The sequence below is a fragment of the Tursiops truncatus genome, chromosome 14 (assembly GCF_011762595.2).
Source record: "Tursiops truncatus isolate mTurTru1 chromosome 14, mTurTru1.mat.Y, whole genome shotgun sequence".
In the NCBI taxonomy this organism is placed as follows: Eukaryota; Metazoa; Chordata; class Mammalia; order Artiodactyla; family Delphinidae; genus Tursiops; species Tursiops truncatus.
The window spans coordinates 31,598,091-31,886,448 of record NC_047047.1 but is presented as its reverse complement, the minus strand read 5'-3'; the positions used below and the strand labels follow the sequence as shown (position 1 = coordinate 31,886,448).

The window sequence follows — 288,358 nt, the reverse complement described above, 5'->3', positions numbered from 1 at the left end:
CCTAGAACAGTGTAGTTTCTTCACATCCACATGAGAAGAGTGAGAATTTAAAGCCATGGTGTCATCCCTGGATGACGGGTACCTTAGGTTAGGTCCTCCCAGAAGGAACAAGTACAAGTGGTTCATTTGGGAAGTGATACCTGGAAACCTCAGTAGGGGAGTGGAGATGTAATACCAGGAAAGGAAGGAAGCCATTAGAAAGTGTGTTTTCAAGCAAGTTGCTACTGTGGGCAACTTCATCTTAATTCCAACAGGGAATGCCGGGAGAGACTGCAGAACATTCACTATTTTCAGTTATCCCAACCAAGAGGCAAGGAGGCTGAGATATTTACTCACGCATCCTGTCAGTCACTGGTCGAGGGATCCCAAGGGTTACTCATTCCCCAGCACTTCCAACCATCCCAAACACAGGTAGAGTGGGCCCTCAAGCAAAGTCCACAGGCAAGAACTTTCTGGTGTTGGTAGTGATACATGAAACTGACAAGCGTATGAAACTGACAAGTCTGAGTGGTTGTGGATGGGGCCACCAACAGCATCTGCTACAATGAGATTGCTGAACGCATTCATTTTTTACATTGTATTTCTCTCATGTTGAATATTTACAATAAATTTATTACATTAGTAACAAGAATAAAACACATATAACTAAAAATACCAGAGGGAAATGCAAAGAGCATTTAAAAGATGGGATAATATGTAGCTCTTACAAGCAACTAAACTGTCCAATTCAAAACTAAGAACAAGGCAATTCAGAACCATATTGTACCCAGCATGAAAGAGGTGACCCACCTTGTGGTGTTGGTAGCACGGTCATTTTAGATCTGTCATCTCATGTGCCACTAAGCTCCGAATCAGAGGGCCTTCTCAGTCATATTCCTAGTGCCTGCAGCAAGCTCCGGGAGGTGACAGAAGGAGGAAGCCAAGGCAGAGGTCCTGGTTTCCTAAACTTCACGCCTGGTTTTGGATCGCCTGTCTACAAAATTTGAAAATCCAGACTTATAAAAAGTACCTAAGTTTAAATTTAAAAAAAACTATCAGCGAAGTAACTCTAGCAGAAACAAGAATGTTATGGGGAAATTAACTGATTTCAGTCAACACTGGAATTTTAAAAGCACCCAGTCCATTTAGTGAGAACTCGCTTTCCAAAATCTGGTGTTTGTGGATTCATACACAACATAACTAAGAAGTCTAGACCTCATCAACCATCAAATACTTTGTTACCTTATTTTCACATTACTTTTTAATGCCAATAGTCTGAACCTCCACTCAAGTAATACATATAAAAGAAACTGAACTTGTTTCAACTGCATTAACATAAGGTGAATTAATTTAAATTATAATACTCCTCAGAAAAATGCAATATCAGTCTAGGATTAATTTTAGCATCTTTCCTACCAGAAGAAGGTGCTCAATTATTCTAAACTTAAGAATAATTTAAAGTAAATTTAAAGAAACTTTTCATATTTCAAGAGTATCTCAGAAAATAATAATTATTTATTGATGTATATATTTGTTTTTCGCTACTTAGCTCCAATTTAAAAAGTTAATCATGAACATTTGGGAAGGAGAAAGGGCAGAGATTTTTGTTACTCCAGATAAGGATGATAGCATTGAAACCCAAAACAATAAACACACACAAACATTTGTCTTTTTAAATTAACAAACATATTTCAGATAGTTTCATTCAGCACAGAAAAAATCATTTTAACGAGAAACACACATCCTTTTGAAATATTAACTATTCAAAAATTAATGTAAATTTAAAAAGGGGATTCTTTAAAAATAGAAAATGAACAGATTATTCCTACAGTATCAATATGAGAACTTAAAATATTGGATATGTCATTGTAGAGGAAAAGGCCAGTCCAACAAAAATACACCTCATAGGACAGCTCTTTGGGAGGGCATTCTACCTGCTTGTGCTTATTCTCTACATGAGGTATGTAGGTCACCCCATCCAAGAATCTGTGGATAAACATTACCTGGAAGAGTCCTTTGAGCTAAAACTTAAGGCAAAATAACTTGCTGAGAGTGGCTAATTCACATTCTAGAATGAGAATGATCAACATTTTCCTATGGCTGACCTGTGGTGAAATGTACACAGTGAACATGGAGTTCTGACATCCCCTTCCTCCACCCTGTCGTCAAGACCACACATCTTCAGCTTGACCCTTTCTGGACCTTTCATCTCCCTACATGTGTCTCATGATCATGAAACTTTCGTCTTACGTCATCATGCACTGAAATTTCAATTTTTATTGTTCAGGGTATCTTACAAATGGATGATCATTTCAAAAATTCTTTTGACTTTTCACTCAAGCTGGTGCAGTGATTCACCACTCTGCTTCATAAAGAAAGCAATGATAAAGTATAAAGACAAAAAGACAAAAATCCAAACTTGGGCCCAAACACCAGATAAAAATCTCTGTAGGTCAGAAAAGGATATAAATGCTAAGCAGTGAATGGGGCTGTAGCTGCAGACTCACTGGGGTTGTGTCAAAAGTATGCAGCAGACAACTTGAAAAGGCTCCCACTGACCACAGATGATAAATGAAACCTTGAAAAGAATGATATCTACCAAAAATTGAAACACAGTGAAAGTGGGAAATCCGGAGTTGACTAACAATACTTTTTAAAAAAATTAGTCGCCTTTTAAGAGTGCCAGAGACTCAAATCATTATTCTGAAGACTGGCAAACAAAGGAAAAGAATCAAGTATTTATTCCCCCTTTCCTATATGAACTATACCTCTGGGTAACAATGGATGGAAAGGGAAAATTCTTCTTTAGGAGAAGAATTCCAAAATAAATAAGAAATGATGGAATTGGAATATCACCATTTTGCAACCCCTAATGAAATAATGGACATGGGCAGATACCACCAATGGCTGCTAAAACCAGTAGGTGAAAAGCTGATCAATCTTAACGTCATGAAAAACAGAAACAGATGTTATGTGCCTTCTCTTAAGTGCCATGGGAAGTATACACCACCACCTCCGAAGTATTCTTGGAAAAAGAAAAAAAAAAGCCAGATCTCATCAAGCCTCATCTATAGGTCTATTATCATTTTATGGGTAACGGAGGAGGTGGAGGTACATATTGAACCATATCACGGAGGAAAAGAGAAACTACGTTAACCTTCTTAATAAATAATTGTAAGAAAACAAGAGGTGAGAGTTGGAAACGTTCTACATATTTGATTATTTTTTTAAGTAGTGTCATTTTTTTAGATGTGATAACTGCATTGTACTAATGCTTTAAAAAGATTCACACTGAAGTATTTACTGATAAAATGATATAATGTCTAATTTTACTCCAGAATAATCCATTGCAGGAGGGAGGAGGGAGATTCGAGGAAATGCAACTGACCATGTGATGAGAATCATGGAAGTTACACCACTAGTTAATATTACAGAAAGAGAGAGAGGTGGAGGGAGGGAAGGGGTGAGGGTACTAGGGCACTGAGTGGAATTTCATTGAATCTGTACACCTTTAGTAGCCAAGGTGTGGCTCAAAGACCAGCAGCATCAATGTCACCTGCCAGCTTGCTAAAAATGGGGAATCTCAGGCCATGCACAAGATCTCCTGAATCAGAAACCACATGAACAAGATCCCTTCGTAAAATTTGTGTACACAGTAAAGTTTGAGAAGTACTTTTGCAGATCACTTGGAAGAAAATGATTATCTTCCAATCCATGCTATGCTACTCCATTTATTTAGGTCTACCCTAATGGCTCTCAATAATTTCTTATAGTTTTCTGTAGAGTCTGTATTAGTCAGACTGGGCTGCCATAACAAAATACCACAAGCTGGGTGGCTTAACTACAGAAATTTACTTTCTCACAGTTCTGGAGGCTCAAAGTCCAAGATTAAGGTGTCAGCTGATTCAGTTCCAGGTGAGGGTCACTTCCTGGGTTGCAGATGGCCACTTTGTCTTCACATGGTCTTTCCTCTGAGAATGAGCAGAGAGCAAGAGAGCCCTCTTGAGTCTCTTCGTATAAGGACACTAATCCTACCAGATCAGGGCCCCACTCTTGACTTCATTTAACCTTAGTTACTTCCTTAGAGGCCCCATCTCCAAATACAGCCACACTGGGGGTTAAGGTTTCCACATATGAATTTTGCGGGTACACAAACATTCAATCCATTAACAGAGGCCTTGGGCCAAGCTTTTTGCATTTATTCCTGGATAATTAGTATTCTTAACTGATTTATGAATTATAATAATTTATTTGTAGATTCTTCTCAATTCTCTATGTACATAATCCTATCTTCAAATAAAGGCCGTTTTTGTTTGTTTGTTTGTTTGTTTTGCGTTACATGGGCCTCTCACTGTTGTGGCCTCTCCCATTGCAGAGCACAGGCTCCAGACGCGCGGCCACAGCTCACAGGCCCAGCAGCTCCGCGGCACGTGGGATCCTCCCGGACCGGGGCATGAACCCGTGTCCCCTGCATTGGCAGGCAGACTCTCCACCACTGCGCCACCAGGGAAGCCCCAGGCTGTTCTCTTTTTAAGGCTTTTACAAAGTTGTTATTATTCCCCACCTGTCTCTAGATCAATGCTTCTCAACCTTGGATAGTCATTACATATCTTGAGGAGCTTCAGACAATACCAATGCCTGGACACCATGCCCAGAAAGTCTGATTCGTTCTTCCTAAACCTGAGGATTTTTTTTTTTAAACTCCAAAAGTGATGTGGAGCCAGAACTCAGAGCCACTGGTCTAGACACTGCTCTGGAGTCAAGAGGAACAATTCCCACTCATAACAAACACAGGGGAATCTATTTCTTGTGGTGTGGTCTTCTCTCTCCAAATAAATTAGAGAAGGGTTGACACCTTCTCATATAATATAATACCTTTTCCTTTGCTAGAAATTGTTCACTGCCTGACTGCTTCAAGGGTCAGCCCATGATTTCAAACAACGTAGCAAAACCTTAGCTATCCAAACAGAGTACATAAGACTCTAGGCAAAGAACCATACATGTGGAGGTCTGAGAACACTAACTTCCCAACAGGACCCTCTTCAAATATTAATTTAGAAACCTTATTTGGAACAAAGAAAATAAAGGACAAACTAGAAGAGAAACTTTCCATTAAGTTTGTCCAGTTTTGAGGTAAGTCATCTTAATTTTAGTACTATCAACATAACATTTGAAGTAGCATTTTCTTACAAAGCCCCTACTCCCTTTCATTTGCATTTGTATAGTTGATGGTGAAAAATGGGCATGGTTGTACCCACCTTATGGCTGAAGAAACATAGGCATAATTTCAGTGACTTATTTCAAAGTCAGCAATCATTGACAGAATCAAGAAAATCAAAGCTGGGCTTCCCTAGTGGCACAGCGGTTAAGAATCCACCTGCCAATGCAGGGGACACGGGTTTGAACCCTAGTCCGGGAAGATCCCACATGCCGCGGAGCAACTAAGGCCGCGCGCCACAACTACTGAGCCTGCACTCTAGAGCCCGCAAGCCACAACTACTGAGCCCACACACCACAACTACTGAAGCTCACATGCCTAGAGCCCGTGCTCTGCAACGAGAAGCCACCACAATGAGAAGCCTGCACACTGCAACGAAGAGTAGTCCCCACTCGCCACAACTAAAGAAAGCCCACGCGCAGCAATGAAGACACAACGCAGCCAAAAATAAATTAATTAAATAAATTAAAAAAAAAAGAAAATCTAAGCTGTGTTGTAATGTTCCTTCTGATGTTCTACAATTTATACTAAAAAATACTCTATTAAGATATTTTCCTCAAGATACATTTTAAGAAGCAGTATTTAAGCCTGGATCTTCAAATTCCATTAAATTTAAAATAGCCACAGGACTTCCCTGGTGGCACAATGGTTAAGAATCCACCTGTCAATGCAGGGAACGTGGGTTCGAGCCCTGGTCCTGGAAGATCCCACATGCCGTGGAGCAACTAAGCCCGTGTGCCACAACTACTGAGCCTGCACTCTAGAGCCCACGAGCCACAACTAATGAGCCTGAGAGCCACAACTACTGAAGCCTGTGCGCCTGGAGCCCATGCTCCCTAACAAGAGAAGCCACTGCAATGAGAAGCCCGTGCACCACAATGAAGAGTAGCCCACGCTCACCACAACTAGAGAAAGCCCACTCACAGCAACGAAGATCCAATGCAGCCAAAAATAATTAATTAAAAAATAAAATAAAATAGCCACAAAAATAAGTCGAGCAAAATAAATCCTGAAATTTGAAAGCTAGTCTCTATGGTCTGTAAAGACAGCTACAAATTATATTTAGTTTCAGCCTTTAGTTTTACCATCGTTTACTTTCAAAACGAACTTTGTTTCCTTTATTTATAATTTCCCTTTATCTTGATAGCAAATACAAATAAATCAAAACCACATGGCCAAATGATAGACACAGGGGAGATGTATAGGTGACTATTACTGAAGAAGTGTGTAGAACTTTCTTTTTTTAAATTATTTTTATTTATTTATTTATTTATTTATTTTTGGCTGCGTTGGGTCTTCGTTGCTGCGTGCGGGTTTTCTCTAGTTGCAGTGAGCGGGGGCTACTCTTTGTTGCGGTGCGTGGGCTTCTTATTGCGGTGGATTCTCCTGTTGCAGAGCACGGGCTCTAGGCACGCGGGCTTCAGTAGTTGTGGCTCACGGGCTCTAGAGCACAGGCTCAGTAGTTGTGGCACACGGGCTTAGTTGCTCCACAGCATGTGGGATCTTCCTGGACCAGGGACCGAACCTGCGTCCTCTGCATTGGCAGGTGGGTTCTTATCCACTGTGTCACCAGGGCAGCCCCAGAACTTTCTTCCCTAGAAATTTTCCAAGAGGATTTACAACCCTCAGCCCCCAGATACTCCGGACTAATAGAAATAGCAACTGAGACTCTTTCAGTGTAGTGACTCTATGTAGTTTCTAAAGATACTAAATACATCTCACATAAATCTGTCTTGCATTGAGACAATACACATGCTTCACTTCTGCCCCTTCACCCCCCTCCAAAAAAAAAAAAAAATTGCTCCAAAAGGAGGGAATGGTGAAAATAAGAATTATTTCTCTCTCCTTGTTCTTGGTTTACAGCAGACACTGATGGCCACAGTCCAAACCCAGGAAGGTTATCAGATATAGTTTCAGGTTGGGGTTTCAGGTCTCAGTACCCATAAATACTGCTGGAACTTCTTGAGTACTGTTAAAGGAAATTAGACATTGAGACTCTGGTGGCCATATACTTCATTATTGGGGGAAAACTATCCCACTTTCCAAAAGTTCATTTCCACTTAGAGTTACGTAACACAAGGTCAACCTGTTCCATATCATACGTACATCAAAAGGCAATGATAATGTGCCAGTAAGAAATAAAATCAAGAAGGGTTCAGGTTCCAGGCACAACTGGAAGGTCCCAAACTCAACAGGGGAAGGAACACATGCTCTGTTCTTCCATGATCCTCTGACAACAAGCCCCAGGATGATACTCTGGCTTCACTCAATACTCAGTTTTCTGGACAAATGCAACCTTTCCATTCTGCACTTAATATTTTATGTAACTCATTGAAGCTTTCAGATAGACTAAATATATTTTGTCTAAAAATTAAAAGATTCTTTTAAAGTAGTACATTGACAAATGTTTGGGAGAAAGGGACAGCTGTATTTTCACCTAAGCAGATTTCATATATCTGTACAAAATCATAAAATAAAATAAAAAACAAGTGTTTGTTACTTTGTCACTGCCTCAATTCCATTTCACATTTTCAGTTGGAGCTATATATCATTTGTAAGGTATGCTCAGTTCGGAACTAAAGCCATTGTAACTTTATAGAAATGGGATGAAATCTTCAAAGACACCCATTACTTTAAATCTGCTTGGTAAGCAATTTTTTAAAAGAAAAAGGAAAACAAATTCTTGTATATGAATGAGATCTCCAAACTCAACGGTTTTTCTCCAAGAATGATCTTTAAAACAGGGTATCAGGGCTTCCCTGGTGGCGCAGTGGTTGGGAGTCCGCCTGCCGATGCAGGGGACGCAGGTTCGTGCCCCGGTCTGGGAGGATCCCGCGTGCCGCGGAGCGGCTGGGCCCGTGGGCCGTGGCCGCTGAGCCTGCGCGTCCGGAGCCTGTGCTCCGCAACGGGAGAGGCCACCACAGCGGTGGCAGGCCCGCGTACCGCAAAAAAAAAAAAAAAAAAAAAAACAGGGTATCAAGAAAATGACCCCTTTCCACGGTTCCTTGACATTCAAAATCTCTGTTCACAAGTTTCCTGCTAAACAAGTTTTTCGTAATATCTAGTTTGGCTCTTATTTTTCACTTTTAAAAACAGAAAAGTAATGGCATGGGAATTTTGAAAGATATTTTGTGACTAAAAGAAACTGGAATAGAACTTTACAATATGGCTTTGGTAACAATAAAGCATACATTTAATCTTTTATGTTACTACCATAACATACATCCAGTGATGAGATGTGTTGGCGTCTCACCTGCTTTAGTTACATATCAAGTTTTAATCACTTTATTTTCTCATCACCCACGAAATCCAAATAGCTTTCTCTTCATTTTTGCGAATGCAAAAGCAAAACGAACTCTTCTATGTTCTTTTGCTGCCACCCAGTGGCTCTGATCAGCAAGTGCCAGGATGACAAACCTAACTGAAGAGACAGAAACACACCTTCAAGAAAACCCAAAGCATGAAAATCCAAATTATGAAAAGGGATAAATGTCGAAGCAGGCAGTTACATGAAAAAGGGTTCCTTTATGTTGCATAAAGATTGAGGGAAAACCTCCCCTAGATTGTAATTTCAAGCAAAAATGGAAGCACAGCACTTCACTCTTCCTAGACTCAGGCTGGTTGGGCGTCAGCGCGTAGTAGGCGTTTAAACACCTGTTTAGCCTAATCCATTTCATTAAAATGCTTATTATAATCAGTGGAAAAATAAAAAACAACGAAAAAGCTGTATTTGCATTTGAATATAAATGGATAATAGGCTCAAATAAAGTATTTTAAACGTTAGTCAATTATCTTTCAGTGAGAGGACTTCCTTCTCTCCTTTTCTTTGGCCTCGCCGCGCACCATGAGGGATCTTAGTTCCCCGACAAGGGATCTAACCGCCGCGCCCTGCAGTGGAAGCGCGGAGCCTTAACCACTGGACCGCCAGGGAAGCCCCGAATACTTTTAAGACGGTCTGAGCAGGAGAACAAATTGTCAAAACCGGTCAGAAGTTCAGGATGATTTTCCCGTCGCGGACACAAGCGATAGAGCACGGGGTCAGAGATACGATATTGCTCCAAATCATGCTCCAAAGTTGGTGTGCAAATTTAACACGGAGACTACATAAACCAAAACTGAAACCAGCTTTCCAGTGTTTGAAAATTCAGTGTAGGTTTAGCCAATCAGCAAACAGCATCCATGACCCGGGTCCTCTCCTCCTGCGAAGCCCCTCTGTGTGCAGTTTCTGGGCGGGTTATAAAGTTCAGGGCAGAGACAGTGAGAGAGGTGCAGTCTCCAGAGTGGACTCACATCCTAGCCTCACTAATTATGTGCTCTTGGACATAAATACCCACTTCAATTGGCTTGTATAGATCACAGATGAGATAACACAGGTCTGCCCCAACCATGGCCAGGACCTGGTGTTAGCTGCCACAAATGCCCACACATGGACCAGGCACGACCTTAATATACATACGCACAGAAAAATTATTATTCAGAGAGGAAGGGATGATTGGAGAATTTTATTCATTTGTAAATCATTTTTTAAATTTATAACCTATGCTTTAACTACAGGTACTAGTACAAAAACAGTAAACAATGAGCCTGGAATCCAGCAGTGAAAACGGCAATCCAGTAGGAACTTTAAGATATCACTTATTCCACTTTATCTTGATAAATAGCAAAAATATTTAAAACAATTGGAAAGGACAAAGCCCTAGTAAATTCAGTTGTGCTTCCCAACTCACATATTAACAAGCATTTCTTATTTCTCTCTAACAAAAAATATGTATTTGGGGAAGAGGATTCCTATGCTTTGCCTCATAGAAATTTGAATATATTGAAAATACCTTCCAATGAGTCAGGAAATTCAAAAAATTTTAGGACACATTTTAAAGGAAAGCCCAAGTCTTATTCAGAATGAAATGTTCTAGTTGCCAGCTTCTCAGGATGCAGCCCCTAGCTCCATTTCTATTTTATCATCAAGAAATGTAAGATTTTCTACCTCTCCTTTGATCACTTAAATAATTTTTTTGCTTTGAACCCCTACAAAAACATATAGCAGAATCCACAAATAAAAGCTTTAAAAATAAATTCCACCACCACCAAATGCTGGCAAGACGTGGAAAAACAGGGACCCTTATTCATTGCTGGTGAGGATACAAAATGGTACAGCCACTTTGGAAAAGCTTGGCAGTTTCTTACAAAACTGAACATACTTTTACCATATGATCCTGCAATCACACACCTTGGTATTTACCTACAGGCATTGAAAACGTATGTTCACACAAAAACAGGCACGTGGATGGTTACACCAATTTTATTGGTCACTGCCAAAACTTGGAAGCAACCAAGATGCCCTTCAGTAGGTGACTGGATAAATAAACTGTGGGACATCTAGGCAACAGAATATCATTCAGCACTAAAAAGAAATGAGCTATCAATCCATGAAAAGACATGGAGGAATTTAAATGCAAATTACTAAGTGAAGGAAGCCAATCTGAAAAGACTACATACATGATTCCAATTGTATGACATTCCGGAAAAAGCAAAACTATTAAGACAGTAAAAAGATCAGGGGTTGTGAGGAGGAGGGGATGAATGGGTGGAACACAGAGGATTTTCAGGGCAGTGAAACTACTCTGTACAAGACTATCATGAGGGAGACATGTCATTATATATTTGTCCAAACCCAAAGAATGTACAACACCCCGAAGGAACTCCAATGTAAACCATGGACCCTGGACGATAATGATGTATTTATGTAGGTTCATCCGGGTATGTAACAAATGTACAACTCTGGTGGTGGACGTCTGGTGGTGGAGGCAAGAGGGGGTATGTGGGACCTCTCTGTTTTCCGCTGTGAACCTAAAACTACTCTAAACATAAAAGTTTATTAATTAATCTATTAAAAATTACATATAAGAGGGAAGGGGAGTACAGGCAACAAGGACATCTCATACAATTATAGCTTAAAATGATTAATTCAAATATTTCTGTAAATTTCAAGGCAACACATAAGGACTAAGCTTAACAAGTCAGAGTCTAAGAAGATATGTATTAAGCTGTACCTGGTACCTCCCTTAAAGGATTAAAACACACATTGACACTATTCCCAACAGCTGCTTTTAACATTTCTTTTCAATGTTATATATTTAAATTATTGTAAGTTACTTTAAATGCCTAGCTAAGTAAGAGAATGAAATTTAATTACAGATATTTCCAATGTTATGTATCTAGGTATAATATAGCTAAGTATATGTAATGTAGCTCAAATAACAACTTATACTAAAATAAAAATTTAAGTAGTCGATAATTAAGGAAACACTATTAGGTTGGTCTTTATTACTGTCTTCTACAAATTTAAAAAGTGATAGATAAAATCTAGCAATTGTAATTCCTTAAGGCTTAGTTTAAATTCTTTAGAAGAAATCCTAAAAAAGATTTTATATTTTGCTACACTTCTGACGTATATAACTTCTGATACTGAACAATTAATTTCCACTACAATACAGTTAGATTGCAGTGAGAAAACAGATCCTGAAAAAAATATAAGCATGTTTCCTATGAACTAACCTCGCTTTATGAAAATTAGGTGCAGTAAGATCCCTCTTCCGATTCGGCATTATTAAGACAATCAAGCAAAGATCCCACTATCACTTACACATAACCCTATTTTTGTGGTATCTCACCTTACCTTAAACAACATTTACAAGTTTCAAAAGAGTATAGAAAGTAGGTTAGAAAAAGAGCCACTTTCAACTAAGAATTCTCATTTTTCTGGCTCTATCTGAATGTAATTTGTCTAGCATTAAAATTAAAAATAAACTGGGCCCACATGTAGGAAACTATTAAATGCCTACATTTTTATATACACATGGTGTTTTTTTTAAGACAATGAAATATGTGCTATTACACGTAAGCATTCTCACATTATTTCCTTGTCACGGAAGGATTTTACTTCTTGCCTAACATCTCACAAACTGAATAACTAGCATTCACTAGGTTATCCGATTCTCGTGCTGCTTCTTTGAGCAAATGCTGATCAGTACAACTTTTTTTTCTCATTTCTTTTTACCGAAGAAACCATGCACACAACACAACAGAAAACAAAAAAACCTTTGCTCCCACTTTACTTCTGCTCATGTGAGGGATTATCACTTTTAAATAACTGGTCTTTAATTATGGTGATTACCTTCATAACACACACCTACACTGCTATTTCCTTGGCCCTCGTCTATTGACTCCCCAGCCTAAAAATGAGGATTTAATTTATACCACTCCCCGCACCTTACTCCCTTACTCCTTCCAGTTTTTGACAGAAGAATGAAATCACTTTGTACACCAGAAATGAAATCTCTTTGACTGAATCACGTTGCTGTACACCAGAAACTAACACAACATTGTAAATCAATGATACTTCAATTTAAAAAAAGAAAGAAAAAATATAGCTATTACCTTTACAACTTACTTAAAATCACATTCACCCAACAGTGTCGTGCAGCATCCAGGTTTCCTGCCATGAGCATGCCCTCTTCCCTCCTCCCCATTTCTAACTCACTTCTGTCTACCATACCTTCACTTTTACATTAGCAAAGTTGATTTCCTTCACATTCTTGTCTTCTGTTTAATCTACTGGTTGATTGTAAAAGCTGAAAACCAGTAAGCAACATTTACAATTTCTTTTAATTAAACTGGTCCCTAATCATTAAGATTAAAAACCCACTTCTGAGTTCTCTAATACCTAACTTTAAAGGGAAAAAAAACTGAATGGTACACTAGAGGTAAGAATTTGGGGGGGAAAAAGTTTTAGGGCTTTAAAAAAAAATCTCTATACAGATGAATTCAATAAGCAATTTTTTAAGTGGTTTGTGCTCTTGGATGAGCACAAATTACATACAATTTGTGTAAGATGTTTTATGTATTTATTTTCATTATTTGAACCTGACTGCTGTGTTATATTAGGAAGAGACCACATGGCACATGATAATAGGCTTAGTGAAAATCTCTCCCCCATGGAAACCTGACAGGGTTTTCTTTCCTTCAGGGAAATGAGTTTCTTCAAACCAAGGTAAAGTTTAAAAGATGGAACACTCAATCAAAACTAACAAAGCCTGCTAGAGAGGTCTGAAAACTTTGGCTTCAGAAAGAGTATAACAGACCCTTGACATTTCAAGGTCTAAATTTTGAGATCTTTGCTCCAATTCAAAAATAGTCCTAGATTAAGTCTACATAGGTTCCTGGTTTTCTTCAACATTACATTTTCATCTTGTGTCATGAAGTTTCTTTGCACATACTTTCACTCCAAGTTATAAATCTTTTTAATTCCTTCCATCTAAACGGCCATTGTATTAGTTTGCTAGGACTGCCATAACAAAGTGCCACAAACTGAGTGGCTTACAAGACAGAAATGTATTTGCCTCACAGTTGGGGAGGCCAGAAGTCCAACATTGCAGTGTTGGCAGGGTTGGTTCCCTTTGAGGGCTGTGAGAGAATCTGTTCCATGCCCCTCATTTAGCGTCTGGTGCTTTGCAGGCAACCTTTGGTATCCCTTGGCTTATAAAAGCAACGCCCTGATCTCTGCCTTCATCTTCATATGGTGTTTTCCCTGGGTGCAAGACTATGTCCAAATTTCCCCTTTTTATAAGGACACCATATTGGATTAGGGCTCACCCTGTGGTCTCCTTTTCACTAACTACAACCACAACAACCTTATTTCTAAATAGGGTAATATTATGAGGTATTAAGAGTTAAGACTTCAGGCTTCCCTGGTGGCGCAGTGGTTGAGAATCTGCCTGTTAATGCAGGGAACACGGGTTCGAGCCCTGGTCTGGGAGAATCCCACATGCCGCGGAGCAACTAGGCCCATGAGGTTTTTTTTTGCCACACCGCACAGCTTGGGGGATCTCAGTTCCCCGACCAGAGACTGAACCCAGGTCATGGCAGTGAAAGCTTGGAATCCTAACCGCTAGGCCACCAGGGAACTCACTCTATCCATTTTACCTGTTGATGGGCACTTATGTTGTTTCCATACCTTGACAATTGTAAATAATGAACATTGGAAAACTAAAAATGGAACTACTATATGATCCAGCAATTCCACTCCTGGGTATATATCCGAAAAAAACAAAAACACTAAAAAAGAAACTAGCACCCCAAATGTTTATACATACTTTTAATGCTTTTTTTTTTCTTTTTGCGGTATGCGGGCCTCTCACTGTTGTGGCCTCTCCCGTTGCGGAGCACAAGCTCTGGACGCGCAGGCTCAGCGGCCATGGCTCACGGGCCCAGCCGCTCCACGGCTTGTGGGATCTTCCCGGACCGGGGCACGAACCCATGTCCCCTGCATCGGCAGGCGGACTCTCAACCACTGCGCCACCAGGGAAGCCCAATGATTTCTTTCTTAAGGGAAAATAGTAAAGAAGGAAAGGATCAGAAATGGGATAGTAAATGATTTCAATTTAAATAAGTCAAGGAATGTATTATTAGGGAGAGCAAAGGTCACTAAATGAAACAATATCAGCCAGATACATTACAACATGGTCTACAGACCACTGCTCTAGCACTAAATCAGAAATGAGTCCTTGTTATAATCATTCTTTTGTATTTGAATAATTAAACATCTTTGGACAAGGTCCAAGATGAATTATACACTATAGTAAATTGCATATAACAAGCCCCTATCCTTTTTACAATAACATTTTTCAACATAGGCTCTCAATAGCTAATACTCACCTAATAAGAAACTGAAGGTATTCTTTTCTATTTCTCCTAATCATCTCATTCAAATCCTATCACCATGAATTTCCTGGGTACTTGGCTTTAAAATACTGTACTACTACAAACTTTAAATTCAAGCCCTGGATAGGTCTACATTCATTTCAGCAGAAGCATCTTGAAATGTTGAATTATCTTCAATTTCCTTCAATCATTTATTGTAGCTGCCAAACTGAAACGGCACACCTTAAAGGCAACACTAAACTGAAAGGAAATAATAAAAGAGTCTCTTAAATGTTTCATTTATGAAAGCTTATCTTTCCTGCCATGAAATTTTGTGTACTATCTGAAATATATCACTTTACAAAACTGACACCTTGCATGCAGTTATTTTGCCATGATACACTTGCCAGACTTCAAGGTTTTGGGGAGGGGGGTCGGAGGGAAGGGACTGGCATGTTTTCTCAACCTTTTATAAACAGATAAGTAATAAAGAGCTAGGCTGGTTTTGGTTTTTGGCCTAAGATTGGGAGTAGGGGGTTACAGAATTAAAATTAAGTCTCAATTGCCAGTAGATATCACTATATATCTACTGTATCTACTGATATCTACTATATCACCCCTTTTCTGGATAGCTTTAACTAATCTTCCTGGCTATATTAAAATTATACCATAAAATAAACACTTTAAAAGGCACATCAGGTCAGAGGGTGGCTGCTCTCTGAAAGGAAAACAAATCTGCAAACCAAAATTATTCAAAGCATTTTCTTGAAATCCTGCACACAAGCAATATAATAGCAAATTAATCAAGGAGAACAAATCTACAGAATAATGTAATAAAATCTGTATACCTTTCCCCCTAACATAATTGTTAATGAAAACTATAAAATGCTAATATTTAAAATAAGCAAAATATGGTTTGTATTTCCAAAACTGATGAGTTTTAGACCAGGATATAGGGAAAAGAAATGTTTTTATTAGTTAAGTACATTCAGATCACATTTATATAAAATAGGTTGCTATTCAGTTAAAAGAGCCCCTGAATTTATCAGAGCAAGTTTATTAACTATTCTATGAAGAGAGAAAACAAGATGCCAGTTCTTCTTTTTCTCCGCTTTATCTACCAAACTTAGCTATTACATGAGGCTCAGAATCACTGTTCAAACCTTTCTCAGTTAATGTTACTTTGTAAAGCCAGAATTTCTGATAATTTATTGCATAAAGGTATGGTTTAACAGTATTATAAGCTAAGTGATTCCTAAAACATCTTTTTCTCCAATGACCTACGCTTAGGAAAAAGTATCTATATTCAATACATTGTCCATTTTTTAAGCATTTCCTGCATTTCTAGTCAATTTTTAAAGGCTCATTTAGAAATAATACTAATCCATTTCTAATAGCTAAGTAGAACAATTTTTTTAATTTGCAGGGTATCTTAAAAACCAATCAATTTGACATAACCTCAAATTCCAGGAATGTAAACCATAATTCAAGCTTCAGTTTTCCTCTTAAAATATTCTACTTACTAAAATGAATTCCCATCCTGCAACTATGAACAATAAGAAAATTGTGCTTAAAATAATATTAAAAGACTAAATCTCATTATTTAGTATTAGATTAATAATCCATAATTCTAATCTTAAAAGTATCTATAGCTATAACCCCTCCAATTTGTTAATTCCCAAAGAGAGTAATACAAGATATAATTAACATCTAACCTTAGAGCAGACTGTCATTTGGAACAAACTATGCTAACAATAACTGTACCATAGTCAAATAGATCAACCCATCACCCTTTATGATTCTGACTAAGGTTAATGAGCACAACTTGTCATAAATTTTCCAGTAACTCTGAAAAACTGAATTGAATGAAAAGACTAGTTTTTTCATAATACTTAAAATAGAATAAAGGCTGGAGTTGTCTTATCTGGAACCTAGCATAGCATTTAACAATGTAAATGTCATTAAGTATTTGTGAAATGAATAGACAAAAAATAAGCAACCCAATACACTTACTATCACTCAGCTCCTTACTATGTGCTAGTAAGTACTTAAAATCATACATAATAAAATGGAATACACTCAAATTGTTTTTACCTCTAATAAACACTTAAAAGAATTGTTCACTTAAGAATCTCCAGTTTAAGAGAAGGTAGAATTGGACTTTCACAAACCAATAATTTGGCTAATGACTTTCTGCAACTGCATGACATTTTTCATTTAACTTTATTTTTCTTAATGAAATGAGAAAATATAAAGAAATGCAAGCTATAACCTTCTTTGCAATAAATAACACTAGGCCACTATATTTGATCTTAATAACATTTATTTCTCTCACGAAGAAGCTACTTTAAAAAAAAAAAATTTGAATTTTGAGAAGCCGAAGGTGAAAAAAGGAGTGAACTAACTATAAGTGTTCTTCCACTTCAAAAATCGTCTGACATCTGAGCCAGAAGTCTTTCTGCATCTATCAGTGACCACCTCTTCATGTGTCATAGAAAGAGTTCAACATGTGTTACAAAATCCATTACATTTTAAGACCATTTCCAATATCTGCTACCATAAATCAAGAAATCCATTTATTCAAGGTTACTTATGGAGAATTAGTCACACAGAAAATTTTAACAACTTCATTTTCAAAAATTAAAGTATTTTACTGTACTTGGCATTCCTATACATAATGATATGAATTCAAAGACTGAAAGCATTAAGGTATATAATTAAAATTCATGGGCTTAGACATAAAAAAATTCGTTTAATATTTAGAATTCTCTGTAGCAAATACTGCAGAAAAATAAATCAGAATATAAACACAATGTAATCTCCTTTGGATTTCTCCTCTGCTTAAGTGGCATTAAATAACATACAAAGTTGTTCCAAAATACTTCTATGTAATTGCTATAGCCTCAGAAACATACAATAAAAAACTCTGAAAACATGAGGCCAAGAGAACTGTGGGCACTATGCATAAGGAACAAAAACTCGTGAATTCCCCCATTCCTAAGGATTTCTAAAAACTACCTTCCTCATTTCAAGAGAAAATTTACTCAAAAGAGAAAAATAAAAAACAGGTCAGCTACACAACACTTACAGCTTTACTGATAGGGTACAGCCATTATGTCAAAATTCAGCCATCAATATACAACCTCATTTCCCATCTAAAGTTAATGAGAATATATTTTACTTTAAATGGGACATAGTGGCAAAGTACCAAGAATTAAAGAATAACCTTAAAAGTCTTAATTTCATACTTTAAATATCACAAAAAGCAGTAATTCCCAAAATCATGAAAGCATAATGAAATAACTTCACAGAAAAAATGGACATTTAAGTCATTTCTTTCTTTCCTAATATTATATAGTGAAAACAGATGTATTTAAAACTTCAGCATACTTCATAAAATCATTATTCATCGAAAATACACAAATGTTTGCAAAGAACATTTAACTTAAATTTCATAGTTGCTTATAAAATGGCACTTGCAAAATTGACCTATATAAGGAAATAAGAGTCTTGTCAAGAGACAGTAAACTATAAATATAAAATATACCACAATGTTAAAAAAACCACATAATGTTCTATAGGAAAATCAATAAGGATAACTTAATCTTTCTGGGGGAAAAGTATTTAGCATTACAAATTTAAAATGCAAATTTTACACACGAATTCAATATGGAATACATTTAAACCTTACAATGGCACATAATCATCATCTATTTTGTGGAAAACAATAAAAATTATGTACTTTTTGAATATGTGTACATCAAAACCAAAAGGTTAACTTTTACTTTTTCCTTTATTGGCAATTTTGGATGCATTTTTAGGTTTTGGTTCCCATAGGGCATTTTTTACAAATCTTGAAGCCGCAGCCCTGTCTAGCTTGCCAGCCTTTTTCTTGTCTGTTATTTCCTTGACTCTGTTCATGTATACTCTGATTCTCTCCTTAAAGACAAAAAAAGAAGAAAGGCAACAGATTTACTAAGCTGCTCACCACTGAGTTCTATTATACTATACCTCAGTTCAATTCAACAGCTTTGTATTTATTGCTTATTGAGCGGCGCTAATAAGTGCAAAGCGAATAGGATAAACACATTCCATGTGCTCCTGGAGTTCACAGTCTGAGGGGAATACAGATATCGAAAAAGTCAGAAGTGTTCTGAGTGTTTCAAAAGAGGAAGATCTAGACACTACAGAGATAAACATTTAATTGTTTATATGTGGTTATACTAAATTTTTAAATTTAGCATTCACCTAAATCCACATACTAACTCTCTTGTATCTGAAGTCTATAATCTAAAATAGAGCTTTCAGGATTTCCCTGGTGGTCCAGTGGGTAAGACTCTGCACTCCCAATGCAGGGGGCCCGGGTTCAATCACTGGTCAGGGAACTAGATCCCACATGCATGCCACAACTAAGAGTTTGCAAGCCACAACTAAGAAGCCCACATGCCACAACTAAGAAAGCTGCATGCCACAACTAAGATCCCACATGCTGCAACTAAGACCTGGCGCAGCCTAAATAAATAAATAATTAATTAATTAAAATAAAGCTTTCACATACTTTCAACATACAAACTAAACTCTCCAGAAATTTTTCTAAACAGGAAATGGCTAAGGCGTATTTAACTATTTATTTTTTTGTGTTACCTTCATGTCACAATTAAAATAAGTATAATGAAAATACAAGATCTTTTTATCCAATGTCATAGTTCTGACTGAAAAGCACATGATATTTTCTAATGAAATATACAGTTCTAATCAGATTTTACAAGGTGAGAAACATACTAGGTTGCTGTACCACTTTGAATCTTCTGAGACCACTAATCAGAATAAAGGGCTATTCTATACTTCAGTTGGAGAAATAAAGGCGTGAGAGCTATAAAACAGCAGAGTAAATGATTGATCACTGCTTAAAAGTTTCATTAAAGTAATCAAAATAGTTATATAAACATACACAGAAAAATGCAGAACCTTAGAATTTTTTAATTTTAAGAAACTGACAACCCTGTTCAAAACCCTCTCATGGCTCCCTATTTCTCTGAGTAAAAGCCAAAGTCCTCACAACACACACCCAACCCAGCCCTGCCCAGAATGATCCTCCCTCACAAACCCACATGGCCAGCCCTCTCTTCCTTCCAGTCTCCTCAAATGTTGACCTTGTTAATAAGTGCTGCCTTTACTATTGAAAATGGCAATCCTACCCAAGCACTCCAATGCCCCTTACTCTGTGCTATTTTTTTCTTTTTTCCCACAACGTAACTTTCTAACATACTATATATTCATATGTATTTATTATTTGTTGTTTGTTTATGTTGTTTGTTTCCCTCCACTAGATAGTCTGGCACCTGCCACAAAGGCAGAGATATTTATTGGCTTTATTCACTGAGGAAGTATCTCACTTGGAAATAATGCCTGGCTTCCAGTGGGCATTCAAATATTTGTCAAATGAATAAACTATTTTCAATGCCCTTCTCCATTCATGATAGATATGGCAAATAGGCTTCCTCTCACTACTAACTCTGTGATCAATTAGTGACATCTGTCACAAGGTCAGAAAAGGGGAATAGGTTTATGGATGCTTTTCATTTATCAACCCTTGTCCAAAATATAAATGTACTCCTCCATAAAGTGGATTCTGAGGGAAAAAGAAGGCAGATGATTTTATCTTTTTCCAGTGACAGAATTAAGTATTACAGTACTCCAAATAACTTTGTGTTTAAGAGAAGAGGAATTTTATAAATGTAAGGTCCATATTAGAAAGGTGAAAGCAGATGATACAATGCATACTTCTTAAGATTTAAAGCCAGTATCACTTGTCAAATCAAGCTCTATGGATCATACTGCTTTATATTTTTGCTTTAAGTATCTTTCACAATTTCTGTATTTAAAAATAAATTTACTTTTCCCCCAAGAAATTTAAAAGAAGAAATGTCTTAGTCTACACATTTAAAAATTGAAGACGGCAGATCTGGTTTACTCATTTTTTTAAATAAATGACCAAGTGCTTTACTAAGTTATAAAAAAAATACATAACCACCATAAAACTTTAGAACAATAATACAGTGTCAAGTGTACTTCACATATATATTTACCTTATATTTTATAAACACAAAGAATAAATTTATTAATATTCTTATTCATAAAGCCAAGTCAAGAAGGTAACCATAAGTTTGATTTCTAAATTTTTTTCTTTCAAATTGAATGATTTGATTTAATTTTTGAAGTCAGCAAAAACTCCAAGATACCAGACCTTATATAATATACTATACTTATACATCTAAATGGAATACAAAGACAAACCTAGAAGATTTATTACAGGTTGTAAATATGTCACTAATGCAGAATTACTGGACAGTACACATACAACTGGTGCCAAAAAAGCTTTTAGCTTTGTTGCCGAAGTGGATTCTTTACTGCTGAGAAAATGAATTAATGGAAGAATTGAAACGGTGGAGGAGAAACTTTCCCGTCTTGGCTAGTAAATCAACTAGAATATACTTTTAAGAATTGCATAAGAGTTTAAAAAAAAAAAACAGGCAGTTGTAGAGATGAACAGGATTTCAAGAATTTATAGGAAAAATAATATAGCACTTATAAATAATTACTAGAATCGTGACATTTTCCCATCCACAGATTTATATAATATATGGAACACCCTTCTCTGACAAAGGTGAGAGAAAGAAAAACTAAAGGCACGATGAAATCTGGCTCACTTTCGTAATTTCATCCCTAAATAATTCTGTTCTCCACAATTAGTGTGATAAAGGTACTGCGATTTTACCTTTAGAAACACTACAACAGACATTACACGTAAAATAAAAAGAAATCGATCCACTGCAATCTTACCAATTCCTGCTTTACTGGATGTTCCTTAGGATTAACTCCCTGCGTTGCCAAATAAACTACAAGAGAAAGATTTCATGGAATAAAATGCATATATATTAATTAAGAGCATTAATTAAAGAAACTCCAGTTACAAAAAGGAAACGTCACACAAATTATTAACTAAATCTTAAATTATTCAACCTCTTTGTAATATTAAATGTATGTGTGGCTCATGGGCATCTGGTATTCTGATTTAAAAAGAAATAAATATCTGACTATTAAAATTGCCATAAAGTATAACTGCTAGCATTTTAAAAAATAAGTCACCTTTGACATGGTAAATAATTTGCTTTCTAATTAACGCTAAAGTAATATACATACCCCAAAACATTGAATTCAATGTGTAAGCAGAAACTAAATCCACTTTTGCTTGTTCAAGTGGGTCCAACTATTAAAAAAGAGGGAGAGAGAGAAAGAAAAAGAAAAAAGAAATTAAAACTTTGAGCACCATCACATATTTTAAACTTTCACCAAGTACAATGTATCAAAGAAATGTTTTTTTCACTTCCTATAATCCAATAATCAAACCAAATAATCTGGAAATAATTTGCAAAAAGAAAAGTTTTGTTAACCAGTGATTTTTGCCCACAAATTTTCACTTCAGCGTACCATCTTTAAGTTAAACAAGGAATGTGTATAATCCAAAATAAAAAAAAATTCTTTTGAATTATTTTAATTTCAGGATTTACAATCTGGGCTTTGTATGTCAAAAGTAATTCATCAATATAAACATTGTACATGATGCATTTATGTATAAGAAGCAGGCTAAAATGCTTAGGCAATACCAAAGACAGAAGAAACATAATGAGATTTGTTTTAGACTGTCAAAGTCAATTTACTCTTTTTGTCCTATAGGGTTTCCAGAAACCCTGATAACATCATTGTAATACTTAAAAGGTCAAAGGTAGAGTCTGTCAAAAAGAATGCTGGGAGAGCTTTTTTTTATTCGAAACCAAGTCAAAATAAAAATATAGTTAGGAGGTATTTCCTAAGCTTGGAGTTTGTTATATTTTCCCCTTAAAGATATCCAAACACTTAAAAATTGAAATAAAGGGGGAAAGGGGCATATTTCATGTATCTGTTTCTTCTTCTATGTGTTTCATAACATAGCACTCGGTTTTATGAATACATTTTTAGAAATTACTTAAAATACCTTCTGCAACAACTCATTTCTAGAAACAGACATCATGGTCTTCAGCATCTCATCCACAGCACCAATGGAATTCTCAAATGTTGATAAATATTCATGAATTTCTACTGGATAGTCTTCATTAATTTCTTCGCCTGCCATTATGTTCAACTGGGAAAAAATTAAATTCTTAGTTCATACTGGAGACAGAGAATGCTCTCTAGGTTACAAAAAAAAATTAATAGGTCATATCATATGTTTCAAAAGTGCTAAAAGAGTTAAAACCTGAAGTTAATTAAACAAATCTTCTTAGAATATAATTCTGGAGCAACCACGTTTAAACTTCCCCTCTTCTTAGGCTGCTGGGGAGTGGGGGTGGGCTGCCAGGATAGGACCCACCCAAGTTCATTAATGCTACACATATCAATCCCTCAATCCCTCGATGCTTTTTGAGAACTAAAGAGATACGACTACCAAACATGTTATATCAATAATAAAAATCCTACATTTTAAAAACTTTCTGTTGAAGTTAAAGACCAAGCAAAGCAATGAAAGTGTGATAAATATACACTACCCCCTAATGCTTGCTGAAAAAAATAAGCAAAGCTCTTTTTTTAAAAAACATACATATTAGCACTTGTAAATTTAGATGTTGATCTAGCAGCATGGTATATTAAACCAAAAAATTAGAAATCTTAGATCTGAAATATTTTATGATTATTTATCACTAAAATTACTTTTCAAGCCTATATTTATATTTATATATATTCCTTAAGCTTAAAATATTAATAAGAAATTGAAGAGTCAATAGATCACATAAAGTCTGTAAGCAGAAAAGATGAAACATGGGAGAAATAAACTATATGGTTTTCATTTAGGCTACAGCATACCTTGACGGCCCATTCTTTAAAATTCACATTTACATCATAATATTTAATAGCTATATGAGGAAAAGAAAAGTCCACATCAATGTATTTAATATGGTATCTAAGATCAAACTTCAGAAGCAATTCCAAGCCACTGTACCATCCTTAGGTTTTATTAGCTGAAAATACCTCTTTCATTACACAGCTAAGGAGAACATCAAGAATGTGCAAAATAACAAACAGCATAGCCAAATTGAAGTAAAGGGACTCGGGCTTTCCACCTTGCCTGATCACTGACTTTGTTACCTTAGATAAATCACTGAATCTCTCTGGGCCCCAAATATCTCATCCATTAAATAAGGCATTTGGTCTAATGATCTCTAAAGTCCCTTATAATTCTAAATGTTATGACTGTCATTTAAGTTTTAAAAGTACTACTTGAATATTTAGTCACAATATATCCACATTTCTATTCAACAAATACAGTCCACTGAGACATCTGGTTTCATTTAAAATTTTAGAAAAGTGAAGTCCAGGGGTCTATTACTACTCACACTGTAAAGTTATTATCCAACTACTGTGCAAACAGCAATTAAACAAAGGACTATGAGAAAAGAAAACCACACAGGAAAGAACTGTGACTTCCTATTTCAAAAAGTTAACTGAAAATACGGATTTGCCTCTCATTCCTCCCAGAAAAATCTCTCCAAAATGACAGAAGAAACACAAAAATAAGTCCACAGTAATGCTGGAAACCAAGAAGGGCACATATCCATCAGCCGACCTCAACAGCAGAAATTTTTCTAAGCTAAAGAGCAAATGGGATTAGACTGATAGGGAACAGAACCAAGGAGCCTGCAATCCCTTACAAACAAAAGAGAAGGAGAATCTAGGAATAAACCCAAGATGAAGGACAGTAAGAGGTGAACCATGCGGGCTGAAAGCTGCTAAACAAATCTCCCAATCTGTGAAAGGACAGCTCCAGCATCTACTGCCCAGATAAAGGTATTAGTACAGGGACAGACACAAATGTAGAGAAGACTTGATATTTCTTTTCTTTACATAAAATTTTAAACCAATAAATTTGAAAAATCTGGATGATAAGAATGAGGTGCTAGGAAAAAAAATTACCAAAACTAACCTAAAAAGAAGTACATAAAACAAATAGATCATTACACAGACAAAAAAAAAAAAAAAAAAAACACACTTTAAAGAAGTCAAAGATCTACGCTCCAAAAGGCTTCCAAGTCTAGAAAATATTATAGGTAATTTCTTCCAAACCTTTAAGAAACAGTTAATTTTTATGGTATTTAACTGTTTAAGAACATAGAAGGAGATGGAAAACTTAGATACCTATTACCCAACATACACAAAAATAAACTCCAGATGAATTTAAAAGATAAATGTATAAATGTATTAAAAGATTATATACATTATATAAAATGTGTATATAATCCAAATGAAACCCAAATGCTATAAAAGGAAATGGCTGACAGACTTAAATACATAAAAACTGAAAAAACATCTATATGGTAAAAGTATACCATAAGCAAAGTTAAATGCAAGAAACAGCATGGGAGAAAATATGTGCCAAAATACAACAAAGGATTAGTCAGATTATATAAAGAGTTCCTACAAAGCATAAAACAGATTAAAATAATGAAGATCTCACCCATCAGATTGGCAATAATTTTAAAGACTGGCAAAGTTTGACGTTAGCAAGGGTATACACTGGAGGTGGAATATAAATTGGTACAGATTTCTTAAATGCACACACCCTTTGACTCAGGATATCCTCTTCAGAAAGTAGCCTACAGAAATCCTTGTATACATGCATATAAGTTTATTAAAATGGACTCTTCAGACCCTTCTCTTAAAGTGGGGACTTTGCCCGACATCAATTTTTCTCTCTGCTGGATCATCGCCCATAAGCTTGAAACATTTTATTCCTCCATCTTAGATAAGAAACAAAAGAAACACCTTGACTTCATATCCCCCTCCAGCTTAAGCCCCATTTTCTATCTCCCTTTTAGAACAAACTCCTCAAAAGGGTTGCTAATATTGAATACTAGAGTTCCAGTTCCTCTCCTTCCATTCTTTCTTGAATCTACTACAATCAGACCCCCTATTTCTCACTCAAAATTGTTCTTGTCAAGGTCACCCACTCAGCCACATTGTCCAATCCAATGGTCAATTCTCAGTTCTCATCGTTTGACATAGCTGGCTCAGTCTGTCTGGTTTCTAGGGCAGCACATTTCCTTGGTTTCTCTCTTACCTCACAGGTTGCTTTCTTGGTCTTCTTTGCTGCATTCTTTTCATATCCTCAAGCCTCTTAACCTTGACGTGCCCAAGGGCTGTCCTTGAATCTCTTCTCTAATTTACTCTCTAGGTGAGCTCTGGGTTTAAACTATATTAATAAACTGATGACTCCCAGGTTTGCATCTCCAGCCCTGACCTCGCCACTGAACTCCAAATTTAATGTCCAACCACTTACTCAGTACCTTGGTTGGCTGTTAATATATTCTCAAATGTAATGTGCCCAAAGCCCAATTCCTAATCTTGCTTACTTTATCTTGTAATAACCTATAATGGAAAAGAATCTGAAAAAGTATATGTATGTATGTATGTATGCATGTATGTATGTGTGTGGATATACAGTAAGTCCCCTACATATGAACGAGTTCAGTTCCGAGAGTGCGTTCGTAAGTCCGATTTGTTCGTAAGTCCAACAAAGTTATCCTAGGTACCCAACTAACACAATCAGCTACATAATACTGTACTGTAATAGGTTTATAATACTTCTCACACAAATAATACATAAAAAACAAACAAATACAAAAAATAAAGAAAACATTTTTAATCTTACAGTACAGTACCTTGAAAAGTACAGTAGTACAGTACAACAGCTGGCATACAGGGGCTGGCATCGAATGAACAGGCAGGAAATAAACATACCATACTACTGTACTCTATACAGTACTATACAGTAAAGTACACAAAAGGATAACCACTTGTAGAGGATGCATGCAAGTGACAATGTACGCCAGACACTTGAACTAACTTACATGATTGGACACGTGAATGTACATTCGCATCTTTGAAAGTGCACAACTTGAAGGTTCGTATGTAGGGGACTTACTGTGTGTGTGTGTGTATACACACACACACACACACACACACACACACACACACACACATATATAACCAAATCACTTTGCTATACACCTGAAACTAACACAATACTGTAAATCAACTATACTTCAATAAAAGAAAAGAGTCTAATCTTGCCTACTACAGTCCTCCCCATCTCATTTCATGGCAACTCCACCTTTTCGATTGCTCAGACCTAAAATTACAGAATAGTCCTTGACTCCTCTCTCACCCTATCTTTAAAACATATTCACATCCTACCACCTCTACTGCTACCACCCTAGTCCGAGCCAGTCCGAGCCATCATTGTGTCTTGCCTGTGTTGTTGCCATAGCCTCCTAAACGGCTTCCCTGTTTCCATTCCAATAATTTATTATCAAGAAAGTGATCATCTCAAATCTAAGTCAGATTCTACCATGCCTCTGCTTGGAAACCTTCAAAGGCTTGCCGCCTCACTCACGAAGAGACAAAGTCTTTATAGTGGCCGAAAAAACCCTGACTCTCTGCTGCCTCCTCTGTGACCTCATCTTCTCCCACTCTGCCCCTGGCTCACTCCATTCCAGCCATACTGGCCTCACTGCTCTTCTTCTTATTGGGTATGCCCCTATCTCAGAGCCTTTAGACTTCTCTCCTTCCTAGAATGTTTCTCCCCCACCAATGGCTTCAAAGCTCATGACTTCACCTCTGCCAGATCTCTACTCAAATGTTATCTATTGGTAAAGCTTTCCTGACCATCCTATTTTAAAATGCATACCCCTCTTCTCATTCCCAGCACTTCCTATCTCCTTCTTCACCCTTCAGGCCTCAAAAGCATCTGACATATTTCATTTATTGTCTGTCTACCTCCAAAAGAAGGTAACTACATGAAAACAGGCAGTTTTGTTCACTACCACTGCCCAGCAGTCGATAAACATTTGTTGAATGAAGACATTATAACCAAATACTGGGAATAATCTAAATAGTCATCAATAGGGGAACAGTTAAATGAATTATACCTTATCCATCCAAAAGAGTGAAAATAAAGAAGTAAATCCTTATGTAGTAATACACGATAAGTGGTGAAAAAAAGTCATAGAACATAGTATATAACACGTAATGTGTCTAAGAGATGCCATTTATTTAAAAAAAATTGTATATGTAGATATGTAGAAAAAGGTCTGGAAGGAGACATACAAAAATAGACATTCTTTCTGAGAAGGGATAGGAAATGCGAATGGGATCAAAGCAGACTCATGTTTTTAGCTCTTCATTCTTTGTTGTTTAAATTTCGTTATTTCAAAAAGCATGTATTAAAATTGTAATAAAAAGAAACAATCATTAAATTTAAATAAAGGCATATTTTAATAAAGTATTTTGGCTTTTAACAAATACTGCAAGTATAAAAAACACAAAAAAGCCTTTATTTAAATGTGAATTTTTTCATTCGATTTTTCTATTGGAAAATATTTCCCCTCTCAAAATCATGATAGGGATTTTTCCTGCAATTATTCCTTGTCCCTAAGCCCCAGTAAACAAGTAGCTATTTATTGTTAAAATGGGTTACGGTGAACACTGAAAGCAAGGCAGTAAGTAAGAATAATGACTCTCATTAAATCTGAACTGAACCACTTGCCTTTTTCCTAACTAAAAAATAAAGGCAAGGTAGACTGAAAAATAAAGGTGCTTCTATTATCAGAAATTCCCCCCAATTCAAATGATTTCTCCTAACATTCCGTACAGATAGTTCCTGAGTGTTTGTTCCTTCCACAGGAAGGACTGCAAGGAGGGAGCTGCAGAAGCCGCCCTCTGGTCCCCTTTGTTACTCAGATGCCAGGATGAAGCAGTGAATGGATGGTTACCAGCAGCCACAGCCAACATCTGAACCCCACTGCCTGTGAGCCAGGCACTACTCTAAGCAGCCACACACATTCATTTACTCCTCACAGACAACAAACAGACCCACAGTGAGTTTCCGTAACTTGCCCGAGACTGTATGTGGTAAATGTCCAAAGAAGAGAAAGAAGAGAACTCACCCCCCTCTGCCCTTCACTTGCTGCCTGGTTCTACAGGGACTCCCCACCCCTCCACCTACTCCTTCTAAAGCGCAGGCTGCAAGTGGAGAAGGTGCCTCTCTTCATCCCTCAGGAAGGTCTGGCTGAAACTCAGGGGCAGAGGGGAGAAACCCTGCCCAGCAATCCCTACAGGACGTTACTGCCATCCCTTCCCTCCTCTCGTTGGTGATGAGAGCCACAGTGCCGACAGGAGAAAAGGAGGGGCACACGACATCATCCCCTACCTCCTCCCCTCCATTCTCTGCTTCAGGGAGCTCAGTGCAGCCTGGAACCTGGAAGTCGCCCCTCATCGCTTCCTCAGGCCCCAGTCCCATCAGTTCTGTCAATACGGCCTCCTTAATCTCCTTAGCCACAAGCTTTCCCCCATTCTCACTAACTAGATCATTTCAAGAGCCTTGGAGTAGTCTCCCTACTGTCAATTTTTCTCCACTCTCAATGTTAGGATGTTACAAAACATAACTTTTCCATAAAGATAGTCTGGTCATGGTACACCCCTGCTTAAAATCCTGCAATAGTTTCCCGCCACCTTGAAGGTAAACTCCAAACCCCTTATGTGGACATGAGGCCCTTTACGATGTGGCCCTTGCTTGCCTGACTAGCCTCATCTTTCATTGCTCCCCTCTTCCAATCCTATAGCTGTAGCCACCACGGCAGTTTTCCAGATGTTCTATGCCCATTCAGCCTAACCTTTCGCCTGTGTGGCTCTCTATACGTGAACCATCCTTCCCACTTCACTTTGTTCAAACCCTGCTTACGTTTGGAGGTAAGATCAGGTTTCCCTTTAGTGCACAGGACTTCTCTGAGTGCCACCCTCCCATTCCCTCTGTCTGGATAAGCACAGCTACAGGTTCTCATGTCACCTAAAACACTATCTGGTGACATGTGTTGATTTACTTAACCTTGACTACAAGCTCCCTGAGGGGGTGGTGTCATCAATATGTCACCGCCATGCTGATGTGTCACCAGTGGCTGACACACAGAATGACTTTATGTCTCAACTTGCCCAAGAGAGTCCCCATGTATGTCTATTGTTTCAGCTTGCCAACTGCTCAGCTCCCCATTTCTCTTTCAGAAGTCCCAGTTTGAGCAATAAATTATAGGGTTACCCTAACAAACGTAGGTTCTCTGACCCTTGCCACCACTCCTCACCCCACTTTGTTAGAGAACATGAGAGCCTAGAGAGTGGCTCCTGGTACCAGCTGGGGTTCAACCAGAGCAGCGGAACCAGTAGGAGGTATTCTGAAGAGATGTACTGCAAGAAACTGGTTTATGCAATTGTGGAGGAATCTGCAGGGCAGGTAAGCAAGAACGAACATGCTGGAACTCTTGGCTGCAAGCTGAAACTGCTGTCCACGGGTGGAACTTCTTTTTCATCAGGGAAGCTTCAGCTCTGCTTCTAAAGTTTTCTAATTAATTGGATCAAGCCCACCCAGATTATCTAGAATAATAAAAGTCAACTGTTTGTGTATTTCGATTATATCTACAAACACCTTCAGAGCAATAGCTAGTTTGGTGTTGGACTGAATGGGGGCTGCACATCAAAAAGACCATCACACTCCTTTAAGCCTCCAGAACTACGGCCAGGAAACGTATATTCCTGGCATCACAAATTGTTGCTCTGACAGCATTTTTCCACAATAGACATGTTATTGATGACTGTCAGGTTCCCAAGTAATAAAACTAGAGTTCAAATTCCAGTTAACAAATGTGGAAGAAATCATAACCTTTAAAACAAAAAAGAAAATCACCATTTTGCAACCCCTAGTGAAATTACAGATTCACGTAATGTTCACCGACAGATAAAAGGGGAGGAGTGAGACTGCCCGCGCACCGCAATGAAGACCCAACGCAGCCAAAAATAAATTTATTAAAAAAAACATCTATATTCTTTAGCTCTATTTTATTCAAAGAACTATATGAATGGATTGCCTTCCCTACACCTAAATTTTCTAGCCACCATAAGGCCACTTTCTCCCTATTCTCATGGTACAAAAGCCTTTCTAGCCTCGTGCTCTCTAGAAACTCCTCCTAGAGTTGTTGTGAGGACTCCCTGCCACCAACATGTTTGGCCTGCTTAACTCGGCTCCCTCATCAACAATGCTTTCTCAAGGAAGCATTCCCTCTTGCCTCACAATGAGTCACATCCACTAGTTACACAGTCTCACAGCACCAAGTATTTCTCCATATCATTGTCGTAATTTTATATTTCTGTGATTATTTGAATAGTGTCCATCATCCACACTGGACTGTAAGCACCGTGCAGGACAAGTCTTTGCTCATATACACTCCAAATATCAGGGTAGCATGTCATAGATGCTAAATAAATATCTACTAAAGAAATGATTCCTCAGTGCCTGGCACGTAGTCAATGCTGAGTAAATGTGGAGTATGTGCTAGGAAGAGAGTAGGGATAAATAAAGCAACTGTCAGACAACCGAGAAAGGACCCATTTGAAGGTGGGTAGCATTAATTTGGGTCTTTTGTGAATTTCTTTAGCAGGGTTCAGTAGGCCTGGAGCAAGAATGGTAATCCAGAATGAGGAACTGACTAATGGATACAAAGGGAAGGACTTGCAAAAGCATCTTGAAGACAGCTGACTGGGAGGTATGGCTTTGAAGGGAGAGAAGTAAGGCTTTTTCCTCTGCTTGCAATACCCCCTCCCCCCACTCCTCCCCTGTCTTCTGGGCCTAGTAAAACCTATTAATCCTTTAAAACACACATCAAATAACCTCTCTTCTATAAAGGCTTCCATATCTCCCAAACAAAAGTAGTCTCTTCTTCCTCTTTGCTCCCAAGGTTCTCCAGACCGTTATCACTTATCCATTAATACTCCTTCTCATGTATCTTGATAAATCCAAAAATGTCAGTCCTCATTTATCTATCTGATCCATAACCAGCGCCCAAGAATAGTGAACACATTACTTCACCCTGAATTCCACAACACTATACTCTCAAAACTGTCCTTGTCCCCCGATGGCTGTTCTTTCTGTCTACTTTGTTGGGTCTTCATCTCCCCAAACCTATAAAGGCTAAGATGCCTAAAGACTCACGTCTTGTACTGCTTTCCTGTTTACATTCACTCCTTTGGCGATTGTCTCCGGTCTCACGATTTTAAATACCATGTGACTCCCAAATGTTCTTTTCCAGCAATGACCTCCCCTCTGAACTCCAGACTTGGTAGACTCAATTGCCTACTCAACATCTCCACTTGCATGACTAACAGAGATCTCAAACTTAACACATCATAATGAACTCCCAATTCTCCCTCACAAACCTGCTCCTCCCATAGTTTTCCACTTCTCAGTTAATGGCAATTAACCATTCTAGTTGCCCAAGCCCAAAACCTTGACAGTTCTCTTACAACCCACATTCAATCCATAAGCAAATCTGTTAGCTTTACCTACAAAATACATCCAAAATTGAACTGCTACTCACCACAGTCTTTCCAGCTGTGAAGCTGCTATCACCTCATCTGAATTATTACACCTTCCTAATTAGTCTCCTGGCTTTGCCCTACCCCTCTCTCCAACAACTTGCTCTTAACACAGCAGGCAGAGTGATCCTATTAAAAACCTAAACCAGATCATGTCACTCCTCTGTTCAAAACCTTCCACTGGTTATTTACCCACTGTATCTCCAAATGATTAACATAAAGTCTTGCCACGTACTTAATAACTATTTGTTCACTAACTAAAAACAATGAAAGTAAACTGGAACCAAATTTTGGAGAATCTCAATATCAGATTAGGATAGTGACCATGGGGATCCAAAAGAAAATATATAATAATGTACATTCCAGGGCTGTTTCCATTCCTATACTAAGTAGAGTTACATACAATTATGAACTAAGCCAGGGACAAATCCAAAATATATATAATTTGGGGAGAAAACTAGAAAGACATCCGCAAATGTTGCATCAGAATTCTATTAACGTAATGACCTTTTTGCACTGCATTACCTTAGAAAATGATAGTGAAATGTATATACAACAATCTCTCCATAAATATTGTTGTCTTTGGCAGATAGTCTACACTAGTGCAGCCTGTAACTCTCCTTCATACTTAGAGTAAAATCACGGAGAAAAGATAGAGATGCTGGCCTCTAAAAGCAAATTTATCCCGAAGTCTCATAGTAGAAAAAGATATAAATTACAAAGAGGTTGCTCAAGATCGAGATGAATAATTAAATCAGATTACAATGAAATTACTTCAATTGTTAATTCTAAAGTTTAATTCGAAGTGTTTTCAAAATTATTGATGTGAAGCAGTAAAATTACCTTCCAAAACTATGGAATTTGCTTATGACAATATTCTCATCTCCTCTCAGGTGTACTGTGCAGGTTAAATAAATAATATAGGTAAAGTTCTTAGAACAGTGCCTGGCTCAGGACTCAATACATTAACTAGTAATACTAGTTATTATCTTACTAAAGTGAAAATGATCAAACACCCCAACCCAGTGGGGACTATTTAGAGCCATATTTTAAGGGTCAACTGTTTGGAAACAGTCGCTAACTGAGATAAAACACATAAAGAGCCATTTGAAAATTTTAAGACTGTTATGAAAAATTATATCACCTCTGAACTCCAATACATACAACACAGCTATCTGAAGACAGCTATAACATCTTTTGACTCAGAACCGTTCTAATTATTTTGAAAAAACATTGTTCACACAATCATTATTTTCTTTCAACAAAACAGTGAGCTCTATCATTTTCCATCAATCACAAACAGTTCACGGAATTTCAATAGGAATTATTTGGTTATTTTCTAATCCAAAGTCAACATTCGGTTAAGTCTCGGGTCAGTCTACTATAGACAGTCCAAAAAGATTAATAAGTGTTTACTTAGGATTAATAAACATCTCATTGGGACAGATACATCTTTATCAAGCCAAAACTGTTGCAGTCAACAAACAGCAAGACACAAAAGATACTTTCAAACAGAAGTTTCAGTCACACTAAACTTTCCTGGGCCGTAAAGAAAAACCACTTTTTTGAGATTCCATTAGATTTCACCTCAAAGTCGAAATTAGCCTACCATCTCGGGTGGGCTAATGTTGCAGTGGCAGGCAGTGCGTGATCATGTATGTGAATGATAACGGATGACAGGGGAAAGCTACTCCCCTACATCTGCCACTTAGGCCTTCCTCCCTCAACCAGGTTTGAAGGCAGCTGAAAATTAACAGTGAAGTCACGTGCTCTTAATTTCTCCGCCCTCCAATACTTGAGAGGCGGAGCTAAGAAGCGAGGAAAAAGCGAAAGGCCGGACCCAAAGACGTGGAGGGCCAAGGTAGGCCGAAGCCAGCAAGCAGCCACAGGAAAGCGGAAGTGGGGGATCTTGCCACGACGCTACCCCAACGCTCGCATTCGCGGAAGGCTACGCAGCCCAGTCCCCCTCCCCACAGTCAGCCGGAGGGTGACAGGGCGCTTCCAGGAGAAGCGAACCTAAAAGCACGAGAAATTCCAACCCCAGCTCTGAATAATACCTCGCGGGCCTTCCACTCCTGTCTCCCAGAAAGCAGTCGGCGGCGGTGACGTCAGCAGCGCGCCGGCTCTGCCCGCGACGCGAGCGGCGCTCTCCGGTGACCTCACGCTGCTCGTCCCGCCCCTTCGCTCCTTTCCCTTCCGCCTCCAAAGGCCATGCTCCAACCGTGCCGCAGGCCGAAGGTGTAGGAGGGGTTGGGGCGGGGCGCCGGCACCTTTTCAAGATTTGCATTTGGCCAACGCCCACCGGATTAGAAATTGAGCATATTTATCCAGAAAAAAAAAATGTTAGTTACTAAAGCTTTGTGCTGGTTTTTACGTTCGCTGAAACTCGTTGCAGGGCCCAGGTTCTCTCCCATTGTCCGCCTCAAAATTAGCCTCCAAAGCAGCTTCCTGAGTTATCTGTGGTGAAAGTTTGGGTTCTTTGTTTTTCCAACCCATCGCTACGAAATTATTTTGTAAAATACAATCAAAATGAATTGCTTGAAAGATGGATTAAAAGGCAAAAGAGAAGCCTAGATTTCTAATTATTTCAAAAAACATAAAACTGCACTGCAATAAATGAAATCAGAACAAACATAAGAGGAAAAAAAGACAAAGATTGCATATTGCTACTTGAACGATTAGGCATCGTTTTTACATTCCTGACTTTATTCCACAATCGTAATTTAACGAAAAGTTATGCATGAAATAGCGATTCCATATATTAAATGCCTACAAAAGCACTTTGAACAAACACCGTGTGTGTCAATACTAAAGTATTTTAAGTGGCAAATGAGCTTTCTTCTGGTTTCTTCTTCTAGTCTACTGGGATTAAAGATAAGGCTTCTGGTTGAGGGTGGTGAGTATCTAAACTGTTTCTCTGTTTTGTTTTTACACTCAGTAGAGAAACAGAGTTAAGTTGATGGGAATGGGAGAAGAGTTTTCAAAGAAATTTCTGCAAGCTAAGAATATCCATTTTTAACTTTTATCTAAAATAAAACAGGGACTTCCCTGGTGGTCCAGTGGCTAAGGCTCCATGCTCCCAGTGCAGGGGGCCAGTGTTCGATCCCTGGTCAGGGAACTAGATCCCACATGCCACAACTAAGAGTTCATATGCTGCAACCAAGGAGCCAACTAAAGATCCCAGGGTGCCACAACGAAGACCTGACGCAGCTAAATAAATAAATAAATATTTTTAAAAAGTAAAATAAAACAAATAATGACGTTTTCAAAATTCATCTTCAATCCTTCGTCAATTGCCATTTCCAACAACTTATCCTTTAAAGTTATCTTTAAGATTAAATTATCTCTTGATGAAAGAAATAGATTCCAGATTTTATACATAGTTAGAGTCACCTCAAAATATCGCAAGTTGCAATGTGGTTCTACTACATATGACTACTACACAATCCACACAACTTGGGACTCACAGTGTGAGTTCAACAACATCCAAACTAATCTTATACCCTACTCAAGAAAACCAGTTCACAGACCTTAGTTGTTGGAGTGATGCCAAATTGTCATAAAAGGTTTTAAATGATTATTCTCAATTTCTGCATTCATCTCATTGTGGACAGGTAATAAGAAATAGTTCGGAGATGGGCGCCAGTCCAGAGATCACATTTTCAGTAGCACAATCCTTGAGAGTTGGGTGCATAACCTTACCAGGAAGACTGTTGAGATCTGGGAAGACTGAAACACCCAGAATAACTCAGAACCTGACAGTTCATCCAGCACCAAAGTGATAATGAGGCTTCAAGGCAAATTGTCAGACCTGTGTCATTTAGGTCATCAGGAAGCAAACACTGAAATGGAGTTAGTAGTACAAGAGGTTTGAGGTGTGGGGGAAGCAGAGATGTCTCTGAAAGATAAAGACGTAGGAAGCAGGATTGAGCAGAAAGCCTCAGACCGTGATGGACATCTGACAGGGTCTCACCACCCCAACAGTGAGTTCCAGAGCAAAGACTGCCCCTTAAAGGAGACCACATTGGGCAGAAATGGCCAGGAACTGGCACCCACCTCTATATTCAGTCATTAGCAAGAGCATGGCTTCAGCTTAAAAACGGAAGTAGAGCCTAAAGATGCTGCCAGGTGGCGGCTCTCAGTCAACTGCACTTCTACTACAGAATGGTAAATTCTTTCTTAAAGGGAGATCTGCGGGGCACATTGCCTGAACTGCTGTACACCTAACCATCAACACCACAGTAGCACCACAATCCCATGATTTGTTCAACAAATATTTACTGAGTCCCTATTAAATACCAGACTCTATTCTATGTCTTATAAGTAGAGCAGTGACAAAATGTCCTTCCTTGTTATGGAGCTTACATTCAAATTTACAGCTGGGAATACCTCCCCCTCTTCTTTTCCTCCCCTTTCTTCCACTTTACTTTCCTCTTCTTTTCCTTCACCGAACTTTTTTCTCCTATAATTACTGATTTCAACATTTAAAACTTCCAGATGTATGCTTGAGTATTGCTACCAGAGAATGCTCAGATGGTGAGATTTTCTATCTTGAAACCAAGGGTAGGAGTTTTTAGAGGATGAGGAATTGATGCCATCACCATCTCTACTGTTTGCCTAAATAACTTCAATAAATAAGCCACTTCCTCTTTTTTGCCTTGTCTTTCTTCTTTCCTTCCTTCACCCCTGCCCACCACCCCGTGTCAAGGAGTACTTGACTGATTTGAAACATTCTGGTGGGATGCGAATATTTAAATAGATTGTCAGCTCATGAGTCATTCTAAAAGCACAGAAAAATGATATTTGTTCCAATACTGTCTTAGCCCCTTCAGGCTGCTATAACAAAATACTACAGACTGGGTGACTTATAAACAACAGACACCTATTTCTTACAGCTATAGAGGATGGAAGTCCAAGATCAAGGTGCCAATATGGTCAGGTGAGGGTTCTCTCCTTGTTGCAAACTTCCAACTTCTTTTTTTTTTCTGAATTTTATTTTATTTATTTTTTTATTCAACAGGGTCTTATTTGTTATCCATTTTATACATATTAGTGTATACATGTCAATCCCAATCTCCCAATTCATCCCACCACCACCAACACCCATGCTTTCCCCCCTTGGTGTCCATACGTTTGTTTTCTACATGTGTCTCTATTTCTGCCTTGCCAACCAGTTCATCTGTACCAGTTTTCTAGGTTCCACATATATGTGATATTTGTTTTTCTCTTTCTGACTTACTTCACTCTGTATGACAGTCTCTAGATCCATCCACATCTCTACAAATGACCCAATTTCGTTCCTTCTTATGGCTGAAAAATATTCCATTGTATATATGTACCATATCTTCTTTAACCGTTCGTCTGTCGATGAGCATTTAGGTTGCTTCCATGATGTGGCTATTGTAAATAGTGCTGCAGTGAACACTGGGGTGCATGTGTCTTTTTGAATTATGGTTTTCACTGGGTATATGCCCAGTAGTGGGATTGCTGGGCCATATGGGAATTCTATATTTAGTTTTTTAAGGAACCTCCATACTGTTCTCCACAGTGGCTGTATCAATTTACATTCATTCCCACCAGCAGTGCAAGAGGGTTCCCTTTTCTCCACACCCTCTCCAGCATTTGTTGTTTGTAGATCTTCTGATGATGCCCATTCTAACTGGTGTGAGGTGATACCTCGTAGTTTTGATTTGCATTTCTCTAATAATTAGTGATGTTGAGCAGCTTTTCATGTGCCTCTTGGCCATCTGTATGTCTTCTTTGGAGAAATGTCTATTTAGGTCTTCTGCCCATTTTTTGATTGGGTTGTTTGTTTTTTTAATAATGAGCTGCATGACCTATTTATATATTTTGGAGATTAATCCTTTGTCTGTTGATTCGTTTGCAAATATTTTCTCCCAATATTTTGTCAGTTGGATGTGTTTTACCAAGTCATTATGACAACCTCATGTGGCCAGCGAGAGAGCCAGTTGTGAGGGTGAAATGCAAGTGTTTCCAGCTGCTCCTCACTAAGTGTTAATAGCTCCCTTAAACGTACCATGATGGGGAGTTTCTTCATGTCCCATCATCAGTGTTTAATCCTCTCTTTTGTTTGGGGATTTTGCCCCAGCAGGTCCTCTGAGGATTCAGGAATTCTAATGCTCTATTTCCCAATATTCCCTAGTTCCTCTCTCTCACCCCTTCAAAGGAAGAGTATCTGGAAAAGCTTCCACTGCAGTCAGTGGCCTTGATTCCCAGGACCACTGAGAAGCCAGGGACATTTATTTATTTATTTATTTTTGCGGTACGCGGGCCTCTCACTGTTGTGGCCTCTCCTGTTGCGGAGCACAGGCTCCGGACGCGCAGGCTCAGCGGCCATGACTCACGGGCCCAGCTGCTCCGTGGCATGTGGGATCTTCCCTGACCGGGGCGCGAACCCGTGTCCCCTGCATCGGCAGGCGGACTCTCAACCACTATGCCACCAGGGAAGCCCAAGCCAGGGACATTTTTAATGGAACTCCACAACTGCCTTCTGAAGGCTCTGGAGCAGCATGAATTCATCTGGACAGCAGAGACACATTTAAAGAAATGCCAAAGTGTTTTATTTCTTCACGAATGATATCTTTACCATTTCAGTGAACATGTTTTTCATTAGTCTTTGCTTCGTAGGGCAACATTGGTTCAGTTCTCACAACTGAAATTCACCCAACTGCATGATGAGTACATGGAGATTCATCATACTATACTTTTTAATATAAGCAACAGAAAAATACAGTTTCAGGTAGTTTCCAATATAAGTTCTTTTTTTAAATTAATAATTACATAATTAAATCGAAATGTGATTTTTAAGGAGAAAAAAAATAAGGGAATGATGTAAGTTCCTTCTGAACTTAAACGATGTGTTTGCCATCTAGCAAGTATTTGGATTGGAAAACTTTTGTCACCTTTCACATTTGATAGTTGCTCTATCTTAGCCCCAGCATCACACTCGCTACTCAGGATTCATCACTGTTCTTCAAGGGGCAGGAGGAGACATTTTCTGTAGAATAGACTGCTTGATTTTGCCCCATATTCTCCACCCATTCAGATGGGGGCCATGTTGGAAGTGTCAGTACTTAAAGCACTAATTGGAAACAGAAAATATAAACACCTGTTTCAGAAGCATAATTTAGAAGCCACGACTCCTCACACTGCTTCTAGTTCCCTGTCTCTGAGCTGCCAGTCCTTGAAGCTTATTAAACTACATAAAGTACCTACCAGCAGGCAACCAGAATCTTACGCATGGACTTGCATCCAGCCCTCACATAACCTTTAAGGGCCTTATTCATGGCATCTCATTTATTGAGCACCTACTATATGCAAAGTCTTCTGTTATAAGACTCCATGTGGTAAGAGACATGGAGATGATTTGCCCTCCTCTCTCCTCCTCTGAAGTTCCCAAAACAAGTTGATGTGTCTACTTTGGGGCCACCCTTGAATCTTTGTCACTAGGAGACCTTCAGCAACATATCTGGTTTTTCTTGGTGGTTCTGTAGAATTCCCACCTCTTAGAACTTTAGTGTCCAAGTCTTGCAAGTGGTTGTTTAAAAGACCTAATCATTTCATTTCTACTTAAGAACTAAAAGTAACCTAGCTGGTTATTAACCCCAAACTGCTGAAACAATGGCTGTATTAAATAACCCCATTAATAGAATATCATGCTGCATTTCAATATACTAAAACAACAAGAACAACAAAAAACCTGTTTTATTTGGACTTGAAGGTCTACTGTAAAAAAAAAATCTCAAGAAGAAAATTAATTGGACCATTGACCAGGTTATGCATTCTCATGTGTTCTTACGTGTGCGTAAGAAATCCTTCAACTTCTGTTAAAAAAATTAAAGTAAGTTCCTCATTGCGATGCAGTTTTGATACTAACTATGCAGAGTTAGATCAAATTTTAGCTAAGGACACAGTAAGCAGACTCCCCTCACCTCAGACACCAGCCCAATCTCCTGGGTTCTTTGGCCACTGCATTTCTGACAAACTGGCCACAAATTTGGAGGTTTCCACTACCCCCTCAGCCTCAATAATTCACTAAAATAAACTGACAGAAGTCAGGAAAGTGTTATGATTTCAGTTTTATTATAAAGGATCCAAATCAGGACCAGCCCAATGAAGAGACATATAGGGCAAGATCTGAGAGGCTCTCAAACACAAACCCTCCGTGTCCTCAGAACAGGTCACCTTCCCAGCACATCAGTGAGTATAACCAACAAGGAAGCTCACCTGAGTTCCAGGTGTCCAAAGTTTTTTATCGGGGCTTGATTACATAGACACGAATGATTGAATCACTGGCCACATGACTGAACTCAATCTCCAGTTCTCCTCCCATATGGCACTGATAGGGCCTGGCTCAAAGCCCCAACCCTCTAATCACATGGTTGACCTTTCCAGCCTAGCCAACCTCCATCCTGAAACTATCCAGGTGCCCACCATGAGTCACCTCATGAGCATAAACTCAGATGGGGTCTGAGGGGTTCACCAAGAACAGCAAAGACTCTCCTCCCACTTGGGAAATTCCAATAATTTAGAGGCTCTCTCCCAGTAACCAGAGACAAAAGCCAGCCAAATTCTTTGTTACATAGCACTAATAACAACTAATAAATAGTTCAAATAGTACTTGGAACCCAAGTTTCAAGCAAGGCTGGAACTGTGTACTGAAACTCTCTTCTGTTGACTTCGTATGACTACTTTTAGCAACAGTGATAGGACAACAATCCCAAGACCTGGCCTGGTGAATTAACTCATGATGAGAAAGTACTTTTGGCTCCTAAAGTGAATGGAAAAATGGGTATGCTGCTAACTATAATCGTGGTTCAGTAACTGGGCTAATTTAGATGGGAAGGTTGGGTTATCCACCAGTTTCCACGGGAGGATGAATTTAGAGGAAAACTTCTGGAGAGGCAAAGCTCACACATCCCATAACTTGGGCTTGGGGAATAACCAAGTGAAGACTGCTGGTCAATACAAGGGTCCTCAATATAATGGGAATTTGGAGTGTCCATGCCTGGAACTCAAGCCCCAGAAGCCCTTATCAAGCCAATTATCTTAGAGGATTATAAATCACAACGACTATTTGAAGAAGTGTTGAGTCCTTTCCCTAAGAAAGGCTGGGACGCTACAGGCAAAAGGAACTTGGAAGGTGAAAAAATTATCCAGACAAACTCAAAAACTTGTTTATGCTAACAAAATAAACTAAAACACGGAAACAATTATCCTGATGCAAAAGAGACTGAAAATGTTTGAGCAGAGACATTTGTAGTAATTTGCACTATTTTGGACTTGCTCTATGCCATGACTTCTGCTAAATGGAAAATAAATAGCTCTCTGTGGAGAGGACCCTGCTTTTTTGGTAAATCTTCTGTAAAACCCCTGTCCCTAGAATGAAATATTCGCATCTGGATACAAGAGATAATGAGCTTGAAAATCCAAATTTCCAAAATTGGCTTAATCTCAACAATATAATTAATGTCCCACATTCAGAAATTAAGTACTTAATATAAAAGAAGCGTAGGGTGTTACGACGTTCTATTGCTTGTTTTCTTTGTTTTACAGGGTGGGTAGTAGAAATTTCTCATTTTCATTAGCAACCGCTCTTGATGTGTTTCTTTCATTCCAAATGGGAGAGGAATCTCTGTTTTTATGTCTTATGCCAATAGCATATTTTTCCTTTCATATTAAATAATAAATGATATCTCACTACCTTATTATTATCATTCCCTCAACCGCCTGTTAGCCTCACTGAGCAAAAAGCTTGAAGAAATCAAGTCACACTGAATCTCTTCCCTTGGCAGCCGACACACAATGGCCCTGGGGGAGCTTCCCCAGGCCTAGAAGTATAATGTGCAGATCAACAGTAAGGAATTTGATCTGCGTTCAGATCTTGCACTTCTTTTGTAAATTCGTCAGCTAGATTTCCAGTTCTTAAGGACACTGACCTCTTTTCTCCTTCTCTAATTTCTTTTTCAGTGCCTGGAACATTACTATAACCCTGTCTAGTCGTTGATTAGCTAGTTGGTATTAAGTTCATCTTTTTACCGATTACATAAAGAAAAGCCTAGGAAATGTGTAAACTGGTTAGTATAAAGAAAGAAATCTGACATCGTTTTCCTCTCAATGAACAAAAACACAGTGGAAATGTTATACTAACAAAGTTATTAGCAGGAAGAAGCACATCTATATTTTGAAGGAAAAAAAATGCTCTGTTCAGTCGGTACATCTAAATGTAATGTGTATAGAATTTCAGGAAAAAATATGTAGCTATATTAGGTCATGGCATTTGGGTGAATTTTTTATTCTATTTTCCAATAGAATTATTCTTTTCTGTGAAATTTTTATATTATGCTGAAATTAAGAAATACAAAGAAAAATCCAGACAGATACAGTTTTGTCCATTAAAAATGTCTTAACTCTTTAATTAGAAAATTTTAGAATAAAGTATTCCATTTAAAAATAAATGGACGGGGCTTCCCTGGTGGCGCAGTGGTTAAGAATACTCCTGCCAATGTAGGGGACACGGGTTCGAGTCCTGGTCTGGGAAGATCCCACATGCCGTGGAGCAACTAAGCCCGTGTGCCATAACTACTGAGCCTGCGCTCTAGAGCCCGCGTGCCACAACTACTGAAGCCCGCACGCCTAGAGCTCGTGCTCCACAACAAGAGAAGCCACCGCTATGAGAAGCTCAGGCACCCCAACGAAGAGTAGCCCCCACTTGCCGCAACTAGAGAAAGCCCGCGCGCAGCAATGAAGACCTAACGCAGCCAAAAATTTTAAAAATAAATAAATTTTAGAAAAATAAATAAATAAATGGATGGGGAAAAAGTCAGCCTTTAGAAACTTTACGCTCTGAAAAGGGAAGAAAATTATATTAATAAAAGTAATTTTTACCTTTGGTTTATTGGTAGCATTTATGGCTATGACAGCTTCAGAAGTCTCAAAAATAGACTTTGTAAAGGCAACTGCGGCTACAGCCACACTATTTTAGATAAAGTAACCTTTCTAAATAGGTAATATTTACTTTAAGGCCTTAACGTAAATCAGTGAGTGAACAGTTTAGCTGAATATTGAGTACATATGTTTGTCTTTTCTCTGTTTAAATGTCTGCCTCAAACCAAATCAATTCAATTATGCTTACCCTGTAGAACTTGGCCTAGATCAAGATAACATGATAGACAAGAAAGACAGGCAAAGATTCCAGACTTATGGCCTAAGGAAGAGAGGAATTTGTTGAGATGACCATGTTCATGAGGCCAAGTCCTACACCTCTATATTAATTTGTGAACAACTGTTATACATTGACTTGTGTCCCCCACCCCAAAAGATGTTACAATCCTAACCCCCAGTACCTATGAAAGTGACCTTATTTGATAATAGGATCTTTGCAGATGATCAAGCAAATATGAGATCATTAGGGTGGGTCCTAATCCAGTAGGACTGGTGTCCTTATAAAATGGGGGAAATTGGGACACAGAGTCAGAAACATACACTGGGAGAAGGCAGAAATCAGACTGATGTATCCAAAGTCAAGGAGAACCAAAGACTGCCAGCAAACCACCATAGGTTAGGAGGGAGGCATGGGACAGATTCTCCCTCAAAACCCTCAGAAGGAACTAACCCTGCCAACACCTTGACCTTGGACTTCTGGCCTCCAAAACTATGAGACAAATTTCTGTTGTTTAAGCCACCCGGGGACTTCCCTGGAGGTCCAGTGGTTAGAACTCCGCACTTCCACGGCAGGGGGCACAGATTCCATCCCTGGTCAGGAACTGAGATCCCACATGCTGCACAGAACTGCCAAAAAAAAAAAAAAAGGCCTTGGGCAGTTCACTCAAGCCCCTTTCCAGTCAACCCCCCAGACTGGGCTCCCAGGCAACTAGTACATTTTTTGTCACTATAGATTGATATCACTTGTTCTAGAACCTCATATAAATGGAATGGAATCATGCAATATGTATTCTTCCTTCTCTGCCTTCTTTCACTCGGCATTTTTTTTTTTGACATCTATCCATGTTGTTGGGTATCAGTGGTTAATTCCCTTTTATTTTATGGATGTATAACAGTTTGTCTATCTATCCAGCTGTTAATGGGCCTTTGCGTTGTTTGATTTTGGGTTATTATGAATTAAAAAGTTATAAACATTCAGGTACAAGTCTTTGTACAGACATGTATTTTCATTTCTCTTCAGTAAATATGTAGGAGCAGTACTTCTGGGCCATATGATAAATTTATGTTTATGTTTTTAAGGGACTGTCAAACTGTTTAAAAAGTAGCCATAGGGCTTCCCTGGTGGCGCAGTGGTTGAGAGTCCGCCTGCCGATGCAGGGAACACGGGTTCGTGCCCCGGTCCGGGAAGATCCCACATGCCGCGGAGCGGCTGGGCCCGTGAGCCATGGCCGCTGAGCCTGCGCGTCCGGAGCCTGCGCTCCGCAACAGGAGAGGCCGCAACAGTGAGAGGTCCGCGTACCGCAAAAAAAAAACAAAAAACAAAAACAAAAAGTAGCCGTAGAATTTTACACTCCTACTTTTCCTACAAGGGTCAGCAAACTTTCTGTAATGGGCCAGAGAGTAAATATTTTCAGACTTGTGGGACATGTAAAGTCTCTGTCACACATTCTTTGTTTTATTTTACAACCCTCTAAAAACATAAAAACCATCTTGGCTCAGGAGTGATAGAAAAGCAGGCCTTGGGTTTGATCTGGCACCACTGCCAATTTGTATCAGTCAGGGTTCAAGCAGGAGCCCTGGGTGATACAACCATATATAGATGGCCCTTCATATCTGCAGGTTCCACATCCGAGGATTCAATATAAAAAAGAAAATTTTTTTTAATTCCAGAAATTTCCAAAAAGCAAAACTTGACTTTGCTCTCCACTAGCACCTGTTTACATAGCACTTACATTGTATTTACAACCATTTACATAGCATTTACATTGTATGTCATATTATAAGTAAATTCAGATGATTTAAAATATAAGGAAGAATGTGTGTAGGTTACATGCAATGTTATATGTCGTTTATATCAAAAAATTTTGAAATTAAAAAAGAAAAAACGTAAGTAAGGATTCTAATAATGATTGAAAATATGACCCATATGCTAGAACTATTCTGTAGGTTGCTTCAGGCAAGGTGTGATCAATCACACCTTGAGGCAGAGACAGCATCAGGCAAGGCGTGATCAATCTTTGAAGAATGAGTGAACTTTTTAGAATATAGTACAGGGGCTTTCCTGGTGGCGCAGTGGTTGAGAATCTGCCTGCTAATGCAGGCGACACGGGTTCGGGCCCCGGTCTGGGAGGATCCCACATGCCGCGGAGCGACTGGGCCCGTGAGCCACAACTGCTGAGCCTGCGCGTCTGGAGCCTGCGCTCCGCAACGGGAGAGGCCGCGATAGTGAGAGGCCCGCGCACCGCGATGAAGAGTGGCCCCCGCTTGCCACAACTAGAGAAAGCCCTCGCACAGAAACGAAGACCCAACGCAGCAAAAATAAATAAATTAATTTAAAAAATAAAAATAAAAAATAAAAAAAAATTTAAAAGTACCTATGGTACTTAAAAAAAAAAAAAGAATATAGTACAGCTGGCCTGGTTGGTAAAGCCTATCCACGTGATAAAACAGGATGGTTAGGAAATAAAGCCACCACTGTGGATACACAAATGCAGTGATTCTCAAACTTGCGTGTGCATCAGATTTACCGGGAAGGCTTGCTACAATACAGATCACTGCTCCCTCTCTCCTCCCCGCAGAATTTATGATTCAGCATGTCTGGAGTGGGGAGCTGAGAATTTTCATTTCTGGCAGGTTCCCAGGGGACACTGATACTGCTGGTTCCAGCCTGCATTCTGAGACTCACACAACTCATGGTATTTAACTGAACTCTGGCAATATATGCCGATCGTATTTTAACAGATATAAGTTCATTTTGGTTTCAGGATGTAAATAACTTCTCTCCCTGATATTGATTACTATTAAAAATAATGGGGGAGATGTTTTCCGGAAGGCAAATCTTTTTGCCTATCTGAAAAGTTATTTAAAACCAGTCGAAAGACGTGAAGCTCAAACTGCTATTTGGGGACTCCCAGAGCATATATAAGCAGTCATGAAGAAAATGATACACACGTTTAATGTTGAATGAGTTACTATTAAAAATCAACCTGTCTGGGGCTTCCCTGGTGGTCAGTGGTTAGTACCCTACCCTTCCACTGCAGGGGGCCCAGGTTCAATCCCTGGTGGTGGAACTAAGATCCCGCAAGCCACGTGACGTGGCCAAAAAAAAAAATTTTTTTTTTTAAATCAGCCTGTCTTTACCATTTAGCCTTGTCTGGACTAAATATTCCTGGGCTACAATATAACTCAGGCCTGAAATAGATTTTAAAAAGATGAATTACAGGGCTTCCCTGGTGGCGCAGTGGTTGAGAGTCCGCCTGCCGATGCAGGGCACACGGGTTCATGCCCCGGTCCGGGAAGATCCCACATACCGTGGAGCGGCTGCGCACGTGAGCCATGGCCGCTGAGCCTGTGCGTCCGGAGCCTGTGCTCCGCAACGGGAGAGGCCACAACAGTGAGAGGCCCGCGTACCGCAAAAAAAAAAAAAAAAAAAAAAAAGATGAATTACAAATCGAAACTGAAACTTGTTTTATTTCCCCATTTCCATCCCTGTTTATTCATTTCTCATCCTGATGGATCTTTCTTTTTCTGCCCTTTCTTTATTATTATTATTTTTTATTCAATGACTCTACTTTACTAAATACCTACAAATACTTTTTCTCTTTTTGTAGGGCCGCTAAGTACTTCATGTCAAGTGTAACAAGCAGGATCGACTGTACAAAGGAATCTATTCTAAATAGCCAGACTTAGTGGATTTGAACTAAATCCAGTGTGTTCTCTACGCGGCTCCAGATAATTTTTCCAAGCTAATGCTATTATGATGTCAAGTGGAAATGGCTCCCCTGACCCCACTTCATCTTATGAAATTATCACCCTCTGTCCTTATCTAATAATGGGTATAACACAGTTAAGTTTTCTGTGTTTAGCCTACCCACTCATTCGAACAGGAATAGTGAAAAGTCATTGGGGCAGGGCTGAGCTATGAAAGAAATATCAATTCCTCGTGTTTAGAGGAGCCCAGAAATGATGTTGATTTGTCAGCGTGAGCTCTAGTGACTGCATTTTCCCATTATCAAAGCCAGCTCACAGAAGCTTAGTCTCTCCTGGGGGAGAGGAGTCACTGAAAATATAATACTTGATTGCTTTCACATATTTGATGTCTATACAGTGACTTGGTGGATTTTATGAGACTCACATTGATGTGATTTGTCAGATTCCAGACAGCTAACTCTTACAGAGCCATGTTGAAACCCAGGCATCTCAGTTTGCTGGAGACGGACGGGGTTCTCGGGATGCAGGACTTTGACTTTTAAAATGGGACAGTCCCAGGTGAACTGGGGCAAGTTGATCATCCTAATAGATCTAGCACATGCGGATGCTAAAGCGTCATTTCTGAAGGTTCAGATGCCTTCTACAGCGCTCTGAAGCCCCACCAGAGGAGATGGCATTCATGTGAAACCCAGAGCACTTGAATAAGGAAGGTAGTTTCTACCTCCTGACTGACCAACCTGAGGACTCTAGCATCACAGTGTCCTCCCAGAGGAGGTGGCTCCTGTCATCCTGTCACTACTTGTGGGTACACAGCTATTTCCTCACAAAGTTTTTAGCCATATTTTAGTCTGCCGTTGGTGCTTCTCACCAGAACCGATGGGGTCAGAACTTCAGCTCCCTCAGTTCTCCCTTGTAAGGTGAGGCTGATAATACCAAACACTTTAGGTTCGCTGTGAGAGTAATGAGGTGACGAATGAAAGCAGCTAGGAGCGTGCCTGGTGCACACGTGTCCTGCAAATGTGAGGTTCACCCTTCTTTGAGTTTCTACTGATATCTATAATGGAGAAGAAAATGAATCTTTTAGAAGAGGCAACCTCTAAATGATCACTTCCTAAAGCCTAGGATTTATTTTTGTCAGCCTCTTTCATCTTTTTTTTAAGTTTTCTCTTTAACAACTTTATTGGAGTATAATTGCTTTACAATGGTGTGTTAGTTTCTGCTGTATAACAAAGTGAATCAGCTGTACATATACATATATCCCCATATCTCCTCCCTCTTGCGTCTCCCTCCCACCCTCCCTATGCCACCCCTCTAGGTGGACACAGAGCACCGAGCTGATCTCCCTGTGCTATGCAGCTGCATCCCACTAGCTATTTTATATTTGTTAGTGTATATATGTGCATGCCACTCTCTCACTTCATCCCAGCTTACGCTTCCTCCTCCCCGTGTCCTCAAGTCCATTCTCTATGTCAGCCTCTTTCAATGGAAACATTCTGCGAGAATATTTTAACTGAACTTGTATATTGAAAAGGTGCTGGTTTACTATGGTAACAGATTTTTTTCCATCCTACATACATAATCTGAAACAGACCCGAACAGAAGATACAACTTAGGGCACAGAAACCTTGAGATCACTGAGATGACCCAGATTGCACTTAAAGGGTTTGCCTCAAAGCATTAGACATAAGAGACACTCCCTGACTTATTTACTATGAACAATAAATTGGTGCAGTGGGTGGGAAGTTTTTAAAACACTTTTTTCTATGAAAAATTTCAAACACGCACAAAAACACAATAGTACAATGGAGGGAGTTGTTTTAACATAGCTGAAGTTATATTGCAACACAGGGAGCAGAGTGATTAAAGGAAAATGTTTGAACCTAAGCTTATGCCTCCAGTAATGAAGTAATAATTTATTTAGTAGTCATAGGATTCTGTTTAAAGTGTCATATGGTACTCTCTCTCTCTTTTCTTTTTTTTTGTTTTGTTTTTTTGGGGCGAGGGTGGTAGTGTTTTTTGTATGATACTCTCTTATCAGCAGTGATTAGCGCAAACCACAGTAAAAAAACAAAACAAAACAAAAAAATTTTACCTCGTGACTCATACTTTATGTATGACCAAGAGAAAAGTTTTCTAAAAGAATCCTTACCATTTGCAATGAACTCTGATTCATTCACTTACTCCTCCATTTGTTCAGTATATGTTTGTAATGTTATATAAAATAGGTGGAGTAACATCTGTTTAGAGAACAGGGATGTAGAAAAGAGAACAAATACCCCATTTGTCTCACTTGATCTCCTTTCTGAAGATCTAACTAAAATTATGCAGGAGACATAATTTCTTTTCTGCCATAGGAAGCCCACAAACCTGATGTTCATGTAGCCTGATTATTATAAAGGAAACTTTGAGTATTTTTCTTGAGAACTGGAGAACCTAGGCACATATGTGTCATTTAGATCCTGTGACCTGTCCTGGGTCAAAATGCATAATCCTAAAGGGACTGCAGAACTTCGGCCCCCAGGCAACAGCCTCCACTCCAGTGCTCTCTTATGCCCTCTCCTGGTGGATTTTCTGCAGCAAAGTATACATCCAGGCAGCTCAGAGTCCCAAATCCTAGACAATTAAACATATCCTTTGCTTAAGCAGTGGGCAGACTACTTGAACTTCCGTTCACCCTGGACCCAGCAGAAAAAAGAAAAGGAAAAGGATAAGGAAAAAAGAGAAGAAAACATTTGGCTATGTCTAGCTTTGGTAATTCCAATTAAATTAGAATTATTTCTCATCAACCCATCTACCACTTAGTCTCTTTTTCTTTTCTTTTCCTTTTGTTCCTTTTTCAAGAAATAAACACAAAATAGCGCATCAAAATAGCAATGACTAAGGAGTTGGGAAGAAGGAGCCCAAGTTTGATGTTGCTTTGTTTCTAACAGAATGAAAAAAAAATTCTAAACCCAAACCCTATAATTCAACCCAACTTGTCGTGACCCTCTGATTAAAGCATTTTTTAAAAATAACAGATAGACGTAGAGATCTGCACTGAGATAAGGATGGTTAGCATAGATCAAAAGGAATTGTACATATGTCAGTTAGATTAAGTGACAGGATGTGGGGAAGCGGTGGGGTCCATATCCAGTTACTTCATGCAAGAGTACATTTGTTGAATGCAGGTACTCTAACGGGAGCCGCACATAGACGGAAACTGGGGAAATGAATGGAAGGCGACCTATAACGGTTAGAGTGTTTGTTCTAATACGGATCCAGGACCACATTTCTCCTAATTGGTAATATTACTGTAATGTTTTATAACTGTCTATCTTGCCCCGCCCAGGATAGTAAATTATCTTTGAAGCTTTCATCTGGCATTTCTGAGAGGTCAGCATTATGTGGTAAGTACTCTATAGCCCACATATATAAACTTAGTCATCAGATATAGACAGACTACTTCCCCAAGCCTAAGAGAAGGAAAAATATTTAAAATCCTCCCCCTCTCCACACACACACAAAGATTCCATCTATGGCATTTTAGGGAACAAAAGGGGCAAGTAATGTAGAAGAATGTCAATAGCAATGGATCCCGAAAAAGAAGAGTCAGGAGGCTTTATGGTGAGGTGGGGCTGGGAGATGAGAGGATGAGAAGGAGAAATAGTAAAATGGGAAAGTCACGCCGTGTTTATTTTTCTGACAGGGAAATTTGCAATAGAAGAGTGTTGCTAAAGAGTATAGTTAATGCCACGTATTTCTTTGAGATGCCATTCATACATTACATTTTATAATGAAGATGATTTTGGCTAACTGAGGCCAGGCTATAAATCAGAGAAGTTAGAAAGCCATGTTACAGAAGGTCTGTGCAGCTTAACATAGGGGTTGCTTCCTTATTTAACTTAGTCACCAAAATCTAAAATTCTAGAGCTGGAAAAGACCTTCTCATTTACCTCCACCACGCTTAACTATTCCTCAGCTTAGTAATACTCAAATCGAATCACCTTTTAGCTGAAACGATTCCACACCCTTGATAATCCAACAGGTCAGGACTAGAGTGAGGGGACTGAGGTCCTTGCCTGGGGCACAAAATTTAAGCGAGATGCCGCAAACCTCAGTAATCAAGATAGACAAGATTTTAACTTCCTCTACGCAAATCCCATCTCTGTTGGATCCTGTCTTTATTTAAAATTTTGATACACTGTTCATCATGGATTTTTTGCACTGATTTTTTAAAAATATTATTTATCTTGATTACTGAGGTTTTTGACCCTCAAATTATGCACCCAGAGGCCAATGCTTCACTCACCCCACAGTAGTCCTGGACCTGTAAACCCATTCCGCTACTTATATAACTCCAAGTTCAGAAATTTCTTTCTTACGTCAAACCCAGAGTTTCTCAACTTCAACACTATTGACATTTCTGGCTCAGATAATTCTTCATTGTGGGATTTTTTTCCTGTGCATTGTAGGATGTTTAGTGGCATTCTGGGCCTCCACCCACTAGATGCTAGTAGCATCCTCCCTTTTCCGTCTCCTTACCATCATTGCCAAATCACCTCTGGTTGAAAGCCACTGATCTAAGCAAAGTCACCTCATTTCTTCCCGTTCTCAGGAGAGACAGAAAGCAGATTTTCATCATCCTCTAAATAACAACCCCATGAAAGTCTTTGCTTTGTAGAGTGTGTGTTTAATTTACAACCTGATTAGAGTGACGATAATCATATTAGTGTGTCTAGACTTACGAAGGTCAAACCCCTGGCCTCTGTAAGGTTTATTCCTATCTTATATCTGACATCTCAGTAGACCACTTGGCCATCTGAAGCAGTAGCTTCTTCCAGAAGTTCAGAGATGCCTTGTAATTATAAACCCCTTTGTCAAACGGCAAATTCAACTCTCTCATTGCATTAGGCCAGAGAGATTCGTTACCCGGCAACCACATTTCACTCTCTTCAAAGTGAATTCCATCTTGGAATTTATCAGTAACTTTTTTGTAAGCTATCGTATCTTCTTCCATCTCAGAAGCTAAGCCTCTAATGAGTCAGATTACGTTAAATAATTCAGCAGTTCAACTTCCTCTGTGATCTCAGTTTTGTAAGTACTACAATTTGAGGAAGCCATTTTGCTTATAACAGCAGGAAAGATACGTAGTAATTTTCAAAGGCCAAATTCATCACAACATTTTTAAAGCACAGAGTCAGACTTGGAAGTCAATTTACACTTGGAAGGTAAAAGTCCACTTCTGGACACCGGTTTTGTAACAACACGCTGAAAAATCCCGTAATCAGCCATGCACACTGCAACGTGAATCATAAATAGATCAATGAGCTAGAAATCATTCCCAATGATCCACCATCTTCCACCTTCACCCTCTACTCTGTTGAACTTTCATAAAATTCTGGGTCCATGTGTGTTTTTTCTTCCAGGTGGGAATGATGTATGTTGGAGTCAACCTACATTAAAGATAATGAGTCTATATATTATACCAGTCAGGGTTGTTGGCTGCAAGCAACAGAAACTAATTCTGGTTGATTAAGCAGAAAAAAAAGCATTCGTTGGTGACTTGTGAAATAGTTCCAGGACTTTCCAACGCGATTGGAACCAAGCAAGAAAAGGAAACCAGACGAGGGACGCTTTGCCGCAGGTGGACCCCAGCCAAAAGACATCATCTAACCCACCTAGTAGGGAAACCACCACCACTGATCCACCATTGAAAACTGGAAGCCACAGATTGCCTGGCAACCACAGACACCGGACTTTAGATGATGCTCCTCCTGCTACCACCCCCGTGGCACCTCTGGATTCTCCACTGTCTCTGCCTCTTTAATGTCACCAACTCCCAATTCAGAGTCTCTAGCAGAGGCATCTGTTTAGTCAGGCCTGGGTCACCTGCCTGTATTCTAGCTGCAAGAGAGGATGGGACAATGTCTGGACTTTTCAGCTTCTAAAATAGGAGGCAGGTCGCCAAGGAAATGACAGGTGTCCATTAGAGGTGTGATAAAGGGAGGTGGTTAATAATAACAGATGAAGTTTTGGTCTCTGAAGTCGGACTATCTGTATTTGAATTTATGCTCTATTACTAGTTATGTGACCTTGGGCAAATTACTTAAACCTTTAATCATTTCTCTTTCCTTATGAGGATTAAATTAAACTATCCCTGTATGTACAGTATATGGTACATAGTAAGTAGTTCTATCTATCTGTATATGTGTGTGTGTGTATAGACACATATGTGTGTGTATGTGTGTGTATATGCCAGCATGCAACATTGATAACAGAGATAGAGTTCCTCCACCTCCGTTCCCTTCCCTCTTTTATAAACACCTACCAGATACTGAGACCGAACTTGCCTATCTTAGACTTTTCATTTAGTTTAATGCAGAACAAGGCAATTCAGTTTAACTTTGGTCTCCCCAGTTAAAGCATACGTGATCTAGCAGAGTGACACCAATGAAGGAATAATTATAATTCACCATATGCTATAGTAGCATGAAAATGAAATTTCAGAGAAGGATAGGATTAATTTTATCTGGGGAGCTAGAAAAATCATTATAGAAGGAACTTGCCTGGGAACATAATGAATGGGTAATAAGATTTTTCCAAAGAGTTGAGAGAGAAGGATTTCTACCAGGCAGCGAGAATACCCTCAGCACAGCTGTGTAAGTGCAGGGTGTGCCTGGGAATTGGGAAGAGTTCAGAAGGACAAAAGCAAGGAATTGATGGGAAGGTGGGAAAAGATGAACTGGGAAAGATAGACTGGGGCCAGATGGTCCAAACCCTCAGGGTCACACCAGAGTGGTATCTTTTCTTCTGCTAACACACATGCCAGCAAGACTGCTAAGAACTGATCAAAAGCCCCAGCAATGTGTCTCATCACTGCTACCAATATGTTAGGTCAATATTTATTCCTGGTAAGATTTTTAATTCATTATTCAGAAGTTCAACCTATCAACTGAAAAAAGATGCACAACTAAAAGTTGAGAATTATATTTTATTCAGCAGACTTGCTGAGGACTTAAGCTTGGGATACAGCCCCTCAGATAGCTCTGAGGGAATGTTCCAAAGAGGTAATGGAGGGGCCAGGATATATTGGAGGTTTTGCAACAAAAAACGGGTGGTCAGAACATCAAAAATTAATTACTGTTAATTAAAGAGAAAGCAGATATCTCAAAGTAATGAACTTAGCACTTTTCTCTGTATGGGAAGATGCGAGAGTCTGGGCTCATTGAAATCATTCCTTTGATATGCACCTTAACTACCTAGGACCACTGTCTCCATCCTGAATCCCCTCAGGGTGGGTGCACAGTCGGGGCAGCGGTTGCACCATCCTTTGTTTACTGATATGGCAGGTGACATTTTTCGTCCACAAACCCCAGGGATTAAGGTTGGCTTAAGGGAGACAGGCGAACAGGCAAAGCTTGTCCCAGTTCTTCATTTTGTTAAGTCTTCCTGTCCCTCCTAACCTAGGTCCCCAAGGCCACCTGGAAGCCTCTGCCTGTACAGGACACCCAATGCTATACTGCCAGAGGCTTCAGGCTCTCGCTTGTGCTCCCAGCTCCATGTCCTGCCATTCTTCTTCCCCCACCACTCATCAGAGCCCCGATTTCTGTCCAGGACGAGATTGAGAATGGGCCAAACAGCTAAACCAGCCTCCACGGCAGCCCTGGTCCATGGCCATTCTTAGTAACACATTGTGCTCATCGCACAGGTCTCCCCAGAAACACCATGAACAGTTCTCCAACCTCAATTTCTGTTTGCTCCTAGACATACATTTTTCCCAACCTCTCTTCCGCCCACCCCTGCCACAGTTAGAACAGACGCTCTCATCAGATAGAAGAACTTCTATCCACCACAAAATAAGGGTGCTCAAAAGAGGATTGCTCCAGAAAGTCTAAAGAGAGTGGCTGCTTCTTCGTTTCTCCTCAGGAAATAGAAGCAGCTTTGGGCTGGGCCTAAATCTGCTCTTTCCTTCTGCACCTAGAGTTTGGTCTCAACTTCTGCAACCCTATGAACCAACAGATCTGAGCCCAGGGGCTCCAGCCTCCGCAGGACTGGAAATGGAAGGGTTTGGCCCCTTGCTATGAACTGGGGCTTCAGCACACTGATTGCAGAGCCGAGTGGGTTTCTTTCAGCTTTTGTTTCGGCTGCCAAGAGCCCGGGGGCTCATGACCTGGGAGAAGCTCAAGAATGTCAGGGAGGAGGGGTGAGCCCAGCAAAGGCAAGGAGGCCTGGGGCTGAGGGCCATCCCCAGAGCTCAGGCTGAGAGGCCTCTGTGCTGCGGGGCCAGTCTCTTTAGTAACCTATTCTGGTAAGACACGAGGGATGGATAAAAATGAGCCATTATACACGAGACAGATCCGTTCCTCCAGTGGCAATATATTTTCCTCACATGCTTTTCTCTTCACAGCAAGTAAATGCATGTGAAGCCAGTGACTCTGAAGTCGGTCATATTGAATTTACTCAGTTTTCCTCAAGTCTTCAAGCGTGAAGTGTTACAAACCTTCATACGTACACTGGGGAAAGAAAGGATGAAAAAAAAGCTCCAAGGCAAGGCCTAAGGAAAAGCCTGTGAAAGAAAACGGTAAGATAAAGCAACACAATTTCAAATCTTAATCTCTTGAAATGGTGGCTTGAAAGCCACACTTTCCACATTTCTGAGTGGAGCCTTCAAAACTCCGTGTCAAATCACGTTATAACCTTGCTTCTTATCTGTTTGTGAGAGATTTCAAGGGCCAGTAATTCCCCCAGATGTGGCAGAAAAGTTCACGGTAGAGATTTGCACACTTGACTAAGCTTCCTGCATTGCTTTTTGTGAGGACTGGTGAAGGAGAGAGATTTGTTCTCCCTTTCAGAACTAAATCATGCCACCGCCAAGGACACAGTCTCGAAGCCAACTCCCTTGGTCAGATACTCTCCAGGACAATGACTTAATACTATATACTCCCTGCTTTGGTCCAGCAAAACACGTAGCCTGGGAGAATGTCCCTGCATTTTTTTCTACCTCATTTTTTTCTTCTCAAGTAAAAGCTAAGAGACAAGACCCCTCCTATGAGGGACGCCTTTGGGTGCCGTCTCCCCAGACACTCTCCTGTGATACCCCATCCCATAACCAGCGATGGCCTGGATATTTGGGTGCTGGCTGGAGGCTGCGGTGATGACAGTGCAGGGGGGCTTAGGAGAGAAGAGTCACGGAAACACTAATAGCTGTGGAGAGAGGGTGTCACCTGCCATAGGAAGGGCGGGAGACAACTTATTTTGTCTTCTTCTCTACCCGCCTGGTGGCACTCTGACCGGCCTGAGGCTTCCACAGGAAGAGGCAGGCGTGATGAGCTCTCAACAGCATCCTCAGGACCAGGGGTCCCAACACAAGCGTCAACTGGGGTCAGGCAGGTAATGTCAGTGAGTGACTCACCTCAGTTGGTGAAGTGTAAGGCTGTAAAGATGGCTGGAGTCTAGAAGAGAAAAGAAAAAAAAGAAACATCTACTGTGTTATTTGTTTGTTTGTTAAAATAAAGATAACTTTCTGAAACAAAACCAAAATTAGTGCTTCTTGGCAAACTAATATACTTTCTTGTAGGCATGACATTCATCATTCCCTTTTCCTCTTGACTGTCCAGAGGCTCAAAGCTATATTTTGTGCTTCTCTTTGATTTTTTGATTTTCCCTTTGATTTTTTTCCCTCTCCTTCCCATCCTCTTCCTCTCCCATACACACACACACACACACACACACACACACACACACACCTGCTTGGTAGTCTGTAAAGATGTGACATAGATAACATAGGAGTAATACTGGTTAAGTATTTCAGAGTTCTTAATTCCTTTTTATTAAGCATTAATATATGCCAAGGTCCTGTTTTTTATTTTCTTCTGTTTTATGTATTTTCATGTAAAACTCTCTCCTGAATGTCCAGACAAAATAGAAAAGGCTGTTAGGTTAATTCTAAATTCTGGCTCTGCCAGTGAACTCCAAGGGATTCTAATTTTAAAAACATCCTGTTATCTTCATTTTCAGGACTTAAAGTACCTCCCTTTGGAAGCATTTTCATTTTGTTGTTGTTGTTGTTTTCTTTCAATCACTATCATCTCTGTCTGCAAGCCAAGATCATGAATAGAGATAATATATTTTAGGGAGGGGCCGTAGATCAAAAATTAATCTCTACCAAAGTTAATTCCTGCATAAATTAAGCTGAATGTGTTTTTCAACACCATAAATCCTGTGTAATAGGTATAAATAAAACGTGAACGTGGGTTTCCTTATTTATAACTTCGTATCTATGACACTCCAGTGCAGAAAAGGCAAATTTGTTTTTTCTTTTTTAGAGCTGTGGGGCTAGCCATCTCAAAGGTGGTAGCAGACAGTGTAAAATTAGATTTCCTCTCTATGGCTGAAACAGCTAATAATCAGAAGCTCACAGAAAAATTTCCTCTGTGTACTTGTGCAATACCTCATGACCCTCCTCTCGGAACCAGCAAACCAGTAGAACTGCCAGGGATGATTTGAGAATGAGGTGGGAGAGAAACCAACATCTCTGGGGACTGGGAAGTTTGTTCTGCTCCATGAAGTCGGTGGCCAGGTTGTTGGCTTCAGGTTATTCTGGGACTGTAATTCAGTTCTTAGAGAATCTGTGAGGTAGGATGAAAATAGGGCGTCAGGATGACCCAGTTGATCATCCTGTGACCTGCAGGGGGCGCGCTAGTGCCTCATCCGCTTTGCTTGGCCAGAACGCACACCCCACACCCCTCGACTGTCTGAATGTCCACTGCTAACAGTTTTTTTAAAAAATTTTTATAGAAATAGAGTTGATTTACAATGTTGTGCTAGTTTCAGATGTACGGCAAAGTGATTCAGTTATACATATATAAAAATATATATATTCTTTTTTTACATTCTATTCCATTATAAATTATTACAAGATATTGAGTATAGTTCCCTGTGCTATACAGTAGCTCCTTGTTAGTTACCTATTTTATATATAACAGTGTGTATATTTTAATCCCAAACTCCTAATATAGCCCTCTTCCCTTTCCCCCTTGGTAACCATACGTTTGTTTTCTATAACGTATTTACAAAACATAAATAGACTCACAGACATAGAAAGGATCTGTTGATTAAGAAGAGAAATGTAGAGTGAAAAGCACTGCTAACAGTTTTGCCTGGGAAATTATGCTCTACCTACCCTCCCACCAAAGCCAGGGCAGCCCATAGCCAATGAGAACATAAGACGCTCACCCCTTCTTCTCAATTCTGATTTGACGTTTATACTCCAGGACTGCGTTGTCCAACAGTAGCCATGACTCTTATGTAACTATTCACATTTTAATTTAATTTAATTAAAAATTGTATGTCAGTTACACCAGCCATATTTCAAACGCTCGATGGTCCTATGTAGATAGTGGTAACTGTACTGGATTGTGCCAATTACATAGAACATTCCCCTCAGTGCAGTAACTTCTACTGGACAGCACTGCTCCAGAGTCTACCCCTATGGATCACACAAAGGCCTGTCCTGCTTACATATCTGACTTCCCTGCTTCCCTTGTATTTTTTTATTTCTTTTCTTTTTTTTTAATAGTTCACAGATTTTATTCTAACAGCTGTAATTATAGTGCTTGTTTGTCAAAATGAAAACTGAAAACAAGTATACAAAACAGTGGATTATTCATTGTGTATTGAAAGCCGTAAGAGGTTCCATGACGCCAAATAAACCAGTTGGGAGGTTTTCCCCAAAACAAAGTTTAACAGCTCCAGCTTCTTCGGTGTTTATCCAAATACAAAAGAAAAAAGTAGAGGTTATCGTTTTCGATGGCAAATCTGACGTTTGCAGGCTGAGGGAGTGAAAGCACATGTAGACAGGGGCTCCGAGGGGCTGGCGCTCAAGGATGACCACCCGCGCCCCTGCTGGTGAGACCCCAGAGCCCGGAGCAGGCAAGCAAGGGGACTGCAGGGCTCCCGCTCAAACCGGAGCGTTCAACCAACGTGCCCATGCTGACCCAAGAAAAGCCTGGGGTTCCTCCAAGGGGTCTGAGAGTGGTGGATGCAGCCTCCAGCCCATCTCCTGGGAGGCCATGTAAGCACAGATACAAACACAAATGCTGCGGTGTATGGGATGACCCGAGACAGAGCAAATCACAGGGACTCTACTGTGACCATGCAGAATGGATCATGGCTGGTTCTGCCCCGTTTCACGTTCCCAATGGGAAGCAGACCACTGGTGGACTCAGGCCATTACTGCAGAACCTACACTAGGCACATTGCTCCCTTCTGTGTGTTCAAGTCTTCTCCTTATCTTGTATTTGTAACTGTTTTTAAAAATGCACTGCGGGCTTCCCTGGTGGTGCAGTGGTTGAGAGTCCGCCTGCTGATGCAGGAGACACGGGTTCGTGCCCTGGTCCGGGAAGATCCCACATGCCGTGGAGTGGCTGGGCCTGTAAGCCATGGCCGCTGAGCCTGCGCGTCCAGAGCCTGTGCTCCGCAACGGGAGAGGCCACAGCAGTGAGAGGCCCGCGTACCACACACACAAAAAAGGAATACAGTTCAATTCAGAGTAGCCGCATTTTTTTTTAATCAACGTGTAGTTGACTTACAATGTTGTGTTAGTTTCAGGTGTACAACAAAGTGATTCAGTTATACATACATATATATCTTTTCTTCTTCTTCAGATTTTTTTCCCTTATAGGTTATTACAAAACATTAAGTATAGCTCCCCAGACGAGCCACTTTTCAAGTGCTTGCTGTCACCGTATTGGGTATTGCAGTTCCAACCATGGCCTTAACTTAAAATCTGTCCATCTGTCAGTATATCAGGAATGAGTTCCATGAACAAGGACAAATAAGTTTGTCTTCTGGGGCCTCATGTACAACTACTTGATCTCTAAAAACCCCTCAAGCTCTAAAATTCTTAAGCTCTGTGATGTCTGTTTCCAAAGTCTCCTCCAGCTGATTCAACCAGTGTGACCTACTGCCTATCAAACCAGCAAGATTTGAGGTAGTGAGCTATCCATTCGTGTGTGTGTTTGGGCCTGTGTGCAAAAGTCGGCCCGTTTTCAGATGGCATAGGCTGTCTGCAACTGGGAAAGGAGACTGGCCTGTGAAAAGAGTACAGTTTGGTTCATGGCTTTTAAAGATAATTAAATTAATTTTTAAATCATTTTTTAATTTAGTTTAAAAGCAGTGAGCTTTACCCATCTATGTGTAAAATTTAACTGTATATCCACACAACTATTAAGTAAATATATACATACACACAGGGATATTCATTGCAATAGTTTTTAATATAGCAAAATATTGGAAATTAATTTTGTCTACCCAAAGGTAGCTATTAAAAAAATAATAATAAGAGGCAGTTCTACAAACTAGTGGTTACCAGTGGGGAGGTGGGGAGGGGTAATATAGGAGTGGGGCAGTAGGAGGTACAAACTATTGGGTGTAAGATAAGCTATAAGGATGTATTGGACAACACAGAGACGATAGCCGATATTTTGTAATAACTGTAAATGGAGTGCAGCCTTTAAAAATTGTATTAAAAATTGAACATGCATGAAAATAAAGCCATAAATCAACTAAAAAAATGAGGCAGTTCTAGACTGAAGTGGAAAGATCCCCAAGAAATTTTATAAAGTGAAAAAAACTAGATGCAGTACAATGTATACTCTCACGTATAAGGGGAAAAGAAAATACACGCACATGTTGCAAGTGCATAGAACAGTTCTGGAAAGTTGCAAAATCAACTGGTAACAGTGAACAGGTGGATGTCTGTGAGGAGGGCAACTATATAGTTTCCTAAGGAATAGAAGAGGGGAGAGATTGACTCTTACTCTTGCTGTATACTTTTTCATACACCTAAACTTTGTGCATATATTATCTACACAAAATAAAGTGCAAATGATTAATTTTAAGTGAGATTAGAAACAAAATAATTTAGAACAAGTGTTTCCAAACAATTAAACGTGTCCACCTTACAGAGGATTTTAAGGTCAAATAATATTGCTCACGTGGATGCCCTGCACAGACTGCCATGGAGTAGGTGTGAAATAGATCATCAATAAGCGTGAATTAAAACAAGAAAAATTACAGCTACCCTCATTTACATTAAATAGTGAATTCCTTTAAAACCTATGGCTTTCCAACTGTCATGACACTATTTCTTTGGAAGGAGCGTGATGGGCTGGAAAAAAAGAAGCCGGTGGGATTAGGTGGGCTAGACTGGAATCCCACTCAGCCACTTCCTAGATGGGTCACTTTTGACAAGGTGTTTCACTTCCCTTTAAGCTCCACTCCACATTTGGGAGTGAGGCGGGGAGGGGGGTGGGAAGTCTGCCAATTTGTAGATTAACCGATTCTGTGCATGGGTTTAAAAAGACAGAGCCACATACAGAAAATCTCACCCTCTCTTAGGAAAGCCAAATGGGACACACTTTAAATGTTCTCAACGTTGCCCAGATATATGCTGCATTCACTTCTCCCTCTTGCTTTCCCTTACTCTTCTCCAGTGGAGCTCCTTTGCCATCAATCAGGCATCCAGCCTGGGGATTTGTATCAGAACAGGACACTCCATCTGTATGATAACGGCTAGGTTTGTCCGTGGAAAGAAGGAAGAAGTAGATAAAGCAAGTGGGGTGAGACAAGGAGGGCAGTGTAGAACCACCAGTTATCTGGACAAGAAACTTCCTAGTCACCAGCCCAGGAGAAAAGAAATCTGGATAGGTGGATAGGACAGTAATGAACTCTCCTCCTACAGAAAAGCGTAAAGGAAAGCCTCTGGATTCTATTTTGCAAAAACATTTCATCTGGTTCCGGAGTATCTCCCCTGGGATTTACGATGGCCCTGGGTGTGGCCCCAGGTATGAGAAGCAACCTCACTGCAGAGGCTCTGCCTGTAGACTGGTCCATAAGGTCATGCAAATAAACATATTCTTCAAAGACTGTGGTCTGAGACCACACAAAATGCAAGGTGTTCGCAAATTGGAAATAACAGGATAAACTTTAAACAGTCATATTAGTTACTTTTTTAAGAATCAGCTCAGTATGTTTTCAGGTGAAATATCTCTAAATTTAAAGCAATGGGCCCAATTTTTAAAAATCCGGGGCCCAATTTTGAAAAAATTGCAGTAAGACCTCCATTTTTAATGTGTTTCTCAGACTTGTGAACACCCTTCGGAATTTCTGGAATGTATTCACAGTAGTCCCCCACCTTATCCATGGTTTCTCTTTTTGAGGTTTCAGTTACCTCGGTCACCTGAGGTCTGGAAACGTTAAATGGAAAATCCCAGAAATAAACAATTCCTAAGTTTTAAATTGCATGCCATTCTGAGTAGCATGATGAAATCTCACACCGTCCCTCCCCATCCTGCCCAGGGGTCCCCAACCACCAACATCATCTGCTCCTGATATGTAACCATCAACATCATCATGTCTTAATGATCCAGGATCACCCAAAGTCGATGATCCTCCTTGATGTATTTTTATGTTTTGTTTTGTTTTGTTTTTTTGCGGTACGCGGGCCTCTCACTGTTGTGGCCTCTCCCATTGCGGAGCACAGGCTCTGGACGCGCAGGCTCAGCGGCCATGGCTCATGGGCCCAGCCGTTCCGCGGCATGTGGGATCTTCCCGGACCGGGGCACGAACCTGTGTCCCCTGCATCGGCAGGCAGACTCTCAACCACTGCGCCACCAGGGAAGCCCCCGTGATGTATTTTTAGAAGGTCAGTAGTAGCCTAACGCTCCGTCACAATGCCTACATCATTCACCTCACTTTATCTCATCAAGCAAGCATTTTGTCATCTCACAACATCATGAAGTACAGTGAGTCCAGTACAATAAGATATTTTGAGAGACCACATTCACATAACTTTTATTACAGTATATTGTTATAATTGTCCTATTTTATTATTCGTTACTGTTTTAATCTCTAACTGTGCCTAATTTATAAATTAAACTTTATCATAGGTAGGCGTGTATGGGAGAAAACATGGTATAATATATATGGGGTTTGGTACTATCCACGGTCTCAAGCATCCACTAGATAAGGGGGGACGACTATATTACTTTTTTTTTTTTTTTTTAGAATTGTGTTGAATTGTCAGGACACCTAGCTGGTGTCTGGAGCATTGCTTGGTGGTGTGGAGGAAACCTCTTCTCATGTTGGAATCGGTAACAATCCTTTTAGTAAATTAACAGTAAGTTTATCCTATAATTCCCAACTTTGCAGATATCCTATTGAACCACTTGGTTAAAAATGCAGACTCCTGTGCCGACTCCAGACCTACTGCAAGCGCGTTTCTGGGAGGGTAAAAATTTGCATCAGTAGCTGTCCTTCTCTCCCAGGTGATTCTTACATATACCCAGGTCTGAGAAAAGGACCCCTCTGGACGGGCTGCACAGGCTACTGCATAGCTGTCAGCTAAGACAGATTCTGAGGGCCGACCGCAGTCCATCACCTTTGATGGGACTCACAGCAGAACGGGCTAAGAGCACCAGCTCTGAAGTCAGATATGCTGGCCTGAATCTTGGCTCTACTGAAACCACACAACTCAGATGGCATTCGAACGCAGCCAGAACTCAGATTGGGACTCAAACCCACTGTCTTTTAATTCAGCCCCCAAACTTTTTGGCACCAGGGATTGGTTTCGTGGAAGACAATTTTTCCACAGATGGGGGGGTGGGTGGGTTGGGAATAATGCGAGTGGTAATGCGAGCGATGGTTCAGGCGGTAATGCAAGCGGTGGGGAGCGATGGGGGCAGGCAGATGAAGCTTCGCTTGCTCGTCTGCCGCTCACCTCCCGCTGGGCGGCGGGATCCCTAACAGGACTTGGACCAGCACCTGTCCTCGGCCCTGGGGTTGGGGACCCCAGGTGTGTAATTGAAATCACACACCTGGTCTTAGGACTTAAGAAGTTCAGGTTCTTTATGTCTCAGCGCGGAAAGAATTCAGCAAGAGGCAAAGTGATAGGTAAGAAGTAGATTTATTGAGAGAGAAACGATCCATAGACAGAGTGTGGACCATCTCAAAAGGAGAGAGCGGCCCTGAAATAGGGGGTGGTTAGTTGTTTTATGGGCTGGGTAATTTCATAGACTAATAAGTGGGAGGATTATTCCAACTATGTTGGAGAAGGGGCAGAAATTTCCAGGAATTGGGCCACCGCCCACTTTTAGGCCTTGTATGGTCTGCCTCGGAACGTTCATAGCACCTGTTGATGGGGCATTTAACTAAGGTATTACAATGAGCATATAATGAAGCCAAAGGTCTATTGGAAGTCGAGTCTTCTGCATCTTGGGCCTAATCAGTTCTAACCAGATTTTGTTGTGTTGTCAATGGCTATGTCATCCTTTTCAAGGTTGTGCCCTGCCCCTTCCCTCCTGTCTCACTACAGTTAGTCCACTACATAAGAACCTTCAAGTTGCAAACTTTCAAAGATGCTAATGTGCATTCTTGTGTCCAATCATGGAAGTTAGTTCACATATCTGGCGTACATTGTCACTTGTGTGCATCCTCGACAAGTGGGGTTGTGTTTTTGTGTACTTTCCTGTACAGTACTATATAGAGTACAGTAGTACAGTGTCTTTATTTCAAGCCCAGGATGTCGGGAAAGAAGCATAAAAGCACAAGTGATGTAGCTGGTACTGCTAAGAAGTGCCAGGTGTTGTACCACACTACTGTACTTTTTAAGGTACTGTAATGTAAGATTAAAAATGTTTTCTTTACTTTTTGTGTTTGTTTTTTATGTAGTATTTGTGTGAAAAGTATTATAAACCTATTACAGTACAGTACTACATAGCCGATTGTGTTTGTTGGGTACCTAGGCTAACATTGTTGGACATACGAACAAATTGGACTTATGAACTCGCTCTCGGAACAGAACTCGTTCATATGTAGGGGACCTATTGTACCACTTTACAGCTGGGTGACCAAGAGCAAGCTACTTAGACGCTTAACCTTTGTTTCCTCATCTACCAGGTAGGGTTAATGATTGCACCTAACTCGTAGGGTTGTAAGGATGCCATCAAGGGAAGTGACGGTTAATTCTGTGTGTCAACTTGACTGGGTGACAGGATGTCCAAATAGCTGGTAAAACGTTATTTCTGGATGTGTCTGTGAGACTGTTTCCGGAAGAATTGGTAGGCTGAGTAAAAAAGGTCATCCTCACCAGTGCAGGTGGGCACCACCCAATCTGTTGACAGTCTGAATAGAACCAAAGGGCGGAGGGAAGGTCAACTTGCTTTTTCTGCTTGAGCTGGGATGTCCATCTTCTCCTGCCTTTAGACGTCAGTGCTCTTGGCTATTGGGCCTTTGGACTCAGACTGGGACTTTCACCATTGTCTCCCCCCTTTCTCAGGCCTTTGGGTTGGGACTGGAACTACCGCACCAGCTCTTCCAGCTTGCAGAGGGTAGATGGTGGGATTTTTCAGTCTCCATAATCATGTGACCCAACCCCTCATTCTAAATCTCTCTCTATCTCTATAGATCCTATTAGTTCGGTTCCTCTGGAGAACCCTGACTAATACAGACTTCAACATATCTTTTTTAGGGGGGCACAGATCAATCATTTATTACATGACACATGGCGACAGCCAGAGAAGATCAAAATCTGAGGAAGAGTTAGGAGCTGGAAGCCATGGACAGAGGACCAAATCAGGCATCAGGCATCAGGCCGTGGATTGTACTTCCTGAAGTTAAGGGTTTGAAGGAGAGTGAAGGCGGTTAGATATGAGCTGCTATTTCTGTCTGTCTCCAGCCGAGGAAGCCAACTGCAATTCCAAAGAACACAAAGGGAAGCGCTCTAAAATGTGCCGCAAAATGCCCAGTTCCTGAGCCAGACGCTGTACTGGAGCTAAAAAAAGAAGAAAGTGGGGGCAGAGGGTGGCTTTGTACTTATTTTCCTCCAGTCCCAAGGGAACAGACAGTTTTAGCTGGAGACTTTTACTGCCGAGATTCTAGCAAGGTTTTTCAGAATGCCCCAGTCATCGGCACATCCATTATTGCTTGGGAATCCCAATTTCTTAGGCATTTTCCACAACCCATTCAGACTCCGTCAGCAACCAAATCCTCCTACAGGGATGTCTCTTGATTTAATTTCATCAGACCTGAATGACTTGGCTGGAGCCCTCAGGATGCTTCACTTAGACATTACGCATTCAGAGTGAACATCCAAAAACATTCTGACGCACAAGCCACATCTGCTGGGCATTAACACAAAGATTCTGGCCCTTCATACTTAGAATTGGCATCCATATACGTGCTTCTTGGCATCCATATACGTGCTTTTAAATGCTTTGTCGGACAAGCCTTGGCTATCGCTCATGCTGATGCTTGTGAGGGGGGCGTGGAGAGGAGAGGGTCTGGATGCTAGCATTAAAGCTGAGATGCACTGGGGTCCTAGAGGTGAAAATGAGTGGATTACACCCCGACACATGACCGTCGATGAACCTGATTGCACACAGTGACCAGAGGGAGGGAATATCCAGAAATAAAAGTAATAATAATAATTGCTCCTTACATTTTCTGAGCATTTACTAAGTGCTCTACAAGTATTATATAAGCCTCTCAGAGATAGGAACTTATTGCCCCCATTGTAAGGGTGAGAATACTGAGGCTTGAAGGAGCTAAGTGATTTACCCAAGGTCATACAACCAGTTAAGTAGCGGTGACTGAAACACAGACAATCTGACTTTGAAGCCAGCCCTACTCTCACTATTTTTTATTTTGTTCTATAATAATTGATACTTACACATACACACACACACACACACGCACACACATATATGGCACATATGTTACAAAGTGTAGTAGTGACGTAGATACTCATAAACCCACCATGCAACTTAAAAGATGTGTCATTACCAATATCTTTGAAGTGAGCCACATGTTTCCATATGTCCCATCTCCTGCCCACCCCCAGTAGAAACCACCATTCTGGGATTTTGTGTTTATCACTCTCTTTGTGTTGTAAAACAGCTTTTATCTAATAGGTATATATCCTTAAAATTAAGTTTAGTTTGGTTTTGAGCTTCAAAAATGGGGTTATATTATATACAATCTTCTGTGACTTGCCTTTTTTTTTACTCAACATTATGTTTCTAAATTTCATCCACATTTACTGGTTAGCTGCCCTTTCATCATTTCCACTGTTGGGCTCCGTTTGTTTAAATAGACCACAATTTTTTTTTGGATGAATAAGTGTTTTATTCACATTTTAAATTATAATTCACATTTAATTGCATGGAGAAACAAGGATCTTATATTGAGAAAGATAATTCAGGATAACCTGCTTGAAACTAATTTACTAAGTTCAACCTATAATCTCTATGCAATTTCTTTTTTTATTGAAGTACAGTTGATTTACAATGTTACTGCTATACAGCAAAGTGACTCAATTATACACATATATACATTCTTTTTTATATTCTTTTCCATTATGGTTTATGCCAGGATATTGAATATAGTTCCCTGTGCTATACAGTAGGCTCTTGTTGTTTAGACCACAATTTATTTATACATTCTTCTATTAAGGAACATTTGCATTGTTTCCAGTTTTTGCTGTTACAAACTATGCTGTTATGAACAATTTTGAACTTGTCATCAGGTACACATGTACAAGGATTTCTCTAGATATTGCAGGGCCAAATTATTTTCCAAAATATTTGCATCAAAATACACTCTTCAGATGTGTATAGGAGTCCTTGTTTGTCCACATTTTCACCAGCACTAGGTATCGTCAGTCTTCTTCTTAGTGTTTGCTAAGTTGGTGGGTGTGTAAAATGGTGTCTCACTTGGTTTCAATTTGCATTTGTATCTTATTATTATTATAAATCATATTCAGACAATGTTTGTTTACATTTACCTCAATTTAGCCTTCAGGTTTACTAGGTATTTTTGCTCATCACTCCTGCTTATATTTCTGACCTTGCTACTGAGATAAATGTTGCTTCTTCTTGAATTATATCCTTTAGAAGTTCATGTTGTTAAGAGCCATTGGTTGTAAATCCTCTCATTCTTTGCTACTCTGAAGATGCCTCTATTTATTCCTTGTTCTTAAAAAAAAAAATCTCCTGGAACACAATCCTATTTTGACAGTATGTTAACCAACTTGAAGATATTCTTCTATTGTTGTCTGTCTTCCTTTGTTATAATTGAGAAGTTTGCCATCAGCCAATTTGTCTTTACTTTGTGGGTGATCCTTTTTCTCTGGTTATTTTTGAGATCTTCTCTTAGGCTTTGGTATTTGGTAGAATCATACGGATATGTGTCTAGGTGTGGAAATTTTTATCCCGCTTGATACATGTTGGTCTAAACTCCACTTGATCATGGTGTATGATCCATTTAATGTGCTTTCGGATTCTGTTTGCTAGTATTTTGTTGAGGATTTTTGCACCTATGTTCATCAATGATATTGGCTTGTAGTTTTCTTTCTTTTTGATATCTTTGTCTGGTTTTGGTATCAGGGTGATGGTGGCCTCATAGAATGAGTTTGGGAGTGTTCCTCCCTCTGCTATATTTTGGAAGAGTTTGAGGAGGATAGGTATTAGCTCTTCTCTAAATGTTTGCTAAATTCGCCTGTGAAGCCTTCTGGTCCTGGGCTTTTGATTGTTGGAAGATTTTTAATCACAGTTTCAATTTCAGTGCTTCTGATTAGTCTGTTTATAATTTCTCTTTCTTCCTGGTTCAATCTCGGAAGGTTGTGCTTTTCTAAGAATTTGTCCATTTCTTACAAGTTTTCCATTTTATTGGCATATAGTTTCCTGTGGTAATCTCTCATGATTCCTTGTATTTCTGCAGGGTCAGTTGTTACTTCTCCTTTTTCATTTTTAATTCTGTTGGTTTGAGCCTTCTCCCTTTTTTTTCTTGATGATTCTGGCTAATGTTTATCAATTTTGTTTATCTTCTCAAAGAACCAGGTTTTAGTTTTATTCATCTTTGCTACTGTTTCCTTCACTTCTTTTTCATTTATTTCTGATCTGATCTTTAGATTTCTTTCCTTCTGCTAACTTTGGGATGTTTCTGTTCTTATTTCTCTAATTGCTTTAGGTGTAAGGATAGTTGTTTATTTGAGATTTTTCTTGTTTCTTGAGGTAGAATTGTATTGCTATAAACTTCCCTCTTAGAACTGCTTTTACTGCATCCCATAGGTTTTGGGTCATCGTGTTTTCATTGTCATTTGTTTCTAGGTATTTTTTGATTTCCTCTTTGATTTCTTCAGTAATCTCTTGATTATTTAGTAGTGTATTGTTTAGCCTCCAAGTGTTTGTATTTTTTACAGGTTTTTTTCCTCTAATTGATATCTAGTGTCATAGTGTTGTTATTGGAAAAGATACTTGATACGATTTCAATTTTCTCAAATTTACCAAGGCTTGATTTGTGACCCAAGATATGATCTATCCTGGAAAACATTCCATGAGAACTTGAGAAGAAACTGTATTCTGTTGTTTTTGGATGGAATGTCCTATAAATATCAATTAAGTCCACCTTGTTTAATGTGTCATTTAAAGCTTGTGTTTCCTTATTTATTTTCATTTTGGATGATCTGTCCATTGGTGAAAGTGGGGTGTTAAAGTCCCCTACTATTACTGTGTTACTGTCGATTTCACTGTTTATGGCTGTTAGCATCTGCCTTATGTATTGAGGAGCTCCTGTGTTGGGTGCATAAATATTTACAATTGTTATATCTTCTTGGATCGATCCCTTGATCATTATGTAGTGTCCTTCTTTGTCTCTTCTAATAGTCTTTATTTTAAAGTCTATTTTTTCTGATATGAGAATTGCTACTCCAGCTTTCTTTTGAGTTCCATTTGCATGGAGTATCTTTTTCCATCCTCTCACTTTCATTCTGTATGTGTCCCTAGGTCTGAAGTGGGTCTCTTGTCGACCACATATATATGGGTCTTGTTTTTATATCCATTCAGTCAGTCTATGTCTTTTGATTGGAGCATTTAATCCATTTACATTTAAGGTAATTATTGACATGTATGTTCCTATTACCATTTTCTTAATTGTTTTGGCTTTGTTTTTGTAGGTCTTTTCCTTCTCCTGTTCTTCCTGCGTAGAGAAGTTCCTTTAGCATTTGTTGTAAAGCTGGTTTGGTGATGCTGAATTCTCTTAACTTTTGCTTATCTGTAAAGATTTTAATTTCTCTGTCGAATCTGAATGAGATCCTTGCTGGGTAGAGTCATCCTGGTTGTAGGATTTTCCCTTTCATCACTTTAAATATGTCCTGCCAGTCCCTTCTGGCTTGCAGAGTTTCCGCTGAAAGATCAGCTGTTAACCTTATGGGGATTCCCTTGTATGTTATTTGCTGCTTTTCCCTTGTTGCTTTTAATATTTTTTCTTTGTATTTAATTTTGGATAGTTTGATTAATATGTGTTTCTCCATGGATTTTTCCTGTATGGGACTCTCTATGTTTCCTGGAATTGATCGACTATTTCCTTTCTCATGTTAGGGAAGTTTTCAACTATAATCTCTTCAAATATTTTCTCAGACCCTTTCTTTTTCTCTTCTTCTTCTGGGACCCCTATAATTCAAATGTTGGTGCATTTAATGGTGTCCCAGGGGTCTTTGAGACTGTCCTCAATTCTTTTCATTCTTTTTTCTTTATTCTGCTCTGTGGTAGTTATTTCCACTATTTTATCTTCCAGGTCACTTATCCGTTTTCTGCCTCAGTTATTCTGCTATTGATTCCTTCTAGAGAATTTTTAATTTCATTTATCGTGTTATCATTGTTTGTTTGCTCTTTAGTTCTTCTAGGTCCTTGTTAAACATTTCTTGTATTTTCTCCATTCTATTTCCAAGATTTTGGATCATCTTTACTATCATTACTCTGAATTATTTTTCAGGTAGACTGCCTATTTCCTCTTCATTTGTTAGGTCTGGTGGGTTTTTACCTTGCTCCTTCATCTGCTGCATATTTCTCTGTCTTCTCATTTTGCTTAACTTACTGTGTTTGGGGTCTCCTTTTCACAAGTTGCAGGTTCATAGTTCCCGTTGTTTTTTGTGTCTGCCTCCAGTGGGTGAGGTTGGTCCAGTGGCTTGTGTAGGCTTCCTGGTGGAGGGGACTGGTGCCTGTGTTCTGGTGGGTGGGGCTGGATCTTGTCTTTCTGGTGGGCAGGGCCACGTCCAGTGGTGTGTTTTGGGGTGTCTGTGAACTTAGTATGATTTTAGGCAGCCTCTCTGCTAATGGGTGGGGTTGTGTTCCTGTCTTGCTAGTTGATTGGCAAGGGGCGTCCAGCACTGGAGCTTGCCGGCCGTTGGGTGGAGCTGGGTCTTAGTGCTGAGATGGAGATCTCTGGGAGAGCCTTTGCAGTTTGATATTACATGGGGCCGGGAGGTCTCTGGTGGTCTAATGTGCTGAACTCAGCTCTCCCACTTCAGAGGCTCAGGCCTGACAGCAGGCCGGAGCACCAAGACCCTGTCAGCCAGGCAGCTCAGAAGAAAATGGAGAAAAAAAGAAAGGAAAAAAAAATTTTTTTTAATTATTAAAATAAAATAATAATAAAAAGAAGAGAGCAACCAAACCAATAAACAAATCCACCAATGATAACAAGTGCTAAAATCTATACTAAGATAAACATAAGATTCAGAATCAGTCACAGACAGCACACCCCAAGTCTACAGTTGCTCCCAAGTCCACCACTTCAATACTGGGATGATTCGTTGTCTATTCAGGTATTCCACAGATGCAGGGTACATCAAGTTGATTGCGGGGATTTAATCCACTGCTTCTGAGGCTGCTGGGAGAAATATCCCTTTCTCTTCTTTGTTCGCACAGCTCCCGGGTTCAGCTTTGGGCCCCGCCTCTGCGTGTAGGTCGCCGGAGGGCGTCTGTTCTTCGCTCAGACAGGACGGGGTTAAAGGAGCCACTAATTCGGGAGCTCTGGCTCACTCAGCCCAGGGGAGGGAGGGACGCGGAGTGCGGGGCGGGCCTGCGGCGGCAGAGGCCGGCGTGACGTTGCACCAGCCTGAGGCGCGCCGTTCGTTCTCCCGGGGCACTTGTCCCTGGATCCGGGGACCCTGGCAGTGGCTGGCAGCACAGGCTCCCAGGAAGGGAGGTGTGGATAGTGACCTGTGCTCGCACACAGGCTTCTTGGTGGCGGCAGCAGCAGCCTTAGCGTCTCATGCCCGTCTCTGGGGCCCGCGCTTTTAGCCTCGGCTTGCGCCCGTCTCTGGAGCTCCTTTAAGCAGCGCTCTTAATCCCCTCTCCTCGCGCACCAGGAAATAAAGAGGGAAGAAAAAGTCTCTTGCCTCTTCGGCAGGTCCAGGCTTTTCCCGGACTCCCTCCCGGCCAGCCGTGGCGCACTAACCCCCTGCAGGCTGTGTTCACGCCGCCAACCCCAGTCCTCTCCCGGCGCTCCGACCGAAGCCCGAGCCTCAGCTCCCAGCCCCGCCCGCCCCGGCGGGTGAGCAGACAAGCCTCTCGGGCTGGTGAGTGCCGGTCGGCCCTGATCCTCTGTGCGGGAATCTCTCCGCTTTGCCCTCCGCACCCCTGTTGCTGTGCTCTCCTCCGCGTCCCTGAAGCTCCCCCCTCTGCCACCCGCAGTCTCCCCCCGCGAAGAGGCTGCCTAGTGTGTAGAAACCTTTCCTCCTTCACAGCTCCCTCCCACTGGTGCAGGTCCCATCCCTGTCCTTTGTCTCTGTTTATTCTTTTTTCTTTTGCCCTACCCAGGTACGTGGGGAGTTTCTTGCCTTTTGGGAGGTCTGAGGTCTTCTGCCAGCGTTCAGTAGGTGTTCTGTAGGAGTTGTTGCACAACTCCTGATGTGTTTGTGGGGAGGAAGGTAATCTCCGCGTCTTACTCCTCCGCCATCTTGAAGGTCCTCTCTCCCAGCAAATGTTTTTAAAGAGAACACGCATGCTCTTCATGCCCTTCCTTCCACCGTGACCTGGAGTGTGCATATCTGGAGCCCTAGCAGTTCTTAGATCATAAGAACAAGGGCCCTAACTGAGATCTCAGAGGATGCACTGACCGGCAGGAAGCAGGTCCCTGACAAATTTGTGTTAAACCTGCTCTGGATACCTGCTTCCTGACTTCTTTTACGTAAAAACAAATAAAACCATGTATGTTTAAGTCACTATGACTTTGGATTCTCTGCCAGGGGTGGCTAAATTTTGTCCTAAGTGACATAATCATTGCATCTTGTTTCCTTGTGTGTTTGGTAATTTCTTATTTTGATCTTTTTTTGGTTTTACATAATCTGTGGGAATCCTGAAAGCCTGAATTAATGACACCTTCCTCCAAAAAGGATTTGCATTTACTTTTTCCTGGAGTCATGTGTCCTACCAACAGGGAATGGCTTTAAACTTCTTAATGAGGGCATGGGCCCTGGCAGCAGGCTCAGGGCTTAGCTTCCAATCCCTACGTTTGGGGCTGACACTGGCATTGATCCTCCAAGCCTTGCAGTTTGCTTCCCTCTCTTGATTCTAGTTTTAGCTCATTATGCATGTATGTGTATGTTCTATTATTTTGTTTTGTTGTCATTGGAAATTTCCCGCTGTTTCTTGTGAGAGTTCAATGTATTACAAAGCATGTTTCATCTGGATCTAATGCCATTTTAGCAGAATATTACATCAGGGCATCATTCTGCCAGCAGCATCCCAGTTTCACCCTTAAGATGTGCTGCAAAGGCTTCACATCTGCTTGGCCCACCCAACATTTGGGTGCAAATTTGGTCCAAGCAGAACTCTTCTGGAAGCTAGGTTAGTACCACTTTCTCTGACCACAGACTTGACTCTTTTATTTGTATCAGGAGTTCAGCTCAGTCATTAATTATGTTTTTTAGCATTTCTGACAGCTCTTTCAAATTACACAGGCTCATTTCTCTGTCTGCTAAGACTCTGATACATCTCCAGGAACATGTATAATAAAATGTTACTAATGGGATCATATACTTATTACAATATGTACAATATCCTGCGGCTTGCTTCTTGGTTTAAGAACATATCCTAGTCCATCTCAATACTTACAGTCGCCTCATGCTTCTTTCATAGATGCAATACTATTCCATCATATTACCACAGTGTTTGAACAATTGGATAATCGATGGACATTTAGGTTGTTTCCAATTTTCTATTATAAATAGTGCTGTGCTGTAATAAACGTGTGTGTGCGTACGTATGTGAGAGTCATCTGTAGAAAGGATTTCTAAGAATCAAATTTTTGGTTCAAAGAGTATGAATATTTCACATTTTGAGGGATGTCACCAATTTGTCTCCCTCCAAAACTGTGCTAATGTAATGGTGCTTGGGACAGAAACTACTAATGCCAACGCAGTGTCCATTTCCCCCTAATTCCTTAGTAAGAGATTCCCTTTTTCGTTTCAGAGTGGTGTTTTTGCCTAACTAAAAGCTGCATTTCACAGCCGCACTTTCGTTTAAGTGTGACCACGTGACTACCTTCTGGCCACGGAACTGTGAGTGCAAGTGTTTGTGTGGAACATTCTGGAATACTGCTTACTGGAAGTAATGCCGCTTTTGGCCCTTCTGCCTTTATTCCTCCTTCCAACATGCATGGTGGTTGGATGGCTAGCATCCCCCTAGCCATCTTGGACCATGAAGTGATGAGAATAGAAACCATGCACTAGGCATTGTGGAGAAGAAAGAAAGGAGGCAGAATCATGGAGCACCACCCTACAACCCTAGACTGCCTACATCTTGACTTCCATCGTATTGAGAATAAACCCAGGATCTTCTGGGTCTTTGTTACGTGCAACTGAATGCAATTCCTAAATGACACCTTTCCTTCCAAACATTTAACCAATAGGCCAGTCTTTACTGAGTACTTGCTATGACGAGCCCAGTCATGTGCTGTGGATTACTATCACAGTGCCCTTGCCCATCCCCAAGTTGGGCTGTCATTCTTGGAGGGGTAAGTGCCACCAGGTGTGTGGCCTTGTACATTGACTCCCCATCCTTTCTCCCTCAAAGGTGATCTCAATCCACAGGACTAACTGAGCAAACTTGACATTCTCATCTTTGGCGCAGATCACCTAAGGAAATCAGTCTGTGGACGTGCACACACAGACACATACACACAGACACACACAGACACACAGACACACACGCGCACACACACACACACACACACACACCAGTGCATACAGAAAACCAAACAGCTTCTCGCAGGATCCACAAAACTTCCTTATCTTCCAGTCTCAGGAGTTTTCCAGAATAACCCTTCAGCACTCTTTAAGACAGGGGTCCCCAAGCCCCAGTACCGGTCCGCGGCCTGTTAGGAACAGGGCCGCACAGCAGGAGGTGAGTGGCGGGCGAGCGAAGCTTCATCTGCCGCTCCCCCATCGCTTGCGTTACCGTCTGAACAAACCCTACCCTCCCACCACACACCCCAGCCCGGTCCGGGGAAAGATTGTCTTCCACGAAACTGGTCCCTGGTGCCAAAAAATGTCGGGGACCGCTGCTTTAAGAGACGTCCTGCCTGATGACTGATGTGACACATCTACGGAATAAAAATGTGCAGAGTTAATAATTCAAAACTACTATTGCATCAATGCAATTCTTGTTGGTTTGTCAATATGGACTTTTTCAATTAGACAGTTTTATTACAGTGATGAATATCAACAGCACAATTAAGAGACTACTGTCCTAACTCATGGTTGGCTTTGCCTAACAATCCGTATTTGCTATTGAATAAATGTGGTGTCTGTGGCCTTCCAAAGACTGAGGGGCCTTTATCAGCAGCGGAGCCTCTCCTGTCCCTGGTGAGGATCTGGCAGGAGTGACCTTGCCGCCAGGATCCTTCCTGACCGTTGTAGTGGCCCATCACCTCCCCTCCCTCCCGGGGTCTTCTCTACTCTACGTCAGGAGCCCCACCCTGCTGGCGACAGGTGTCACAGAGAGCGCCTGACAAGTAAGCTCTGAGTCCCAAACCAAATCTCACTTTTCCTGGTAAATAAAGACAGCAAATAAAATTCCTTTTCAATCTCCATGGGGTCCTATAGAACTCGTCAAATGGGAACCATGTGTGGCAAAAGCTCAGTCAAACCAAGGGGATCTCTGTTCTGAGTAATCATTCATCGCCACCTGAGTCATTTTGCCTGTTTGTAGGGGAAGGAACAGAAGTCTGGGGACCGAAGCTCACTGGCCTGGCTGGGCCTGGGCTCTCCTGAGCTAATCGGGATGGTCAGAGAGAAGGAGTGCTTCCATCTCATGACCCAGGCTGATAAAAGAAATGATCACATACTGAGGTCTGGGGAAGTCATTCTGGCTTAGCCATGAGTTAACTTGAATTTTATGTCAACAAAAACAGCCCGTTTGGGGTCTGTCAAGCATACGGTGTACATGTGCTTTAATTATTAAAGAAAAGGGCACATTGACCAGAAGTAAAGATGGTCCATGTTAAAAATAAAGATTAAATGCCTCCCTTCTGGGACACCAATGCTGGTACTCCTTCCGTGATAAGACTTCCTTTCCAGGTGCCAAGGCCATATGGACCCACTGTGTACGTGCTGATGTGGTTTTTTGTTGTTGTTGTTGTTCTGTTTTGTTCTGTCTTTTTGAAACCTTGAAGGAATATATCCCTGACTTGTTCAATGTTCTTTGTTCTGACAACATAGAAAACTGTGCTGGAAACCATGCCTCTGCAGAAGCCTTCCTCAGTCATCTGAGAGTTTGTCTCCCAGGCTATTGTCCTCCATTGGCTCAAATAAAACTTTCTATTCCTATTATAGATTGTTTATTGATTATTTTCATCAACAAGGCCCAATCATAGGCCCACAGATTCTAAGCAACGTGAAGTTTGGGGTGGTTCCCACAGCAAAGTCAGGCTGCACCCGCAGAGAAGCAGGCCTGCAGCTGGGCGGCCGGGACCGCAGATGTGTGTAGAAGGCTGGGTCACAGTCTGCCCTGTGGACACCGAGCTCCGGCATCAGACCTGGGGGCGGCAGCCTTACGGAGACTGCTTAACCAGCTTCCACAAGCTGTAGGGTCACATCCCTGAAACAAGCCCTAGTGACTTCGCTTCTCTGATTGAACACCAACTGATACCCACCCCCAATCCCCCTAATAGAGTCCTCTTTAATATAAGTTATCTAGAGTCTATTTCTGTTGCTTGCAGCCCCCAAATCCCAAACCATACACATTGCATAATGCATGTGAAAATGTTTTCAAATTATAAAGCACTACATACATGCATGTGCCTGTTCCTTTTGCTAGTATAGACTGTGCTAGAAAGATGAAAACTCTAGGGTCAGACGGACAGATGCACATCTGAACTCTGCCAGGTAATACTTGGATGACTTTGGATGAAGATACTTACTCTTTCTGAGCCTGAGTTCCCCTTTGTAAGATGTGGGTGAAAGTCAGTAGTTAGCACGAGTATCCACGCATACAAGAAATTCCCAAGCTGTCTCTGGCTTAAAAAAGAAACAAGTTCATTTGTCTTCAGGCAGCAGTGAAAGTAAACAGGCTGGGGCAGGCCGTCGGCAGAGGGGGGTCTCCCCGGCCATCAGGCCCCAGGCTCCCCACATTCTAGGCTCTACCGTCTTCCTCAGGGTGCCCCCCTCCCCATGGTAGCCACATCTACCTGAAAGGGAGGCCGACAAGTGTAATCTTCATTATGTGTTGTAATAAAGACTGGGCTTCTGTTATTGAGGAAGGGGGAAATCGTGGGCACCGGCTGTCGTCAGGTGTGGTGGAAACCGGTGCCAGTGTACCCGTGAGGGGTAGTTTTCCTTCTCCCCTCCTGCCCTTACAGTGCTCCCTGCTCCCTTATGCTCCCACCAGAATCCCTCCCAAAGTCTCCCTTCACTCTGATAACAGTTTTTTTTTTTTTGGCGGTACATGGGCCTCTCGCTGTTGTGGCCTCTCCCGTTGCGGAGCACAGGCTCCAGACGCGCAGGCTCAGCGGCCATGGCTCACGGGCCCAGCCGCTCCGCTGCATGTGGGATCTTCCCGGACCAGGGCCCGAACCCATGTCCCCTGCATCGGCAGGCGGACTCTCAACCACTGCGCCACCAGGGAAGCCCTGATAACACCTTTTAACAGGACTTATATCCTTAAGTTAAAGGGGCAAAATTGATAGGAAGAAAAAAATGCACCAACAGCTTCCACCAATGTATCAAAGAGGTGAGGTTCAGAGTTTGGGTTCTAGAGATGGACAAACCATGTTTCCACTTCCTGCTTCCTGGCTGTGGGGCTTTGGGCAAACCTCCTAGCCTCTTGAAGACTTTCCCTCAATTGCCAACATCCACAACGACAGTGCTGACCTCAGAGTTCTGTGGTGAGGACTGAAGAATCTAATGCAGAAGGGGAGACACTTAGAATAGTGCACAGTAAATATCACCTGCTATGATTGTCAATATTACTATCTATATATGTTATCTCGGTCAAGTCTTTCTAGAAGCAAGCTAATGGTTTTCCCTCCTCGTTCACCCTTCACGGGCTTCTTCAGTTTCAGTAGCCTGAACAGTGAGAAAGAGAATGAGGCTTCTGACGTTTCTCCTAAGAAGCTTTACCGAGCAGATCTGGGAAATCCAGAGCAAGCCTGATGGCCCTTTGCAGATGAGTAGGGACTGTGGCCGCAAGCACTCCCGAGACTTCTGGGTACGTCCTCTTAGCCTGTGACCACCCCCCCCACAGGAGCTCAGCACCCCCTGGGCGGGTGTTAACATTTCCCCCCATCTATTGTTCCCGAGTCCATCGTTCAGAGCCACTGTTCTGTGGCTGTGAGGACCAGGCCAGCTCCACTCTTACTGCAGGCACAGGCTTCCTCGAGTGTGAATGTTATCTGTCACCAGATAACGGATGTGCTCAGCCCAGGTCAAACACTTGCTTATCTGCAGGCTGCTGAGCGCCAAGTCTCTGCTTCTGTTCCTCCAGGTCGTTTATTTGCTACCCTTATCGCCTCTGACCATGGTGTGGTTTGCACACCGGATCTCAGATTCTGGTTTGTGGCCTGAGAAGGTGCCCTGCTTCTAGGGAACTGGAGTGTAGAGCGGCCTCCTCGGGCAGCGCAGGGAGAAGAGCCCTGGGCCAGGGGTCAGGACACGCAGCACCCAGTCTGTCTCTAAATGATCGGATTGGGCTCAGCGGTCTCTGATGCTTCTTCCAGAGCCAATATCCTGATTTCCTACAAAAGGCCCAGCGTGAGCATTCTTAGGGCCTGTGGATGAGGAGTGTCGCCTGCCGTATCAGTAAACAACGGATGTTGCAGCCATCAAGCCCTCAGCCACCGCAGCTGCCCAGACTGTGCACTCTGAGGGGATTCAGGATGGAGAAGGGCAGAATACTGGCCCTAGATACTTAAGGTGCGTGTCAAAGCAATGAGTTCAATAAGCCCAGACTCTTGCACCTTCCCATACAAAAAAAAGTGCTAACTTCATTAATTTGAGATGTCTGGTTTTCTTGAATTAACAGTAGCCTTTTTTTTTTTTTTTTGCGGTACGCGGGCCTCTCACTGTTGTGGCCTCTCCCGTTGCGGAGCACAGGCTGCGGACGCGCAGGCTCAGCGGCCATGGCTCACGGGCCCAGCCGCTCCGCGGCATGTGGGATCTTCCCGGACCGGGGCACGAACCCGCGTCCCCTGCATCGGCAGGCGGACTCTCAACCACTGCACCACCAGGAAAGCCCAACAGTAGCCTTTTGATGCTCCAACAACTGGTCTTTGTTGCAGAACTCCTGTGTATCCTGGCTACTTCCTTACCTCTCGGGGCAGAGTCCCTCAGAGCACGTGAGAGGCTGCCTCCTGGGCTTGAGTCCTCAGAAAGTCCGCCAAATAAAACATCATTCTCCAATTTTAGGTGGTGGGCTTTCTTTCAGTCAACAGGCCAAAGAAGAAAAGTTGAAGAAGATTTAAAATGAGGAGCAGGAAGTGGGAGTGTCTTCAGCCTCCTAGTGAGGGAAAACCGTGAGTTCCTCTTGACCGCACTGTGGATTTGATGTTGCTTGTTTTAGCTCGTGTGGTCCACGGCGCCGAAAGTGGGCAGGTGGAGGCCTCCCGCTCATCGACTTGTTCATTCGGAAATAGCTTGCAGGGAAATTCCCTGGCGGTCCAGTGGTTAGGATTTGGCGCTTTCACTGCCGTGAGCCCAGGTTCAATCCCTGGTTGGGGAACTAAGATCCCGTAAGCCACAAGATGTGGCAAAAAAAAAAAAGAAAAGAAAGAAATAGCTTGTAAAAACAATGACTATATCCCATGCAGATCCCAAACAAGGTGGGGGAAAATTCTAGAACGATTGCAGGAAGTTAAGTAATGGCATAAAGAACTCCTTACTTTAAGAAATACTTCACGTTACAAACAACTTACAGAATGAACTGGTGGGGGGTGGTCGAGGTATATACTATTTATTTACTTTATAAGATGATTCCTCACTTTATAAAAAGCCAGATGTCTCCTCTTGGAAGTCAGCTCTCATGGTGCACTAAAAGTACGGTTGACACTATAATAAAGCTAATTAGACAACTTTTGAGTAATAAACCCATTGTGTAAAACAAACATAGCCATGTTATACAGTGTTATACACGAAGTGTTTTGGGGTTTTTTGTAATAAACACACTCACATTTGGGGGATAAATTTCTGTTAAGATAATGTCTTTCTCAAGGTCCAATGTGACTTGTGTGCCTACTGTGAATTGAACAGTGAAGATTTTTCAGGTGCATGTGAAGGCAAAATCCATTTTCTTCTGTGATGAAAGGTCTGCAATGCCCACCTTTTTCCACAAGGCGGAAGCGTGCAACAGGGTAGTTAGTTACAGCAAAGGCCTGGGGTTGGGAATGCACAGCCTTGGGCGAGAGTGCCTCCTTCCCCGAGGAAGACAATTCACTAAAAGTTGAGCAGAGGCAGATCTGATGCTGCCTTGGCAAACCGAAAGCCCAAAGTACAATATTTGCCAGGAAACTTTTGGCTGTTCTCCTGCAGAGAAAGGATGAAATCATTTTGTGTGATGGACATTCCTTAGACAGAAACAAATTATTTTTCCTATATAAATACAAAATTTGTCCATCTAAGTCATCAACAAATGTGATTTTAGGTAGATACCAATACACACTGAATCATAAACATATTGTTTTCCCTTCAAGTTTCTTTTGTGAATTTATAGAAATGCATGAGTTAAAATAATTCATTCATGTTCTAGTGCTTGTGTCTTTGGACAAGCCCTGGATGGAAAGAGTACTTAAGACTTGAAGTAAATTGTTAGTAAAAATAAATTCCCAAGGAAAGAAATTTAGGGTAGAAAATTAGAGTTTGGCTCTTTGGTTTTTTTTTAGAGGGAATTTCCCTTTCATATTTTTGTACTGGGCTGTACTTCCATTGAATGTATGTAAAGGATAATAAAATGATTCAACAGGTCAGGAAAACAAGTGATTCTACTGTATCTTGTCTATACCAGCTGAAGGAGAAACCAAAGGGCCTATTAGGTGCCAAGACCCAGATCTGGCCTAAAGCAACATGAATTGATCACTCCATAGTTCTCACTTCATGGGAGAACCTAGCCAGGGGGACTTTATGCTTGACTATGTGGCAGAATCCCATTTCCCTGTCTTCCTCGGTACCAGAGCTCCCAGCTGTCAGCTGAGTATATCACTGCAGAGAATAAAGTCTATGTTTCTCAGACTTACTCTGTAGGTGTAACCAAGCCATGGCCAGTGGGATGAAAGCAGAAGTGGTGTTCTTTAAAGTGGCAGAGCATTACTTTCCTGATGGTTGAAATGTGGATGTGATGGTTGGAGCCGGAGCAGCCACACTGGGTGTTGAGGAGAAAGGTGGATCATGAGGAGGGTGGAAAAACAGGAAGGAGAAACCCAGGTCTCTCATCATTATGGAGCCATCATAGCAGCCTGGACTGCCTACCTAGATTTTTATGAAAAAGAAAAATACAAATATTTTGTGTTCTTAGTTACCTGTAGCTGAACCTCTACATCAATAGAGGTATTTTGAGAAAACAGGTCACAGGTAAGATGGAATTTTTACTCATTTTGTCATTATTTCATAATTTTTATCACCAATCAACGCTTAATTGAACATTGTGTGAAGGACAATGCTGGGTGACCTGGTGTTATCCTTAAGGATGGAGGTGGATCAGGACACCATAAGCAAAGGTCAGTTGCTAAAAAAAAATCCTTCAAGAAAATTGCTCCAGCACTACTGTATAAATGCCGCTATATGTGGTCACAGCCATAGCTGTGTTTTCCCTGGGAGCAGAGGTTGTGTTTATCCTGACTTTCTCTTTGTGATCTAAGAACACAAAGTCAAAAGACTGTTCCTCCCTTCAAGGCTGCTGTTTGATGCAAAACATGCAAAACCCATGGATACTGCATTAATAGCTGTGGCATTGTGAGGCCAAGATGCATCTGCTCCCTCTGTGCTGTTCTGATTAAGAACCACTTTTCTGGTTCTAGGTTGAGGATGGGCAGGTTATTTTTCCTCTAGATCCCTAACAGTGTCACAGATTCTAAATAAATGAGTTCTCGTGCTGTCCCTTGTCCACGCTAGCCCCATAGGGAAGATGGAGTGGGGAGTCCATGGGCCAAAGGATTTCTCACCACTCCAGGGGTGTAAGGTCAAGTGGGGCAGGGGACATCTAGCAGCCTTGAGTCCTTAGCAGGCTGGGTGAGGGACAGGACTTCTGTCAGCAAGTCCCAACAGATCTGAGAGCGGCATGTGCCCAATGCCCAGGCGCTCTGAGGAGCAGGGTCAGGCCCTTATAGGGACTTATTATACGACTTAGAGGCCCTGCTGGGTCCAGCCTAGCTCTAAGGGAGAGCTCCGTGCAAACAGGGGCCTAGCAGCCTCATCTCATCCAGAGTAACACGGTGGGGCTGCACAACACGATGACATTCCAGGAGGAGGCTTCCTGGGCAGAAAGCAGCAACCAGTCCCTTTCAGACAGAGCTAAAAGCCAACGGCTCACTTATTTTCCAAACCAGCCATAGCATCTGAATGCAGATGGTGGTATTATACTCACGTTGCACCAGCCAGCTTTATAAAATCCAAAGCCTACATGCTTCACCTACTTCAGGGGACAATCTGGTGACCAAAGGAGAAACATTTCTCCATGAAGCAGCCCTTGCCTGGAAGGGCCTAGGCCCCATGGTGAGAATTATTCCTGGGGTTCCTTACCAAAACATTCCATAATTTACCACCCCACCTAGCAAAGTGCCACATGTTAACACAAAAGAAGAGTGGAGACAAACTTGCAGTAAGAATGTGCCCGATGTCCAAGGGACTCCCTGAAGACAACAGAGAGGCATGTTTTAAAGAAGTGTTCCATCACCAACAATTTGACAATATTATAAGAAAAAACACGAACATTAATGACTCAATTCAAAAATTTCTTCCTCTGAGTAGGAAGAAATTTGAGGAATACCATATGCAATTTATTTTGTATATATTTTCCTTTTAAAGGACGTACAATATAATGAAAAACACCTACATCTAAATAAGTTTAAAAGAACATTCAATGAATATTAAAGAAATGCTAAGCGATAAGAAAGCATTGTATCAGTTTCATTGGCAGTATTTTTCTCAGTGGTATAAGATAACCTCACAATCAATGACATCTTAGATTTAATGAAATTCAAGTGTTTATTGTTTTTGACTTAAGCTTCTCTACTTATATCACCAACTATAAGTGTTCTAAAAGAATTTCACAAATTTTTCATTTTTTCTTTGAAAATTAAAAACAAAACCCATCAGGGATAGGCTTTTTTAAAGTTCAATTTAATTTTTACTTTCATAATTATGTCCATAGTATTGCTCTATAAACACTTTGGGAATTTCTTTTAAAGTTTAATTTTCTGAATTTAATATTCCAAACAAGTGACTTTCCAAGAACCCCCGAAATCACATGAATTTTATGAATGTTTTAGGTGATTCTGTCTCTTGAAAGGGGGGCGGTGCTTAATTAAAGGGTGATGAATTCAATTCCTCTGAGCTTAGCTACAGACATGGTGGGCACTGGAGAAACAAAGTTACTTAAGAGGTACCTATTAAGCATTTATAAAGCAAAAAAAGGGACTGTGTTGGCTTTATTACTCCCGTTAAAAGAATCAAAACTTCTAGGGCTTCCCTGGTGGCGCAGTGGTTAAGAATCCACCTGCCAATGCAGGGGACACAGGTTTAATCCCTAGTCCGGGAAGATCCCACACGCCACGGAGCCACTAAGCCCATGAGCCACAACGGCTGAGCCTGCGTTCTAGAGCCCATGCTCTGCAACAAGAGAAGACACGGCAACGAGAAGCCCGTGCACTGCAACAAAGAGTAGCCCCCGCTCTCCGCAACTAGAGATAGCCCGCGCGTAGCAAGGAAGACCCAACGCAGCCAAAAATAAAATAAATAAATTTATATATAAAAAAAAGAATCAAAACTTCTACAGATTTCAAAAACAAAATTTATTCACAAAATATATTAGAAAGTTTGACAAAAAAACAAGGCTACAAAAGCCCCACAATCTTATACATCTCAAACAACATAACCACAATCAACAACCAGAAAGTCTCAGGAATTCAACTCCTGTTTTTTAAGTTAAAAAAGAGGTCTCTGTCAATCATAGTATTTCATTTTATGAGTTAAATGGTCGAGAACAATGGCCTAAATCTTGGCTGATCATGTCATTTTGGTATTTTATAAAGTAATGTTCTTTACAGAGATTTACTGACACTGAAATGTCTCAAAGTGTATTTATTTATGAAGGTTAATTCACAATAGTCTTACCAAGGCAAACTATTTTAAACCAAATTAAGTCACTGCTACGAAACTGTAAACTCTAAAATGCAACACAAGTATTACTACAGAATATGGAACTTTGGGGATGCAAAATGAATTTAAAATAATTAAATATAGAAAACTTTCAACTTTTTACTAGAAATAGAGGGGAAAGGAACAGAGTTGGCGCTGGAGACTCTGGTGCCCCCATGTGCAACAGCAAACCACCATCCAGTCCGGTCACTGGACACACCATGTGGCCTTCACCCGGAGGGATGCTGGCCCAGAGGTTTGCATCTGGGTCCTTTTTTCATCAGTCAAATCCCACTTTGTTCAATGAGAATCAGAGGATCCCAGAACGTAGTCTAAATTCTCTGAGTGTTGCTTTGGAAGGTTTCAAGTCCAAAGTCTTCAGATCAAATTTTGTTGAGTTTTGTAACAATCAGTACTCTTACCATTTGATCAAATGAACTACAGATGCACAGACCCCTCTTATCTGGACTCCAGTCCAAACTTGAAATGGGCTGGGTAGACAATGTAACATTCTGCAGAAGGCTGACCGAACCTGCAACTCCCATCTCTACACCCTCGGAATCTTTCTTTGACCGCTGAATTGGGTATTCGCTGAAAACAAGATCAAAGTGGTAAGAGGAGATAAGTCTTAGCATTCGTCATTTTACTCTTATACATATACTCCAATAACTATTTTTCTCACTTGACTACTGGAACTGATAAATACTTAAGGCATCTTTCTAATATTGAGTTGTATGGAAATAAGGAGACAATATTTCAACCTCAATCCCAACCCCCGCCCCCAAGTCTCATAAAGAAGCATTCGATCTACTAAAAACGTTTAAACATCATTTCTGTTCAGCATGAGTAGGTATCTTTTCTTTTACTATGAAAGTTCTAGGTTGATCTAGCATTCTTTAATAAATTGACTTGGTGCTCTAGACGTCATTGCCTCAAAAAAGAAAACAGTGATTCCTAGAACATTTGATTTTCTATCAGCTGAAAATATAAATTTATAAAATGATAAGGGCTGAAGGGTAACAGCTCATAACTATGACTTGGTCTAGATTTGAGAGAGGGAAAAATGGAACACCCCTCCCCCATGGAGGGATACAGGGGTATTCCTCCTCAGAAGGTCTTTTAAAGCCTGTTAGGTATCAACTATGATACTACCTTTATTTCAAAAGTGCTAATAAAGACCAAGACTTTAAAAGGCATGAAGCAACTCAGAAGCAGAACAGAAACAGAAGTAGTGATAAGCAGATAACATTCTATTCTTTCTTCCTCACAGACCCTACCCCTTCTTTTTATTTTTTTTTTATTTTTTTTTTTTTTTTTGCGGTACGCGGGCCTTTCACTGTCGTGGCCTCTCCCGTTGCGGAGCACAGGCTCCGGACACGTAGGCTCAGCGGCCATGGCTCACGGGCCCAGCCGCTCCGCGGCATGTGGGATCCTCCCGGACCGGGGCACGAACCCATGTCCCCTGCATCGGCAGGCGGACTCTCAACCACTGCGCCACCAGGGAAGCCCCTTCTGATTTTTTAAAAGGAATAAAACATTCAGACGGATAAACAGGTTACAGAACATTTTTCATGTCTCTTGGCAGAGGCTGCAGTTATTTAGTATTTAAAAGATAACATCAAGATTTTTTTTCTAATCCTCCATATCATCTATTAAAGTTTTAAGAGCTCACTGAAAACTAACTGGAAACTGGCAGAAGGGCTCCTGTACAACCAGGGCTGCAAGAGAGAAGGGAAGGGAAGAAAAGCGATCAGGTCAGGACCTGTGCCCCTGGGAGGGGACTCAGGAAAAGGGAGAATACACAGGCAGACGCCCACCCTGGGGAGTGACTGATGAGAGCTACAGATCGGGCGCCCCCAGTCCCCAGATCCTACGTTGGGGAGACCAGCCCCCTTGGCTGGTTGGAGGGCCGCTGGGACCAACAGGAAGGCTGTCAGAAGCCCAGGCTCTGTTCGTGAGGAGTGTCCACATGCTGGCTTGCCCCCAAGGCAGGGTGGAAAGGTCTGCCCTAGTGGCTGCTGGATTTCCCACAACTGCCTTGGCGTGTGCCCCAGCCCAAGACAAGTGAACACGCCAGCCCCACTGACTCCACGGCACAGCATGGCACAGGATCTGGGGCAGCTATGATCAGGGAAAAGACTCGATCTTGGAACTCAGAGGCGAGCGGCCCCAGGGCGGAGGCCGGTGGGGCAGCAGTGCCTCTTGCTGGCTCTTCACTCAAGCAGCACACCAGAAGCGGCCTGTACCTCTGATGGCGGCCGCTGCCCCACACAGCTCACCCCTCCCGACACAGGCCAAGAGTCTACACAGGCCCCTGCCGCCCTGCAGTGTGGCTCCACAACAGCGTGGGGCAGAGGGGGCTGGGGACAGTGCTCAGCTGTGAGGGACAAAGGGGACTTGCACCCGTGGATACACCTGAACAGAGCAAGGGAAAACAACTGTGGGCGCCTACACAGGCAGCGCATTAGAGACAGCTTGGACCTTGGTCCGTGGCCAACACAAGCCGAGAGCCCGCACGGGCCGCACCTGCTTCAGCACCTTCCCACTCCAGGGCAAGGGTGCCGGTGGAGGAAAAAACACACTTAAAGAGAATAAAGCTAGCTTGGGCCGACCCTCCTGGCTTCTGTTCCAGCAACTTGGGATCAGATCCCTACCCTGATAGGGCAACAATGGCCACTGAACAGAGGGGACATCCCACCTCATACGTGGCTCCAGCTCTAGCCCCTCCATCTCCAGCTACATCTCCGACCAGGGTGATAGCTGCCAGCACACCCCAAAGATGTAACTTGCGTCCACGTCAAATCCAGCTCTCTCACCAAAGAGCCTCCCATATGAGAACACCCCTTTAAGACTTAAATAAGTAACTATTTCAACTAAATTCATAGAGGCAGAGAAAGTTAAGCAAAATGAAAAGGCGGAGGAACTGCACTCAACTGAAAAGGCAAGAGAAAACCCCTGAAAAAATAAATAATGAAACAAATAATTTACCAGATAAAGAATTCAAAGCACTAGTAATAAAAATGTTAACTGAATTAGGGAAAAGAATAGATGTACACGTGAAAATTTTAACAAAGAACTAGAAAACATAAAAAGACCCAATCAGGGACTTCCCTGGTGGCACAGTGGTTAAGAATCCACCTGCCAATGCACGGGACACGGGTTTGATCCCTGGTCCGGGAAGATCCCACATGCCGTGCAGCAACTAAGCCCGTGAGCCACAACTACCGAACCTGCGCTCTACAGTCCGTGCTCCGCAACAAGAGAAGCCACCGCAATGAGAAGCCTGTGCGCAGCAACAAAGGCGCAATGCAGCAAAAAAAAAAAAAGACCCAATCAGAAATTAAGAACTCAATAGGTGAAAAAAAAAATACAAGAAGGAATGAATAGCAGTAAGTGATACAAAAGAACACATAAATGATCTGGAAAATAGGATAATGAAAATCACCCAATTAGAAGAGCAAAAAGAAAAACAAATCTTAAAAAATGAAAACAGGGACTTCCCTGGTGGCACAGTGGTTAAGAATCCGCTTGCCAATGCAGGGGACACGGGTTCAAGCCCTGGTCCGGGAATATCCCACATGCCACGGAGCAACTAAGCCCATGCGCCACAACTACTAAGCCTGTGCTCTAGAGCCCATGAGCCACAACTACTGAAGCCCGCATGCCTAGAGCCCATGCTCCGCAACAAGAGAAGCCACCGCAACGAGAAGCCCGCGCACCGCAACAAAGAGTAGCCCCCGCTCACCACAACTAGAGAAAGCCCACGTGCAGCAATGAAGACCCAATGCAGCCAAAAATAAATAAATAAAATAAATAAATTTATTTAAAATAAATGAAAACAGTTTAAGAGATCTCTGGGATAACATTAAGTATACAAACATTCTAAAGGCAGCAAGAGAAAAACAAAAAGCCATATACAAGGGAATCCCCATAAGGCTATCAGCTAATTTTTCTGCAGAAACTTTGCAGGTCAGAAGGGAGTGGCATGATATATTCAAAGTTCTGCAAGGGAAAATTCTGCAACCTAGGATACTCTACCCAGCAAGATTATCATTTAGAATAGAAGGAGAGATAAAAAAACTTCTCAGACAAGGAAAAACTAAAAGAGTTCAATACTAAATCTACCTTAAAAGAAATGTTAAAGGGTCTTTTCTAAGTGGAAAAGAAGAAAGAATCTATAGGAAAGAGAAAAGCCCACTGGAAAAGGCAAATATATAGTAAGGGCTGACGCTCAAACGCAATGACAAGGCTTTTCCTGGAGACCAATTAGGGTCCTCATGCTCTGTGTCCATTCTATCATAGTGATGTTACCTGAACTTGGGCAAGTCAATTATCAGGAACCGAAAATAAGAATTTCAACCCTCTTCCTTTCTTCTAGAGGTACTGCTCTAATGGCTGAATTATAATATTTCACAAAAGCCTTTGGTCAAAGTTTTCCTATTTTTTAAAAAAACTAGCAAAAAGCATGATTTCAAATATATGAAAAGAATTGTTCATAAGCTACTCTAATATATGGAAGATGTCACTAAAATACATATTTGGTGTGTCAAAAGAATGTTAATATTTACAAAGTATAAAATAAGTATATGAGTAAAAAAAAGGCTTAGAGAGTAATGCTTATGTAATACCATGAAATTTAAAATCATATCAAAATGAACCAAGTCAAAGGAGGAAAAACAGACAAAAAGTTTAATCAAATCCTACTTTACACCCACAAGTAACTTAAAAAGGAGCACTGTGCACTGGTAGGAACTTACTACTTCCAGAGGTGCAGGCTGCCGGCGCCTCCCGCTGTCAGGAAGAGCTCTCTGTTCTGTGGTAGGTGTCGGACCTGCCACACAGTCGATTTATGAGCCTGAACAGAATGAGAGGCACACAAGTGGTTTATAAGTTTATATGATAAAGAAAGACTATCCTACACAGAGAACAGATTTGTGGTTGCCAAGGGAGAAGAGGGGTGAGGGAGGGATGGATTGGGAGCTTGGGATTAGCAGATGCAAACTATTATATACAGGATGGTAAACAACAAGGTCCTACTTGTATTGCGCAGGGAACTATATTCAATATCCTGTGATAAACCATAATGGAAAAGAATGTGAAAAATAATGTATACATATGTTAACTGAATCACCTTGCTGTACAGCAGAAATTAACACAACATTGTAAATCAACTACACTTCAATAAAATAGAGGAAAAAAAGACCATCCTAGAAGAGAAGCCTGTAAAAAAAAAAGATTTTTACCTCTATCACTTCAACAACAATTTCAGCAGCTTCTATCACTTCAATTATAGTTACTATTATAAAAGTTAACTATTTTCTGGCACTTCTCTTTATAATGGCTACAGAGAGTTACAGGGGCTCATCAGGAATTAGGAAAAGAACCATTCCTCTTTACTGCTTTACAAAACAAAGTTCTGCTGGATTAAAAAAAAAGATTATCAGATTAAAAGTCTTAACATTTAACCTTATAGTATCATACAAATTACACAAATAATTTAAATATCTCTAGCTCACTCTAAGGAGGAAAAAAGCCTCAAAATACAAAGAAATACTTCTTCCTAAAGGGAAAGAAAGGATAGATTGAACTTCTTTTTAATAGACTTTATTTTTTTAGAGCAGTTTTATGTTCACAGCAAAACTGAGTGGAAAGTACTGAGAGTTTCCATAAACAGAATGAATTTTAATGTAAAGCTCTCAGAGTCTTACCTTCAATTTACACTATTTGACTTGTCTAGTCTTCAAAATAAGTACCGGGAGGACTTATAGACGGTGTTTATGGTTATAATAAGCCCAGGCCTTTATCAGTCATATTAAACAGAAGGATAGAAATGGCAACTGGATGAAGGTTAACAGCTTGTAAATCAATCCTAATAATGCTACATTCACTGTGGAGAATTTAACAAGACAGGGAGAGGGAGAGAGAGAGAGGGAAGGAGGGAGGAAGGAAAGACTTCTGCTTTACAGAAGCAATGAGACCAGCCAACTTGAGCTAAGCCACACATAAGACACTTTGCATTTTAGTTGATGATCAGTCTTGACATTTGATTTTAATAGTCTTTTAAGAGAATTACCATTAGCAGAGAAAAACACATATCTCAAAATGCACACTTTAAGTGTGTGAGAGTCCTCAAGTGATTAGGTTCAAGCTGTTAAACCTTAATTTGTTTTGTAGCTTAAACTTCTCTTTTTCTCCTGGAAGTTGATAAAAAGCAAAAAGAGGGGAAATGACTTGTTAAAATATACCAGTCATGTATTTGACAGATTTAGCAATTACTGGATTAACTAAACGTAACAAAAAAATTTTGGAGACACACTATAATTTCCCGTTAATGAGAAATGTGTTGCACTCGTATTTGGAACAATTTAGTAAGTGCTTTATGTTGTGGACAGATACTTCTGAAATGACAAAGGCAAACAATATTATAGTGTATAGTTAGTTATCTTAAGAATATAGTTCATCAGGCAGTAACAGTAACTTACATGCAATAATAATTATTTTAATAATGAAATAAGACAAAATAGGAAGGTCTGGGAAGTACTACTGACTCCACGACATAGGGAAAGGGAGCAAGGGAGTGAATTTTTATTTCCTGAGCAACTTACATATTTTAATCTTATGGAAACTACAAATCTATAACTGATTTTTCTTTATTTTTATATTCAAGAAAGCTCAGAGTGACATTTCCAACCCATCTCTTGCAAGTGACAGGATGTTTCAGCACGAATTTTATGCAATGCCCTTACTCCAGACATCAACTTCAGTTTTTTAAACCAGTGTTTTCCATTTGTGCAGCTTTCTTCATCAATTTTTCTAATGTTGTAATACCAAATGTTTCCCTCTAAGCTACCTAAAATACTATTGGGAACAAGGCAAAGTATGCATATATGTATGTATGAATAAATAAATTTGTATTTACATTGCTACTATGTACCAATCACAGTGATTTGCACTTTAAATAATCTCATTTAATATATCAAACTGGAATATAAAAATAAAATGTGATGAAATGACATAATGTATATATGTTGATATACTTTGCAAAGTATATAATTAGTATTGAATATATATTGGCATATACCTAAAAGTATATAATTAGGTATTAATACAAATATATATTTATTAGGAAACACCAGGCTAGGTTTTGTTGACCAAATTCCTAAACCAGCTAGTTTTCTTGCGATTGCTCCTAAACTACAAAATAAGAGTCATTACCAACTGAGGCCTTTATTATAATCAAGAAGTCTAGCAGAGAGTGGCACAACACTGTAAATCAACTACACTTCAATAATAATTTAAAAAAAGTCTAAAATTGACAAACTTTAGAAAAGTACTCTTTGCACAGAAAAGCTTGTCAAGATCCTGCAATATATTAAAAATAGCTCCCTTCATATAAAAACCTGGAAGGAACTTGGTGACTAATTCTATTTATCGTCTAAAACAAGCTATAGCGAATATTCCTCTTCATAGAAAGACATTTCCCTCGTATTTACCTTTTCTGAAACAGAAGCAAAACCTTTGGTTGGATGCTGTGTTCTCATGTCAAAAACATGAAACTTTCCTTCCAGAGACGTAGCTACTAACTTATTCATACTTATGTCTTTTCTGTCAAACTCCAAGCTACATACCTGAAAATAGAGAATATTTATTAGTGATCATTCTTTAATAATGATTAATTCAAGAGGTTCTTTCAAACTAAGTAAAACAACTTTAACATTATCAGTTCATGTGAAAGCATTTTAAACAATCACTTTATCTTTGAATCCATATATCAAATACTTGTAACTATAAAAATTTCTTCTTGGTTAATAAGATCCACAAAATCATCTAGGGTACCCTGTTCTCGTGGGTACATTTGAAAAGCCATAATTTAGCTTTTTACTGTTATTATGTAATTATTTTATAAAGTTAAGTCAAGGCTGACTAGAGAAAACAGGAGGGAACCACATTCTTCACTAAAGATGTACAACCTGGGAACCAAAAACCAGAAAGTACTTGGGAGGCTATTACAAGTTCAAGCTTCCTGATGTTAGCAGAAGGCCTCTTACTAGGTCATTTTAATACCACACTGCATGGTCCACAGGAGTCCACAGATGGACCACAGGCGTAGTGACTCACCTGGTACATCACACCACATCTGGGTGTGTGTTCACTTTCTGATGAGAGCATCCCTGATTTTTATCAGACCCTCCAAGGTTAAGCCCCAAAAGGTTAAAACCATACATGCACAGAGGGGTTTTACTGAAATGAGTTATTAGAGGAGCTTTCCTTTTGTAGTAGTTCAGGGTGGGTAAAAACACATTCAGAGAATCTGGAAAGAATCCAAATGTACATTACCCCATTTTTTATATTTGCCTCCCACCGTAAAGACATATTTCTGAGATCAAACAGCTTGATATCTCCGTTGTCATAGCCAGCACACACTACACGTTCCTCTTGATTGTAAGCACTGCCTGGAAATCAAAACACAACATTTCAGACCTTCATAAATGCTCATATGAAGACTGCTAAAAAAAAACTTACGAAACTACACAGATAACTTGTATCAAATCAGGTGAAGAAATCACATTAGGTAGAATCTCATTTTATTAACCCTGACAGGACATCAAGATTATTAATTTGGTATCTAATATTGTTTACAAGAAAGAGCTCATTCATTGAGATTGTACACTCAAGGGATACATAAAAGTGTTTATTGGATTTCAAATTCTCTCTATTCTCTATTTGCAAAGACTAACAGTTCAAATGGTAGTAGGATTTGGTAGAATAAATACAGCTAGGCTTCCATTGCTTTCTTTGGCAGTAACTATATTTGAATGCCAACAGAAACTACTTTAAACTTATTTATATTTTGCAAAATGTTGTTCTGGTGTTATCTCGTCTTTGCAAGGAAACCTCAGATAAGCTGTGGTGCACTGTGATGTATTTTTAGTTGTATGGATGACTGCACCCAAAGTAAATCTATAATCTGCAGTGAAACACATCCTGCTCGGATCCAGGGATTTTTTTTTCCAGAGTACCTCTTGCTGAGGAAAATGTGTTAGGTGAGAGGGAAGCCCCTGTTAACTGTGCCAGGCTCTGTGGGCATCTTAACCCAATGCCTTTGTTCTCTGCTGCTTGCAACTCCCTTTTTCTTATAAACTCCAGCCCTGCATTTCCACTGTAGGCTCCACCGAGATGACACGACAGCATCTGAAACTCATGATGTCTAAAACTGACCTCACCATCTTCCTTTACAAATCATCATATCCTCTGTGGCACTTCTTCAATTAATAACATCATTCACCCTACATTCAGCCTCAAAATTCAGTCACCTCGGAAATAATCCTTCCCCTTGTTCCTCATCTCAAAAAACCTGCCAAATTTTATTTCTTTTGCCACAATATTATCTTCTGAATCGACCCGCTCTGCTCCCTTCTTATTGCATCTAACCTACGTGTTTCCTGGAATATTGCAAAGAGCTTCGGAACTCATATTCCCTCTGCCACTCACCTCTCTCCCCTACATGACACCAGTTCAGTTTTCCTAAAGCTCTGATCACATCTCATCCTTGCAAAAGCCTCCAAAGGTTTACCACTACCTCCAGACCATCGAAACACCTCTGGCCATGGCCCTGTGCCATCTTTAAGGCTATTCCTACCACCATTCCTTCTCTGTACTTTCCTCCCAATGCTTGCAATCCCCTCCCAATTTCAGTGGTTCAAATGCTACATATCCTTGGTCTGAGGTTAGTATGTTCTTCCTCTCCAGTTATCACTCCCTTGGGATTCCTTCTGCATTTATCCATGCTTCTGTGACCTTTTATCACTCCTACCTCATACTATAATTAATGTAGATAGCATGCCCTCTTTATTAAAATTACAAGCTTCTTGAGGCAAGAATATGAGTCTGTTTCACCTTTGTATGACCACAGCTATGCACATACTTGGCATTTACAAAAACAAACAAAAAATGGTCAAATCAATGGATAAATGTTCTTTCTTTAAATTTAATGTCCTACATTTAAAATGGAACTTACGTCCCTTAGATCAATGATAAAAAGCCTTTAATGGACCCAAAGTTAATTACTTTTTAATTACTACATATATTTTTATATGATGATTCTAAACACTAACTCTGAAATTTCTGCACAAGTGTGCATGTCTTCAGTTTATATTATTGCTTGTAATATATATACACACAGAGTAATTTTAATATACACACACAATGAAATCTCCTCTCAATTTCAGTGGTAATTTATTTTTAAAATCGGAAATCTAAAACTTTCCTCTGATTAAATAACAATTCAATTTAAAAATAACATAAAAAGCTAAACAGTTCACATATATCATTTAATCTCACTTTTATGTCTGTTAACTACACTGGATTATATAAGAAAATAAAGGTTTAAAATGAAATATGGCCCATATCCTTTCTTCCTTTTTTTTTAAAATCTTTGGCTGCACTGTGTGGCATGTAGGATCTTAGTTCATGGACCAGGGGATCAAACCTGTGCCCCCTGCACTGGGAGGGCAGAGTCTTAACCACGGGACCACCAGAGAAGTCCCGGCCCATATCCTTTAGTAGCAAAAATGATTGTAATTTTGGTGCTCAGTAAGAGATACAAGGGCAAACATCAATTAGTCCTACAAGATCAATATTCATTTTAAGTATATTACTAGAGGAACATGGCTAACAACTTTATAAGAAATAATTCTGTAATGGCATAACTATTTTCTAGAAAATAAACATACTCTGTACATAGTAAAATGTAGGATTTGTTAGGTTACCATTCGCATCTGAGGCTCTACTTAGTTTCACTAATGGCATTTGGTTCTAAACTAGGTCAATATTATCAAGTTAAACAGAAGTACACAATAATAGCAAATATTTTTGAGCACTTAATATCTAAGCACTTTACATGTACTAACTGAATCCTCACAACAACACTATTATTTGTTACTTGCATTTTATAAATGAAGCAAGCAAAAAACAGAGAAGCTTGATAACCTGCCCCAGGACACACAACCAATAAATAGCACAGTGAGGATTCAAACCTAGGCCCCAGAGGCTGCCATTAAACACCATGTCTATTTGCCTCAATAAACTGTCAGATAATCCACAAAACAGACTATAAAGAGGCTATTAGGACTTTCTTGAAGCACTGTCCTTTTTACCATCTGATACTTCAAATGCAAGGGTACTTTAGTAATTTACCAAATGCCACCGTCCAACAGTCTCTCTTGTTTTCTCCTTGTACAGGTTCCATATTAGCAACAGGATCATCTTTTTGCCTTGGGTCCCACACCTTCACGGTTCCTGACATTAAAAAAAGTGAGTTGGCAAAATTCAATAGTGAATGATGACATTTCCTTCTGCATTCTCTTCATACGGCTTCCTATGTACATGAAGATATTATAGATGTTATAGTATCTGAAAAATATTCACATTCTTCTGACTTCCAATTGGGCAAGTTGCACTTAATATCAGAGATATAACCCACATGTTACTGCCTGATTTGGTTTCCGATTAATAGATACACACAAAAGCCAACAACTGTTCCTAAGTCATCATCAACAAGGTATGATTGACAAGGCAAACACAAGTGTTATGTAATTCAAATCATGTCTCACTTTCTTGGTTTAAGACTAAAACAAATGTAGTATTTATTTAGAATAAAGCCGGCGTCATTTTAATGCTTTTTCCTTACTACTCATATAATCATTACCATTTTTCTTATGCAGATGAATAAAGTAATTTTTACGTCTACGATTTCTTATTTGGAGTTTTAGAATACCATTTCATATACAATTAAGTTTAATTTCCCCGTGGCAATAAAGAAGAAAGAAGGAGTTAATAAAAGTAACAAATAATTCTTCTCAATTTAATTTCAACTCCCTCATTTTAATGCAAATTACACGATAACTAACTAGCTAGTGTCACTAACTTTGAGAAACACAAAGACATAATAAAGTGGCTAAAAGGCGTAAGTGAGAACAGGAAAAGGGTAAAAAAATTATTAAAAAAGGATACTAAATCCAGGAAAAGGGAAGATATTCCACTAGACTTATCAGGGATAAAATAAAGTTGGTCATTAAAAAGGCTGCTTCAAGGAGAAATAAATTTCCTACAAATGTGATGAATTTCATCATTCTACAGGGTTCATACAAATTGATAACATTTATATTAAGTCTGTAACAGTTAAATGAGAAAAGAACACAAATAGACAATTCACAAAGCAAAATTAACTAATAAACAAATATAGAAAGAAGTTAACACAAGTCGGAATGGAATACCATTTTATCTCTAAAATTAGGGGGGAAAAAAGGAAATCAATGCTGGTAGGGTAGACTGGAAATCTACCTCATCTACTGTAGCTGATAAGGTAAACAGGTACTTTGGAAAGTTTGACAATTTTTTTAAATCATAAAGTATGATTATTCCAAAAGAGCTATATACATGATAATCTTTTCTTCATTATTTTAAAGTCACTCTCCCAAAATAAACAAAAACTTAAAGCAAATCGAATGCTCATTAACAGGGGCATGGCTAAGGACACTGTGACACATCCACAGGATGGAATATTATGAAGTCATTAAAATGATAATTATGAAAACCACATGGAAACAGCAATATTTACCTAAGGACAAAACATTAAATAAATAAGATACAAAATCGTATTTACACTGATAATACATGTAAAATTGTATCTATGACTGGAAAGGAAAACAAATCTAATAGTTATGCTGGTGTAGCAGACTGTTATTTTTCCTTCTATATTCCACACTGTTTCTATGATTGGAAAAAAAATACCTGATTTCTAAAACACAGCTGCTCTTGAGAAACTATTAGAAAATTAAATTCCACTTTTCTTTGGAAACAATTTCCTCATGGTCTTGAGCAGCCACTAAAAAACTAGCTGAACCAACTAAGGTACCAAATCACTTACATATCCCTTGTGAAGCAACAAAAATTCTGACTCTGTTACATTCAGAACAGCTCAGGACACCGAAAGACCATCCCTTGTTCGTCACTGCAGGCGGGAAAAGCAGAGTTGGAGCTCTTGGAGCTTTCTACAATGCTCAGCGGAAAGACCACAGAACTGCAGTGTTCAAGCAGCTGTCAATATGACCATTTTCACAAGTACTAATTCTGCTTTGCAAAGAAAGAAAAAAGCTGCCACCCACAGTATATCATCAGCTGCCTCAAAAACCTGTAGAGACATTTTAAATCCTCAAGGTTCAGAGGAAACTATGGTTGTTAATAGTTGAACTAGCTCAAAACTAAAATAGTAAGTGCTATGCCTCTAACTTGAAATACCCCCGAAGTCTGAAACAACTGAGGGATATGCAATCAAACCTGCCTATCAAAAAAGTAGAATGTTAGGTTTAGGGGATCAAGGATTGAGGAAGATTTCCACATAGAATATACTGTTGCACAGAGACTTACCTAAAAATAAAAAAAGTAAAATACACAGCATATTCTGACTTACCGTCTCGGCTGCCGGTCACAATTTCAGGTGCCCCTTCCCCGATTCCGAGTCCACCTACACCATCTATAGTATTTATAATTTCTTTATGGCCCTGTACAGAATATACTGGGATCTCTGGAGCTTCCAAATTCCTAAACAACAGAACACAGCTTCTTACTTACACATGCCCCAAATGTTTAGTATACTACTCAAATTTAAGAATGCATGCCATATTGAGATTTTTGTTTAAAAATAAGGGTTTTGCAGTTAAGGTAATTTACACACTTACGTCCACATTTTCCTCTCCACTTTAGCTTCTTTCAAGGCCTCAATGAGAGTTGTCATCATTCAACTTGGAATTCTAAATCCTGAGCCCACTTTCCTCAGTGGTCCTCAAAGATGATCGATCTAGGACCTCTGCACATGAATTACCACGTATGCTTGTTAATAAATGCAGATTCACGGGCTCCTCCGCAGACATAACGAATAAGTATCTCTGGGATGGGGCCCCAAATCTGCTGACTTTCTGGTACACTGAGGTCTGATAATCACTGCTTTAAATACAGAGTAAATGCAAAGTGATTTAGAATATTTCCAAAGTAGTCTTGGTAGTTTGATCTTGGGATCTTCTGAGAGATTAAAATATGAGCAGTGTTTACTTTGTATACCTTTCTTCCTTAATAATATATTATTTTCTCACTGAGTTCCACACTGATTTTCAACTAGGTATGTTTTTCAGTTTATCATCATGCTGGTCACAATAAATATTATAGTCAAACTGGATGAAGTTTGTCTAATTCTAGGTTAGTTACGTGAAGGGAATGCAGGAAAGTACCCACTCCTATGTGTGTCTGAAGACTACACTACAGGGCTGGGTGAGTGGCTGAAGTAGGTTATGCTAATACACCCTTCTCTTGCCTCCCAGCCCTTGCCCCCCCTCTTCTGCTTTTCTACTGGAGCCTCCTTCCACATTTCTTTTTAACAAGTCAGTTTTTAACAACTTATATTTCTTCTTTTTTAATGAACGTAGCTCTTCATGACACGTAATCCCAATTTATTACTGGGCCCAGATTTATCAGTAAAATCTTGCAAATCAAAATTTGAGAAGTTCAACCTAGTTTAGAGTTGATGTTTATCTTTGTGGCGTAATTGTGAAAGCATCAAGAGACTAAACAGGACTGAGGTTCTATTTAAAAGAACTGTTTCCACAGACTTTGAAACATCACTTCTTTTAACATGAAATTATGACTCACCAATGAAAATAAAGCAGTAATACGTGCACTAGACTAGGAAGCTCTATTAGGGAGATAGTCAACCGTTATATTTGTTGCATATTCTTGTGTTGAAATATATTTATTTTAAAAAATAATACTCAGACTGGTCTCTCTCCCAAGTTCTTTGAAAGTTTATGACAGAGCAGGTAAAAACTAATGCATTCTAATAAATGCTAACTTAATTATTAAGTAGTTAAAGCAAGGGGAATTAAAATAGCTTCATTCTATGTTATATTATGACTCTAAGACAGATAAATATATCAATGTAATTTAATTACAAATAGCAAATTCTAAGTTAGAATCAAGAAAGGTCAGAATAGAAAACATAATGTAGGGAAGACAGCTCCTCTAGAACATTACTGTATACTTTACATGATTAAGAGATATTGCTGAAAAGTAATTACAGAGGAATTTCAATTTATTCAACTCTAATTTAAATATGAGGAAATAACTCTAGGTAAAACACGAAAATTAAAAGCACTTGGGGGATTTCCCTGGTTGCGCAGTGGTTGAGAATCCACCTGCCAATGCAGGGGACACGGGTTCGAGCCCTGGTCTGGGAAGATCCCACATGCCGCAGAGCAACTAAGCCCGAGTGCCGCAACTACTGAGCCTGCGCACCTAGAGCCAGTGCTCCGCAACGAGAGAAGCCAACTTAATGAGAAGCCCGTGCACCGCAACGAAGAGCAGCCCCCCGTCTGCCTCAACTAGAGAAAGCCTGCGCACAGCAACAAACACCCAATGCAGCCAAAAATAAATACATTTATTAAAAAAAGAACATTACAAAAGCATTTGGCACACTTGTGATTTTGCTCATTCGAAACAGGTTTATCTTGATTTACTCAACAGATGTGTTCCTAAAAACTTGTACTCAGCTAAAGCATTAAAAGAAAAAGTTTTAATGAATTGAGAGTTCTATGTTAAAAAATTAAAACATACAAAAATACAGTGTTTCATTCTGTAATGCCAAGTATCTTTTAAAAATGTAAATGATATCTAATGTTTTAGTGTTATACACGAGCATTTTTATATACTGTATCCTTCATGGTGGAGGGGAAGAGCCCTTTATTTACAAATATGGATCTTAAATGCTAGCACCAAACAGCACGTGTGGAAATAAATACTAAAAACATTATCTGAAATAGCTAAAGAAAAATAGGTTAGTATTTTAAAATGGATATTGAACATGAAATCTAAAAATATATATGAGGTAACTGTCATATTCTCATAAATAGTTAAAATATAACAAAAAACATTTCAAAGTTAGAATTCTTTCAGAGGAAGAGTAACACAACTATCAAAAAAATTGCTTATCTCATGTCTTAACACTGATGAAATAATCTTACCATATATGAAGGTTTCCAGCAAAATCTCCAGTAGCTAAGTATCTCTGCTGTAAAGATGTGGCACCAAATGTTCCACATTTAATGGGTTTGGCCTTTTCAATCTTGATGTAAGGGAAAGAGAGAGGATACATTATTTATGTAAGCAGCTATCCATAATCCACGATATTTATGGCTCTATTATGGGAATTAAATAAGGCACACAATAAAAAAGGCAATTAAAACGTTTTCTGATTTAAAAAAATGATCATGCTTTTCCTTTAGTCATTTTTGTATAGTTTAAAAGTACAAGCAGACCTCAGAGATATTGCAAGTTCGGTTCCAGAACACCACAATGAAGCAAATGTTGCAATAAAGCAGGTCACATGACTTTTTAAGTTTCTCAGTGCATGTAAAAGTTATGTTTATTCTATACTGTAGCCGTGCAACAGCATTATGTCTAAAAAGACAATGTACATACCTTAAATAAAAAATACTTTATTGCTAGAAAATGCTAACCACTTTCTTTGCTCATCCATTAAGAAGCAACTCCTTATCCATTAATGTTCTCTCATAAGATTGCAGCAATTCAGTCACATCTTCAGGCTCCATTTCTAATTCTAGTTCTCTTGCTATTTCTACCACAACTGCAATTACTTCCTCCACTGAAGTCCTGAACCCCTCAAGGTCATCCATGAGGGTTGGAATCAACTTCTTTCAAACTCCTGTCCATGTTGAAATTCTGACCTCTTTCCATGAATCACTAACGTTCTTAATGGCATTTAGAATGGTGAATCCTTTCCAGAAGGTTTTCAATTTACTTTGTCCAGATCCATCAGAGGAATCATTAGCTATGGCAGCTATAGCCTTACGAAATGTATTTCTTAAATAATAAGACTTGAAAGTTGGAATTACTCCTTAATCCATGGGCTGCAAAATGGATGTTGTGCCAGCAGGCATGAAAATAATGTTAACCTCATGGGTACATCTCTATCAGAGCTCTTGGGTGACCAGGTGAATTGTCAATGAGCAGTAGTATTTTGAAAGGCATTTTTTTCCTGAGCAGTAGGTCTCAACAGTGGGCTTAAAATACTCAGTAAAATATGTTGTAAACAGATGTGCTGTTATCCAGGCTTTATTATCCCATTTATAAAGCACAGCCAGAATAGATTTAGCATAATTCTTAAAGGCACTACGATTTTCAGAATGGTCAATGAGCACTGGCTTAAAATTAGAGTCACCAGCTGTATTAGCCCCTAACAAGAAAGTCAGCTTGTCCTCTGAAGCCAGGCATTGCCTTCTTCTTTCTAGCTATGCAAGTCCTACTTGGCACCTTTTTCCAATAGAATGCTGCTTCATCTGCACTGAAAATCTGTTGTTTAGTGTGCCCTCCCTCATGAATTATCTCAGCTAGACCTTCTGGATAACTTGCTGTAGATTCTACATCAGCACTAGCTGCTTCATCTTGTACTTTTATGTTATGGAGACATTCGTGTGTTCACCGGAGAACTTTTAACTTCCTTCGAGGACTTTTCCTTTGCGTTCACAACTTGGCTAACTGTTTGGTGAAAGAGGCCCAGCTTTTGGCCTATATCGGCTTTCAACATGCCTTCCTCCCTGAGCTTAAACATTCTTAGTTTTTGATTTAAAGTGAGAGACCTATGACTCTTCCTTTCACCTGAACACTTAGAGGCCGTTGAGGGGCTAATTTCAATATTGTTGTGTCTCAGGGAATAAGGAGCCCAAGGAGAAGGAGAGGGAGAGGGACGGGGAAAGGCCAGTCAGTGGAGCAGTCAGAACACATACAACATTTACCAATTAAGTCTGCAGTCTTGTCGGGGTGTGATTCGTGGCACCCCAAAACAATTACAACAGTAACATCAAAGATCACTGATCACAGATCACCAGAACAAATATATTGTGAGAATTACCAAAATGTGACACAGACACAAAGTGAGCAAGTGCTATTGGAAAAATGGCGTCGATAGACTTGGTCAACACAGGGTTACCAAAACCCCGCAATTTGTAAAAAATGTAGTATCTGCGAATGCAATAAAGAGAAGTGCAATAAAAGGAGGTATGCCTGTATGTCCAAAGGATGAGTTTTGCCTTTCCTCTCACCTCGCTAATGAGACATTCAAATGCTGGCACCTCTAACACCTTCACTGGTTTGCAAATATGCAGATTTCAGCATTTAATGTGGTATTCTTCTTTAAGATCCTCAAAGAATAAGGACAAAATGAAGGTATTATTCTTTCCAAGTGACTAAAGAAACAAAAATGCTTATGCGTCTCTTATAGTTTTCCCTGAAAAACCCTATAAACTGAGAATGGTTATGTCCTCTGAGACCCCTTCAGCACACAGAGATTTGTATACCTGTGTGCACCAAAGGCACTGCTATCAGCATGGATTAGCCAATCTTTTTGAGGTTTCTTTAATTTGAAAGGCTATTGGGAGTTCCCTGGCAGTCCAGGGGTTAGGACTCTGCGCTTTCACTGCCGAGGGCCCGGGTCCAAACCCTGGTGGAGGAAGTAAGATTCTACAAGCCACACAGTGCGACCAAAAAACAAAAACAAAACTATTGCTCCAAGTATTATATATAACAGTTGACCCTTGAACAGCACAGGAGTTAATCCACATATAACTTATAGTCAGCCCTCTGTATCCGAGGTTCCTCTGCAACCGTGGATTCAACCAGCCTTGAACTGTGTAGTACTGTAGTATTTACTCTTAAAAAATACCTGAGTATAAGTGACCCGTGCAGTTCAAACCCATGCTGTACAAGGATCAACTGTAATCACATCAGTAAAACAACCACATGCAAACTCCACCTGCCCAAGTCACTGAATCAGTCAGTCTCTCTTGGAGTCTACCTGTCCGGCTGCCTTGGCCCCCGGAAACTCTAGGCAATATGGAATTGAGGGCTGCCCCACACCACACTCTAGATGTATAATAGCACCTTCCACTTACTGTCAGCCTCAACAGGGCAAAACAATTTCTCTTAGTTTCTTACAATCTTTTTTTTTAATTTTTAATTAATTTATTTTAATTTTTTTATTCCTAACATTCACAGAAGTAATACGTGTTCCCTATAGAAATTCAAACAAAACTGTGGAATCTAGAAAAATGGTACAGATGAACCGGTTTGCAAGGCAGAAATAGAGACACAGATGTAGAGAACAAACATATGGACACCAAGGGGGGAAAGAGAGCAGGGGGGAGATGGGAGATTGGGATTGACATATATACACTACTATGTATAAAATAGATAACTGATAAGAACCTGGTATATAAAATAAATAAATAAATAAAATGAAAAAAAAATTCAAACAAAACCAAAGACTGAAGGATGAAAAGTGAGTTTCCCTTCGACATGCCTCAGAAGTAATCCCCATTCTTCTAGACCCTTTTCTACACATTGACAACCACATATGGATTTGTTTTAATATGCAGAGGGTCATAATATAGTGTTCGTTAACTTGATGTTTTTTCACTTAGCAGTATATCCGGATGAACTTTTTTCCCCTCCACAGAGTTCTCCAGTTTCTAGGGCACCTCCTCTTGTAACCCTTCAGTTGCTGAGCCCATCTTCAACCCCCCACCCCACCAGGGTGGGTCCGATTCACATACTTTGTGAAAATAATTTCCCCGCCACTTTCAATGTTTGGTTGGGCATTTCCACATAGGATATACATAGCAATTTTCAAAGAAGAAAATAAAATTCACGTAACACAAACTATAACTGAACTTTTCCTTCATGATTCAAAAGACATCAACATATGCTCCAGGGCTTTGGAAACTCCCACCTTGCTGAGCTTTATCACTGTTTGGGATCTGGATAAATTAGCAGTTACTATGTAGCCTGGTCTAAAATAAAGCATTCACAGCCTCCTTGGAATTGCCCAGTAAACTTTGATTAAATTGTGTTTAATCAGTCGCCTATAATAACACGGTTATAAAAGACCGTATTGATGAGAAGCACAAAACCACAGAATGTTATTTTTCTCCTTTTTAATATAGGTGGTCCAAGAGAGCATCAGTTATTCACTACACCAGAAAACTGATATTCATTTATTTCAGCTATTTTTCCAATTTTATGAAAAACCTATCTCACAATGGGGCAGCATGGAGATCAAAATCTTGTCAATTTAACAAAGCAGACAGTTTCCAACTCCAAATCACTTATGTTCTCCTCACCATCCCCTCCCCCAAATAAAAGTACCTGAAATAACATATTAATAGTGATATAGCGGACTTCCCTAGTGGCGCAGTGGTTAAGAATCTGCCTGCCAATGCAGGGGACACAGGTTTGATCCCGAGTCCGGGAAGATCCCACATGCCGCAGAGCAACTAAGCCTGTGCGCCACAACTACTGAGCCTGCGCTCTACAGCCCGTGAGCCACAACTACTGAGCCCACGTGCCACAACTACTGAAGCCCATTGCCTAGAGCCCGTGCTCCGCCACAAGAGAAGCCACCGCAATGAGAAGCCCACGCACCGCAATAAAGAGTAGCCCCCGCTCACCGCAACTAGAGAAAGCCGGCACGTAACAATGAAGAGCCAACACAGCCAAAAATAATTTTTTTAAAAAAGGAAAGCTTTGCTTAAAAAAAAAAAAGTAGTGATATAGCTAATCATTCTTAATTAATTAATTAATTACTGTAGCTAATCACCTAATCACACTATTAGAACACACTTTTTTTTGGCTAAACTAATTCAGACTTCCAACTGAGGCCAACTGATAAAATAGCTACCCACCCCTTCCTCCCATTTGTCTCCCCCAGCACCAAGTCACTGATAATGGCTCCCATGATCTAAGGCAGAGGGTGAAGACAGGCCTCTCAGGCAAGAAACAGCTGGGCCCTGATGGACAGGAATATGCTTCCAGGGATTCGGGTATTAAGAGCTGCAGGAGGGCTTGCACCATACACTGATATAACTCTCTGGGAAAATTCTTCCCCAAGTAGCCCTGGGAAGACTGGTCACCCATTTTCTTCTCTTCCACCAGCTAGAGCATTCTGCTTCCTGTAATTCCACTGCTATCCCCGGGAGCCTCTGATCGGATCTCTATTCTTCTTAGGCCATGGAACAGATAAAAGCTGACCCCTACTTTTCAGTCCCTACAGTAAGCACACAGTTCTAAGAGTTTACTGCTGCTAATAAAAAATTGGGAAGCAAAAGCTTTCCTGTTATGGCTTTACCTAACTTTTGCCTTTAGGCCCTTTGGAATAGAGAAACCATGCAACTGGAACCACTGATCTTCCAGTACCAACATAAATTCTCTTTCTCTCTCTCTCTCTCACACACACACACAGCTAATGGATATGTTTTACTCAAATTTAGGTTTTCTTCAGTAATTTTTTTAGCTTGTCTATTAGGAAATACTAGCTAATAAAAACCAATAAGAAAACCTGGAAATGAGGATTAAAAATTTTATGTATGGTTACTTCTTGTGATCTAAAGATCAGAGTATGTATAATATAGTCAGATTTTTCTACTGGGAAAACCCTTCCTTGTGCAGAGATGGAACTGATAATTGCAATATTTCATGGTGTTCTAAAAACAGCACCATAATGTCCAGATGTTCTGACACCTGAACACATCTGAGAATTCCTACCTTAGGAGAAACCAAACTGGGAACCATTCCATTACATGATGGGCCCTATACTAGTTTCACATTTGTCATCGCAGATTCTAAAAGTGGGTTTTATTGCAAATACAATGAATGAAATGAAACAACATGTATCTACATTTAGAGGCACAGACTCACAAGAGTAGTACAAAGGCCTGTGGTATATAAAATGTACAAAGCCCTTTGAAGTCTGACCTTGCCTGTCTCTTTGACCTCATTTCCTGTTTCTCCCCTTCCACACTCCAGCCACACGTGCGGCTTTTTGTTCTTCAGATTCACTGAAGTCATTTCTACCTCAGGGAATTTGCATTTACTGTTCCCACTGCCCCGACTGCTCTTCCCTCAGGTCATCACGTCCTCTCCCAACTCAGATTTCAGTTTAAATGTTACCACCTCTAAGAGGCCTTCCCTACCCTTCCAAATCTGAAGTGAAACCCCCAAATCACTATCACTTGCCCTCTTTAATCTTCATTTCACTTATCAACAAAATTCTTGTATTCATTCAATTACCTATCTCCTCCCTTTCTAGAATGAGTACCAGGGGAATGGGGCCGTGCCCAACTTGTTCAACATGTAGATGGTGCTCAACATTTGTTAAATGAAAGTATAAATGAACATGGATTAATCGCTCAGTCCTAGCGCTGGGGAGAGAGAAACCACTGCCAGAGGTCATGTTCCTATTTCTCCCACCATGTTTTCACCGGACAGACTGTACAGTTTCCGGTGTTGTTTATATGCAATAATGAAAATGGCATCCATACAGGGAACACTAATGTATCAGACACTATTCTGCATGCTCTTCTGTACTAGACCATCCTTTCTCTTTCTAACACATGCAACTGCAAACTAAGTGTTTGAGACACCCCTTTCCAGATGAGGGACAGGCTTGGAGGACTAAGTGACTTGCCCAAGGTCCCCAGAGCCAAGTAGATTCCAAGCTCCTTCTACTAAACTACGTTGTCTCCAGGCCTGTATGTAAATCAATTAAATAAACATTTTCTTATGTAGTCCCCATTCTGTCAACCTGAGTCATCAGAAGTACCAAAGAAATGTTCCAATCCTGAACTAGACTGGTGAAGTAAATGAGGCCTGAATTAAACCTACTTTCAGATTTGTGTCCTTTGGTTTTACCTTCATTCATGTCTTTATTTTTTTTTACATCTTTATTGGAGTATAATTGCTTTACAATGGTGTGTTAGTTTCTGCTTTATAACAAAGTGAATCAGTTATACATATACATATGTTCCCATATCTCTTCCCTCTTGCGTCTCCCTCCCTCCCACCCTCCCTATCCCACCCCTCCAGGCGATCACAAAGCACTGAGCTGACCTCCCTGTGCTATGCGGCTGCTTCCCTCTAGCTATCTACCTTACGTTTGGTAGTGTATACATGTCTTTATAAAATACAAATATATGGTATTCATGCTTCCCTGATTCATCCTTAAATCAAATCTCTTTTATCCTTGTATACTTATATCAAAGATTTATAGGTACTAGTGGTCTGTTCTGCAAGAATCAAATTAAACTCAAAATATAGAAAGCTACTGAAAAATAAACTCAAATGTATAAGCATCTTGTCATCTGCACTGCAGCGAGGGCTGCACTTTGCTCAGAAAGGCTGAGCTATGCTGGCAAGTGGACTTAAAAAAGCAGAGGTGTTTGCTCTTTCCTTAGACATTCATGGAAATCATAATAGTAGCTAAATTAAGAGGACACTGGAATGAAGCTAATTTTTTTTATAGTTCATAAAAGGGCCCCCTCCCTGTCCCTGTTAAATCTTTTACCTTTGGAAAAGGAAAGATGCAAAGAATTCAGCAAACACTTAAAACTTTTCTTGTTGGAAAACTGGGTAAAAAAAATAAAGATCTATTTTGCGAAATTTGTCCCACAAAGAAAATTAGTATATATTAACTTTTGCCATATGATACTGAAAATGACCATCAGTGATGAGCATATTTGACCTAGCTGTTGGTTCTCTTTGCTCTAATAAGTTAACCTGACTAAGGAAGCCCAGGATCCATAATTCCCAGCAGAGCTATTTTTGTTCTGTCTGTGGGTGGGTCTAGTACAGCTTGTCAGTGTCTCCTCCGCCACATCCTGGCACCACTTAATTAACGTTAAAAGGTTTAGTCACCCAAATGTTAACAAGCAGTGAACTCTGCTGCACAGGGACTAAAAAAGCAGAACTTTATTAGCCTATTACTAATTTTTAAAGTGTAACCAACCCCAACTGTGATTCCACTTTGCAGGGCCACCCCTAGTCCTTTGGGCCAATTAGAAAAACAGGTGCCCGCTATGGGCTGAGGGAAGTCTCACACACGCAAGGCTTGATGAGAGACAGAGATGGATTACAGCTCTCTCTTGAACCCTTGGCCAGACACCTGTGTGCACTTCAACAAACTGCTTAACCATATATGAAGGCCCTGCCTTCACTCCCTATCTATCTGCTTAGTAACAAGATAAGGAGGCACCAACAAATACCCATTTGCTTCCTTCATTTTATCTTGGACAAGACTTGAATTCTACAAGGATATAATCAAGTATGGTTCCTAATATTTTAACAAATAATTCATCTAGCCCAATGATAGTCAACCCTAGTACTTATTAGAATCACCTGGTGGAAGTTTAAAAAATACCGATGCAAAAAAAACAAAACAAAAAATCGATGTCCAGGACTCACTCTAGTCTAGAGGCGAGAGTCCCAGTGCATCAGAATTTCTAGGGGTGGGACCAAGGCACGAATATTTTAAAACACACAGACAGACACACACACACACACACACACACACACCACAATAGCAGCAATACACATTTGGGTGATCCTGATGCACAGTAAGAGTTGAGAATCACTGAGATTGTATTTAACATATATTCTTTCCACTGCATCATCACAGCTAAATACAATGTAAGCTCTCAAATTTGTTTGTGCATTTGTTTTATCCTCTCTTTAGACAGTAGGTTCTTTAGGAGGAGGGACTCACCTTTCAAATATCTTTGGTTCTTCTTTAGCGTAGTACCTTGAAATGACAGGTTCTCAATGGACAGTTTATGGTAGAAAAAGAGAAGAGCCAAAGGATATAGGCAAAAATATAAAAAGTGGTTACTCCTAGTGTTGAGATGGGTGACATTACTTTTCTCCTTTTTCCTATCTATATTTTTGGTATATTCTATCATGAACACACATTACTTTCATTAAAAAGCAAAGTTATTAAAAAAAAAAACCTGCTAGAATCTTCCAGAATCTCTAGAATAGACAAAGAGCACTGTTTCTCTTTACATAACAAGTGTATTCCTGAAATGTACCCAAGTCATACAGCCTTATAAAAAGAAGTCAGCAGTCTATAGATACTCTCTGGTTAAGCTTTGACTAGTATTTGTTCCTAATAATTCACTTTTCTTTCTGCAATTCCAATGTTTCCTATTTGTTCCAACTCCTGACCCCAAGTGATTAATGATCATCAATAAACCAATATTTAAATGTCCCAAGTTATATTTTTTTACAGACATAAATTTACTCATTCTTTTAACAAGTAATTTATTGAGCGGCTGCTTCTTACATAACACATTAAAGAAAGAACTACTGTCCTTACTCTCCGGGAGCTTACAATCTAATTAGAGATACATGGGATAGAATGATATATTTCTGGCACAGATAATAAGTACCATAGGAATGCAATGTAAAGAAAAGTTACTTTGTGTTGACTGGGGACTAAGTGATGAACAACATAAGGAAAGGCAGAAAAGAACAAGCCATGTTTAGGAGTAGAGTGCCTGGCTAGAGAAGACAAACTGAACAAGAAAAGTGGCATTCATAGAAATTTAAAGTGGGATGAGCCTTATGTACCTTCGAATGTAATCCTTCCTATTGCAAGTGTATTCACCCTTTACCTACCAGTTTAAGCCCTAAAAGCCGTAACTCCTCCAAGCAGATTCTCTCCATAGCTTTTGGTCCCTGGAGTTACAGACTTCCCTGCAGTCTATTAGGACTCTAAACATCTGAGTATGACTGATCTTTTTTTTTTTTCAGGCAACCCAAATAAAGACATTTAAAAAACTGTAAACAGGTATAAAAGTGTTATTTAATATAGTTATTCTCCAATTCTTTCACTAGTAATCTTTTACAAAACTTGTAAACCTGATCGTGCCACACCCTGCTTAAAGCCCTTCAGTGATGTCCCATTTTTCTTACAAAGAAAGGCATAAATCTTTTAAATGACCTACAGCTCTTGCAATGTCTGGTCCCTGCTTACTACTCTTTTTGTTTCTGAAGGAGATAAATGTGTCACCTATCGCTGAGCTGCTTCCTCTGGAGCTATCCTCTACTCCTAATTTGGCCTAGTTAGCTTCTACTCAACCCAAATCTGTTTTTTTGTTTTTGCTTACTCTCAAAGAACCGTGTTCCTTTAGGTTAGAGAATTCATCTCGGTTTGTGTTTTATGTATTATTGGTTTGATTCTTTAACTGATTCTCTCTCTCACTAGAAAATAAAGTCCATGATATCGGGGACGTTGTCATTTACATGCCTGAGAATACCAGGCAATCAGCTGATACTTGTTGAATGAATAATTGTTGTTAGATTGTCTCCTCCGATTACATAGCAGGCAGTCCAGTGCCTGCTTTGGCTCTGCTTGTCTGAAAAAGCATTTTACTAACTTGTACCTATTAAGAGACTCTCCACAAACAACTGCGCGCTGCCCAGAAAGGCCTCGAATTTAAACAGGAAGTCGTTACGTCACTTCCACGGGGTGGCTGGAGGAAGGGACCCGCGGCGCGCGGATGAACTAGCCCGACGAGAATTCAAGTCTCCAACCAAAGCGTTTTGCCTCTGAAGTATTCCTCAATCTCGGTCAGCTTAGCTTCTCCCGCGCAGCTCGAGCGGAGCTCTGGGGGGACGCTGAGCAAACGCTTTGGCCAAAAGGAATACAGACTCCCCCCCCCGACCCCCAAGATCCGCACTCTCCCCCCAACGGCAGTCCCAGATCTTGGAACTGGGCAGTCTCGAGCCGGCACCTACCTCCCGAAGCAGCTTTAGGTCCCCCTGCTGGATCTCATACAGCTGAATGACGCCGGTGCCGCGTGCGAAGTTGCCCATGGTCACAAATTTGGCGCTGCAGGGCACCCACTTACAGTCAAACACCGTGTAATTGAGGCCCTTCTGGATATGGGTGATGATCTGAGGCTTCTCGAAGGCCGACATGGTCCAGCCGATTGATTTCGCCTCCGCCAACAGGCACACTGCCGACAAACCCTGACAAAACACTAACCTGGAAACCAGACTCCAAACGTCAAGAATAGTTTGTCCCTCCCGCTTGCCGTACGCGCCCGCAGACGCCCTAGCAAGTTGGTTTTAGGTGTCTCAGATAATGCCGGATGCTCTACTGAAGGCACAGAAGATTTTTCTTCACCAACAACACAGACTTGTTTATGCCTTTACCTTCTACCTTTAGTACATATACAGGTTAGAGATTACAAAAATTTTGGCTGCGAGCGGCGGGGCAGAGGGCGACCATAAGAATCAGTCATATTTTAGGACAGCCCTTCCCCCTGCCCAACAAACACACACAAACTCCTGCTCCAGGTCCCCTGCCTGGGACTTCTTAGGAAAGGGGGCGGAGCCCTAGGGCTGGTTGGCGAAGGCTGGGTCCTGCGAGGCGCGCCTGCGCTGTGCAGCCCAGCACGTGTTCGAGCAGCAAGCTTCCGCTGGAGTTTCTTGAGGATGCAAACCGAGATGGAGGCACAGAGTCCCTTGGCCGAGGCCGGCTTCACCCAGGTCACCCGAAAAGGTGGCCGGCGGGCGAAGAAACGGCAGGCTGAGCAGCTGTCCGCACCGGAGGAGGGCGAGGACGCGTCCCGCATGGACACCGAGGAGGCCCGGCCTGCCAAGAGGCCCGTCTTCCCGCCCCTCTCCGGGGACGGGTTTCTGGTACTGGCGGGGACCGAGGGACAGGAACGGGGCAGGGGCCAGAGGCGGGTCAGGACGGTGGCCTCTGGGTGATGTTGAAGCTTCTTCTGGCATGAAGCTCTTAGAGAGGTGACTCTCCTGATGTTTAATTCGTCCAGTTAAAGGGGTGTTCTTGATAATCAGCTGTTGTTTCATATCTCCACCCACCCCCTATTCCTCCAGACAACTCCTGAGTTGTGTTTTCTTGTATCATAGGGTGGGAAAGAAGAAACCAGAAAAATTCCAGTCCCAGCTAACAGATATACTCCCTTAAAAGAGAACTGGATGAAGATATTTACACCTATTGTGGAGCATTTGGGACTTCAGATACGCTTTAACTTGAAATCGAGGAATATAGAAATCAGGGTGAGGATAATGTTAACTATTTTCAAATATACTGCGGTTTCTCTTTTCTACGGGGATGAAAAGGTATGAATAGACTTTCCTTAATGAGGCTTATTTTGAATGATTTTCTTCCAGTTTTCTAATATATTTTAGTGTTTGAACCTCTCAAATGCCTTCAAAATTTGCATACAACACAATTATTAGTTGAACTCATAAGTTCGGTCTGAAATCATACTAAAATACCAGCTGTGTCTTAGAAGACTTTTAGTAATGTTCTGTTTTAATTGAGAAAAGGCTTAGTAAAGAGGTTGTCATGTTTCAGAAGTATTTAAATAAGCAACCAAAGTATTTGCTGCAGTACAGGTGCTATATATTTTAGTGGTATTTTTTTGAAAAAAAAAAGTATTAAGTGTAAATTATGTATAAGTGTGTTTATTTACTTTTTCATTTGTTCATTCCATGATGTCAGTCTAGGAGTTAGACAAAAGTAGTAAACTTTGGGGTATTTTGGTTTTTTGTTTTTAATTATTTATTTATTTATATTTGGCTGTGTTGGGTCTTCGTTGCTGCATGCAGACTTTCTCTAGTTGCAACGAGCGGGGACTACTCTTCGTTGCAGTGCGCGGGCTTGTCACTGTGGTGGCTTCTCTTGTTGGGGAGCACGGGCTGTAGGCGCGCCGGCTTCAGTAGTTGTGGTGCATGGGCTCAGTAGTTGTGGCACACAGGCTTAGTTGCTGCGCGGCATGTGGGATCTTCCCAGACCAGGGCTCGAACCCGTGTCCCCTGCACTGGCAGGCAGATTCCTAACCACTGTGCCATCAGGGAAGCTTGGGGGGGGGGGGTTCAGGGTGCCAATTTTGTATCAAAATCAGTGACCAAAAGTAATTATATCTTCCTTTTTAATGATTCATTATCAGGACTGGTATAGACTCATCTCTGTTGAAGGACTAGAATAATGGAATAAAGCAGGGAGGCACTGGTCTAAATAGTTGGCAAAGTTTAAAATACAGAACTTGACAGTAGAATTCCTCTTTGTTCCCATTGGCACTTTCATTCAGGTTTGTATGGCTTTCTGCCAAAACCTCTTGTTTGCTTATAAGTGTCCTTTACCTCATTGCTTTAAACCTCCTTTCACCACTCCATCCTCTATGCCAGAGCCAGATTAATTTTCTCAGACCACACTGGTTTTATTGATATCTTGGTATCTTCAGTAATTCTGAAAGATAAAAGTTTTTGACTGAATTTGCCTTTCAAGTAGAAGTCTCATTCCCAAGTTCTCTCACCATCTCTTTGAACATTTTTCTGTCCGTCATTATGGATGGATTTGCTCTCTGAAGGCCCTCTCCTCCCTACTCCCTTTTTCTTCCTCAGTTTCATCATCTTTCAGGGTCTAGCTCAAGTTCTTTCTCCTTTACCGTCAGTCCATTTTTCAGTCTTGTCTTCAGGGCCTAAACGTTTATTGTGCTTAACTGTCTTATGAATTGCAGCACCATCAATTTGGATTCCACTGACATTTGTTGATACTGCTTTGTGCCAGACACATAGCAGTGGTTTGGCAGGCACTACGTCATTTTGGTCTTCAGGACAGCCCTATGAGGTAGATGACATACCCCATCTAACAGATGTGAGGAAACTTGCCAAGGAGTTTCTTGGCCAAGGTCATCAGTGCTAGTAGGGACTCTTCCATTCCAACCTCCTTATTTTACAAATGAGAAAACTTAAGACCTAGAGCATTCATGGGACTTGCCTAAAGTCACATATAGAATTGCGACTGGGATCTAGTTTTATATGTGCCATTACACAACCCTGTATGGCTTCAAATTTGTCAAGTATGTGGTCTCCTCAACTCAATTGTGAGTCTGTGTGGGGGAGGAGAAATGATGGTTTTGGAATCAGATCTGTGTTCAAATCTTATTTTTTTACTTTTTGGTACTTGAGTTTCCTCAAATACAAAAGTATTTATCTTACTTAAATTTAGGTTGACACGAAGATTAGAGCTATAGTGTGTCAAGCACCTTTGTAGTACACATCATTTACAGGGATGGGCATTTTATGAATAGCACTTGTATCTGTGATTATGGAATAAACTCTTTGAGGGCAGGATCCCCTGCTTAAACCATTCTTGGTAATTAGTACTAGAGTTGTGGCTTTGGGAAAGAAAAATCAGCACAGGAATGATGGTTGAAGTCGGGAGATTAGATCAGGACTCCCAGGGAGACTGCATTGAAGGAGAAGAGAAGAGGACCAGCTTGGGTGGGATGGGCCGAGGATGGAGGTCCTTCAGAATGGGAGCCATTGGAGGAATCTTGCTGGTAACTCCAGAGTCAGATCAGCCTTGGAGTACAGTAAGTCATTTGACAGTCTTTGGGGGGCACTGCCCAGTTATGGAGTTAGCAAAGTTTTGTTTTGAAAATTAAACACGGTACTTACCAAAAACTGGGTCATAGAGAATATATTGGGGAAGGGTGGTAGTGAAGGAAATTATAATAATTGGAAAGGTCAGTCCTAGTAGTTTGTTAGAATATTATCTTTTTCATTCCGAGCTATAATTTGTGCTCCATAGCCACACCTTTTTTTTTTTTTTTTTTTAACAGACTTGTAAAGAAACCAAAGATGTTAGCGCTCTGACAAAAGCAGCTGATTTTGTGAAAGCCTTTCTTCTTGGGTTTCAGGTAGAGGTGAGTGATTTCATGATATCTGAAATGGGGGCTCGGAAAATACGCCATATGACTGTTTTGATGGATTTGGGCTTTTTTATGTTTTGTTTTTTAATTTGAGTGTTGTAGTTCTACAATTTATGAGAGTTAGCTTAACACTCATTCGCAGGTGCCTGAATGGAAGAGCTTCACAGTGTGTATTTCTGTATTGTAGGACGCACTTGCCCTCATTAGGTTGGATGACCTCTTCCTAGAGTCTTTTGAAATTACAGATGGTGAGTGTATGGTGGTCTTTTCATATGAACTACTGGATGGTACTTTTCTGTTGCTTTGTCTTGTACCTGAGTCTCAGCTTTCCAGTCACATCAGTTGAGTTGTGTTATTAGCAGCTTTTCAAAAATGTGTTTTATGTCTTTCAGTAGGGAAATTTGGCTAATGATTAAACTTCCCATGGAAGTGGGTGATGCTGGGATGGCTTCCCTCCTGAGGTCTTGCTTTTCTCATTTAGTTAAGCCCTTAAAGGGAGACCACCTGTCGAGGGCAATAGGAAGAATCGCTGGCAAAGGAGGAAAAACCAAATTCACCATCGAGAACGTGACACGGACGCGGATAGTTCTGGCTGATGTGTAAGTATGTGATCTTGAGAAAATTATTGTCATAATTTATAGTTGATCGTTTGCTGGTTTCAAGAAGTGATAAAGATTGTATTTTACGTATAACGTAGCCACTAAATCTTTGTCAGGATATGGTTCTGGATGAATAGTTACCTACTTTGAAAACAGATTTCGTTGAGAAAATCTTAGATATTATAGCCTTTTTCTCAATTAGTAATGAAGGAACTGTTTAGAATCACTGTTAAAAGAAATTATATGACAGGTGAAGATTGAAATAGTATCTCAGGAGAATCTATTAAATCAGTAGAGGAGAGCAAGGAGTAGGTGTGTTGAATGCCATCGTGAGACTTTCCTTTAAAAAAGAAAACCATAAATGTATATACACACACATGCACGTATATATAAAGGCCTTTCATAAAAGGAAGGTGACCATTGCACATTGTGGGAAAAACTAGAGAGCAGTTATATGTGAACATCAATAAGATGATACAGGCTTAAAATAAGGGTGCAGGAAGTCAAGCTGGGATTACCCTTCCCTGCCGGAGGTTGAAGCCGCTCTGTTGCCAGTTTGGGGTTACTGGCAGATGGCGCAGAGATTATATAATGCCGTGAAGTTGGGAAACGAAGCAGTTGACTGAGAGGAGGAGGGACCTGCCTACTGCTAAATCCAGAAATAATTTTATTTAAAATCATGTCATCTTTGCTCTGAACCAAAGTACTCACCATTATTTTCGAATCTGAATTTTAGACTATTTTTTATACTGTAAATAGAAAACTGTTAACACTATATTGGTGGCCCTGTTTACCTGAAGACAGGTGTGTTATAATTTTGACCTTTTATGACTTAAGCCTGGAGTTGGGACCACGGAGCCATGGGAAAAACTCTTTTGAACTAGAAATTTCAAAAATTGAAATGTTTACCACACTTTAAAATATCATAAACAGCCCTAAAAGTTTTTGTTAATTTAGAAATTTTAAAATGTAACTGATTTGCTAGTCCAATTATGGTTAACGCATCATATTAAGTTTATAATTTATAAATGTATCAGTGTATTTCTAAGGGTTAACTTAAAATTTACTCATTGAACTAATTTTTTAAACAGCTGTATTACAGTGTGGTTTACATACAATTAAAGTCACCTGTTTTAGGTATATAATTTAATGGGTTTTTGGCAAATACTCTGCAGTCCTGTGATCCCACTGTGCTCATTTCCATCAACCCAAAAGTTCCTTGTGCATCTTTGCAGCCCCTCCCAATTCCCAGGCAATCACTCATCTCATTTCTGTCACTATGGTTTTGCCTTTTCTCGAAATTCATATGGGTGGAAATACACAATATGTAGTCTTTGATATATGGCTTCTTTTAGTTAGCATGTTGTTTCAAGTTTCTCCATTTTGTTGGGGGTTAGTAGTAGGTTTTTTTTCAGTGCCAACTACTGGCAAAGAAATGTACTGTCTTGCAGTTTTTGCTGTAAATAGGCTAATTGGAATCCACATGTTCAGCAATTTATATTAGTTGTGATGCAGCCATAAGATGGACTGTTATGTACCCATAAATGTTATTTTTGATGAGTTGCTGAAAACCTGGCAAAGATCACAGTAGGATGTGAACAAAATATAAAACTGAAAACCATTTGTTCCAGATACATTCAGGATATCAAATGGGAAAGAATGTGACCTATATGTCCTGGGACCTGTATGCCATTCCAACCACTGCCCCATTGCTTTGGTTGTTTTAGCAGCAAAACTACTCACACTGTATGTATCCTTGCTTCTGTATCTCCTCATCTTTCATGCTGTACTTCACAGAATTTTGTTTTTATCGAAGTTACACATACACATACTTTAAAATAATTCCTCCTGTCTGCTTCCATTTCCCCCTCCTCTGAGGGAGGAAATTTCAAGTCTTCAAGTTCAGCTAGCTGACTTGTAAAAATTATTTTTCCTCTGTATTTCCAAATATCTTTGTATAGCAGCTTAATTTTTCCCCCTCAGATTCCCTGTTGCTTTTCTCCTGTGAAAGATGAAGATTCCTCTTTTGGACTTCCCCACCTCCGCCCACATGCTCAACCTTTCCAGCGCTCCCGTTTGCTTGCCCCTCCCTTTACACTGTGGGTTTGGTTCGACTCAAGCTCAGTATTACCTGAGCATGAAATCGGTGCTCAGGGTATTAACAGCTGAGCCAGGTGGTGTACTGTGGTTACTTTATCTGTCCTCTGCAACTTTGTTGTCACATGAAGAAATAATTCTTATGTTTCTGTGTGCTTTCTCAATATTTCAGTGTACTAATTGAATAGAAAGCCATACATTGTCTGTATCTCCGCTTGGTGGACTCAGATGCATCAGACATTTTAGAAATCTCTCCTGGAACCTTCTGTTCCAGAAGCGCTGCTACCCTCTGCCTGGCACACAGTTGCCATCCCGGCTCCTTCTTTCACCATTGCCCCTTTGGTGTTTGAATCCCTTGGTTCTTGGATTCTTTGTCCTGCGTCCTCCTTGTTTTGGTGGTAGGTAGTCCTGGAGCTCGCTTAGCACAGGAAGGACATTTTGTGAGACCTGGTTGGGAAGATGTCTTCTATTCTGGCCGAGTATACAAATCTGTTGTAAATCATTCTCATTCAGAATTCCTTCCTGCAACTTCATCTTCTAATCCTTCTATTCAGTTTTCTTAACATCCTGTTGTCAATTCATGAGTGCCTGAAAATTGCTTTTCTAATCTCACTGGTTTGGGGGTTTATTTTGGTTTGTTTTTCTTCTTTTCTCCCTAGAGTTTCTGTTTCTGTACTGCTTTATTCCGCTTGCTGGTTGTGCCTTCTACTCTTTTGCACTGGGTGCTTTCCTCGGATTCTGGTTCCTCAGTGTGGGCGTCATATGTTAAGGGTGGGGCCGTAAGGAGCAGACTAGAAACCTGGGCTCGGGATGCCTGTGGGTGGGCTAGGGGCGGGGGGCTGGTGGCCTGTAGGCTTCACTTAGGATGATTGCCAGCCTGTTTCTTTGGGGAAGCCCCGATGTCAGTATCTTTAGTCTTTCCCAATGAGCAGGCCAGGCTCCCCAGAGAAGTATTCTCCAGTCTCTCTGCTGACAGACTCTGGGAGCCCAGTCACGAAGACAGTTGGAAGTCTCGCGGCTCATCGTGCAGACGTTTGCTTGACATTGCCCCTGTTTTCGTCATGGTGCTCCTACTTCCACTGTGCCTCGTGCCCCTGGTCCAGCCCCCAGGGCTTTCACCTTCTGCAGTGAGCAGCCCCACCCCTTAATTTTACCAGAGTTACAGAGGGGTAGTAAGGTGGTTGCCTGGTTGCCCGGAGTGGGGAAGGAAACCTGGGGATCATCCTGAACAGACTTAACTGATTCTCTTGTTTTTAGCCTCATTTTTACCCCAATTTCAGAAATGCCTGAGCCTTTGGAAGGGAGAGGGTTCTGTTTGACGTCCCCCCTGAAGATTTTGGTGTCAGTTTACTAAGTTTACTGATATTTTGGAAGATGGGCTCAGAAAAGCAAAATGCTATGTTCTCAGTCTAATTCGAACTATTTGGCAAGGAATGCCCAGTAAAAAGGTCTGGATGATCTCCAGAGAGTACTGAAGAAATTTAGAGAATCTTAAATCTTTTTTCTTTCTTTTAATTTATTTTTATTTATTTATATTTGGCTATGTTGGGTCTTCGTTGCCGCGTGCAGGCTTTCTCTAGGTGCAGCAAAGGGGCTTCTCATTGCGGTGGCTTCTCTTGTTGTGGAGCACGGGCTTTAGGCACATGGGCTTAGTAGTTGTGGCTCGTGGGCTCTAGAGCGCAGGAGTTGTGGCGCACAGGCTTAGTTGCTCTGCAGCATGTGGGATCCTCCCGGAGCAGGGCTCGAACCCATGTTCCCTGCAGTGGCAGGCGAATTCTTAACCACTGCGCCACCAGGGAAGTCCCTAAATAATCTTCAGAAAGCTTTGCAGTTAAAATACAAATATGTTTTAACTAAGTACAGTATTACCTGCATCTGGGTACTTTAATATTCCCAGCTCTGCCAGTGCGTCATCTCGGACAGGTGTTTTGATTTCTCACTAACTTGTTTCCTCGTATGTAAAGTGGGAATAGCTTCTGCCTGATAAAGCTCATGCAAGGATTAAATGAGAACATGGATGTAAAGCCCTAGCGTATTGGAGAGCACTCAGTGGATAGGAGCCATTATTCACCAAGGGTCTTAAAGAACTGAGTTGTTTTTTAATTTTTTATGTCTTTCCCTCATAATTTTTTACTGGGATGTAATGCACTTATCATTCCCCTTCAGAGTGGTTTTCGGTATACTTACAGAGTTGTGCGGCCATCACCACCACCTTTATTTAGGCATGTGTATCTATCATGAGTTTCCAGAGTTTCTGGATCATGGGACTTCGTTAAGGAAATGCTTTTTGTTGCTAACCTGTCTCACTTTATCTCTTGCAGGAAAGTTCACATCCTTGGTTCTTTCCAAAACATCAAGATGGCAAGAACTGCTATCTGCAACCTCATCCTGGGTAACAGCAGTTTCTTCCTATGTTGTCTTCTCTGAAGGAAAAGAACAGGGAATTTAGGAACTCAGATCCCATTTGCAGGTCACTTTAGGGTCAGGGTGATGATAAAGGTAGCAAGCAGAAACTCTTGGGGGCTGGCAAATGTGGGCCCAGAGAGAAAGCAGGAATCTTTTTGCTTGGATTCCATCTGCAAACCCGAGAGAAAGGGTTTATTGGATTACATTGCTTACATCGTCGCCGCGTCCCCTGATGAGGTGCGCTAGGGAGCCCTTCCAGAATAGCAGGCAGCATTGTTTTAGGTTCAGCCAAAGGGGAGCTGCTGAGCAGCATCAGTCAGTCATCTTAATCGATTGACTTAGTCCCATTTTCAAACCACACTTGCGGTCAGAGCCATGGGTTGTAGCGCGTGCTCGAGAAATGTGTGGGATCCACCGCGGTGCCCAGGTCAGTTGTGCCCAGGTCTGACTGGCTGCTTTTCGAAACGTTTTGACAACTCGGAGTCTTTGGCTGTTAGGATTTAAAATGTGCTTTGGAGAATATTTATGTGGTTTCCTTTATGGTTCTTTTGTTGATTTAAGGTAGATCCAGCGGAAAATGTCCCTGTCCTTTGTAGAGTTGCAGACCATTTTCCATGTAGCATCTATATGTATACGTGTGGATAATCTTTTTTATTTTCTCCTGCAGGAAATCCTCCATCAAAGGTTTATGGCAATATCCGTGCTGTGGCTAGCAGAGCGGCAGACCGATTCTGATTTCAAATCAGAGACTTTTTACCTTGTCTTTGAATTCTAGAGAAAATGCCTTTCCCCTCTACAAGTGGTCACCAGACACCATGTGAAGAACTTTTCAGTCGTGGATACCATTATTTATACGAGCACATTAAGTATAATTTATTTTTTCCGTTTTAAATCACATATCGATTTGCATAGTTTATAATCCTCTCATTTGGAGGGAAACTTATTTAAAAAAACAGTTCTATATTAGCTTCCAAGTTTTTTGTTTATAAATTTATAAAAAGTTATTTCTTCTCTCTGAGTTGTAATTAAAAGAATTATCTCAGAAAACCTCTCTTGACTTGTGACCCTTAATACTGGATGGTGTGTGAATATTTTAGACCCAGGTCATAGCAGCAGTTTGGATATACTCTGTGGACCAAGGAAGGCTAATATTTGTACCTATTTTTGCAGTTTGTAAAATTAAAGATTACATCACAAGGTTGATGTGAGGAAGGAGTTTTATTTTTTAAATAAGTGTTTAATGAAAGCAGTCAGACCTTACCAGTGTTTGGGTGTACTACTTCTAAGTAGTAAAGGTGAAATATGATAAAAGAATATTTTTACCCCTAAGAAAACTACTATATTCTGCAAATGTAATAGATTGTTTTAACAGGTGTCTGCCTAAATGTTCTGATTTATATTATGCATTTTTTTAATGAAAGGAACCTACTTCATTAAACTGATGTTATTCTCTTGTACATTTCTGCAACCCTTGACCAAAACTTTAATGATAGGAGTATTAGAAAGTACATGTAAGAACTAGAAAAAGTGTTGTTTTAAAGTATTGCTATTAAGCTTTCTATTAGTTACATGTGCCACTATCCCAAACTATTTTGTACATTGCATTGGGATTAGATATACTTAATATTACAGTGGGAATCCAGTGGGAAATTGCTGGAAATGTCCCAGCAGTAATTTTTTTATCCTTTGGCAACACAACAGCATGGAGAGTGTATGTGTATGTTGATATCATTTTACTCACATCCTTTTGAAAAGGAATTTGTCGGGACTGCCTCATTCTGGAGCCTGCAAAGGCTTCAGGAGGTACTTGCCTACCCGCCACGCTTTGTCCGGGAAGTTATATGCAAAATTGTGAGTGCTTAGGGTGTACTTTTCTAAGGACTGGGTCCACAGTTTTAATCAGGTTTCCAAAGCGCTTGGCTGAGATGAACCATCGCTACGTAACCATAAACATTTTGTGCTGATTCTTAAAGAGCATCATTTTGATTGGAAAAACACGGGTTTTCTATGTTAAAGTGAAGTAATCTTCTGGTATTTACTTCCTTTTGAAGATTTCTTACGTAGTTAGAACTATCAGTAATATAAGAGCAAATATATTTCTTGGGCAGTTGCTAAAATTTGGGATACTGAACTTTTACCGTCTTGAGTTTTGGGCCTCTCCCTGGGCAAACATCCCCCAACCCCCAGGGAATCAGCACTGCTTGGGGCTTGAAAGGGAAACAAAATGTTAGAGGAAACCCAGCTAATTCCTGGAATGGAATAATGAAGAAAAAATAGAGGTAATAAATCTGACTATATCACAGTGGTAGTTGCAGTGGGAGTTGATCTTGACCTGGATCAAATCACTTCTTCAAATTCTTCTCTAAGGCCTGGACATGAAATCTAATAACCAAAAACCTCAGCGATGCTTATCCGTATTTCTGTGGCGTCTGTCATGCTAACCTGTGATTATTTTAGTGTCTGCCTCCCACCCTGAAGCCTCCGATCTTTAGATTCTCAGTATCTAGTACAATTTCGGACACATCATGTAACAGTTTATTAACATATTAATTGCTACTTGGCTGGGGAATGGGCATGAAAGAGGAGTATTTTCTTAGATATTCAGTGGCCGGTAAGGGAAGAGAACTTGTTTCCTCCTAGTCGTTCCAGAAGATTTGGACTCCAATTCTCATCCTATCTAGAGAAGAAAGCTCATGTTCATTGAGCATCTGGGAAAGAGACCTGATTTTCCTGATTCCAGAACCATGGGACAGCATGCTTAATGTTAGATTATTGAGTACACGGTGACAGTGTACATAACCATCCTACAGCTTGCAAAATGCTTGGATTATACAAATGTTAATTACTCATTTGGTGAAAGAAATCATTCAGAGACACCAGTAATCTGAAGGAGGTTTGGGAGAGCAAGGACTCGCTAATTTGATCTGGCTAGCTGATAAATTTATAATGCCCAAGGTTAGTAAAAGGTGGAAGTGGCAGTGGACTTTAGCTTAAAATGTGAGCTAATTTAATGAGCGATTTTTGAGCATGTGGGAATTTCTGAAGACTAAGAATTGTTTGAAGGACTTCCCTGGTGGTGCAGTGGTTAAGAATCCGCCTGCCAATGCAGGGGACACCGGTTCGAGCCCTGGTCCGGGAAGAGCCCACATGCCGCACAGCAACTAAGCCAGTGCGCCACAGCCACTGAGCCTGTGCTGTAGAGCCCGTGCGCCACAACTACTGAAGCCCGCACGCCTAGAGCCCATGCTCCGCAGTAAGAGAAGCCTGCACACCGCAGCTAGAGAGAGCCCACGTGCAGCAGCGAAGACCCAATGCAGACAAAACAAAAATCCATTCTATAAAACAAAAATTGTTTCAAGACATATATGAGCTTGAACAGCATTTCTTTCTAAGTCCTGGAAAGTATCCAGAAAGATTTCTACCATCTTGTCTACTCTTTCTTTTAAACTGTGGTAAAATAGACATGATTCACCATTCTAGCCATTTTGAACTGTACCGCTCAGTGACACTAAGTACGTTCTCATGCAACCATCATCCACCATTTCCAGAACTTTTATCTTCCCCATCTGACAGTGTACCCATTCAACACTAACTCTACCTCCCCCGCCTCCTGGCCCTTGGGAACCACCATTCTACTTTCTGTCTCTATGAGCTTGACAACTCCAGGAACTTATATAAAACACACAGTATTGGGCTTCCCTGGTGGCACAGTGGTTGAGAGTCCGCCTGCCGATGCAGGGGACACGGGTTCGTGGCCCGGTCCGGGAAGATCCCACATGCCGCGGAGCGGCTGGGCCCGTGAGCCATGGCCGCTGAGCCTGCGCGTCTGGAGCCTGTGTTCCGCAACGGGAAAGGCCACAACAGTGAGGCCCGCGTACCGCAAAAACCCCCCCAAAAAACAGTATTTGTTCTTTTGTGACCGGCTCTTTTTTCTTAGCATGTCTTCAAAGTTCATGTGTGTTACAGCATGTGTCAAAATTTCCTTTTATGGCTGAGTAACATCCCATTGTATGTATATACCACATTTTGATTATCCATCTGTCATGGATGTTTTGGTTGCTTTCAAGTTTTGGCTACTGTGAATAATGCCGCTATGAACACGGGTGTGCCGACACTTCTAGTCCCTACTGTCACTTCTCTTGGGCAAGTATCCAGAAGTGGAATTTCTGGGTCATATGGTAAATCTGTGTTTAATTTGAGGAACCATTATACCATTTTTCCACAATGACTACACCATTTGATATCCACACCAGCAATGCACAACAAGCCTTCCAGCTGCTTCATATCCTTACCAACACTTTTATTTGGCTGATGGCAGTGCTGACGGGCCTGAAGTGGTATCTTGTTTTAGTTTGCATCTCCATAATGACTAGTGATACTGAGCATCTTTTCACGTGGTGGTGGCAATTTGTGTATCCTTCTGGAGAAATATCTCTTCACGTCCTTTTGCCCACTTTTTAATCAGGTGGTTTTTGAGTCGTCGTCTTGACATATTCTAGATAGCAATCTCTTAGCAGATACACGATTTACAAATGTTTTCTCCCATTCTGTGCATTGCTGTTTCACTTCGTCATCTTTTCTACTCTTAAGACCATCAGGCCTAACTAACCTATACTCCTAGTTCAAAGAGCCAAGGAATCCAGTGCACAGTATCTCATAACTAGTGCATGCCTGACAATATGGGTGTTTTGGGTATGAAACACCGAGAGCCCATAATTCACGTGGGCCAGGTACATCATTTCCCGTCACAAGAACCTCAAGTGCTTATTACAGCGCAGGCATGGCGTGGGAACCCTCCAGAGTTGCTGAATGAATAAAAGTCTCAAAATTATACTAATGCTTACCTTTTATGAAGTGAGAAAGTAGTGGATAGAATTTAACATCACAACCTGTAGAAACAAGGTGTCTCCTATTACCTAATTCATTGATTACGTATTCATTAAACACTAAGAACTAGGCAGAATCTAGACAACCAGGTCTATCAGTGAACAAGGGACAGAAATCCCTGCCCTTGGGGAGCTTTCATTCGTGTCATTTCCATAACCGGGGAAGACAAATACAAAATGCTTAAGTGAATCATGTCAGAAGAGGTTAAATGCTATGGAAGAAAACAGTGGGGTAAAGGAGAGTCAGGTGTATTAGTGTGTTTAAATGGTGGCCAGGAGAGTTCCTGTTGAACCAGGACACGGCTGAAACCCTTGGAAGCATTCCCTGTGGGTAGCCTGGCGGGTGAAGAGACGGTGCACAGGCCTACAGAGGAAGCACGCCAAAGGCTTGGGGAAGCACGGAGGCAAAGGAGGCTGGAAGCAGAGGGAGGGTGACACACTGGGTTCTGCAGGTCACTGTGATGACTTGGGTTTTCACCCAGTGACAGAGCAGACTTACTTATGGCTCATAGTCAAAGATCAAATGTCAACTTACTAGAGTTTTTAAAAAATCTGAAAGAGTGAAAAAAGACTATCCAACGGCCGGGAAAGCCTGAAGACCACTGTGAATACACTCAATCAAGTTTCAAATATTTTATTTTCTTATTCATACAGTATGAAGTTTTCTAAAGATCCCACAACATGATGTTTCATGCAGAAGAAAAACTAAACATTCAACATAAACCATCCCTCCCCACCCACCCACGCACGCTAAAAAAAAAAAAAAAGAAAAAGGAAGAGAAAAAACCCTCAGTCCCCAGTAAGGAAATAATGTTTGCACTATTTTTCTGTAATGCCAGCCAAGATATGCACAAGCAAGAGAAATAGAAAGCATTTGCTAAAATATCTGTAACAAATACTTATGTACAAAAAATTCACAAAAGACTAGTTCCCCCCCTTGAAGCAGAGCACATGGCAGTTGACACTGGAACAGATCAAACCACTGGCTGGGATTATAAGCCACGTACTGATCCAGAGGAAGAAAGTTACATGTAGTGGAGATTTTCAGTTTGAACATTAACATTTCCAAAGTTTGGCAACATTATGTTTTAAAATTATGCAAATTATGTAAACAAGAGGTACATACTTTAAATCGATCTACATGCAAAACTCCATGTCATGCAAGGACACCAAGCACCGGGATTTCTCTCACAGACAGAGCCCATGGCGTGCAGCACTCAGCTGAAGGAACAGCGATGGCAGGCGGGTGTGCCCAAATTAAGATTCTTTCCTCTTGATTCAACCTGCCTTTTCCCACTCATGATTATAAAACCAGTTTTCTAGAAAAACTATATAGGGAAAGACTACAGTCCTACAAAGCTAACCAGAATGTCTTCTTCCAGCCAATAGTACCTTTGCAGAAAAGGGAAGGGATAATATCAAGTGGTGGAACATGGTAAACTACTTTTATATCACACAAATTTATTAAGTTACCTGTTACGTATGTGGGCAAATCAAGAACACCATTATGCACTCTCTATGCCTTGTGGTAAAGAAATTTAAGAGGTATAAGTTTGGATATAATTTTGCTCTTCTGTGGCATATAGATGAGTAAGGTTTCTCCCATGTAAGTCATAAATAAGTATATGTGGGTGTAGAGATACACACATGCACATTAAATATCACCAGTTTTAGATTAGCTGCAAGTCTTTTGAAACAGAGAAAGGAAATTTATGGTTTAAACGTAAGCTTAATGACAATTTACCACCCATGTAATGAAACAAATAAACGGATAGCCTAAGCAGTTACATGATTATTTCAGGAACTCTTCAATAAGTCATGTCCGAGATAAATCAGGATTGCCTCAGATAGCTTCTGTCCTTTGCGAATAAAATCACAACAAACTGACACTTACTCAGGGACATCTAGTGAATGTAATGGCTCCTAGTTATGAAGTAACACAATGAGGTGGCCATAAGCTCTGTGCTGTTGCTATATGAACACAAGAGCAGCAGCGCTGAACTATACTTTCTGCTCAAGCAGAGACGTCGTCAAAGCTGCGCAGCAATGAGACACAGTCCCTGGAAATATATCACAGGTATAAATAAAGTTACAAACTCCTTTGTTACAAAAATGTAATCAAGGTAAATAATAAGATGTTAACAAATGCTTTGTCAATCTCTCAAAAGAGAAAGGGCAGGACAAGGAAAATAGCTGGCCTAACACCTGGCTCAAATTGTACAATCTTCAATCTATATATAAAACTGTGTGAAATAAAAGTAAGGATGTTGAATGTTCTGCTTGGCACTTTTGTACTCTATCATTTTGCTTCTGAATCAAGTATATTAAATTAAAGCCAACCTACTACACATATAGAAAGCTACATATATCTATATATAAATATTTACATATGTATATATAGATACTTTCTTGTTATAAAAGATGAAGAAAAATAAATTAAAAAGCCAACCCCTTCCCTTTCTTCACCACATTGATATGCTCTTTTCATGCTGCTGTCCTTCAGCTTTAAAGTGCTACACTGAGTTATTGAGAGAATAAGAGTTCAATAACACTTAGTTGGCTTCATGAGGCTCATGTTGGAAAATGTGGCTTCACAGAGAAAAATACTTCCATTTAAATACACAGAGAGCATTGCTGGACGTCTTGAGCAGATCTTCAGAGATGGAGAAGAAAGCAAAAGTGTTGGGTGGTACTCTTTACAGAAGAGTCACACGTCTACCACCATCTTTTTGTGAATATCGAGGCCGCCTACAACCTGCAACAGAGAGAACAAATCAAACTTGACCAGGTTCGACGGACTCCCTTGTACTAGTCTAACCACTTACCAAAACTACAGCTTAAAAAACATACTACTTTAGCCATTTCCAGAAGCTGTTGTTTTTAAAAACCTGCATTGCCTTTTGTTAGAACTTTCGTGGCTTCCTTCTCCTAGGATAACATTTTCTTGTGTTCTAGCACTAGGGCTGGCAAATTTTTCTGTAAAGGGCTAGGCAGTAAATATTTCAAGCTCTGTAGGCCATGTATAGTTTCTCTTGAATTCTCTTCTCCCATTTTTTTTTTTTAAACACCACTTTAAAATGAAAAAACTTTTTTAGTTCAAAAACATACAAAACAGGCCACATGCAGGATTTGGCCCACTCTTTCGTCTGTCGTTTCGACATGGCCTTTAGTAGTTTAATATTAAATGATAACCAGATGTTACCATAAAAACTGTCAGAAACCAAATGCAGGCTTCACTGTCAGTCTGTTCTACAATATATCAAAAAGTAATAAATGAATAAAATTTTCTGCACATTACTTTCCCATGGAGTCAAATACTTGTAAAGTTGTTACAGACACCTCAGTGAATACTGACATGGCCATGTGAAGTGCAATTACCTGTATTATTATTTGGGGCATAAGTTTTATTAAGTATAACCTGTATAAAGAAAGTAAACCATAAATGTTCACAGCCTGATGAATTTTCAGAGCGAACACCCAAGTAAACAGCAGCCAGGGAGGGCATCACTGGGGCTCTTCCGTGGCCCCCTTCCCGCACTGGCCACCTCCCTCCTCCCAAGCCACCGCCCGCCAGAGGTGGTCACTATCATGATTTAACACCATAGGTTACTCTGGTCTGCTTTTATACATTTTATAAATGAAATCTTTTGTGTCTGGCTTGTTTCACTCAGCGTTGTTTGTGAGATTCATCCATGTTGTTCTGCATAGCTACATCTGTATTATTTTCAAACCTTAAAAATTTTTTTTTGAAAAAGAAAGCTTAAACAGCCAGCTAGTTCTACAACTTCTGTTATGAAAACAGCAGTTTGCTATCCTGCCCTCAAATTTCTTTTTACTTAGAGGCAATCATTTAGAATTTTCAGCTGATTCTCAGTATTTACCTATAGGTGTCCAAATAACACCCCTACATTGCTTTTTCTTGGATTCAAAGTTTTAGGCATCATCCACTGACTTCCCACCACAGAAGATGAAGATTATACTTTCACACACACCTCTCCCTTCTGTCTCCTACCACATATACTTCCCACCTCTCCCACGCTTCAAAAAATTGTATCTTTTTTTTGATTAGGCAGAAATTCAGCATTTTATTTATGACTATATAGAATACTACTTACAGCAGAAGAGAATTGTGTACTATAGTTACTTTTTCTTTCCTGCACATTTGTTTTGCTACAGTTAATAACTGATCTTTTTCTTTGCCAGGTGTTCTATGTATTTATCATTAATTCAACCCTAAACTTTGTTCTAAACGCACTTAAATATATTATGTAATTCTATCAATTTTACTGTCTTGAAATCACTCCCAGAGCTTTCCAACCTGCTCCCATCCAGGCCTGTCATCTATGGATCCTCCTTCACCATCATCCTAGAGATTTCCTTCTTTCATGTTGGACCTTCTGCTTCCTGGATCCCACATTGTCTTCTTTTTTTGATTTATAACCTTTTTATAGTGGGAGCACATCCTCTAGTAGTTTCCCAGAAAGGGAGGCCTTGCATACCTAAAATGTCTTTATTTCCACCACCTAGTTTGAGTTTACTGAGAGTTCTCACTTGAAAATAACTGTCCCTCAAAATTGTGAAGGCAATGCTTCCATTGCCTTCCAGTTGCCAACTCTGCTGAGAAATTTGCCACCATTATGATTCTTTGTATGACACCCTTCCCCTACCCCTCTACTTTAGCTCTTTGGAAGTTTGTAGAACCATCTGTTTGTTTTAAAATTTCATGACAATGTGCCTAGGCCCACATTTTTATATACTATGCTGGGTACTCAGTAAGTCTTTTTGGTCAAAGAAGCTCATTACTTTTGATTCTGACATATTTTCTTGATTCATTTTTGACATTTCCTTCCTTGCATTTTCTTTCTGGACCCCTAGCATCTGGGTGTTAGACCTCCTAGAATCTACTTCAAAGTTTAAATGTCCGAGAGCTCTTTTATATATTCTCCAATTTTTGTTTCAAAAATCCAATATATTATATCCCTGAGGATAACCATGACAGATTTTTGTTCTACTTTGAAAGTTGTCACTGGCCTTGCATAGCCTGCTTCTCCAAGCTTCTTTTTCAGGTGTTATCTCATCTCTATAATCCATTTTAGAGGCTTTCCTTGAATGTCTGGTGATCCATGGCTCTCTGCTCCTGTGGAAAGGGCACTAGAGCCTCCACATACAAAGTGGGGCTGTTGACTGTGGCCTGCGCTTTGAGTGATCAGTTAAGACCATTTCTGGAGATCAGATTTCCCAAAGAGGGCTGTCCCACCTCTTGCCTGGAGGGTACAAGTCTAGCTGCCAGGGAATCAGGTTAGGGAACTGAGCCTTTCAGGGATTCCACCTTATAAACCAAGTTGCTTCTCAGCTTTCCAAGTTTCTAGCTTAGAATTTTTACTCCTGTCTGCTAAACCAATTAACCATTCAACTTTGTAAGTTGCCAAATCTAGTTAACTATCCTCTCTGCTATTCACTTGGTCCTTGTGGGTTTATAACCTTTTGTTTTTAACCCATTTAATTTCAGTGGAGGTTTGAGAGGAAGCAAAAGTAAATAGATGTGTTCAGTCCACCAACTTTAATCCTGTCACTAATCATTTATAATATTTGTGCATGGTAAAGTATTCTGAAAATGTTAAAGTAGGTATGTAGTATGTGATCTTATTTAAAATAACTTCCTTGGGACTTCCCTGGTGGCTCAGTGGTTAAGAATCCGCCTGCCAATACAGGGGACACAAATTCAAGCCCTGGTCCGGGAAGATCCCACATGCCATGGAGCAATTAAGCCCATGCACCACAACTACTGAGCCTGCGCTCTAGAGCCCATGAGCCACAACTACTGAGCCTATGCACCACAACTACTGAAGCCCATGCGCCTAGAACCCATGCTCCGCAACAAGAGAAGCCACTGCAATGAGAAGCCCATGCACCACCACGAAGAGTAGACCCCGCTCGTCGCAACTAGAGAAAGCCCATGGACAGCAATGAAGACCCAATGCAGCCATACATACATACATACATACATACATAAACTGTCTTTCTCTTTCACTGTTATAGCTTAAGAAATCAGAATAAAGAAAAATCAATGAAGCCAAAGTTAAGAGCTTGATAAATGTTCCAAAAAGTTGGCTTAATACACAAAACATTTTTCTTCATTCCTGAACTATGCCCTCCAAAAATACAAGTAAAGGCAATTTATCACAAAATGCTGAAAAACAAACTCAAAGCTTAGCTTATGTCTTCAGTGTAAATAGTACCATTTCTATACCTAGGGATGTATTTTAATTTCCTTTCACTGGTAAGTGATTTACATGCAAGTTTTAGTTTATATTTACTAAATGCAAGTAGTCTTCACTTATATACATCCTTTCCATTAACACTCCAGTCAAGAGTTTCCCTTTTTTGTTTTGTTCCCTCAAGTCTTGGAATTATTTTTTTTTCCTTCTTTCGAAAACTGGCTGCTACCTATGATGCCACTACCAGCATGGTCTCAGGTCGCACACAATGTGATGTCCGTCCACGGGAGTCCTTCAGCAAGTACTGGCAACAGTGAAGGAGGAAGGACTTCCCTGGTGGCGCAGTGGTTAAGAATCCACCTGCTAATGCAGGGGACACGGGTTAGAGTCCTGGTCTGGGAAGATCCCATATGCCGCGGAGCAACTAAGCCCATGCACCACAACTACTCAGCCTTCGCTCTAGAGCCCATGAGGCACAACTACTGAAGCCCAAGTGCCTAGAGCCTGCACTCGGCAACAAGAGAAGTCACCGCAATGAGAAGCTCATGCACCGCAACAAAGAGTAGCCCCCGCTCGCTGCATCTAGAGAAAGCCCGTGCACAGCAACAAAAACTCAACGCAGCCAAAAATAAATTAATTAATTTATTAAAAAACAGTGAGGGAGGAGACACAACGGAGGGACAGGACACAGAGCAGTACCACCTGGCACGGGTTCCAAATCTCAAGGCTCAAGCCTATCTAATCTCTTCCAAAAAGACCTCGAGTGTTCTTTAAACTAGAGCACCACCCTACTTTTTGAAACAAAATGCAAAGATAGTATTCCCTTGAGATGAAGAAAGATCCTTAAAGGATCACGTGAACTTCTACTTAAATGCTGAAGTAGATACTTAAGTCCTTATATAACACACAAAGTAATTTGTTTTCCCTGGTGTCATCTAAGTAAAAAATGAGAAGAGGAGGAAAGTCTTTTATAGAAAGATTTCCCAGTCATGACTGAAATTTTTCAAAACTTTTTCTTTGTTATCTTTGCCTTTCCTTTGCATTGCTCAGTATCTCTAGCTTACAGTTAAAACTGCTTTTAACACATCAAAAAGTTAGTATCTTTGCTTTAGGGGCAGGAGTAAAGAAGAGAAGTAGTAAACTGGAAGCTAAGCCGTTGCCCCAGTTTCCACCTAGAGCTAGTTGTCGAGGCCTTCCCACAACTGTAGCCCCTGCCTCTGTGGAGCCCTTGCCCCAGCGTACAAGGACTACTCATCAGTAGCTTAGAAAAATAAAATCACCCTTTTACAAGGCCTAGCTGCTGAGTTTAAGACGGACAGGGACTCCATTTCTGTTGTCCTCATGAAACCAAGCCTCTGGATTCCTAGCTGAAACTCATGAACTCATATTTCCCACAAAAGTATTTTCAAACAACCTAGCTGTTCATTTGGGAGGCTACCAATAATAAGTAAAAGTTACTAGTACCATTCTTGTGGCATTTTATCAGACAATCACTGAGAATAAAATCAGTAACACTTACAACAAAGAACATTTCAAAACCTTGAATATGGAGCAATTAGGCAAAATCAAAAGTAGAAATGTCTAGGGCAAAATAAAGGAATTCTCTATTAAGTGGTATTAAAAATGTTTTCATGAAGTGTAACTAATGAATGTACTTACAGCACAGAATTCTTCAAAGGATATTCTTCCATCTCCATCCTTATCTGCATTTATTATGGTTTTGTCCACGATTTGCTGTAACTGTGTATCTTTCAGATTGTTCCCCACCATCATCTTCAGCACCTGGAAGAGTTCCCCATTGGAAATATAGCCATCTTTATCCATGTCATAGATACGGAAAGCAACTAAAAAGAGAGTAAGGAAAATCAATGGCAAAATCAAAGGCAATCACAAACGAATACTTTCAATGAGAGAGAGAACAATAAGCTGCCAAACAATTAGAATTCTACTCTGAGGACAGCTCCTTCCTACACAGAGATGTCTCTAGGTGAAAATGGTTAAGAGTATATGGGCTATGGGACTTCCCTGGTGGTCCAGTGGTTAAGACTTCACCTTCCAATGCAGGCGGTGGGTTTGATCCCTGGTCAGGGAGCTAAGATCTCACATGCCTCATGGCCAAAAAACCAAAACATAAAACAGAAGCAACAAATTCAATAAAGACTTTAAAAATGGTCCACATTGGGCTTCCCTGAATCCGCCTGCCAGTGCAGGAGACACGGGTTCGAGCCCTGGTCCTGGAAGATCCCACATGCCGTGGAGCAGCTAAGCTCGTGCACCACAACTACTGAGTCTGCGTTCTACAGCCCGCGAGCCACAACTACTGAGCCTGTGTGTCACAACTACTGAAGCCTGCGTGCTAGAGCCTGTGCTCCGCAACAAGAGAAGCCACCACAACGAGAAGCCCATGCAGTGCAACAAAGAGTAGCCCCCGCTCGCCGCAACTAGAGAAAGCCCACGCACAGCAACGAAGACCCAATGCAGCCAAAAAATCAAAAAAAAAAATAAAAATAAAAAAAAAAAAAAGGTCTACATTGAAAAAATCTTAAAAAAAAAAAAAGTGTATATGAGCCATGGAATCAAGACTGCTTTGGCCAATTAGTGTAGCCTAGTGGTAAGTTATTTACCCTTCCTAAGCTTCATTTTCTGCACATATTTAATTGGGGCTAATAATAGTTCTAACCTCTCAGGTTCTTTACAGTACCGAATGAGATAATATACAATCAAAGACAGCAAATGCTATTACTATTATTCTCATTTGTATCAAAAAGAGTTCGTTTGCAAAGGATGTTTGCATATAGCCTGCACCTCAGAGAACTGTTATAAATACAACATCTCTCTAGTTAAGAGCTGAATGTTTTAAAAAGATATCAGATGTTCCCTATGATAGAGGCAGCCTATGTAAACCAAAATAGTGGACTTCTGGCTAAATAATTCTGAATACAACGAGTGTAAATAAAGTTAACCTAATCATATTAGAGCATTTCTTCTCACTTTCATGCCAACATTTTATAATAACTATAAATGGAATATAATCTTTAAAATTGTGAATCACTATATTGTACACTTGTAACTTATAAAACACTGTACATCAACTATACTTCAATTAAAAAAAAATCTCTTATCTAAGACATGTAATTCATATGGCTGTAGAAGGAAATTCTATTTTCCTTCTATCCAACTAAAAGCAACAATGACACATCATTAAAAAATGCAAACTGCAAATGTCCAGAAAGGATTTTCTCCAGAATGTAAAATTTTTGTTATGTTTACTAAGGATCTAGAATAAAAGACATCTTTTAGAATATTTTAAAAGGAGGTTATAATGCAGTATGGGGTAGTGGTCTTAAGAGGGAGAATGAACTCAGTGAAGAGAAATACTTACACCTCAACTTCTGTTCCTTATCTCCTTTGACACTGAACTGAGAGACTCCCTCAATGAACTCTGAATAAGAATAAAATATGTTTACAAATCAGAAGTTTCAATTTTTTACAAAGAAAAACAACACATACCCCCCCCCCCACACACACACACACAAACCCCTACGTGCTGACAAAAAGATATTTTCTTGCTGCAAAAGAAAATATTACTAGCTGTGTTTAAAACTGAAAAAGCCAAATTTGAAACTTCGTAACAAACGAGGTTCTATATATATACATTTTAATCTGAACCTGGAGTTCTCTAAAGTCAAATCAATTTAAACAAATATTTACTTACACTACAGAGCATAACACTCAAAAAAAACCCCATATTCTTTAAGCTATTTAACTCTTTTTTCTTAGAATATGACAAAAGGAGGCTTTAAAAAAATTTACATTGTTTGGCAGGAAAAAAAAAATTTTGGATTTCTGGCTCCAAAATTCAGAATCATTTAAATAAACTGTTGGATGTTTCATTAACAAATGGTCATTTTTCTTCACTGCCTGCTAAACACTAAATCATAACCAGTTTTAAAGCCCTTCACTTATAATCCAATTCCTCAAACTAAAATAACAAAATCTGTTGATTCCCTGGTGAAATGAAATGTTTATTTACTTTAAAGTGTAGAATCAAATGGTTAATATTAGCAAAAGCGCTACTGTCTTCGTAAAATCTTAGATTAACTAAATTAATCCTTTCTATGATAATACTCATATCCTTATTACTTCAGCTTACTTTTTATTGCTGACTTAGTATTAAGTCTCATTCTTTTATAAAAGGTTTTAAAAATGTAGCTTCTAATATTGTAAGTTTCCCTAAAGTGAGACTAATTTTCGAACAGCAAAAGAAATTCTAAATCCCATTTTTCAGATTACCTTAAAGGGCAATTTGATCATTTATGACCCCAAAAGTAAAAGATCTTATTAGCCCATTAAGGTTCATATATCACAGACTTTGAGGTTTTAATGTAATCTATCTTTATAAGAAAACCAGTAATACACATTCAAGAAAAACTAAATTTTTCAGACATTTTTGTACACAGAGCTGTAAGATGCTATTCACAGATTATCTAACTGGTAGTTTAAAAAAAAACTACTTCCTTACCTTTAAAGTCTACTTCTCCATTCCCATCTGTGTCAAATATATCTATTACTCGCTGTACTAAGGGATTCTGTTGTAACTCAGGCAGAGACATGAACTCTTCCACACTCAAAGAACCAGAATTGTCCAAATCGAGCTTCTTAAATCTCTTTCCTAGCCTTTTAATTTCATCAGCATCAACTAAAAGCAAACAAAAAGAGGCAGCAAGATTTAACAAACGATTTTGTGATAATTATAGGAAAAAAATTCACCACTTATCCAAGAGTTTAATTTCCAATTTAAAGAGTTGCATATACGATTGACTAATTTCTTATAACAAAGAAAATATATCATAAAATTTTTTTTGTTACCCTTTTGTTTGTCTGCACCTGCCATAACATACAACCAACTGTATGCTGAGTAAGATATTACAAGATTAACAATGCTAAGCTGATCATGGAAGTCACGTGGTTTTACCAGGCAGACTAAATCAATCTCTATGTACCAGGCACTCTAATTTTCACTTATCTTGTAAAATTTTAATTTAGTTTATTTCTAGCAGTTCGTGGTTCAAAATTTGAACATGGTTTGAACACAGTTCAATATTCAAAGCCTCCCTCCAACGTTGCCAGCTTCTTGAATATTCTTCTAAAGATATTCCTTGCAAATATGAGCAAAGAAAACCCAGCATTTTTAGATTTTAATCCTTTAATTAAATTTTTAAGAAAAAATTTTATAAAGGTTAAATTTTTAAAGGTTACTATCCGTTTACAGTTATTACCAATATCCTAAAAATCAGGCCCAGATCTTTTTAAAACAGATCAAACCCGCCTTGGCAGCACCATCAAGTGCTTCAGCTTTGCACTTCGTACAAGCTAAATATAAAGAATTCCAACTTTTGGCACCAACTTTCATCAAAGATTTTTTTCTGCTACTTGGGATCATACTCCCTTAAAACAGATGAACAAGGAAAAACAAACAAACCTCACCCTTTTGACTCATCTTGTGACTCAGAGATACTGTTTTTCATATGTTTTGCCAAGCTGAAACTCATGTTATTTTTCCACTTTTTGTAAGGATACCTTTGGGAGGATTATCTTTTTTAGTAGTTGGAAGTGCCTACATATTCAATTTACATTATATTATACAAAGTATTGTAATAGTTAATCGTATAGTCATACATATATGTATGTCTCTAAAATTTAAGATATTAAAAACTTAGATATTTTAGTCTGAGTTTATAATATAGGTATATATTATAATAATATAGGTATTACTATGGAATGTTTACATGGAAAACAGCAAATTAAATTGTTGAGACCATACCCAGATCACTGCACCCTTGAATATACTCAGGAATAAATGTGAAATCTAGATGGTTTCCTATTTTAACAAGTGATTTCAAGAATCTTATTAATATTACCACATAAAATAATTAAGAAGTTGCCTTTAGAGAGCTCATGTTGCTACAGTAAGTTTAAATAAATATTTCCAACTGGACATATTAACGCTAGAGAGTATATAATATTAATAGAGATAGAAAGGTTGCTTATTCATTCATCATCTTCTCAGATGAAGAAACATTAACCACCTCTCTTTATTATACATATATTTTTTATCATTTAGAAAAAAAGAATGTAAGAGATTCCCAACAGTAGCAAAGAGATGCAGGCCTCTGGCTCTTCAAGCACTGTTATTACTATACACACACACCAAGCTGCTACTCCACTGTTAGGTGATTTTGAGGTTTCTCAGCATGAAAAGGAAAAGGAATAAGCAGAATGGTAGAAAAATAAATTTTCCTCAAATTTTAGCCAATTCTCCAAATTTGTAAAACAGTAATAAGTAGCAACAAGACTACTCCTTCAGGAAATTCTTTTAATAGCCACTTTATAAATAATTTATTACCTATTAGTCCATAAACAATTTAAAACAAAATAAAGCAAGTCTTATCAAATCCTCCGAGTGATAATAGTATCTTCAAAGAAACAACTAAATGCAATGTGGGATCCTGAATAGAATTCTGGAAAAGAAAAACTTTCCAGTGTCACAATTTCTTCTTTCACTAAAATATACAGTTTAACAGTACTGTAAAAATGTTCATTTCTTGATTTTGATAATGATAATTGCACTTCAAGTCTGTGAGATGTTACCATCAGAGGAAGCTTGGGTGAGTGATATTTGGGAACTCTATGATTTTCGCCACATTTTTGTAATTTTTCCTTAAGCCTCCTCCTATTTGTAACAACTCTTAATTTTTCTCCTTGTGTTTCATGACTTTGAAACTTCTGATCCAGTATTTTGTAAAATATCCCTCAGAGTGAGTTGCTGATGTTTTTTTCATGATTAGAATGCTTTGGGGCAAGAATACCATAGAAATGATATGTCCTTCGCAGTGCATCATTATCAAGGGGTTCATGTCAACATGTCTTTTCACTAGTGATGCTAATTTTGATCACTTGGCCAAGGTGGTTTCTGCCAGATTTCTCCACTATAAATCTACAATCTTTCCCTCTGTATTAAAATATATTGGGAGGGGGCTTCCCTGGTGGCGCAGTGGTTGAGAGTCCGCCTGCCGATGCAGGGGACACGGGTTCGTGCCCCGGTCCGGGAAGATCCCACGTGCCGGGGAGCGGCTGGGCCCGTGAGCCATGGCCGCTGAGCCTGTGTGTCCAGAGCCTGTGCTCCACAACGGGAGAGGCCGCAACAGTGAAAGGCCCGCGTACCGCAAAAAAAAAAAAAAAAAAAAAAAAATTGGTGGGGGAATACTCTGAGACTATTCAAATATCCTACTTTCTCCTCAAACTCTGATCTAATTGGAGCATCATCTAGGTAGGTCTTGTTTGCAAAATTTTATTACTGTGGTATTGCCTAATAATGATTTTCTTTTTCCCTCATTATTAACTGGACTGTTCCTGTCAAAAAACAAAACAAAACAAACCTGTCCCCTTTCCCTATTTGTTTCTTTATTCAATTATTCGTATCAGCATGGATTCATGGGTACTTATTTTATCCTATGGGTTAAAATCCAATGTCACATTACCTGTTAACCAAATTATTCCAGCTTTCTTCTTTAGGTACTACCTCAAGCTGGCTCCTGTGTGACTTTTCAACAATCCCCAATTTGAGCATTTCCTTATTTTCTGGCACCATAAAATGTTCCATGCTCATCCTGACTATGTATTTAAGAAGATATGCCCCAATCTCGTTTGTATGGCAGGATATTTAGAACTATGCTATAGAATGAAAACTATAGATCCCTAATAAGGGATCTTAGAGGTACTGTGGAAAGAGCCCTCAGATATGATAAAATTACCTATGGAGAAACATGTGGTTTTTTTTTTTAAATTTATTTTTATTTCTGGCTGCTTTGGGTCTTCATTGCTGCACGTGTGGGCTTTCTCTAGTTGTGGCGAGCGGGGGCTACTCTTGTTGCGGTGCGCAGGCTTCCCATTGCGGTGGCTTCTCTTGTTGCGGAGCACAGGCTCTAGGTGCGCGGGCTTCAGCATTTGTGGTGTGTGGGCTTCAGCATTTGTGGTGCGTGGGCTCAGTAATTGTGGCTCGTGGGCTCTAGAGCGCAAGCTCAGTAGTTGTGGCACACGGGCTTAGCTGTTGCACGGCATGTGGGATCTTCCCGGACCAGGGCTCGAACCCGTATCCCCTGCATTGGCAGGAGGATTCTTAACCACTGTACCACCAGAAGCCCCGAGAAACATGTATTGAATAACCTTGTAAAGACTAGCACAAGAATGAAGCCTTATAGTGTTGTCAATAGAAGCTATTGGGTAGTTTTTCAACATAAAGATTAATTTAAAAGTTTTAAAGTCTTCTGTAAAATTCATCTTCTACAAAAGTAATGACTGTATTTCCAATGTTATCCCAAATAAGAAATCAAAACCACTAGGGGGCGCAGATAAAACCTTCATAAGCAGCTCCAAAAAACTGCCTAATTTTATAACAACCTTGTGATTACCCTAGCAGTCTAATATTTATATTCTACACAGAATACTTTAACAGAACAAAGCAAAGAAAGCTCCCTATTAATACTGAAAGAGAATCAAAAGGGCATATTATGAAAAATGGACATTTGTGCTGTGTCTTTTCCTTACAAATGAAAAACTTTCATCCACTTTAAAAGGTCTAGGTTCTAGAGGTATATCATAATTTTCTAATGCAAGAGGCAACACATGCTCTTGGTGTTTCTAGATTAAAATTATGACACACTTAAAAATTATTAATTATCAAATATACAAGAGCTACACATCAGCACCAACAAAAGAATTATCAAGTTGTAATCAAAACGCTAAAAAGAAATTTTAAACCAACTTTGGGAAATAACTGATATTCCAAAAACGCATTATTAAATATACAATTCTACAGGTTTTGACAAACATATACACCTACGTAAGCAGCACTGCAATCAAGACAGAAGCACATTTCTATCATCCCAAAATGTTTCCTAAGGTCCTTTCCAGTCAATCACAAACACACCGCACCCCCTCCCCACCACAACCCTAGGCAACCACTGTCCTGCTTTCTGTAACTAAATTCTGTCTAGAATTTCACATAAATGGGATCATAGATACGTACTCTTGTGTCCATCTTCCTTTTCTCGTTAAGTTTTTGACACTAATCCAAGTTGTTTCATATGTCAGTAGCTTCTTCCTTTTTATGGCACAGTAGTATATATATAGTCCATTGTACGGATATACTACAATCAGTTTATGCATTCATCTGTTAACAGACATTCCTATTGTTTCGTTTGGGACTATTAGGAATAAAGATTCTAAGAATATTATACTTAAGTCTTTTTGTAAACAAATGTTTTCCTGGAATTGCTGGGTCATAGGGTAAGCATACATTTGACTTTCAGAAACTGTTAAAAAGTTTTCCAAAGTGGTGTACCATTTTACACTCCCACTGGCAATATCTGAGAATTCCAGGAGCTCTACACCTCCTTGCCAACTCGTGAAATTGTGAGTCTTTCTAAGTTTAGCCACTCTGCTGGGTGGCAGCACTATGCAATTATAGTTTCAGCCTGCGTTCCTCTGAGGATTAATTATCTTGAGCATCTTTTTCATGTGATTATTGGCAGCTGATATATCTTCATTTAAGTGACTTCAAATATTTTACCCTTTTAAAAGGTGGGCTGTCTTTAAAAAGTTGTCTGATTCTCTCTTTATACTGATTAGTGCAAGTCCTTTGTCAGGTGTAGGCATTTCAAGTATCTTCTCCCAGCTTATAAGCTGCCTTTAAGGAGCAAAAACCTTCAATTTTGATGAAACCCATTTTTTTCTTTTATGATTCATGTTTTACAAATAAACTAAAAATCCTTGCCTATGGTGGTCGTGAAGATTTTCTCTGATGTTTTCTTCTAGAAGTTCCATAGTTGTGGCTTTTATGTTTAAATTTTTGACCCATGTTTTTTGTACAAGTAAGGGTAAACTTTTATTCCAGTTATTTTGTTCAAAAGGCTCCCCTTACACTGGTACCTTTGATGTTTTTGTCAAAAATCAGTTAACTGTATAAAGTAACATGTTGTACACCTTAAATTTACACAATGTTACATGTCAAATATCCAATTAAAAAAAATTTTTTTAATCAATCAATGGACTGCCCTGGTGGCGCAGTGGTTAAGAATCCACCTGCCAATGCAGGCGACACGGGTTCAAGCCCTGGTCCAGGAAGATCCCACATGCTGTGGAGCAACTAAGTCCATGCGCCATAGCTAGTGAGCCTGCGCTCTAGAGCCCGTGTGCCACAGCTACTGAAGCCTGCACGCCTAGAGCCCGTGCTCCACAACAAGAGAAGCCACCGCAATGAGAAACCTGTGCACTGCAACGAAGAGTAGCCCCCGCTTGCAACAACAAAGACCCAACACAGCCAAAAATAAATAATTAATTAAAGAAAAAAAGGTTTTTATCGAGTATAGCTGAATAAAAGACTAGAGTTATTTAAAAAAAAAATCAATCGAATACACACACATGGGTTTATACCCTCTACTCTGTTCTACTGATTTATTTATCTTATGCTAATACCACAGTTTTATGTTTTAGTCTTTAAATCAGGGAACACTGTCCTCACACTTCGTTGTTCTTTTTCAAAATTGTGCCAGCTCTTCTAAGACCTGGGTTTTCCCATATAGAATTAACAATTATTTGGTAATTTTTATTAAAACCCTGCTGAAAATGATTGGGATTGTCTTGAATCTACAGATCAATCTGAGTAGAACTGATACCTTAACAGTATCAAAGTCTTCCAATCTATGAATATGGTACCTCCCTCCATTTACTTAGGTCTTTTTAAGTTTCTCTCAGTGACGTTTCATAGTTCGGTGTATAGATCTTACATATATTTGGTTAAATTTACACTTGAATATCCCAATGTTTTTATTCTATTATAAATGGTATCTTTGTCAATTTCTTTTTTTTTTTCAATTGTTCACTGCTGTTATAGAGAGATTCCACTGCTTTTTGTATATTGCCCTTGTATCCTACAATCTTGCTAATAAGTTCACTTCTTATTTCTAGGAACAGGATTTACTACATACACAACCATGTCATCTGAGAATAAAGACAGCTTTACTCCTTCCTTTCCAATCTGAACGTATTACGTTTCTTCTACTGGACTTAATGTACTGGCTAGAACTTCTAGTACAGTTTTGACTACTATTGGTCAGAGTGAAAAACTACTTTTTTCCCCATGGAAAGCATTCAGTCTTTCATCATTAAATAAGTATGATGTTAGCTATAGGTTTTTGGTAGGTGCCCTTTATCAGGTTGATATAGTTCCCTTCTGTTCCTAATTTGCCAAAACTATTAATCATGAGTGGCTACTGAACTCTGTCAAACAAATGCTTTGCTACAACTATTAAGAAGATGTTTTTTCTCTTTTATTACATCAATATAGTGAATTACATTAATTGATATTTCTAGATAAAATCGTACTCCTGGGATAAACTCCACTTGACCATGCTTTACTGTCCTTTTTACATATAGTTGGATTTGACTTACAAATATTTAAGGATTTTTACACATATGTTCATGGTGAATACTGGTCTACAGTTTTCTATAATGTCTTCGGTACTGCTATTGGTATAACGCTAGCTTCTATTTTCTTAAGGATTCTTTATTTTTTTCCATTAAATGTTTGCTAGAATTTACCAGTAAAGCCATCTGAGCCCTGGAGTTTTCTTTGTGGGAAAGAATTCAATTTTATTAATAGATATAATGCTATTAAGATTTTCTATTTCCTTTTGTGTCAGTTTTAGGAACAGGCATACCTTGAAGATATCGCAGGTTTGGTTCTAGACCACTGCAAAATAGCAAGTCACATGAATTTTTTGGTTTCCCAATGCGTATAAAAGTTATGTTTACACTATACTGTAGTCTATTACGTATGCAACAGCATTGTCTAAAAAAAACAATGTACATACCTTAATTTAAAGGTAAATTAAATTATGCTAAGTTTAATTAATAAATTATGCTAAAAATGCTAACCACCATCTGAGCCTTCAGCAAGTCGTAACAGAAACATCAAAGGGGCTTCCCTGGTGGCGCAGTGGTTGAGAGTCCACCTGCCGATGCAGGGGACACAGGTTCGTGCCCCAGTCCAGGAAGATCCCACATGCCATGGAGCGGATGGGCCTGTGAGCCATGGCCACTGAGCCTGTGCATCTGGAGCCTGTGCTCCGCAACAGGAGAGACCACAACAGTGAGAGGCCCGCGTACCGCAAAAAAAAAAAAGAAACATCAAAGATCACTGATCACAGATCACCATAACAAATATGATAACAATAGTGAAAAACTTTGAAATATCGCGAGAATTACCAAAATGTGACAAACAGACGCAAAGTGAGCAGGTGCTGCTGGAACAATGGTATCAATACACTTGCTTTATACAGGGTTGCCACAAACCTCCAGTTTGTTTAAGTTTTTAAAAAGCCAAAAAACAGTATCTGTGAAGCACGATAAAGTGAAGTACAATGAAAAGAGGTCTGCCTGTATTCGTTTTTTCAAGGAATTTGTCTTGTTTCATCCAACGTGTAGAACTTATTGGAATAAAACTGTTTATAAAATTCCCTAGTTATTCTTTTAACATCTGTAGGTATGTAAGTGATGTCAGTTGTTTCATTACTAATATTGTTAACTGTGTTTTCTTTCTTTCTTCTAGAATGCTTCTTCAAAATGTGAATGCTATGTACCACTAACTTCCTCCTACCTTAGGTAAAAGATACAGTCAAAAATGATTCACCACCTCAAAACTCACAGAGGCAAATGAATACTGTCCAAAGATGTCACAAAAGAAGCTACACACTTAATCCTAAAAATACATTCTTAGAATTGTCTTCAAAGCTCACTGAGTTTCGGGAGAAAATCTGTAATAGAAAAGCCATGTAATGTAAAAAGTTGGAAGAAACCTTGGAGATGAAAAACTCCAGATGAGGATAAAGACCCAGAGAGTTAAGTAAGTTGCTCAGCCTGTAAAGCTTGATGGCAAAAGCTGGGCGACGGGATTTCTTGAAATACTTTCCGATCTAATTTCTTTCCTTGTTAGTTACATCAGAAGAGTTAACATAGAAGGTTAGGCTAAGAGATACTAAACACTGTTGTTCCTCAACCTGCACTCTTGGGCCAAGTATGGAGAAAAGGGAATAATAAGAATATTTCCACTTCAGATAGATAAAAATCAAACAACATATTTTAAGATGTTCTCCTACTGGTTTTCCTGCTGAAGGTGTTTGTATTACTGTTGTTCTTCTCTTTTCGGTTTATTTACATTGTGGTTCAAATGAGAATATGCAATAAGCATATATTTATAAGATCATAAAAGCACATCTTCAAGTTTTCTCACTAAGTTATTAATAACCCTGGCTTGAAAGTCACACACTTTTTTTCTTTTAACCTAAGTATACTGTGTAGGTCAGTAACATATCTTAATCAAAAGATATGGCTCTCAAAGAGTTCCACTGTTTTTGTACGTCAAATCCAACCCTAACCCATTATATCACATTCTCCAAGCTTTTCTTTTATCTTTTCCTATGATATGCTGCAGTTAAACATATTAGTTGCACTTTTCTTTAGCTTTGTTATCAGTCCCCACCACCAACTCCCCCCAAAATATGGTATTTTCACAAAAGCATGCATATTCAAGAGTCTTCTTTTACTTTCAGCCCCATTTAGTCAAAAGACTTATTTATGGCTGCTCGAGAGCTCAATCTGGTTTATCGCCAAGAATGTAATACTGCATCCCCAGTCTCTGCTTTTTTCCCTTGCTGCCTTGCCTTTTACCTTAACATTAAGAAATTCCAGCATACAATTTATATAATGACTTTTACTTTCTTCTTGATGACATCTTCCACAGACAATTCTGGCTTCTTGCTCTAATTTGAACCACCTGCTTTCCAGGTCCCTGGCATAGTTGTTATCCCGGGATCTTCACTGGTGTCTTAAGAGATTTAGTTTCTTGGATCTTGTTTCATCTTTTTTCTCTAACTGCTCCTTCATTTTTCTGGGTACATATTCAAGAACGTATGAAAGGTAAATTTCCCAAGTCCTTACATTTCTGGAAATGTCTTTAATTTGGCCTCTCACCTGAGTAATCATTTGGTTGCTATCAAATTCTATATTTAGGAACTCAGAACGAACTTTGAATTAACTGCCCTATTGCTTTCTAATATCTATTGCTGCTGCTAAGAAATCCAATGCCAGTAGACTCTTTTATTCTTTTTGAGGCCAACCTTTTCCCTGTCTAGCAGCTCTTAGGATTTTCTTTTTGCTCTTGGACTTTTAGAACTACAAAAGAGGTTGACACCAAATGGAGATCTTTTTTCATCTAAACTTCCCGAGTATCAGAATGCTCTTTCAATCAGAAAACACGATTTTTTAGGTGAAGAAAATTTTCTCCTACTATTTCACTGATTATTTTTGCTTTTATTTCATGTAATATAACTTTTGAGATGTCTTTTAGACAGATGCTATTACATTCTGTATTTGTTCTCCAAGTTCCTCTTTTCTTGCGTATTTTTCCATCTCTTTTGCTCTAACATTCTGAGGGAGATCCAAGAATTTATACTTTTGCTAAATGGCTAGCTAGGCTTTCTTAAACCAGCTAAAGTAACTGTCTTCTACATACCAGCTACAAAATTAATCAATTTTGTGGTAGACTATGAAATTACTACATGCCACGGACTTCACTGCTGAAACTACCAATTTGTTAAGTGCTACCATGATGCCAAAATTTGACAGTATGGATAAAGAAAACAGAGCTAGCACTTCACTTTTCTTAAGACTACTCATCTAAAAACCTGAAATTTTTAGAATACAGTAAACAATCCAGGCATTGTTTTTTAAAAAGGTACTGTGATGGCAAAACAAGGTAGCAACTTCAAGCCTAGGCGTTCAAGTTCGTGCACTATACTTCATTACTCAGCAATAAAGCTTTACTGAAAGAAAACAGAATATAAGTAATTCTCAGTGCACTAGGTGAAATAAATTAGAGTTCAGGATCACTAATTACTAAGTAAATGATAAATCATGGCTGGTAGATTAAGCAGCATGAATTATTTGATACATTTATGAAGATTTAAACCTAAAGTAACAAGTGTACAAGTCAATTTCAAAGTTAGTGACATAAAATTTTTATGGATATTAAAAGTTTCCTCCAAAGATTTCTGAGATGATAAATAAAGATTTGGGAGTAAACCAGAAATTACTCTTTAGAACACACATCACTGAAAAATTAAAGTGAACTGGAGGGCAGGAGGCGCTGGCGGGACGTGGGCCTGCAAAACCATGAGCGAAGCGGGTTCGGGCCCTCGACGGTGGACGCGAGTGTCCCGCCTGCTCTCCTTTAGCGCAACCCATCGGCTCCACAGGAGGCGATTATGAAGCCCCTTGATCATAAGAAGCTGGATCTGGATGTGCCATATTTTGTAGATGTCGTAAGATGACAGAAAATGTAGCTGTTTGTATCTGGGAAGACCTTCAGAAATTTCTTCCTGCAGGAGTTCTTCATAAAGTAAAAGTATATGAGGGCTTCCCTGGTGGCGCAGTGGTTGAGAGTCCGCCTGCCGATGCAGGGGACACGGGTTCGTGCCCCGGTCTGGGAAGATCCCACATGCCGCGGAGCGGCTGGGCCCGTGAGCCATGGCCGCTGAGCCTGCACGTCCGGAGCCTGTGGTCCGCAACGGGAGAGGCCACAACAGTGAGAGGCCCGCGTACAGCAAAAAAAAAAAAAGCATATGAAACTGACAATAATATTGTAGTCTATAAAGGAGAATAACTCTTAGAGGTTAGTACTATAGAATGATTTAATTTCTTTCCATATTTGAAGAAGATCTTTATCCCCTTGGACAATTAAGAAGTCATCACATAACTGTTACATCTCCGAATTGTGTTCTGGAGCACTTGATTTACTGGAATCATTGTGAGTAAGACCTGTTTTAAACTCAAATCTATCTTAAAACCAAATTGTAATGTATTCTGAGTATCATTTAAAGAGTGCTTCACCTATAGATTAAAATCATTTCAGCAACAAAAGAAAAAAATTAAAGTGAGTTAAGCTGGTACATATAAGAAAGAAAACATAAAAGAATGCAGAAAAAAATAAATGTAAAATATTTAAAGCAAACTCAAAAAAAAAAGAATGCAGAAATGAAGGAGGAAATCAAATTAACTTTAGATTAACCTTTTCTGTGAAAAAGTTTTCTGTTTTCAAAACAAAGAAAAACCCTAGTCTAAGTAAAAAATATGAACATGTAAACCTCGCTGAGACAACTGACTGTGAGCAGAAATTAACAGCACAAATTGAAGTCAATATCTCTATGTTTTCAAGTCACTTGTAAGTATTTAAACCAGAAACAAAACTGATTGAATGAGACTGTTTACTCAAAATGAGAGCAGTGTCCTAATGGCTAAAGGTGTCTTCAAGGTTTCTACAGATAGTTCATTATGCAAAGGGAAATGTTCCTTCAGAGGCTGCCAAGCTCCTCTTGGTTCACATTCTAACGAAAGAAAATTGAGAAAGCTCTTCAGATAAAAGACTGTTTTAGTCTTTCATCTACATTCAATCTACAAAATAGTCCCTCTGTTCACCAACTTTATCAAAATTATTCAGAATTATACTGGTTTTATCAACAGTAAAAAAATATTAGTTGAATCTGACTTTCCACTCATACTTCCTCCCATGCTCCAATCTAGCCCTCTGCTGAAATATCTAACCTAGTATCTTGCACTCAGCCACTTTTCCAAATTATCATGCCAAGTTACAACCACAGTCCCAACTTTGAGCAAATCACCCCAACAGAGTATACATTTCCTACTCCAGACAGGCTAGCCAACAGACAGAAACAAAGTCACAATGGCCTAAAATAATTTAACTCAACAAAAAGCAAACACTCAATTAAGAGACCAAAAAAAATCAGAGAATACCTAACTATGTCTTAGACAAGTCCAGTTTTGCCTAAAATCGTTCATGTAGACAAACATAACATTAAACTTGTAAGAGTTACTATAAGAGAGGCTGTACAGTATTGTGATTAAAAATATAACTCTAGAGCACGACTGCTTGAGATTAAATCATGGTTTTGTTACTCTACCTGCTGCTGTGTGATCTCAGGCCAGTTACTGATGCTTGTTTTCTCATCTATACAATGGGGAAAGTAACAATACCTCTTTCATGAGGCTACTGTGAGGATTAAGAAGGTAAATAAATGTATGTGAAATGCTTAGAACAGTGCCTGGCATGTGTTAATGCCATGTAAGTACTTGTTATTATTTATGAAAACAAGTGGGGTGATTGGTAACTACTGCGTTTTTCTGAAGATACAGCCTTTAAAATTATTCAACTAGCTGTCTCTACAGTCCAGCTCTGAGCTCTTACTAGCTTATTCAGTCAACAGATACTTACTCAGTATCTGCTCTATGCCAGGCATCGCACTTCCACTTCCACTGTCAATACCTCAAACCTTTTACGGGTGAAAATGAGCTCAACCGCCTCTTATTATTAAGGCATGCTATACTGCATGCCATACTTAACTATAATTAAATAACTACCTTTCCTTGATATTACTCTTAGTTATTTCCCACCTCCTTTTTCCACTCATTAAAAAAAAAAAAACTTTATAAGGGAAACTTTCAAACACGTACAAAGGTTGAGAGACTCATAAAATGAATCCCACATATCTATCACCCAGTTTCAACCACTGACACATTAGAATCTTATTTATACACCCACTTCAATTATTTTAGAGCAAATCCCAGACGTACCATGTCCTTATAACTGTTCAGTATTTATCATCTATCTCTAAGGTATTCTTTTAAACCACAATATTATTACAACTAAAACATTAATTATTAATAATTAATTCCTTGATATTAAATAATCAGTGCTCAAATTTTCCCAAATAGCACAAATGATTTTACAGGTCTTTCCACTCCATCAGATTTAGCAATTAGGCAATGTGTCAGTAAAATGAAGGTGACCATGGGAATTCTCTGGTGGTCCAGTAGTGAGGACTCTGTGTTCTCACTGCCAAGGGCCCAGGTTCGATCCCTGGTCGGCAAACTAAGATCCCACAAGTCACACAGTGTGGCCCCCCCAAAAAATAAATAAATAAAACAAAATAAATAAATACAAGGAAGGTGACCTTAATAACAACAGTGTCAGCAAAGTAGTAGGAGATGAAAGCCAGATTTGAGCAGGCAGAAATAAGGAAATGGAGATCACTGTATATGCTCATGCAAAGCTCAAATATGAGAAAGAAAGGAGAAGAACGGGGAGGCACGTGCAGGATCAGGATCAAAGGGGAGTTGATTATGTCTGTAACGTGAAGAAAAATGAAGAAGCGGAGACACAGGTAAAAACAAAGAGAAACTAAAAACATAAGGTCCTAGAGATGAGAGGGGATGAGATCAAAAGCACAAGTGCCAAGGCTGACCTTGAATAAGAGAGGTATAACCTAAACTCTGATATTGAAAGGAAGGAGTTATTAAGCATGAGTACGAAAATGGGAAAACTTCCGTGTGTGGCAGGCAGGGGGTGATGGGGTGAGGAGGTAATGAGGTTAACACTTAAAAATGTTCTCGGTTTTCTTAAGCATTCGGAGATGAAAATCACTGATTAAAAGTAGGGTACTGGAGAGAATTATGCAGGGGGTTTAGATAAAATACTGAAGATCTGGATGGAATTTAAGGAAACTGAAAGGGACAAATGACCAGACAGGTGAAAGAATTAATCAGCATTCAAATCTTATGTAGATTTCAAAAAACAATTTCAAACATCACCCCTTCCATGAAGCTTTTCTTAATTTTCTTAAGCAAAGGTAATTTTCCCTCCTTGGAACCTTTGCTTCTATTGCTCATAATGGTTTGTTTCCACTGTAAAAATTGATGCATTTCTTCTCTTTATCCCAGTAGCTAGACTGTAAGCATTCTGTGGGTACTTATCTGTGTGTCACAGGGTTAAAAACAGTACTTTACAGCATACAATTTAGAATCTTACTACCGTTTTAAAAAAGAGCATAATTTAAATACTAAAAGAACATATGAGACAGTAACTACTAAGGTGAGAGGACTACTGAAGGCCTCACAGAGAACACAGACCTGAGCTAGGTCTGGAAAGGAAGAGAAAGCACAACTTGAACAGGGGAAGTGTAAAAAGTAAAGTGCCTCAAGGATTGGTTTTAACATTTTATACATGGTAACAGCTGTTTACAAATAACACTAAGCTCTCCCATTAATAAAGAAGTTTTGCAAATGAGCAAAACAAGACTTACTACAATGTGTGGGTGGGGAAAAAAGTGGTGGTTTTAATGTGAATAAGTTCAAATTCATCCAAATCATGTATAAAAATTAGCAGAGATGGAGTTCTACTTATTTTGCACCTTACTTAATTGACCTTAAGATTCTTACCATGATTCCTATCTTTTACTGTCTCACATATTCTTTCATGTCTAAATTTTTTAAATACCCTTTAAAAAATATATTATAGTAAACCAATTAGAAAATAGAGGAAAACTACATTTTTACTGGATGACAGAAGAATTCAGACAGATTCATATCTAGTTGAACAATCACTGACAAGTACAGATCTTTAGTGACAAGGCTCAAATTTCATCAAAGCACAGATGAAGTCCTAAGAAAGAAGACTTACTAAGTTCTAAAGATAAAACGGAAAGAGAGAGCTTTTAGCACTGTATGAAATCTATTTCAAATACTTACTATTTAAAAAAACTTGGCTTTCACCATCCTGGATGTAGCGAGGGGAACATCCATCTTGCCTTTTGCCCTGGTACATTTTTCTTTGCAATCAGGTAAATGACCCTCAGTCCCAGATCTTAAAGGAGTGCAGAAGGTAAGAACCTGGGACATCTTGCCCCCTTAGGACCTCTGTTCCCTGACCAAGAAACAAAAACTAACCTCCTAGTACCTCATACTTTTCAGAGCTGTACTCCCAACCGCCTACCCAACTCTATTTGCAGCCTGAATCCTAGCTAATTACAGGCTTCTACACCTCCTTCTTGCCCACTAGCAACAGGAGGAAAACACCACAGGCTCAAGCTGAACAGTAAGTGGCAAGGCACAATTCTGAGCAGAACTCTTTCAATTCTAAAGAAACTATACAACTGACATGTCAATTATGGCACAGACAAGAATTATAGATCTAGATAACACTCGGAGCACTAGTCTGTAAGTACTCTATCTTGACCGCATTTCAGAGGTCAAACAAAAACAGCCATAGACAATGTGAGCAAATGGGCATGGCTGTGTTCCAATAAAACTTTATTAAAAAAACTGTAGGTAAGGCAGTAGTTTACCAGCCTCTGGTCTAGAGAGTCATAATTAGATTTGGTTTTGGTCAGTTCTAACAATACACTGGATACAACATTTTATCTTCATGTTTAAAACAGAAATACACACCTACACATGATCAAAATTATATAAGAAATTCATAAAGGAAAGCCTGGGAGGAAACAGTAAAATAAAATGTAAATAGTAGTACGGATGGCCAAACTATGGGTCATTGGTCATAGAGTATCACCATAAAAAAAAAGTTTAAAAAACTGTAGAAATTACAAAATGGAAAATAAAATGGATTAATAAACAAGTAATTTAAGCTTATGGTAACTGTTCTAAAGAAAATAAACAGGGTACTGCCCATGTTAGAGAGAATCTGAAGAGAGCATAGAAAGAGAAAACATCTCCAAAGAGGGGACATTTTATAGGAGACATTTATGCTGAGATCTGAAAGACGATGAAGTTGCTCAAGAAAAGAGCTGATGGAAGAGCATTTATCCAGAGCTCATAAGCAAGCAAAGGTGTTGATGAGAATGAAAGAAACTGACAAGTGTTCTGGGAAAATAAAGGAGACTAATGAAACAATGAGCAATGGGGAAATGGTTTTAATAAGACAAAAAAGAAGAGACATCTCATTGCAAAGTAAGATGTCTCCAAACAAGGCAGGACCAGCTTCATCAAACAGGGATGGCAGAAAGGGCAAGGAAGGTTCAGAAGAGTTTGGGAATTCTGGGACCTCAGGACGGTATCTAAACTTACCAGCGTCCCCATTCCAATTCTCATGACCTCCCTCTTCCTCAATCATTGTACTTTCATACAAGAGACCTTTTGATTTTTATTTAAGCTCCCTGGTCCTCTGATCCTTGAATCAAGAATTTCTAAGATTGTCATTTTCTTTCTTTATGTTCTGCAGTATAGTCAGAACAGCCAGCCCACCCACACTTCTTATACTCCTCCTCCCCAGAAACGTCTTGTACGATAGCTCCTTAGTCTCTCAGTTTTGCCTTCAATAAGCACTTCATTTTACATAACCACAAGTTAAGTAAGTTAACTGTTTACTTGCAGCTTTGTTAATCTAAAAAACTTCAGTTGGGTTAAGCCACTGAGATTTGAGGGTCGGTTTGTAATTACAACATAGTGCAGACACTAATAATAAAGAGGTCTATAAAAAAATCTTTCCCTATTCTGGTAACTCAGAAACACTCTAAGTCAAATTCACTGCCATTTAAAATGGTTAAGGGCTAACTTCGCTATATAAATTTATAGAGGCGTAAGATTTACATACATACATATATAGAATGTGAAAATACAAGAAGTTCTTGATAAGAATATTTGACTTACAGTGTGAGCACATTTCCAAAGGATAACTTGCCTCATTTCCCTGGAGGAAAAAAAAAAAAAAATTAGTCATAAAATTGGCACAAATGTCTTTAAAAGATTGAACTTAAATATTCTGAGTCACAAAACATCGGGAAATAAGCCATAAACGAAATGTGTCTAGATCTATAAATATTTTTGATGAAAAAATTATACAGTATGATAGAAAGAGCTCTTGCATTAAACAGGCCTGAGTTGTGGCCCTGTCACTTAAGATTTATGCAAAGATTTGATTAAAATTTATTCTAAATATTTTTAACACCCTAAACATACTGTATATCAAATTTTAACACACTACAGACTGTCAGTGCACTAAGCTGTCTTGCTGGATGAACTCATTTTTGGGTAGAGCTCAGAATAAAGCTTCTCCTGCCATTTCTATTTAATTGAAGAGTTTACTGAGACTGCAAAGCTGTTAAGAAAACAAAAATCCTTTTATACCTGCATTGAAACAGAATGTTCTGTACGCTATGCAACAAAAATAAGAAAAATATTAATAGGAAGGTAGGTCCAATATAAGACAGCCAGCCACTTGAACTCCAAATTTTTCTTTTCATGAGAAGTCTTATCTCATGGATAAACTCTAATATAATTCGCCTGAACTCCTAATTTACAAAAAGTTTACTTAAAAGTGCTCTAGAAGAACTACAGACCTGACCCAATGCCTACATTTAAAATTCTTGATGACTGGGTCCAGGGAGGTCAAGTAAGCTGGTGAAAGATCACACCATTTGATTAGCAATGGAACCAGAAGTAGTTCTAAATCTAAAACTGTAAAAATTCCAAGTATAACAGACTCACACGAAGTAAAAATCATGAAGAAAATCTTTTTAAAAGTCTACAGAATTTAAAGTAATACAAATTGAATTTTTAAAGTTCAACAACAGATTGAGTATACCATGCATCCTATATCCCATCTATCTAATCTTGACCCTGTCTAGCAGCAAGTGTACAATGGGATTAACATTTAAATATTGATATTTGAATATACTTATGTATCCTAAGAAGTTATTGAGTGCCGCCTGAAATAAGAAGTACCATTTTAGTGTGGCTGGCTAGCTTTTAAACTCTTAAAAGTATCTCTTATTCTGAGTAAACTTAAGGTCTGAGAAAAGTTTATCAGTAAATTAGCAACTTTAATTCCTATCTTGCTGACAATAATTAGTCTTTTCCTTGAAAATTATAGCAGATAATTTAACTGGTTAATCTAGTTTTAGGTCACTTTAAACATCAAATATATACTAAAACAGAGACAGGAGTAGCAAACATTAATAAAAATGACATTATTAATTAGCAGAGATGGAGTTCTACTTATTTTGCACCTTACTTAATTGACCTTAAGATTCTTACCATGATTCCTATCTTTTACTGTCTCACATATTCTTTCATGTCTAAATTTTTTAAATACCCTTTAAAAAATATTATTCCAGGGCTTCCCTGGTGGCTCCCTGGTTGAGAGTCCGCCTGCCGATGCAGGGGACAAGGGTTCGTGCCCCAATCCGGGAAGATCCCACGTGCCCCGGAGCGGCTGGGCCTGTGAGCCATGGCCGCTGGGCCTGCGCGTCCGGAGCCTGTGCTCCGCAACGGGAGAGGCCACAACAGTGAGAGGCCCACGTACCGCAAAAAAAAAAAAAAAAAAAAAAAAAAAATTAATCATAAAAATACTCAATCCAAAAAAAGGCAGATAAATAGGAAGGATCAAAAATCAAATGAGGAAAAAAATACAAAGTAACTAGCAAGATGGTAGATTTAAATCCAAGCATTTTGAGAATTATATTAATTACGTTCAACGTAAATGGTCTAATAACTCCAATTCAAAGAAGATACAACTATATACTATCTAAACGAAGTCTACTTTACAGATAGGCTGAAACTAAAAAGACAGGAGGAGATATACCACACAAGTAATAATCAAAAGAAAGATACAGTGGCTAAGAATACTGGACAATGTAGAATTCAGAACAAGGAATATTACCAGGGATAAAGAGGACTATTTCATAACCTTAAAAGAGTCAATTCATTAGGAAGATGTAACAATCCTAAATATATTGTGATATATAATGAGAAATATCCTTGGGTCCTCATTCATTTCTAGCACAAGAGCTCCTTAGAATGTCTCAAGTGTGGAGAGCTATAAAGATTTCTTTTGTTATGTTAATGAGGTGACTATAGGAAAGGACTAAAGGTAGGGGTTGGTGGCCAGGAGAACCAATCGTGTGATTAGAGGTTGGACCTTCCAGTCCCACCTTCCAATCTCTAGGGAAGAGAGATAGGCTGGGGGTTAAACCATTCGCCAATGATTTAAGCTGGGCTGGAGACTGAGCTCAATCACCACTGATAGTGATTTAATCAATCATGCCTATCTAATGAAGCCTCCAGAAAAACCAAAAGGATGGGTTGGAGAGCTTCTTGGTTGGGGGGCATGTGGAGATGCAGGGAGACTGGAGCACCTGGAGAGGGCATGGAAGCTCCACACCCCTTCCATGCACCTTGCCCTAGACATCTCTTCCATCTGGCTGTTCCTGAGTTACATCCTCTTATAGTATGTCAGTGATCTAGGCAGTAAAATGTTTCTCTGAGTTCTGAGTGGCACTAGCAAATTACTCAAACTCAAGGTGGGGGTTGTTGGAACCTCCAATCTATAACCGGTTGGTCAGAACTTCAGGTAACAACCTGGACTTGCAATTCGCATCTAAAGGAGCGGGGGAGGGGGCAGTTTGTAGGACTGAGCCCCGTAACCTGCGGAAGCTGATGCTATCTCTAGATAGTGTCAGAATTGAGTTGAATTGCAGGACACCCAGCTGCTATCTGAGAATTCTGTCGATGTGTAGGGAAAAATACGTTGTAACTGGGTCCCAGAACCCTTTCATATATAGTTATCCCTCAGTATCTACAGGGAATGGGTTCCAGGACCCTGGCAGATACCCAAATCCATGCATTCACTTGGATCATGTAGTATCGATGCTACAGTATTTATTGAAAAAAATCCCTGCATTAGTGGACTCACACAGTTCAAACATCTGTTGCTCAAGGGCCAACTGTATATACTTAATAACAGGGCTTCAAAATTAAATGTGTCAAATACAGAGAACTGAAAGTTAAACAGACAGTCATATTTGGAGATTTTAACATTTCTCTCACAGTAAATAACAGAAAATAAGTAGACCAAAGGAAAAAATAAGTTGTGGAAGATCAGAACAACACACTATCAACCAAGATGTCCTAAAACAACAAAATATTCTTTTCTACTGCACACGAACATTCACGAAGACAGACATTATTCTGAGCCTAAAAAAAAGTCTCAATAAACTTTAAAGGTTTGAAACCATACAGAATATATTTTTTCATTACAATGGAATTAAGCAAGAGAGGTATTTAGAAACATCCAAATATTTGAAAATGAACAACACAATTCTAAATAACCCATGAGTCACAGAAGAAATGATGAGAGAAATCAGAAAATATTCTGAACAGAGTAAAAACGGAAGCTATCAGAATTTAAAGGATGCAGGTTAAGCAGTCTTTTGAGGAAAATGCTATTACAAGGGAAGTCCAAAACCCAGTGATCTGTTCCCACCTTGAAAAGCTAGAAAAAGAATAAATTAAACCCAAGGCAAGGGGAAAAAGAGAAAAAAAAGCAGAAATTAATGAACTAGAAAATGGACAAACAGAAAGAAAAATCAGTAAAACCAAAACTCATTTTTTGGAAAAGGTCAATAACTAACACCCCAGGCAAATCACTAGAGATTTTACAGACATTAAAAGAAAAATAAATGGATATTCAAAAAAAGTATGAAAATAAAATTTATAACTTAGATGAAATGGACAAGTTTCTTGAAAAATAAAATCTACCAAAACTGACTCAAGAAAAAAATAAAGTTGAACAGCTCTATTGCTATTAAAATAAACTGAACTGGAGTTTAAAAAGAACACACAAAACCTTCTTAACAAAGAAAACTAAAGACTTTGATGGCTTCACTGGTCAATTCTATCATATATTCAAAGTCTGAAAAACATACCAATCCTATACAAATTCATTCAGAAAGCAGAAGGGGAAGGAATAGTTCTAACTCATTTTATGAGGCCAGCTTACCCTGACAGCAAAATCAGACAGTGCCATTACAAAAAAGAAAACTCTACTCCAATATTTCTTCATGACCATGGATGGAAAAATCCTTAACAATATTTGATGAAATTAAATCCAGAAAAATATTTTAAAGAATAAAAATCATGACCAACTGAGGATTATCCCAGTAATGCAAGGTTGGTTTAATATTCAAAATTAACATGGTTCATTATACTAACAGAATAAAAAATGCCATACCTATGGTCATCTCAACAGATAGAATAAAAGCATCTGACAAATTTAAATACCCCTTCGCAACAGAACAAGAACTCAGTAAACTAAGAATCTTCCTCAGTCTATAAAGGCTATCTACAAAAAGCCTACAGCTAACATCATACTTAATATCGTGAAGGAATGCCTTCTCCCCAAGATCAGGAACAACATAAAGTTATCTGCACCAGTGCAATAAGGCAAGACAAAAGAAATAAAAGACATACAGATTGGAAAGAGGAAGTTAAACTGCCTTTACTTGCAAATGACATCATTGTACATGTAGACAAATCCTAGACAAACTACAAAAAAGCTATCAGAACTAATAAATGAATGAAACAAGGTCACAGGATACAAGGTCAATATATAAAATCGAATGTACTTCTACATTCTGCAAGCAATGAAAAATGAAATTAGGATCCCGTTCACTTAGAAAATCATCAAAAATACAAAATATTTAGTAAAATATGTGCAAAGATTGTACAATGAAGACCATGAAACATAACTGAGAGAAATTCAAGATGATCTAAAAAAACAGAAAGCTATATCATGTGCATAGATCAGAAGACTCATTAAGATGGCAATTCTTCCCATACTGATTAACAAATAAAAAATAATCCCAATTAAAATCCCAGTAAAATATTTTATAGAAGTCAATACACTGATTCTAAAATGTATATGGAAATGCAAAGGATATAAACAGCAAACAAGCTGAAAAAGAAGAACAATGTTGAAGGACTTAAAACTTGAAGAATTATTATAAATCTAAAGTCATCAACAGAGTAACAGTGGTACAAGAGTAGACATAAAGTTCAATGGAGCAGAATAAAATGAAGAAAAAAATACATAAACACCCAGAGTCAAGTGATATCTAACAAAGATGTCCAGGTAATTCAGTGAGGGAAAACCTCTGCAACAAGTGATGCTAAAACAAATGGATAGCAGTATACAAAAGAAAAAAAAAGAAAAAAACCCCCAAAGATCTGAATAGATATTTTACAACAAAAGATATATACATAACAAATAAGCACACGAAAGGACGTTTCACACCATTAGATATTAGAGAAATGAAAATTTAAACTACAATGTGATACCACTACATGTGCAACTAGTGTGTGTTTGTGTGTGGCTAAAACTTAAAAACAGAGATACCAAGTGTTACTGAAAATGTAGAACAAATGGTTGTGTGCTGCGCAGAATCCCAGGATGTCCTGAAATTTCCAGCCTCTGGTATATAAACATCTCCCAGTTATTCAAACACTAATCTAGGTACCGCTGCAAAGTGATTTTGTATATGTAATTAAGGTTCCAAAACAACTGATCTTAGGATAAGATTATTCAGGTTGATCTGTTCTAGTCATAAGAGCCTTTTAAAAAGAGAGAGGGGAAGTCAGAGATTCAAAGCCAAAGAATTCAACACCAGGGAGATGGAGTGAGTCTCTAAGAGCTGAGAGTGGCCTCCAGCTGACAGTGAGCAAGGAAACAAAGATCTCAATCCTACAACGGCAAAGAACTGAATTCTGCCAATAACGTAAATAAGCTTGGAAACAGAATCTTCCTCAAAACCCCCAGATAAGAACTCAGTCTGGATGTCAGCCCTGTGATCCCTGAAGACCCCATGCTAAATTTCTGACCTACAGAACTATGAAACAATAAATAGGTGCTGTTTTAAGCTACTAGGTTTTTGGTAATTTGTTACTCAGCAATAGAAAACTACCACCCAGACATACAGTACATGTAGCTAAAAGGAAAATGTTGACATATCAAGTGTCAACTAAAAATGAAACTCTTATACATTGCTGGTGGGAACTAAAATGAAAACATGGCCACACAAAGATTTGTACTCATATGTCCATAGAAGTTTTATTGTTAATAGCCTAAACAAGACACAACCTAAATGTCCATCAGCTGTCAAATAGATAATACTGTGGTGTATCCAAACAACGCAGTGCTACTCACTAATGAATAGGCAAAGACTACTGATACACATAACATAGATAATTCTCAAAAGTTACGTTAAAAGAACGCAGATACAAAAGGTTACATGCAGCATGATTCCATTTATAAATCCTAGAAAAGGCAAACTATAGTTACTGAAAGATCAGGGGTTGCCACGGATCGGAGGGTGAATGCAATGGGGTACCAAGTAACATCTGAGGGTAACAGAAATGTTCTACATCTTGATTGTGGTGATGCTTAAAAAACTATATACATTTATCAGGACACATTAACTGTACACATGAAATTGGTAAACTTTATTATATGGCAAGTTATACCTCAATAAAGGTGATTTTTATAACTTAATAAGGAGTCCCAGGTATAATGGAATTGTTTCAGAACACATAAATTTAAGTCTCTAGTTAAGATAAAAATCTTATCACTTCTTAAAAAATAATAATATAGTTTCCAGTCATGCTATTATTCCAAAACCATATGGGATCTTTAGTTTCATAAGACACATATGCATTTCAAGATAACAAATTATATATTTTTCAGATTATCTTGTAGTATCATGAGGAACCAGAAACTATTTATTAGTAATCTTGACCCTTATAATTTTTTTCATCTGTTATTTAGTCCCTTTCTCAGATTATAAAGTCCAGGATGGCAACAATCTCTTATTATCTTTTTATATCCCTAGCCAGATTTAACATTATCCTAAATTTACTGAAGGAAGAGTTTTACAGGTGCATGTAAAAATCTACATAGCCTTAAAAAACTTGGTTTAAGTGGAATTTTAAGCATCAATGTGTTGAACAGTGAGCCTGTCACTTTGAGGAAAATAACTGACACATGAAACATGAAATATAGAAAACCTCAGCAAAGAAATAAAAGATATAAAAAAGAACCAAATAGCAATTTTAGAACTGAAAAACAATAATTGATACAGTAACGCAGTAAGTAAACTCAACAGAATAGAGCTGACAGAGGAAACAGTCAGTAAACTGGCAGATGGAGGAAAACAAATTACCCAGTCTGAACAACAGAAAGAAAAAAGACTGAAAAAAATAATCTACAGAGCCTCAGGGAACTGTGCGACTATAAAAAAGATTTAACACTTGTCTTCTACTTCTGAGAATAAAGAATATCTGTTTTAAAAGTTACTAAGATGGTCTGATTTTATCCTAGAAAAAAAACTGATTTGTGGTAATTGGCAAACTTTGTCTTTCAGCAAATAAAGACATTTGGATTGATTCTAACTTTTTCCTCAAGTCCATATTATTCAGCATTTTAAAAATAAATTTATTATGCTTATCAATTTTGGTATACAAAAAAATCAGTAAGAATATGAAAATATGTTCTAAAGAAATTTTCTGGCAAAGAAATGAAAAAAATATTTTTGGATCTTTTTATCTCATTTTGTTTAGAGTTTCTTTGATCTTAAAGTGTCAAGATGTGAGAAAACCAAAATAAATTTTATAGATGCATACTGTAAAGTTTAGAATATTTTCAAAGGGCATGCTGTCAGAATATTTAGACATTCATCTTTATCTAGCAGACTTTAAGAAGTGACAGCATTGTCTTATTTGGTTATAGACTCTCCTTGTGAAGTATAAATATTATTTCAGTAATAAGAGTAACTGCTTGCTTATCTGAAGTGCATATAAATGCTTAAAAGATAAAAGTGAGCATCAAGGAAAGTAAAAATCTAAAGTTTTTTAATAACTGAAATTTTAAGAATTTGATTCTCCCAATACACCATTAAGGATAAGGTAGGTTTTTATAAATGTTCCTTATCTGAGTTAGCTCCTCCTAAGTATCTTTTTCCTAAATATTTTTTTTTCAAATTATGAATGGGTCCTGAATTTTATCAAATGCTTTTTCTTCATCAACTGATATGATCATGTAATTTTTCTTCTTTAGCATGTTAATATGGTGTATTAGTTGATTTTCAAATAGTGAAGCAGCCCTGCTCCATCCCTGCCTGCAATGAGCCATAAATTCTATTTGCTTATATTTTGTTAAGGACTTTTGCATCTACATTGATATAGTAATACTGACCTACAGTTTTCTTCTTGGGATTTTTTTTTTTTTTTTGTATCAAGGCAATAGGGCTAAACTACCTAATTCATATTGGGTGAGATGTGGTGGTCTGTATTTTTCAAGAAACTGGTCCATACATCAAAGTTGTCAAATTTATGTTTGTAGGGCTTCCCTGGTGGTGCAGTGGTTGAGAGTCCACCTGCCGATGCAGGGGACATGCGTTCGTGTCCTGGTCCGGGAAGATTCCACATGCAGTGGAGCGGCTAAGCCCGTGAGCCATGGCCGCTGAGCCTGTGTGTCTGGAGCCTGTGCTCCGCAACGGGAGAGGCCACAACAGTGAGAGGCCCGCGTACCGGGGGAAAAAAAAAAAAAAAAAAGATTTTTAAAATTTATGTTTGTAGAGTTGTTCATAGTATTCCCTTTATTATCTTTTTCATAACTGCAGGGTCTATGGTGATACCTTTCTCTTTTTTAAAAATTTATTTATTATTATTACTTTTTGGCTGCATTGGGTCTTCGTTGCTGCGCACAGGCTTTCCCTAGCTACGGCGAGCAGGGGCTACTCTTCACTGCAGTGCATGGGCTTCTCATGGTGGTGGCTTCTCTAGTTGCAGAGCACAGGGTCTAGGCACACAGGCTTCAGTAGTTGGGGCTCGCGGGCTCTAGAGCACAGGCTCAGTAGTTGTGAAGCACAGGTTTAGTGCTCCGCGGCACGTGGGATCTTCCCGGACCAGGGCTCAAACCCATGTCACCTGCACTGGCAGGCGGAATCTTAACCACTGCGACACCAGGTAAGTCCAATACCTTCTATTTCATTCCTGATACTGATAACTTCATTTTTTCTTTAATTTCTCTCAGTCTTGCTAAAAGTTTGTCAATTTATTGATCTTTTTGAAGAACCAGCTCTTTCATTGATTTCCTTTACTGTTCTTCTGTTTTCAATTTCACTTTTCTTTATTCCCTTCCTTTGGGTAGATTTTTCTTTCTTTTTGGTTCTTGAGATAGAAGCCCTCTTTCTTCCTCTCTCAGGAATCCAATGAGACAAGTGTTAAATCTTTTTTATAGTCCCACAGTTCCCTGAGGCTCTGTAGATTATTTTTATCAGTCTGTTTTCTTTCTGCTGTTCAGACTGGGTAATTTCTTTTCCTCTATCTGCCAGTTTACTGATTCTTTCCTCTGTCTGTTGAGTTTACACACTGCATCACTGTATCAATTATTGTTTTTCAGTTCTAAATTGCCATTTGGTTGTTCTTTATATCTTCTATTTCTTTGCTGAGGTCTTCTTTATTTCATGTGTCAGTTATTTTCCTTGAAATGACAGCCTCACTATTCATTTTTGAGAACGTGTCTGTCAAATACTCAAGTGTGAAGGACCAGATTTTGTCAGTTGTTTTCAAGCAATTTTGGTGTTCTATGAAAAAGATAGCTACTTCAGCTTAAAAATCACATAAGTGCTTGTTTTCCCTTAAAACAACCACCATAAATTACATACGCAGAAGTGATGATTTATACATATCATTTCGTCATACAGGGTATTAAAGATACATGTAGTGGTTAGATTTGATAAAATTAATACTTTTTACTGCTTTACCAAGGATATTGTGAAACTGGTATTTTTTAAAACTGCAATTGCATGGCAGTGAATACAATGATTACTGGTACAGTACAGTGTCACTGTTCTGATTCATGCTAAGGTATCAGCAGTTTTACCAGCCAGTGCTTTTGCACCATCAGTGCAAATGTAAACAGAGTGGATTAAACAAATATTATTTTTGTGTTATAATGAAAACATTTTGACCTCATGGACCCCCTGAAAGAGCCTTGGGGATTTCCCGGGTATACATGGACCACTCTGAAAACTACTGATCCAATCCAAAGATCATATTTAAATTTTGCAAATTGAGAGTATTAGCATTTGAAGAGAAATTCACCAGTGAAAAAGAAAGCAATCCAATACAGCAACAAAACCAGTAGACTATGGATCTATTTTCTATTTGTTCTAATACTTTATTATGGTTCCATAATAATATTCTATATTATTCTACAATACATATGTCCCAATAGCATTCTTTATAGAAAAAAGAAATATTGGATCATGTATTGTATTCAATAGTCATGTCTCTCTTTAGCATACTTTAAGTCGGAACAATTCTTCATCTGTTTATATCTTTCATGACTTGTGTCCACCGCATCGGCAGGCAGACTCTCAACCACTGCGCCACCAGGGAAGCCCCCTTCAACATTTTTTACTTTGCTTCCTCCTGCAGGGAAAGATTTCTTTTTCCTTCCTATCTATATGTACTTAGGTATTTCAGTATGGACTTAATGGATTTTATTTCAATGGGTTATAATCTTTTATCATTATCTAATTTGATGTTTAAATTGTCCCACATTTGGCCAGTGGGAACCTTCCCCTTCAGGCTGGTTCCTGTGTCCTTTTAATATATTCCCATCATTCTATGGGCCTTCCTAACCTTCTGGCACAAGACGTTCCAAGCATACATTGTACTTTCCCTGCCCCAGTCCTGAAATCAGCTATTTCTCCAAGGAGCCCAAGATTCTTTTAGTGGAGAATGGTTAATGGTACCACTTGATGAGGAAAAGTTCTTAATTTTAATGCAGTCTAACTTATTTATCTCTTATTTTACACTATGACTAATTCATAACACACCAGATTATTCTTTTACTGAGCTGCCTGAATATAAATATAGCTTTACTATATGAATTTATAACTGTTTATATTGCTTTATTAATATTCTGAAATATTTTTCTGCACGTAAAGAGCCTGCTATTTATACCCTTTAACAGAACAATTAGTGAGGAGAGGGGGAAATGCCCATCCATGTGTCATACAACATGCTAGGCACGATCAAAGTATAAACACAGCAGATTCTCAAGTCCCCCAAACATACAATTTTGAAACTGTAAAGGGGCTACGGACATGCAGGTAGATATATCCAGCAAGTACAGAACCTGGGCTCAGGGGCCAGATCGTGACTAGAGATACGATTTTGGAAATATCAGCATACAGATAATAGCCTTCACCACTAAAAGGAGAGTCTATTAAAAAAGGGAAAATGAAATAAAAAATAGGAAAATACTAACACTTAAAAAATTATATGAGAAATTCACTAAGAATAAAGCAAATTATTAAATACAGAAAGAGAATCAGTAGAATACGGATCTATTTTAATAGTTTAATATTCCGTCATGGCTTTATCATAATCTATATTATTCCATAATGTTTTCTTAGACTATAATAGAGCATATATAGTATTTTGTTTCTATTATGGATCATATTCTTATATTGTTCTAGAAAGCATACAGGGAAAAATTTTAAGAGGGAGTTAAGAGTCATAAAGGAGACAAATAACAATTATTCCCATTTTGGGGTGTAGGTTCAGACTTTATAAAGTCATACTATTAAAAGCAAGGTGTAGGACTTCCCTGGTGGCACGGTGGTTAAGAATCCGCCTGCCAATGAACCCCAGGGGACACGGGTTCAAGCCCTGGTCCGGGAAGATCCCACATGCCACGGAACAACTAAGCCCATGTACCACAACTACTGAAGCCCACGTGCCTGGAGTGCACGCTACGCAACGAGAAGCCACTGCCGTGAAAAGCCCGCGCACCGCAACGAAGAGCAGCTGCTGCTCGCTGCAACTAGAGAAAGCTCGTGCGCAGCAACGAAGACCCAACACAGTCATAAATAAATAAATAAATACATTTTTTTTTTTAAAAGGCAAGGTGTAACCTTAATTTGCTCAGTAACAACTCTTAGTTATGCAGATTGCTACACAAAGAGTAATTACCAACACTAGCCCTACAAAACTATCTCTAAAATGATCTTAATTGAGGGCTCTTTTCATCTGGTTTTATTCTAACAATGAAATTACTTTTCTTCAAATTAAGACAATTTACATGAAGTTCTAAAATCCTTCAGCTACTTTAAATGTACCAATCTAAATTTCAGTAACTACTTTAGCTCAAACTAAACATGCAATTGGGATTTTTTTTAACTTTAGTTCTTTTAAAATTATTTATTATTTATTTATTATTTACTTATTTATGGCTGCACTGGGTCTTCGTTGCTGTGCATGGGTTTTCTCTAGTTGTGGCGAGAAGGGGCTACTCTTCATTGCGGTGCACGGGCTTCTCATTGCAGTGGCTTCTCTTGTTGCGGAGCATGGGCTCTAGATGTGCAGGCTTCAGTAGTTGTGGCACACGGGCTCAGTAGTTGTGGCTCGCAGGCTCTAGAGTGCAGGCTCAGTAGTTGTGGCACACGGGCTTAGCTGCTCCATGGCATGTGGGATCTTCCTGGACCAGGGCTCAAACCCATGTCCCCTGCATTGGCAGGCAGATTTTTAATTTCCTTTAGAATTATTTTATTAAATCATAAACGTACAACTGCTTCTTAACTCTACACACATACAAAGTTTTTCAAGGAATAACATTCTATCCTATTGCACTACGATCCTGGCTAATATTGTTTCAAAACTTTGAGAAAAACTGTTAAAAGTATTTCACATGTTACCACTTACACATTTAACATTATCTAAGAAGGAATGCTCCTGTTGCAACAAAAAATAGAAATGAGGTTTTTCCTCTCCTGGTAACAAGGAAAATAAAGGGAAGAGTGAACAGGCTAGGGAAGCAGCCTGAAAGAGTTAATCAATCCTAGTTATCTTGTAACTGTTACTAGTCTGTATTATCTGTAACTAGATTTGTCCTTCACAAAGCTAACCTCTAACACTCTGACTCTGTGTGAATTACATCCTGCACCTAACTGCAGGCGGATTCTTAACCACTGCACCACCAGGGAGGTCCCTGCAATTGGGATTGACATGTACACACTGCTGATAAAATGCCTTTCCATGAAAACAAACAAACAAACTAAAAATGCAATACAATAAATGTTGTTACTCTGTCGAGTTCTAATAGATTTTTTTAAAGGTAAAAACTGATGGATCTAGAAAACAATCTTTAAAAGTTAGCTTTGTGAACATAAACATGGATGGAAAAAGGAAAGTTAACATCACAGAATACAAAAAAAAAGTATTATGTGCTGGGTACTCTGTTAGAGACTTTATATACCTTCTCATTTATCCTCCCAACAATCTTCTGGGTAAATGGGATGTCAAGGTTAAACAGTTTGCACAAGGTCACACGGTTGGTAGTGGCAGAGATCAAATTTGAACTCAAGCTAATATAATTCCCATAGTATTCTTACCAATATATCATAAAGCCACACGCTTTCTGTATTATACAAGAGAAGAAGTAAGTTAGTGAAACTGTTTTCATCCCAACTTAGAACACTTAAATTCAAGTGGCTTGTTGCTGACAACTCACACAAAGCCATTTAAAAATGTGTTGTTCATATATCTAACACAGTAGTAACAATCACAGAAACATGACAATGAGAGGGTGTGAGATAGGTGGAGACAGCTGAGAAGAGGAGGAGTAAAGGGATGGAATACTTTACATGGAAACAAACTGTCCAACAACTTCTTGTAGAGAACAATACTAATTTGGTACTATATTTTAATTTAAAAACACACACAATCCCAAAACAAAACTCTAAAGTCATAGCATTTTCAGTAATTATAATTGAGAAAATAATCTCAAAACAGGAAATAAAGTCCTAGCTGTGGAAGAGTTCTGGATTATGGTAAGAGACCACCCTGCCTATGGCCATAGGATATAGTTTTAGTAGAGAGAAAGTATATGGGGTTATGGAGGTTAATGTTGCTAAAGCAAGGGTGTACATGAAGACAAAGTGATAGTGGAACCTAGAGGGACAATATGACACAGGTACTTAAATTCTGAATGAAAAACTGTAGTATCCAGAAAGATGTCAGATGATAACAATGAGAAGAAATTAAGGAAGGTTCAGTCAGAAGAAATGACTTTGCAGGAGAAATTAGAAGTAATAATCTGTTAGGTAGCCAAATCAGGCCTACCACCTCAAGTATTTTTTTTTAACTGAGATATAAGTAATTGACATATAACATTATATTAGGTTCAGGTGTATAACACAATGACTCGATATTTGTATATGTTGCAAAATGATCACCACAATAAGTCTAGTTAACACCCAACACCATATACAGTTAATAATTTTTTTTTCTTATAATGGGAACTTTTAAGATCTACTCTCCCAGCAACTTTTAAATATGCAACACAGTATTAACTATAGTTGCCATGCTGTACATTACATCCCCATGAGTTGTTTATTTTATACCTGGAAGTTTGTACCTTTTGACACCTTTACCCATTTCCCCCACCCACCACCCCTTGCCTCTGGCAAACACCAACTCTTACCTGTTACGGGTAAGTTTGGTTTTGGGGTTTTGTTTCTGTTTCTGAGATTCCACATATAAGTGAGATAAGGTATTTGTTTTTCTCTGACTTATTTTAGCAAAATGCCCTCAGGGTCTGTCCATAATATTGCAAATGGCAAGACTTCTTTCTTTTTTATGGCTAATATTCCATTGCATATACAAATAGATATACCACAATTTCTTCATCCATCCATCCATGGACACTTAGATTGCTTCCATGTCTTGACTACTGTAAATGCTACAATGGATGGGGCTGCATATATCTTTTTGAGTTAGTTTTTTCATTTCTTTTGAGTAAATACACAGAAGTGGGATTGCTGGATCATACAGTAGTTCTATTTTTAATTTATTAAGGAAACTCCATACTGTTTTCCATAGTGGCTGTCACAATTTACATTCCTACCAACAGTGCACAAGGGTCCCTTTTTCTCCATATCCTTGTCAACACTTGGTATCTCTTGTCTTTTTGCTAACAGTCATTCTAACAGGTGTAAGGTAATATCTCATTATGGTTTTGATTTGCATTTCCCTGATGATTAGTGATGTTGAGCACATTTTCATGTACCTGTTGGCTATCTGTACGTCTTCTTTGGGAAAATGTCTATTTAGATTCTCTGCCCATTTTTCAATCAGACTGTTTTTATGCTATTGAGCTGTATGAGTTCTTTATATATTTTGGATATTAACTCCTTATTGGATACATAATTTGCAAATACTTTCTCTCATTTGGTAGGTCTCCTTCATTTTGTTGACGGTTCCCTTTGCTGTGCAGAAGCTTTTTAGTAGTCCCACTTGTTTATTTTTGTTTTTGTTGCCTTTGCTTTTGGTGTCATATCCAAAAAAATCACGGCCAAGACTGATGTCAAGGAGCTTATTGCCTATGTTTTCTTCTAGGAATTTTATGGTTTCAGGCTTTATGTTCAAGTCTTTAAACAATTTTGAGTTGATTTTTGTGTATGGTGTAAGATAGTGGTCCAGTTTTCCCAACACCATTTATTGAAGAGACTGTCCTTTCCCCCATTTTATATTCTTGGTTCCTCTGCCATAAATTTATTGACCATAGATGCATAGGTTTATTTCTGGGCTCTCTATTCTGTTCCATTGATCTATGTGTCTGTTTTTATGCCAACACCATACTGTTTTGATTACTACAGATTTGTAAGGGTTTTTTTTTTTACATAATAGCTTTATTGAGATATAATTCATATACCATACAATTCAACCATCTAAAGTGTACAATTCAGTGGTTTTTAGTACATTGACAGAGCTCTGCAGCCATTACCACAATTAAATTTAGAGCATTTTCATCTCCCCCAAAACAAAGTCCATATCCACTGGCAGTCACTCCCATTTCCCAGCTTCACCCCAGCCATAGACAATCACTAATCTAACTTTCTGTCTCTTCTACATATTTGCCTATTTTGGATATTATATATTAATGGAATCATACAATATGTGTTCTCTTGTAACTGGTTTCTTTTACTCAGCAGAATATTTTCAAGATTCATCCATGTTGAAGCAAAAATCAATACATTTCTTTTTACGGCCAAATAATGCTTCGTTATATGGATATACCACATTTTATTTATCCATTCATCAGTTAATGGACATTTGAACTGTTCCCATTTTGGGGGCTATTCTGGAACATTTGTGTACGTGTTTTTCATTTTATGTCTTATGAGTATATACTTAGGAATGGAATTACCAGGTCTTATGGCAACTCCATATTTAACATTTTGAGGAACTGTTTTCTAAAGCAGCTACAACCATTTACATTCCCACCAGCAATGTTATGAGGGTTCCAATTTCTCCACATCTTCAACAGTTACCTGGTCTTTTTGATTACAGCCATGCTAGTGGGGTGTTAAGTGGTATCTCACTGTGGTTTTGATTTGTATTTCCCTAATGACTAATGATGTTGCCCATCTTTTCATGTGTTTACTGGACATTTGTTTGTCTTCTCTGGAGAAATGTCTATTCAAATCCTTTACCCATTTTTTAGTTGGGCTGTCTTTTTATTGTTTAGTTTTAAGAATTTGTTATATATTCTGGGCAAAAGTATCTTATCAGATCTACAATTTTGGTTATGGTAAACTTGGTACAGAAAATATTTGTGTTAATGAGGCTGACAACACGGGGTGGCAGCTATGTATTGGTGAGGGAAGAGGTACAGTATAACATCAGAAGCCAGATATAATTCTCACTGCCAATGTTCCCATCAAAAATCTGGGACTTTTGTTCCAAGTACCAAATAAAATATTGATGAGGCTGTTTTTAGTACTATAAGGCCTATCCTCTGGTGATGTAAAGTAAGCTAGCCAGCTAATAAAAACTCAGCTGCCTGAATAAGGAATTTGGTCTTTTTTGTGGTATGCAAGAAACATGAAAAACACAACGAGACCTAAGAAAGAAATTGCTATGAGACTTGCAAGAAAGTTTTTCCTTTCTAATAAAGAGAACTTGAGGAAGTGTCCCCTGCTCTTCCTCAGCCAGATGGTAGTGTCAAATTATGACAGCCCTCTCCTGACACACAGAGCTGTAAAGTACACTGGACTTATGTCTCTGATGAAACTGATGAACTGCTAAACTACCCTGTAACTGTCTGGCTCTGGGCTTCTTATTCTGTGAAATAATACATTCCTTATTATTTAGGCCACTTTTAGATGGGAGGATACTGTTACTTGTAATCCAAAACATTCTGATACATTTTCTACTTTGTCAATAAGCACATTACTGGATGGACAGAGCTATACAGAAATTAGAATGAAGTGATTATGAAAGCTAGATCTGCCTAGAACACTACATACTAGTTTTCAGTAGTTTGATTTTTAAAAATGTAAACAGTATTTTGCACTTTATCAAACATCTTAGGTACTAACTTACCCAATACCCACCAGAACTCTAAATCAGGCAGTCTGTGGCTATTTTACAGAGAGAGATATATATATATATAATCCTCCAGTATAGGTCTTCCAATTCTATATCCCATGTGTGTTCTACCACATCATAGTATGTCTCTTAGTATCAAATACAATGCATTAAAAGCAATATAATCAATAAACCATATGGAAAAGAATATAAAAATAGTATGTCTATACGAGTAGTATAACTGAGTCACTTTGTTGTGCAGCAGAGAGTGGCACAACACTGTAAATCAACTGCACTTCAAAAAAAAGCACCATAATCAACAACAAAATGATTGCAGTATTCTTTCAGCACTTAAATAACTGCTTGACATTATACAACTCTATGAGATGAGTAATGTGACTAAAATGAATAATAAAATGTCCAAAGAGCTGCTATATGTTAAGTTTAAACTGGGCAAGCAGAGTGACCAGAAGAAATCTAGCACCTTCTAATAGCTCTACTGAAGCGCTTACAGTGTATTAAAATTTTTCCCTCTACATGCCTGACTCAATCTATGCTGTGAGGTCTCTGGGGCTATTTATTTTTTCCTGACATCTCTGCACCTAACACTATGTTTGACATATGTAGTATGTTTGCTAAATTAAGAAATCAAAGATTTAGAGTCTCAGCCCCCCTTTACCAGCTGTTCTAGAATACATCTAGAAAATGTTAAGATAAATCAGTTTAAGTAAACAAAATTAAACGTTCTTTATAAATTTTGAGTGTTATTTATGAAAAAGTTTGCTTACCATTTAACAAATGAAAGTAACACTCACATATAACTGACACTTTACTCAGATATGTAAAAAGAATCTTAAAGCATAAAAGAGTCCTATAACTTTTAGAATCAACAGCAATTTCCTTTTTGGTAGCTTTCCCGTTGTGCCTCACACACTTGTGCTTTCTAACTGTTTATTCACAGGACTTTCAAAGACCTCCCTATCCCTAGACGACAGATATAACTAATTCAGTTGCACCTCAGCTTCCCAAGCCACCAGGACAAGTGCCTACCTACCCATCCTGCATTAGCATTTACATGCCATGAGAGATACTGCACAGGGAACTGGCTTTACCAAGATGAATAAAAATGCATGCTCTGCCCATGGCTTGGCAGAGGAGGCAATGACACACAATGAAATATGGGGTGTACTATAACGACAGTTACTTACAAATGGCCACTGATTGCCTGGAGGAGCTGGGAAATGCAACGGGGACAGGATCTTGATGTTTGCCAGACAGAGAAAGCAAGCGGAAGGACATTCAGATGGAAAAAAAAGTACATACAAAGGCACCAATAAGTAAAAAATGATGAGGCACTTGAGAACCAAGTAGTTTGACTTGGTTATAGCATAAGCCTGGCTAGAAATAAGGATCAGAACATGAGTGCCATGAAGAGGAGTTTAAATGTTTAATTCTGAAGATATGTCACTGACTTTTAAATAAGGTAGTGACACTAGATTTCCTTTTCAGAAGAAAACCTAGTGGCAGTATGGAAGACAGAATGAAGAAGAACTTGGGAGGTAAAAAGGGCAAAGCCTCAAGTAGGCTATAGAAATAGTCCAGGTGAGAAATAAATGAAACTGCAATGATGCCAGTGGCAGCGGGGATAAAGAAGAATTTGACTCAAGAGATATTTGGGGATCTAAATGACAGGACACACTTACCATAACATGATACTTATGTTCCTGAAAAATCTCCATGTTCTTAAAACTACACATTAAAACAAACAGTCGCACATTAAAAATAACATGGCTTAAGGAAAAGAGTTGGAAGCAAGACACTCAAAACCTGTGCAACTCTGTAACCAGAGTATTAACAAAACCAACAAGAATCCTAATAAGCATATTAACATAGTTAAAGATGTGCTAAGTAACTAATAAGCCTGGCACTTTCTAAAGGCACAGCTCAAACAAAGTACAGCTGTCCCTCAGTATTCACAGGGATTGCTTCCAGGACCTGCCACAGACACCAAAGTCCGCAGATGCTCCAGCCCCATAGTCGGCCCTCGGTATCCACGGTTCGCATCTGCAGGGTCAACCAACCCCCACGCTCGCAGTACTGTAGTTATTGAAAACAATTCACGTGTTAAGTAAGTAGACACACGTAGTTCAAACCCACGTTGTTTGAGGATCAAATGTAATAGAAAAAAGTGTAAAGGGTATTTGAAGCTAAGTTACAGAAACAAAGAAAAAATGCACAAACATCTGGGGGAAATGTGCAATAAATTCTTTCAACACAGATAAATGGCCAAAATCAGTCAAGAGGAAGAATGTGGTATATGGACAGAGTACACAGAACTCTGTCCTTCAGTAGCTTGCTGCTGTCACCTGTGTTGGTGTACTTTAGATTCAGCTGCCACTGCTTACGGCAGCAAGCATTGATATGCTGGGGACGTTGTTAAGTACATTTTCCTCTTTATGGACAGTATGTGAGCCAGTCTGGAATGCCTCAAAAGCCCCTCGAGTGAGTGACTAAGCCTCCCACCTCCAAACCAGGTCAGGAGGTGTTCTGTGTCATACTTTTAGTACAGACTGTAACTGATGATTGCTTTAGGTACTAGTGAAGGGGAGTAAAACATATACACCAGGTTTCCAGATAGGAGTGAATGGACAGATACTGTTTCCATTAAGAAAAATTAGGGAATAATGAAGCATGAATATGAAGATAATATAATGCATGTGGTTTTTGTTATGCTGAGTTTGAGGCGTCTTACAGACATCCTTATTTAGATAAATATCAAGTAAGCAGTTAGAACTCTGGACTAGAGAAGAAGAGAATGATGTGGGCTGAAACTATGAATCATCAGTACACAGGAGATGATGAAACTTTGAGAATAAACAAAGAATTCATGCATTTACTCAATTCACTCATTCAATAAATATTTATATAATATATACGAGCCTACACTGGCAGTTAGGGGGGTATAAGAGGGAAGAAGACAGCCATGATGCCCACTCCCACAGAACTCACATTATATCATGGGGAGACAGAAAACAGCCAAACACCCATAGAGCTAATTAATCATGTGCTACAAAGACATAAAAGGTACTAAAAGAGTATAACACAGGAACATGGCCTGACCTGGCATGGGGGTGGGAGGCTCAGTCACTTGAGGCACTTTGGAGGCATTCCAAACATAGTCCATGCAAAAGGCTCTGAGAGTAGAATAAACAGATGGAAAAACAAACATAGCATAAAATACTGAATAAACGTAAGGTTTAAGTGGCTATAGTATAGAGAAAGCAGAACATGGTGGAAGAAGCTGAAGTAAACAGCAAGTAGAACGAATGAAGTCTACAGGCTATGCTAAGGATTTAGTCTCTACAATGTATGAGATTTTAAATGGGAAAGTGATACAATCATATTTAAGAGGGCCCTGGACCAAAGCCAGATGAGAGGCAAGCAACAAAGATCAAAAATGGTCAGAGAGGTAGAGGAGCCACTAGCAGAAAACGTTACAAAAGCCAGAAGAGGAGAGAATTTTAAGAGTTCCCTACAAGGCCCAACATAACAAAGAAGTCAAGTAAGAAGAATGAAGAACCAAATACATTTAATGAGTGATTTCCAGACACTCTCTATTGTCACCACTATCTCAGGTGCTGTGATTCCCATTTTACACATGTACTAAACAAGGTCTACAGTTTATAGCATTTGTTCAAGGTCACTTAGCTAGAAAATGGCAGAACCAGAATCTAACGTCAAATCTTCCCAACTCCCAACCTCATGCTGATAATTAGAAGAGTACTGCCAACATACTAAGTTTCAGTAAAATGCAGATGCGTTATCATTCTAGACCAGTGCTGTCTAACAGACATTCATGCAATGCTGGAAATCTTCTATATCTGCGCTAATGCAGTAACTACTAGCCATAAGCAGCTACTGAGCACTTGAAACGCAGATATTGTGAAGAACTGAATTCACAATTTTATTTCATTTTAATTAAAGTTTAAATAGCCACATGTAGCTAGCAGCTACTGAACTGGACATCACAGATCTAGACTGTAGAAGACTGAAAAACAGAAAGTAAGCAAATACAGATGAGTCAAAAGTATGATGGTAAAGAAAGAATGACAGCTAGACAGGAAGGCAGAGCTGAAGTATACCTGTTCATTCATAAATTCACTATTTGAGAAAGATTACTATGAGCTAGTTTATAATTCATGAAATTCTATTTATTAGGAAAACAGTTGCAACGTGAGCACACATAAAATCACAGATTTCCTTTATTTACCTATTAGCACTTGTTTTTCCTGACATTCTAATTTTTATTAAAGATTACCTTATAAGCAAATAATTAAAGACTGCCTTACAATCTGGCATGCAATAAGCTGGATGCCAGCTTACTGCATGCCTATAATAGGAGGTTGCTTGTGGCACTGCACTCAGGAGCATATGAAAGAAAACCATCCCTGAAACTAGATAAAGTATAAATAAATAAAAGTGCTAACAGACAGCTCTAACAATGCCAATGGTAAAGGTTTGACTCTTTTTGTAGGTGGCTGTGCTTCACACTCTCATCCCTAGGTTTTAAACTGCATACCTAATTCTTTTTTTTTAATTAATAAATGTATGTATGTATGTGTGTATGTATGTATACATGTTTGGCTGCATTGGGCCTTCGCTGTTGCATGCGGGCTTTCGCTAGCTACGGCGAGTGGGGGCTACTCTTCGTTGCGGTGCACGGGTTCTAGGTGCACGGGCTTCAGTAGTTGTGGCATGCAGCCTCAGTAGTTGTGGCTCGTGGGCTCTAGAGCACAGGCTCAGTAGTTGTGGCGCATGGGCTTAGTTGCTCCGTGGCATGTGGGATCTTCCTGGACCAGGGCTTGAACCTGCGTCCCCTGCATTGGCAGGCGGATTCTTAACCACTGCATCACCAGGGAAGTCCTGCATACCTAATTCTAACATACAAGTAAAAGTGAATTCTCTGTATTGTTCACAAAAGTCAAGAGAGACCTGGCTAGAGCACAGTTGAATTTAATAATGCTCCCAGAACACAAGTCAAAGTGCTATCTCATTTACAGAAATGTTTTCTGGGATAGCAATGGGGCTACCACGTGGCCCTCCTGATGATACTGGTAAGAAAGGGCTTTAACTAACAAAACAAAACTCTGAGAAAGTAACCTATAAGAACCTATGACTTGCTGAATTACCTGTACTAAACTTTAAAGGATTTCCTATAGAAATCTTCAAATGTTTTAAATATTTTTATAGTACAAGACTATAAAAACCAAAGACAAACCCAGAAACATTAATTAGTCACACTTCATTTCAAAATTTCATTCCTGCACCAGATCTATACATTAGCTATAATTACTGTCAACCCATGACCACAAAGTGGATATGGGAGTCCAAGGAAAAATCAGGAAAGGGAGAAAGTGAATATGGACTGTTGAATAAAAAGTTTATTTGGAAGGGCAAAAGTGAGGAAGAAATTTTAATCTGGCAAGCTTGAAATAAAATAGATGCTTTCTCCACTACACTTCAGAGATCATTTTCTCTTTTTAATTAAAAAAATTGTTATCCATGTTGTTAATAAGGTGCTAAGTGGAAAAGTAAGTACAAAAAATGTTCTAGTAAAATAGTATTTTCCCTAGAGTAATTTCATAAGAATATTGACATAGTTCAGACCCTAGCTGAAGTACCAACCTCAACCATTATGAAATTGCTAACTAATTTAAAAAATTATGCTGAGTTGTTTTTGACTCAATGCTTACCTTGGAATAAAACTGCCTGTAATCTGTAAACTACAGCATGACATCATTAAAAATCTCTTTAAGTCTGACCTTTTTAATCTTAATAAAAGCTAAATTATAAAAGATTAATAAATCCACACACTGGCATAGCTTAAAAAAAAAGGATGGGGGGAACACACCAAAATAAACTTCTTGTAAGAATATACAAGAAACCTAACAATGATCAACACAAGGAGAATGGATGGCCAGGAAAGACTTTCCACTGTATACCTTTCAGTGTGGTATTATTTTTTAAGCAAATGTATTGTGTGCTTAGAACTTTAAAAAAGTTTTAAGAGTATTAACCTTCAACTAGATGTTCCCCTTACCATAAAACCTGAACTCAGAAAACAGTTCCTTTTAGAACTGTAATTTGATCAGAAATTACTAACGCAAAGACTGACAAAGTATTAAGCTATTTTCTTGTTAAAATTCCTGTTTCCTAGATTAATTTCCTAAGTCCTGGGTCCACCTACTATTTAATAAGGTTTACTTAATACGCTGTTAACTGCCTATCAAATCTTTCAAAATCTATACTGTAATCGTTTGTTTTCCATACTCCTCACCCTCAACCTCACCCCATTCACCTCAGCCTCATTCTCAACTTCAGCAGATGATCTTGCCTCAAACTATCCCCAGTTGCTGAGGTGATTTTAGGTCACCTAGTTTGAACTCCATTATTAAAACATACCTGTCATCATGGCCTACTCTCCTCACCTTGTTTTTTTCCCTCTTTTTTGATGTCCCTCCTTTCCTTTTACCCATCTTCTTTCTACCACTTCTAGGGCTCATTCCACTAATCATCCTCCTCCTCACAGATCCCTCTCCCTGCTTCTCTTCTAAGTCTAAAGAATACTGACATTGGGACTTTCCTGGTGGCTCAGTGGTTAAGGATCTGCCTGCCAATGCAGGGGACACGGGTTCGAGCCCTGGTCCGGGAAGATCCCACATGCCACGGAGCAACAAAGCCCGTGTGCCACAACTACTGAGCCTGCGCTCTAGAGCCTGCAAGCCACAACTACTGAGCTTGTGTGCCACAGCTACTGAAGCCCATGTGCCTAGAGCCCGTGCTCTGCAACAAGAGAAGCCACCACAATGAGAAGCCCGTGCACCGCAATGAAGAGTAGCCCTCACTCACCACAACTAGAAAAAGCCCATACGCAGCAACGAAGACCGAACGCGGCCAAAAAATAAAAATAAAAATAAAAATACTGACATCTCCTATCCTGCAAAGAATTACCTCAACTGTAAACGACTAGAGTTAACTTTTCTTTGTCCATTTTTCCATAAATGTCTCAAAACTGACGCTCACTGCCTCCACTGTCTCATCAGCACTTACTCCTTTATTCTACTTATTTGTCCACATGTTCCTTCTTCAAACGCTACTTAATTATCTATCATATATCAAGTATTTGGAATATAACAATGAAAAGACAAAGACAAGGCCTCTGCATTCTCAGTTTACATTTCTTTGCAATTTTATTTTCATTACCTAGGGCTTAATTGAAGTTGCTGTCTCAAAGATTATAACCTCTATAATAGTTTTCATTTTTATCTCCTTCTCTCCCATGTTAATGGATGAGAAAAATCTCTCTTCTTGTCTAAGGAGACTCATTATACCCTCCTACCTCCCTGGGGCCCTCAAACTATTAAGAATTCCATCTTTTCTCTTTGAGTCTTCAACTGCTCCCTCCTTCCTGGCTTGTTCTCTTAACCCCCAAAATAAATTCTTCCTCAAACCCAAATTTTTCTAAATTTCATCATCTCTCCGTAAGTCAAAGCATTAAAGAACAGTCTATACTCAATCTCTGGCCACCCATTTATTACTCAACTCACAGCATCCTGGCTTTCCTTGCTACCAGTACAAAATGGTGTTTTTCTGTACTATTGCCAAAGTCACCAGAACTCTTCTGATCCCTCCAAAAGACACTTTTTTTTTTTAAAAAAAGGGAACCCTAGTACACTGTTAGCGGGGATGTAAACTGGTACAGTCACTATTTATTTATTTATTTGGTGGCATTGGGTCTTTGTTGCTGCGCGTGGGCTTTCTCTAGTTGCAGAGAGCGGGGACTACTCTTTGTTGCGGTGCGTGGGCTTCTCGTTGCCGTGTCTTCTCTTGTTGCAGAGCACGGGCTCTAGATGCGCGGGCTCTGTAGTTGTGGCGCACGGGCTTAGTTGCTCTGCAGCATGTGGGATCTTCCTGGACCGGGGCTCGAATCCATGTCCCCTGCATTGGCAGGCGGATTCTTAACCACTGCGCCACCAGGGAAGTCCCCAAAAGACACTTTTAAGTTCTTCTCTTTCCTGATCTCTGCAAAATCTAGACACTGCTGACTCCTTCAAATATGACATCACTCTGCTAATTTTCCAACTACCTATTTATTCTCAGACAACACTGACAGGTTCCTCATCTCCTACCTGCCTCTTAAATGCAGTGTTCTTTAGGGTTTGTCCTCTTCTCTTATCGTTTTATATTCTTTCTCTATGGGATTTCATTCAGCTTCATGACTTCAATTACTACCTAGAACAAATACATACAACACTCAAATCTTTAATATAAGCCCAGACTTCTCTTCCAGATCCAGATATAGCCAATTACCTGTTGGTCATATCCACCTAGGTGACCCATGACTACTTTATTTATTTATTTTATATAAATTTTTTTATTTTTATTTTCGGCTGCGTTGGGTCTCCATTGGTGCACGCGGGCTCTCTCCAGCTGTGGCAAGCGGGGGCCACTCCTCGCCGCGGTGCACGGGCCTCCCACCGCCGCGGCCTCTCCTGCTGCGGAGCACGGGCTCCAGGCGCGCGGGCCTCAGCAGTCATGCCGCACGGGCCTAGCCGCTCCACCGCACGTGGGGCCCTCCCGGACCAGGGCCTGAACCCTTGTCCCCCGCATTGGCAGGTGGACTCCCAATCACTGCGCAACCAGGGAAGTCCCCCCATGACTACTTTAAATTCACCATGTCCAAGGTAGAAATCATCACCACTCCTCCAAATCTACTTCTCCTGTATCTCCTAGACAGAGAATGTGCATTTCTAACAAGGTTCCAGATGATGCTGATGCTGCCAGTTCAGGATCCACATTCTGAGAATCACTGCTCAAACATGCTGCCCCTTCCTACCTCCAGGCCGTCAGGTTCCCACATTCTGAGAATCACTGCTCAAACATGCTGCCCCTTCCTACCTCCAGGCTGTCAGGTTCCCATATTCTGAGAATCACTGCTCGAACATGCTGCCCCTTCCTACCTCCAGGCCGTCAGGTTCCCACATTCTGAGAGTCACTGCTCAAACATGCTGCCCCTTCCTACCTCCAGGCCGTCAGGTTCCTTCTGCTAGCTCCTAGACCATGGTATCTATGCAGCAGGCACTGTTAATATTTCACAACACTCTATCTTATTGAACTTAGACTCGTGCAACATAGCATTCTAAGCAGTAATTACCAAATGATGAGAGAAGACTAGAGATGAAACAACAGTCAACCTAGAAAGCTGGATGTTTCTTGAGGGCGGAATAGCATTCTAGGGTATCCCTCGAATCAAATCTTACCCAAGTACATAGGCTCTTGATAAATATTTGCTGAGTGGATGGCAGTATTATCTATCCAGTCACCCAAGCCAGAAGCCACAGCAAGATTCACCCCTTCCTTCCCCATAATCCAAGTCACCAAGTCCTATCTTCTGCCTCCTAAATGTGTCTCATACCTGGTCCCTCCTCTCCATCTGCACTGTTATTATGTTCTTTCAGGTCCTTAATATCTCACTTTACAGTAATAATTTTTTAATTGGTCCCCATGTCTACATTCAGCTACCCTATTTTATCCACATGACCATAAGATTGATCCCTCTAAAACAGTAAATGAGACGATGTCATTCTCCTGCTTAAAAACAATAACTTCCCACAGGCTTTAAGGAAAAAAATATTAATTCCCTCATGTGATATGCAAACCCTTCTAGGATCCTGCATCAATCTACCTGACCACTCTGTCTCTCCATTCCACCCTACCCCCCTACCCTCCAGCCATGCTGAACTGGCTTATATATTCATTCCTCAGTGGCTTTAAACATAAAGCTTTCTACCTAGAGTGTCTTTCCCACTGGCTAAATATTCATCCTTTTAAGCCTCAGCTCAGGCACCGTCTCTTCCATGAAGCTTTCTTTGAGTGACATTCCTTCATCTCTCCATCCAATCCCCACCTCAGCTTGGATTACACCTCTCCGCTGCCATGTGCTCTTACAGCACCCCATGTTTAGTCTGTTAATAGCACATATCACACTGCATAATAATTGTCTTGTTCACCTAGTTGATTAAGTTCCTTGGAAACTATAATTATGTCTTCTGTTTGTATAGTCAATGCTAGGTATATTAACAGACACTCAACTAAAATTTAAATAAATACATTCCATGCTATTCTCTAAACAGTGGCTCTCAAAATTTAGCATAGATCAGAGCTACCCAGAGGTATATATATCTAGACTGCTTGGCCCCAGCCCCGGAGTTATAGATTCAGCTGGTTCAGGGTGGGACGTAACAGGTTCCCAGATGATGCTGATGCTGTCCAGGCATCACAGTTTGAGTGTCAGTGCTCCAAATCTATGTTCTCTCTTCCTAGCTCCAGGATTTAGAGTCTTTTCCTAGCTACCTCCAACTCTGCCTACTGCAATGCTAATCTTTTTAGACCCAGCTCAATTGTCACCTCCTTCATAAAACTTCCCCTAATCCCCAAAGAAACTGATTTTGCTCTTTCCTCAATTTCTGTCCAGCTTTGTGTATATTATTCATATGGTAACATGCTAACTTTCTTTCACACCTATTGGCAGTTGTCTCATGTTCTCTACTTAAATGAAGGCAGGAAACCTGCCTTAATCATTTTGATATCCTCCACAGCCTGGCAGAGTAACCAGTGAAATGCAGACGAAACCTACAAGTATTTGTTCATCTGAACGAATCCCTGCAGACTGCCCCGACTCTGGGCCCACGGTCTGTCTGACTGGCTTAATCCTCCTGGCCCAAGCTGACTTCTTACACTGCCTTGTACTTTTGCTTGCCTTACAACCTATGACAGATGCCTGATCCTCGCACACTTGTCTGTCCCTCTCTCATTGCTGACTGACCCTTAGTCAGTTTCTTTGCCTTGTACTCTGAACGCTTTTATTTTCTTAACCACTACGGGACATAGTAAATGGAGAAATTTTCTCTTTATGATTGATCTGAATTTTAATTCTGCTGGCCATAAGACAGGTTGCTTGCTTTTTTCTGAAGTAGCCTTTCTTGGTCAGAGAATTCAAACTAAAATATGCTGTGTACAACTCCAAGTGCAGTTATTGTAGACAGCAATAAATGTGTTTTAGGTTCTATTTACAGATGGTGGAGATAATTGTAATACAAAGTTTAAAAACACAAAAACATAAAGAAGGTCACTTATGATATGTAAGGTTGGCCTAAGAAACAAAACTTAAAAGAATAGCTAATTATTTATGCACTATGTTCACATATGCATCCAAAACAAAATTTGTATTACCTATTCCAACGAAAAAAAGATACCAAAACACCTGGTCATATTTCTGAGTTACACTAATGACACAGTAAAAACTACATCTGATACATAAAAAGTTAACTGTTTCTAAAACTGCCCCTACAAGATTTACTCCTTCAAAAATTACTGAGAGGCTGTTTTCAATCACACCGATCTAAACATTCTACTTGATTATTTTATTCTTATTTTACCTCTGTGTGTAACACTTAAGTACTCTATCTAAATCTATACATACCTACCTAGAGAAAATATTGATGATATATTTATTTCAATAAATAAACATCCATTTATTTAATCATAGACAACTGACCTTTGGAGCTCAGTACTCACATTTTTATATGCATATGCATAATTTTCAGCCCATCTGCTCAACAGTTTAATATGACCCAAATAGAGATGAAGGGATATAACAGGAAAAAAAGAAGTAGGCTACTTTTAAGGTAGCAAGTAAAATTAATACCTGTCAAAAAAGATTCTTGATAGGCTCAATTCAATCTCTAAGCCTTTTTACTTTCCCCTTACTTGAATTAATCACTGATATTCATAAATTAAAATCTGCTGACAAAAATGTATGTCCATAACACTCAGTAAAAGTTATAAAGATTTTCCAAAGGGAATGAAAGTTTTCAGAACTGTATGCCCAATTAACAAGATAAATGAACCAGATCACTCCAAAGTCCAATTTATTTGAATTAATCAATATTCCATATGGCAGAGTTGAGCTACAGTCCTGACACTTTCAAACCAGTGCTATATTCAGCAGACCAACATAATCCTAAAAGTTGAGGGGCCACTGTCACAACAAATTATGTCCTGAAATGTTATTGAGAGGACGGCAGGAAAAAAAGCCAAGAGTGAATCAGAAAATAAATACTAAAAAGGAAACTGTAAAGAAGAGAGAAATAATGACCTGGAAGAAAAAAATCTCATACAGTGATTTTAAAATATTTTTGAAAAATAAGGAAACACTGAGTATCAGGAAGATAAATTTAAGACCTAAAAGAGAATTTTCAAAATTCAGCGTGTTGTTCAAGAAAAAAAAACTATTTGGAAAGCAAATCATTCTGCCTATACACTGCATAAACAACAAGACTAGGTCACTGTTCCTCAAAACGTATCATTTATAAATAAAGGTAAAAACACTGGACAAAGATCTTCAAGATCTGGACCTTCAGGTAAAATACATGTATAGAGAAGTTGTATTAAAGCACTAAAGTTCAATTCATAACTCCAAAAGATTATGCAAAAAAAAAAAAAAAAAAAAAAAAAAGGCTGCACTATGAATGGCTCCGCTCTAACTTGTTTTCTGTAAGTCTCGAAAAGCCTAAGTTTTGACTCGGAAGGCCAAAATCGTCTCTGAGCTGCCTCCGAAGTTGGCAGGGTAAAACTTCCTCTACATATCAAAACCACTAATCATTTATTAAGTCTGCTCCTAATCTGAATTTTAAGGACACTAATAGGTGCGCTTAATCATTTGTCCTGTTTTAAATAAAAGCTGACTTACTTGACTAATGTCACTTTCTTCCCCCCAATCACACAAATTGATCCCAAGTTGCAGTCCACAGAATTTCTCTCTTCACTCACCCACCGCTCTATTTTGAAATGCTTAATATCTACATACAAGGTGAAATAAATGCAATTACAAGGTGCAAGACATTACGCCAAGCAATCCGTCGAAAAATCTTCGGACAACTGTTCAAAGACTTGTAGAAAAAGCCTAACGACCAAATCAACTGTTCGGATATCTGATATAGATGAAAAAGCACTGCAAACTTTTTCTACTATGCATGCAATTCTTGATTACAAAGAGGAAACTGCACCGGCTAGCCGGAGCGAGAAAACCGGTAGGGTAACAGGCTAAAAGGGCGTCGTTGATTTCTTGGCTACAGTGACAGAGGCGGGAGACACACCCCTAGCGTCGGTCGGAAACACTACAGCAGTGAATTCTACCTAGGGATTAATGTGAGGCTAAGGAAAGACAAATTTAAATCGCCATGATTCAAAAACAATCAGCACAGGAGAGACTTACGAAGGTAACAAAGAAAACGAAAAACCCTTGGCAGTAAGTAAGCACTAAAAAATAAGTATCTCCGTTTATCACAAACCGAATTTAGACTTGTTTTCATGAATCTACACCTTAGACCTCTCCGGTTCGCCACTGCAGAGTAAAGCAGCAGCGAAAAACAACCAAAAAACAAAAAACCTCGTACGTTTGCAAACAGCAGTGAAATAAACACGAACTGGAGAGGGGGAAGTAAGGCAGAATTCCTTCCAAGGCTCGTTGCTTGAAAACAGAGTATGAGTGGGAGAAAGAGCAGCCCTGGAGAGAAAGTGGGTCTTATATAAAGGGCCATTTGCCACACATGATTTCCACAGGATTCCGGAATCTCCCCGAACTTGAGAGAGTGAGTCTGGGGGTGAGGGGGGGGGCTCCACGTGGAAGAGGGTCCGGAGAAAGGGAAGGCAGGCCGATCTGAGGGCTGTCCGGAGCGGACGGCCCGGGCAGCGGGGTGTCGAGGCCGGGGCGGAATCCCGGGGGCGCGGGGGGGTGGTGGTGCGGAGGGGCGCCCCGCGGAGGCCCGGGGGCGGGCGGCGGGGCCCCGCCGTTCTGTCAATAGGCCGCCCGCCGCCCCCGGGCCGCTGGGGCTCTCTCGGGTCTCTCGAATTTTCCACCGGGGGAAGCCGCCCCGGGGCGTCCGGACTCGCCCCCGCCCCTGGAAGCGGCGGGCGGGGAGCGATGGTGCGTGGGGAAGCCAAAGGCTCACCATTTTGCTGGGCGGTCGGCGGCTCGCTCGCGCGGAGGAGTGTCGGCGCTCAGACTGGCTCCCGCAGGAAGCTGCGGCGGCGGCGGCGGCGGCGGCGGCCCAACTACGGTCGGCTGGGGCGGCTGCGGCCCTCGGGACGCCCGCGGGGGAGGGGGTGCGGGCTGGGGGAGGGGAGGCGGCGCCGCGGAGACCGCGCCGGCCGGGTGACTGGGCACACGCGGGATCGGGCAAGGAAAAGAGAAATTAAGGTCGAGATTCAGAGAAGGAGAGCGCGGGAGGAGAGACGGCGAGAAGGGGGAGAGACAGAAACGGGGGGGAAAGGGGGCCAGGAGGCTCGGGGGCTGCAGCCTCGCGCTCGTGCTCGCGCCCGCGCAGGAGCCGTAACGGACTCACTGCAGTGGCTCGCGCTGACCCGCAACCTCAAGGCACGAAAAAGGGGGAGGGCGGGACAGGGAGGGGAAAGCGGAGCGCAGCGGCGCTCTGGGCGGAGGGCGGGGGCGCGCGCGGAGCCGGCAGCGGGGGCGGGGCTTCTGCGAGCGCCGCACATCCGGGAACCCGCGCGCCGGCTCGGCGGCGGCCGCCGTGGCGGCGCTCTGGCGAGCTCTGGTTGGGGAGCTCGGAGCGCGCCGACCACGTTCGCCCCTCCGCCGGTCGCCCCCTGCGTGCGGGGCGGGGGGAGCGCGGGGGCGGGGGCGCGGACGTTGGTGACGTCGTGTGGCGGAGCCCTTCCTGTCATGTGGCTGCAGGCGGGCGGGGTGGGAGGGTGAAGGGGGGAGAGGCAGGGCCGGGAGCAGAAAGAGGAAATACGAGGGTGCCCGGGGAGGGAGGAAATGCAAGGGGTGCGCGAGCATCGGGCGAAGGGAGCCCTGGACCCTGGAGTGGGAGCCTCGTTGGGGAGGAGGAGCAGATGAGTGGCCTTAAGGTCGGAACCACCCAGGTTCCTCACCAAAAAAAAAAAAGGCAATCCCGGTCCTGGGGCTAGAGGGAATCAGTTTGCACTCGAAGACAGGTATCTTTGCACCAATGTGATGGCTTGGACCCCCTACAGAATGCATGTCGCATCTAGACAGTTGTCACCCCGGTGCAGCACCCGCAGGCCCACACTCCAATATGGGTTGGCAGTCAGGAGCCGGGTTGGAAAGACAGGAGAAGAGCCAGAGTTGGCCGCAGCTTGAGGCGCGGGGAGTCACAGGACAACCGAGTAGAGGGGCTGCTTCCCACTGCCGCAAAGCCCTTGTCACCCAGCTCTGGATTTTCCTTAAACCCTCCAGGCTACCTTTTGACACGGGGAGGCAGTGTTTGTTTTGGAAAAACGCTATAAAACAGATTGACCACTTGTCCCTTTAGTCGTGCTGTATCCACTGTGGTGGCAATTAGCATTCCCGGAAAATTCAGACAGCGGTGGGAAATGGAGTACAGAAAAGCATAAGGAGGAAAGTTATGAAAAAGCTGCCAGGAGAGGTGTGATAAACATAATGAAGAAAACATTTTGCAACAGTTTTAACCACTTCTTTTCAAGTCTGGATAATCTCCTGCGTGTGTGTGTGTGTGTGTGTGTGTGTGCGCGCGTGTGTGTGAGTGAAATAGAGCAAGAGATGTTTACTGAGTGGTCAGAAACTCCTTATCGACAAATCCTTTTGAGTAGTTTTATAAAAAGCTATAGTGTTTTTAAAGGCAGTCTGTTAAAGCTCCTTACGTGAGAGTTTTATTCTTATGCGCTGTGATAAGCACTCATCTTTTGTAACAGAAGCTCAGTGATGTGCGCTAGGTCTCCCCACCCCACCCCCGTTTCTTTAAGAACTACTTTGTTTCCGTGTCAGAATAAATAAGGAAAAGTAACTTTGATGACAAGCTGTATCACACAGTGAATGTATCAAGGAAAGGCCAAGAAATGACCCTGTTTCTTCCACCGTTTAAGAGTCTTGACTTAGATATATTGCAATTTAGATTCTAAAATGTATTCCAAAACGGGGAAATCCCTAAGGCAAATTGTCATTTACGTTTTCTAGGTATATTATTTTTCATTAGTTTTTCATCATATAATTAAGACAGGCTCATTTTTTTTAAAGTGCAATATTTTAAGCATTCCTCCCCCTCAGCTCCACATCTCAGAGATAATATAATCACTGTAACTGCGTTTGTGTGTCCCTCAGACATATTTAGTGAAAATCAAATTTATCATTTTGACTGAGGATTAAATACTAAGAAGGAATTTGAGCTATATGGGATGCAGTAGGTTTAGAGTAACCCATAATTTTGTCATGATTTGAGCCAATTCAGAGTATAATCATTTAACAGATATCTATTGTGAACCTAAATCAGGAATTCAGGAGCTCAGCACTGTGAAAGGTTGGTTAGCCTCTGTGACTGATGAAAGCAAGAGACACAAGGCCAGTTCACTTGTTTCTTCCCATCCTGCAAAGGTACCAGAGTTCACCACTTACATTCTCCCAGCTTTGTGTATACTGCATAAAATACAGACACATAGCAGGTAACATCTCTGACACTGAAACAAATTATTCGGAATCCATTAAGAGAGGTAAATCCAAAATGCACCTTTAATACCCTTGTTTTTCCCCTGAGGTCAAAAAAGAAAGTATGATAAATAATCACTCAACTTTTGTCATTTCCCACTAAGGCAACAGGTACCAAATAGCCCTGCCAAAAACGCACATGTTTTTAAATAATTAGAAAAGTGAAGAGGCAAAGGACGTATCTAATAAGTGGATTGTTATTCCTAGAAAACTTAGCAACCAAAAGATGATTCTTGGGAAGCATTATGGAGGTGAGTTGGAAGGAGAGACACTTAAGATAGAGTTACCAGTTACAAGAATGGTAACAGCTAGGCATGCAGTAATGAGACGTACCAATGGTGGACAAAGGAAGGGGTCAACAGGAAAGACATGGAGTAAAAATGGACTGACTATGCAACTTAGCAGGTGTAGGGAACAAGAAGAGGGAGAAATATAAGATGACTAGTTTTAGTTTGGATGACAGAAAATAGTGTTACCGTTGAGAAAAATAAAGAAATCAGGAGAAGTTTGATTGCTGAGTGAAAGAGATGAGATTGGATTTTAAAATGCTAAATCTGTGTTGCTGGTGAGGTATCTTTGTGGAAGCACCCAAGTAGAAAGAAGCCGGAGGTGCAGGGTAGAAAGGGAGAGAGATGTGGGAATCAACTGAAAAATAGAGATTGTAATTGAAATCTTCAAATGTCCCCTCACTTAGTGATAAGAAAAAGAAAGGACCCCAAGATCGTAATAAAGTTGCTAAGTAGAAAAAAAATTTTTTTAAGTTTTAAGGAAGAGAGAGAGTAATGTTTACAGTCATATTTGACCACAGCAGCTTTAGGCTTCAGTATCTCCATGGTTATCTTTAAGAAGTTAGATATGTCACAGGTAATTTTATCCAGATCGTTGTGATATCCAGAAATCTGCCTAATAATAAAGGTCTGATTGCTGTTATTTACTTATATATCATATATAAGAGTGGCAGAGGAGCTAAATTACCACTTCTGTAGTTATTTAAGACATTCCAGTGCAGTATTACCCTAAAATACCCACTTTCATTCATGATTATATTGACTAATGTCAACGAGAAACCACATTTAATTTTATACACGTACATGGGAAGAAAATGCCAATTGAAAAAGAGACTCAATTAAAACAACTTATCAGTAATGTCTGTTCCTTTTTAGTACACATAACATACATGTTAACATACATTTAGAGGAAACGTCTACCTCTCCTCCTAGATAAAATATATATGTCCCAGCTCAAGAAGCCAAGATTTAAGAATATTTTGTACCCTTCTGCCACCTAGTTTCACACACAATTCTCTTTGCTGTGGGCACCAAGGTTGCATGGGGAAGAAATCACCTTCCTTCCCAGAATCCCTTTTTATACTGAGAAGAAAGCAGGGATGCCAGCTAGTCCCCTGCTCCAAGGTGTGGTTGAGCAAAGGTTCCTTGGCACCTGAGATGGCAGGGAAGTGGCTAGCTCCCCTCTTGCTAAGCAGCAGAGGTTTGAGCCAAGGATTCTGAGTTCCATGTGGGAAACTCATTTCTCCATAGAAACCATTTCACAGAGAGTTCTATAAACAATGGCCTTCTTAACAAAAGCCTACTTAAATTATAATGTAGCTGAAACTCTGTATTTGCTATTAAAAACACAATGATAGAAAACAGTGCTGTTAAAAATATATAGCTTTATGAATTAATGAGTTTAAGGGAAATGTATACCAAGTGCTGGATGGAATTTTTTTTTCAATTTTAAGCATAACTACTTTTTAAATTATGGAGCATATGCAACTTTAAAGAGAATTAATAATATTGAATCTGTTCAAAATAAAATCTTCTCTATCATTTACTTTTCAGATGAAAGCCAGATTAGAAATATTTCTTAATTAGGAAAAGTTTCCAAAAATTATGTGGTAAATTGGCTGTATAAGTTATTCCTGTATTATATACTGGACAAAAAAGGAAAGGGGGTGAAGGAGCTTCCAGGGATTGATTCCTGAACCTCTTAAATCCACATCTAATTCCACGTGCTGAACAAAAAATCCACAGTGTTTTTAAAGGCAATATGTTAACACCTTTTACATGATGCACTTTATTATATTTCTATACTGATTATTTTTCTATATGATAAGTACATTACAGTTGAGTAATTATATGCATAAAGATGACAGTTGAAACCATGAGAAAGAGGACAGAAATCAGAAAGCATAGAAGCAATAGGGCCAGACCAAGGGCAGAACCAAAGGTAACATCTACATTTAAGTGGCTGAAAGAGAAAGAAGTGACAGAAAAGAAAATGGACTAGGCAGAAGGGCAGGAGACCCAGCAAGGATGCTCAGGAAGCCGAAGGAGAGGGGTTCGAGAGAAAGGGGTGGTCCAGCAGTGTTGTCAAAGAGGACCAAGACAGATGGAGTAGCGCAGGGAACTGGTTTACATTCATACATATCCATTGAGATGTCCTAGAGTGTGTCTTGAAATAGTTTTTCGAATTAGAATTCTCACTTATTTCTTTGCTCTCTTACACATAAAAATGAGGACCAAGAAAAAGCCATTTATTTGGACTCTGATAGTATTTCCATTTCACTAGTTTACGAAGAGTATTTACCTTATAGCATTTACCCAAACAGTATTTACCTAAACATAACAGAAAATATGATTTAAATGAAAAACAGATATAACACTAGAGAAAACCTGTTTGTCGTACTTGTTAACTCTCATATATACTTGCACACTCACATTATCCCCACATGCTCCACACAAGACCCTACTTCTGATCCCACCTCTGGCTCAGTCCACTTCTGAATGAATTATGAATTTTCCGTTTATGAATTTTGGATAGTTGTTTAAATCTAAGTCTGTGTTGTGTAGTGTGGTAGCCTCCAGCCACTTGTGGCTGTTTACATTTAAGTTAATTAAAATTGAATAAAATTCAGTTCTTCTGTCTCATTAGCTACATTTCAAGTTCTTGATAGCTGTATATCTAATGGGTATCATACTGGCCATCACAAAAAGTCCTATCGAACAGCACTCATCGAAGTCCTTTACCTAAAAATATTCATCACCAACCAGTAAATAATGTTTGTTTATTAGGAGGGTAAGCAAATTTCAAATACAAGTTAATTGAAACTAGCTTAGGTGCCCTTGGCATTTGAACAAACATGTAATAGACACACACACACACACACACACACACACACACACAACAGAAAAGTATATCTGGACAAATGAAAATGTACTAATCTCAGGAAAAAACTGCAATGTGGATATATTAGAAAAAGAGAGAGACTGAAAAATTAAAAATTTAAAGATTATTGTCAGTACTTATACTGACAAAAAATGCATATATTCTATATTAAAATGTTTAACATAGCTTTTTCAACATCTAACTGTATTGCAACAAACATAAAAAATTTAAAGTTATAAAAATATTTTTAGCAACTGCATAGAATTAATAGTTAATTTACTTTGTTTTCATTACAGACATTTTTAAAAATTTATTTATTTTTGGCTGAGTTGGGTCTAAGTTGCTGCGTGTGGGCTTTCTCTAGTTGTGGCAAGCGGGGGCTACTCTTCATTGCGGTGCGCGGGCTTCTCATTGCGGTGGCTTCTCTTGTTGCAGAGCACGGGCTCTAGGCACGCGGGCTTCAGTAGTTTTGGCTCATGGGCTCAGTAGTTGTGGCTCATGGGCTCAGTAGTTGTGGCTCACGGGCTGTAGAGCGCAGGCTCAGTGGTTGTGGTGCATGAGCTTAGTTGCTCCGCGGCACGTGGGATCTTCCCGGACCAGGGCTTGAACCCGTGTCTCCTGCACTGGCAGGCGGATTCTTAACCACTGCGCCACCAGGGAAGCCCAAAAGAGTTTTATTTTTTACTGTAATCTGATCTCCATATTTTACCCACAGCATTAATACAGATTTCAGGTAGCAATCAGGACACTATAGAGAAGTTTTAAAATGCAAAGCAAATGTATAAGGGATAAAGTATGAAACCTGTCATCTCACAGAGATTCCTAAGAGATCTTTAGTAAATAAGGGATCAGGGTTTCAGTTTTATAGTCCATCTAAAAATAACATTCCTTAGTGCTGAATCAGGACTTTGAGCATACAGCATACTGAATCCTCTTCTTTCAATGACCGGGGTTTTTCTCAGGGAATTTTCAAGGTAGGCCTTGGCTTCCAAAGGAAAGGAAAGGAGTAAGCTGGTAAAACAAGATTGGTTTGGCATAGAATATCCATTCACTGACTTAACCCAGCTGATATATGAAAAGGTAGGCACACAAGGATCAGGCTAAGCCCTAGAAAAGGGAAGAGTGTTTTGCAGATTATAACCCACAGGTACTAGGGATTACTCATTTTAGATGGCAGATCTCAGAAGTGCCCCCAGACTTCTCCTGGGAGTGAGGAGGCAATGCAATGCCATTGCAGTGCCATTAAGGGAAAACCATGCCCTTACGGTATGGTAAACCATACCTGGGGCATAGCTTAGGATGGCATTTCCTAGACGGATGTGTGGAGAGTGGGGAACTCTGAAGCTCAATACGAGGCATTAGTAACCTGTCCTTTACCTCCATTGTTTCCACTAGAGGGAACTACTCTGAATGGTCCACTTTTGAGCAAGCCTGGTTCTCGCTTTTGCGTGCCACTGGACCCTGGGTAATTGTTTAGTGACATAAATGGAAGAGCTTAATTCGAAAGGGCCCCTGCGGGAAAACCATTGGATCAGTAACATGGTTATTATGGAAAACGTTTTACATACAGAAAATTACAAAAAAAAAAATCATCTGTAATCATGTTAGCAGGAGATATCATTATTTATATTTGAATGTGTATCCAATCTTTTTTCTATGTATATACACAGGAAAAAAATTATGTATGTATAATATATAAATGTATATGATATATAAGTATATTATATATATGTTAAAAATTGGGACCTACTGTCTTATATTTTTCTACTTACTATTTTGGAAATGTTTCCCACACCTATACATATTCTTCAAGAATGTGATTTTTAATTTTTATATATTCATTAATGTTAATGTATGCCATAATTTATTTAATGACTCCAAAACTTAATTTTGATTTTGGTTGTTTTCAGTTTTTCCTATTACAGACAACAGTATATTAAACATTTTTGTAAATCTTTGTGTACATCTCTGATTGTTTTTTTAGGATACATTCATAGTAGTGGAATTATAGAACGAAAGGGTGTAAACATTTTAAAGGTTTTGTATCATATATATAGAGAGAGAGAGACAGAGAGATAGAGTCTCAGATTACTCTCAAGAAAGTTTGTACCCATTGTAGACTCCCACCAGCAGTGCACATTTCCCAACAACTGTACAAACTATGTATTGAGATTTCTTTTTTTTTTTTTTTTTTTTTTTGCGGTACGCGGGCCTCTCACTGTTGTGGCCTCTCCCGTTGCGGAGCACAGGCTCCGGACGCGCAGGCTCAGCGGCCATGGCTCACGGGCCCAGCCGCTCCGCGGCATGTGGGGTCTTCCCGGACCGGGTCACAAACCCGCGTCCCCTGCATCGGCAGGCGGACTCTCAACCACTGCGCCACCAGGGAAGCCCTGAGATTTCTTTTAAATGTAGGTTTTTAAAAAACTGGCACCTCATCATAATTTGCATTTCTTAGTTTACTGGTAATATTGAACATTTTTCTTAAGTTTTGATCTTTTAACTCAACTGCTGAGAATATGTTCCTGTGACATACCTGTTCATTGCTCACTTTTCTTGGGGAAATTTGTCATTTTTAGTGATTTATAAAAACTTTTTGTATATGAAGGATATGATCCCCTTATCATGTGTTAGGATGATTCCCCCCAAGCTTGTAGTTTGACTTTTGATTCTATTTGTGGCATTTTTAAAGATTATTTTTCCATTCTGCATATGAGGGGGAAATAACATATGGATGACAATTAAAATGTTCATACCTTTAATATATAAATATCCTTCTAGTTAAGTAAGAACTTTTTTCATATAATTAATCTATCTTTCCTATGCTGAACATTATAGAATATATATTCAATGGTTAAACTGGAAGGTAGACTAGTAAATTACCAACCACTATTTACTTACAGAGTATGTGTTAATTAAGGCTGACTTGACAGTGGCTACTTACTCTGTTTTCTATGGAATAGCGAATCCAATTCATTCAAAACTTCATTTGACCTTAAGGAGAAGCAAAACTGATCTGTCAATCATATTCTTCAATGAAGAGGAAAGTAACGTATGAAAATGTTGCATCAAAGCCACGTAATGAACTATACATGCAACCAAAAATTAAATCTTCAGAGACTGAAAATAGCTGAAGATACCTTCTGAAATTGTCAATGACCTAGGGTCAACTGTGTGCATTATTTTGTCATAATTTTGTATCAGTTGCACACATAGCCTATACAATGTATATGGTTATAAAATGGTATGTGGGATACACATTACTTTATGTTTTTTCTTTATCAAGTACATACACTACTCAAAAAATTACACAAAATTGTATATCGTATTTTTCTTTCTCTCCATGGTATCCTAAGTAAGGTAAATTACAGAAAATTAAACCAGCCTATTATTTGTACATAAATGTAACTGCAACATAGTTCCTCTACATTTATATTTTATGAATACATGAAAACAATCTGCTTCAACAAAAGTAACATCATAACTAAATATAGTCATAAGCCCAAGATCCATTCTGGGTAGTTAATTCGCATTCTGTTTTTCTGCTGGAATGGGTTCTTCCTTGTGCAATATTTTAAATTAGAAATATCTTCTGGGGACTTCCCTGGTGGTCCAGTGGTTAAGAATCCTCCTTCCAATGCAGGGACATGGGTTCAATCCCTGGTCGGGGAACTAAGATCCCACATACCGCGGCGCAACTAATCTCTAAAGCCCATGCACCACAACTAGAGAGAAGCCCACGCGCCCCAATGAAAGATCCCGCGTGCCACAACTAAGACCCAATGCAGGCAAATAAATAAATAAAATTTTTTAAAAGAAATATCTTTTTTATAAAAAAAGAATTGACTAGTTATATCAGTTTTCCTTGTAATGATTAATTTATCATAGGAATTCGCTTTTTCAGGACAAACTGGTTGGAACAAAAATTTGAATTTTTCACTAGCATATTCTCTATAATGCTGTTCTTCCAGAAAATGTAAGAGTAAACAAAAAGGCATATTTCATTTTTTAATTTTTTTGCGTTATGCGGGCCTCTCACTGTTGTGGCCTCTCCCCTTGTGGAGCACAGGCTCCGGATGCGCAGGCTCAGTGGCCATGGCTCACGGGCCTAGCCGCTCTGCGGTATGTGGGATCTTCCCGGACCGGGCCACGAACACGTGTCCTCTGCATCGGCAGGCGGACTCTCAACCACTGCGCCACCAGGGAAGCCCAAAAAAGGCATATTTTAAAGAAATAAAAATATACAATGTAATGTTGTAAATTAAGAATATTCAGTAAATGAACCATGCCTGCATATTCAAGACTGTATCATTAAAATTGAGTATGCTTTTTAAAAAGTAATTTCCTCTTTTGAAAAGAATTTATGAACATATATGAGATACAAAAAATTTATAATACTATAAAATAGAACTTGTTCCATAAAATTGGCAAATTAAACTAGTGTTAAAATCCTCAAGGTCATAGCTTGAAATTGCAGTGTAGACATATTTTATGCATTTTGTCAGATTGGGGAAGTTGACTGTATTTCTAGGAAAGTGTTTTAATTAAAAAGTTGTATATTTTTGAGTAAGGCTGAAATGTTTGGTAAATAAGTTTCGTCCAGTGAATTCTGTTTTCCGTGATTTTAAAGAGCATCTTCAGGTCTTCATAAAATCAGATAACATTCTCTTAACTACTCTAAGTGACAAATCAAAAAGAAGAGAGATGTTAACATACAAGCAGATCACCTTTGCCCGGAAGCAATTGAGTTTCAGGACCCATTCCACCCTAGACACAAATTTTGTCAATGATGATTGTGCTTAGTCTCTATTAGCTTTTTCCATTTTTTTTCTTAAATAGCTGCTCATATTAGTTCCAAGACACTACTATAATCATTAATTACTTCTTCTCAGCAGACAAGACTCTCTCTTTCACTATCAAAGCATTTACAATTAGCAGGATCTTTGTCCTCTTCCAGCGTCAGCATCAGTAGCCTTAGAAGCACAGTTTGCCAAGAAACAAAAGGACTCTGCAAAAGGCAGTGGGGAACAGTGAAGAGTAATAGAAGGAGGAAACAGTAGAGCCTCCGGTCCAGCATAACAACTGCATCCAGGTCCACCCAGAAATCCAGATTCTAACTGTACTCTTCCTGTTCACCACCTCCTCCTTTCTCGCCCCTACGCTAATCTCAAGCTCTGAGCTTTGATATCCTCAACTTACACTCTCTTCCAACCCACAGTCAGTCCCTGGGTCTCCCTGTTTCCTTGTTTCCTTTTATGGGATTCTATAAAACACTAAAATTAACAATTAGAATGTATCCACCCAAGAGCCAAAGGATGGTTTTATTTGCAGAAAGCAGGTTACAGAAATTTCTTTAAAATTGATTGCGATGTCTAAATGCTGGGGAAATACTTGGCTATGACTGAACAGAACCTGTCCGTCATGCAGTTGAATAAATTGCAAAGTAAGAGCACAACCCACCACGATATATTTTAATCTGCTATTCACTACAAAACAATCTTGATGCTATAGAAGAAAGACTTTCTTCTAACAGAGAAGGCTGAAACCCTATGGTCCTTTTAAACTGTGACTATATCTCTCATTTTTACCTTTTCTAAGTTATGCAGCAATACAGGAAACTCTCTTAATGATATAGGATAAAGAAGGGTTTGATAAAATGAAAACTTTTTGCATAATAGTGGTCATTTTAAGTTAACTAATATGTCAAGATCTGATTAGTAATGGATATTTTCAGTGTAGAATAAAACCTCATTAATCGGGACACCAGAGATGTTGAAATTCATCATTTGCCTTTAGCAGATGCCTTGAGGAAAAGACTGGTCTTTGGAGGACGAAGACAAAGTGGTCCTGGTGCTCAAAGGGTGTGTGTTTAAGAGTAAGGACTTAGAGGGTTGAGATCAGGAAAGGGGGCTCAGCAGACTCAAATCAACTAGTGGCTGAAGTGCGCATGTTCCTGTCATAGAATGAATAGGCGTTGGACAGGCAGGGTCTGCAGGATGTTTACACAGTGGTGGGTGGAAGAATTAGGCCCTATAAAGACTGAGTTTAAGAACTGTGAACCCCAAAAGAGTGCTCCAGTACCAAGCGTTGGTGAAGCAAGGAGGGATCTGAGCTTGGCTGTCGAGCAGGGTATAGAGAATCATAGGTGTTACTGGAAGGGCATGGGAATGAGTATGAACAATTTGTAAAGATACAAACTTAAGCACTTTGAAACTCGTACTATATTTTTAATCTTTTTAGTTGACTGAAAATAATTTTGTGGATCTAAGAAGAGTGGAGGTTAAGTTCTGGGCCTGGAAGTAGAACTCAGGTCTGTGTGACGCCAAAACTCAAGCTTTTCACCACTATGTTATACTGCTGTTTGGTGCATAACCATGGTGTATGCCTGTGTGAGTGTGTGTGTGTGTGTGTGTGTGTGTGTGTGTGTGTATGCACACATTCACCGTTTTTATGTGTTTGATTTTCCTTTTAAAATAAAATAATAACTAGGCTTCCCTAGTGGCACAGTGGTTAAGAATCCACCTGCCAATGCAGGGGACACGGGTTTGATCCCTGGTCCGGGAAGATCCCACATGCCGCGGAGCAACTAAGCCCGTGCGCCACAACTACGGAGCCTGTGCTCTAGAGCTCGTGAGCCATAGCTACCGAGCCCACGATCCACAACTACTGAAGTCCGCAACCCTAGAGCCTGTGCTTCACAACAAGAGAAGCCACCGCTATGAGAAGCCCGTGCACCGCAACGAAGAGTAGCCCCCGCTCACCGCAACTAAAGAAAGCCTACGCGCAGCAACAAAGACCCAACGCAGCCATAAATAGATAAATAAATAAATTTATCAAAAAAATAAAATAAAATAGGATCTAAATGCTGGAGAGGGTGTGGAGAAAAGGGAACCCTCTTGCACTGTTGGTGTGAATGTAAATTGGTACAGCCACTATGGAGAACAGTACAGAGGTTCCTTAAAAAACTAAATATAGAAATACCATATGATCCAGCAATCCCACTCCTGGGCATATATCCGAGAAAACCGTAATCTGAAAGGATACATGCACTGCAATGTTCATTGCAGGAGTGTTTACAATAGCCAAGACATGGAAGTAACCTAAATGTCCATTGACAAATGAATTGATAAAGAAGATGCAGTGTATGTATACACACACACACACACACACACACACACACACACACACACACACAATGGTCAGCCATAAAAAGAATGAAATAATGCCATTTGCAGCAACATGGATGGACCTAGAGATTATCATACTAAGTGAAGTTATTCAGACAGAGAAAAACATATCCTATGATATCACTTATATGTGGAATCTAAAAAATGGTACAAATGAACTTATTTACAAAACAGAAATAGAGTCACAGATATAGAAAGCAAAGTTATGGTTACCAGGGGGGAAAGGAGGGGAGGGATAAATTGGGAGATTGGGATTTATATTTACACACTACTTTATATAAAACAGATAACTAATAAGGACCTACTATATAACACAGGGAACTCTACTCAATACCTGTAATGACCTATATGGGAAAAGAATCTAAAAAGAGTGGATATATGTAGATGTATAACTGAATCACTTTGCTGTACAGCAGAAACTAGCACAACATTGTAAATCAACTATACCCCAATAAAAAAGTTAAAAACTAATAATCAAATAAAATAAGGTCATTCTGTCTTGTAACTCTTTTGTTCATGTAACACACTAGGCTTTGGAGAGCTCTGGTAACAATGGTTCCAGGGCCCCAACCCTAAGCCTAAGAAGCACATTTAAACAAAGGTCAATTCCCTCCATAAAGAATCATCCCAGAAGGCCATACTAAAGCTACCAATGACTTGAGCCTTTAGTCTGTCAGATAGCAAGCCCAGAAGTTGAGATGAGGGAAAAGACAATGGTCCAACTTCTCTGACTTTGTAAAAACAGCCAAATCATGGATACATTTGGGAACATTCATGACCACAGACTCACCGACTTTTTCTCATTTGGAATTTTTTTCTTATTTGGAATGGGGTATTATGTAGAAATAGCAGAAATAGAATCTTCTCCTCTGTCTTCTCAACTAGTGTTTCTACCTAGTAGATAATCATATGTAACAGTAAACTTTAAAAAAATCACAACTTTGTTTATACAGTAAATAAATGTGTTTCCAAGATACACAGGAAGCAGATATATGAAGAAAGTGAATTTTTAAACTATCTTTTTTTCATTTTAAACCCAGCTATGGTTTCCTTGCTTGAACACGTAGCCCTCCATAATACTGTTTTATTTTTATATTTCATGTTTGGAGTTTGTGATTATATAAAGTACATCAGAGAGTGTATTTTATTAATATGGAAGTTGGTGAATCAGATCCAGGTCCTTAAGTTTTGTCCAGAGTTTTGCTCTGCATTTGCTCGCTTTTTTCAGGGGAGCAAAATAGTCCTTCCCTCCAATTCCTCCACCATGTGGATGGAGTAATCACAACAAATTTGGGGGTCCCTGTGTGTTAGTAGGGTATAAATATTGTTGAAATGAACCGCAATTTTAAAAATGGCTTTAGAAAAATAAAAATAGAAAACATGCCTCTCAAGATCACAATCCCTACCTGGGATGCATTTTCACATCCCTAACATGAAGGATTTAGAATAAATGAGGACTAAGCCTCATTCCTTCCAGCTCTAAAGGTCTATGCTTCCATTGTTTCTAACAGACCTTGTGAACCTGCCAGAACAAAACCCAGCAAACTCCAACTGCAGCCTCGGAGAGAACAAAGAGGCTCCTCTTTATTTCCTGGGCTCAGTAACTATTTCACTTCAGAATCTCATTTTAGTGGCTGCAAAACTGGGACCTGCCACTTTCATTTCAACCAGGATCACATGGATCAAAGTCAGAGAGAATCGGGCATTCTTATTCAGGATATACACCTGAAAATAAATTTAAAAACGAAAGCTAGGGAATATACTGATAGAAAAAAGTTCCCATGACAAAATAATTTTTTTTAAAAATATTTATTTATTTGGCTGCACCAATTCTTAGCTGTGGCGTGTGGGATCTAGTTCCATGACTAGGGATCGAAGCTGGGCCCCCTGAACTGGCGGGCGGATTCTTAACCACTGCACCACCAGGGAAGTCCCCTGGAGCTTTTTTAAAGAAGGAAGTCTACTAGTAGATTAGACTCTAATATTCCAAGAGAATCTTTGGCGTAGAAATAATTTACAATGCCCATACTACTAGAAGAGTAGGTGATAAATGGGAGAGAAAACAGTTTGAAAATCTTTATAAATAAAGGTCTCCTAAAAAAGCACACACACAAAAGAAGAATTAGTTAAAATTTCATGTAATCACTTAAGGTATTTAAAGGCTCTGTTGTCTTCCTTCACTTAAGCCCGCATAAATTTCTAGAGTTTTAAAAACTCAAAATACTTAATTTATTCTGTATTTATTTTATCTGTATTCAATTATTACGCAATGAAAATGTTTCCTGAAGATTCCATCAGCGACACAGTGTGTGCATGGCACACACGCCATAGTATAAATTGTTCTTAATCGATGCCATCAAAAATAAATCGAATCCACAACCTAAGAACCAATCTGGAATCTAACTTCTCTGTGGTGGAATTAGGTGTGTTTTAATTCCAGGTAATTGATTAGGTCTAATTACCGAAATAGAAAACTTCTAATTTGCCAGCAGTCAGTGTTATAACTGGGGTACACCACCGGAAGGTAGCACTGGAATTAAAGCATAGACCTGAATGTTAATTCACCCACGTTCTGCCTACTAGCCCCATTCTCCTCCTGAACTACACCCCCATGTGCCTTTTGCATGCAGAGCTCTCTTTGAAGCTGTAAGAGCTTCATGCGTGGGAAATCAGGGGAATTAAAGCTGCCTTATACAAAAGCATATGATTTGGAGTCCAGGGGATGCTGAAAATTACTACATATTAGTAGTCTCCTTCTGGGGAGCTCATCTGAGTATGAGACCCTCACATTTTGCATTCCTTGCACCTAGGGTGTTTAAATTGGTGGCCTCAATCCTGTAGCACCAGGGTTTGTTTTCACACTTACTTAGTTCCCCTGGATTTTTTTTTTAAACCTACTTTGACAAAAAAAAAAAAAAAAAGGAGCAAAATAGGAAAAGAAAGCAGGGGCGGGGAAAGAATAAATCATTACACAGCTCTCAACCTCCACAGGGAAACAGCAGTACAAACCCACAGATCCAGAATTGTCAAGCAATGGGGCTGTTTGTTTACAAGTCTTAGAATCAGTTATGTAACTAGATGAGTTAAGGAAATCAAGTGAGTGTTGGAAGGCCAATACTTTCTGAATTAGTCAAAAGACTTGTCTCTGAAATAGATTCATAAAGACTTTGTTTACTTATTTTTAGTTTCTTTATGAATTTCATTTTTGAGTTAATTGTACCAAAAATACAGTGTTTCTATGCAGATAATGACCCCTCATTCTTGATCATTGATTTTGGATACTTGAAAGCACTTTCCCACCACGGGATTTGTTAAAGTGATAGCAAGCATTTATAAGGGAAATTGGAATAGCTTTTTATCCACTGACCCGGAATTCCTCTGTCTGATTTAGCAGGAGGACGTATTATATGACCAATGGATTAATTCTAATTCCTCTCCAACCCTCACCCCGTAACTTCTTTTTTAAATTGGTTATTTGTTTTATTTTTTAAATTCTGCGACCATATAATGTTTACAAAATGAAGACCTTTAAACCTATTTCTTTTTCTTTTATTTATTTATTTTTGGCTGCATTGGGTCTTCGTTGCTGCGCGCGGGCTTTCTCTCATTGCTGTGAGCGGGGGCTACTCTTTGTTGCTTTGTTGCGGTGCGCGGGCTTCTCCTTGCTGTGGTTTCTCTCTTGTTGCGGAGCACGGGCTTTAGGCGCGTGGGCTTCAGTAGTTGTGGTGCGTGGGCTCAGTAGTTGTGGCTCTCAGGCTCTAGAGCACAGGCTCAGTAATTGTGGCGCGCCGGCTTAGTTGCTCTGCGGCATGTGGGATCTTCCCAGACCAGGGCTCGAACCCGTGTCCCCTGAGTTGGCAGGCGGATTCTTAACCACTGCACCACCAGGGAAGTCCCAAACTTATTTCTATATAAATAAATTTGGGGGGGAACTGAAACAGTGTAAAAATTTCAACTCTAAAGAGAAGTTAGAAAATCAAATGATTTAAATAAGTCATTATATTGGACTATAAATTTCATAAATAAGTTACTCCCAACAAAGCTCTTAAATAAAAAAGTTTTTATGATCTTTTAAATACCTGCATTTATATTTAATACTCTTTAAAAATATGATTTTTTCCCTGAAATCTTACAGCCAGGATTCAGTGCTATGAGTATAATTAATCAACTTCTAATAGCAGGTTAAATTCAAACTACTGAGGTTTCAGTCAGTAAGTTTATGGAACATTGTTTTTTTTCTCATCTAGCTAACTTGTCCTTCAAATTAAGTTGGTTTAGTGTTATATGTTACTCCCTGGGGAAAACCCCAAGGGAATTGTTGGAGAAGAATTATGTTTTTCACCAGGCAGACAAAAGATGAATTCAGGCCCTCAGAGGATCTCCTCGGGGTGTTTTCTGCTAATGGTGCCAGAGCCCCATGACCAGAAGGGAGCTGCACAGCTGAGACATGGTACCCAGAGGGCCGCTTAGCTGTTGTACCTGCCACAATAGACACTGAGAATAGGGATTAAGTCCAAGCCAACCTTTCAAGGTAGTATATGGGGAATGGCTACTTTGTTTTCATTTAATTTGAGTCTTGGCATAGGGCAGGATATTTGGTGGCCTATGTCCTTCTACCTAAGTTAAAGGTAGGGTTGAGTTGATTCATTGTCTAGAGAAAAGAGGAGTGCAACCAACTATAATAAAAGACCTCTGCTTATGGGTAATATTTCAATAAATATGTGTTCCCAGTCCAGGAGCATCACTGAGTCTCCATAATTGGGGGTCTGATATTTACCAGCCTACAACAGTGATGTGAGTTTGATAAAGGCTCTCCACCCATTTAATTGTGAGTGAATATTAAACAGGAATATGAGTCAAAATGAAAGGACAAAGATGAATATCTACTTAAGACTGACTTCTCTCAATTGCTATTCAAATTCTTAGGTACTTCTGCACTTTAAGACCATATCATTCCAATAATAGGCAATGAAGATGATTTATTCCATTTACGTGGAGGTAAATTTTGTGCATATTTATACATTGTATAGGTTGTTAATCACTGTTTAAAGATAGTGATAGTGTGCCTACAACTGTTTAATTATCTTTATCTTGTCTTGCCTGCTGTCCAAAGACATAAGAAAATATATTATTATCATGTAAGTGATAATCACAATTATAATAATGCTTTACCAATAATGCTTTAATATAAATAATGAGCTTAACCTTTCAAAGCACTCTTAGGTATATGAGCTAATTTATACATCATTAGAGCTCATTATTCCTTATATACATTTTTCTGAGATGTGAAATGGCATCTTGTCTTCACAAGATGAAGATGGGATGGATTTTAGACATCTCAAAAATTAAGTATACTTTATTTCTATATGTGTATTATACTTCAATACAAAGTTTAAAGACTTTGATAATATAACATGCATTTTGATTCGGTATCAGAAATTACTAAGACTGAGTGGGCTAAGTCAATTCTCAAGAAAGGATATAGGTAGCTTTTATTTTTCCTTCAATAAAAATTTATAAAAGTGTCTTTTTTAATTTTTTTTGGCGGTACGCGGGCCTCTCACTGTTGTGGCCTCTCCCGTTGAGGACCACAGGCTCCGGACGCGCAGGCTCAGCGGCCATGGCTCACGGGCCCAGCCGCTCCGCGGCATGTGGGATCTTCCCGGACCGGGGCATGAACCCGTGTCCCCTGCATCGGCAGGTGGACTCTCAACTACTGCGCCACCAGGGAAGCCCCAAAGTGTCTTTTTTAAAGTCATAAACTGTCTATCCTTCAAAATAAGTTTTACCACATGATTTGGAGGTGCTCTTGGGCTCTCTGGGGATGGGATTGAAGTTCTGTTAGAATATCTTAGTTTAATTTTTAAGTTCTGAGAGAAGAAGGGGACAGAGAAGAAACGCATGTCTGTACAGAGCAGGGGAACTTTTGGTATAACTTCTTGGAAGTGGCTGTTTCAGGTGGTGAAAAGAGCATGGACTGTCCAGTTGTGCGGGTTTCAATCTCTGCTCTGTTATTTAAGCTCACCGAGCCTCGGTTTCCTCATCTCTAATACAAGAATGTGGCTTTGCAGAGTAAGTGCTCAATACCATTACTGCAGGCAGGAGACATCAACGAAACGACCCCTTGGATGTCCTTTAAATTCTAGACTTAAATCACTGTAAAATAGATGAACCAATTCCCTTTCAATAGTGAGTAGTTGAAAACATCCCCAAAGATGGCAGAATAAGCTATTAAAATGGGTTTTATAAAGAAAAAAAAACCTTCTTCCTTTGGCTTTTATCAACTATAAATGAAAGCTACTCTATTCATAGTCTAAAGCCGAGGAAATAAGCTTTTGTAACATGCTAATATTTTCACCTCAGGAAAATAATTGTTCCTAGGTAAGACAAGTGTTCCTACGCTTAACCCTACTGTTTGAAGTATAAGGATTTGTTATATTTTTTTGCCTGAATCGAAAAACCAAGGACGGTTTGAAAAACTTTAAGCAGTGATCAAGTGCCATGTAATTCTGAGTTATGAATTATCTGAGGACGTTAATGGAGCACGTTATAAATATTAATTAGTTTTTACCAACACCCTGTGGTAACAGCTTTATTACCCCTCCTCCCCTTTTAACAGGCAAGGAAACGAAGATTCCATGAGGCCAAGCACCTTACCCTGGGGATATGAGGAAGAAGTTGCCCAGCCAGAAAAGGGAATCAGAGAAGGTTGGAATCAGAGCCCTGTGTGTTTCCAACTTAAGAAGAGACTCGTTCCTTATGTATAAAAACATTTCTGCTTCTCTTCAGATTGATATAGTTGAGGGAAAGTGGTTTATGTGTCCTCCTGAGACTCTCAAAAATGTTAGCTATTTGTTTCCAGGACCTGCAATCACAAATCATGTGTTGGTAGTACTAACCCTTCCAACTTTGAGATCTAAATTTATTTAGTAAATTTCAGATTGTTCCTATAAATGGATTAAAAATGGAATTTAATAAAAACAATAAAAATCAAAAGCAACAAAGAAAATAAAAGATTTTCTCCCTAAGCAGATAAGTGATTTACATGTTTATTGTGGTTTTACTTTTAGATATTTGTCTCAACATTGTAACTTGTAAGGTAACCCACAGATTATTTTACAATCTCCTCTTCTGAGTGTTTAAAGGGCACTCAGTAAAGACTTACTGGTTGAAACACAGATACCCCTCCCAGTTATAGATCGACCAGTGACTAGTATAGAAAGTTTTATAATTGATAACACAGTGTATACACAGCTACTTATTCAAATATTCAGTTAATAAAGCACATTTACTGGTTTAACCAAGTAAGTTGTGATTAGAAGAAAGAGCCAGAATTAGCCATTATGACTTCAACTCAGTTAACTTTGATAAATAAACACCTCGTGTGATTTCTTCTTCAAAAGATAAAACTTTGACAACAGGAGTCTGATGTATGACTTTTAAAAAACAGAAAGAGATTGAATGTGTCAAGAGTCAGAAAAACATACATTGTCCAAATTTTGTTTTCCAAAAAATCACTTATCCTAGCCAAGAGTAAATAACAGAGGGTCCTTGATCATCAGTATTGGGTAGTATGAAAGATGGAAATCACCATCACTGGGTAGGTTTTTTTCCATAATAAACTACAATATTGGTTTATGTAGCATCCATGTAACTCTTTTCTGTTATACTTTTGGAGTTGCCGTGTTCAAAGTAACACCTGGAAATTGTTGACTATAATACAGAAAAATAGAATTGCATTTGGTCTTTTTTTTTTTTTCTCCTCATTTATTGAATTTGGTCTTATGAGCTAGGATTCAGCGTCGAGGTACTGCAGCATACTTCTGAAAATAAGCCTTGCAAATGTTTTCCACTAGAATATTTATGGATATAGCAATTTAGGCAGTCATTCCCTAGAGTAGATTATGACATGCCAGTAGCTGAAAGATGAGAATAAAACCTAAAGTGTCCAGTTGCAACTAGAGAGAGCCATAAAAAACCCACATTAAAAATATTTCTAAAAAGCACCTTTTTTTTTTTTAGATTGGTACTAAGTTAAAAAGATCCACACATTTGGGAAATTGTCTTTATGACTTTTTCTCACAGACCACTTTCCTTCCTGTTTGTCGATTAAAATAAATAACGCCTGAGATTTTAATTTTAGTTTCTCAAACAAGACAAAACCAGTTGAACTGCTTTATATTGTCTCCTGAGCCAGGAATTGAGGTCAACCGTCACGAAAAAATAACCACAATTTGACTTTTTGTGTTTTGTAGGTTAATACCAGCAAAGAAGGGGGTGAGTTGTTTATATCCTTAAAAATAATTTCAGAAGAAATGAAAGTCTTCAGCTCACTATTAATCATATTATTTCCCATTTTTTTTCCGGTGAAGAGTTTATAAATGCCAGTAAAGGCCTTCCTTTGTAGAAGTTACTGAGTTTAAATACATGTGAAATGCCATTGCTTCGATAGATAGCTTCATAGACAATGAGATCAAAGCTGTTAACATACATTTCAAGAGCCTTGGCCGATTGATGTTCTTACAACCGTCATATTTTAGAGACCTTTCGAAATCATGAGTTACATGAAATAGAGTAAAGAACCTAAGAAAAAATTAGGCAAGATTGTTTCATTGAGCTGTCCCTTTCCCCTCTGGGGCCTATTAACTACTACACAAACAAGGCTGCCTCTTATTTCGTCTTATTTGGCGTTGGTACACACCTCTAAGTGAGTGGCGCCAGTCCTCTAGAACTGGCTGTCTCCTCTTGAACAGTTTGTTATTCATATTTCAGTCGCTTTTTTTTTCATGCCTCTTTTTCACTTCATGACGTCAGGGTATCTGATACTGATCAAATCAATGGAGGTAGCCTAGGGTACAAGCATTTCAGAATAGGATGTTAATGCAGTACTGGGTATATCTCACTCACTGGCACAAGCTTTTTGATGTTGGAGCAGAAAAAAACTGTTCAGAAATGTCTCCTTGCCTCCCTCGCAGGGTTATAGTGGTTTACCAGGCCAAGAATTAAACAGAGAAGAAAGGAATCCATTTTTAAAGGCACATCCTTTAGATGACAGATGCAGAAGCCACATGTATTGGCATTTCATTACTTAGAATCTTATTCGAGTATCAATGTTTATCTGAACACAAAGGAGGACGGAGCCAAAGATTCAAACTGTGTTTAATTTGGACTCACGTAATTCATGCTTGGGAAAAACTTAGGGGTACGGAGTCTTCTGCCCATTCACGTGAAACACCCATTACCATTAATAGGGATAACCATATTTGTTGAAAAGAAAACCTGTCCTTTAGAACTAACTTAGACCTTAGGGACAGAAAGATGTCCCCAGCTAATAGCTGATGGGAATTGTACAGTCTCACATTTGCTCCCTGCTGACCTGGCATCACTGAATTTGGAAAAGCAGAGCCAGGTTCACCCGGGGGTAGCAGAGAAGAAAACTGTTTTGAAACAAAAAAAAAAAAAAAAAAAAAAAGAAAGAAAGGTGATTATACTTCAGGCTTTTAAATTGAGTCACAGAAGTCCCTGCCTAATTATATCATGAAAACAAGCTCCAAGTTCCTAGGAAAGAGAAGGTAGTGGTAGATTTATTCTTGTTTACTCCTTTCAACCAACCACACTTGAAAAGGTTTTCTTAAAATAATGAAATTAGACTCATCTGATTAGATGAAATATTTCAATTTGGAAACCAAATGACATTTCATTTTCAAGGATTCATGGTAAGGGAAAACAGATGGGAAAAATAATCTTGAGCCACAGAAAATCACAAACCTTGGGTTATATCCTATCACTAACCTTCTTGACCCCAGATGTGAACAAGAGGCCAGCCAGTCACTGAGGCAATACAGTATTAAAAAACCGTTGTGGGTGGAGCGTATTGGGAGGTGCTAAGGAGAGACAAGAAGTAACGGAAAAGCATAGTTCTTACCTTTAAAAAGTGTATGACAGGGCTTCCCTGGTGGTGCAGTGGTTGAGAGTCCGCCTGCCGATGCAGGGGACACAGGTTCGTGCCCCGGTCCGGGAAGATCCCACACGCCGCGGAGCGGCTGGGCCCGTGAGCCATGGCTACTGAGCCTGTGCGTCCGGAGCCTGTGCTCCGCAGTGGGAGAGGCCACAGCGGTGAGGGGCCCGCGTACCGCAAAAAAAAAAAAAAAAAAGAAATGGAATCAAACTAAATATTATGGGGTGATTTTTTCCACTTCCCAGATATCTCTTTTAATTGAAGTATAGTTGATTTACAATGTTGTGTTAAATTCTGCTGTACAGCAAAGTGACTCCGTTGTACATATATATATGTACATTCTTCTTCATAGTCTTTTCCATTATGGCTTATCTCAGGATATTGACTATAGTTCCCTGTGCTATACAGTGGGACCTTGTTGTCTGACTTACCAGATATCTTTAAACCTATTCCCTAGCACAGCAGAAGCTATCACCAAAGGGCCCAGACATGACAATATGCTCACAAGCTCCAATGTCAGGTTGGCTTTCAAATTCTGAGCTGGAGGAGGTATGTGAGCATTGAAAGTACCTTCCCTTGGATGTGCTTCTTGACTCAGAATGGCCCTTATCACGTCCCCTGCTGGATGTGTACCAGCCTCGTTCCCTGTCCTGAGCTCCAGCCGCTCTACCTCTCCATCCCGTGGCCTGAGCTCTCTCCGTATTCTCCTCAGAGACCTCTCTGCCCCCACGTGCAGTTGTCTGGGTTTGGCCTCCTCACCCCTCACCGTGGCAGATGCTTCTCTTCTCCTCTCCCTGCTCCAAACAGGGAGATCACTCTATACCACACACAGCATCTGGTCACTTTGTGCTTCAAATACTCCTGCAGCTTCCATTTTCTATAGGGCAAAGCCAAAGCTGCTCAGCCTCTGTGCAAAGCTCCCCATGGTCAAGGCTCTGCCTCCTTCCTCCTCCACCATCCCCTGTGCTCCAGAATCCCTTCTTCTGGAGCGGACCATATGCCTTCACCTGCGATACCCTGTCACACCCCCTCTATGCCCCAGATGTGCTTTCTCTCATCCTCCTGAAGAGAATCATTTGTCAAGATGCAGCTCCAATACCATCTACGAAGCCACCTTCATCTCCTGCAGGCTCCTCCTCTATCCTTTCATGTATTTTGTATCCCCTTCTAGCCGAGTGTTTACCACATTTAATTATAACTATTTGGCGATGAGCAACTGGAATATTTATCGTAGTACCCTCACCATTTCCTGTCCCACAGAGTAGATGGCACACGAATGTTTATTGAACAAGTAAATGAACATTAAAGAGAAGGACTACAGTCAATAGACCTTAGGGCAGTGGTTTCTAAACTTTACTGTGATAAGGATCATGACGGTGCTTGTTAAAATGCAGATGCTTTTTTTTCTTATTGAAGTATAGCTGATTTACAATGTTGGGTTAATTTCTGCTGTACAGCAAAGTGATTCGGTTACATACATATATATATATATATATACATTCTTTTTTTAAATATTCTTTTCCTTTATTGTTTATCATAGGATATGAATATAGTTCTCTGTGCTAGGACCTTGCTGTTTATCCATTGCATACATAATATCTTACATCTGCTAACCCCAATCTCCTACTCTATCCCTCCCTCAACCCCCTCCCCCTTGGTAACCACCATGCAGATGCTTTGGAATTACTCTCAGAGAGTCCACCTAATTTGTCAGGTGTGAAAATGTAGAGCTCAGGAATCTACATTTTAACAAGCATCTGAGATCACTCCGATGGCCTGTGAGAGGCCCTTGCAGATTATTAATGCAAAGCAAATAATCTGAAAAAAAAAAAGAAAAGAACCTTTGTTCCTGGAGCTGGCAGACACTGGAGAATGTGCTTATGCCCATAAGGGATGCCTTGATGTAGTGGTTGTTGGCGCTCCTGAGAATAAATGGATACTAGCCTAAGCTGAAGAAGACCACGGTGCAGTGAACTCCGTGAAGACTCTCACGATGCACCAGGCTCTATGTATACAAGGCCTGGACTCTTTCTTTTTCAGACCAATTGTCGTCAACTCCCATCTGTTTGTTTTGTTCCAAGAGTCACTATTTAGCCAGGCCCAAGCTGGCTTAATCATTAATATATTGCATTTCTGACAAGCCTCTCCCTGGATGTTCTCCAAGCATTTTAGCAGCTTTCAGCCTGTCTTCTCTCATTCCCTGAGGGAGGAACAAGTACAAGTTCACGCCAACGCATTCGAGAGGCATTGCTCAGAGCAGCTCCTGGGGCACCAGATGCAGGAGGGAGGGAAAGAGTGGGATAGCTCCCAGCCTCCTCTCCTCTGTTCCATCTCCTTTCCCCACCCACCCTGCCAAATGCTCCCTGGTGTCTTCAGCAGGTGGCTCCCACCCCTGCCTTCAAGTCTGCTCAGGCAATTTCCCTCCTGAGATAAATGAGCTCCGAAAAGATTCACGGGCTCTAGACGGTGCGGGACTGCCAAGAACCACATGTATCTGGTCAAAGTGAAGGCTCGAAACCACTAAGCAAAGGGCTCTTGCAGAGACAGAGGTGGACACAGCTTAGGCTCCTGTACAGAGGTGGGACTTTCAGGCAGCCAATGTCCACCGGGGGCAGAGCTCCAGTTCTCCGGGGTCCAGGCGCTCCAGCCTCGGCCACGTGGATCTGCCTAGACTTGCCCTGACTTCTCATTCCTGTGACTTTCCTTCTGGTAAACGCCTCTCAGCTCTACAGACTCTGATTTCCTCAGATCCACTGAGGTTAACCCAGTTGAATTAACCCAGTTTCTGATTTAGGTTCTTCTCTGACCCACATTTGCTAGGTCCTGCCTTCTCAGGCGTGGCCTCCTTGGCCTGCCTGGTCTTCAGCCTCATGACTCCAGCCTTGATGAAGACACACAGAGGATCAGCAGACCGTCTGTGGAAAACACTGAACTCTTCTCTGATTGTTTATGAGGAACATCTGACTTGTCAGTTTTCCGGAAGGATTTATATAAATGAAGGAAAGAGGAGAGGACTGCACTGGTACCTACCCCTTGGAAGTCTGTTCAGTGGTCTGCCCTCTGGAATTGTATTCCCTGATGCTTTGTGGAGATGGTTTGACCCCAACAGCTTGATTTCTAGTCTCAGGGGCCCTTCTGCATCAGTGTCTTCAGGTTTTGAAAAAGTAAACATACAGTAAAATGAACTCTGTGTGTGTATGTGTGTGTTGCGTCCGTTTCTATGAGTTTTAACACCTTTATAGATTCATGCAAATACCACCACTACCAGGATACAGAACAATTCCATCCCCTAGGAAACTCCCTCATGCTGTCCCTTTGAGTATCCAAGTTTTATTTTAAGGCCTTAAATCTCATAAAGATCACTAGGGAAAGGTTAAGCTCCATAGCAAAGTTAAAGAAGATAACCTGTGTTCAATATTTGAAGGGAATGGTCATTCAGGACTGAGTTACTTCTACAGGATGAGGACAGATTCTCACAATCCCAAGTTCTAAATGGGTTCTTAGGTTGTCTTCCCAAGGAAGTTGGCTCAGCTCTCCCTTCCTACTCAGACAAGCAAGAGCTACTTAGCTCATGGGCCATGTCTCTCTGTGGACAGCCTTTTCAGTGGGAGGGAAATGTCAGCTTCTGGGGCTGTCAGAGATCAAGGGTTCGTAGACTTCTTTTTTTTTAACATCTTTATTGGAGTGTAATTGCTTTACAATGGTGTGTTAGTTTCTGCTGTATAACAAAGTGAATCAGCTATACATATACATATATCCCCATACCTCCTTGACTTCTAGTGGAGGATAAATGTATTGGAATCATTTGGGTTTTCATTCTGCCTCTTCCACTCACACTAGCTGTGATATTAACCTCTCTGAGCTTAATATCCTCATGTTAACAATGAAGATCTTATGTATATTATGGGGTGGTTTGAAGGATGTCACAAGATCCTATACATAGGACATCTGCCACAAAACAGGCGCACAGTGAATGTGATTTTTTGCGTTTCTTTTCCCCATTTAATCCATCCCCCCCAGCCCGCCTCTAAACAGAACCCTCTCCAAACTAGCTCAGTCAGCGTTTATCTTATTTTTAAGCCCATAAGAGAAAAAAGATGGCTTAATCTTTCTCCTAACTCATCCCAGGATTTTTAACTTTCCCTGGCAGGAAATGATTTCTTAGAACTAACTTAAAACAATTAAAACCAACTTAAAACACTTTTTCTTTTTGGAGTAGTTCCACTATAGGGTCCTCAGCAGAAAAAGAGAGTAGCTGGCCGGGGCAACTCAGATGCTGTAGAGAAGAAAAGGCTGGATTACGTTGTGATAATACACACCCCCCAAATCTCAGTAGTGTTTTACAATAGTTTCTCATTCTTCCCCCCTCCAAAAAGAGGGATTGATGTAGCATAGAGGAATGGATGGATGGATAGATAAGTGATAAAGCAATGATAGCAAAATGTTAACTATAAAATCCAGGTGATGGGTTGTGGATTTCGGTTGTACACTTCTTTCAATTTTTCTGCCTATTTCAACATTTTTCACAATAAAAGTTTAGGGAGAAAAGTTTACTTCTCACTTATGCTCTAGGTCCAGTAAAGTTTGGCTAGGGTTCTGCTTCATGTCTTCTCACTCCAGGATGCGGGATGATGGATCATCTTGAAAGCGGACGGTTGCCATGGCAAAGGGAAAGAGAGCTCTGCTGGGTATTGCACAGGCGGTTGGCTGTTTCAGCCTGGAAGCAACACACATCGTTTCAGCTCACAACTCATTGGCCTGAGCTCCTCTCACATGGCCCTACCCCAGTCATGAGAGTGCAGTCCTGTCATGTGCCTAGGCAGGGGAGGGCTGGAAACATTTTGTGGGTAGCACAAAATGACGACCCTGACATAAATAGACTCCTTCAAAGCACTGCACACCTTAACCCCGTCATCATTAATAATACTAACATGAAAAGGCATATTCACTTCAAGAAACATCAGAGAGAAAACTCAGATGCTTTTTCTTACTCATCTACCTGCCTTCTTTCAGTCTCCTTTAAAGGGAGCAGGACTAACCCATTAAAGGCTAATATATTCCAAACTCCTTGGCTTTTTTTTTTTTTTTTCCCAGCCAGTCAGCCATCCAGCTAGCTCTTTCTAGAATCTCATCACTTTTTTTATTGAGTCAGCTCATTCTCACTGAGTCAGTCAGAAAACGTGGAAGCCATCCAGAGAACTCCAGAAAGGCAGAAGTTAGATGGAAGCTGGTGACGCTTTTCAGAAACGGGGTCATCAAAGAAAATATCTGAATAAACACGATTTCAAAATTATTCTTGACTCGACACTTTAGAGGAGTCAGGAAAGACTTCATAGCTGATGTGACATTTAAGTTGGCACTTGAAGGCATCTGCTAGGAAGAAAATGGAGCAGGGCATTCCAAGCAGAGGGTACAGGCTGTGCAGTGTCGAGGAGGCTGTCCCAGCTCTGAATACCTGAAGGAGAATCAGAAATCCACTGTGGGCAGAGGCTAGAGTGCCTGTCAGGATTACTATTCCAGCACAAGAGTGAGGCCAAAAATATTGTCATATTTTTCATTGGTCAGTAAATGGGGAATAAAATACCATACTTGCTAAAAAAAAACAGAATTAGTCTTATCTAGTGCTCGAACACTAGTTCCTATGACTTCAAGTAGTCAAGGTCCTCTTCAAGTAATTTGCTGTGCAGAGAGCTATAGGTTTCTAACTGAATACAGAGTTTCTAGAAATGGAATGCTTTTATTTATTGACAATAATTTAGAGTCATCTATATAGACTTAATCAATTCACAGTAATTTTGGGGGGGGGGAAGGCATTGATCTAGTAGACTGCAAATAAAGGAAGGCAAAACCACCGGTTAAAAAAACAAACACGGCGGGAGTGTGGGCACAGGATGAAGTCGTTTTAAATAAAAAGCTTCAGAAGGAGGGTGATGAGGAGAAGAGAAGGAAGGTGTTTTGCTTGTGACATTATTTAATCCTAACACACTCTGAAGTGGATAGTATTGTCACCATTTCACAAACGAGAAAACTGAGGGTCAAATAAAGTCATTTCTTGTAAAATCAGCTGTTTAAACTTGAGCCTTATTTTTCAAAATCTGAGACATTTTTCTTCTGTAAAACGGACATATGACATGCGCTGCCTACCTCACAGAGCTGTTGGGAGGATTAAAAGACATAACAAATAGGGACTTCCCTGGTGGCGCAGTGGTTAAGAATGTGCTTGCCAATTCAGGGAACACGGTTCGATCCCGGGTCCAGGAAGATCCCACATGCCGCGGAGCAACTAAGCCCGTGCGCCACAACTACTGAGCCTGTGCTCTAGAACTCGTGAGCCACAACTACTGAGCCTGTGCACGTAGAGGCCGTGCTCCACAAGAGGAACCGCCACAATGAGAAGCCCGTGCACCGCAATGAAGAGTAGCCCCCCGTCGCTGCAACTAGAAAAAGCCGGTGTGCAGCAACAAAGACCTAACACAGCCAAAAATAAATAAATTTAGTTTTAAAAAAAGAAGAAATAACAAATAGAACTTTTGACATCACTCTTGACATTTCTCAGATTTTAAGTTCTCTGATTCTGTCCGGATGTTTGCATATTATTAAGAACTGGGTCTTTGTAAAAGAGACTCTATGGGCTTCCCTGGTGGCGCGCAGTGGTTGAGAGTCCGCCTGCTGATGCAGGGGACACGGGTTCGTGCCCCGGTCCGGGAGGATCCCACATGCCGCGGAGCGGCTGGGCCCGTGAGCCATGGCTGCTGAGCCTGCGCGTATGAAACCTGTTTGTGGAGAAAGTCTTTCCCTAACATACCTTAAAATACATTACTTCAAACTATTTATTTTTAAATAATTAAAAATATTGTCTCTACATACATTCTCCTTCTCCTTCTTCTCCTTCTCTTCCCCCTCCCCCTCCTCTCTTTCCTTCTTTTCCTTCTCTTTCTCCTCCTCCTCTCCTTCCTTCCCCTCCTCCCCCTCATCTTCCTCTTCCTCCTTCTCCTTCATCATCTTCTTCTTCTTCATTTTTTGTATAAGACCAGAGCACAAGCTTTGACCATCACCCATGCATGGAATATTCTTTTAAACACCTTCAGTTTTCTTCTTTGCATTTTTAATACTTTTGTTTAAAAATGTATTTTGTCCCCTCTGACTTTTTAAACAAAATGTACCAAGTAATAATGTTATGTGCCAGTCACAATTTTATCTACATTAACGTATTTAATCCTCACAACCACTCTTTAAAGTAAATATTTTTATTATCTCCATTTTCCAAATGAAAAACTTTAAACACAGAACTTCCCTGGTGGTGCAGTGGTTAAGAATCCACCCGACAATGCAGGGGACAAGGGTTCGAGCCCTGGTCTGGGAAGATTCCCACGTGCCACGGAGCAACAAAGCCCATGCGCCACAACTACTGAGCCTGCGCTCTAGAGCCCGCGTGCCACAACTAGTGAAGCCCGTGCGCCTAGAGCCCGTGCTCCGCCACAAGAGAAGCCACCGCAATGAGAAGCCCGCGCGCCGCAGCGAAGAGTAGCCCCCTCTCCCCGCAGCTAGAGAAAGCCAGCACGCAGCAACGAAGACCCAATGCAGCCAAAAATAATTAATTAGTTTAAAAAATGTAAGCGCAGAGATATTAAGTGACTTGTCTAAGGTCACACAGTTAATAAGGATTTGAATTGTGGCATCTTGGCTCCAGAATCTGAACTGTTAAACACTGGGTCATGATGAAACATTTGTGAAAATAATGGATAATCTTCCTAAATAAGAGTCATGATGATGTATATCAATTTTTATTTGATATCCACAGAAACTATTGTGGTTTAATTCAGGATTATGTCCCTATCTATTATAGTTTTTGACTTATTTTATCTTCTTTCAACATTTTTTCTTGGTCCTCTCTCTGTGAAAAAAATTTATTTTCAGTATATCTGTCTCTACAAATTGCCTTCTTTCCTCTATTATTCTGCATCCAATTTCCTAAGAGCCAGACACTAGATCACCTTATAAGTTAGAACCGTCTTTAAAATACGAGTCATGAGGCTTTGAGTGAAGACCCAAGCCTTTAGTGGATGGACTTGGTGACATCTGTGACAGAGATCTTTACTTTTTGGCATGTTTTCTGTTCTCAACTGGGATCTGGATGGCTTAGATGGTTGGATAAGTGACTTCTCAATAAGCAAGGTGTCACAAAATAGAAATTCAAGGCATTTCTACTCTCCCACCTGTTCCAAAGTGTTTCAGTCATCATAATAATTAGAAGGATGGCCTAGTTCCTCAAGCTTCTGGGTAGCCACCCGATGCTTAGAAGTAGAGAGACATGGCTACAACTTGTATAAAAATAGCCTTCCAGATGGCTGAGGGGCAAAGTTACAACTCAGCAGCTTGATATAGCTGAGCACTTGAATCTGGAAGTAGGAGGAGAGCTATGCTGAGAAGTAGCCAGAGAGACTGGGCTTGAGTCCAATCATAAGTAGAACAGTAGATGCCAGGAGAGATCACTTAAGGTGGCAGATTAGCTGTTAAGATTTCCTGTTTACTTCATCTCCATCCCCTCCCCACCTCCCTTGATTCAACCTTACCTCTTAGCCTCAAGGGAAACATACACACATGCGCGCACACACACATTTAAACAAAATAAGGAGACTACAGTAGAGGTACAAACCATAAATCTTAATGTGCTTTAGAAGTCTACTAGCCGAACTCATCTTAGCCACAAGAAGAATGATGGTGAGCAGTTGAACTCACCCAGTGTGTCTCCGGGACTTCGACGCTCCAGCTTCTGGGCTGGGGCTCTTCGGTGGGAGGGTGTGTCCAGTGACATGGGCCATGTTTCCCCCAGCCCTGCCTTAAGTCATTCCCAACTCAAAAATGGAAATGGGCAAAAGCCGCAATATTGCTTCCACCCCTCAAGGCAAATACTAAGACTCTGATGGATGAGTCACTAGCTTGAGAGTCCTTGTTTCCCAAATGAAAATATTTACTCATCAAATGTTTCAATAGGCTAAGATATGTAGTTTTCACATTTGCCCACCTTCTAATAACTGCATTTCCACTGGATATTCTGGAATAAAACTTAAGCCTCTGTCTATGGTAAACCCATTGCTTTAAATATCTCAGTGTTTGAAGAGTGTTGGCTTTTAAAATACAGTAATTAGGAGCGGATTAGCGCTTATATTTAGCAACAGTTAATAGACACTATCGTTTTTGAAAAACAAGCGAATTGAGAAGCATACTCCTCTCTTTTAACACCGCTCGTGATTAGCCCAAATCCAAGGCATTACTGTGCCCTGCTGGCAGCACAGCCTCATTGCAGGTAAGTAACACAGGTGCAGAGGGTTTGGGGCCAGCCTTCCAAATTCATTTCCACAAGAAACGGATTCTTTGCAACAGTCCCATTAACCTTGCATATTCTTACATGGAAGGTTCACAGGCAACAAAAAAACAAATCCCCAACTAACTTTTTCCAACCCAATAGGATTTGTGCTTCCCAAGTGAACATTACAATATTGTTACCTTTCAAGAGAATGTTTCTTTGCTTCTTAGGGAATTCATCCTCAATCTACATGGAGTACAGGCTTTGTGCCAGGTACCTTGCAGTGCCTGGGAGCAGGCAAGGAGGTCTCCATCCTGATGCACATGCACTGTTACAGCACCACATCCTAAAGCTGCTCAGCTATATAGCTGGCTGATAGGGGTGTGGTCACCCTGGAAGGAGGAATGGAGAGAGGATAGGAACAAGCATTTTTTGATTGTCCACCAAGAGCCCAAGCCTGTGCTAGCTTTGTTGCAGCCGGTAGAGTATTCCCTGTTTAATGGTCAGAATTGATCTATGAGTTAAGTGTGCTATTTCTACTCCAGGTATATCCCCCTCACCCTGCAACACAGATGGCGGTCTTGTAACAGAGAAGAACAAACCTGACTCCGTATTGGATCTATTCCTTTAGCCCTAATCCTTGTGCTCTGTTGCCTGTGCTTGGTCATGCTGGTTCTGCACCTTTGGTAAAAGAATGTTGCCTATAGTCTGAAATATACAGGATAGCCCATTCTCAAGGCTCTGACCTTTAAAAGTGTAACACTTTCCCAATCATAGAGAGATTAAAAAGTTGCAGAAGAGAAAATAACATTTGTTTTGTTGGAGGTTTACAGGAACAGCGTGACCTGACCTACATGGACAGTTGCAAGAACAAAGGATTCCGGCACCAAGAAGTTCGCAACAAACAGCCACACCGCCTCCCCTTTCAATATAAAAGATGCCTGAATTCTAATCTTTGGGACAGTAGTCCACCATCTACCTGGTCTGCTGGCTTTCCGAATAAAGTCATTATTCTGTGCCCCTCCACCTCATCTCTTGATTTACTGACCTGTCGTGTGGTGAGCGGTACCTGCCTGGATTCAGTAGCAATCTTAGTAGAGCTGGCCTGGAGCAGAGGTCCACCTGCTAGACAGATATTGCCCAAATTAAGAAGGCAAGTCAGGGATGATTTTCAATGCCTTTATTAAGAAATATCAAAAGTTGATTATAGTTCCATACACAGTTTTACAAAGTTCAAGTGGAGGGGAATGTAGGGAGGCCATCAGCATGCCTGTTTGGACACCACAGTCACTTGCCAAAGAGTTAACCCTGTCACTTTGGTCACCTTGTGTAACAGTGGTCCACACAAGGCTCGTTCCCACTTCCACTAGGCCACAGCACAATACCTTACATTATTTGAGTTGTAATACGTTATAAACACTTCTTAAATATTTGTCCTTTTCTTTCGTCATTATTCTTCCCTGAAATAGCCGAGCTGTTTATAGAAAGCACAACACTCGAGTCCCATGGACTGCTGTTTGCATCACATTTTCACAAAGGCTACTTTGACACAGATGGAAAACATCCCAAGTTACATGTTACCCTTGCACACTTGGGATGGAACCCAAGCACACTGTTATTTTTTATTTAACATTGAACAAAAAAGAGGGAAGCACTCAACTTGGAAACAAAAGAGCACAGTCATTCAGTGGAAAAGTTAAGTGTGGGACACAGCCTGCGGATTCCACGGAGCTCCTCCAAGTGGCCACCAGCATGAGCAAGAGCAACTGGAGGCAGGAACACCAACACAGAATACAGAAAGGGAGTCTCTTGGGCAGGGTACATCATGACCTTTTATGTCAGGGACATCGCATCAGAGGGGAATTACACATTCAGAATAATCAGGGCTAGTAGATAATTGGCACCCAATGGGAGACAGCAACGGAGTGGTGTGCCTTGGTGAAGGCTTGTGCTGGGTTATCTAAAAGTGGATCTTTGAAGAGACTGTCCAACAGCATCAGAAAGCGCCATCTTTAGAGGAAGGACTCCTTGTTCACCCACATGAGACTGCGGGTCTCATTGGGCTTGCATTCGTACTCAATGACGGAGAAGGGGCTTCCCCACTGGCAGTGATCTCGCTTGTGGTAATTGTAAAACTTGACCTGCCACACCGTCTCGAAGGTCCCAATGTCAGTGAACTGAGGGAAGAGAGACATGCCCCATCAAAACCTCATTCTGCCATGAGCAAACATAAGAGTTGACGTTCGTGAAAGAGATATAATAGGGAAGAACAAATCTGACTCCGTATTAGATCTGTTTCTTTTACTTCAACCTTTGTATTCTATTGCTTTTGCTTCGAGTTAAGAATGTTGCCTATGGCCTGCAATATACAGGACGGCCCATTCTCAAGGCTCTGACCTTTAAGAGTACAACACTTTCCCATTCATATAAAGACAAAAAGTGCAGAACAGAGAATAACATTTGTCTTGTTGGAGGTTTACGGGAACATCGTGACCTGACCTACATGGACAGCTGCAAGAACAAAGGATTCCGGCACCAAGAAGTTTACACCAACCAACTCCCCCTTCACCCCTGCCCCTCACCTGTTAGTATAAACGAAGCCTGAATTCTGACTGGGGTAAGATGGTTCTCTAGGACATTAGTCGGCCACCTTCTCAGTCTGCTGGTTTTCCAAATAAAGTTCCCCCAATAACTTGTCTCCCGACTTACTGCCTGTCATGCAGCGAGCATAGTGACTTTAGACTTAGTAACAGATGTACTGTGTAATGAGGTGTAATCTGTGTCATCACTCCAGGCTCTTGTGGTCTGAAAGCTTAGGCCCTTACTCTAATGAACTATCTTCCTTTATTGTGAGAGAGATTTTCCTGAAAAGCTGTCTGTAAACCATTTATTTCTCTGTAAAATCTTATTCCCATCCCACTCATGGCATTTGTTATCATATTGCCTTTAATACAAATAACTCCCCAAATGTATCTGTTTCCCATATTTAGGTTCTGGAAACTTCTCTCAGAATCTCAGAATTTCAGAGGTTGCCACAGAAGGGAGATTGGGAAGAGAAGAGAGGGAATGGTGTTTAATGATTGTCTTTGGTTTCTTTTACGAAAAATAGCTGTACAAAATAACATGTGCACAACGACACGAAACAAAAGCTACAACTGCCCTCCATCGCTAATTTCAATTCCAGGGAAAACTATGTTATCGGAAGCATTTGTTTGTTAAAGACCCTACTTTGACTTTCAAATACTATTGAGTGTTTATAAGCCACGCCCATGTCTCAGGTTCTGATTTTACATCACCCAACACCCTATGTGAGTACCTACTGTGTGCCTCGTACATAGGAAAATTTGTATAAGGCATGATCCTTTGCTCTCAAGAAGTTTGCATTCTACTTCCAGAAGGTAGGCCCTGCAAACACTGCACGGAATTCTACGGAGTCCTGAGCACACAATTCTCATGCAGCTGAGAAGAGAGCACAGAATACCCTAGAGGCCATTGGGCAGGGGCTCAAGTGGCCTGTAGGGTAGCCTGACCCTGCCATTGCCTCCTGGAGCTATTTAGGGGATGTGGCAGTAAACAGCATGATGCCTGTCGTTATTTTCTCCTCTGACCCACCCCCCGTCATGGGAAGAGGCCAGGCCTGACTTAGCAGGGTTCTTAGACTTGTCAGGAGCCAGAAGACATCGTGGGGGAGGGCTGTGAGCAATAGGAGCCTTATGCTTGCGGCTGCTACAGGAGGAGGGCGATCAGGTGCTCCCCAGAGAGCCTTCCAAGATGCTCTCAAAATCATAGCCTGCCCCATTGCCTCATCCTGCTAATCGGACTCTAAAACAAGGTATGGCTTGCCTTTGAGAAATCTGCTTGACCTGAAACAGTAGGTGATATACCTAGAGTCCACAAATCTTCTCCCAGGTAAGAAAATGAAGGATCTCTTTTTAGAGAGTCGTAGCTTAAAGACCGGTGCACATATATGCAGCTTTATTCACAAAAGCCCCAGCCTGGGATCAACCCAAATGTTTCATCATTCACCTGCTGATAGACACATTTTGGTACATCAGTAAAATGGCTTTCTTCTCAATAAGAGAACATACTGATTCAGGCAGCAACAGTGATGGATCTCAAAGACATGCTGAGCAAAAGAATCTAGACCCCAAAGAATACATGTACTATATGATTCCATTTACATCCATATATTTTATATCTCCATATAATTTATAGTGATAGAATATAATCTATGCTGACAGGAAACAGCTGTGGTTACCCAAGTTACCTGGGGTAGGAGGAGGGAATTGATGATAGATGAAAATGTGCAAGAGGGAACTTTCTGGGGTAATGGAAACATTCTACATCTTGATTGGGGTGGTGGTTACAAGAGTATACGTATGTGTTTGTTAAAACTCATTGATCAGTATACTTAAAATGGGTACATTTGTTATATGTAAACTATACAACAAAGTTGATTAAAAATTAGAACTATGGATTTTTAGTGAGCACCAAGGAAACAGGTATTCTGAACACTGCCAGTGGGAACTGAATTACATAGCCTTCCGGAAGGGTGATTTGTATCAAGTAAAGGTGTGAACATACTTGGGTCCAGTAATTTCACTTATAATTTACCTTAAGAATACCACAGGGTTTCGAGTAGTGAAAAATTGAACACTAACTTTCCATCCTTAATTAATTATGGCATATGTGTATAGTGGAATACTATATAACAATTCTAAATGTAAATATTTACTAAAATTTTTCTAGTATATTCTATATTGTCACCTGAACTAAGCAGAGTACCAACAAGACTGTCTAGTGTTAATTCCATTAAAATTACACATGTGAATGCTGATGGAATAAGTTTTATTTTCTTCTATGTACTTATTTGTACTTTAAAAATTTAATGATTGAATTGTACTTTTATAATCAGAAAACATGTTAAGGCAAATTGTAAGTATTTACAAGTATTACCAAATAGCTAATATCCTTAATATAAAATATTATATGAATTAACTAGTAAGAACTACTAAGAACATTTGGATAAAACTGGACAGTTCATTAAAAACTTGGCTAACATCTGAAAAATATTCCAATGTAATATTATTAGTAATTAAAGAAATACATACTTTACAGAGATATTATTCACCTATCAACTTAGCAAACATTTCCAAATACTGGAAGCAATTTAAGCATCCAACTTTAGGAAATTATTATGAAAATGGTGGAATATCTGTACTATGGATTTATGTAATCACTAAACAGGAATTTAGTTTTAATGATGAAAGAAAATGATTACAATTTTAACAGAAAAAAGATTAAAACACTTTATATACATTATGAGTTCAAATACACAAAATAAGATGTACAGAGAAAAGAAAATGAAAAAATATTAACAATAGCTCTCTAAGAAATTGTTTTTATATCTTTTCTACTTAGGTTTTCTGCAATAAATAGTTACTTTTATAATCAGAAAGAATAGTTTAAGTGGTGAAATGGATCTATCACCCCTGAAAAATGAACATATATATCCCTTGAACCCTAGGGATTTAATAAATTCTATTAAGGATACATATATGCTAATGAAAATATTACAACTTTGTTTACAATAGGGTAATGGTGGTAATAACAAACCGATATCTCATTTTACAAATCACCAAGATGACTTATTATTATTTTTGACCAGCACAGGACACTGTACATTTTAAGTGCAACTGAATTAAATTAAGTTATAAAAATATTTTACAAACACCAGCTAAACTTTTGAGGGAGCAGTTTGATATCAGGCTAGGTAAGTGGGAAAGACAATACCTTTTCTGAAACAGATATAAATAAAAGTTGGTCACAAAAACAAACAAAGATGATCACGACCACAGGCAAAAACAAAACAAAACAAAACAAAAAGGCTTAAGGCACTACACTTATACCTGAATGACCTTAAAATTAATAAAGTCTCAATCTAAGAGTTCTCAGTAACACAGGAGACCAAAATAGAAGTCTGTTGACAGCAAGTCACAGCTAAAGATATGGGATGTTTAGGTGCTTCTACTTTGTTTCTGTTATTAATGTTGGACCCAAGGTCTTATTAAAGTAAACTTAACTGCTAAATAGGCATATGTCTTCCTCTCTCCCACACCTTAGTTGTTTTAACTTCCCATTAACCTTCTTCCTATTCTTCCTTCTAGAGTTCTATTTCCTGGGCATCTCTCTACCTAACTCAGGATTTCTTCTCTTCTGGCTAAGAACAGATGTGCTATGCAAAGCTGACATTACTCTTGAAGAACAGAGGAAGCAACTACAAGCTCTCCATTCCCTCCCAACCCATCTGTGCCTTCCAAGGCAAATTTACCCGGGCAGGCTCCCAGGTTATGCAATTATACATGGTATAATTCTGTGCATTTAATAGTTCTTTTTTTTTTAATACAATTACTTTCACATATGTCATTGCACATTGGCGTTGTGACTGGTTGTAACATCTCCATTTTAAGGATGAAAGAACTAATATTCAGAGAGGTTAAGTGAGTTGGCCTAGGTCTACACTGTGCAGCCAGCTAATGCTAGAGGCAGGTCAAGAAGCTAGGTTTCCTAATTCCCATCTAGACACTATAATCAATGTACCAAATTATTTATATAAGCAAATAAGCTAAAAGGTACTGAACGGTTTTTCTTTTTTCTCCCTGAGTGAGAAGAACATCTATGAACTGCCGTGTGTAGAGTGCTTTAGGACACTACTATGGACTGAATGTGTGTAGCTCCCCAAAATTCATATGTTGAAGCCTAAATCCCCAACGTGATGGTATCTGGAAGTGGGGCCTTCCAGAAGTAATTAGGGTGTGAAGATGGAGCCCTCATGAATCGGATTAGTGTTCCCTATAAAAATAGACATGAGAGGGATGATCTCTCTCTTTCTCTGCTTTCCTTCATGTGAGAACACAGCAAGAAAGCAGCTGTCTGTGAATCAGAAAGCTTGTTCTCACCAGATACCAGGTCTGCTGGCGCCTTGATCTTGGACTTCCAGCCTCCAGAACTGTGAAAAATAAATATTTGCTGTTTAAGCCACCCAGTCTATTCTGACACTGACACTCTACTACGTACCTGGACATTTTATTTGCCTTAGTGTTCTTATAAGTGGCAAGGCTTGGTATACTTTTATTTCACAACCAATGTGAAAGAGAACCCATCAGCTTCCAAAGAGAGGAGACTCATTTGTTTTGCTCAGTAACAAATGAAGAATCTGAAGAACTTGTTTTAAACAATTTCCATGGTGGTCTTACAACCAGATGCCCTAGAATCCCCAGAGTACTTCTCTCTACTCACCATTCCACCCAAATCCACTGGAGACATGTGAAATTCACCAAGAATAGAGTCACTTAGAAATCCACTGACTTGGGAGCACAGAATGAGATTATATTGATAGAGACATGATGTTATTTCCTTAGTAAATAAAATCAGTATAAATAAGCATCTTGGGGCTTCCCTAGTGGCGCAGTGGCAAATCGAGGCAACACAGCTTAACCATCCATGTTACAAATAAGTTTTTCACCAACCATCATTTGCCTTTTAATTTAAATTGCCTTTTAAGGAAAATTTAACTTTGTTTACAATGTTTAACAGGAATTTTACATTTATGTAATCAAAGCTTTCCATTTTCACCTTTGGATTTCTTCCATTTCTTTAAGGTTTTAGATTAATTCTGTTCATTTTGATTTTTTACAAAGTTGACTTTTTACAGATAACCCTGGGATCCATCTGAAATATCTTTTTGATGCATGGCATCCAGAAAGAACAGCAGTGATGTTTCCCCCAAATAGCCAATTACCCTAGCATCATTTAGCCAATGATTTATAAAAATCTGACAAACGACTCTGAGGTAAACTTAGACTCATAAGAAGTTGCTTTGGTGCACCTTTAATTCAGCTTCCCTTGCTGGACTCACCTACTTGATTAACTGCATTTACTTGGGGATCTCAAGACTTCCTTATTACCTGTGAAAGTGGTTGTGTCTGTAATTTACAATACTTAAGCTTGACAAAAGTCATAAAATAGTGTTAAAACATATGTAAGGCTTTCATCACTAGAATGAAATTTTCAATTAACATTATAGCCGCTGACTTGATCAGGAAACCTTCTCTAATTTCAATTAATAATAATTCTAGGACTTCCCTGGTGGTGCCGTGGTTAAGAATCCGCCTGCCAATGCAGGGGACACGGGTTCGAGCCCTGGTCCAGGAAGATCACACATGTTGCAGAGCAACTAAGCCCGTGCGCCACAACTACTGAGCCTGCGCTCTAGAGCCTGCGAGCCGCAACTACTGAGCCCGCACACCACAACTATTGAAGCCCGTGCACCTGGAGCCCGTGCTCCACAACAAGAGAAGCCACCGCAATCAGAAGCCCGTGCACCACAACAAAGACCCAAGGCAGCCAAAAAATAAATGAATAAAAAGTTTTAAAAATAATACTAATTTCAATTGGAATAGAATCACGTATTACAGATAAAATACAAATGCATGGCCAATGTTCACACCAAAAGCTGTGCGATCACTGTTGGAACAATCATTCACCTGCTTCTTCTAGAGTGGAAATTATATTTAAGAGCCTAGGCTTTGCTGCTGGGACTCATAAAATGCTAAATACCAGCTTAAATCTTTTGGAAAATGATGTACAGTATAAACATATAAATCAAGTTTGAATAAGAGGAAAGTTAAATCTCATAAAATCCAAAACTATGGGAAAACCAAAATAGACTGTCAACTCTATGGGAAAAATAACCGTCTTCATTTTAAAAGAAGAAATCATAACAGAAAATGAAAATTTTTAATGTAATTATATTTCTACACAATGGAAAATAAAAATAAAGCGATAGTGAGAGAAATATGACAGATACGACAGATTGTTTATCTTTATTAGGAGTCTGAGTTTTTTAAAAAATAATTTCCAACAGAAGTATTGATGAAACATGAAAGAATAATATACACAAGAAGAAACAAAATTAAATTAACAAGTAGAAATGTTCATTCTTGTGATAGTGAAAAGTAAAATAGAAAATCTATTTTTTTAAAGTAATTCTCAATGATGTCATAATTTTAACAAAGCCAGTAGACTTTATTGCTAGTAACATTGTAAAATAGTATGTACATCTTAAAAAAAAAAAAAAAAAACACCAAAAAGGCCATATGTGGGAACAGCCATAAAGATTCAGTTCTTTTGACCACGTATTTTTACTCAGATTGAGGTAACTATATGCACAAAACTTTACATTATAGCACTTTTTATGATGGGACAATCAATATATCTAATATCTGGGTAAGAGTGTAATCATTATGATATATTGTGATAGAGTCTTATGTTACCCTTAAAATTATAAAAATGAATACGTAGAAAGTTGTACAAAATATGTATTAAAAGCTATTGCAACTACAGAATGTATATATGTGGAAGGTAATCTGAAAATGAGCCATATCAAAATGTAGGGATTACTGGTGCTGTAAAAGTTTATGCACATTTCTGAACCTTGTCATGATATTTTACAATTTTTTAAGAAAATCATGCAAAGCCCTTGAAATGCTGGGATGCGTCCCCACACTTCTCTGTGAGTCTGTGCCCAACCAGAAAGGAATCCTACATAAATTTGTGGGATTTCAGTCCTATTTGGTGTGATCCTAAATGACAGTATTTGAGAATCTGACTTTCTTCAGCAAACAATTAGTACCACACCCCTAAAGGTAAGTTTGTAATTTTCACACCATGTTAGGGCTGACAGTGGTCTTAGTCATCAGATAGTGGAATCCACCTATTTGCATTGAGGAAACACACCCATTGAATGAAGGTTTGCCTGGAATCACAGTTAATTACAGAAGTAGATGGCATCCCAATACCTTCATAACTTCCAGTTCTAATTCTGACATTCTAGACGTTTCCTCAGGCACCCATAGCACTGATGTTTCCCTTGGTAAAGAATGTAAATTTAATAATCCAGGAACTTCCTGCTTAATTGATTGCATTTACCTGGATATTTCAATGTTTTGGTGTTGTCTGTGAGAGTGGGGTATGTCCATACTTTTTAAAACTTAAGTTTGAAATATTGGTAACTTAAAAACATTGTAGGATAATGATGAAGGCTAGCTGAAAGCTTCACCACTAGAATGAACATTTGAATTTAACATAAGAGCTGCTGACATGATCAGGAAACCTCTAATTTCAATTGTTTTCCTTAGAATCAGCCTATTACAAATAAGATACAAATGCATGGCCAATGCTCAAACCAAATGATGTGCGATCATTGTTGGAACAATCAACTATCAATCACCTGCTTCTTCTAGAGTGGAAATTATATGGAAGAATCTAGGTTTTACTGTTGGGACTCAGGATTCATTAGTTACAGCATAGAGATTCTTGTCAGTACAACATCCTCCAAAGCATCTAAACCTTTTAGCCGTGCCTGGACAGGCAATCCTTTTAGCCGTGCCTGGACAGGCAATCCAGACTTACGGTGAGTAAGAAAATCTTTCGTTTCATGACTCGGTCTAAATCATTCTCACATTAAAAAAATACCTTTGTTTCATTCTCATTCAAAATTATGTAGAAGTTCTCACTTTACAGATCCAATTAAGAAGTGTTTAATTGAGTTCTTTCTAAAATAAGTTAATCTTCCTCCCTAGGGTTCTGTTTACACCTATAGCAAAAGAAGTATGACTCCACCCTTCTAAAACCAGAGCAAGTTATACCTCTGGTCCCCTCAGCCCATACTGGTTCCAGGGAGAAGGTGGGGAGGTCTGCTCTCCTGCTCTGTGACCACAGATAGGGTACAGTTTCATCTATGGTGACCACTCCTGCACTTGACCCAGTGCTCAGTACCAGCTCAGTGAAAGAATGAACAACTTAAAGTTAGCTCACTGGCCCTTGGGCTCTCATTAAAATTCTGACAGATGGCCAACAGGCACATGAAAAGATGCTCAACATCACTAACTATTAGAGAAACGCAAATCAAAACTATAATGAGGACCACTTCATACCAGTCAGAATAGCCATCATTAAAAAGTCTACAAATAACAAATGCTGGAGAGGGTGTGGAGAAAAGGGAACCTCTGTATGGTTGGTGAGAATGTAAATTGGTGCAGCCACTATGGAAAATGGTATGGAGGTTCCTCAAAAAACTGAAAATAAAACTACCACATGATCCAGCAATCCCACTCCTGGGCATATACCCAGACAAAACTATAATTTGAAAATTATAAATGCACCCCTATGTTCATAGCAGCACTATTTACAATAGCCAAGACATGGAAATAACCTAAATGTCCATTGACAGTGAATGGATAAAGAAGATGTGAGATATATATATATATATATATATATATACATACATACACACACACACACAATGGAATATTAGCCATCAAAAAGAATGAAATAATGCCATTTGCAGCAACATGGATGGACCTAGAGGTTATCATACTAAGTGAAATAAGTCAGAAAGAGAAAGACAAATACCATACGATGTCACTTATACGTGGAGTCTAAAATACTATACAAATCAACACATCTATGAAACTGCAGACTCACAGGTATAGAGAACAGACTTGTTGTTGCCAAGCGGGAGGGAGAGTAGGGGAGGAAAGGAATAGGGGTTTGGGATTAGCAGAGGCAAACTATTATATATAGGATGGAAAAACAACAAGGTCATACTGTATAGCATGGGGAACTATATTCAATATTTTGTGACAAACCATAATGGAAAAGAATATGAAAAGAATATATATATCTATATATATGTATAACTGAGTCACTTAGCTGTACAGAAGAAATCAACACAACATTGTAAATCAACTATACTTCAACAAAATTTTAAAAAATAAACAAAAATAAAATTCTAATAACTTTATTTTTTTATTAATTAATTTATCTTTGCTGTGTTGGGTCTTCATTTCTGTGCGAGGGCTTTCTCTAGCTGTGGCAAGCGGGGGCCACTCTTCATCGCGGTGCGCGGGCCTCTCACTATTGCAGCCTTTCTTGTTGCGGAGCACAGGCTCCAGACGCGCAGGCTCAGTAGTTGTGGCTCACAGGCCTAGTTGCTCCGTGGCATGTGGGATCCTCCCAGACCGGGGCTCGAACCCGTGTCCCCTGCATTAGCAGGCAGATTCTCAACCACTGCGCCACCAGGGAAGCCCTCTAATAACTTTAGTATTTGCAGTTCTGCTTCGAGTTAATGTTTCCTTTCAACTCTAATTACATATGCTATTCTCGATACACTATGGTAGAAGGACACTTATTTGATTTAAAAGAGATTTATTTTGATCCACCAGCCCTTTGTTGGATGTGTGATCTTCAAATATTTTCCTAGAAGTCTAAAAATACCTTTTAAAATGTGTTTCTGTAGAAATGGATGATTTCCTCAGAAAAACAACTAAAATTGACTCAGTAAAATCTTCAAAGCCCCCCAAAGGCAAACATTATGGACTAAGTTGAAAGTTAGGGATATTCCTTCCAAATACCATTATTTTGGATCCTGACTTTTATGGGGAAATTCTGTCAGACTTTCAAGTAACAGCTAAATTCTATGCTATGTAAATTGTTTCAGAGCACAAACTATGAAAATATGCCCAATTCATTTTATTAAGTTATTAACCCTAACACCACATCTTAAATGGTGAAGAACCTTCCAATTGTCCTTTGCCTATCTCCTACATATTGCTACTAGACCGATTTTAACAACATGCAAATCTTGTCACATTATCAGGAACTGGAAGCCCTACATTGAAATGTTTTTAAAAATGGGGAGTTGGTGGGTGAAACTTACGTAGAGAATTAGAAAATCTGACAAAATATAAACAAAAACTATTTGAAGGCTTTAAAAAGCAACTCAAAGCAGGACAGAAACCAGAGTTACCCTTGAAAGATCTCAACTATAACAGTTAAGAATTGTCCGTGCGGCTTTTTTGCTTGAGGTTACTCCCCAATCCCCCGGCAGTTCTGGCCCAAGTAAACGGCAGCTTTATCTGCGAGAAGTGGCAGAAGACAGTGTTCAGGGATGGCAGAGCAGCTGGAAATTTAGGGAGAAAATCCTGGAAACAAGAGAGCTACGGAAGAGGTGAGACCCAAAATCTGACTATAACTCTGCCGTAATTCTTCCCTAACTGCTTGTATGGGCTGGTGGGAGGGGGCTTTTTCTGCTTGAAAAAGCGGACAAACCAGTAGAGTCTTTTTTTTCTTTCTTTTCCAAACAACAGAAGTTTATTGTCTCACAGTTTGAGAGGTTAGATGTCCCAGATCAAGGTGTCAGCAGGGTTGGTTTCGTCTAAGAGAAGACTTTATTCTTGAAAGAGAAAATTATGCTGAATAAGATTTGTAAGTTCACTTTTTTGTTTGTTTGTTTTGGTTTTTTAATTGAATGCATTCCCAAACCTGAGAAGTTGGAGTCTTACTGGTTTGAAAGTATCAAAGCAAAGGGCTCAGGACTGGCAGAGCAGCTGGAAATTTAGAGAAACCTCAGGGTGGATGGATCCCAAAATCTTAGTATAAACTGTCCAATTCCTTGGCTGACTGCTAAACTCCACTGGAACAAGGGAACCAGGCTAGAAAAGCAGCAACTGGAAGTTGAAAAAAATTAAGCAGAGATATCAGCTGCTACCCTGCTGAGAAGACAGAATTTGTAGTTTGAGTCCAGCAATGTTACCGCATGCTAGAATTTAAAAAGAGACTAATCCTCAGAAGAATAAAAGAAACTAGAATCAATAATATATTATCTACAATGTTTAGTTTCTAATCAAATATTATCAAACATGTAACAAAACAGGAAAGCATGACCCATATTCAGGAAAAAAAGTCATTCCTACTCTAAATGGGGCCAGATACTGGACCTACCAAACAAGTATTTCAAACCAGCAATTATAAATATGCTCAAAGAAGTAAAGGGGCACATGGTCTCAATGAGCAAACATAGGGAATCTTGAGCGATGGAAACTATAGAAAATACAAATAAAAAACTCTAGAGCTGAAAAGTACAATGACAGAAAAAATTTCAGAAAATAAACACAAGAGTAGCCTGGGAATGGCAGAAGAAAAAAAATCACTGAGCTTGAGTATACATCAATAGAAATGATCTAATTTGAACAACCAATTTTCTTTTCTTTTAGAAAACTGGACAGGACTGTAAAGATCTGTGGGATAATACCAAGCTGTCCAATGTGTAATTGAGGAACTACAAGAAAAGAATAAAGTTGAAAAGAAATCTGAAACAAAATAACAGTTAAAAATACCCAAATTTGGAAGAACACTAACTTACAGATTCAAGAAATTCAGTGAGCCCCAAGAAGAAAAGATTCAAAGAAATGCACACTTTGGTGCATATAGTCCAACTATGGAAAACCGACCTGTACAATATACAAAGAGATCATTTTACTCTGTGTGTATATGTGTGTGTGTGTGTGTGTATAGCCTCAATTAAAATACCTTAATGCAAACAAAAGAAGGAAATAAATAATTAAGATAGGATCAGGGGACTTCCCTGATGGTCCAGTGGTTAAGACTCCAGGCTCCCAATGCAGGGGAGCTGGGTTCGATCCCTGGTCGGGGAACTAAGATCCCACATACCACAACTAAGCCCATGGGCTGCAACAAAGACACAGCACAGCCATAAATAAACAAACAAACATACAAATAAAAACTAACTTTAAAAAAAAGATAGGATCAGAAATCAATGAAACAGAAAAATGGGCCAGTGGAGCATATGAAAACAAAGCTGGGTTTTTGAAAAAGCCAATAAAATTGATAAATCTCTAGCTAGACTGGTTGGTGGGGAGGGGGCATGGCAAGTTATTAATATCAAGAATGAAAGAGTGGACATCATTAGAGATCCTAAGACATCAAAGAATGGTGGAGGATTATTACCAACAACTTTGTGCCAACAATTTGACAATTTAATTGAAATAAATGAATGATATCAAAGACCAATTACAAAAATTAACTCAAGGGACTTCCCTGGTGGTGCAGTGGTTAAGAATCTGCCTGCCGATGCAGGGGACATGGGTTTGAGCCCTGGTCCAGGAAGATCCCATATGGCACAGAGCAACTAAGCCCGTGTGCCACAACTACTGAGCCTGCACTCTAGAGCCCACGAGCCACAACTACTGAGCCTGCGTGCCACAACTACTGAAGCCCTCACGCCTAGAGTCCGTGCTCCGCAACAAGAGAAGCCACCGCTATGAGAAGCCGGTGCACCGCAACGAAGAGTAGCCCCCGCTCGCTGCAACTGAGAAAGCCTGCGTGCAGCAACGAAGACCCAATGCAGCCAAAAATAAATAAATTTATAAAAAAAAATTAACTCAGGGCTTCCCTGGTGGCGCAGTGGTTGAGAGTCCGCCTGCCGATGCAGGGAACACGGGTTCGTGTCCCGGTCCGGGAAGATCCCGCATGCCGCGGAACGGCTGGGCCCGTGAGCCATGGCCGCTGAGCCTGCGCGTACGGAGCCTGTGCTCCGCAACGGGAGAGGCCACAACAGTGAGAGGCCCCAACAGTGAGAGGCCCGCGTACCGTAAAGAAAAAAAAAAAAATTAACTCAAGAAATAAAACCTGAATAGCCCAATATCAATTAAGGAAATTGAATTTGTAACTACAAACCTTTAGACAAAGTGAAATGCATGCTTTTATTGGTGAATTCTATCCAACATTAAATAAGAATAATATTAATTCTATACAAACTCTTCCAGAAAACAGTAGAGTGAACAACTTTCCAAATAATTTTATGCAGCTAGTATTATTACTCTGATACCAAAAACCAGACAATGACAAGAAAAGAAAACCATAGACCAATATTCCTCAGGAACACAGATATAAAATCCTCAATAAAATGTTAATGAGGGACTTCCCTGGTGGTCCAGTGGTTAAGAATCTGCCTTCCATTGCAGGGGACGTGGGTTTGATCTCTGGTCGGGGAACTAAGATCCCACATGCCATGGGGCAACTAAGTCCGTGTGCCACAACTACAGAGCCCGGCCGCAACGAAGAGCCCACGTGCCACAACTAAGACCCGATAAAGCCAAAAAAAATAAATAAATATTTTTTAAAAAATGAAAAAAAAAATGTATCATACATAGAAAAGCTTAGGGATTCTACAAAAAAAAATCCCGAACAACTATTAGGACTAATAAGTGAAATCAGCAAGGCCTCAGGATTCTAGATGAGTATAGAAAAAAATCAATTTTATTTCTACATACTAGTAATAACCACCATTTATAGTAGCATTTAAATATGAAATACTTAATGGTAAATTTAACAAAGTACGTATAAAATCTGTACAGGGAACACTGTAATACATTATAGAGATGAATGAAAGAAAACCTAAATAGGCAGATATATTCATGTATCAGAAGGTTCAACAGTAAAGTGTCAAATCTTTCCAAACTGGCATTTAGATTTAATGCAAACCCAATTAATACCCCATTTTTTGGAGAAATTGACAAGCTCATTCTAAAATCTATATAACAATGCAAAGGGCCTAGAATAGTCAAAATAACTGAGTAAACAAAGAGGGAAGATTTAGGCTATCTGATTTAAAGACTACATTATAGACCATGAAACAAAATTGTTTGGGCTCTTCTAGGTCTTTTGCATTTCCAAATTTAAAAGATTGATATATAATTAAGTATGTAACGTAACTGGAATTCTCATACATTGCTGGTTGAAATATGAAATGGTACAGCAGTCTGGATATTTCTTATATGGTTAAACATGTACTTACCATGGGACTCATCGAATCTCCTCTTAGGTATTTACTCAACAGAAATGAAAACATCCTCACTCTAAAACTCATACTCAAATATTCATAGCAACTTTAGTCATAACCTCAAAAGCTGAAAACACCCCAGCTGTTCATTTATTGGTGAAGGGACAAATCAACTGTCGTATATCCTTCCCATGGAATACTACTCAGTGATAAAAGGAACCAACTATTTATGTGACAACATTATGCTACAATGACGTTATACAAGAACATTATGCTAAGTGAAAGAAGTCAGACACAATGCTACGATTCTATTTACATGAAATTCTAGAACTGTTAAAACTAAGTTATTGAGACAAAAAGGTCAGAGAGGGCTAAGCCTGGGGCCATCGATTACAGATGGGCCTGGAGGAATTTTTGGGGATGACAGAAATGTTCTATATTTTTGTTGGGGTGGTGATTATACAGTAGTTAAAATCTATGTAACTGAATACTTTAAATTGGTGTATTAATGTATTTACATACAATTTGTATGTAAATTGCTTATCAAAGTTGACTTACAAACCTTCAATGAATTCCCACAGGCATTAAGATAAATTCAATAAGGAAAGAAGGTCCTGTAACATCTAAACCCTACTTTCCTCTCCAGCTTAATCTTTATTTTTTTTAATTTTTAAAATTTTTATTGGAGTATAGTTGATTTACACTGTTGTGTTAACTCTGTCTTAATCTTGAGTCAGTCTCTGCCTCACTGTCTGCTCCAGCTATACAGGGCTTCTACTCATTCACTGAAACACATTCTGCTCTCCCCCAGCTGTTGATCCTTGTACCTCCTTTTTCCTCAAATGCTCCCTCTTCCCTCAACTCTTACATGTCTTTAGTTCTTTCTCAAGAAAGCCATCCCCTAAATCTTGAGCTAGACTAAGACCCCTGGTATATATCCCAAGGGTACCACTACTGTTTCAGTACATTTTGTCTAATAACAATTATCTACTTTATTATTGACAATCATGTATAAAGTATGTTTTCCTCCTCTAGATAAGAAGCCCCATGAAGCCAGGGATATCTATTTTGTTCACCACTCTTCTCCCAGTGCCTGACATATATAGGAAATCCTTATATATTTGCTGATAAATCAACCAAACAAACAAAAATTTTAAAACCCTAAATGAAATATTAGCATATTGAATGTAGTAATATATTACAAATAATAAATGACATTAAGTAGTGTTTATTTTAAGAAATAAATGGAAGTTTAGTATTTCAAAGTATATTTTATATTTATTCCATTAATATATCAAAGAAGAAAAACTATCTCCGTAGATGGGAAAAGGAATTAGAAGAAATTCACACACCTCCCAATTTAAAAAAAATACCTCTTAGTGAACTAGAAACAGGATGCTTTAACATAATAAATATTTGAAACTAACGTTGTATCTAACAGTGAAACCCTGGAGACAAGGATTACCACTATTAGTAGGCAACATTATTCTAGAAACATTAGCCAACGCAGGAAGGCCAGAAAAAAAAATCAAAAAATGACACAATTATATGTAGATTATGACTGTCTATCTGAAAAACCCAAGATCGTCGAATGAAGAATTTTAGTAAGCAAGTTCAGTAAGGTGACCAATTACAAAATACACAAACACGTACTGTCAAAGCAATGTATTTAAAACAATGCAGCTTTGGCATAAGTGTAGACAGATCAATGGAACAGATTACAAAAATGTAGGGAGAGACTTAAATTTTTGCCACATAAGAAATTACTATGAAATCGATCACTGGAGAAGCATGGATCATTTAATTAATTGTACTTGGACATTATGAACAAATATATTCGAACATGAAACCATGAATTGAAATAATATTTCGTATTTTCTTTTCCATGGTTTCCACTTGCCTTGGCACCACACTCCACAATCCCAGGCAGGCCTTACCGGCATGGTGATCTGGATGGGCTGCCGTTCTCCACTCTTGGTTGGGGCCACACCTTCTGTTTCATATGTTCCTGTATATACGATTCTGTCCCCATCAGGCTCTTTAGACTTCAGTTCCAGCGGGACAAGCACACCACCAATGGAAATGTTCCTGCAATGGACTTGAGTTGACCACATATGGTAGGAATTAGCTTAGGCGCCCTGTCCTGGTCTGGACCACAACTCCAGGCAAAAACCCCATAGGGTGTGGCTAACAAAGACACTGTGGTGTGGTAGAAAGTTCTGAGAGTTTAGGGGGCTTGACTTCCCCAGCTAACCAGTCATGTGACCCTAGGTCAACTACTTAATCTCTCTGGACTGACATCGGTATTCTCATCCAAAGTACTTGCACAAGGCTGAGTTATACTCCGTCAATGGTCTTCCTCTTTAGTTTCTCATCTGTGGAGCTATTAAAAACCTACCTATACCCACCCCATCTCAAACCCCAGAGAATAGGATTCAGTTGGTCTGGGGTGTGGTTTGGGCACTAGAAAATTTATTTTAAGGTTGCATAGGTGATTCTAATGCAACCTTTTTCTTCTGTTCCAACAATGGTTTTTTCTTCTGTTCCAACAATCAGGGGTCCCATAATTTGGGGTACTCTTCCTCAAGCCAGCCACACACCAAAAATTCTCACTGGCATCATTTCTTCATGTTAGGGTAATGGTTCTCAAAGTGTCATCCCTGGACCAGCAGTATCAGTATCACCTGCCAACCATCAGAAAGCAAATTCTTAAGCTCCACTCTAGATATAGTAAACTAGAGTTTACTAAATCTAGGATGGGGCTCAGCCACATGTGTTTTAACGAGCCCTCCAGGTGATTCCGACGTAGACTCAAGTTTGAGAACCACTGGGTTAGGGCACTGAAAAACTTTGATAAAATTAAAGTGTAACCAAAAAAAATAGTTTTATCATTAACACAAATTTGTTTTTACATTCACTTGAAAAATAGAGAACTATCTTGAAGGAAATAGAACAGATAACTTGGTAGAAGGGGTTTTGCCAGGAAAGAAGGGAAAGAAAAAGTCTGCATTATAACCAGATGCACAGAACACTGGGGAATGTGAGGATAATGGGTGCTTGGAGCTATCAGTGATGGGGACAAGTAAATGGACCAAGAGCATTAGACGCAACTCAGGTTTGGCTCTAGGTCATTCAGTTGGAGCCTGGCATCTAGAAGGCCAATACAAGTTTGTTGAATTAAGAACTACTGGAGGACACTTAAGCTATAAAAGGTGCCAGGTGGAGTCAAAGCTCTCTCCACCCCACCTCCCAAGCTCAGCCAAAGGTAGATACAGTATAGGATGGTTTATTTCCTCTTTCCACACTGGACTTTACACCATGCTTACTTGGAAGCTGAGAGGTAAAGGGTTCCAGTCCTGGATACTTCCCCATAAGCTACTGCACCCTCCTACACTGACTTGCCAGCCAGAGCCTACTGGATGCATCAACCTCTGGTAGCAGAGAAGAGATAAACCTGCCACGAATAAATAAGTATAAAAAAACCATCCTTTTGTTGTCAGGATGTTGCTAATCACCAGGCTGAACAGACAATTCGGGAGAAAAAGAAAAACACCAGGCAAGGAAAACCGGGAAACTAGGCCTAAGCAGAGGAGGCTGCCTTCCGTCTTGCTCTTCCAGTTCCGGGGTCCCAGGCTCATAAGGGTTGATGGAGGAGTGGGGTGCATCCCTCAGGGAGCCCCAATAATCACCCGCCCCCGACTTTACACCTCATTCGTCAGCCTTTCTCCTTCCTTCAGCCTCACAGAACGGGGCAGAGGACCGAGGTTGCGGTAAGTGAACTCCGCGGCGAGCTTCTCCCCTCTGCCCCACCCCGGCCGCCTGCGGGTCCGCGCCGATAGCTGCACAGAAGGGATGAAAATTCTACAAGGAAAGAAAAAGCCCCCAACCCCTGGCTTCCTGTCGCTGTTTTAAACATCCCACCCCGCGAGGCGTGGAGGGAAGCGAGAACAGCGGAGACAGTAGTGTAAGGCAGAGGACGGGACCTAGGGTGCAGGGAGCTGACCTTATACCCGCCCCCCACTTCCTCCCCGCCAACCTCCTGGGCCCGCTGGGCGCGGTGCGAGGCAAGAGGTGCCCAGGAGAGGCTCAGGCTGTCCCGGGGGCCTCGGTCCACCCCGCGTACCCCAAGTGGGGCCGGTCAGCCGCTGCGCGCGCCCGCACTCACTCGACCTGCAGCGTGGTGGGCTTAATCTTCACCTCCACCTTGTAGGAGGAGCCCGTGAGCAGTTTGATGGTGCGGTTCTGGCCGAAGCGCTGCCCGTCCACCTTGTAGAAGACCGGGCCGTCGTTAGGCTGGATGCGCAGCGCGATGGAGAGGCGCACAAGGCCCGGCAGGTCCCCCATGGCTGGGCGCGGGAGGGCGGGCGCGGCGGCTCAGGGGGGGCGGAGGACTGCGCTGGCTGCGACCCGGCGGCTAGAGCGCGGTGGGCGGAGAGGAAGCGAGCGGAGGGAGAGGGAGGTGGTGGAGAGAGGCTGCGGCTAGGAGCCCGAGCCGTCGCGGCCGTCAGCCCCGGCTTCCGAGGAGCAGCTCCCGAGGATGTGACCCCCCGCCCCCCTTGGCGAGGAAGCGCGCCCCAGGGACAGCTCCGAAGTCCTGAGCTCCACCATCCCCCGCTTCCCGTGCCTCGCCCTCCGCGCACCAAGGGGCTCGCTCCGGCCCGCAGGCCGCGGGCTGCTCAGCGCAGCTGGGTGGGAGAGAGTTAATCCTGTTTACGCACTACAATCCCCTCCAGCTGGGGAAGAGGACATTTTGACTCCTCCTAGAGCGGCGCGGGGCGGGGGGAGGAGAGGATTGGGAGGGAGTGGGTAGGTCCTGGGTTTTAAGTGGCACTACACCAAAGGGCGACACCTCGGAATCTGGACACCCCCTCTGTCAGCGAAGGACTGCGGATACCATTGCTTGCAGATCGAGCCCCAACCAGGCAGGAGGAGGCTGAGAGGCGAAAGGGAGACGGGAAGCGAGGCTGGAAACCGTTAGCCAGTGATTTTAATCTCAGGAAACATGTCTTTCCAAAGCTTAGGGGACATGGCTGAGGGAAGGCGCAATTCCATCTAATGTGGACTGCACGCCATGCTGAACTAGGAATGTGTGCAAGAAAAAGAAAATAACCAATATATATTCAAGGGGTTACATCTTCTCATGGGTGTTTATTTCCATTATGCATGTCCTTGTCTCAAGAATGACACCGTGTAATGAATCACATATATTTACACAGATCTTGTAGGATGAGCTATTAATCCTGTCACAGGTAACTGGCATGTCTCTAAGGCATACATAGGTGGTGACAGTGGCCAAGGGGAGGGATCGGTCAAAAGATTAATGGCAGGGCACCCGGTGCGACACCCGCAGGGTTTAGGTTTGCATATTAAGCATGAAGTCAGTTGACAGCTCGCGATTTTGGAGACAAGGGGAAACCAAGGGTGTTATGGCTCCACTGGGAATGACTTCGGATAGTGGAGCGTGGTCACCTGCTTCAGCACTGCCTGGTGGATAGTACCAGGGCCGGTGAGCACACCTGGGGAATGGAGAAACGGGTTAGTGAGGACGAATGGGTAGGGATGCGTCTATTTGGTGGTTTTTGTTTACTCAAGGTAGTACTACTTTTCTTTAGAAATAGCGTCATCTCGAAGGTGTGATTTGTCTCTTGGAAATGGTTTTCTCATCTGTAAAATGGAGGGAGGGAAGCAGATGCTATCATTTTTGGTAGGGTTGTTGTGAGAATCAAATGAGAGAATGCACATTCCAGTGCCTGACTCTAATATTTGCAATTATTATTAGGTGGAAATGCAAATGGTCGATAAGCATATGTAAGGATGCTCACCATCGCTAGCAGAAGAGCCAGAGGAAAGCAAATTGAATCAGTAATATCAAACTATTTGGCCTATCAGCTTGGAAACATTTTAAAAGACTTAAAATTCAATGTTGGTAAAGATGTAGGGAAATCAGCCCTCTTAGAAGTAATCCGATGAATTTATTAAATTAAACCGTATATATGTGTATGTATCTATATCTATCTATATATCTTGAGTCAGAAATCCTACTTTAAAAGAACCTGCCCTTCAAAAGAAATAAAGGCATCATTACATTGTATATAATTGGATATATGTAATTGTAATATGGGTGTTTATTGCAGCATTGATTGTGAAAATCAAAACCAAGCATAAACTGAATGCTAAGCAATGAATAAATGGCTGGAACAGTTCTCATACACCCATACTATAGGATTTATGCCACTGTTAAAAATAAGTTGTATGTTCTATTGGCAAACGTGTATATTTAAAACTATTAATGATAAAATTGGGGCAGCTACACAGTGGCAAACTGTGGAAGCCTGAGGGCAGGCATTTGTGCCTGTGTCATTCATTGCTGGATCCCTAGAATACACAGAGTAGTGCCTGGCACATAGTAGGTGCTCTGTAAATATTTGTTGAATTGAATTTCTGTCCTTGGTTTTTTTTGTTGTTTTTTTTTTTCTGCGGTACGCGGGCCCCTCTCTGTTGTGGCCTCTCCCGTTGCGGAGCACAGGCTCCGGATGCGCAGGCTCAGCGGCCATGGCTCACGGGCCCAGCCGCTCCGCGGCATGTGGGATCTTCCCGGACCGGGGCACGAGCCCGTGTCCCCTGCATCGGCAGGCGGACTCTCAACCACTGCGCCACCAGGGAAGCCCCATTTAACCATTTTAAAGTGTACAGTTCTGTGGCATTAAGCACATTCACTGTTGTGCAACCCTCACCAACATCCATCTCCAGAATGTTTTCATCTTCCCCAGTTCAAACTTGCTTTCTTACTCAGTGAATGCTCAGAACAGTGGCAGAATGTCTGGCTGTAACACAGTATTATAGGTTGTATCTGACTGGTGAGGTGTTTAATACTAGGCACATATAATAACTAACAGATGTCTTTTAACATGCAGGTGTTATGGCAATTTTAATAATTTTTTTCACAAATGCAATAATGTATTTTTAAATGCATTTTAGCTGAAAACCACATAGTGCACCACCAGATAATTGATTACTATAATAATTATATTTGCAGACTCTTACATAATTCTGTACTTTTTTCTTTTTAGTATGACTTATGTTTCCTTATTCTTTTACTTACACCACAATACTACACCTGAATTAGATGGGATTCATTTGCAAGTGGTTGCAAGTAAGGTAGCTCAATTCTAACCAGTTTAGGGAAAGACTGTCTGGGTATATTATGTAACAAAAGGCAGAGTGGATGAAGCAATATATAGCAGAGGGAAAGGGTCAACTGGACCTCAGGAATAACTGGAACTAGAATTTTTAGAACCAAATGTTTGGAGAGAGAGAATCATTTCCCAAAATAAGGGGTGCTGTTTCCCAAAGAAGGCCCAGTGAAGGTGATGGGCAGGAAAAAGAAAACAAATACAAGAACAAAAATAAATGATGGAGGGGTATTTGAGCTGAGAGGGTCTAAGTCTGGTGCCCAAACTCTGAGCCTAGTGCCTGGTAACCCTGTCATCATGGATAGCCCTTGTCAAGTTAGTCAGATTCAGCTCCCTTGACCCTGCCTAACTTTGTAGAAAATATGACGATGGAGTTCAAAGACCAAATGGGAATTTTTGATGATCTCTTGAAGTTTATTCTGCATTTAGAGTTCTCTGATTAATTAAGAAACAAATTGAATAAGGGAAGTTAGAACAACTGGGTGTTTCCCACTTCCCACCCCTCGTCTCTCTTCTCCTCCTGCACACATGTGCCCACACGCTCAGGTGACTGAAACCCCTTCACACTGGAACGGAATGCACAGTCCCAGTCACTTTCTAAATGTATAGGACGTGTTTGTGGACATAAAGAAGTTCCAGTGCCCTGAAACCACAGAATACAATGCGATGATTTCCTGCTAATGGCTGGCCTGGCTCCAAGCTTCTGTTAGGATCATGTGATTGACTTGGCAGAGTGATCATTATTTTCTTGCTTTTCCTGCCTTATGTTTTTCAAAATGTCATCTTGAACAATCACAGGACCTTTAATACTGACAAGTAAGAAGCAATAAACAGTGGGATAGATTGTGCATTGTCACTTAAAGCACCATATACTGTCTGCAAAGATACTGAAAAGAGTGATTGAGGAGAACTGGAGAGTTACACAGCAGGTTAAGAAGCAGTGAATAAACTTTTTTTTCTTGAGAGGGAAAGATGCTTTAAACCACAAAATTCAGAAAATCTGACCAGTGTTTTACGGAAAATAATGTGCAGGAAAAAATTCCCCCTCTTCTTTTACTAGTTCCATATGTGACACACAGACATTCCAAAGGCTGGAGTTAAGTCTTGGTTTCAGGGAGTGTCTTAGTACAGCAGGGTTCGTAGGCTGGGCACCCAGACAAGGGGTTGGGTTTTGAGTCAGAGCAGAGGAGTCTTGAGAGCAACAATACGTGAAGGGTTAGTGTTAGGAGCCCAACAGATCTTGGTCTAACATAGGTGCTATATTAATTAATATGCATGCATAAAAAATTACCCCCAAACTGAGCAGCTAAAAACAATACATACTGATTATTTTACAATTTCTGTGGGGTTAGGATTCTAGGGTGATTTTATTGCAGAGTCTCCTCTCCCATAAGGTTGCATGCAAGCTGTTAGCTGAGGCTGCAGTCATCTGAAGGCTCGACTGGAAGAGGAAAATCTGCTTCCAAGCTCACTCACACGGGTGTTGTCAGGAGGCCCCAGTTCCTCTCTGATGTTGGCTGGAGGCTTCAGTTCCTTGCCATATGGGCCTCACCACACAACATGGCAGAGATCTGAGAGAGAGAGCATGCATCCGAGACAGAAATTTATAGTCTTTATAACTTCATCTTAGAAATGACGCTTAACATCACTTCTCCCACATGCTATTGTGATATGGGAAGGGACTACACATGGCCCATGAACTGAGAATGATTTTACATTTTCAAATGGTTGGAAAAAAAATAAAAAGAATAATTATATTTAATGACATGTGAGAAGGACATGATTCAAATTTTAGTGTCCATAAATACACTTTCCTGGAACACAGCTATACTCACTTGTTTAGGTATTGTCTACGGCTGCTCTCACTCTGAAATAGCAGAGTTGAGTAATTGCAACCAAGACTGTATGGCCTGCAAATTCTAAAAGATTTACCATCTGGCTCTTTGCATAAAAAGTTTGCCAATCCCTGATTTAAAAAAACATTTAAAATAATGTCCTTGTTACTCATATTGGCAAAAGAATATGAAGAACTTTAAAAATTGATAATAGAGTATATCTTAGGGATTAATATTTGTGTAATGACATAGGAATAATATATTAACTCTTATAGGCACTCTGATATTTCTACGTTCATTCGGCATATATCCAATTCAGATATTTAATGGACAATGTGCTATACTTCAATAGATAATGGGAGGCATTTTTAAACACTTCTGGTGTTTGATGAGAACAAATTCTCCTTATTTGTTGTATTTAACATCGATTTAATCTTTATTTTTTAAAAAATAATCTTTAAATTGTCATCTATTTTGTATAAGTTGTTAACTTTTTAAATATATGTATTACAGAAAAATCAGAGTATAATATCAAAATCAGAATATAATAAAAGCAAAACAAAGAAAAAATGTCTACAGTTTCACTTACCCTGTGGAATATAATCACTGTATATTTTAGTGTATATATTTATATATTAGGACAGAAATTGTAACATTTCCTAGATCCTTTAGTTTGATACAGTACATTTTACATATCCAAAAATATGATATAGTATACAGTGTTTCCCAAATGTAGTTTGACTGCCAAAACTCTTTCCTCAAAATTAATATTAATATCACTGAGTGCACTAGTGTTCTATAAATGAGTGTTCCCATAAGTATTGAGAGATACTGTGTTGGATACACATCTGGGGATGTTCTCTTTTAAGTGTCATTTGTTGAGGGTCTAGAATAGACTCACATCATCTATTAGTAAGTTTTAAATAAATAGAATCAACCTCTATTTTGCTTTAATTATGTGTAATGTACTTAGGGGGACTGTGGCCTCCCGTCCAGTGTGGACTCCTCTTCTCCCCTCTGGGTCACCCAGCTCTCTTTGGTGGGATGAGAGGCAGGAAGGGCATGGAGGCAGCAGAAAACCACAGTCCTAAGCAACTGATACCCAATCAGGAAATCCACCAGAATGAGAGTCAGCCCAGGGTTTCTTTCTCACAGCAGTGGCGATAGGTGTGGGGCAACATAAATTCATGAACATTTGACTGTGACCACACAAAGGAGGACAAACAGGTGGCCCAGTGGTTTGAAACACTCCTTTTTATCCACTCTGCTTTGACTGTAACAGAACCACCGCACATCCATTTGCACGGGCTCTCAGGCCCTGCCTGATTCCCTGCAGTCTTAGTGGGGTTGCCAAATACAGTGCTCCGTGCTGGCCAACATGCAGGGAAAAAAAGCAGTTTGGAGATGAGTCCTAGGGAGATGGTGATTTTCACTGCTGCGGGCTGAGGGCCACCAAGGTTCCCGTGCTTTTTGAGGCCTGAGCATTCTACTTGAACTATGGGAACTTACTAGTGTCCTCCTAATACATACTTTTTATTATTTAAATAACTGAAGGGTAGCAGGATTTGCCACCCCCAGATACGGCACTTTGGCATAATGATTAACTTGAGCCGAAGGCATCTGAGAAGAACTGATACGAGAAAAGCTCTCTGCTCTCCCCTATTTGCCTAAAAGTAGGACATAAGTTTATAAAGATGTACCCCACTCCTCTCTCTATCAGGAAGGTCAGAAGTTAACCACCGAGACTATTCTAGACCCTTATCAACCCAGAGAAGGCACCAGAAGAATCTACATAACGAACCTAGCTGAAATTAGCTCTTATCCACTATTGACTTTCCCATATGTTTGCCTTCCCATAATCTGCTGCCTGCCCCTAGAAACTCAAAGTCTTTTTCTTTAATCTTGTCACTTTACTAGAAAATTATTGTTCTTTGCTAAGATGCTATATAAGCTCTCTGTGTATTCCCAGGTACAAATGTGATATGCCTGTCAATAAGCCTCTGTTTGTTTTTCCCTTGCTAACCTATCTTTGTCTGTCTAATTTGCAGGATCCCAGTCAATGAACCTAAGATGAGTAGAAGAAAATGAAAATTTCCTCCCCTGCATAGGTCAGAGTCAGTTTTTCTTACTGGCAACCAAATAATAATAAAGTGTGGATGGGTGTGGGGATGGTCTAACCAGGGAATGTACACTAATGTTTCAGAAGTAACAGTTGCTACTTTTCTTCATTTGTTGTGTCTATATTTCCCACAATGAATAATGAATATTGTATTAATGTATTGCTTTTATGATACAATATGAAAATATAATCATAAAAGCAATAATGTATTGCTTTTATGATACAATATGAAAAGATAATCAAACTACTTTTACAATTGGGATCAGAGACAGAGATGGGGCCGGGCAGCTGGGATGCATTGGTGACCACAAGTGATTTTAATTTAGATCTGACCTTTTCGGGAGTTAAGGAAAAAAGTTGAGACAGGAAACACATGGGTTATTTAGTCTGATAAAAAGAAGGACACATATTTTTCTAAGAAGACAAGGTTTTTCCTGGCACTGAACTTGAGGATGAATTTTGTATGTGTGGGTTCTTGTTTAAGGTACACTGAGTAATCTAATAGATATCTTAAGATGTGTTTTTGCAAAAGACAGAATGTTCTTAAGATGATTTTTTTAGATTAGCATGCTGTAAAAATTATGAGACATCTTAATATGGTGGAAACATTTCTGCCAGAGACCAAAATAATAAGATCGAAGTAAGTTTCACTCTCCAGATATTACCCGATACAAGTAATAGGCCCTGGCTCCCACTCTCACCTACCTCAGAGCCAAATTCAGAATTTCATTGCTTCTTCCAAAGTAGATCCAAATTCACATTATTATAAAAAATGGACATATTTGTGGTTGGTTTGTGATTCACATCCCTCACCAAACAGCAAGAACTTAATCAAACTCATCCAGTAGAGTTTGTTCCTCTTTCCAGTTACTCCATTTTGTCCTTTCTCTTCCCCAGATTACTACAAATACTCTCTGTGTTCCAGGTTTAGCTTTTGTCCTCAGTTGAAGACAATCCAGCTCTTGTCTGTCTTGTTCAATAAGACAAAAGCCTAGTTTGGTTAGTGGAATAATTTCCATTTGTTGTTCTCAAGCAAGACCCTTAATGCCTTACCAACCTACCAAGAAATGAGATCTGAAAGTCTTCTGCTTTTGACATGATGGTGGACCAGATATCTCCTCTTACAAAAAAACCAGAACTTACAAAAAGCACAATTTTTATTATATTGCTTGTATCACAGCAAACAGAGAACTTTCCAAAGGAAAAAACAAAACCTCAGTGACTCTCGTGCCTCTGAGAAGACAGAGTTGAACAGGAGGGAAATGAAATTACAATATCAGCCCTGCAATCCAGAAACTAAGCTGTTAAGGTCAGTGGCAAGACGGAGGAGGGAGAGGAAGGGAGGGATGAGCCCAGGACTCCTGATGGTCCAAATATGGGTTAAAAGTGGTTGCAGGTTCGCAGCAATCCCAAGCTCCTGGAAGACGTGAATAAAAATCATATCTGCAGGAAGCATCCTCAACTTGGGCCACAGATTTTAAACAGATGAATATCAACCCAATGTCAGCTTACAATCAAAGATCACCAAAGCCATCTAGATAAAAGAAAAGAATGAGATTCCATACAAACAATAAACAATAAATTTAGACTACCAAGAACTCCAGATATTAGAATATCAGACAACAACTATAAAATAGCTATGGATGAAATGTCTAAAGAAACAAAAGATGAAATCACGATGATGTCGTAGGTCAAAAGAGACTATAAAATAGACTCAGGTGGCTATGAAAAAGAAGTTTAGAGTCAATGAGACCAAGTAGCAACAATCCCTTTCCAAAAAATATTTGGGGATAGAATCAAATATTCACCAGCAGTAGAATGGATAGGTTTTGGACAATAAAATACCATACTTCAATAAAAACTAGAGCTATATGCAATAATATAAATGCATCTCTCAATGCCAAACAAAAGAAACAAGATCCTCAAGAAATACAAATAATAGGATTCCATATAGTTCTAAAACAAGCAAAATTAAGCTACAGTAATCAAAACCGTATGGTACTGGCATAAAGACAGACATATAGACGATAGAAGAGAATAGAGAGCCCAGAAATAAACTCTTGCATATATGCTCAAATGATTTTCAGTGGGGCAAAGTATAGTCTTTTCAACAAACCGTGTTGGGAAAACTGAATATCCACATGCAATAGAATGAAGTTGAACTCTTAACTAACGCCATAAAAAATTAACTAAAAATGAATCAAAGCCTTAAATGTAAGACCTAAAACTGTAGAACTCTTAGAACAAAACATAGGGCAAAATCTCTGTGACATTAGATTTGGCAATGATTTCTTGAATATAACACCAACAGCTCAGGAAATAAAAGTAAAAATAGATTAATTTGACTACATCAAAATTAAAAACTTCTCTGTGTCAAAGGACACAATCAACAAAGTGAAAAGGCAACCCATAGAATTGGAGTAAATATTTGTAAATCATATACCTGATAAAGGTTAATATTTCAGAATATATAAAGAATTTCTACAACTCAACAACAAAAACTCAAATAACTATTTAAAAATGGGCAAATGATGTGAATAGACATTTCTTTAAAGAAGATATAAAAATGGCCAATAAGGTGCAGCCACTGTGGAAAACAGTAGGCAAGTTCCACAGAAAACTGAAAATAGAACTACCATATGATCCAGCGATCCCACTCTTGGGCATAAACACGGACAAAACTATAGTGGTTAGAGATACACTTCTGTGTGTGCATTAACACGTGCATATAAATTACAAAGGAAAACACAGTTATTATCAAACAGTCAAGATAATGGTCATCTCCAGGAAGAGGGAGACGTTTATGCTATGGAAGGGCGTATGTGGTTTCTAGGCTGCTGAGAATATCCTATTTCTTGACTTGGGTGATGGTTACACACACATTCACTTTGTAATTTTTCTTTAAACTGTTCCTATGTTTTATTCATATATATAAAAGTTTTAATGTTTTTCTTTAAAACGTGTGTATACATTTACACATATATATGTGTATATATACACAGTAGTGAATAAAACATAGAAACAGTTTAAAGAAAAATTACAAAGTGAATGTGTGTGTATATATGTATATGCATGTATATATGTATATGCATGTACATATGTATATGCATATGTATATATACATATCTATGTATACGTATGAGTTTATTTCTTTTTCCTTCTGTAACAAATTACAACGAAGTTAGTGGCTTAAAACAACATAAATTTATCTTACAGTTTGGAGCTCAAAATGTTTCTTCTGATGGCTCTGGGCGATCCCTTTCCCTGCCTTTTCTAGCTTCTAGAGGCCACTTGTACTCTTGGCTCGTGGCTCCATCATCTATCTTCGAAACCAGCAACGTAGCATCTTCCAATGTCTCTCTCTGCTTCTGTCATCACATCGCCTTTTCCGGATTCTGACCCCCATGCCTCCCTCTTACAAGGACCCTTGTGGTTACACTGGGCCCAACTGAATAATCAGGATAATCTCCCATTTCAAGATCCTTAATTTAATCACACTTGCAGGGGTTCTCTTGCCATGTAAGGTAATAGGATCATATTCACAAATTCCAGGGATTAGGCTGTGGACATCTTTGGGAAGCCATTGTTCAGCTTACTGCAAAGTGTTTAATTTTGGGGGGTCAATTTTTGTATTTTTTATTAAGTTTTGAGATTTCTTCATCTGTTTTAGTCTTAATACAGAAGTGATCTGCAAATGTTTTCTCCGGATATATGCCTTGTCTTTTCATTTTCTTAGTGGTGCCTTTTGAGGACCTCAGTTGTTAATTTTGAAGAATTCCAATTCGTTTTTCTTCTGGATCATGATTTGCTGTCATAGCTAAGAAATCTTTGCCTAATCTAAGATCTCAACAAAATTTTTTCCTATTTTTCTTCTGCAAGTTTCTTTTTTTAAATTAATTTATTTATTTCTTTTTGGCTGCCTTGGGTCTTTGTTGCTGCGCGCGGCTTTCTCTAGTTGCGGCGAGCAGGGGCTACTCTTTGTTGCGGTGCGCAGGCTTCTCATTGTGGTGGCTTCTCTTGTAGAGCACGGGCTCGAGGCACAGGGGCTTCAGTAGTTGTGGCTCGCGGGCTCTAGAGCGCAGGCTCAGTAGTTGTGGCGCACAGGCTTAGTTGCTCTGTGGCATGTGGGATCTTCCTGGACCAGGGCTCGAACCTGTGTCCCCTGCATTGGCAGACAGATTCTTAACCACTGTGCCACCCGGGAAGCCCAGCAAGTTTTTTAGTTTTAAGCTTTACATTTAGAGTTATTATCTATTTTGAGTTAATTTTTATATAAGGTGTGAGTCATAGGTCTTAAAAAATTTAAGGTTTAACCATATGGTATCATTTATATGTGGAATCTAAAATATGACACAAATCACCTTATCTACGAAACAGAAACAGACTCACAGACATAGAGAACAGACTTGTGGTTGCCAAGGGGAAAGGTAGAGGTGAGGGAAGGATGGATTGGGAGGTTGGGGTTAGCAGATGCAAACTATTATATATAGAGTGGATAAACAACAAGGTCCTACTGTATAGCACGGGGAACCATATTCAATATCCTGTGCTAAATCATAATGGAAAAGAATATGAAAAAGAATATATATGTATAACTGAATCACTTTTCTGTACAGCAGTAATTAATGCAACATTGTAAAGCAACAATACTTCAATAAAATACATTTTAAAAATAAAAATTTAAATCTTGAATGAATGATGCAAAGACCAAAATATAGTGAGAATTTATCAGCTGCAGGGGTGGTTAGTATTGGATGCTCTATACTAGCAGCCTCTTGGCCATAGTATTCCTTCCAGAACACCTAGGTTTCTGTCTTCAAGTATGACGACTATACTGAAGATGAAAATTATATTTGTGTTCAACAAAACATAAAAAATCCCTAAACAATGTCCCAAAATAACAACAAACAAAAACACCTTCCTTAGAAACCAGTTTGTGATGATAAATATTCTTTTCTCTACCACATTTTAAAATGTTTAAATAAAGGTTTTATTACAGACACTGAACAAGAATAAGACCAACTTACATTGTACTCTTTGTTTGAGGAGTTAGCTAAGGAGACCTGAACTGAACAGTATACTTTTTTCTATCCCGGTGCTATTTAAATCGATGTCTTAGAATATTGCTTGTTTGGCTGGTCCCTTAATGCATCTCTTTGTTTATGTGTCTCTTCTCAGGTTTCCATGATGGAAAGAGATTTCCCCCTTATTATTATATTCTAATATTTTGATCTTATTTGGTTGAAATTTGGGAGAGGAGGGAAGTGAAATAGGAGTTCTCAAAACACTCTGGACCTTTAAATGCTTAAAAATTTTTTTTATGTCTACGTCTGCCTTTTTGATGTTGTCCACTGTGTTTGCTTTATACAAATAGTATAAAGCAAATACAGATAATTTCTAAATGAGCACTCTCAAATGCTAAATGCTACAGGATCAGAGATGGGAGAACATGGGTCCTGGCACTAGGTAGGTCTGGGCTTCAATCCCAGCTTTGGTGCTTATCAGACTTTAGAGAGTTTCTTAGTCTTGCTGAGCCTCAGATTTCCCTTCTGCTAAATGGAGAAAATTATACCTTCCTTGGATGCACAGACTAGGTGCTTTATAAACCTAGTTATTTGGAGGAGGCCATGGGGCTTGAGAGGAGGCAGAATTCGGGGCTGGATCTTGAGGGATGGATGGGATGCTTTCTCTGACTTTTGCTTTTCACCAGCTTCTTCGTCTCTGTGACAAAGTAGCATCCCTGCTCCACTGCCTGCCTTTGCTGTTACCATGGTGATCCAGGTTCCATTTAGCCAGAGTTTGTGACAGGACAGATTGGTTTTGCGATTTGTGAAATCTCACTCTCTAAAATAAGGACCAGGCAGTCACGGCAGCAGTAACAACATGGTGTTGGGTAGAGCTTCTGCAACCTCTCAGTCACACAGTAAGTGGAGAAGCTATTGTCAGCCTGGGTTGGTGCTGTCTTCTTTTTAATATATATATTTTAATTTTTTTGGTTGCGTTGGGTCTTTGTTGCTGCGCGTGGGCTTTTCTCTAGCTGCGACGAGTGGGGGCTACTCTTCGTTGTGGTGCATGGGCTTCTCACTGCGGTGGCTTCTCTTGTTGCAGAGCACGGGCTCTAGGCGCACAGGCTTCAGTAGTTGTGGTGCGTGGGCTCAGTAGTTGTGGTGCTCGGGCTTAGTTGCTCCGCGGCATGTGGGACCTTCCCGTACCAGGGATTGAACCCGTGTCCCCTGCATTGGCAGGCAGATTCTTATCCACTGCGCCACCAGGGAAGTCCCGGTGCTGTCTTCTTATTTTTTTTTTTTTAATTTTTATTGGAGTATAGTTGATGTACAATGTTGTGTTAGTTTCAGGTATACAGCAAAGTGAATCAGTTATACATTTACATATATCCACTCTTTTTTAGATTCTTTTCCCATATAGGCCATTACAGAGTATTGAGTAGAGTTCCCTGTGCTATACAGTAGGTCTTTATTAGTTATCTATTTTATATGTAGTAGTGTGTATACGTCAATCCCAATCTCCCAATTTATCTCTGTCCCACCCTTATCCCCAGGTAACCATAAGGTTGTGTTCTACATCTATAACTCTATTTCTGTTTTGTAGATAAGTTCATTTGTACCCTTTTTAGGAGGGGCTGTCTTCTGGACTGATAAGATATAGCAGTTGAAGATTGCCATTAGCTTTTGTTTCACTTTCCTTCAGTTTCTTTTTTACATCACATGCCTTCGTGTTCCGCCCTTTCTACCATCAAAGGCCTGCTCTTAGCTCATTTGTTCTTACTCAGCTGACATAGTAGAAGTCATGTAGTGGGCCTTAAACTTAGAGGTTTCTTAGAATTGGTTTCAGAAAACTTTTTATTATGGAAAATTTCAAACATTAAAAAGTAGACACTACTCATCACCCAACCTCAGTAATTATCAATTCTTGGCCAATGTTTACCTCTTTGCAATTTCACCCTCACCCATATTTTTGAAGCAAATCCCAGAAATTGTATCACTTAGTCCATAAATAATTCAATAGAATCCCTAAAAGATAAGAATCGGTAAAAAAAAAAAAAGATAAGAATCGGTGTGTGTGTGTGTGTGTGTGTGTGTGTGTGTGTGTGTGTGTAAAACAGGACCACAATACCATTTACAATGACCTTGGAGATACCCTTCATCACTCTTGGAGAAATTATGAAGAATAAAATTATTGACTTGTGTTTCTTCTCATGAAGGTTTAACTGAAACAAGAATTTCTTTCCTGTAATAAAAATCTAGAAAATTAAACAAAATATATGTGACAACTATTGCTAGACAGTGGATGGCAGGCAGCATAGGACTGTGAAATACACAAGGGGAGCCCTATGGTAGAGTCCCAGCTTGCCGTCTGTGGCCACTTCCAGGCTGTGGTGCAGGAAGGAGAATGGAAACAGAGCCTAGTGGACACACTGGATTGAGGAGCAGAGATCAGAATTATTGGAGACTGGCTAGAATTTGCAGGGCAGAATATCAGTGAGGGGGGGATTGGCAGGGGGACCGGTGGTGGGGAGAGAGAGAGAGAATGAGGATGCTCTGGATATCTGCAGGGCAGTCGCTGAGAATCTTTGGCTAACTGATCGTGTGGAGTGAAATTCCATGAGATGAGGAAAGAACCACCAGAAAGCACTAGGTTGAATAATTCCTGGAACTCACACAAGGCTGGGAATGGTTTGCATTGCTAGCAACCAGAGTGGAAAGACCTTGTAATAGTTGCAGCTCCTTTGTTGTACATTACCTTTGATTTGGTGAAAATAAGCAGTTAATGGGCCAAAGTCTATAAAAAAAAAAAAACTTATGTAGATAAGTATTGTCTGAATTAGAGCCCTGATACAGAGCCCACCCTATGATAACCGGTTAGCAGGAACCGTCTTCTATTAAATCTCATCATTCTGAGTGATATAAAGATAGGCAATGCTGTAACCCTATCTTTTAAGTTTATTTCTCAATGAATTTTAACCATTTTTGGATCAGCTGTAAGCTTCTCCTCATCTGTCCATTTGTTATATAGGAAATAGAAAAAAATATGTCTTTCTCTGCTTCACTATATGTACTTTTAGCTGTTATCTAACTATGATCAGAAAGCTTAATACAAACACCTTAAAAGCCGTTATTTTTTATCAGCATCCTTCCACTCAAAATTATTGATTGGTATTCAACAACTTCATAGGGAAGACCAAGATGATTAATTACTTTTGGTATATTACTTTTCAATCTTCTGTCTTAGTGGGATCACTATGATTCTGTGTTGTTTAACATCCGCCTATCTACTGCATCCCACTCCCAGCTTTGTTCAGGGCCTTTTTTTTCTTACTGTGGCACGTTCATGTCCCTAAGAGCATCTAGAACACTATACTTCGGGAAGCAGATAATAGAGCTATCCTAGTAATGTCTGCTTTTGTACTCTTCTAGTTCAAAATCACTATTGCCTATGATATACAACCTTGATTAATCATTCACAAATTTATATATATATAAATTTTAGAGTGGACCACCAACTGTTTTCCAAGAAGAATCTCTGTCCTGGCATAAAAAAAACCCTGCAACCACCAAATGCAGAAGTGGTATATTCATCTGTAAGGTGTGAATTATTTGTGCATTTGACTGGAGTTAGCCTGTGAAGAGGGAAGCAATATTAATCTTTTTACACAAAGGATAATATGCAGTGTCATAGTTGTGTACCCTGCTCTTTTCCACTTAGCAACATACTCATTCATCCATTCATTTATCATTTAAATATTATTTATAGAGTTCTTAATAAGTGCCAGGTCCTGTTCTAGATGCTGGGCATGCAGCCTGCCTTTTGATGTTTGTCTTGCCACAAGAGTAGCTCCTGGCAATCCAATTGGCAGGACTCAATGGGACTGAGTCTAGCAGTAAGGTTACTCTGTTGATGGAAACAGGTCATGGAAAGCAGCACACAAACTTCTTTGGGCTCATCAGTGATCCAGTAGGGAGTCCAAACATAGTTTCCATGAACAAGGTCAGGGTATGTGTGATTCATCTTGAAAAAGAGACCTTTCTGCCCTAGTTCCCCTCCTGTCTCTTTATATGATTCCAGTTATGTCAGCCCAAGGCTTGAGTGCCCATTTGCTACTCTCTCAGTAAACAAGACAGATAACAAAAATGTAGTATGTAGTGGTCCACGTTTATGCAAGGAAGTAGAGCTGTGAGGAAGCAAACCCAGGATCAGCTCCCCAAGCAAGTCTGCTACTCACCCTTTACTTACACACATGCACTCGAGGGGGAGACAGACAAAACAAATTGTGTATCGGTAGGTGCTATGATGACCAAGAAGGAGAAAGAAATAGAGGATGATGCAAGGTGCTACTTTATACTTTGAGGAGGGGAGTCCTTGTATACTTGTTATTCGCACACCGGTAAGTATATCCGTAGGATTTTTGCTCAGAAGCAGATTTGCCGGGTCAAAGAATATGAGCTTTTTGGAATTTTGATTTAGCCAAATTTCCTTCTGTAGCGTTTGCTCTCCTTTATACTCCTACCAGCCACGTGCCTATTTCCCTACATCTTCAGCAACACAGGATGCCATCTAACTTTTGACTCTGAGCCATCTGATATGTAAAGAATTGCATCTCATCTTTTTTCGGGTTCACACATTTTTCATAAGTTTAAGAATCATTTGAACTTCCTTTCCCATGACCTGTTCATGTTCTCTAACCATTTTCTATTGTCTTTACCTTATTTCTTTGTATGAATGTTTAGTACATCAAGGAAATAATTCTTTTGCCTGGGATATGTAATAAAATATTTTTTTCGATTTGACACATTTTTTGCTTTTTTCATACATAGTTTTTTTTTTTAACTTTTATGTAATTTAATCTATCAACCTCTTATGGCATCACCACTGTGGGATTATAAAAATAATTTTATCTCATGTTTTCTGAGAGGAATTTCCAGATATCATTTTTAGTATTTATATTTTGATCCATCTCTGGAATTTATTTTGACATAAGGTGTGAAATGTAGAATATATATATATCTGTAGAATATATATATCTGCTTTTTCTATATGTCTATCATCACTTTGATGTATTGAATAACAACTTGATATAATTTCAGAGCATATACATCTGCTCTTAATTGGCCACCTAGAATATGCATGCTTTAGGCCTTTGCCAAAGATTATAACCTCAAATTTTTACTGCTAAACTTTTATCTTAAGCACTTTGATGAAAGATGATTTACATGGAAGATTGTTTAAAGGATATTCTTCTGAGATTTTATATAGGTGTGTGTGTGTTCAAGTTTTATTTCTGCATTAAGACAGAGAGTTTTATATATAACTCCTATTGGTTTTTGTTTTTTTTTTTTTTTTTGCGGTATGCGGGCCTCTCACTGTTGTGGCCTCTCCCGTTGTGGAGCACAGGCTCCGGAGGCGCAGGCTCAGCGGCCATGGCTCATGGGCCCCTCCGGGGCATGTGGGATCTTCCCGGACTGGGGCACGAACCCGTGTCCCCTGCATCAGCAGGCGGACTCTCAACCACTGCGCCACCAGGGAAGCCCTAAGAAGGTGAGCCCTTTGAAGGTGAGCATTTATTTCCTTACCTCAGATTTGTTGAGAGATTTTAAGAAATTGCTATACAGAATCCAAGATTGCATTTATCGTAGAGATATTTTATTCAGTGACTTCTGTATAGAAAACACAGTAAGCGTTTTTTTTTTAAAAAATGAAGAGTCAATGAAGCTTTGTTTCTTCTTTTGAAATGGTGACTCTTTTTGGGGTGGGGTTGATGTGAATTTAATGATGGATTTCTCTTGGCTGCCAAGCGCCTGAGGGACGGTATGCCAGGTATTGTGTGGAGCTTGTAGGCTCTGGAATGAGACAGATCTGGATCAAATCCCATCCAATTGTCCTTATGAGCTGAGCTGCCTTGGGCAAGCCATTTATTTATTTATTTGTTTATTTATTTATTATCTGAGTGTTCTCATTTATTTTTATGAATAATGTTTGTCCTTTAAATAATTTTTTAATTGAACGACAGTTGATTTACAATGTTTCAGGTGTACAGCAAAGTGATTCAGTTATACATACATATAGATTTTTTTCCATTATAGGTTATTACTGGATATTGAATATGGTTGCCTGTGCTATACATTAGGTCCTTGTGATTTATCTATTTTATATATAATACTGTGTATCTGTTAATCCTGAATTCCTAATTTATAACTCTTCCTCCTTTCCCCTTTGGTAACTATAAGTTTGTTTTCTGTGTCTGAGTCTGTTTTGTAAATAAATTCATTTGTATCATTTTTTAGATTCCACATATAAGTGATATCATATTATATTTGTCTTCCTCTGTCTGACTGACTTCACTTAATATGATAATCTCTAGGTCCTTAGGCAAGTCACATAACTTTTCTGTGCTCACTGCCTCACCCGCAAGCCAGGTATAATAACCAGTTGCCTCGTTAGATTGGGAGGATTAGATGAGGTTAAAATAAATGAAGGGTTAGCACAATGCCAAAACATAGTAAGCGTTCAATAAATCTTAGCTTATTATTATTATTGATTCGTGTTGATCAAAGTGTTAAGAAGTATGCCATTTTAAAAATGGTTTATAGCATTTGGAAGATTAACGTAAGTCTTAGATGCATTGACATCTGTCCTTCCCAGGAGGAGCTGAATTATTTCTCTTTTGCTATTGTCCTTAACATCCTAGAAACCAGGGGCTTGAAAAAGATCAAACTGTCAAAAAACAAACAAACAAAGCAAATGAGAGTGAATCCTGTTCATTTCATAGAATCATAGAATCTAGGTGTCAGAAAGGAATTTAGATGTTATTTGGTCCAGTTTCCCTTCCCAGAGTTATTTGCTAAATATTTAAATAAACCCCAATTTTAACTTTTTTCCCCTATAAATGAGACTAAGGTGTCTTTTTTTTGGCGGTACGCGGGCCTCTCACTGTTGTGGCCTCTCCCGTTGCGGAGCACAGGCTCCGGACGCGCAGGCTCAGTGGCCATGGCTCACGGGCCCAGCCACTCCGCGGCATGTGGGATCTTCCCGGACCGGGGCACGAACCCGCGTCCCCTTCATCGGCAGGTGGACTCTCAACCACTGCGCCACCAGGGAAGCCCTACGGTGTCTTTTGAAAGAAATGGGAAGTCAGTTTGAATCGGAACGAAATGTATATTTATTATTTCTAATTTGTCAAATATTTACAGAACCAAATCAGGATCTGATATTTCACTTGGTTTAATTCTTTTGGGAAACAATTTCCTCCATCTTTCATGGGAGGTTAGCTGCTAGCGGGTGGGAGATCTCACAGCGCTCCTGGCACCCACTCAGATCTGGTACCCACTGTGGTCCTGCACAACCAGGCAGTAATCAGCAACCACTGCCGCTGCTGCAGAGAGGACGTTGTGCTGACCCGGGAATAACAGCTCTGAGTTGATGATGTCAGTAACTTTTAAAATAGCTTATTTAAAAATCTCTTCCGTGACCTCAGCTATACTTAATGCCACTTAGCTCATCTAGACATGGGCAGGAAATGTAAGAAGGATAGGTGACAACTGGAACTCCAAGCAGCTATATCTTCAGAAGCCCATTTTAGGAAAGAACTTGTCTGAGCAAGTTGAAGATTGAAGATACACTTGGTATCAAGTGACTGTGATGTAGATATAGAACTTGTGTATCCCCAGCCCTGCAAGTCTGGGGAAAATCTAGCTATACAACAACAGTTGTACATGGTATTTCTCAAGCTCTGCACATACCTTCTGTGATGGGAGCTCTGGCTCCCTTCTCTGGTCCCCTGTGTGTTTTGGAAATTCTGCAGAAAATGATTCATGGGGACTCATGGACAGCTCTATCAGTTACCGTGTGTTTCCCCCGTTGGCCCTTCTTAGCATTCTCTCCTGCAGCTCAGGCTGCCACTGCAGCAGGCCATGCCTCCCTAGGTCTGCTGCATCCAGGCTGAGGATTCGTAATGCCAAAGGTGCTGATGTCTGCACTGAGAGCACGTCCCCCACTTGCATAGCCACTTGCAGAGGGTGCCACTGCCAGTCCCTGACAAGCTGTGCTTAGTCTTCTGGAGCCTTCAGTGTAGCTGAAGCAACTCCAAACCAGAGGGCATATTTATCTGTTCATTGGACACCAAAGCTATACCCCCAAATCTCCAGCAATCTATACCCGTTACTATTAAAATTTTTATAGACCATTATTAAACATGCTCTTATTAAAAAATCGACAGTTGATTCCACAGCACCTAGATCATCACAGAACTCAACAACTTTTCAGCCTAATAAAAATTCCAAGTTTGGGGCTTCCCTGGTGGCGCAGTGGTTAAGAATCCTCTTGCCAATTCAGAGGGCATGGGTTCAAGCCCTGGTCTGGGAAGATCCCACATACCGGGGAGCAACTAAGCCTGTGCGCACAACTACTGAGCCCACATGCCTAGAACCCATGCTCTGCAACAAGAGGAGCCACCACAATGAGAAGTTCACGCACCACAATGAAGAGTAGTGCCCTGCTCGCTGCAACTAAAGAAAGCCCACACAGCAATGAAGACCCAACACAGACAAAAATAAATTAAAAAAAAATTAAAATAAAGTTCCCTTTAAAAAAAAATTCCAAGTTTGTTCTGCAAAAATTAGCACATAAAGTTTTGAACTGGTTCACGTCCTGTTTTTTCCCCACTTATTTCTATTGAATGCCTTTATTTCAGTCTATACATGCTTTGTAATTCATTTAACCAACATTTTATTCTTGCACATTTAGATGTCCCCCTAACTTCTCATTACAGTGGTCCCTTGGTACCCGTGGGGAATTGGTTCCAGGGACCCCTCTCAGATACCAAAAATTGGCAGACACTCAAATCCCTTATATAAAATGGCATAGTATTTGCACATAACCTATGCACATCTTCCTCTATACTTTATTTTTTTAATACATTTATTTATTTATTTTTGGCTGCGTTAAGTCTTCGTTGCTGCTCGCGGGCTTTCTTTTTAGTTGCAGTGAGCAGGGGCTACTCTTCATTGCGGTACGCAGGCCTCTCATTAGGGTGGCTTCTCTTGCTGTGGAGCACGGGCTCTAGGCACGCGGGCTTCAGTAGTTGTGGCACACGGGCTCAGCAGTTGTGCCTCATGGGCTCTAGAGCGAAGGCTCAGTAGTTGTGGCGCACAGGCTTAGTTGCCTCACGTCATGTGGGATCTTCCCGGACCAGGGCTCGAACCGGTGTCCCCTGCATTGGCAGGGGGTTCTTAACCACTGCGCCACCAGGGAAGCCCTTCATGTATACTTTGAATCATCTCTAGATTACTTATAATGCCTAATACAAAGTAAATGTTATGTAAATAGTTGGTGGTGCTTAGAAAATTCAAGTTTTACTTTTTGGAACTCTCTGGAATTTTTTTTTCTGAGTATTTTCTATCTGCGGTTGGTTGAATCCTTGGATTTGGAACCTGTGGATATGGAGGGCCATATTATAAACCACACTGCACAGAACATCCTCATGGCTATATTTCCCCCTCACAACTATAATTATTTCCTTAAGGGGGAAAATTCCTGATTGCTGAGTCAAAGGAGTTGTATTTTTTTAAGGCTTTTGCTATACACGATCTAGTTGCCCTCTGCAATGGTGGGACTGTTTTACACTCCTACCATGCTCTTGACAACTCTGAGTAAATCATTAAAATAAATGCTTACTTCATTTATATGTAATTACTGCAAGAATACATGCACACTGTAACAAGTTCAAATCATAGGTGATTGAAGTGGAAGGTGAAAGCCTTCTGACTTCCCCGACTTCCTAAAACATTTGGGGTTATGTTAACAGTTTTTGTTTGTTTGTTTGTTTGGTTGGTTTTTTAGTTTTTAGTTTTTTGCAGTGAAAGCACAGGGTCCTAACCACTGGACCGCCTGGGAATTCCCAAGGTTAACAGTTTTGTGTGTTTCCTTCCACTTTCCTGAGCAGTGCACCTAGAAGAAGGCAGTTCTGAGACTTTGGCATTTACCTGCTCTGATGTGATGAAAAAGACCCTGTTGAAATATAAAATCACTGCTTTTAATGGAAAACACTTAAAATATCAATTCACCCTCTTTCATTTCCATATTTATTTCATTCCTTTCTGTACTGTTTAAAATGTTTACTGGTTTGTACTATTTTGATAATCCAAAAAAATCCATGAGTATATTTACAAATATGTTAGAATTGGGATGACCTCTAAGGGATGTCGCCTGTTCCCCAAAACTATAAAAAAGAAATTTGTTATATTTATTATAGTGTATGCATATGACAGAGTGCTGAGAAAACTGTTCGAAATTTAGTTGAAGGGTTTTCTGTTGCTGTCCAGAGTTAAGGACAAAGGATCATACTGTAGCCTGTTCCCCTAACCTGCAAAAAGCAGGCGTTCCCTCCCTCAGATTAGGAGAGGACAAAATGGCAGGCACATGGGCTAAACTGAGCTTGCCACTTGCTTTTAAGTGGCCTGCAAGCTAAGACATTTTAAATAGAAAAATCAAAAGAAGATTAATATTTAGTGATACACGAACATGGTATGAAACTCAATTTCAGAGTCCACACAGAAAATTTCACTGGCACATAGCTGCACTCATTCATTCATTCACATATTGTCAATGGTGACTTTTGCGCATTTAAATTTTGAGAGGTACCAACCACATTGTTCCCCAAAGAGATTTTTACTAATTTATATTTTCACTAACAGTATATGGAAGTGCACTCATGCTCTCACCATTATAAAAAAAAATTTAAGTCTGATGGGCAAAAAATGGTACATCCTAATTGTTTGAAGTTGCATTTTATTTTTTAATTGAAGTATAGTTCATTTACAGTATCGTGTTAGTTTCAGGTGTACAGCAAAGTGATTCGGTTATACATATATATGTATATATCTATATTCTTCTTTTATTTTTCTGATTCTTTTCAATTATAGTTTCAAAAGATATTGCATGTAGTTCCCTGTGCTATACAGTAAAACCTTGCTGTTTCTTAAGTTGCATTTTTAAAATTACTACTGAAGTGGGAATTTTTTCATCTTTATTGGTCATTTATACTTATTTTGTGAAATGCTTTTTCATATCTTTTGACCCTTTTTTTCTCTTGGGTTTTTTTCTACTAGATTGGTAGGAGTCCTTCCTGTATTATGAAGAGTAACTTTTTGTATTTCATACTTATTTCAAATATTTTTCCAGGCTGTCATTTATGCTTTCACTTAAAAAAAAAAAACCCTAGTGTTTACTAAGCACTTACTATTCAATACATACCAGATACTCACCTAAGAGCTGTTCGTACATTACCTCATTTACTTCCCATAGCAAGTTTATGAGGTGGAGACTATTATTTTATTTATTTATTTATTTTTTAGGAATTTATTTTATTGAAGTATAGTTGATTTCCAATGTCGTGTTAATTTCTGCTGTACAGCAAAGCGGTCCATTTATACATACATATACATTCTTTTTCATATTCTTTTCCATTATGGTTTATCACAGGATATTGACTATAGTTCCCTGTGCTATATAGCAGGACCTTGTTGTTCGTCCACTCTATATATAATAGTTGGCATCTTCTAACTGAGGCAGGGACTATTATCACCCTAGTGTTAAAAACAAGGAAACAGAGTCTTAGACCACATGGCTAGGGAATAGTCGAGCTGGGATTAGAACCCAGACAGCTGGGTCTTGTGCCATAATCTTCGCCACTCTTCCATACGGCCTTCTTTGCAGGCATCACCCAACATCTCCTGTCATCTTCACAATAGTCCTAGAGGTGGGTGCCGTTGCTATCTGCATTTTACAGATGAGGAAATGGAGGCTCAGAGAGGTCAGGCCATTTGCCCAAGGTGAGAGGTAGAGCTGGAATCTGAAAGTGAATCTGTCTCCAAAGTCTGTGTTCTTACAGTTTCCCAGCATCTCCCACTTTGAGGACCTTTCCCAAATGGAGGAGCTCTCAGCAGGGTTGGCTGAGCTCAGAAGGGCTTGGGAAGACCTTGCTAGGAACTGCAGGAGTCACAAGGCTTTGTGTTCAGGCCTCCTGAGCTCCTTTAAGCCCCGCCCAGTTTTCTGACCTTGCTTATTTAGAAAACTCCCTTCCTCCGTCCTAAACTTGCCCGTGCATCACAGTGGGATATGGCATTTACGCGCTGGTCAGTCTCTAATGGGACCCTTGAGTCTGTAGGACACTTGTATCTCACAAGGCCCCTTTCTCCTTGTTCTGGACCACATCCTGCCTCCTACCTACTCTTGTTTTTGGAAACAAAAATTAATGTGAGAGCGCGTGGGTGGTGCTTGAATACACCATCTGTGTGAAAGGAGATTTCAGGGTCTGTGTTATGGGCAGCCTTCAAAAACAGTCACCTTACGGTGAGAGCTGGAGCAGGCATGTCAGGCCATGGGATGGAAATCATGTGTCAAGGACGTAGAACAACCAGATCAAAGGGGGTCTGGATCCCAACCCCCCAGAGCTGTATTGAGACACTGGATGTTTAGGTTCAGCTTGTCGTATGAGAGAGGAATAAATGTATCTTGTTTAAGCCTCTGTTTTATTTGCTTTATTTATTTATTTATTTTTTCGCGGTATGCGAGCCTCTCACTGCTGCGGCCTCTCCCGTTGCGGAGCACAGGCTCCGGACGCACAGGCTCAGCGGCCATGGCTCACGGGCCCAGCCGCTCCGCGGCATGTGGGATCTTCCCGGACAGGGCACGAACCCGTGCCCCCTGCATCGGCAGGCGGACTCTCAACCACTGCGCCACCGGGGAAGCCCAGCATACATTATCTGTCAGAGGCAATAGAGTAAATATTTTAGGTTTTGTGGGTCACATGCTCTCTGTCACAACTGCCAAACTCTACCTTTTAATGTAAAAGTGGCCGTAAACAAGACAGGGATGAATAAGTGGCTCCGTTCCAGTAAAACCTATTTATGACCCTGAAATGTGAATTTCATAAAATTTTCATGTGTCACAAAATCTTCCTTTTTTTTTTTCCAACCATTTAAAAATGGAAAAACCGTTCTCAGCTGATAGGCCCTACAAAAAGCAAGTCGTGAGGGGGCTATGGCCTACAGGCTGTAGTCTGCTGACCCCTGCGCTAGACTATTGACAGAGCGCTTGTAAAAGAGGCAAACAAGCTCTACTCCCATCAGTGATCGCCCGGCTCCTGCCTGAGTATTGAGATTGGAAAGGTTGGGGAGATTTCCTTGGAGAGCCGTCCGTGTGCTGTACTCCCATCCCACTTCCCCATCCCCCATTTGGAAAGGGAGGACATGCTCCCTTCCCCTTGGACCAAGTGGAGAGGATTCAGGGGTACTTTCAGAGTGCTCCAAACTGGAAGTGTTTAAAGAAGGGAGCCCTTGGGTGGAGTACTTCTCACTAGGAGGCAGAGATGAAAGAAACGCACTGGAGCAAAGCTGCAGTCTCTCTGCCTGGAGGCCCAAGAGCTTGGATTCTGGGGCCAGATGCAGACTCCTTGAGGGGAAGCCTGCCTGGGGTAGCTTAAGAAGGATCCTTTCCACAGAGACCAACAGGAAGGATGAAGGGACCCTTTAAGGACAGCTTATCTGGTGAAACTCCAGAGGCTGCGGGGTGATGGCGGGGAACATCCAGGAGGGAGACCTTGTCCACATGGACGGGATTGTTGCCATCATCAGCAATGGCGGAACCAGGATGTACATCTTGGGAGAGAAGGAGCCAGGCACAGTGCATCTGCCGAGCGCCAGTGCCAGCTGGTAGCTGTGCCAGTCAGGCAGGACCCAGTCCAGGGCTGACACAAATGGGCTCAATGCAACTGAATGAGTGAGCAGCGCTGCTCATGGTGAGTGAGTCCACTGGAAAGGAATCTGCACCGTAGGGCATCTTTCATGCCCTTTAGGTTATCATGAAAAGCAGAGTTTTTCAAATAGTTTTAATGATGTACAAAACTGAGGAATTAAGGCACAGTGCCTAACAGTCTCTCCCCTCCCCCTAAGCCCAGGAGCTAAGGCAGATGTCCGAGATGTTTGACCCAGGGTCAGGCCTGATGATGTATCTTTCGCCATATCTACCTCCCCCTTAGATCCCGGAGAGTCCAGAAAAACCTGACCTAGCAAATAAGATTGGAGAAGGATAGGGCGAAGAAGCTGAGCAGAAACTTCCCTCTTCACTCCAGGGTTCAAATTGGGGCTGGGGAAACTGTAAGTTAAACAAAAATGTTTGGAGTGTTTAATATTAGACTGGACTATAGTTAATACGATTTATTAATCAAGTTAATACGATAGGCTGATTTGGGTTGTTTGTTTTAAAAGCTAAGAGTTCTTGGGAAATACGTGGAAACTGCCCAAGATTTCACCCAAGGGGCCGAGAAGGAACTAACTGATTGTCAGAGTGGAGCTTTGAGAAAAAGAATAGGTACTTTGTGATTGTACCCTACTGGGTCTAGCTCCTTCAGGAACATGTTACAGTTGGCACTATCAAATCTTTTCAAATGTGCTGATTTTTTTGTTTGCTCGTTGTTCTTTAAGAGAGAGCTCTATATCTTTCAGTGTCAGAGTTGAAATGAGCTCTATCCCTGTTCATATCTTTCAAGCCCATTTCAAGGAAGTAGAAAAAATGTTAGATTTACTAGTGTTTTGTTTTAAAAGACCAGAAGCCTACTTGCCTGGGATATAGGCAAGGAAATGGAAGCGAGGAGCTTCTGCAAGGTTCTGTTTGAGTTGCCGCTTGGTAGTCGTTTGGGGAACTCCTTTGGGCTGCAGCTAGCCTGTGAAGGGTCTATTGTTCATGGCAAAAGGCACCCCCTCTGGGCCGAGCAACCTCAGGATCACGGTGCTTAATTGGAGGAGGGTACTATTGCATACAAGAAAAAGGCATCCCTTCCCCAGGGCAGCAATGCTGGAGGTCTTGTCAGACACCTTGAATCTCAGCCTCTGATCGCCGCTGTGGCAAACTGTGCGCGTGTTCTATGAGCCTGCAGCTCCCGCTCGCCCACCCTTTCATCCAACAATTGCCCCTATCTACAGGCAGCAGTAGCATTGCCCCTTCTCCTCCTTCAGATCCACTCTCTGTACAAGGAGTGAGCTGACAGTAAGTGCCCAGCAGCGCTGTTCCACGGTGCTTGTTTTCCTGCACTTCTCCGAATGTGCTGGCAGGACTGGGATTTGTTTGGCATCGACCTTCAGCAGTCCATACTTCCGATAGCTAGTCCTCTCAGCTTGGCTGTATTAGTGGGATTCTTCTGGGGACCTATCTTCTTAGTTTTTGGTTGTCATTGTTGGTGTAAGACCTTTATTTAATGATATCTCTAAAAATCTGAAATTTGAGTGCTTTCCATCTTTAGACAATTAGAGACTTACACACTGCATTAAAATCTTGAGATCACAAAGGTACACTCTTTTAAAAAGCAGTGTTCTCTACCTCCATGATCTTTACAGGGAGAGGAAGAACTGACAAAATGAAGTTTCCACTGCAAAACAGTCCTGAATGAATTTAAAGCCTTTCTGAACAAATAGGATGTAAACCTAACAATACGGAAATTTTCCCGTCAGAATCTCCATCTGAATGGGATAAAAATTAAGAAGGTGAAGATAAATCGGAAATGCTTTCTTTTTATCACAGTATTGAATACATTTTAGAATAGTTATAGATTTACAGAAAAATTTAGACAGTACAGAGAGTTCCTAAATGCCCTCTACCCAGTTTCCTCTATTATTAACATTTACATTAATACGGCATATTTGTCACTATTCATTAACTGATATTGATACATTATTACTAACTAAAGTCGATACTTTGTTTAGATTTACTTGGTTTTCCCTTAATGTCCTTTCTCTGTCCTGGATCCCATCCCGTGTTACATTTAGTCCTCATGTCTCCATAAGCTCCTCTTAGCTGTGGTAATTTCTCAGAACTTCCTTGTTTTTTGATGACCTTGACAGTTTTGAGGAATGCTGGTCAAGTATTTTGCAGAATGTTCCTCAATTGAGGCTTGCCACATGATCAGATATCAAGAGTGCATACTTTCAACCTGACTTAACACCATTGATGTTGACCTTGATCACCAGGCTGAGGCTGTGTCTGTCAGTTTTCTCCACCATAAACTTACTCTTTTTTTCCTCTTTCCATGCTGTACTCTTTGGAAGGAAGTTATTATAAGCGGCCCATGATTAAGGAGTGGGGATTTAGCCTCCATCTTCTTGAGGGTGGAGTATTTACACAAATTAGTTGGAATTCTTGGGATAGATCTGCCTTTTCTCCCTCATTTATTTACCTGTTCAATCATTTATTTATCTATTTTATTCTTTGGGCTATAGTCCAATAGTGCTTTATCTATTTTGTTGTTTGAATTGTTCCAGATTTGGCCATTAGGATCTCTTTCCATTGGCTCCTGTGTCCCTTTGACGTAACCCATCATTGTGGTTTTATTTATTTATTTAAAAAACTTTTAGCACTTCCTTGCTTTCTGACACTACAAGATGCTCCAGGCTCATCTTGTATATTTCCTGTCCCAGTCCTAGAATCATCTGTTTCTCCAAGGACCCCTAGTTCCTTTCATTGGAGATAGTGTATCAAGATCTGGGCACTAGTGTCTTGATCAGTTTAGGTTGCTGTGACAAACTACTGCAGACTGAGTGTCTGATAAACAACAGAGATTTATTTCTCACAGTTCTGGAGGCTAGACATCCAAGATCAGGTTGTCACTGTAGTTGGGTTATGATGAGGGCCTTCTCCCATGTTGCAGACTGCTGTCTCCTCATTTTACCCCCACATGGCAGAAGATCAGAGAGAGAGAAAGCAAGCTCTCTTGTATCTTTTTATTAGGTCACTAATCCCATTCATGAGTGCTCTACCTTCATGGAGTAATTACCTCCCAAAGGCCCCATCTCCTAATACCATCACATTGGGGATTAGAATTTTGGAGACATATAAACACTTAGTCCATAGCACTGTGAACGCTGCTACCAGGGTGTTGTTGCTTCTAGGCTCTCAGTTGACAGAGCAAGGAAATATATGTGAAGAAAATGGGTATATGCATATATATACTTTTATATTTCTTTTATCATTTCCACATGAATTCTGTGTCTGTTGGGAAGAATTGCTTAATATGTGCTCTCAGTTATGCATTTTGAGCTGGAGGCCCATTGGGCAGCAACTAGATATTCTCTAATGGGTTTAAAGAAATCAACAACTTAAGGCTTTTCTTTCATTGCGAGATAATTCTCCATGGACCTCTTGTGCTTCTTCACAATTGACAAGGAGAGACACTATCTTTTCAAGGATGTTTGTAAGTGAACAATAACCTTGGGAGATGGAGATAGGATCTCTCTGCAGAGCAAGGGCAGATTTGTTTACTGTCCAGTGTAATGAGGATAATGTCTCCTTCTGAGGCAAAGTTTGGGCAGGTTTGCTTGCAGCCCATGGTCAAAGATTGGGGCTCAGTAAGCTCCTGTATGTGCAGCATCCCTCTAGGCTGCTCCGTCTTTTCTCACAGCAACTGGGGACAAGAGGAATGACACAAACACGAAGCCTAACCTGCCTACTGTGTTGTGAGTAACAAAGTCCTTTGTCACATTGTAAGGTCCGGAAGTCTGGTGTCTTCCAGCGGCTTCCACAAAACTGTGCAGACTAGTTGTAAGCTTGCACGTAGGTACACCTCAGACTTTTCTCTGGTTCTGACACCTTCATTTAGGTTGAGTACTAACAGTATTCTGATATTTCTCAGCTAGAGGTAAGCCTTTTTTGGAGTTACCAATGCTGAAGAATAAGTTTTTAAAATTTTAAATTAAAAACATTTAAAACGTTTCAAAATAAAATCATCACTCACATACAATAAAAGGAAAATTTTATTTAGCTCATGAATTAAAGTGGGAGCCAGCCAGCTGTCACAACTGGTTCAAAGGAGAAGTCAAAGACAAATTGATATGGAGTAAAGGGACGGTAAAATCAATTTACAAATGGACAAAAAACTGGCTTTTTCCACGGGGAGTAGGGTGGGCTTGAACCTCCACCAGACAGAATTTATTTGCATGTCCATAGACAAGAATTATTTGCACTGTTATCAAGTATCCACAATTTATAGAGTTGTACAACAATTCAAATACATGGAAAGCACAAACTGCATAGAATCAGATAACCTGGAAAGGTGTGCTGTAAATGATGCCTAGTTTTCTACTGGAGACATGCAGTAATCTTTTTTGCTTATTCCAAAGTCTTAAATATTCTTTACACCAATAAAATGTACTGTAAGAATTGTTTCCAGGGTATTGATCCAATGTGAGAGAATTAAAAGGAGGACAGAAAGAGAGTTTTAAAAGTAAGCCTAAAAATATACACATAAAAAAGATATTGGAAGAGGTTCTATTTATCTGATCTGGGAATAGAATCCATCAGAGCAGAAGAGCATTTGCTCAGACTCCGTCCAGTAAGAGAAGGAAGTCCTAATATGTCATTGATTCAGACAGTTCCCTCTAGTGACCACTAGGGGTCGCTAAGCAGGCATTTGGACCCCTGACCGGAGAGGCAGGGGTAGCAGCATCTAATCCAGCCGTGGTAACGCTCACCTGATTAACACATTTGGGAAGCTCATTGGTGGCAAGAGATTTTTCCCTAGTCCAGGGCCTGGCACATAGTAAGTATTCAATACATATTTCTTGAAAAGAATTATTCAGGATGCAGGGGGTGTTTTTACACTGTAGGCATCTAAGAGATACGATATTTCAGAGTAAGGATTCGTTAAGACTTCTGGTCATATTAGGACAAAAGGAGAAAACATTATAAATTAGAAGTCACTAGGTTAATTAAACAAAAAGAGATACATTTAGCCATGAAATTAGACTTGGTAAATCTGTGAACAGTTTCCATTGCCTGTACAAACACCAATGCAGCAAAATACTTGTTTCAGTGCGGACCTGGCCGTCCTCCTTTTCTTTGTTTCTGTTTTGCTCAGATGCCATCAAATGTTGATTCTTCCACTCCTATCCCCCCAAACTTTCTAATTTCTTACTGATTTTGGTGCAATGAGAAACTGATGGCAAGTCATCTATAATTCTAAGAAATCGATTAGGATAAGATGAAAAGTGAAAAATAGAGGGGCAATGACTAGGGGTTAGATCCACAGCTGGAAGGAAGGAGGAGAGCGAATCAGGAGGCTCTTAGAAAACCCCAGGAACAGATCTTCTCCCTGCCCTTGACTTTCTGGCTCCTGACACGCCTTCTGTGGACATCTGTTGTTTTTGCCTGCCTAGGGGCCCTTCCCTCTTCTACTGTTAAGAGTGCCTTGATTTTACCCTGGGGGGGATGAGCCCCTCCCCAACTGGATGGGGCTGTTCGTTCATGTGCTCCCCCCATCGGATGGCTGAGGGGTGAGCACTAAGCAAGCTAGGCCAACCAAAGACCCGGTCACTGGAAACTCTTGTAGAGCCTGAAAACCACCGGACTTCTTTCAACTTGGTGTCTCAAAGAGACCGTCCATTACTTCTTGCTTTGCAGAATCCCACCGCTGTGCTGTTTTCCATCCTTTCAAAGACCTGAGTCTTTATTTTTTCCTTCAAGTCCATAGCCACCCCACATTCATCTAGTAAATTCCTATTTGCCTATATAAGCCAGAGTTTGTTTCTTCGTGACTGCAGCCAAAGAATGCTGACTGATGTAATGGGAGAAGGAAACTAGTCAAAAACCTAGTCCTATGTTACTTCTATAATCTCAGTTGAACTTATCATTGAAAAGAACTAGCTGTAAGGAAATGGAGACTCCTTGAAAATGAGGCATTACTAACGTTTATAGACACATTATGTTCTAGACGCTTTTCTAAACATTTACAAGTATTCTTATTTAAGAATACTTACCTAAGAATGACCCCATTGAATAAATGTTATTTTTTCCCATTTTACAGATGAGAAAACTGAGGCACAGATGATGAAATAACCTGCCCATTTTCACATGGCCAGGTTCACATTCTCAAAGTTTATTCTGTAGAATACAAGTTTTTCAGACGTGTATTAGTTTCCTAGGGCTGCTATAACAAAGCACCACAAACAGGGTGACTTAAAACAATAGAAATGTATTGTCTCACAGTTCTGAAGGCTAGAAGTCTGAAATCAACTGGCAGGGCCATGTTCGCTATGGCTGCTTTAGAGGAGAATCCCGGCCTGCCTCTTCTAGCTTCTGGTATTTGCCGGCAATCCTTGGCATTCCTTGGCATGTAGAGGTATTCCTCCCATCTATGCCTCTGTTTCTCTGTGTGTCTCACTCCTCTTCTCCTAAGGACACTAGTCATATTGGATTAAGGGTCCACCTACTCCAGTATGACCTCATCCTAACTGATTACATCTGCAATACATTTATTCCCAAATAAGGTCACATTCTAAGGTACTGGGGGTTAGGACTTATTTTGGGGGTCGGTCATTTTTAGATATTCATGTTAAACATGTTTTTGAGGGGTTTTTTTTCCACTTTAACTCGTCACAAGAATGTTGATAGCAATTGCTCAAAAAAAGAATTATGTGGTCAAATAAATTTGAAAAACACAGGATTAACCACCATTACAGTAGGATTCTCGGCTGTAGTGCTTTGGGAGGGTCTTTAATTTGTTAAGCTGAAAGGGAGCCAGCAAACTGGGACTGTAACACACAATTTCTCAAACATGTTTGGGTATGAACTTCTTTCTACTGTGGGGTTAGTGGTGTGTGTGACACAGATCACAGGCCCGATGCGAGGTAGCAGCACCCTGTTAAGGACCCTCCCTACTCTTCTGGTCCTTAAGACAACTGCTTTCTTCTCTGAGCATGAGTTTCCTTATGTCTAAGATAGAGGCAACAATATCCTTTCCCCTGTGGGTTTCTTATAAGAACTATGCTAAATGAGGTAGGCTGAAACACCCCTAGGAGAACACCTGGGACAGAAGTAGACATTCACTTAATAGTAGTTGCCTTTGTTATGCTAACCAGACAGTTCTGAATTTCTGGGCATTTTGATTCAGCCCTTCTAGACTCTCGGATATAACTCCTAAGCCAGGAAAATTTCCACCAGTAGGGTTTTCTTGTTCATTTTCCTTTTCCTTTCACCATTTTTTTCTCTTTAGGAGAATTATTTCCTTTATGATAATAAAAATTGACCTTAGGTAAATATTCGACCCAACTGTACTTTTGACAAATCTCCAATGTTAGCAAAGAATGGGTTGTTTCACTCTGCAGTTCCTTATTCTAATCTTCCACCCCGGTGAGGGGAAGAGGATGTGATCACGTGATTGCCAGCAGAGGGGAAACTGTGAAAGGGCCCTCGCTCTAGAAAAGCAGCCCACAACAGCCCCAGCTCTCAGAGGAGGGCGAGCTTCTGAGGCGACTTCTGCGGCGGGACTCGGCCATCTCTTTGTCCGTCCGACATGGAACCAAAGCGGATCAGGGAGGGCTACCTTGTGAAGAGGGTAAGCAAAGTGCCACCTAAAAGGGTGTCCCTGGAGATAGGGTGGGGGAGGATTGGAATCCAGCTTTGCACTCTCTACCTGCTGAACCTATTGGGCTGAAACGGGAGAGCATCGCAGCCTGTAGAAGGTTGGAGTGGTGCGGAGAAGCCAGTACGTGTTCCATTGCCTTGTGGTTCTTAAAAGTGAATGAATCCAGCTCAGGCGTCAGCACAGCTTGATTTTGTGGGGCTGAGAATTCCAGACGACAGGGTCTGGAAATCCTTCAGGATCTAAAGCATCCTTTTCAAGAGTCACACATGTGTGTTATGCTAGAAGACTGAAACTCTTCTTCTATAGAGGTTACTAGGAGAAACTATTCATTTGTTATTTAAATTCTTCTTCCCCTCTTTTTTTGTTGTGGAAAAGAGGAAGAAGAAAATATTAAAGATGAGCGGATATAATGATACAGTCATGGTAGCTTATTCATCCTTTTTTTATTGGACTGAAATCTCTTCACTCACAGTTCTTAGTGAATTTGTATAACGTGCTGTTAAGGTGGTAGGTAGATTAACCATTTTAAAGATTAGAAAACAGAGACACAAGTTTACTCAAAAATGCTTGGTTTCACTGGTGTGGCATCAGGAAATTGAATTTCATTAGCACTGCTGGTTTTTCTCCTGATGGTGGGTGTATGCTGTGTCACTGTGATACTCCCCAAGAGGGTGAGTTCACACATAGGGCTCGTTGGCATCCTGTGGACAACACCTATAGGAACATGTAACTCACACCCACCCAAGTGAGTTCAGGGCATTAGAAGTGAACTGAACTCAGTACGTTCCAGTTTTTAATTGAATGAGAGCATAATGGGACTCTGTTTTAGGCCATCCATGCTTTAACATTTTAACCTGAAAATTCTACTAAGAGGAGGTTAAACTGCTCACAGTGCTGCCTGATTCTGTTTTGATTTAAATCTGGAAGGGGCCTTAGACCGTCTGACCTCATTCCCTCATTTCCACAAGAGTAAGCGGAGACCCAGAAGCTGGGTGACTGCTCCAAGTCACATGGCTGTGACAGATTTGGGACCAGAAACTCACTCCCTGACTCCTGGCACTGAGCTCTGTCCAGTACACTGGGATTTTCATTGAGTAAATTCAATCTAAGTTAGGGTTTGTAATGTGTCTATGGTCGTGAGAGTTACGAGTAGATGCCAGAGAATAAATGAGCCCTCAGCTGGTATTCTTTCTAGCTAGCCATATTTTGAAACATCCTTTGGAAAAGACACATGTATATACACAGAGGTGTATGCAGACTCTTTGCAATAGGCACTAATACTCTCTTGAGAGCCAACAGTAATTAATGTTGACATTTCTTTCCTGGTCACTTAGGCTAGTATCCTGAGAAGAACAGGTGAATGGAAACATTTTCTGCAAAGGTTTTTTGTTTGTTTGTTTTTTTAAAAAAACAATTTAAGCATTTTGTAATTAAAATTGCTGTTATATTGTATACTTACATTTTAAACTCTATAAATTACAAATGATTAAAAGACTCAATCTCTAATAAGTGAATCTGCCCCACTAGAATATGACGATGAAAGAGTTAGGGTTGGCAAGCATATGGACTTAAACTAATAAATTTTTAAATCAGTGAGAGTAATTCTCTCAGATCATAGCCTGTAAAAGTCAGTCTAGAAAAAGTACCTAGAAAAAAAACATGGTGAAATTTCATATTTATTTTTCCAGTTTATATCTCCCATAATTTTCGTGTCTACAATTTACATCTTCATACTTTTTGCATTTTTCTCTGGGGCCTTTTGAACACTCTCTGTTATAATGTGTTAGGATTCTCTAATTTGTTATTTTAAAGAAATACTTGATTCAGAGATTCCCTTTGTCAGCTGCAGAACTGAAGTCAGAATTTCCCAGTAAGGTGCTAAACTTCCTAACTTCTTTAGACGTCATTTTTTCTTTCTTTCAGATACTTCATATACATGGGTTAAAAAGTATTTGTCAGGAACCTAGCACACAGTAGATGGTACCTAAGTCACAATGATTATTAATATCAGTATTGCTGTATACTTCAGTAGATAGGCAGTCCTCTCTTAGACGCTATTGGTCATATGCCCTGCTTCCTGGATTGGTTGCCAAGTTAATAGTGAAGAAAAGAGCATGAAGATCTTTCTCTGACAAGGCTGGGAGATGCCTTGACTATAGTCATTGATGTTAAAGCACGACAGGCGATAATATATGTCTCCCTCGGTTCACCTTTTTTTCTTACGCCGTTTAAGATATCTGGGTGGTAATAGAGAATATATTTCTCCTTATTCTTGTTTTATGAAATAATTTTATTGGATATAAAGATGTTTTGGGTGGAAAAAATATAACATTAGAATATGCTAGTACAAGGATTTTATCAAGTCAGTAATCTTGGGGTCAGTAGTCAATGGTATCGACTATATAATGTTTCTGCTTTTCTTCTGTGCAAGATAACTGTCTACATTTCACAATTCAGGTTTCCTCCTTTGCCTCCCTCCTGAGATCTTTAAATAGAGTTGATGGTTAAGAGCAGGAGGGAAAATACATGATTCTGTCATTTTGCAGCTTTTTCATTCTAAAGAAGACCCGGATTTTCTTGCCTCAAAGTCTTGCCACTTTGACTTCAAAAAAAAAGAGCACTTAGAGCCTGCCATGTAGCAGCTAGCCACTGTATGAACTCCATCTCATTCAATCCTATCCACCCTATACCCCTATCCCCATCTTACAGATGAGAAACTGAGGCTCAGAGAGAATAGGTGGCTTGCCAGTAAGAGGACAGCCTGGGATTCAAACCCAGGCTTGTCCAACCACAAAGCCCACCATCTCGTTGATCCCAGGAAGCCTTCTGAAAAGCAGGCTTCCCAAGCCAGCAAAAGGGAGGTGAGATGAACTTTGCAGAGCCAGAGTGGGGCCTGGACAAACTGTACTGTGGGCAAGAGTGTGTGTAGTGACCTCAACCTCCCTTTTCCTCTGATTAGGGGGTTACTTCCAGCTAATAAGCATATTTTGGAGGTCCTTGAAAATATACTACTGATTTGGATATGTTTATAATCATAGCTTAAAAAAAGAGAGAGGAGCAGGTTACACGCAACCAATAACCTAGACTCCACCAAGTCACGTCACCAACCAGTCTCATTCCTAGAGGTTTATGCAGCCAACTGTCGTTTCTATGACAACAGCCAGCATGTTGAGTGGCAGGGCTGACCCAAGGAGTGTTTTAGGAATTTAGGTGGCCTGTGAGGCTGGGGGAAAGCACAGAAATCGGGGTGGTGAGAAAGAGAAGGACAAGAGGCTTGGTCAGGAAAGAAAAGGGCTGCAAAAAAGCTGATGTTCTGATAGAAGGAGGAAAGCCTGGGGCAAAACAGAGAGCAGGACTCAGGGGTCTCTGCCCAGCAATTCTTTCGAACGGCTACCTTGTCTTCCAGACACCATGAAATAATCCCTCTTGATTCGCACACGTTGATTCATTGTCATCAGAGTAGCCAACATATGTAGAGCTTACCCTGCAGCAGGGACAGATCTAAGCATTTAATGCATTAATGCAATATATATATATAGTGGGTACAACTATTACCCTTACTTTACAGTGGAGGAAAGTTAGGTACAGAGAGGCAAAGGGCCTTGCCTAAGGTCACACAGCTATTCAGTGGCCGAGATTGACTGGAACCCAGCAGTGTGGTCCCAGTGTCACAGAGAGCTGTGCCTAACCGTGTTATACGTGGCCCTCATGGGCTCAGATTGCAGTGATTTTCTCTTCCAAAGCACCGTTGCTGTGATGCGTGGTGCCCAGGAGAACCTTAGGCCAGAATGACTTCATAGTATTGCCTACAAAACTGTGTCATCTTATCTGCCTATATGGTTACCATTTTTTGAGCACCTACTACAAGCTAGGCATAGTGATCAGCCCTTTAAGTGTATTATCTTATTTAATCTTTAGAACAATGGGAAATTGGTAGTATTATTATTTTCATTTTATAAGTGAGGAGACTAAGTTTTGGAAAAATGAAGTAGCTTGCCTAAGGTCACACAGCTTAGAAGAGGCAAAGTTGAAATTTGAACCGAAATCCCTAAGACTCCAGAAAACATGCTGTTAAGACACTTTGTGTCATTTTTCTATTGCTAACCTAATATGTTTTTATTGAGAAATTGTCCAACCTGGAAGAGATTTTTTATGTAAAAAATATTCTACTGAACAGATTCGTTTCCTTGCCTTCAAAGTATTCAAACTGGCACAAAATGACCATTGATCTGGGATGTTATACAAGTGATGTCATAGATCGGGTTGGACAACTAGATGAAGCAATTTATGATGTAGCAGAAATAAGGACTTCATAGAAGCAACACCAACTTAAAATAACATGTCCCATGAGTGTGGGAGCATAGATGATACTCACTCACAGTTCTGCTTTTGTTCAATATGTCATTTTGACCATCATATAGTTTTCCTTTAAATTCTAGCTATATGTCAACATAGGAAAAGAGAAGTTTGAAGAAAAGGAGAAGTGAAAGGAGGTGTCTTCACTTGGTAGGAGATGTCTGGGAGGGGCTCGGCACCACAATCAAGCTGTCCCCTCCCTCGGCAATGAGTCATGGCTTCTTTCTGTGAAGCCACACATGCGCAGGAAGGCCTGTCTCAGGTTGTGCATTCATCACACCGCCCTGGAGTTGCAGGTCCAGGTCACTCTCTCCCCTGTTAGATTGTGAACATCTTGAGAGCAAAGATGGCGTCTTGTTCATGTTTATACCCCAACACCCAGGCCAGTGTCTGAAGCATGGGAGCTGCTTTATCTTTCATTATTTGTAGAGAAACCAAAAAAATCTCGGGGGTTCATATTATAGTAACTTAAAAAAATAATTTCTAATGGGGTCATTTTTAGGTATTCATGTTAAATATGTTTTTGAGGGGATTTTTTTGCAGTTTTGTTTTGTTTTTGCTTGCAGGTGAAGCCCAAGTGTTCAGATGAAGGCAAGGGCATCTGGAATTAGAAGACTAAAGGCATAATAGTAATAACACGTTTTTAGAACAGACGTGTAGAATCTGAGGATTGAAAGGAATGTAACATATTTTGATAAGCATTTAACTGAACTACTCATCTGTGGCCTGAATTTCTTTTACTACTCTGTTCACAAGCGTGCTAGAAGACCTCTTGTGCCAGGGAACTCACTAATTTAACTTTCTCCCTTAAGTTATGCAGCAAACTGTTTTCTTCTGAAACTTTCACCTACTGAGACTTCAAAACAATCGAAATGTTTCACACCCTTGAAGACAGTCCTTATCTACCCTGCCTGTCCCTTTCTGGGCTAAAACCTACCAGTTCCAACAATTTCCCCAAGAGAGATGCCATCCTGTCACTCTCTTTTGAACAGCCTTCACTTTATCTGTAGCTTTGAGGTTTCCTGAGGTCAAGTTCATTCTCCAGGTGCAACCATAAGTACAGAATTACAGGGACTAGATACTATTTATTGGGTGCTCCCTATGTTCTGGATATTGCCCTAAGCAATGTTCGTGGATTATTTTATTTAATCTCCCAATCATCCTAAGAAATAGGTGATAGCATTATCCTCATTTGCCAGATGTAGAAAACGAGGTTTAGGGGCTTCCCTGGTGGCGCAGTGGTTGAGAGTCTGCCTGCCGATGCAGGGGACACGGGTTCGTGCCCCGGTCCGGGAAGATCCCACATGCCGCGGAGCGGCTGAGCCCGTGAGCCATGGCCGCTGAGCCTGTGCGTCCGGAGCCTGTGCTCCGCAAGGGGAGAGGCCACAGCAGTGAGAGGCCCGCGTACCGCAAAAAAAAAAAAAAAAAAAAAAAAAAAAGCCTGGGCCACCCAGCTCCATGGTCACCTACCGGTGATGCTCCATTTAAAGTTAGAACGTTACTTTCCTATGCTTCTATTTATATAGCCTACAAATGACTTTAGTTTTTTTGATAGCCCACATCAAACTGCTGACCAATAGAGCTCCTTTTTTTCCCCCACGCGCCCATTTTCCCAAATCTTCACCAATACATTTTATAAATCTTTTAAAAAAATGTATTGAAGAATAAGTTTATATTTTGTTTAATTTGCATTTGTTTAAATGCTGTTGAAGCAGTACATTTTTATGTTTATTGGACCCAAGCATTTCTTCTTTTGAGAACTGGCTGTTTCTATTGTTTGTCCATTTAAAAAAACATTGAGAGGGTTTGTATATTTATTATTAATTCTAAAGGGTTAAAAAGTATATTAAGGGGCTTCCCTGGTGGCACAGTGGTTGAGAGTCCGCCTGCCGATGCAGGGGACACGGGTTCGTGCCCTGGTCTGGGAGGATCCCACATGCCGCAGAGCGGCTGGGCTCGTGAGCCATGGCCGCTGAGCCTGCACGTCCGGAACCTGTGCTCCGCAACGGGAGAGGCCACAACAGTGAGAGGCCCGCGTAACCCCCCCCAAAAAATATATATATTAAGGATATTAACCTTTAATTATATGATACTATATTATAAATATTCATACCTTTTAATTTGCTTTTCAGTTGTTCAGGGTTTTTTTTGTTGTTGTTGTTTGTTCATTTGTTTTTTTACTGTACAGAAATTCAATTTTTTTAAGTGGTCAAATATCTTGAGCTTTAAGATTTCTTCTTTTGGTATCATGCAACGTCAGACTCTTATGCACTAAACTAACCACTTCCATGATGATGTACAGTGACTCACTTGGAAACTTTAAATTTGACTCAACATTTAAAACCTGCCCATTCTGACATGTAATTGTATAGGTTTTGTCCTATAATGGAGGAAAGCAGGCATATGCCACATATATATTTACTTACATATATAAACCTTATATATTTATAGTATCATAAAACATATTATTATATAGGATCATATTATGATGTGATTTACAATTTAGATGTTTTATGATTTTATGTACACACATATACACATATATGAGGTTATATATATAGCTGGCTAAGTGGCCTAAAAATTGATTTAGATTCAAGAATGACTCAGTGAGAACCAAAATGAAGATGGCATCTAAGGGGAATGGAAAGAACATAAAATTAGGAATCAGGAGGCCTGGATTCTAATCTCAGTCCCACATTAACTGGTCAGGTGTACTAGGCCCAGTCACTTAAAGTGGCCTCAGCTTTCTTACGTGTATGATGAGGCTGTTGGTAGATGATCCTAAATGCCTTTCTGGCATGGGCAGTCCGTGATCACACTTCTGGGTTTGCTCTTGGGTGACCACCAGGAAGGTTAAGGACAGAGAAGGGTAAATATAGCGGTCATGGAGAGGAGGTGCTGTCAGGTTATCCAGGGAGAAGCCAGCAGGTGCAGAGGAGAGAGATGACCCAGAATTCCATCATCCTAACCTAACTAACCACTACCAAGACTGGAACAAAGTCCCACTTTATAAGCTGTCCGATTTCCCTTGTTTTACCAAGTATCAGCCTCCTCAATGCCCCTGAATCCCAAATGACACATCCTCCACCCAGTGAGCTGTCAGACCCTGAGGCTGCATTTGAATTAGTAAAGCACAAACTCATTTTGAATAGTTGGCTCCGGAGTAGTTTTATTTTATTTTTATTTTATTTATTTATTTATTTTTGCGGTACGCGGGCCTCTCACTGTTGTGGCCTCTCCCGCTGCAGAGCACGGGCTCCGGACGCGCAGGCTCAGCGGCCATGGCTCACGGGCCCAGCCGCTCCGCGGCGTGTGGGATCTTCCAGGACCGGGGCACGAACCTGTGTCCCCTGCATCGGCAGGCAGACTCTCAACCACTGCACCACCAGGGAAGCCCGGGAGTAGTTTTATTTTGATGGTCTACGGAAGGAATGTAGTGCTGGCTGACGTCTCCTAATTTTATCCCGGTTCCAAGGTCAAAAGCCCTGAGTGACTCTGGCAGTTATAAATCTTTGATAGGTCAGAAGTGGAATATAAAATTTGAGACTTGAAAGGCATTTCAGCAGTCATCTAGTCCAACTTCTTACTCCTAGCTCTGTGAATAGATCTTTTATTAATTTCATTTATTTAAAAGTTTTTAGACTTGTCTATAGATTTCCCTAAAAGCACATCCCAAATTTTAGTATGTAGTAGTATCATGTGTTGTTCATTTATTTATTAATTTTTCCCAATTATTTTGAACATTTTCAAACCCACAGAGAAGTGGAGAAAATAGTATGACTACCTATATACTCTTTCCCTAGGTTTATGAATTGTTAACGCATGGCTACATTTGTCTTATCTCTGTATTTCTATATAAATATACACACATATTTTTATGCTGAGATATTTGAGAATAAGTCAGCTTATCATGCTCCCTCATGCCTAAATATGTCAAAATATATCTTCTGAGAATTAGAACATTCTCCACAGTTTTCCAAATTGGATGTACCATTTTGCACTCCTGCCAGCCACGTATGGGAGTTCCAGTTACGTCCTTGCCAAGTCTTGCTCTTCTCAAGCTTTCAAAATTTTAGATGCTCTAGTGGGTGTGCAGAGGTATTTCATTGTGGTTTTAATCTGCATTTCCCTGATGGATAATGATGTTAAACGCTTTTTCAGAGATTTTTTTTTTAATGTAGTGCCTCTTCCAGTCTTTTGCCCATTAAAAAAAATAGATTATTTGTATTTTTTCTTATTGATTTGCAGGAACTCTTTATATTCTGAGTTTCTCTCTGATAGATGTAAAACAGAAGGACATTTGATTGAAATTATTTCATGTGTTGGCATAGTGTCTGACCTTGCCCATTTTTTCAAAAAGGGAAATAATTCAGTGCTAGCATGAATAATTATTCTGCATGTTCAGAAAAGAGATAGTGTGTATTAATTTAACACTTTTTTTTTCAGTCACTAAAACAAAGGAAACACTTGGACAAGCAAAATGATAGTCCCACAAGTATTTATCTTCTTTGCATAAATAGTCTTCCTTTTGGGAAACTGGACCTTTATATAGAGGCTGTTTGTATTTTAAGATAACCAGCAGGATCTTCTGGGAACTGGATGATAACCCCATTTTGTGGTAGTCATGACAGGGTGACATCGTGGGTTCAAAGATAAGAGGCATAGAACCCTGTTCTCTTCCTTTTCCAAAACCCTCCCAAAATATAGATAAAAAAGAGAGACTTCCTTGATGTAGTCAGAACGGTTATCTGTTGATAAAGGGACAGTTGGCATTAATCCAAACTGAAAACTTTAAGTAAGGATATTCCTAAAGGCTACACTGACATGACAGCATCATGCTGGCATTAGAGACGGTTCTGCAGGTGATTCTCATACCTCTTAGCCATGCCTGTACACAAGGCTGTGCTCTGAGTTACAAATGCGGGTCGCCTGTGTCCACACTGGCCAAAGCTAGGCTATTTATCAAGCCCTTTGCCACCTATAGAAGAGTTTTAGAAAACATCATTACCCAGCTCTTTCTGTTGTCATTACAGGGGAGCATGTTCAACACCTGGAAACCCATGTGGGTTGTGTTGTTAGAAGATGGAGTTGAATTCTATAAGAAGAAAAGTGATAACAGCCCCAAAGGAATGATTCCCCTGAAAGGAAGCACTCTGACTAGCCCTTGCCAGGACTTTGGCAAAAGGATGGTGAGTTGATGTCGTTAACCACCATGAATACCTTGTCAGGGGCTGACCCTTGAGACCATGCATAGCCTGCAATGTGAATGGAGTTTCCTGGGCCAGTCCCTCTCCACACCACCCACCCTCTACCCTGGGCATTTGGGTCTTTCTTGGCCAAGCACTTCCAGAACAGGGTTGGCTCAACTGCTGTGCTTCATAAGAGACCTCAGCCCCTTGAAAGGAGTCATTCCTAATGGGATGTGTTTTGATTTCAGTTTGTGTTTAAGATCACTACGACCAAACAGCAGGACCACTTCTTCCAGGCAGCCTTCCTGGAGGAGAGAGATGGCTGGGTTCGGGACGTCAAGAAGGCCATTAAATGCATTGAAGGAGGTCAGAAGTTTGCCAGGAAATCTACCAGGAGGTCCATCCGACTGCCAGAAACCATTGACTTAGGGTGATTTTCTTTTTTAAAAAATTATTTTTTAACATCTTTATTGGAGTATAATTGCTTTACAATGTTGTGTCAGTTTCTGCTGTATAACAAAGTGAATCAGCTATACATATACATATATCCCCATATCTCCTCCCTCTTGCATCTCCCTCCCTCCCACCCTCCCTATCCCACCCCTCTAGGTGGTCACAAAGCACCGAGCTGATCTCCCTGTGCTCTGCGGCTGCTTCCCGCTAGCTATCTATTTTACGTTTGGTAGTGTATATATGTCCATGCCACTCTCTCACTTCATTCCATAGGGTGATTTTCTATGTTTGCTTCCCTTCACTCTTCCCTCCTCCCACCCTGCTTCTTGAGGAAATCTCACAACAGATCCTGCTCCAAGGCCTGCTTTGGTCACCTCTGAAGGCTGTATCCACCCTTCCAGGTCCATAGTACTGGCCCTTGGTTTACTAAGATGTTTACCTGGGTCTGAAGGAGTGATTGTGGCTTCTCTAAGGTCTAGCAGCTGAGGAGAGGGGGCAGTGGAATTTAAGTTCCCTCATTTTGGGTAATCTTGGCAGAGAGAGAGATGGGGGATGGAGAGAGAGAGAAAGAGAGCGATAGAGAGAGAGAGATGCATCATTGTATATATGAAGTAGCCATAATAAGTTACTCTTAAAAGAAAGCTTCAGGGTCTATAGGTAGGTAGGAAAAGGCACGGGCTGTGTGTCCTAGCAGGTAAGGTTTCAAGTTCAAGTTCACACATTCAGCAAGGGTGAACACCTCTCCTAGCCGGAAGCCATTTGTGCCTTGGCCTAGATTAATGACCTCTGATGTTGACTGGCCTGGAATTGCAGGTGATGGTTGTTGCCTAAAGGTGGATATCACATGAGCCCCTTTCTCTAGGAGTCTTTTTACTTTTTGCTGGTTTTTGCTTTTATGTGGAACATATCCTGTAACAGGAGCCCTGCCAGGAAGAATTCCATATTGGCTACTTAAATTCCATATTGGTTTACAAAATGGGTGAGGGGAGTCCTTAGGAGGGGACTGAAAAAAGTCCTCTGCATGCCTCCTGCAGGACGTGGCAGGTCACAGGAGTCTGATGAAATTGGTGCATTGAGCTTAGAGAGAATGAGCACTTTCTCTCACCAAGAAAGCTTTCTGGTAAAGACCCAAGAGGAGTTGCCTAGTCTAGCTGTAGCTGCTGGGTGGGGTGGTCAAGTGACCACATTTCTAACCACAGCTGTCAGAGCTAAGTGCGAATGATGCTTGTGCTACGTGGAGCCACGAGATCCATGAACGTGGCCTTGGGTTTTGTTGCTTGCAATTTCTCTGATAAGGCTATCTTTAGTTCATTACTTCAAGGACAAAAATGAGAATGTCTCGCTGTTTTGCTTTATCTCCTAATTTTTAGGATAAAGGGATACGCTTAGTCAAGACATTCACTTTCTGGGAGGTAAATGTCTATACCAGATGGTCTCTTGAAGGACACAAAGAAATGGGACATGAGGATTGAGCCCCAAGAACATTTCATCTTGGGCACCTAACTGGGGGCAACTCTTCATCTCAGACGCTAAAAATTAAACCAGCAGAGTTTAGTGAATTTAAGAGACGTTAAGTACCTTCCCAGTACGTTTTGCTGAATGTTGCTCAGGCCACAAAGTTATGCGATTATGAACTCTGCCGTCTAATGATGTACTTACGATCTACTGGAGATTAGGCTCAGGGTTCACCTGCGGAGGGGGAGGCTTGTACTCAGGAGCCGCCCCTTCGAGGGGGCAAATCCCAGAGAGGACCGGCCGTTCTGAAAAGCTCTTACTCACCCATGTGTTTTCCTCTGTGCAGTGCCTTGTATTTGTCCATGAAAGACACTGAAAAAGGAGTAAAAGAGCTGAACCTAGAGAAGGACAAGAAGATTTTCAATCACTGCTTCACAGGTAAAAGGCCTTGTGAGTCTGAAGTGGGGCTTCTGGGGCAGGCGGTATGGAGGCCTCGCTCAGCCTCACGTGTGGGTGATGGATGTAGAGCATGGGGGCGGGGAGTGGGGTCATGGAATGCAGGCTGGTGGACATGATCACTGAACTTCCCCAGCGTGGAAGGAGAAAGAAGGGTGAAACAAAACTTTGTCGTTCAAGATAAAAATCTCAGAAGTTCCAGCTATATCAATCAAAGGGTCATGTTTTGTTTTCCAATAAATGGCAGGATGTTGAAATAGACACAGAGGTGAATAAGGTGATAAACAGGAATCAAGATACCCAATGTAAAATTTAGGTGGAAACATTCGGGTTGTCTGAGGCTGCACGGGGTGAGGCATTATGCATTATGGGTTTAGGGAGGTGGTGTAGTGGTTTAAAACATGTTCTTTGGAGGCAGACTTCCTTGGTTCAAATTCTAGCTCTTCAGCGTACTAGCTGTAAAAGCTTAGGCCAACAATTTAGCCTCTCTTCACTTTCCTTGTCTATCAAATAGGGATAATCGTAGTGCACCTACATTAAGGCTTGCTGTAACTGTAATGTGTTTAGAACACACTCTAAGTACTATATGGTACAGGCTCTCAATGCAGTTATTATGGTTAAGGAGTCACACGTCTGCACAGACAATCAATTCTGTGTGTTCAGAAAAGAGAAAGAACTCAGGGGTAGTTGGGATGAATAGAAGATGGTGCCTAAATTCTACTCTGAAAGATGGGTAGAGTTTCTTTTAAGTGTTTGTGGGAAGGAATTCTGATGAGGATAGTTAGGCTGAGCAGATGGTGAGGACAAAGTTATGGGGCTGAGATTTCCAGAATATTCATCAGGGAAAGAAAATGACCAGCCTGGTAGGACTGATGGTTCCTTCGGGGAAAAAAAGTGAGGAGTACAGTTCGGGACTAGGTTGTCAGATGTCAGACATGGCTGACTTATGGTGGCAATAGAGGTCAAGAGAGGAAAACACTGAGAAGATACAACAGATGGAATCCGAAGGGCTGTCCAATCAATAGATAATGCACAAAAACGGTAGAGGTCAATGTTCTGAAGGTGGAGGATAAAGGGTGTGATCTGGGGAAATGGGGAGAGGGGGTGGGTAGTATCCCAGGGGAATTCAGCCTCAGAGAGTCAAGGCAGTGGTCCGTTAGCATGAGGAAATCCAGGGTTGAGATTTGGAATCCAGATACCAAGAATAAGGCAGGGCCCTAACTCAAGTAGGACCGAGGTCACTAAGACAAAGCCTCTGGAAAAAGAAACCAAGGGGAAGTTCTGGTATAGATCTGGGCACAAGGTCCCGGTCAGACTTATTTCCTGTGAAATGTCTTACTGAGTCCCAGAGTCCTGGGCTTGAACTACTTAAGTTCTCTCCACTGAAGGTCAGACTGGATTCTAGAAATTCAGGTGGCTTGAGCCTTCCTGTGGGACTCGGGTGGTCTCAGCGGAGAGACAAGTCTGTAGCAGAGACTGGGACCCAGGCACTGATGACATGTGATGGAGGACCTTGAATGTCAGGTGATGGGGAGATTAGACCGAAATTGTCTTTTGAGCTTCGGCATGCCTAGCTGAACACATATGGAATCTAGGATTAGAACACGTAAGTGAAGGCCCATGGCAGGTGTTAACTTGGGCCTAAGGTCACTTAAACCCTCTGAGTCTTAATTTTCTCATTCTTAAAAGAGGTCTGTAATTACCGCCCTACCTCTTTTACAGGGTCACTACAAGGATTAAAGTCAGAAATGCAGTATTAATTAGTTTATCCTTCTAGAGAAAGAAAAGTGGGCAAAGCATTTTGTATATGAAATTCATGGAAGGTACACTAATCAACTGCTTTCACTCTTGTTTCAAGGATGGCATATCCTACTGCTCTTGCTTTGATGACCTGGGACCTGTTATGTTGGCTCCCTGGTTGGCTACATTTGTACAGACTACATGTGTGTGTGTGTGTGTGTGTGTGTTAGTTTCAGGTGTACAGCACAGTGATTCAGTTATACCTACATATATATATATATATATATATATTCTTCTTTAGATTCTTTTCCCTTATAGGTCATTACAAAATATTGGGTATAGTGCCCTGCACTATGTGGTAGGACCTTGTTGGTTGTACAGAATATTTTTCATAAAAAGTTTCATTATAACCTGCTAATAATCCAGTTGATGGCTCCTTGCAATCCTCTCTTGAGGCAGAAGGCTGTTTGAATGGCTTCTCAAGGTCTCTGCTAGACCCTTGTCTAAGGTGTGACATTCGGTGCAAGGGACATCGCCAAATTCGAATTTAGGACATACACGTACTGTCATGGTGTTTTCTGCTTAAAAACTTGCAATAGCTCTTCACTGCCAAATATCCTAATGTACCATCAAAGCTCTCCCCACTCACACTGGGCCTCCTCTCTCTCTCGTCATTGTTTGCCTTCTTTCCACCAACTCCTCCCCCCACCCACCAGCGGGGCTGCTTCATGCCTGTGTGAGTCTGTTCACACTGCAGCTCCCTCAGCCCCTGCTGGTTCCTCTCGGCCCCTGCCTGAGTAGATGGTTGGCAAGCATCCAGTCAGTGTCACTTCCTCTGTGAAACTTTTCCTGATGGCGCGCACGCACGCGGTAGCCCTTCCCCCACCCACCCCTCCACGCCTTCCTGCAGATTTGACCCAGCAGCTCCCTGTATCCATCCACAGCAAAGCACTTGTCACAACACTTATCACGCAGATCCCCTTTTTAGATTCCCTGAGGAAGCCTCCCCAGTACCCATCACAGAACTTAGCTCCTAGCAGAAGTTCTAGGTCATTAATGGAATAAATGAGTGGGTTAGTAAAAACCATTTCTTTATGCACGCCTTGTTCCTTGAGGAGCATGTAAGTGTTTTTCAAAACATTTTACATGGTTCCTTTTGTTTCCAGGTATCTGTCCCGCGGATTTCATTTTTCCTTCTTGGAGTAACAGGGAAGATGAGACAAGTCTGACACTTGGGTCATCCGGAGCTCTCCAGGGGCAACTGTCAGTGGCTTGTTCTTTGGTAAAGAGAGCTAACATACCCTCTGATGGTCCCATCCAGGTAACTGTGTCATCGACTGGCTGGTTTCCAATAAATCTGTTCGGAATCGCCAGGAGGGCCTGGTGGTAGCCTCCTCCTTGCTCAACGAAGGGTACCTGCAGCCTGCTGGAGACCTCTCCAAATACTCGGTGGACGGAACTGCTGAGAACCCTTTCCTCGACAACCCCGACGCCTTCTACTACTTTGTGAGTGAGAGAGCTCCCCACCTACTCCTCCTGGCTTGGGGGCTGCTCTGGGCGGGTTCTGGGTTGGTCTCAGTTCATATCCACCGTGAAAGAAAGAGCCCAGCCCTACAGCGTTGATCCATGTCCCTGACTTGACAGCTGTCCCCCTCCACCATGCCTGTCACATCCAGTGAGATTGTTTAAAGGAAAATATTGTTCACTTGAATAGTTTTCTTTATTTACTTTTAAAAATTTGCTATATCTATTCTTATTCTAAGCAAGAATTCTTTTATAAAAACTTATTAGGCCCAGGGGCTTCCCTGGTGGCGCAGTGGTTGAGAGTCCGCCTGCCGATGCAGGGGACACGGGTTCGTGCCCCGGTCCGGGAGGATCCCACATGCCGCGGAGCAGCTGGGCCCGTGAGCCATGGCCACTGCGCCTGCGCGTCCGGAGCCTGTGCTTTGCCGCGGGAGAGGCCACAACAGTGAAAGGCCCGCGTACCACAAAAAAAAACAACAACTTATTAGGCCCAAGTACATGACAGGCACCCACCTAGACAAAGGAGATACAGTAGTGGAAAGAAAAATAACAGGCAAAAATTATGGCCCTCTGGGAGCTTCCTTTCTAGAGGGAGATGTGTAAAATCCCAATGGGCCAGTTTTATATTTCCAAATAAACATTAAAATATGTGACTCAATACAAAATGTGTTCATCCGGGTGCCTTCCCCCTGCACCATGCGTATCCCCGGGGGCATGCTTACCACAGATTGGGAAACACTCTATTGCACAATACGGACTTAATCTTGGGTTACATGAGAAATCTGGCAAAGTGGATTTCTAGGGGGATTCTGGCAATTTTGTTTCTATTTGGGGTCAGAGCACAGAAGTAAGGAAGCTGCTTATAAAAATGAAGTGACTGTCACAGAGAGAGTTTCATTTCACTTTGGGGACATTCCCCTGTCAGAATTTTCTTTTTTTCAGAATTTTGATCTGGTTGTTTATAGCCATTTAAATGTGGGACTCTAAAAATACCCAGCACAGTGGCTCCTCTTCCTCTGTGTGAGTCATTGCTCTCTTATAGCTGAGCAAGGCCCAGTTCCCTCCTGACCTCAGAGGATGTGGCTGGACACGTGCTCTTGGTCTTCTCAAAGTGGAGGAGCTGAGTGGCAGAGGGCGTTGTGGAGATCGTGTCGTGTGCACAGTGTCTTATAAACTAGCCAACTCTGCTTTCAGGGATTTGGCCATAAGATCCCAAGAGAAGAAAGACTTTGAAAAAAGATGTGCTGAGCTAGACTTCCAATATAGCTTGGGGAACCCAAGAAAATGAAAGGATATTGATAAAAACCACACTTGAGCGGAGACAAGAGAGCATCTAGCAACAAGATATAAGCATCTAGATGGGACTTTCCTGGCAGTCCAGTGGTTAAGACTCTGAGCTTCCACTGCAGGGGGCGCCGGTTCAATCCCTGATCAGGAAACTAAGATCCCACATGCCACGCTGCAAGGCCAAAAAAAAAAAAACCCAGAAACTTTAAAGTTCAAGTTGGAATAAACCAATAAACCACAGGGGGAAGGAGTGGCTGGAGGGGAGAGGGAGATGGAGATGGTATACGTAGCAATATGCCTAAGACTGGAAAATAAACTTGCTCTTTGGTTCCCCAACAGCCAGACAGTGGGTTCTTCTGTGAAGAGAATTCTAGTGATGACGATGTGA

At 40.0% G+C, this 288,358-nt stretch overlaps 6 protein-coding genes and 1 long non-coding RNA gene across 8 annotated transcripts in view; 2 read left to right on the top strand and 5 right to left on the bottom strand.

Moving 5' to 3' along the window:
• Window positions 1-17,201: 17,201 nt before the first annotated feature.
• C1D (C1D nuclear receptor corepressor) lies at window positions 17,202-34,578 on the bottom strand. 2 transcript variants are annotated; one of them, XM_004313776.4, is made up of 5 exons: window positions 34,465-34,578; window positions 22,932-23,078; window positions 22,100-22,166; window positions 21,740-21,795; window positions 17,202-18,835 (listed from the first exon to the last, which is right to left on the bottom strand). In XM_004313776.4, exons 2-5 carry the CDS (start codon window positions 23,067-23,069, stop codon window positions 18,671-18,673), a joined length of 426 nt encoding a protein of 141 aa, XP_004313824.1. In that variant the 5' UTR covers window positions 23,070-23,078; window positions 34,465-34,578; the 3' UTR covers window positions 17,202-18,670. The 2 variants fall into 2 exon arrangements, with proteins under 2 accessions (XP_004313824.1, XP_019798755.1); XM_019943196.3 differs by lacking the exon at window positions 34,465-34,578 and adding an exon at window positions 26,049-26,608.
• A 50,011-nt stretch (window positions 34,579-84,589) lies between these two features.
• Window positions 84,590-111,933, bottom strand: DNAAF10 (dynein axonemal assembly factor 10). The gene is made up of 8 exons (XM_033838384.2): window positions 111,651-111,933; window positions 101,030-101,130; window positions 98,431-98,561; window positions 96,156-96,257; window positions 93,297-93,412; window positions 92,453-92,587; window positions 89,717-89,814; window positions 84,590-85,550 (listed from the first exon to the last, which is right to left on the bottom strand). Exons 1-8 carry the CDS (start codon window positions 111,831-111,833, stop codon window positions 85,343-85,345), a joined length of 1,074 nt encoding a protein of 357 aa, XP_033694275.1. The 5' UTR covers window positions 111,834-111,933; the 3' UTR covers window positions 84,590-85,342.
• Window positions 111,934-112,301: 368 nt separating this feature from the next.
• On the top strand, window positions 112,302-121,909 carry PNO1 (partner of NOB1 homolog). The gene is made up of 7 exons (XM_033838385.2): window positions 112,302-112,559; window positions 112,794-112,943; window positions 115,517-115,600; window positions 115,794-115,854; window positions 116,088-116,205; window positions 120,624-120,694; window positions 121,376-121,909. The coding sequence occupies exons 1-7, from the start codon at window positions 112,353-112,355 to the stop codon at window positions 121,441-121,443; spliced, it is 759 nt and encodes a 252-aa protein (XP_033694276.1). The 5' UTR covers window positions 112,302-112,352; the 3' UTR covers window positions 121,444-121,909.
• Window positions 121,910-126,212: 4,303 nt separating this feature from the next.
• PPP3R1 (protein phosphatase 3 regulatory subunit B, alpha) lies at window positions 126,213-185,565 on the bottom strand. The gene is made up of 6 exons (XM_033838383.2): window positions 185,086-185,565; window positions 153,449-153,488; window positions 136,335-136,511; window positions 135,195-135,254; window positions 133,472-133,656; window positions 126,213-128,349 (listed from the first exon to the last, which is right to left on the bottom strand). Exons 1-6 carry the CDS (start codon window positions 185,086-185,088, stop codon window positions 128,302-128,304), a joined length of 513 nt encoding a protein of 170 aa, XP_033694274.1. The 5' UTR covers window positions 185,089-185,565; the 3' UTR covers window positions 126,213-128,301.
• Window positions 185,566-206,700: 21,135 nt separating this feature from the next.
• Window positions 206,701-216,944, bottom strand: LOC141276324 (uncharacterized). The gene is made up of 3 exons (XR_012325668.1): window positions 216,669-216,944; window positions 207,897-212,646; window positions 206,701-206,819 (listed from the first exon to the last, which is right to left on the bottom strand). It is a non-coding gene; the product is annotated as an uncharacterized lncRNA (long non-coding RNA).
• Window positions 216,945-218,401: 1,457 nt separating this feature from the next.
• On the bottom strand, window positions 218,402-238,424 carry CNRIP1 (cannabinoid receptor interacting protein 1). The gene is made up of 3 exons (XM_004313772.4): window positions 238,107-238,424; window positions 235,879-236,029; window positions 218,402-219,413 (listed from the first exon to the last, which is right to left on the bottom strand). Exons 1-3 carry the CDS (start codon window positions 238,283-238,285, stop codon window positions 219,249-219,251), a joined length of 495 nt encoding a protein of 164 aa, XP_004313820.1. The 5' UTR covers window positions 238,286-238,424; the 3' UTR covers window positions 218,402-219,248.
• Window positions 238,425-271,325: 32,901 nt separating this feature from the next.
• Window positions 271,326-288,358, top strand: part of PLEK (pleckstrin) — a 24,888-nt gene continuing 7,855 nt past the window's right edge. Inside the window, exons 1-6 of the mRNA XM_019943344.3 lie at window positions 271,326-271,480; window positions 280,900-281,055; window positions 281,304-281,485; window positions 283,310-283,401; window positions 286,481-286,665; window positions 288,310-288,358. The exon at window positions 288,310-288,358 is cut by the window's right edge and continues 56 nt beyond it. Of these exons, the coding sequence (XP_019798903.1) occupies window positions 271,439-271,480; window positions 280,900-281,055; window positions 281,304-281,485; window positions 283,310-283,401; window positions 286,481-286,665; window positions 288,310-288,358 (706 nt within the window). The 5' untranslated portion in view covers window positions 271,326-271,438. The remainder of the gene's footprint in view (window positions 271,481-280,899; window positions 281,056-281,303; window positions 281,486-283,309; window positions 283,402-286,480; window positions 286,666-288,309) is intronic.

What these genes read in the sequence shown, in the direction of transcription:
- CNRIP1 (XM_004313772.4), bottom strand. Translation starts at nt 238,285, where the DNA reads ATGGGGGACCTGCCGGGCCTTGTGCGCCTCTCCATCGCGCTGCGCATC. An exon ending in CCCACCACGCTGCAGGTCGA is followed by an intron (nt 236,030 to 238,106) that starts GTGAGTGCGGGC and finishes AGTCCATTGCAG; the next exon opens with GAACATTTCCATTGGTGGTG. An exon ending in CCATCCAGATCACCATGCCG is followed by an intron (nt 219,414 to 235,878) that starts GTAAGGCCTGCC and finishes CTCTTCCCTCAG; the next exon opens with TTCACTGACATTGGGACCTT.
- PNO1 (XM_033838385.2), top strand. Translation starts at nt 112,353, where the DNA reads ATGCAAACCGAGATGGAGGCACAGAGTCCCTTGGCCGAGGCCGGCTTC. An exon ending in CGGATAGTTCTGGCTGATGT is followed by an intron (nt 116,206 to 120,623) that starts GTAAGTATGTGA and finishes TATCTCTTGCAG; the next exon opens with GAAAGTTCACATCCTTGGTT. An exon ending in TATCTGCAACCTCATCCTGG is followed by an intron (nt 120,695 to 121,375) that starts GTAACAGCAGTT and finishes TTTCTCCTGCAG; the next exon opens with GAAATCCTCCATCAAAGGTT.
- DNAAF10 (XM_033838384.2), bottom strand. Translation starts at nt 111,833, where the DNA reads ATGTCGGCCTTCGAGAAGCCTCAGATCATCACCCATATCCAGAAGGGC. An exon ending in ACCTAAAGCTGCTTCGGGAG is followed by an intron (nt 101,131 to 111,650) that starts GTAGGTGCCGGC and finishes CCTTACATCAAG; the next exon opens with ATTGAAAAGGCCAAACCCAT. An exon ending in AGGCAAATATAAAAAATGGG is followed by an intron (nt 92,588 to 93,296) that starts GTAATGTACATT and finishes CTCTATTTTCAG; the next exon opens with GTATGTAGCTTGGAGTTTGA.
- PPP3R1 (XM_033838383.2), bottom strand. An exon ending in TTTGGAAATGTGCTCACACT is followed by an intron (nt 136,512 to 153,448) that starts GTAAGTCAAATA and finishes GTTTGCTTTTAG; the next exon opens with TTGATGCTGATGAAATTAAA. An exon ending in CCTTTGAAGAATTCTGTGCT is followed by an intron (nt 128,350 to 133,471) that starts GTAAGTACATTC and finishes TCTCTGTTGCAG; the next exon opens with GTTGTAGGCGGCCTCGATAT.
- C1D (XM_004313776.4), bottom strand. Translation starts at nt 23,069, where the DNA reads ATGGCAGGCGAAGAAATTAATGAAGACTATCCAGTAGAAATTCATGAA. An exon ending in ATTGAATTCAATGTTTTGGG is followed by an intron (nt 21,796 to 22,099) that starts GTATGTATATTA and finishes TTTCTCTTGTAG; the next exon opens with TTTATTTGGCAACGCAGGGA. An exon ending in ATCCAGTAAAGCAGGAATTG is followed by an intron (nt 18,836 to 21,739) that starts GTAAGATTGCAG and finishes TTTGTCTTTAAG; the next exon opens with GAGAGAATCAGAGTATACAT.